Source organism: Trichosurus vulpecula, chromosome 4, assembly GCF_011100635.1.
Source record: "Trichosurus vulpecula isolate mTriVul1 chromosome 4, mTriVul1.pri, whole genome shotgun sequence".
In the NCBI taxonomy this organism is placed as follows: Eukaryota; Metazoa; Chordata; class Mammalia; order Diprotodontia; family Phalangeridae; genus Trichosurus; species Trichosurus vulpecula.
Window position 1 is genome coordinate 229619962 of NC_050576.1, and position 269850 is coordinate 229889811.

The 269850-nt window shown below is 41.9% G+C and overlaps 1 protein-coding gene and 1 long non-coding RNA gene across 2 annotated transcripts; one reads left to right on the forward strand and one right to left on the reverse strand.

The window, feature by feature from the left end:
* Window positions 1–66165: 66165 nt before the first annotated feature.
* LEKR1 (leucine, glutamate and lysine rich 1) lies at window positions 66166–240888 on the forward strand. The gene is made up of 13 exons (XM_036753736.1): window positions 66166–66194; window positions 87656–87870; window positions 143839–143943; window positions 146250–146264; window positions 154042–154220; window positions 174175–174360; window positions 197165–197246; window positions 204066–204143; window positions 204409–204612; window positions 210816–210909; window positions 216219–216383; window positions 217122–217421; window positions 240484–240888. Exons 2-13 carry the CDS (start codon window positions 87656–87658, stop codon window positions 240886–240888), a joined length of 2028 nt encoding a protein of 675 aa, XP_036609631.1. The 5' UTR covers window positions 66166–66194.
* LOC118845732 lies at window positions 214351–228308 on the reverse strand. The gene is made up of 3 exons (XR_005010140.1): window positions 228129–228308; window positions 217214–217317; window positions 214351–216312 (listed from the first exon to the last, which is right to left on the reverse strand). It is a non-coding gene; the product is annotated as an uncharacterized LOC118845732 (long non-coding RNA).
* Window positions 240889–269850: the final 28962 nt, after the last annotated feature.

Below are 269850 nucleotides of genomic sequence, written 5' to 3' on the forward strand. Positions count from 1 at the left end.
TGACTTTTACCAGTGCTGTGAGAGTGGGTGAGGCACCTAACCTCTATGAACCTGTTTCCTTATCTGTTAAATGGGCTGATAACTCTCACATTATCTCCTCCCAGGGTTGCTGTGGGAGGAAACTCTTGGTCAACCTTTAAAGATGTATTTTTATTATTACTGAAATCTCTCCAAGGGGTGTATAATGATGAATAAAGTGATGATTTGATTTCACTTGCAGCAAGTTAGGTGGCACCACTGAAAAGCTTCTGCCTAAAAATTCCTTAAATTCAGAACTTCAGTGTGTTTATATGGGGCCACAGAGGGAAGTCCTATTGCTCTGATGTCTGGCTTGGTTGGGGCAGGGGCAGCAGGGAGGAGTTATTTGTGTGAGTCTAGATCTAAGTGGCACAGTAGATAGAGTTTTAGCCTTGGAGTCAGGAAGAGCTGAGTCTGAATCCTGCCTCAGACACCTAGTGGTTTTGTGACCCTAGGCCAGTCACTCGACCTTTCTCAGCCTCAGTGTCCTCTTACCTCGTTTGCAGCCCTACAATTCTGAGAAATGAGCTGGCTCCTTGTAAAGGTTGGTTCATCCCTTTGAGGGAAGCTGGCTCATTTGTGTTTTCTAAGTGCAGAGGCCAGCCTGGTTCCTTGAAGAGCCGGCCCAGGAGCCCTGGGGGCCACACACCTTGGGAACAGGTGGTGTTTTGAGAGCTGAGTGAGCAGCCCGACCCGGCTCTCTGCTCAAGGTCATTCGCAGATGGGACTTTCTCTTCCTGTTTCAAAGCCCTTGACCCCTGTTGAACTTCCCACTAAATTCTCATTTCTGGTCTTAGGGATGCACCTGTTCCCTCAGTTCATTTGCAAAGTTGGAGGAATGAATCACAGAGTGACTGTACTCAACAGGGGCTCAGAGACCATCTCATCAAACACGACCCAAACTGAGATTCTTTCTAAAGAAAACAGACAAAGCCATCATCCAGCCTTTGCTTAAAGCCCCCTAGTGAGGGCTTCTGCCTTCCTCCTCCCTCTCCTCCTTCCCCTCCCCCTCCTCCCCCTTCTCCTCCTCCTCCCTTTCACTTTGAAATAGTTCTAATTGTTAGGAAGGTTTTTCCTTACATCAAACCTAAACTGGAGTCTGGGCAATGTCCATCATTGATCCAAGTTCTGCCCTCTGGGGCCAAACAGAAAATGCCCTCTTCCCCATGACAGCCCCTCCAACGGCTTCTTCTCTTCCAAATGTTCCCAGGGGCTGCAAACCATTCTCCCCGCGGCATGATCTCTGGGCCATGGACCTTCCCCATTACTTTCCCCTGGATTCTCGCCAGCTTCTTAATGTTCTTCCTGAAACGTGCTTTCCAGAACTGAACACAACACTCCAGGTGTGGTGCGAACAGGGCTGAGAAAAGTTAGACTATCACGTCCCTGGTCTTGGACACTGTGGCTCTCTCCATGCAGCCAGGTCACCTTAGCTTTTGGGGCTCCTCCCTGCCTGGCAGGCTCTCCCTCCTCATCTCTGCCTCCTAGCTTTCGTTCCTGTCTTAGCCCACAGCTGATCTTTCACAAAAACGCTTACACAATCCCCTCCTTTTCTGTGCCTTCGCTCTGAGACAACCTCCAATGCATTGGGTATATGTTATCTGCTCTATTAGCCTCAGCTCCACGAAAGCAAGGACTGTTCTTTGGGCCTTTCTTTGTATTCCCAGCACTTAACACAGTGCCTGGCACATAGTAGGCACACAATAAATGCTGCTTAACTGACTGACTTTATCATGCTGGGAACTCCCATTCAGCTTGCAGCTCACAAAACCTTGCTATCTAGCTATATCTATACCATCTTGTGATTCCAAAGTTGATTTTTTGAACCCCTGCATGTAAAACTTTATGTGTATCCCTCTGGAATTCCATAATATTTGATCCAGCCCAATGTCCCACCTGTCAAGATACTTTTGAGTCCTCTGTGGCAACCAATGTTTAACTGCTTCTCCCAGCTTTATGTGATCTGCAGATATGATACACGTGCCATCTAGACCTTTACTCAAGTCACTGATAGAAATATCGAACAGCCACGGAGCAAGCACAGGTCCCCAGGACATTGCAATGGAGACAGCCTCCAAAGCTGACGCTGAACCACGGACGACCATATTCAGTGAGCCACTGAGCCAGGTGAGAATGCACCAGATTTTACAATCATCTAACCTGCAACTCTCTCTTTCCACAGGATCCCAGCTCCAGAGCTCAAAGGGATCTCGAGGTTCATCTGTCTCATTTTATAGATGAGGACACTGAAGTTGAGAAGGTGACTTACCCAGAATCACACAGGTTGGGATCCGTTGGCACCAAATCTAGCTCTCTTTCCAATACTCTTTCACAACAATAACCCAAGAGACTTTGTCAAATGCTTTGCTGAAATCCAGTTCACTTGCATGTTGTGGCATCACCTCCCCGATGTCAGGGTCCTCTTCGAGAGCAACAAACAACAATTCTGCTAGACCCATAATCTTGTCAAAAGAGGAAATGAAGTTAGTTTGGCTTGCATATTGTCTCTTTTTGATCCTTAATTCCATTTCTACATGTACTCCAGGAGCTCTGAGGCTGCAGTCAGGAAGTGTCCTCTTCCTGTGTTCAAATCTGGCCTCAGACACTTACTGGCTGTGTGATCCTGGGCTAGTCACTTAACCCTATTTGCCTTAGTTCCTCATCTGTAAAATGAGCTGCAGAAGGAAATGGCAAACCTGCTCTAATATCTCTGCCAAGAAAACCCCAGATGGAGTCAAGAAGAGTCAGACACAACTGGAAAAAAAGACTGAAAGAACAACAGAATCTTGTCAGCAATTAAAGTCAAGCTCACTGGTCTAGAGTTACTAGACTCCATCCTCTCCCCTCTTTTGGAATATCAGGACATTTACCCTTCTGCAGTCCTGAGGTAGTTTATCCATTCTTCACTGTCAAAGAAGACGCTCAGTGGATCAGCAACCACAGCAATCAATTGATATTTATTAAGCACCTACTATGTACCAGGCACCTCCCCCCACCTCATTTCTCTCGGATGTAGTTTGTATGGGTCTTGCTTCCAGAATGTTTTAAGAGCATTTATGTTCTTTCTTTCTGTTTATTTAAAGTTTAAATTTTTTATTGATCTTTATTTATTCCCTCCTTATCCAAAAGGCATCCTCCTCAAAAGAAACACAATGAAATAAAACAGCACTCATCCCAAGCAACAGTCCACCACCTCTTCTGATTTGCTTCTCTTTACCAATATAACTTTCTTTTATAACTGTTCTTATTATACTTAGCTTTCTTCGACATTTTTTGTTCATTCTGAGCTTTAGAATACTTGAAATTCTTCTTACGGGACCATGCCACACTTTTGAATTCACCCTCTGTTATTTTGCATTGGCTTCCACCTGTTCTTGCAAACAATCTAATTCAGTTAAGAGTTCCCTGTGCATCCACATTTATCTCTTTATACAGTTCTTCCTCCCCCACCTCTTTGGAATTACTTCTCTTTGTGCATGCAAAATTTCATTCTTGAGAGCCTTCTGTACCTCTGAACTAAATTACCCTACAGTGTTTTAGGCTGTGGAATCCTATGTACCCTGCCTCTAAGCCCTTCTGTTCCTTTGGAATAAGGAAAACTCTTTCAGCACCATTACCTAGCCACAGTCCATCCCACTAAGTCTCAGCAATACCTGGGAAGTCAAAGTTGTCTCCTTACTCTCAGTGCTCCGGTTATCTGACTTCTTAAGAATAGTATATGGGTTCTGGTATAGATCTCTGAGGCCAGAGGTTCATCCTCACCTTCTTTGTGTCTGGGAAATGTCTAGGTTTCCCTAAAGTTATTCTTTGTCTAACATTGTGGTTCCCCTTCGTGGTAGAGACAGCTAGGTGGCACAGTGGATAGAGCAGGTGGGCCTGGAGTCAGGAAGACCGGAGTTCAAATCCAGCCTCAAACACTTCCTATCTGTGTGACCCTCGGCATGTCACTTAACCTCTGTCTGCCTTAGTTTCCTCAATTGTGAAACGTAGATAATAACAGCACCTACCTCTCAGGGTTGTAATGATCAAATGAGTTAATATCTGCAGAGCACTTAGTGCCTGGCACATAGTAGGCACTTAATAAATGCTTGTTTCCTTTTCCTTCCCTTTCTCTAGTGGCAGATGAGTCATCCTAGCTAAAGCAGTAAGATACCCTGAGGGAGAGACAGAAGGCACCTATGCCATTACCTTTACCACCACCTCCCTGCAACCTCCCTAAAGATAGCCCATCAATCTGAACCCAAGATTGTTGGGAATAACAGCAGCCTCCCCACCTCTGCAGATTTACCAGCTCGGCTTCTAACTCAGGTCTGCAGCCTTCACTGAGGGGAGCAAATACAGTGGAGAAGGGGTTCACTTTGCTTTGCTTTGCCAGATGGATGGAAACTGACAATCAACAGCTAGACCCAAGAACTTGAAAACCAGCAGTAGACCCCCATGCCCCGGCCCCAGCCCAACACAGTTCCCCCAGGAATCAGCTGGGGCAGCAGATCTTATGTAATCCCATAGGACCTGGCAACTGCTTCCACAGGTGTTGGAGCCCCACCTCCTCAGCCAGCATAGCCTCTGAAGACCTGGAATAGAACATTCCTGACACCAAAGTCCTCGGGGCACAGTCAAGTGGTTCAACATCAGGAACAGAAAGGATGTTATCATTAGAAATAACCCTAAGAGGAGTCATTGCCATCTGCTTCAACACTGTATCTTAAGGACTATGGGGCCTTTCCATCGGACGTGCAGCTTTGCGCCCCCATTAGAATTGCAATTCCTTGAGAACAGGGGCTATCTTGGTTTTCTATTTATATCACTAGGGACTGGTAGAATACTTTTGTACAAAGAAAGTGCTGAACAAATGCTTTTTCATTCATTCATGCATGTAATATATATCTATAGATAAAGATAGAGAGGGTGGGTAGATCATAGGAAAATGCCTGGAGCTTAGACAGAGGATAGATAATAGATAGATGATGGATAGAGAGAGCTTAGAGCATGGAGAGGTGATTGACAAAGAATGGGGTTTTTTCAGTCATTTTTCAGGCATGTCCAATTCTTCATGGCCCCATTTGAGGTTTTCTTGGCAAAGATACTGGAATGGTTTGCCATTTCCTTCTCCAGCTCATTTTACAGATGAGGAAACTGAGGCAAACAAGGTTCAGTGACTTGCCCAGGCACACAGCTAGAAAGTCTCTGGATTTTAACTCAGAAAGATCAATCTTCTTGACTTCAGAGCTCATGCTCTAACCACTGGGCAACCTAGCTGCCTAGCTAGGTAGACTCTTTTCTTTCTCCTCCATTCTTTTAAGTTGAAGGCCCTTTTGACTAGATTTGCAAAGTACATTTTAATCAGCTCTTATTAAGCACACTCCATCCCTGGTCAAAAATGCATCATTCCTTTAAGTCACATTCCAGAAAAACTAAATGTCCCCTAAATGTCACCTGCTAAGGGAGCTGTTCCCAGGTCGTGAGCTCAATTGCCTCTCACACCCTTCTGAGTCTTCGGTTTTGAGACCCACCTACTTACCACTTCCTGGAAGCTTTCTTTGATGATTCGAAGTCCCTTTTCTTCCTGCCCTGTCTGCCGCCAACCCCCCTCCCCAAAGGGTAGTGGTTTTCCGGAATCAATTTCAGCTTTACCATATCACGATTATTTCTAAATATCAAACTCATCAGACTCTAGAGGAAAAAGCACTGGGTTTGGAGCCAGAGGACTTGTGTTCGAATGCTGTCTCTCATGCATATGACCTCTATGACTTTGATCGAATGGCTTGACCTCTGTGGTCCTTGGTTTCCTCATCTGAAAAATGAGAGTTCTGAAAGAGGTGATCTCTAGTTTCCCTCCCACCTCTAAATCCTATTACCCTAGACAATAATGGGTATTTCTAATCACGAGGAAAAGGAGGGCTATTTTCACACGTGAAAGATTTTATAAGTTCTGTTTAGTTATTTTCCAGTCCAACTCTTCCTCGAGCCCATTTGGCGTTTTCTTGGCAAAGACACTGGAGTGGTTTGCATTTCCTTCTCTAGCTTACTTTATAGATGAGGAACTGAGGCAAAAAGAGTCAAGTGACTCACCCAGGGTCACACAGCCTCTAAGTGTCCGAAGTCAGATTTAAACTTAGGAAAAGGACCCTTCCTGCCTCCAGACCCAGGACTCTACCCACTGTGCCACCTGGTTGCCCATTTAGAAGTTCTATGGACTCAAAATTCTCTGAAAGTGAATTTACTTCAAAGGAGCCGCTTGTAGCTTGTGTCTTTGGAGTAATAGATGCTGCTGAGGGAGCAACTAGGATTGTTCTGTACAATAAAGGACGACCTTTAGGAAGCCCCATCTCCCCCTCCAAAACTCAGCTTCCTCTTCTACAAAATGAAAGGGCTAGAACTCCGCAGAATTACAATGACTGATCTTGGCCCTGGTAAAGAAATGAGGAAATGAGCGCCACCTCCCTTCTTTCTTTAGAGGGGTGAGGAGCAATAGCTATAGAATGTTGCATACACTGACAGATGTGATGTCTACTTGAGTAAGTTTTTGTTTAAAATTGATTTTCTTTGTTAAAAGGGGAAGGCTCACTAGGTGGGGACCAGAGTAAGACAGCGACAGGGAATGTTATGACTTAAACGAAAGGCATCTGTCAAACTTTTTGTTGTTTTTAATAATAAGAAGACCTCTAAGGGCCCTCCTAACTCCCAATTCTATGATCTTACGACTAAAGCCGAAGGGAAGCCAGCCTGAGATGAACCATTTGCCATAAATAATCCACAAAATGGATAACCCACACATAAATAATTGAAGCATATGAAGTTACTTTAAAAAAGAAAGAGAAAGAAACGATCGCCTTTAAGTAGGCCACCCAGCTTGTGAGAGTGTCCCAGAAGGACTCAACACCTTGTGCAGTCCCTTTCTTTGATGATGCCCCATATTTAACGTTTCAGGAGAAATCCCATTCACAGCTGGTGTTTCTGGCACTTGGTCCATGGAGGCTGTCACTGATCTGATCAGTGCCATCATGTGTGCTTGGCAAGGCTGCTGCATCTCAGACAAGGGCTGGAGTGGCATGCCAAGATTTACCATTGAGTCATCACGTTCTCTCTACCTGCCTTTTCCTGACTTCCAAGAAGGAATGAGTTGGCTCCCCACATGTCCCCACCCTCAACACTACCCCCTCACCACCAATATTCATACCCTTTACCTTTCCAGGATCAAAAGGATGCTAAAAACCATTTGTCCCCTCCCTTCCTGCCTTAGTCAGCTCCGCCCCAAGATAGGGCTTGGCTTCCATGTCTTTCCTTATCAATATCAATTTGATTTGATTCAACAAGCATCCACTGGAGACCTACTATGTGCCAGGCACCAGCAATCCCAAGACAAAAAAATGAAACTATCTCTCCGAGGCATTCATGTTCTATGAGCCTCCCAAGCATCTTGAGCAAGGGGGTGCCATGATCAGTCCTGCAGATGAGGAATATCCCATTCAAACATAAGGGATATATGGACACCCCCAAGAGCAGCGCCCCTCAGGACTGGTTGCAGCTGCCCAGGCTCCTCCCCATCATTCTGGAGCTCATCACTCCAAACACCCCATTGGAACTTCAGAGGCATGTTTTGGTATTGGCGCCATATGTGGCAGATCCATGAGGCTCCCATGCAGGAGGCATGATGTCAGATGATCTGATGAGAGTCCAGATTTCACACAGCTGGCAAACTCAGCTGTTTCATTTTATTTTCAATGTCAGCACCGCCCTGCTAATCCCACTGGTCTACGAGATCTGAGCACATGTAGGGGGTGGGGAGGAAGGGGGTGGTGGTATTTGCCTGTATGTCTCACGCATCTAAACAATTTCTGTACAGATTCCCATCCCCAAGAGACCCCCATCAACACTACTTAAGTCTTCCTGACTGACTACAAGGTGAACACTGTTGTGGAATAAATTAAAGAAAACCATAGTGGGCCTTGTGTGAAAGAAAAGTTGTTACCCATAACTCTAGGTTCTTTTGATTATTCCTCTGCTGTCCAGGTTAAAAAATAAAAATGAAAATAAATCAGACAAACATCTCCCTGTTCTTCTGGAGCAATGTAAGAAAATATTTAACCAACCCTGATGCTTCTGGGTGGGTTTGTTTTCTTTTAAGTCACTCAGTCTCTCGAGAGGGTGTTAAGTGTTGGTCATTGGCCGCAGCGGTTTCCCAGGAGGCTCAGAGGACATATCTAGGGGATCACTTAGTCAGGATTAAATGAATCAATCCCTTGCCATCCAGAAACAGCCTCCAAGGCTTTCACCTTGTACAAAAAGTTTCAACAGTCCTCAGGGTCTGTTTTGGTGTTGGTGTTTGTAACCCTGGATTTAGTGGTTGGAAATGCTACTGGCAGCTGCCTGTGATTTAGCCAAGGGTATTACTAATAACACATGTAAAGAGGGCACTTTGGGGGCTCTTGCTTGTTAATGTTGGGGTTCGATGCACCAGCACTTAGTAAGTATCAATTGTGTACAGAAACCTGGGCTAGGTGTTGAGGATGCAAATACAAAAATACACACCCTCAAGAAGCTTGCATTCAGTTAAGACCTGAGTTCAGATCCCATCTCAAACACTTACTAGCTGTGTGACCCTGAGCACCTCAACCTCTCTTACTTCATCTGTAAAATGGCAGTAACAGTAGCACCCACCCCCCAAGGTTGTTAGGGGGATCAAAGGAGATGACACGTGTGAAGTACTTTGTAAACCGAAAACCAGCTACATGCCAGCTATTGGTATTAATAGTCAGTTTATTAACATGAAAACATATTAGTGATTAATCTTAAAATAGCATGCTTAATTATGGCATATTATTAATTATTCATGTGCTGTTAATAATACTAATTACTACATTAATATTATTTATATAATGAATGATAATGACATTTTCATGGGATACAGTTTTTCATGATTTCCTCCAGAATCTGTCACTTTACAAGCCGACCTCCTGTCCCATTTCAGTGAGGGGGACATGTTACAGGTCCATGCTAATAAGAGCATCTTAGAATTGGAGGAGATTTCTGATGCTGATTCATTGAATTGGAGATTCAGTGCCAGGACAGTGAGTCCAATCCCTTCATTTTCCTGGTGAGAAAACATGCCCGGAGAAGTTATGTGCTTTTCTCAGATCTCAACACACACCTGAACAAGAATCCCATTTAGGACGGCTCTGGCCAGCAGTCAGCCGTACTCTCTTCCTGTAAAGTCCTCTGGGGAGACAGAGCCCACTACAGTCACACCTTGAGACAGTCCCATCCAGCTTATGAGAATTGGATGGTAGGAGGGATTCCATCTAATTTTCTTCCTTTGCCTTATGAAGAGTTCCTTTGAGTTTATGAGGACCAGTCTTCATCTGGGGGGACACGACAAGTAGCCAAGCCCCAAAACCAAGGCCCCAGGGCATCGCCTTCCTCACCCCATACTTGGCACGTGTGATGTTAAGTTCTCCTCTCAAAATTCTTGTGGTTTCCTAGTTCATGTATCAATAATCTCGTGCATCCCAAAATGTATCTCCCTCATCTGTCCTTTGTGGTGTCAGGCAATCCTTATCCTCAATGAGCTTACATTCTAATGAGGGGAAATCATACATAAAGGGGTGCTAGAAAGGGCAGTGAGGAGGGTACCATGAGGGCACTTGATGGAGAGATAGCCAGGAAGCAGAGGTATGGGCTACAGAAAGATAAGGCTCACCTATAGGGGTGGGGGCAGGGGTGGGGAGGGGGAATGACAAACAGAATCCAAGAGACGGAGGAGAAACAAAATCAGGAGGCTGGCCAAGCTAATCTCTCTCTTCTCAGTCTCCATCTCTGTCTCTCAGTCAAGTTTTTAAAGTCATACTGACATATTTTGCTGGTATATCACACACACTTCCACTCCCTTCTCCAAAGTCCCTTCCAGTTTTCCGGCTCTAACAGGCAGTGATTCTGCAAGTCCCCTGGGCACAGCAGAATGCCTCTGGTTTACATGATCTGCGCTATTGAGTGGCAGCACTGACCACGCTTGTATTGATTGACACCTTCAAAGCTTCCTGACGTGTTCTGGAAGCCCTGAAAGGCATCAGAGGGCTGGAGGATCCTCCTGAGACCAGGTCTGACATAGGCCTCGGCTTCTGTTGTACCTCAGTCTTGGCACTTCTCGTAACAGCACAGGGCAGGCAAGTTAACGCTGGTACATTCATCTAGGAAAATGAGATGATTTGCATGCAGGCCTAATGGTAATTGTAGCGTTCATGCCCACTCCCCAGAGCTGTGAAAGTTGCAGGTTCAGATCTCAGTGAATGAGCCCATTTTGGGATGGGAGGTATTTTTCATGATTCACACCCTGTCAGGATAAGCTGATATCCTATTAACACATATTGTTTCCCTTTGGATTAATCTGTATCTTTGAATGAGGACATGCTGAAATTTGTCATTTGTGAGATTCCTTCACAGTTAAAAAAAAAAGGTATTGTACAAAGGCTGGATTTTATGGAGGTGCTTTTAAAAAATTTCTTCTTCTTGTAATGTTGCCCTCGAATTCCGAGCTGAATTAAGCTGTTGACCCTTTCATTTAAGACAATTCTCCTAGATCCTCTACCTTGGGAATGAAAGGCTGTATTTCCTCTCCTGCAAAGAGTAAGTAAGTGCCCTCCTAATTTTTGTGCTGACTTTCTGCCTGTCAGTTGGAAAGGCTGATTAGATAGAACATAGAGCAGGGATGGTTTCCTTTTTGTTCGATCCGCGCCCCCCCCCCCTCCACTAGCTTCTCCTGGGGAGGAGTGCACGTATTCATCCTGGGGGGACCACGTGGCAGTCCAGAGTGATTTTGAATAATCTCACCCAGCTGTCCCCACTGAGAAGAGTGAGGCTTAAGACAAAATGAAGAGAAAACGGGGTGTGACACGGTTGGAATCGGGGTTCTTAGACTCTTTTATGAGCTGTAGAAAAAGATGATGATTGTGGTATTTTGGCGTAATTGATTTTCTCTGTAATCCTATGTATTGGATTTTGTGCATGTAAAAATATGATTGTGAGGAGGGAGGCATGGGCTTCACCAGACTGCCTGCCCGAGGGGGTCCAGGACACACAAGAAAAGCTCAGAACCCCTGAATGGGAGTGTTAGGAAGGGCTCAGGGATGGGAGAAACGCAGAAGGAGAGACAGGAGATATCAGGATTTGGATCATGCTGGGTGAATCTGGGACTTGTGACAGTTTGACGTGATGAGAGGAGCAGTGTGTTCTTGGTCCTTCAGCAAATGTCTGGGAAGCCAAAGGCTGTCAGGACCTTTAGTGCAAAACCCAGGGTGGAAACCCCTTAACCAGCATTAGAGTTGTGACCTGGAATATTCTTGGCAGGGGCAGGATGAGGTTCATGACAGAAACAGGTTTTCTTCGGCAAAGGGCAGGCAAGATGAGTTCTGCCCCCAGGGACCTGGGTAGGGCGACCTGAGGAAGGACAGTGTGGCATGACGCAGCCTAAAGAGAATGACTGAAAACTACGGGAGTGCCACCTGTGGAGGAAATGAGTAAGGCAGGGCCTGCCGGGAGCCCCAGCTAACGTAGTAAGAAATGACTGGGAGGCCAGGCAAGTCTCTGGGGAGAGCATTGCTCATTGGCAGGTGTCCTGACTTTCCATGAGGTCTGTGGTGAATTCCATCTTGTTTTCTTCGGACTCTCAGTAAAATTTCCCTTGCTTGAGCTATGATTACAGGGGAGATGGTTCTCTTTCTGCATCTTGAGTCCTTTCCAACTTCACACACCATGGACTGATACTGTCTTTAGGGGCAGGTAGGTAGCACCTTGGACAGACAGCCAAAGCTGGAGTCAGGAAGACTGGAGTTCAAATCTGGCCTTGGACATTTACTAGCTGTATGACCCTGGGCAAGCCACTTAACCTCTGTCTGCCTCGGTTTCTTCAACTGTAAAATGGGGATAATAATAGCACCTACCTCCCAGGATTATTCTGAGGACTAAAAGAAATATTTGTAAAGCACTTTGCAAACTTTAAAGTACTATATAAAGAGAGTGATTATTATTATTAGATACCTGGTTGGCAGATAAGGGGGTTGGGAAGAGGTTGGTCTAGCTCTGGGATTTCATTGATGTAGGAAGTGCCCTTCCTGTCAGTACCTATCAGCCACTGGGATTCCATTTCTTTGCCCCGAATCTTGTTTCTCTGTTCTTCCTCCCCTCGATAGAACGGAAGCTCCTTGAAGACAGGAACAGCTTCATTTTTGTCCTTGCATTCTTAGAGCCTAGCATAGTACCTTGTAGGTTTTGTTATTCCAGACCTGTATGTCCGTCAGCCTAGGAAACTTCTAATGAGGAAACCCCCTTCTGCCAACGCATATAAGCAACTCATCTGCCGCTTACTGTCTTAGAGAGTTGCTGGGCCACTGAGGAGTTAAGTTGCTTTCCCTGGGTCACAGAGCCAGTGTGGGTCGATTACAAGATGCACACACCGAATGGCTACTTACAGGAAACTCAGATCTTCTGGGTAAAGGCTATAAACCAGAGCAGGGAAGATCTCCCCAAATATTCCTGGGTCCTCCACATCAAGTGAGAGCCTCTGACTCAAGGGGCATTAAGTATAACACATAATGCCTGTCGATACTGTGTGTATACTGACTGATGGCACAGTATGGACCCCAGAAGCGATATCTACCTTTGGAAAACCATCCTCCCACCCCCATATCAAAACCTGCAAGATTAACCCCTAGCAACCTGTGTGTTCCAGGATGAGATAGCTGCCCCTCAAAAAGAATATGGAGGCTAATTGAAGATCATTGGCAGAGGCAGGGACTGAGGCGAGCACAGAGCAGAAGGAGGCTCCCATTTGTCAAATGAGGCTCGTGTGGCTGATTTGTTTTGCCTTATTGTACTTTTTATTACAAGGGAAAGTTCTCTGGAAATGTGAGGAAGGAGAAGTGAGAGTGAAGAAAGAAAGAGATCAAGGCTCATGTCATTGAACAAGACCAGAAATCTTAGCCAGTGATTAAAACATTCATCAAAAAAAAAAAAAAGCTGCCTGGACACTTCTGTAGGGAGATAGGGGAAGACAAGGGAAGGATGTTTTAGCCTTCCCTGCCCTGTGGTTCAGTGATGGATGTCTCTTCCATGTCCAGCTGGAAAATCTGGCAGCCAAAAAATGAGAGGCTCCTGGGGATCCCAGAAGTGAAATATGGCAGTCAATGACATCTGGGGACAGAATCCTCAGTGGTTGGGAAATATCTCCACTAAAATGCCAGGGGACCAGGATGAGAGGGCATTCCCCAAGGAGTAGATGGAATTTTCAGTCTGATAGGCACTGAGGAGAAAAACATAATTATCATATTGGCAAAGATCTGTGCCACTTTCTCTTCAATTTTTTAAAAAAGAAACATAAGATGGGAGAATGTGGATGGAAACAAGATTATCTGGAGTTTTAAAAGGAACAGTTTTAGGATCTCAAGCTCCCAGGAGTCTGGGAATGTTCCTGGTTTGGCAGTGACTCATCACACTGCCTGACTGAGGTATGAAGAGCAGTGGATGGCGAGGGTTGGCCTGATAAGAAAGGACAGCAACGGACTGTCCTGCAGCTGTGTGATTCAGACAAGCATTGAAGACCTACGTGAAGTCGGTCATCTTGCCTTCCCCTCTCCCACAACATCCCCACAACTAACACTTACACTCTTTTGCTATTTTTTAGACCTCTAGGAGAAATGAGGCAGTGTTGACCAGGAAGAGAGTAAACTCTAGTCTCAAAGTCCTCGGATTAAAATCCTACCTCAGGCACTTCCTACTGGGGAGTTTGGGGAAATCTCCCTGGGGCTGTTTCCTCATGTATAAAAGTTGGGGCTACATGGCCTTCGGATTGCCTTCCAGCTGTCCATCTATGCTCTCCTTTCTGACCTCTTGCTCTGGGAAGCTTCCTGAATTCCTTTCCAGAATGCAGAGAACTCTCAGACTAAGGCAAACTATAGGCTTAGTGGGTGTATCCTGGGAAGTGGAAAGACCCACATCCAGGCTTGGAGCATGCTTCCACTCAGGAGATGATGAAAAGGAGGAAAATTGGAAAGACAGAATGCTAAGTTTGGGGAAGAAATGTTGGTGGTTGAGAGGGAGGCAGCCCACTCATTTGCCATTTACCGTTTGATACTCAGATGACCAGACAATGGAGAACAAAATTTTCTGTTTCCACCCCCTCCCCCCAAGTATCCAAGGGAAAAAAACATAAATCAAAGCATGCATCTAGTTTCCAGCAAGGGAAAAGTCCGATGTGCCACATGGTCCAGGCAGGTGTGACCATTGACAGTCCCTGGGATAACTTGGAGTTCCAGCATTCCTGAATATAGTCTGAATTTATTAGTGCGGCCCGAGCGACTCCATCTATCTGTGAATGAATTATCTTTTGCTCAATCCCCTCCGGCCCCCACTACTGTCCTCACTGGGAGCTTCTGAAATCTGCACTTCTGGATTCCGGTCTTGGCCCCTGCTTAGGAAGTGGAGCAGGGCTTAGGGAGTTAGGGTGTGGGATGGCTATTTGGAGAATCACCGTACTTAACGCTTTTTTTTTCTTGCCTTTGCAATCTGGCTTCTGACCTCATCACTCAACTGAAACCTCTCTCCAAAGTCACCATGGTCTCTTAATCACTCAAGCTGCCACCTTTGCTCAGGCCTCATCCTTCTTGGCCTCTCTGCAGCATTTCTTCCTGTTGTCCATCCCCTCCCCCTAGATACCCATTCCACTCTGATATTTCATGAGGCTTCTCTTTTCTAGTTCTTTTCTCACCGATATGACCATGCCTTCTCTATCTCCTTTGTTGGCTCCTCATCCATATCATACCCATTTCTGGGTATGTTCTCCAAAATTCTGTCCTAAACCCACTTCTCTTCTTCCTATACACTTTCACTCTTGAGAACCTCATCAGTTCCCATGAGTTTAATTATCATTTCAGTGTAAACACTGGCCTCACTCTTTCCCCTGAGTCTCAGTCCAAATCACCAGTTGCCCATTGGACATGGCAAACTGAGTGTCCTGGAGACGTCTCAAACTCAACATGCCCAAAATTGAACTAATTCTCTTTCCCCAAAAACCTATCCCTTTTCCTAACTTCCCTGTTTCTATTGGCACCAACATCCTTTCAGCTTCCCAGTTTCATAACCTCATCACTAGCCTCAACTCTTAACTTTCATTCACCCCAAATAGCCAATCATTTGTCAGTTCTTGCATTTTCAACCCCCTTGACATCTCTAGCACCCAATGCCTTGTCTCTCCTCTTCTGGCTACCTTCTTAGCTGAGGAACTCATCCCCTCCTGCCTGGATTATTGCAGCAGCCTCCTAAGTAGGATCCTTGCCTCTTCTCTCTCCTCCACTTCATCCTCCACATTGCCTCCAAAGCTATTTTCCTAACTGAAGACCTACCTATGTCACTCCCCTGTTCAGTCACTGCCAGTGGCTCCCCATTGCTCCAGGATCAAAGCTGCTCTGCTTAGCTTTTAAAGCCCTACCTTTCCTAGCTCTAGAAATACCCTATCTTTCCAGGTTCTGGGTATATGGTTTCTCTTTCTGCATGCTGTGATTCAGCCAACCTGTCCTGCTTTCCATTTCTCTACCTCCTATTTCTGTATCTTTGTGCCAGAATGCATTCCCCCCTCATCTCCACCTAAGAATCCTCTCTGTCTTCTGCACAGCTTGAACACTACCTTCTAGATGAAGCCTTTCCTGATCTCCTCACCCGTTAGCGCCCTTTTCCCCTAACTACCCTGATGTCAGCTAGTCATTCAACAAGTATTTGTTAAGGATTTACTATGTGCCAATCACTGTGCTAAGCTCTGAGTCACCTGTTTCAAATACCCTCATGGAACGGAATTCCTTCTTTTCTTTTCCATAACATCTGCCAACTCAGATGAAATGCTTCGGACTTCATTTTCACCGTAGCAGCAAGTTTGTGCCCCATATTCCTGCTGTTTCTATTGTATTTATCTCATATTTGATTCCTACTTTTATACATCCTCATGCCCACTCTCTCTCTCTCGTCCATACACAGTATCCTAGATAGTATGTCCTTGACCCAGTCCATCAACTTGTCTGGACTGTTTTTTTTAAATCAGTGACCACGAGTTTTGAATAATCTGAGTCTATTAAACTTTGTATTATAATTATAAACATTGGGTAGTCATCATAAGCAACATGCTAGTCAGATGTCAAGCACTGTTTCACATTTTTTCAAAAAATAGACTACATGCTGTACTCTTGCTTCCCTGGTCTATCTCACCAGTTGGACATTTTGAGACACTCAGCACTTGAAATAGTCCAAAGGACAATACCAAAGGAAATCTGCTCCCCTAATGGTGACCAGCTGCCCCTACTGAACGCTCCCTTTTGGTTTTCATCACGTCAGATTACCCACAGCAGCTCTAAAATGCTGAAGCAGCCAAATATGGGCAAAGCTGATGAGTGAACTCTATTTAACCTTCAGCACACTCCCTCCCTGCCATCCGGGACCCCTAGCCCAACTGTCTACATGCCACTTAGCATTTGGAAGAGAGGACTAATTGCTTCTGAACACTATCCTTTCTCATCAGAGATCTCATCAGCCACCTTGAGGCTGAGGAATCTGTTCTACTGGGTAGGGGTCAAGACACCGGTTTTGTTTTTCTTTTCTTTCTTTCTTCTTTTTTTTTTTAAGACACGACAGGATTTCTTCCAATCATTTGCTTATTAAGGGTTTGCTGAAAACAAAGATGCAGGGACTTGATGAAAGTTTGGGGTTCTCTCCTTTGCCTCCCAAGGAGAATGTCTAAACAGAGACATTTGATAAACAGATGCATTTGCTCTTAGAAAGGAAGTTGGAGTAACTAGTTGGCTGAAAGAAGACGGATGTAGAACCAGCTGAATGCCTTTTCTTTGGGGCAAATTACGGGCAAGCTAGCAACAACACTGGACCCAGTAGGGCCTTTATTACCTGCAAATGGAGCTCAGAGCTGGTGAGCAGGACAAAGTACTTTCTCCACATGAGAGTGCATGTTCTTTGGTTATATACATACATATTTTAAAAATCTGCCATGTTAGTGACAGTGGAGGGAGAAAAAAATTAACTTCCATAAGACTTCACCTGATCCTGTAATTCTTCAGCCTTGCTGAATGGGGCAAAATAGGGTCATGTTAAAGTGGAACTGAAAGCACTAGATAGATGTTAGCAGAGACTGTAAAATATGTTTAGCCCAGGTTCCCAATGCACCCAGAAGAAGGAAATGAACATACAAATCATACATGCCAACCTTCTTAGAAAACACATTTCCAAAGAATTGTGGGAGCTTCAAAGACAGTGGCTTTCAAGACAGAAAAAGGGAAGGTGGTTTCCATATGAACAGGGTTTATTGTAGGCCACACTGCTCAAGCCTAGAGCCAGGCTAAAGTTCAGTTTCTCGGAGCACAGGCAAAGTTTTAGAGAACCAGAGAACTCAATCATCTAGGCCAGGGGTTCTTACCCTTTTTTGAATTATGTACCCCTTGAGCAAATTAGAGGAGCCTATGACTTCTCATAGTAATGTTATATGCAGAAAATAAAATGGGTAGGATTACAAAGAATTATAATGAAATTACATTATATGGAAGCAGAGTTATCAGAGTATTTTTAAAAGTATTCTGATGGACTCCAGGTCCAGAGAGAGAGGGAAAAGACAAGCATTTATTAAGATTTATTTATTTTTATTTTTAAAATTTTATTTAATTTTTATTAATTATATTTATTTATACCGTGTGCCAGGCACTGGGATGAGCACAAATGCCCTCATTGCACAGGTGGGCAAACTGAGGTATTTGCTCCAATGGATACTAAAGATTTGGCCAGGACTAAGAGGAAAAAGGGGAATCTTCTCTTAGTCTGGTTGCTTTCCTGGGCTTTTCCATACACCCTTACCCCATCTCATCTACGAACATCCCAAACATGACAATGGACACCTTTGTCCCCTGTAGCTTCTGAAAACATGACAGCAGACTACTTGGGTGGGTGGGGGGAGGGGTGGGAGGCCTATGCTCAGTTTCTGCTCATGTTTAAAAACACATGTCAAAATAGTCAAAGGAAGCCAGAAACAGAGTTCAAAATATGGAATTTTGCTTACCCACAATTCTTCAGACATGTTTCTAATTTTGTGTATCTAGGGATATCTGTACTGTCCTGACTCCCAACATGAATTTCCTTACCAGGAGTTTTCTAAGGGAAGAGGCATCATTGGTTTGTAGATGTGGGATTAGAGGGGACATTCGAGGCCATTTAGTCCCACACCTTCAGCATATAGATAAGAAAGCTGAGACCGAAAGAGGCAGGGTGACTTTCCAAAGGTCACATAAGCAGTAAGGACCCTAGACCCTCTGATGACCAGTCCAGGATTTTCTCTTCTGAAGCGATCTGCCTCTTGTGAAAATTAGCTCCTCTTCCTGTGGAAGGGAGTGGGAATGTCAATGATCATCTGATTGGCCATTAATCACCTGAGTCACACAGTTTCCTCCTTTGTCTTAGAATGGGTCCTACCCTACACTGCACTATCTGCCTCTCCATCCTGGGAGAGGAGATGAAACTATGGGAAGGGAAGAAGATGAAGGGAGGGGAGTTCAACATGTGGGTTTGTCCTGGGCAAATGCAACCTCAGAAGAGCTCTGCCATTGGCATTTTGGCCTGCATGAGGCTGAGAAATTGCTTACAGCACTATCTCATTTGTCATCTAACCTTCTATAGCATCTCACAAGATATTTCAGTATTACTCTCATCGCCAGCATAAAAGTTATAACTCCACGTTCACTGAGCCATTAAGTGCTTTTCTCCGTTTTCTAAAATTAACCACTTTGAGAAAAGAGTAACCAGAATAAAAGATGTCATCAAAGACGTGTGAGTTTTAAAAAAAAAGTTGGTTATGAATAAGATTGAAGGATAACAGATGGTGGCTGGTATGAAGCACTGGTATTCTTGCAAGGTCAAGAGGAAGCAAAGAAGCCATCTAGCCTGTTGGGTAGGTGGACCCCCTTTGTGGAATTTATAGGGGAGACCACGGATAAGAGAATGTGCTGGGCAGGCAAGTAGGGATGGATAGGGAAGGAGTACCCCCACTGAGGAGATCACAGATTCATTGGAGTACTGACTGTTTAAGAAAATAGACTGTTGGGGCAGCTAGGTGGCACAGTGAGTAAAGCACTGGCTCCTGGAGTCAGGAGGACTTGAGTTCAAATCCAGCCTCAGACACTTGACACACTTACTAGCTGTGTGACCTTGGGCAAGTCACTTAACCCCAATTGCCCTGCCTTCCCCCCCTCAAAAAAACAACAACAAAAAAAGAAAATAGACTGTCACATGGATATGGACCAACCACCGAGAGCCATAATCAATTTCATTCAGTAAGCTCTATTCACTGTTTCAGAATAATGTGACTCATGAGATGTTTTGTATACAATGAATAGCTCAACTCTTAGTCCTTTTGTCTGACAATCCGATTCCATCCTAAAATATGTGGACTTAACAAGTTTTAATATTGTATATGTATGTTTTCAAGGAAACGCTGTACTGCCAAAGATGTGACCCTTTTCATAATTTAATTACACATGTCTAATCCTTTTTCAGGAAAAAAACATTAAGCTGATGCTCAGTATTTATGTTTTCATTCTCTGGGTTTATGTTATTGTTGCACTAATAATTCAGATTGTGGCAGTATTAAATAGAATTCCAGCTGCTGCTGTGTTCTGTTGGGCCATTGTCACGAATGACCTTTCTCTCCTCCCTCCCCCACCCCAGCCCGGACTTGTGATTTCATGGGTGTAGACTAGACACCTGTCATGGACTCTGCTGATGAAGCATCTCCCGTGTAACTTAGTCCTGAGTTCCCTGGAGCCCTGAGAATCAGTGCCTGACCCACCCAGAGGGGCATCTTAACTCAAAAGCCAACCTGAGATATATGTCCCAGGCTGCTATTACTAAACGAATGTTAGTAACACCAAATAAATGTTACCTGCCTGGGGAATTCCTATTACACAAGAAGTTCAAATTGTGCTAAATCAAATGAGAACACATTTTATTCGTTCCATTTGAAATTTTCTTAGTTATGCATTCAATCAACAGATTTGTACTGGGTGCCCACTATATACAGGGCACCATGGAGTATATAGGGGCAGCTAGGTAACACAGTAGTTAGAGCACTAGAGTCAAGGAGACTCATCTTCCTGAATTCAAACATGTCCTCAGACACTAACTAGCTGTGTGATCCTGGGCAAGTCACTTAACCCTGTTTGCCTCAGTTTCTTCATCTATAAAATGAACTGGAAAAGAAAATGGCAAGCCACTCCAGTGTCTTTGCCAAGAAAACCCCAAATGGGGTCAGGAAGAGTCTGACAGGATCAGACAACAACAAAAGACAGTTCCTGCCTTCAAGGAGTTTACGTTCTAATGAAGGAATAAAACACAGAAAGGAGAACCAGAAAGGGGGAGCAATGGGGATATCGGGGCATGGCTGGTGGAAGAAGTGGGGAGCAGCATGGAGGCCTGCTCCCCTCCCCACCTCCCACAGATAAAGCAAAAACTTATCTTTCAGAGCCAAGAGACTCATGAGCAGAATTCAAGTTCCTGGAGCAGAGATGGCGAAGATGATTGCATGGAGAAAGCATGGCTTACACATACTGATGCAGATAGGGAGGACACAAAGTCTACACCAGAGAGGGGAACCTGCGGCCTCAAGACCACATGTGGTCCTCCAGGTCCTCAAGTGCAGCCCTGCAGCCTTGAGGCCACAGGTTCCCCTCCCCTAGTCTACATACTTTCAAGTCAACAAATCTTTGTTGTGTATTTACTATGCTAGAGGCTCCAAATACAAAAACATAAAGGAGATCAGCCTTTCCCTACAGGAGCTTTCTGAGTCTGGGAGGAGAATACAACATGGATACATCTTCATTTCTTCCCAGTTCAACTTTTAAAAGTACACAATGTACATCTTAGATGGCTTTGTAGATAGAGTGCTGAGTTCAGTCAGGAAGACCTGAGTTCTAATCCAGCCTCAGAAACTTCCTAAGTGACCTTAGGCAAGTCACTTAACCTGCTTGCCTATGCATTGGTGATCCATTGGACAAGGAAATGGCAAATCACTCTGATGTCTTTGCCAAGAGAACCCTATGGAGAGTATTGCCATGCTATCTATGGGTCAAGCACGGGGTTGAGAAGAGTTAGGACTGAGCGATTTGCATCTATTCTATACTAGGTATTGGGGATACAAAGCAAAAATAACAGCCCTTGCCCTCAAGAAGTTTACATTCTCCTGGGGGCCAATACTACGTACACAGATTTAATTCACTTCAACAAGCATTTATTGACTATGCATCTATGATCTACAGGGCATTTGCTAAAGACTAGGAATATAAGGACAAATAGAGAATAATGCTTGCCTTCTGTGAACTTATATTCTACCAGAGAACATATGATCTGTGCACTGGTGCACAGTTCCTTCAATAAATGCCTACCACGTGCCCAGCACTGTGCTTACCAAGGTCGATGCAGAGATAAAAATGAAAAGTCCCTACTCTCAAGGAACTTACTTCCTTCTGAGGAGGTACAGCACGAACACAGAACAATCAATACGAAACATGCACAATGTAACTTCAAGAGGGACCTTCCTTTTTCTCTTGTCCTTTTTACTTTTTCCCCAAAGGGAGGGTAATTGCCATACACCCCATTAAAATAAATATGTAGAGGTCTTTGCTTCCCTATCTTTTTTTTTAATATAGAGTACGTTACATCTGAAATCAACCCAACCACTAACGTGAGACACATTTCTCTCTGTCCAGATGTGATCAGAGCTGTCCTCCAACTCCAGTCCAGATTCTGTGCTGTCCTCCTCATTGTGTCCGAGGCCTCCGTGTTCTTGAGTCTGTTGCTTTTTTCAGATGTTCTCTCTAGACATTTGAACATGGGCTAAATTGAAACAGAGAACTTGTCCGGTGCTTCTTCTTGTTTTTTATTTCCTCTGGCTAGCATGCAGTTCAAGTAAACAGCAGCAGCCTGCAGGAAGTCAGTCTAGCCACAGCCAATCTGTAGTTGTTTTTGTGAGAGAAGATGGGAAGAATGAATATTTGCCCCATGGCATCAATTTCCTGTTTAAGATTCTTTCTCCAAGAGCCATTTGGAAATGTCTCCAGAAACACAGATGTTACATAAATACCATACATAACTGGTTTTCGTGGATGGAAAGAAAAGTCTGTAAAATTTTAAGGAGGCTTGTTCAGCCTCACCTCAGAGCCCAGCCATGAGTCTCTCTTTACCTTTCATCTAACGGTTTGGGAGAGTGGATTATTCCAGGGGTTGTCGATGGGCTGCTTTTGCCTGTAAGTCTTTGGGTTAAATTCTGTTGAAGAGGCTTCCATGCACAAGCTTGCATGTGGCAGAGTGGCAAATTGCATCTCTTGCAATTCAATTTATAAAATAATATTCGTTCTAATTGATATTTGTGTAGCATTTTAAATTTGCAAAGCATTACACACACACACACACACACACAGAGTCTCACCTGAGCTTCATAACAGACTTGTAAAATAGGTATCACAGGTATCATTAGCTCTGTTTTACAGATGAAGGGACTGAGGTTCAAAGAGGCTAAGGGACTTGCCCAAAGTCACACAGCAAATAAATGATAGAGGTGCACTTTGGTCTTAGGTCTTCCTGATGCCAAGCCCAGTACTCTTTCCTTTTGCCAACCTGCCTCAGGGAGGTTTTTCTCAAGAACAGAAATAACTCTGGGGTGCTACAGGCAAAGGTCTTTAGTATTGAAGGACCATTTGTATCCTATCTGATAGCTGCCCCAAGAGGCTTGAGCCAAGGTTGTTTTTAAAGTGTCTATAGGAGCTTAGGAGTTGCAGCTGTTGTCAGATTTTTCCGATGATGATCACGCCTGATGTTCGTTTTTTCTTTAGCTTACATCCTGTGGGTGTCTAAGCCATTTGAAAAACTAGAAATGCAAAGGTAGGTTCAGACAGAAAAAAAGAATTGGTTCAGCAAATGGTCCCTTTGAACATACACCGTTGGGCCGCTTTCTCACATTACGGGCAAAAAAGCACATTTTCAAGGGTGATCAAAAGAAAGACGGCCATCTGCTAGTGTTCCCTTTCTCTCTTTGGTAGATGAAGAGGAGATGAGATTCTCAGGATCAATGGTCTGGCTTTGAATACCGAAATCCATTTGTCAAGATTGTAATTGTGAAATGGAGTTGATAATCCAGTTGAAAGTACTTGGGTAGTAGGTGAATAAAAGGATTCAGTATCTTGGAGAATCTATCGTCCAGGATATGAACACACCAGGACAGACCCATGGAAATGATGTGGACTCACGCACTTGCAGGGGTAGGAGGTGTGCTTGGGGGGTGGGGAGTGGCGTGTGGGGATCGGGGTGAACTGTGGGGAGAGACAATCAGAAAACACGAAGCGGGGCTGGAATTAGAGGGAAACCGAGCTACTCTCATGATCCTGTCAGCACATATGACTGTAATTGCAGCTTGCTAAGGAATGATTAAGCAGGGATCATGAAAAGAGCTTAGACCTCAGAATTTCAATCAAGTGTTTCCTCATTTCCCCCAAGCATCCCTCTCTCTTGCCTCCCCTCGCTTACGGATGTAAGTCAGACTCAGTATATTTTAGGAGGAAGGTGTGAAGCCCAATGACTAAGCATCACTGCCTAACAATTATAATAATTTTGTACTTATAACCACACCTGAGAGCTAAGAATCTCTGTGGTTTCCAGCGCTGAGCTTATGCAGTCTCCTATCCTTCGAGGGAGGAAGGTGTAATGATCTTATAGTAAGATCTCCTCTCCCCGCCCCACATCGTTCAGATAAAGGAACAAAGATCCCAGAGTCAAAAGCAGAAAGAGTGGAAGAATGGGTAAAAACAGCTCCAAAAGGCTCCCTCTCCTTCCCTTTCTGTGCTTTTATCAAAATCGCTTTCCTGGCTTAAGCTCTCTGTGCACTCCCAGGACTGCTCTGCTTTGCTCCTCACCTTCCTCCCCATTAGGTTCCACTCTGAGCCCCTTGAGGTCAGGGCTGGTTTGTTTGCTTCTCTTTGTACTTCCCATTCATAGCACGGCTGGCACACAGTAGGCACCTAATAAATGCAAGTTGGCTTGACCCTAAGTCTTAATTCTTGTAAGCTGCTGTATAGTATGTACTTGGCTGTCTGGGAACCCTCAGGAGCAAAGTCTCTTCCTGAGCATCTTCTGCCCATTGCTCATGGCCAGGCACTAGAAAAACAGCTCAGACAAGCATCCCTTAGCACAGAGTCAACAACGGAATCACTGCATGTGGTGTAGCCTCTGTGTGTCACTTTGAGTTCTCAAAAATTGTGATATTGGCCTGGATCAGTTAGATGGTCTTGTTTAGCATTGGGGTTTTTTTAATTTGAAAAAATGCTCAAATCTTTATCTACATTCTATTCATTTTTCACACAATGAACATTTATCAGATCTAGAGTCAGAAAGACCCAAGTTCAAATCCAGCCTCAGACATTAGCTGTGTGACCCTGGGGGAGTCGCTTAACCTTTGCCTCAGTTTCCTCATCTGTAAAATGGGGATATGATTATCACCTGCCTCCCAGGGTTGTGGTGATGATCAAATGAGATCACATTTGTAAAAAGCACTTAGTACAGTGCTTGGCATGCCGTAAGTACTATATACATGCTTATTGCCTTCCCTGACCCTTCCCCCCATTCAATTCCATTGAACAAGCATGCAATACGCACCTACTATGTTTTAGGGGCTGTGGCAAAACTGAGGATGAAAAATAAAAAGAGTCCCTGACCGTAAGGAGTTTACATTCTCCCAAGGCAAGCAACATTTACAAAGATAAGTGAATGCAAAATGGATTGAGGGGGAGGGGAGGACAAGCTAACAAGGAGAGTCTGGAAAGTCCTTGAATGTCACTTTGAACTAAGCTTGGAATCTCTGAGGGATTCCAAGAGGTCAAGGTAAGGAGGGGAGAGCATTCCAGGCATAGACAGAGATGGGTGATAGAACATCATTTGAAGGAAAGGCAGGAAAAAAGGAAATAAGGATATAGATATTAAACACCTACTATGTGCCTGCACTGTGTTACGTGCTTTATAAATATTACCTCATTGGAGCCTGACAACATCCCTGGAGGCTTAGGTAAGTGGTGTTATCCCCATTTAATGTCTGAGGCTGGATAAGGAAACTGAGGCAAACAGTGGTTAAGTGACTTGCCCAGGGTCATACAGCTAGTACGTGACTGAGGTTGCATTTGAACCCGATGACTAGAGGCCCACCGTTCTATCCACTATGCTACCTACCTGCAAATGGGAGCATGAAATTAACTAGTTATTAAGCCCCTTCTGTGTGACAGGGGCTACACTTCAAGAGTTAGGCCTGTCTCAATCTCTGAGAAACTAGGAGATTTCAAAAGAAATTTTAAAGGAAAAAAGGGCTTCTTTTAAAAGGCCTTTATGACCTGAGTATTAATAACTCACATTTATACTGTGTTTTAAAGGTTACAAAATGCTTTCCTCCTCCCGACAAACCTGTAAGATCGGTTTCACAAACATTATTTTCCTTGTCTTACCAATGAGGAAGCAAAGGCTCCAAGTTATTGGCTGACTCTCCAATGACACCAAACTGATGTCAGTTCCCCTTGACCCAAAGTCTCTCCTGACCCACAGTCTTCCCTGACCTAAATGTCTCTTAGTCACTATAAATTCTGAGAACCTTACAAATCTCGATGAACCACAGGACAACTAAGAGACAAGGTCACTACTTCAGTCTAACTGTTCCTCAGATTCAATATTCCACCCCTTCCCTGAACCCTGTTCTCTTTCAGAAGTTCCCTGCCCCCCACCCCTAACACTCAATGCCCAGAACAGTCATTTTTACCTCTGTGAATGCTTATCCTCTTTCAAAGTTCAGCTCAAGAGCCACCTCTTCTGTGAAGCCCTCCCTGATTCCCTGCACTTCTTCCTCAAATTACCTTGTGTTTACTTACTTCAGCAAATGTCATATCCTCCAGAAGAAGGGCGTGCACGGACTGTCTGATTACTGTCTTTACTTTTCTAGCCCCTGGCACTTGCCTGGGAAAGAATATTCACTTAAAGTTTCTCAAACTGAATGAATTCTCTCAGTTGAGATGTTCCCATAATCAACGCTGGCTTGGCTTTTATTGCCAAGATAACCACAAGTCAAGTGAAATTCTGGAGAGAGAGAAATAACATTGGGGGTCAGTGAGTCCGCAACTACCTTCACCCTCAAGCCCACTGCACTCAGGTCATCAAGAAAAGAACTTGGGAGGAGGGTTTGCATGTACACACAGCCACTCCCTCGGGAGAACAGGAGAATGGAGCAGCTTTGGGCATGGGGCACCGGGGCTGCTTGAAGACTGACTCACCATCAGCTAGGCTGCTTGCTACCTTAGAAAGACTCAAAGGAGCCCTTGGGGGAGAGTAGCAGACACTCATGAAAAGGGGGCGAGGAAGGCACACATCAGGGTGGCAGAGAAGGCTAAGTGGAGGGGGAAGGTAAGAAGGGGATGGGAGCATTGGAGGCCATTCAGGATGAGGGCCCTCAAAGGCAGCATGTCATATTGGAAAGAGGGCTGGCCCTGAGGCAGAAGAAACCCGTGTTTGAATCCCACTTCTGACACTGATGCTGTGGACCTCAGCAGGGCGCATTCCATTCTCAAGGGATAACTTGTATTTAAAATGAGGTTGCGAATAGCTAGACTATACACCTCATAGCATTGTTGTGAGGAATGAAGAAGTAAAGGGAGCAAGGACTGAGTTCTTCTTATGTTCCAGGCACCGTGCTAAGCGTGGAGAATATATAAGTACAAACAACTACATGCACACACATACACATAAATGTATACATAATATACACACACGTATATATATATTGGGCATACCTCCTTTTATTACGCAGATACTGTGTATTTTACAAATTGAAAGTTTGTGGCAACTCTGCATTCAGCAAGAGTTTGCATTGGCACCATTTTCCCCCACAGTATGTGCTCATGTGTCTCTGTGTCACATTTTGGTGATTTGCAAAATCTTTCAAACTTTTTCATTACTACTATGTTTGTTACGGTACAATTTTTGGCACCATTTTTTCCAACAGTACGTGCTCACATGTCTCTGTGTCAGATTTTGGTGATTCGCACAATCTTTCAAACTTTTTCATTAGTACTATGTTTGTTATGGTGATCTGGGATCAGTGATCTTTGCTGTTACTATTGGAATTGTTTGGGGGTGCCAGGAACCACACCCACATAAGATGGTGAACTTAATTGATAAATGGTGTTTTCTGACAGCTCTACAACCACCTTCCCCCATCTCTCTCCCTCTCTTCAGACCACCCTATTGCCTGCTTAGACACAACAATATTGAAGAATTTTACATAAACTTAGTTGATGAGACAATGGCAGGGCTAGAAAGAATTGAAACAAATTCTTCTGTGGGCAAACTGCTATCAAACAGCATTGCATGCTGCAGGAAAGGAAGGGTCCATCGACATGGCAAACTTCTTGTTGTCTTATTTTAAGAAATTGCCCCCAGTCACCCCAATCTTCAGCAATCACCACCCATCAGTGATCAGTTAGCAGCCATCACATCGAGGCAACAACCACCACCAGCAAAAAGATAATAACTCGCTGAAGGCTCAGATAATGGTAAGCTTTTTAACAATAAAATATTTTAATTAAGGTATTATATTTTTTAGACATAATACTATTGCACTCTTAATAAACTACAGTGTAGTGTAAGCATGATTTCTGTATGCATTTGGGAAACCGAAAACCCCACTTTATTGCCATATTTGCTTTATTGCGGTGGTCTGGCACTGAATCTGCAATATCTCTGGGGTATGCCTGTATATACACACAAACATACACACATATACATATACATGTATACACACTCATGCATGCATATACACACATACAATCCCTGATCTCAAGGAACTTACATTCTAACGAGGAAGACAGCACATAAAAAGGAACTGAAAAGGGTAGAGGGAGAAGGCCCCCAAGCCTGGTAGACCAGATCTAGGGAGTCAAGAGGAAATAAGTATGACTAGAACTGCTCAGCCCCTGGGAGGTTTGTTGCCAGATGCACGTCCATAATAAAGGCAGAAACTTGGAACAAAGGACTGAAGGGTCAGGTGTCTCTCTGCACCTTTACCTGGCCTATTTTTGTCCTGGTGTCTCCTCTCCCTTTCCTTCTCATGGGATGACCAAGAATCTTGGAGAAGGACCATGAGAGCTGAGAGCCAGAAAGCCTATATTGTCTATTGAAAGGTGGCATCCAAAAATGATACTCAAAGAGGACAGGTTGGCTCTCAGAACCTAAAGGAAGAGAAAGGGGACTTCCTTGGCTTAATTCAGAGACTGGCTAAGGATAGAGATCTTGGTTATTGTAGAAAGGAGGAGAGGAGGTTCCTTAAGTGTCTATGGGCTTCTTAGCTATTACTATTTAAAGGGGCTGCCTCCCTAAAAGAGCTGAAGCTTAAGCCTCTGGGCTCTAAGATAAAAGGGAGAAGGGAGACGATCCTCTTTCTATCACTGGACAGAGGTGACCCCCTAATGTGAGGACCCCAATGAGAGTCACTTGCCTAGGGGAACCCTGGATATGGCTGCAAACTGCAAGCATGAGACCCTCAGAGCACCACCTGGCAAAGACTTCGGAATATGCAAGGCCAATGGGGACCTGTATAAGCATCACCAAAACACAGTGGTGGCAGTTAAGTGTCAGAAGCATAAGCTGCCCCTCCATGCACACACACACACACACAAATACATACAAACACACACACATATATACATACAAATACACATACACACGCACACACACATACACACATACAAATACACACACATACACACATGCATGCACGCACCTTGGCCACATGGGTTCTCCAAGCACATGTAAGAGGGAGGCTACCCCAAGTGCCACAGCTGTCAAATGCTATATAATTACCAGCTGTTTAGGTGAAAATGGGTGTGAGATGCCTCCCCTTTACGGTAGATTGGACTAAAGCAATGAGATCGAGATGGGGATCTATCTCCTGATTTACAGTCAGACCTCACAAATGCTTGTACCTTTACTATTTTTAGACTTCAAACTTTCAGAGGCAGGGCCCAGGTGGTTTTTTAGTTTTGTTTTTGTAGATAAGCTAGAAAAGGCTTGTGGTGTGCGTGCTGGTGGTTGGGGTGGGGAGTGATGCACAAGTGTTCTTTGTTAATGAGGAAGAGGAGGCTTGTGCACATTTGAGTAGGTGGAAAGGGTTTGTGAATCTCTCTGTAGTGGAAAGAGCTGAATGTTTGTAATAAAGAGGCTGTTCAGTGGATCGGGCAGGTCTGACTCTTTGTGACCCCATGAACCACAGGGTTTTCTTGGCGAAGATACCGGAGTGGTTTTCCATTTCCTTCTCCAGTGGATTAGGGCAGAGGTTAAATTACTTGCCCAGGGTCATACTGCTAGTACCATCTGAAGCTGAATTTGAGCTCAGATCTTCCTGACTCTAGGTCACTCTATCCACTGAACCTTCTAGGCAAGCATAGGTTAAGGACCTTGCCCAAGGCCCTGAGGTCAGATTTGAACTCTTCCTAACTCTAGGCCTAATAGCTGCCTTCAAAGTGAAGAGGTCCTAGGTTCAAATCTAAGTAGGGTCTGTGTCCCTTTGGAACAAGTCACTTAACCTCCCTGGGTCTCAGTGTTCTCATCTATAAAGTGGAAAGATTGGACTAGAGGATTTCTATGGTCCCTCCCTGCTCTATAGGCTTGGACCCCAGCACATGGTGGAGACAACATTCATTTGTGGATGTCCTCTGACATCATCAGTTGGTTGACTGATTTATTTTTGTGAAAAGGTGGCATAATGATGAGAGCACAAGGATTAGAGTCAGGAAGATTAGGTTTGAGCCTTGACTGATAATCGCTAGTGGTGTCCAACATTTACTAGGCATCCATTATGTTCTAGGGCCTAGAATCTAGGCCCTGTGTTAGTTAGAAGCTTGGTATTCAAAGATAAAGCAAAACATTCTCTGTCCCCAAAGAACTTAGATTCTACTATGTGAGTCCATTGGCCTCTCTGAGCTTCTGCTTCCATACCTGTAAAATGGACGTAATGATGCCAGCAGGACCCATGCCATGAGGGTGAAGGTCAAAAGAGAGATTGGCAGGTCTTCGAAGCTCTCTGTGAATGTCAGGTGTGGTGCATAAGGCATCATCCCTAGAAGATGGTTTAAATGCAGAAACATGGTCTTTGAAACAGATTTTGAGCTACCCTAAAGATGTAAGCTTGCTTGGATCCACAAATCGAGACCATATGTTCGGTGTCTTAGAATGATGATGGCGTGCATTTGGAGCACCAGTGTGAAGGATGAGCTGCCATTCATTCACCCAGGAGGCTTCTGAATCAGGATAACAAGGGAATGTTCATTAACATCAAACACCTTAGACTTCCTTCCCCCAAGATCAGGCCAGAGCGTCATCGTCATGGTTCCCAGATATGCACCAGGATCTGAAAGGGAAGGAAAGCCCCCAAGAATGCCGGCAGGAAGACTTCTGCCAAATTCAACAACACTCTTCTCTTGCAAAGAGTTAAACTTTAATGAACAAAGATACATTTCTCAACCTAAAACAGAAAGAGTAAATACTCAACTCCTTCAGAGAGGATATATGCTATCTGAATTATATAATATTTTAAAAAAAAGTTTATCCCTTTTCATGACAAAGGCATCACATATGTTAACTTTACATATGTTGATTCATATAACCCATGTGAAGGACTTTGCAAACCTCAAAAGCTCGATTGATGTCAATGCTAGCAAGCTGGCTAGCTATTGAATACGTATGAAAACCATAGCAGAGAGAGCACAGGATTTGGAGTCAGAAGATCTGGGTTTGAAGGGGTGCTATGGCCTTTCCTTTCTATGTGACCATGAGCAGGGTTGAGTAACCTGACTGAGTCTAAGTTTCTTCATCTGCAAAACGGCATTAATAATACTGCTGTAGTACCTCCTCGGATGGTGGAAGGGCCCTCCTACCCTCCAGCCCCATCTCAGATTAGCCACAGATTTCCTCTGACCACTTCCTATGAGCCACGAACATGCTTAATCGGTGGCTGATCCTGAAAGCATGGCAAGTGCATGCCTGGGATGTAGCCTCCTCTTGTGTGTGTCTTCTTTCCTTTGGTACAGGCTCTTGTGACATCTCAAAAGGAAGCTGGTGCCTCCATCCTTACCCCTCCTGGACACCCAAGCAGGGGTGTGTCAGCTCCTGGAGCCAATGCAGTCTGCCATTGCTACTGCCCAACAGGAAAGAGTCACCCACGGAGAGAAGCTACCAGCATCAAAGGGGTGTTAATTGGGGTGCCCCTCAGGGTGGCGAAATGTAGAATAGTTCAGATCCTTATTACAAATGACCCAACAAGGCTTTTATGTTAGCCACTCCACTGATTGTAATCATTCTACAAATGAGTGTTGCTTAGCATTCCCTGTCCATACCTGTTTCTCATTTGTACATCTGTATTCTGGCTGCTTTTTTAACCCACCTTCCCTCACTGATCTCTCCCCTCCTTCCAGCCCCAGATATTACCAGCCACTGGGAAGGATGCATTCCTCAGGACTCTAAAGTGGGCTGGATTGGTGGCACTGAGTGACTTGTTCTCCTTTTGAGGAGCCAGGTAACCAAGTGTATTGGTAATTAAGGTGGGACTTTTTTACTCTTTTAGAATGCTAAATTAATTAAGCATCTTTGATTGAGTCTTACTAGGTGCAAAGCTGCAGGCACACACCCTTTTGCTAACTAGGTGCTAAACCCCAGGCCCACACCCTTTTGCTGATTAGGTGTGAATCCTTTGGGCCCTCACATGGGTACATAAGATCCAAGGTTGGCCTTTGACTTTTGGGGCTCTCAGTCATTGGAAGAGTGGCGTGGGACCCTGGGCAGCTGCTGCCAGGAGCCTCCCCCCTCCCCCACCTGTAAACCCAGATGTTGATGTTTTCCTGATAACTATGAATTGTGATTTGGTCTGTGTAGGTTTGTAATTTGTTTGTATTTGCTCTGAAGTTCAGGTTGCTGGTTTTTCTTCCTGAACTAAGTGAATGATATTTGTATGTTGGATTAAGTAGGATTGTTAGCCCCTTAAAGTTACTTTCCTTAGTAAAGCGGTTCAAAAGAACCTGTGTTAGCAGCCCTTCTGTGTGCTGGTTGTTGCTGGTTTTACACAGCCACAGTAGGTGATAGCAATATTGTTATTACACCCCAGAGCAAGGAACCCAGGGTGCATCCATAAGGTTGCCAGGCTAGAAAGGAGTCAGAGCTCTACCACCTACCTTGAAGCATTATGGTTTGCCAAGTCATAATGCCTAATATAAATTAGATTGGAAGCTCCTTGAAGGCAGAGACTGTCTTTTGCCTTGTTTTGTATCCCCAGCACTTGGTACAATGCCTCGCACATAGTAGGTGCTTAATAAATGTTTATTGATTGATTGATTGCTATAAATGGAAGTTATTCTTATTATTTTTTTTGGTGGGTTTCAGTTAGAAATGGTCCTGGGATAAGTGTTATACGGCTACTATTCTTTAAAATTTAATATTCTGATGATAGAGAAAAAATTTGCTTGTTGTAATTAAATAAAAGTATTGGGGTGTATGTAGAGACTTAGAATGGTGTAGCGGATGGAGAGCTGACTGTGAAGCCCTGAGACGTTCCACTTCTGACACACACAAAGCAAGTGGCTCTAGGCTCTCTCTGTCCAGCCATCTTTCTCACCCAGGAGATTCCTTCACCATTGACATCCCAGCCCTGGTTTTTGTCCCTATGGGGAATATAAGCTCTTCTGTAGGCTTGTCATCGCAACTTTTGTTATCGTGATCATCATTGTTATAGTTCCTAATTATAAAACAGCAAGCTAGAGGCCTACCCCTTGGATTCGAAGAACTTGGCTTCAAATCTTTTTTTGATACCTGGGTGACTTTGCGTGAGTTGCTTAACTTTTCTGGGCTTTGGTTTCCGCTTCTAAAAAATGAAGAAATCGGCCTATATGACCCCCAGGGTCTTTTGTTAGTTCCTAGAAGGCAGGGCCCATTTCATTTTTATCTATGTATCACCCAAGTCTAGTATAGTGCCTGGCATTTACCAAATGTTTATTAAATCATCCATTGCTTTTTAGCTAAAAAATCCTAGAATCCTGGCTGCCTTCAAGCAGACCTCCTTTCGTAAATAGATAAGAATAATGTGTATTTGGTATAGTTAAGCAGTGAAAGTGTTGCTCACACTTTGAGATCTGTGCATTTTCTATAAAAGAGAACCCCAGAAATCTGGAAAACAGTCAATTGTTTTTTAGAGAGCAAGCTTGCTGCCTTTGTAACACTCTTGTGGGCCTCAGTGTCCTCAGCTGTAAAAGGAAGGGGTCAAACAAGATGAACTTCAAGCTTCCAGCTGTAGATGCGGTATCCTATGGCCCTTTTAAATGATATCTAGACTTTTTATTTACTTACTAAGCCCCTTCTTCCTCATAAAAAGCACAAAAGGAACTTTACCTCAGTCCCTGTCTACGTTAATCGATTTTTCTGTAAATCAGTCAATTGATAAGTATTTGTTAAGCACCTACTATGGGCCAGGCACTGGGCTAAATTGTAGGGATAAAATCCAAAAAAGAAAGTCTCTGCCCTCAAGGAGCTCACAATCTAAAGGGAAGAAGACAACCCACAAAAGGAAGCCGAAAAGGGGAGTGGGTAGAGAAAATATCCCCAGCTCAGGGGTACGATGGAGAAGTCAAAAAGGGTAGAGCCAGGTAGGAAATGAAGAGTTACCTGGGCTGGGTGCCCTTAAATGGAGGTTTGGGAAGGAGCACTTCCCTCCACCCTCCAATCAGAGGGGCAGTGGGTACTGATAAGATGTGGGTACCAAGGCTGCTGTCATCATGCAGGAAGATGAGGTTCCTGTGGGCATGATGGAGAAATCCAAAGGAGTGCAGCAAGATGGGAAAGGACAAAAGGCATTAGAAAATGGTACACACTTCTATTCAGCTTGTTGCTTGCCTTCTAACTGTGTGTGTGTGTGTGTGTGCGCGCGCGCGCGCGTAGTATGGCACCCTGAACACATTAACTTTTTAAAGTTTTATACGTCTCTCAGTCATACAAACATCATAAATTATTTAGGATCATAGGTTTAGAGCACAGTACTGAAAAACATCTATTAAGTGCTTACTGTACACCAGGTACTATGCTATAAGTACTGGGGATGCCAACATGAAAAAGAGAGACAATGTCTGCCCTTGAGGAGCTTACAATCTAAAAGGTAAGAAAACACACAGAAGAATTCCGTGAAGGCATGGGTAGAAGTATCCTGTGCAGAGGCCTAGTGGGAAACGAGGACGTTCAAAACCTGTCCATCTGGAAGCTGGAAAGGGTCTTAGAGGCACAAATGAGGAAACTGAGGCCAAATAAATGGCAGGACCTGAATTCAAATCTAAGTCTTCTTCCTCCAAGTAAACCCAGAATGTCCCAGTGCCCAATGCCTAAGCAGTAGAGCCATAACTAGGACAGGGGGACTCGGGCGTTGCCTTAGACCCCCAAAATAGAAAGGGCACAAACATTTAATATGAACATTCCCTCCCCAACAACAGCATGAGGAAGGATGAAGGTCAGACAAAGAATGTGAGTTTCAGATGTCAGGGATGTCAATCTGTGCAAAATTTTCTGCTTCGGGGACTCTAACGCCAGATTTCTTTAGATACTAATACAGGTGTAGAAAAGAGAAAGTTCGGATTCTGGGCAGTGGTGGGGACAGGGGACAGTAGACTGCAGCGTGTTCACACCCTCTAATCACTAATCCTTTTATGTACTCTATCAGGTTCCCCCTTCCTTCAAGGTGGACCCACATTTCTCCAAGCTGCCCTCCAGCAATGAGACACTTCCTCCTCATAAAAGTAAGTCATCTTCCCCACCATGTTTCAAGTGATAGGGAGGCTTGTTGAAGCCTTTTTACTGAAGAAGAAAAATTCATGGAACCCCAAATCCCAGGAGATGGTCTAGATGAGCTGTGTGGTCTTCCAGCTCTCAAATTTTATCCCCTCAAGCATTCAAGTAACTAATTTTCCTTCCCAATAAATAGAATTAGCCATAATTCCTTTTGTATTATTTTTCCATATGAATGAATTAGAGTTAATTTGAGATCATTTTTATTCTACTTGACCCAGTAGCCAAATGGCTAATTATGATTGTTCCTGATCTCCACTATTAATGGCATAACACTAAAAATACTTTTCATTACCAGTAGTATGGTATGCAATCCCTGAGAAATCACATTTTCTTAAACCAAAAGTCTATGCCTCTCCAAGGTGAGGGAGGTGGTCTATGCCAGGAGAACAATGGGGCTGGGAGCTCACTGACTTCTCGCCTTGACAACACTGACCTGGGTTCCAAACTCTCCATTAGATGGAAACTGCCTGCTCCCCACAGAACCCCACCCCCTTTCTGTTCATCTGGAGAAAATCCTTGAGTTTAAGTTTTTTCCCCTTAAAAATTAATGAATTATTACAAGAAGAATAATGGGATTTATTAAAGATGGCAGGCCGGAACCTGGTCAAGGATTTTGTGGTTTTGTGGGAACATGGTAAAGGTAGTTGTTGGTGTTATAAGACATGAGGGTCTAGGCAAGTCCCAGCTGCTAAATAAATGATTGTTACTTGTGAGGACAAATAGGAATATTTTTTTTCCATCCTCTGGGGGTACATTCTGCTCTAGATATGCCTGTATAGCTGCAATTAACATTAATGAGAGTTGTGTGCAGAAAAAAGAGACTAGATTTCTTTTCTGCTGCTTATATGTAACTACATTTATTCTATGTCTGGACTTTCTAAATCTAGGGACTGTATTAATATTTTAATTCCATTTTGGGAATCATTTTTTTTCTTTACACAAATAAATATAAAACAAAGTAGAATTTTATTGGCTCCAACTTTTATCAGAGCTGGCATTCCATTGGGAAGGGGATGAACGAGAGGCAGGTGAAGACTACATACCCTAGGGAAAGCTGGAGGCAGAACAGGCAGAAGTCTAGGCAGGCAGGCAGGCAGTCTTTGATAAATCTGGTAGTAGAGAATAGGGATCCATCCAAAGGAAAGTGCGTAGGACATGAGGACTTGGTGGGAGGTAGGGGGTAGAGGGAGATGGATCAAGACAGGATCACAGGGCTATAGGGTCATAGGTGAAGAACTGGAAGCAAGTAGGCAATGACTGCCAATAAGCATTTATTTAGTGCTTACTATGTGCCAGGCATTGTGCGAAGAGCTGAGGGTGCAAATGCAAGCAGAAAGAAAGACAGCCCCTGCCTTAAGGAACTTACATACTGATGGGGGAAGACAACACGTAAAATGAATCTGGAAAATGAGAAGACAGGGAAGGAGCAAGGGGGAGGGAGAGAAGAAAGTGTGGCCCAGTGGTGAAGTCCAGACAGTCAGGAGGTGTCATGGGAGGGGAATGAAGCATGCCTGACCTGGCCTAGCCTCAAGGTGGAGGCCCTGGAGGTAGAGAATAAGAAACTCCCTCACTAGGGAATGTTAGTACCAAGGAGGGAATATATTATCTTGGAACCTTAGGCAAGTAACTTAATATCTATGGGTCTTGGTTCCCTCATCTACAAAATGAGCAGTTTGGCCTAGGGAACCTCCAGCACCTCTTCCAGTTCTAAATCGATGATCTGATCCAGCAAAGGAGCCTGAGAAGCAAAGGTCAGACATGTAGAAGAACCCAGGAAGAGCAGCATCATGGACTCCAAAGGAGGAGTATTTAGGAGAGCTATTCAAGCCAGACTCTCCATCTTCCCATTTATTTTGGAAAGTGCTGGGGAGCAGAAATCATTCTGACTGAGTGGCAAGGTCTATGGCCGAAGCAGAGGGGTAGATTTATTGCTTTGGTGATTGGGGAGGAGGGGTAGTAATAGGAAGAATGAGAGATTCCCAAGTCTCAGGCCTCGTGAATTCCATGGACAGACCAGAATAGGAGAGGGGCAACAGCTGGAAAAATAGAGAGGGAAGGTGATGACTCTGAGTGAATCACTCTGAAGTCTCCTCCTTGAGGGCAAAGCTCTGAAGACGCCTTCCTGGGAGGGTGAATGAATCACTCAGCAGCCCACTTGGTAGCAAAGCTCTAAGGATGGCTTTTCTAGGCAGAACAGGGCAGGGAGGAAGTCAGGACTTAACTGGTGGGGATTACCTGGAGTCAGCAGCAGTTTTCTGATCCCTCTTATAGACAATGAGCCCTGCCCTGTGGAATACCAGAGGAACACAGATTAGAGGTGGATGAGACCTTAGAGGTCCAGCCCCCTCATTACATACGTGAGGAAACCAAATCCTAGAGATATTAAGCCCAAGGTCATATGGGTAGGGACCTGAGCCAAGGTCCTCTAATTTCAAACCCAACATCCTTTCCAGTGCACCATGTTGCTATTGACCCCGGCACAAAGTTCCCACCCCCACCTGGTATCTCTACTCTTGGATGATGAGGCTCTGTGGGTTAGGGAGAACCACATGGCAGGCAAAGACTTCTCTGTGCTAGGCAATCATTTCCAGCCTCATCATGACCCAATCTAGGCCACTTCTGAATAAAGCCTGTGGACACAACACCAGCCCTCTCCATTGGCCCACTCTGTAACCAGCCAAACTCTACCTCACCCAGTGAGAAATCTATTAGAGTATAGACAAGCAAACTCTAGCATAAAAGAGGCCTTCATTTTTTGAAGTTAGTTATCATTCAGGTCTCTACTCTCTTCTGTCCCATGAAGCGTATAGCCACCTTGGAATTTTGTCTCCCTATAACAAGGTATCCAGATTTGTTGGACTGGAGAGCATCTTCCATAGAGATGGCCCCTTGCTGTGGCAGAACTTGAGCTAGAACACATATCCAAGGGCATTGCTCCCATCCAGCAAGTCAGGAACTCCCCCGAGAATCCTAGTAACACATATGGGATGGCATTTTAAGTTTACAAGATGTTTTCCTCACAACTCTGTAAAGTTGGTATTTTCCCATTGTTCTGATAAGAAAACTGAGGCATGAGGAGGTTCATTGGCCCGTCCGAGGTCACACTGTTAGTGGCATGGCTCCAAAGCCAGGACTCTTCACTGTCTTAGACTGTCCCTCCTGCAAGGAGCTTATGATCAGATATGTCCTTCTCCAGGTCCCTGCCAGGAATCTCTCCAAGTGGACACAGCTGGGGCTCCACCATCCCAATGCATGCGGTAGAGCACCAGACTTGGAGCAAAGAATCATGGAATCATAGAATCTCAGAGGTGAAAGGGACCTGAGCGTGAGGGTCATTCCTGGTGAAGAATTTCCTCTACGTTATACCAGGCATATGGTTCTCTAGTCTTTGTTTAGGGATTTCCAATGATGAGGACCCCCCCGCCCCCGCCTCAGAGGTAGGGTATTTCATTTCTGAATCATGTTCATTGTTAGGAAGTGTTTTGCTATCATTAAGCCTATTTTGGTCCCTTGGCAGCTTTCATACATTGCGCCAAGTTCTCTCCTCTGGAGCTCCAAAGAACAGGTCTAATCAGTCTTCTGTGTAGCCCTGGAAGTCCTCGAAGGCAGCTATCCTGCCCATTTTCCCCTCCCACTCAAGGTCTATAGACTGGTTTAGGTGGTGTGGAAAACAAGAAATTTACTGGAAGTAATGAGAGAGAAGATTGTGAAGACAGGAGGAGAAAAGGAAGCCGATGGTGGAAGGCCACCAGTGAGGACTAAGAAATGTAGATTCAATATAGTAAGCAACATGAAACCATTACCAATGAGCAGGAGAGTGATTTGATGAAAATTGTGTTTGAGACTGAATAGCCTGGTGGCAGAGTTGGAGCAGAGGGGCCAGCCAAGAGGCTATTGTAGTAATCCAGGTGGGAAGGAAAGAGGAAGGAAAGGACTGGGCCGATAGCAGGAAAATGAAAAGGAAGAGGCACATTTGTGAAATAAGACATGGGATGAAACTGCCTGACTAATGGCTGACTGAATGGAGAGAAAATAAGTGTGTGTGATTCCCAAGCTCCAAGGTTGGAAGACAAGAAAGACAGTGGGACCATATAGAAGAGAAGGAGTAAAGGGCTGCCATGTGAGAGGGACTAGAATCTGTAATGATTGATGTGTGTGTCTGTGTGTATGTGTATGAGAGAGAGAGAGAAGAGATGGAGAGACAGAGAAGAAACAGACAGAAAGAGAAAGGCAGAGAGAGGAGAAAGAGAGAGACAGAGTCAGAGACAGTGTGTGTGTGTGTGTATGTGTGTATTTTAAGATTTGAAAAGCACTTTATGTACATTATCTCATCTGAGTCCCACAACACCTCACAGCAGTATAATGACGTTCATTTTACAGATGAGCAACATGAAACTCAGGCCAAGCGACTCACCCATGATCACACAGCTAAGTAACGGCCACATGCAGAATTTAAACCCAGATCTTCTGGAATCCAAGTGTTGTAATCTTTCCAGAATATCACTCTGAAAATGCCTTGCTCCTAACATTCACTACATCATTTAGATTTGTGACTTTGCTCGTTATCTCACACTTTGGTCTGGAGCTCCGCTTGTGATCTGCGAACACCTTTGGTCCTAGCAGGAAATGTAGAAGGAGGTCCTCCTGCAGATGGCCTTTGGATCATTGCCAAACTCCATCACCGCAATCCATGCATCATGCCTGTTACTCAGACCCTTTGCACGGATTTCTGATCCCTTGTTACCCAGATGTAGAGTAGATCCCTGACCAATCCTCGCTCTTGAGATATGTCTTAGTCGACCTTTCAGATTCTGAACCTTGGCTCCCAGAATCTGTCCCCCTTTGTTTTAGCTGATATATAGGGCTTTGTGCTGTGTATGTTTCTGACTGATGGTACCTGTCAGACCAACTCTTGTCTAGTATTGTCATCTCAATGTGTTTGGTAGAGCAATGTTGGACAGCTCTGAGTCACTGCTTCCCAAACTTCATTATAACAAAAAGTTCTTTGTAAGAAAGTCATGGGAAAATGACTAGACATTCAGAAATAAATTTATGTAACAGCAGCTCCTGGCATCCATGTGAATTATATATGAGGCTTTATAACAAGAGGAATAACTGTCAAGGTCTGCTATAGTAGAGGAAATGCAGGGAGGCATGTCTGCCATCCATCTCCTCCTTTCTATTCCCTCTGCTCTCACTCTAGTATATAATCTTTATCCCATCATTGCCCACATGTGTTCCACCTCCATAATCCATGATTCCATATACCTCTGCCTGACCATAACCATCTATCCTTCCATTCTTTCCTCTTGTTCCTAACCTCTGACAGATAATCCTAATCTTTCAGTTTTTAGCACAGTGCCTGCCACATAACAACAGGGGCTTCATAAATGTTTATTAATTGTTGACTTGACTCATAACAGCCTCCAGCTCTCTTTTGCTTCCCTGATTTCCCAGGTTATCATCACTGTTCTGACCTTAGCTTCCTCCCTTCTGAATGGATTTGAGGGAATATCTGTATCAAGGAAGTCCCACCTCACACACATACTAGTTGTGTGACCCTGGGTAAGTCACTTAATATCTTCCAGCCTCAAAGGTGGAGTCAATCAGAGCTCCTATCTCCTAGAGTTGTTATGAGGATCAAGTGGGATGACATACTTAAAGTGCTTTGCAAACCAGAAAATGCAGCATAAATATTGGCTATTTTTATCCCTAGTAGTAACATCTACCTGTGAGAGTCAAATGAGAGTCTATAAATAAAGCATTTCACCACCCTGAAAGTGCTATACACATGTTAGATCTTGTTATTTTCATCATTATGGATTCTGTGAAGTGCTTAGCACAGTGTCTGGAACAGAATAAGTACTATATAAATGTTGCCTAATTATTATTGGAATTTTTAAATATTGACTATATTCATAGGCAACTTTACATGTGTGTGTAGGTATATACAGGCAAACATCAGTTTCTAAATGGATTGTTTTCCAGTAGCATGTTTGTTTTTAAGTTTGGAGCTTAGAACTTAATTTCTTATAGAAACAAAGTTCTACTGAATGGTTAGAGTCTATTAGAGTTAAAAGTCTATTTAACCCATAATGCAGCTGGGGCCCACTACTATAAATCTTAATCATGAGATTTTTTTTTTGAGGAAATGACCTCTGAAATCTGCCTAGGAGGCAAAAAATATTTACTGCCACCAAAGAAGGATGAAAGATTATCCCTCCACTCACATATGCTCTACCCGTCCAAGCATGGATACATGGCGTCTTCTAGCTCCAAGATATTGGTAGGAATTCCTAGGGCCTAGGAGACGTGGCGATGGAGGCTGGAGGACAATGGAGGATGAGGGGAGTGCACATGCTCTTCCACGGGTCATGGGCGAGGATCTATCTAGTACCTCCTTTTGATCTAAATTGCCTCCACCCCCTACTTCTCAGCAGTCTTTGTACACAAAGAAATGAGATCGGTTTCTACAAATCCTAGGAATTTCCTCCTCCAGGAAGGGAGGAAGAGGGGACAAGCGTTTATTAAGCTCCTACTGTGTTCCAGACACTGTGTTTTACAAATAATACCCCATTTGATAAAATCTCTTCCCAGGAGCTAGGGTGGAATAAGATGTGGTCTTGGGGTGTCAGAAGCTTGGTGTGATAAGTAGCTAGGGGTACATGGATCTGGAGAAGCTGCTAAGGAGCTCTGCACCTGGCTCATGGAAGGCAGCAATTAATTAATAAGCATCTATTAAGTGCCAATTATGTACTTGGTATATGGCTAGGTGCTAGGGATGCAAAAACAAAATGAAAGACCCTTTACCCTTAAGGAGTTTGTATTCTAATGGGTATGGGGGAAACACTAGTCTAGGTCTGAAGCATACCTGTGACAGAGCCCTAGGAAATTTAGGTAGTTTTTAGACTGCTTTTTTATCAATCAGCATTTGTTAAATATCCTTGCTTTAGGCTGGTTTTTTGCCTTTTCTTTTGCTATGTAGGCAGTTGTGGTAGTTGTTATTGGTCTCTCCATGACCCCATTTGGGGCTTTTCCCTACTTAAATTTAGCATTGTCTAAATTCTTAGTTAGGTATGTGTGAGGAAGAAATAAATTAGTAATAGTTACAATAGGTATTTATTTAGATAGTATTCACAGGTTCGCTAAGCAGCTACCACATTTTACTCTCTCTTGTAAGATTACTTTGTCTTACTCTATCTCTGCTTCCACTTATCTATGTGTATGTTGTATTATCTGGTGGCCTGAAAGCTCTCTGAGGACTGGGAGAACTGTTTCATTTCAGTACTCATATCCCTAACACCCAGCAGCATACCTTGCAAATACTAGGAGCTTAATAAATGCTTGGTGAATTGAGTTCAAGACAGGAGAGATTAAATTACTTAGCCAAGTTTATACAGCTAACAAGTATTGGAGCCATGAGTGATGCCAGGCTCTCTTGATTCTGATGTCAAGTAAAGTGCTCCTTTCACTATTCCACACTATCCCCTGGGCAGGGGTGGTGGTGGTGATATACTCCTTTTCTTTCAGCATGTTCTAATAAAACATGGCCAAAAGGCTCTGGTGTGGCCATATTGCCTTTGCTCTTACCTGACTACATGAGTACAGGGAGCAGATTTTCTCAACACTGTCCAACAAAGGTCACTAATTTTATAAAACACAGTTTCTTTTCTTGAAATTGACATTACCTTGGGAAATCCAGGACTTGTGGTTCTAAATATGAAATCATGGCTCACTGAAGTATTACGAGGTATTCTAATTTAAGCTAGTCAGCAATTTAGCTAAATTCTAAAAGTGATATGTGAAGAGATTCCAAGGAGAAGGGCTCATTGACCATCCCAGATGCAAGCCAGCCTGCTTGCTTACTCTTTTTCAATTCTGGCAGGCTTTATTATTCATCTGAAATGCTAGTCCAAGACATATGTAGTGATGGACCAGTTCTACAGGGTGAATACTATAATCTAGACAATAGGCATTTTTCGTCCACTTGATTTTTCCTGTGTATACAGTTAGACTAATTTCATTTGAGACAATATAGCTTTAATAAGGAATCTCTGCAATGTCCCTGGGACTTATGCAACAAGTATGGTATCTTCCACAGTAAGTAGCATCTGGAGGACCTCACCACCTATAAGGAGCTCCTGCTTTCATTTGGATTCTAAGCTGAATATGCTATGACCAATGCAAACAGCTTTGCGGAATAGCTCTCTGCTTTATGCCTTTTGTAACATTAATAATCAGAGGGTTGCCTAAAAAAGTTGACTCTGTTTCTGTGCTTTGGGTAATATTTAGATATGTATGAAAGACTCTTCGCTGGGGAAAAACTTTTAAGGTGACATTTTGCTTTACCAAATCAAACACTGGGGTGTTTTTGTAGTAATTGTATGATGATAAAGATATGATCTGTCATACTATATTATGTAACAAAACCTGCTGGTTCCTTTCCCATATTTTGAGGAAGGGTATCCTTGACAGAGTAAGAACAGGAACCTGGACTAATGATTTCCTTGGTACTAGGAGCTCGCAGAAGACAAAACTTCTACCAATGCAGGTTGGCACTATGGTGTCAGGGAGCTGCCTAAAGTAATGAGAGGTTTAATCACTTGCCAGGGTCAATGATCAGTATGCATCAGAGGCAGAATGTGAACCTAGATCTCCCTGACTGGAAGACCAGCTCTATCCATTACACCACATTGCCTATATTGTCCATGACAAGTGTGTAAATTATCTTCATAAAGATTTTGTATAGATGAGAAAGCAGGCATATGGGCTGGTGTTACTATTAATATCTTTTTGATTACCATTTTTGGTAGTAATAAAATCCATGTTTGTTTGTTTTTTCCCAATCACTTGGGAGAACCCCCTCTTTCAGTATTTGTAGAATTGGTTCCATGATGCCCTTAAGGTTCTGTCACCCCCTGTAGGGACCACCTTGATGCATGCTTATCTAGTCTAGCTGCTTTTCCAAATCCCATTTTTTGGCTTTTTCACATAATGCAGAGTATTCAGTGACCCCCAACCTTTTCCATAAAACTATGACTCATCTTTTTAACATCAATATTCTTCCTTTGAGGGCTATAAATCATGGAATGCTGTCATTTCTAAGAGAGCAAAATTATTGGTCACCCAAGGGACACAGTGAATACAGGAAGTCTGTGGCATATTATCCATGGTGAATTGTAAGAAAAAAAACAACATAAAAGATATCAAAGAGATGTCAGAATAGAAAGGAAGGTGGACCAGTCACATAATGAGAGAGAGAGATGACAGAGGGACAAGCTGTAAGATTAAAAGACCCAAAGGGGTTTGGTGGACCTCCTGTGGAGGATTTCTAGGGAGGCACAGATGAGAACAGTACAGGATGAGAAGGGTGTGGGTGGGTTTCACTATGTACCATCATCAGGAGGAGTACCAACATTGATGAGAACAGAGATTCACTGAAGAAAAATGGAAGAAATGGAAAGATTTGGGTGTGTCATTAGATAGATTGGATTTTCATTGTAATGACTAACAATGAATCACTTTCAAAATTTATTATGTCATTTTTAAAACTTTTACTATGCCTTTTATTTAAAGGTAGAGATTACCTCTTTCTTTGTGTTTACATACTCAGCACCTAGCACAATATTTGGCACATAGTAGGTGCTTTACAGATACTTCTTGATTAATCTACTTATGCAATCAATATAATTGTCAAGATACTGGGAAAAGGGACCAACCTGCCATAGGGCAGGTCCATGACAATATGAAATGAATAATAGCTATGTCATATATTTAATTCCTCTGTTGTCTTACAAATTGAATACAGTTGTTGAGAAGTCTGAACTCTATTAGCTTGACTGTCTGCCTTCAGTGCTGGTATGTATTCTTTAATATTTCTGTTTCAAGTACCACTTGGCAGGCTCAACAGCAGCTCAACTGAACCATGAACAAGCCTGAAAACACCCAGAATTAGGACAACTCCTCCAGTAGGATATTTTTCTCATTTATTAGAAATTTCAGATGTTGTGGTAGACATGTGCTTATCTGCAACTTTTTATTTTACCATATGTTGCCATGTGGCTTGGCCATTGATGTCTGCCCATAATGTTCTTTCTAAGACTGATTAACAGAATTAAGATTTTGCAAAAGTAGAAATTGAGGGTTGCTTCTTAGGTAATAAAATGTAGCAGGGGGAGTTTCTGATCCCAGTCTCTACTTTCTCTTCCTTGACTTCCTTTCTGAGTTTCTCACCACTCCTTCCTCAATAGTTGCTTATTTGGGGGGGAGGGAGAGGAGGGAGGAAGTGGATGCTAGGGGAGACAAGGCTCAAAAGGTAGTAAATGACCATGAAGCCACATGGGGTTGAAGAGGGAAACATGCTTAGAAGGTACAATAGGGTAGTGCCTTTACATGCTATGCCTCCCTCTTCCTCAATGTATACCCCTGCTTAGGGGTCAGGAGGGACCAGGGCATAGAAATCCATTGGGCAGCATTGGTGGCAAAGGCACTCTTCAAATCTAAACACAAATACCTAAATAAAATGCACCAAATTCAGACCAGAAGGAATCACGGACAAGCAGGATAGCTTGGAAAATTACATACTGAATCAATTATATTTTTAAGAAGAAAATCAAGCTGAACGTAATAGCTTCACGTATGCCCTCTCTGTTCTACTCTGTGTTTGAAAGTGCTAGCTGTAATCGATGTTTGTTAAGTCCAGGATAGGATAAAAAGGTGAGGGGGGCGGGGCCTGGCATGAAAACCTAAAGCAAACAAATAGAAAAAGGGCATATTACATGAGTGGATTTAGTTGCCACAAAAACCAGGGATCAATATCGTGGATAAAAGTTGATACGTGAGCAAATAATGTATCCACATCTTTATGTCACCATAGTAAGTGCTTAATAAATTCTTTTTCATTCATTCAAGCCCTTCTCAATTCATTCTTAGTCAGAGCCCTGTTCTCTAAGTCAGGCTTTGTAGAGTACCTACCCCTCCCTGGGTTGGTCAGCTTCATTTCCATTTAAGACCAAAGTGGAATGTGAACTTTGCCCTCCAAAAGTCAAAAGCTAATATACTAAACCACAGCCCCAACTAAATGAAAGGGAAGCTCCTAAACGTTGGCTGTGGTTTCTGATAGCTATCTTCCAGTTTCATTGCTTCTGCCTATAGGTGGTGACATGATCTGGCCCTCTGGGTAGCCACAGTAATTCATTTTAGGGGTGGGGGTGGGGGGACCTTTAAATTATACTCATTCCTAAACTTAGTTCCAATCTGTTGTTGCATTCTCAAGGCATGTCTTGATTGATTCCTACATTCCAACCCAACACAGCCTGCCTTGTCAGTTCTCCATGACTGATTTTGCCTTTTCTGAGATAGCCCCAAGGTGTGGAAGCTGCTTTTCTGTGACCTGGCCTCACCCCGCCCTTCACTTGTTTAAACAACAGCTTTAACTACTTCATTTAGCTATTAGGAATCTGATGACCCCTACTTGGCTTTCATCGGGAATTTTCCTTTTTCCTTATTGCTCATATAGGTCCTTTTTCATTCAGAGCAGGGAGAGCCCACATAATACTATAAAAGCTGACATTTCCACATTACTCTAAGGTTTGCACAGCGCTATGCATACATCACCTCCCTGGGTATGAGGTCACAGGGTCATAGAGCTAGGAAGGAGGACCTTGGAGGTCACCTAGTCCACCATTTTACAGATGTGGACGCTAAAACCCAGGATAGTTGGGTGACTTGGACAAATATGTGCTGAGGAGACAAACACAAGCAATCATGCCATTCCTTGCCCTCAAAGGGCTTACCAAGGAAGACAAAACACAAAAAGGGCCCAGAAAAGGAAGTGGGTGGGTCCCCATAGAATCAGAGTTTGGAAGTGGTCAAAAGGCCTCTTACTTTTGGACAAAATGGGGCAAAAGTTCACGTATTAGAGCCCTGTGTCCCAAGGGCAGAATATAAAGTTCTGGTGGGAAGGGTATGAGAAGGATGAGGAGGAAGGTTTGAGTATGAGGTAGCAGGGCTTAGAAATTACCCCTATATCCCTCCATCCCCTACATTACTATTTTGTGTAATATTATACACATACAAGTTGTCTCCCTCAATAAAGTGTAAACTCCCTGAGGGCAAGGGTTGTATTATTTTTGTCTTTGCATCCCTGGGATCTAGCATAGTGTTTAATAGTAGCAACTTAAGAAATGCTTGTTGATTACCATTGCCACAAAGTGGCAAAGTTTAAGGTGCTGTGGGAAATGAATACAATTATCTGGCTATTAGATCATCGCCATCCTTATGACCTGATGTTTATGAGATTAACCTGTGGTGTAGAAGGTGCTGTCCTAGGAGCTTGGGATGCATTCAAGCCCCAAATGCTCTAGCTAACATCACCTCATTACTTCAGGGAAGGCATTCTCATGACCTGATTCAGGTCAATAATTACATCAATCCGTTTAGTTATATAGACTCATGGGATAATTCTTTTAACCTCTCTGATCTAACTTTCATGACCTTGAAGCTATATGAAATACTGATCTCTCAAGGCTCTTTAAAGACTTTATTAAATCAGAGAGTAACCCAGGAATCTTTGTGAAATGTGAAAAAAGTAAATTCTATAGTTAAAAAAGTATTGAAAAAAAGTATTGAAAGCTTGCTTTCTTCATAGATCTAAAGCTGGAAGGCAACTAAGAGGACATGGAGTCTAACTGCCTAAAGTTACAGAAGAGGAAATTGACACCCAAGGAGGTTGTGACCTGTCCAAGGTCATACAGACAGTAAGCCCCAGAAGGCAGAATTGTACTTAGATTTCTGACTACAGAGCAAGTATGTTTTCCATAAAAGCAGAGGGTTTCAAGTTGGAAGGGACCCAGTATCAGTCATTACTAAGACTCCCCTATTACAATACACTGGAATGTGGTCATTCAGCTTTTACTCCAAGACTTAAATTTAAGTCTTTATTGAACATGATGGGAGAACTGCTCCCTCTAAGTGAGGCCATTTCACTTTTGAATAGCTGTAATATGTAGGACGCTTTTCTAGACCCCAAACTTAACTTTTCCTCTTTCCAGTTGCCAAACCTTGTTCCTAACTCTGCCCCCACTGGGACCAGGAAAAACAAGTCTAACCCCTCCCTTGCATGACAACCATGAAATATTTTGAAGGCAGCTATCGTGTCTCCCTCGGTCTTCTCTTTTCTGGGTGTTCCCAGTGGCTTTAATGAATTCTTATGCAGTATGATCTTGAAGATTATAAATTTAATCACCAAACTGACTTTCCAACCTTCATTAGAAAGAGAATGAATTCTGGAAGCTATTTTAAAGTCATAATAATTTTATGATGCCATTTTACATTAATGTCAAATTGCCATTTATAGTATCCATTTTATGGAAACGTGTACACTTGTTCCTATGTTAATAAACCGCATTTAATCTAATTTATTATCAGCAAATCCCAATATCAACTACTTGACCTCATGCACAGAGCTCTGGAGCAATAATCATGCCTTGAAAGCCCAATGAGACATTCACTCTCTGCACCTATCCACCCAGGATTTCAAAATCATATAGTTATTCAGGGCCTATTGAATTACTCACCTATTTGCAGCTTTTTCTGCCTGAGTATGGACTACTCAGGTCACTAACTCCTGAGCTGGGCATTGTTTGTGTGTTGTTTGCATCAGTAGACCATGGAAATGAAGGGAAAACAAAACAAAACAAAAACTTACATCACTAAGGCTACTCCCTGCATTTGGTCAACTAGAGTATCCAAAGGGGACATCTAAAAGTCTAAAAGCCAGTGACTGGGCTGTCTGTGTCAGCTGATTTGGGGCACGCCAAGCTGAGGCAACCTGATGGGAAGGCATGCATTCTAAGAACACCTGTTCAAGTTGGCAAGGCAAGACTTGGAAGGCCCTGCCTTGCTTAGTCTGGAGAAAAGAAGACTCAGCAGGAACATGCCAGCTGTCCAAGCACGCCAAGGGCTGTCATAGGGAAGAGAGATTGTCCTCCCTTCCAACCTTCTTCTATTACAGTGGAGGGAAACAGAAGGTCAGAGAAGCAAAGTTTGAGGTTGCATAAGTAATAAATGGCAGAGTCAGAATTTCAACCCAGGTAGTCTGACTCCAAATCTAGCATTCTTCCCACTTCACAACAATTTGCCACTTGGACCCTGGACAGAAATCCTAGGAACAAGAAGTCCTTTTGCAAGGGGGAAGATGTAGGCTTGATGTAAATTTTAAAAAATCCTAACAATGAAAGTAGCGTGAGCTCGATTTTAGGCAGAGGGATCCTTTTAGGTCTTCAAACAGAGTCCCAATGACAACTCATTGGCTGTGCTGTAATGGACATTGGGGTGGGTTAGACTAAACTTTCACTGAGGCCACATCCAGCCAGAAAATTCTGGGTTGTTATTATCATTACTCCCTAACCCTTTGTTTTCTTTTTCAGGAGACTTTGTATGCAATATTCTGCCTTCATGTGAAAGTTAACGAAAGTCAAATTTCTTTTCTTTTCACTGCATCTCTCCCTATCTTGTAACATGATGCCCAGGAGGGACATCAAATTCTTCTCTGAAAATTCAGTGGATCTGGGAGATTTCATCAATGTGTATGGTCCTTTCAACCTCTTCCTCATTCCTTTGTGATTCTCATCTGTATGGATCTCCAGAGAAGACCCATTGGAAACCTTACTTTGTTCCATTTTCCTATTTCATGGGTACCAGTGCCAGCCTTAGGCTATCAGTCTTTTAGTCTTTATTGTCAAGTCAATATAGGATCTCAGAATCTCAGGAAATCAGAATTGGGTAGGACCTCAGTAGCCATTGGAAGCCACTCTACTTAACCAAGAATCCCTTTGATAATATACTTGGATGGATAGTCATCTAGCCTTTGCTTAAAGACATCCAATGAGGAAAGGTTCACTGGCTCACAAGGCAGTCCATTCACTTTCTGAAACTTGTAGTCATTAAAAAGTATCTTCTTTCATCAGGTCTAAGTTGGGCCCTTCTATCTCTGGCTCCTAGCTTTCCCATGTGGGGCCACAAAGAAAAAGTCTATCTCTAATTCCAGGTGATCAGTTCACATCTGTTTCTGGTCATACAGATGCTTGGTGATATCTTTGAAGACTCTTATACTATTTCTCACCATGAAATGATCAATGGTAATATACAGCAAACTACCTACACCTCCCACCCCTTCATCTTCTGGTTGTTTTTGGGTCATCTACAGTTTTGATTTTTTGGAGATCTTGATGTTCTGGGATTCATAGCCATGTTGCATCACTGGAAAAACACTGCCTTTTGGTGGAGCCAAGATGATGGAGAAAAGCCAGGAAGTTGCCTGGGCTCTCCTCAGTTTCCCTCAAAAACAACATTAAATCAAGCTTCTAAACAGTTTCTGGAGTGACAGAACCTACAAGATAACAGAGTAAAACAATTTTCCAGCTTAAGATAACTTAGAAGGACATCAGGAAAGGTCTGTCTCATGTGGGTAAAGGGGGAAGCACAGTCAAGCAGCCCAGGCAAGATGGTGTCTGGAGGCTCTTAGCCACAGCACAGATCAGCAATAGAGGCCCTGAGGTCCTGGCTCAGCCCAGCTGTATGCCAACTGTATGCCAAATAAATCTGACAATTTAAGTGAAATGGATGAATATTTACAAAAATATAAATTGGCCAGATTAACAGAAGAGGAAATAAAATATTTAAATAACCTCATTTTAGAAAAAGAAATTGAACAAGCTATTGGTGAACTCCCTAAGGAAAAATCTCCAGAGCCAGATGGATTTACAAGTGAATTCTACCAAATTTTTAAAGAACAATTAATTCCAATACTATATAAACTATTTGAAAAAATAGGCAGAGTCCAAACAAATTCCTTTTATGACACAAGTATAGTTCTGATACCTAAACCAGGAAGAGCCAAAAGAGAGAAAGAAAATTAAAGACCAATTTCTCTAATGCATATTGATGCAAAATTGTTTTTGGTTTTTTTAAATTAATTTATTTTTAGTTTTCAACATTCACTTCCATAAGTTTTAAATTTTTTCCACCTCCCTCCCCTGCCCCCTTCCCAAGACAGTGTACAATCTAATACAGGCTCTACATACACATTCTTATTAAACATATTTTCACATTAGTCATGTTGTATAGAAGAATTAGAATGAATAGGAGAAACCATGAGAAAGAAAAAACAAAACAAAACAAAAAAGAAAGCAAATAGTATGCTTTGATCTGCATTCGGACTCCATATTTCTTTCTTTGGATGTGGATGGCATTTTCCATCATGAGTCTTTTGGAGTTGTTTTAGGTTCTTGCATTGCTGAGAAGAGTTAAGTCTATAGTCAGTCGTCACACAATGTGGCTGTTACTGTGTATAATGTTCTCCTGGTTCTGCTCATTTCACTCAGTATCAGTTCATATAAGTCTTTCCAGGTTTTTTTGAAGTCTGCCTGCTCATCATTTCTTATAGCACAATAGTATTCCATTACATTCATATACCAGAACTTGTTCAGCTATTCCCCAATTGATGGGCATCCCCTCAATTTCCATCTCTTGGCCACCACAAAAAAAAAGCTGGTATAAATATTTTTGTACATGTGGGTCATTTTCCCATTCTTATGATTTCTTTGGGATACAGCCCTAGAAGTGGTATTGAAGGGTCAAAGGGTACACATATTTTCATAGCCCTTTGGGCACAGTTCCAAATTGATGCAAAAATTTTAAATAAAATATTAGAAAAGAAATTATAGCAACTTATCATGAGGACAATACACTATGGACAAGTGAGATTTATACCAGGAATGAAGGGCTGGTTCAATATTGGGAAAGCTATCAGCATAATTGACCATATCAATAATCAAACTAACAGAAATCCTATGATTATCTCAATAGATGTAGAAAAAGCTTTTGCCAAAATACAGCACCTATTGGGCTCCTTAGCACTTAGTTCAACAAGTACCCTTGAATAGTTTGGCTTTTGTTCCCTTTGAGTAATTCATTGAGCCTTACTAGGTGCTAAGCCCCAGGCCCAAACCCCTATTAGGTGTAAAACCTTAGTGGGTGTGGATTGGCAACTAAGGTGGGGCCCAAGGTGGAGCTAACTCCAGGGAGGGCCTAGTTTACATGTCTGGGAGAGCAGAGGCTTTTAGACCACATGGGTTTAAGTCTGCCTCTTTGTGACGATTCTAGGTCACGTGGGTGAGTCCCATGTGTGACTCACCCCTGACGCTGAAAAAGATAAAAAACCAGGGGTTGGCTGTCTGTTCTTTGGAGCTCTCTTACTCACAGCAGTGGTGGCGCGCGGTGACTCTGGGCCAGCCCTTGTTCCTGGATGAACCTAGATGTTGGTAACAATGAATCTGTATTGGGTCTGTCTGTTGATGTTTGTAATTTGTTTGTAATTTGCTCTGAAGTTCAGTGTGCTGGCTTTTCCCCCTGAACTAAGTGAATGCTGTCTGTATGCTGGATTAAAGTAAACTTGTCAACCCCTTCACCTTGCTTTCCTTAGTTAAGCAGATCAAAAGAACCTGTGCTGTTGGCAGCTTTCCGGGTGCTGGCTGTGGGTGGATCTTACACCCCCACAGAAGCTGCTAGCTGGATTGTTGAAACACTATTCCTATTAAAATGTTAGAGAATATAGGAATAAATGGAGTTTTCCTTAAAATGATAAGTAGTATCTATCTAAAATCATCAGCAAGCATCATATGCAATGGGGATAATCTAGAAGTTTTCCCAATAAGATCAGGGGTGAAACAAAGATGCCCATTGTTACCATTATTATTCAATATAGTACTAGAAATGTTAGCTATAGCAATGAGAGAAGAAAAAGAAATTGAAGGAATGTAAGAACAGGCAACAAGGAAACAAAACTATCATTCTTAGAAGATGATCTGATAGCATACTTAAGAGAACCCTAGGGAATAAACTAAAAAACTACTTGAAATAATTAAAAACTTTAGCAAAGTTGCAGGATATAAGATAAACCCACATAAATCATCAGCATTTCTTTATATAACCAACAAAGCCCAGCAGCAAGAGATAGAGAAATTCCATTTAAAATAACTGTAGACAATATAAAATATTTGGGAATCTACCTGCCAAGAAAAATCCAGGAAATATATGAACACAATTATAAAACACTTTTCATACAAATAAAGTCAGATCTAAACAACTAGAAAAATATCATTTGCTCATGGGCAGGCTGAACTAATATAAAAACGACAACTCTACCTAAATTAATTTATTCAGTGTCATACTAATTAAACTACCAAAATTTATTTTATAGAGCTAGAAAAAATAACAAAAGTCATCTGGAAGAACAAAATGTACAATGGAATTAATGGAAAAAAATGCAAAGGAAGGTGGCTTAGCTGTAGGAGATATAAAACTATATTATAAAGCAGCAATCATAAAACTATTTGGTACTGGCAGATCAGTGGAATAGGTTAAGTACACAAGATGCAGTAGTTAATGAATATGGTAATCTACTCTTTGATAAACCAAAGACTACAGCTTCTCAAATAAGAACTCTCTATTTGGCAAAAACTGCTGGAAAAACCGGAAAATAGTATGGCAGAAGCTAGGAATAGACCAACACCTCATACTGTATACCAAGATAAGGTCAAAATGGATACATGATTTAGACATAAAGAATGATACCATATGCAAATTAGGAGAGCAAGCAATAGTTTACCTGTCAGATCTATGGAGAAGGAAAGACCAAAGGAGAGACAGAGAACATTATGAAATGCCAAATGAATAATTTTGATTACATTAAATTAAAAATTTTTGCGTAAACGAAACCAATGCAACCAAGCTTAGAAGCAAAGCAGAAAGCTGGGAAACAATTTTTATTGCCAATGTTTCTGATAAAGGCCTCATTTCTCAAATATAGAGAGAACTGAGTCAAGTTTCTAAGAAATCAAGTCATTCCCTAATTGATAAATGGTCAAAGGATATGAACAGGAAGTTTTCAGATGAAGAAGTTAAAGCTATCTCTATAGTCATATGAAAAAATGCTCTAAATCACTGTTGATTAGAGAAATGTAAATTAAAACAACTCTGAGGTATCACCTCACATTTATCAGATTGGCTAATATGGCAGAAAAGGAAAATGATAAATGTTAGAGTAGATGTGGGAAAATTAGAACACTAATGCATTGTTTGTGGAATTTGAAGTGATCCAACCATTCTGGAAAGGAATTTGGAATTATGCCCAAAGGGCTATAAAAATGTGTATACCCTCTGATCCAACAATACCACTAGTAGGTTTATATCCCAAAGAGATCATCAAGAAGGGAAAAGGACCCACATGTTCAAAAATATTTATAGCAGTTCTTTTGGTGGTGGCAAAGAATTGGAAATTGAGGGGATACCCATCAATTGGGGAATGGCTGAACAAGTTGTGGTATATGAACGTAATGGAATACTATTGTGCTGTAAGAAATGGTGAGCTTTTTTTGGTTCTGTTTCTTCTTTCTCATGATTCATTCCATTGGTCATAATTCTTCTCCACAACCTGACTAGTGTGTAAATTAATTGAATGAGAAGTTATACGTGGAAGTTATATGGGATTCCATGCCACCTTGGGGAGGGAGGGAAGAAAATCTGGAACTCAAAATTATGTAGAATCGAGTGTTGTAAACTAAAAATAAAAAATAAAATAAAAAAAAGAAATGATGAGCAAGCAGATTTCAGAGAAAACCTGGAAGGACTTGCATTAACTGATGCTGTGTGAAAAGTGAGCAGAACCAGGAGAACATTGTACACAGTAACAGCAACACTGTGCAATTAGCAACTAGGATAGACTTAACTCTTCTCAGCAATACAATGATCCAAGACAATCCTAAAACAATCATAATGGAAAAAACTATCCACACCCAGAGAAAGAACTATGAAGTCTGAAGTAGATTGAAGCATACTATTTTCAGTATTTTTTTTTGTTTTTTTTCTCGTGGTTTTCCCCTTTCATTCTGATTCTTCTTTCACAACATGACTAATGTGGAAATGTGTTTAACATGATTGTATATGTATAACCTGTATCAGATGGCTTGCCGTCTTGGGGAGGGGGGAGGGGAGGGAGGTGGAAAAATTTGGAACTCAAAATCTTATAAAAATGAATGTTGAAAGCTAAAACAAAAAAAAAAACCCAAAATCCCAAACACTGCCTTTTGTGGCAGTGCACAGGCTTGGAGGCATCAAAAAGCATCATGCAATATTTTCAAATGTCATGCAACCTGCTCTCATTCTCCTAGTCAATTCTGAAACTAGCTTACCCTCCATCTGTAGTGCCCAAGATATATGTACTGACTTGGATAGTACATTCATTACACTAAGCTATTACAAAGCCATGTCAATGAAACCCAGTCTCAAGAAAGAAATCGGACTAATCATCCCCAATTGAAAAGCACAGTGGATGAACAACACGTATTGCCCAGATTATGGTATGCAGTGACATTAAATACACACACAAAATGCTTTTAAAAAGCAAACAGGAGATAGATGAATCCTGGATTGAGGACTCACATGAGCAAAAAATGAGAAAAGGAGGCTGAGAGCAAAATAATATATATCCTGTTACAAACATGGAAGCAAAGGAAACGAAGAAAGATTTGTTTGTACATTTTCCCCATGGGATCTTTTTTTCAGTCTATTCTATTCTATTTTAGATCACTTACCATATGCCCTCAAAGTCCTTAACTTCTTGGTTCCTCAGTTTCCCCATTCTTAGCGCTAGATCTCTAGGCAAAATTGTGAAAGCAGGTGAAAGCTGTCTTCATTGCTCCCAGATTATCCTTTGACCTCTTCTCCTTGTTCCTGGCTGCTCTGACCTTCTTCCCCTGTTAAGGGAGTAGTATGGTCTTTCTATTTTCCTCCTTTTCAAAAGCCAGTCCCTGGAAAGAGTTTGATAATCATTTATATTAAGACATAAATGACTGATAATTCCAAACTGGGAGCAAGAAGCCTGAAGCCAAAAGAACACATCTCTAAATGTGAAATTTTAATTTTTGCTGGCAAGTAGAAGAGTGAGGGGTTTTTTTGGCTTTTGTTTTTAGGGGTGACAAGATGTGATGGGGGTGCTAGAGGGCCTTTGTCAATTTGAAAAGCACAACACTCAGGGCTAATCCTATGTATCAAAGAAAGCTTAGAATACTCAACATAAATTATTTTTCACAAAAATGCCATGTTAAAAAGCGCATGGACCAATGGTTGCTGTGTTCTACAGGCATAAACCTCACAGAATGATTATGAAGATTTAAAAGTTAATATAGGGATATTTGCTGCTATCAAGTCTTTGAGGCTTTGACAGCATGATCTGAAATCTTTGTGGTAAAGACCATGTGCCCCACATATACAGTCACCATATCAAAGCCTTACTGATGACAAATGAATTTTTTTTTCGCCTGGGAGGTCTGAGTGCAGTCTCCCCTCTGCTACATATCTATATGATTCTGGGCCAATGATAGCTTCTCAGGGCTCCACACAGTTCTCAAAGACTCTAGTGTGAAGAGGTAACAATCTTCATTGGTACAAGGAGTTTCTGCACGCTTGGAGTTTTCCACATTGTTGAAATAAATCAAAAGAAATTATTTGAAGTCTTGGCAAGAATGTAAGGGCAGCTAGGTAGAGGGCTGGGCCTAGTGTCAGGAAGACTCATCTTCCTCAGTTCAAATCTAGCCTCTGATGCTTACTAGCTGTGTGATGTTGGGCAAATCATTTAACCCTGTTTGCCTCAATTTCCTCATCTGTAAAATGAGCTGGAGAAGGAAATGGCAAACCACTCCGGTCTCTTTGCCAAGAAAACAGCAAATGGGGTTGCAAAGAGTTAGATATGACTAAAAAACAGCTTAATAACAATAACAGCAATGTAAAGGGCCATTGTATGTCATAACCCTACTTTCCCTTGAAGGTCCAACAAGTCTGGGAGTGGGGCAGCTAAAAGTGCTCTTACTGCCAACACATATATTAATGAAGGGATGAAGGCACAGAAAACCCACCTCACCTAGAGGAGGCTCAAAAGGAGACAGAGCTGGGAAGAAAGCCCAGCCCAGACTACTTGGCATCCTTCTTTGAAGCTCTAACCACCAGGTCATAACTACAGAAAACACTATCAAAACAGTCAAACTAGGTTACTTGCTGTTCCTCAAAGGGCTGGCCAGGGCACTGGCCACCTCTCCGCCTTTGCAGAGGCACTTCCCCATACCCAGAATGCCAGCCTTCCTCAGGCCTGGACCACCCAGGGGGTTAGTTTGCGTTCTATGGGTATGCCAGTCTCTCATCTACAACAATGAAATCGCTTCTCTATGCAATTATTTGGAATATACACTTTTGCCCAGACATTATGCATGCCTGTCTTGTGACCTGGGGTTTGTTTCTCTGAACGCTGTAGCAAAGATACTTTCGAGCATGGGTGTCTGTGTGTGTGCGTGTGTGTGTGTGTCCAATCGAAAGGTTACTGGGTTTTAATTCACTAGGAAGGAGATGTTCTAGAGGAAGAAAGAGGACTGGGATGACTTTTCCCCATCATGAACCAATCTGCTGGAAGATCTTGTTGCCACATTAAGCAATTATGCCGCTCAGGCCCTATCTTTTTACCGGACCTTGTCAGGTATCTTGGCAAACCCTGTTTCTAGGTTTGAATGTGTAAATAAAGGCACACATTGACTGCACTGCACCAATGTCCTTGTTTCCAATCAACCTACATTTATTAAGTGCCTACTATATGCCAGGCAATGAGGATAGAAAAAGCAAAGTGCCCTTGAGAAGCTCACTTTATAGAAGAGGGACTCCAACCCCTCGGCACAGCTAAACAGATACTAATGAAATGCAAAGTAAAAACAGCAGGGGGGGGCAGGGGTCCAGGTTCAGGGGAGCATTTCAATGCCAACACCCACTTTCAATCCAAGAGTCATATTCTTCTGCACCTTAGAAAGTTTGCAATGGGGCTCAGTTTCTAATGCTGTCCCTATCTTCATTATAGTGTTACTCATGTACCTTTAGGCAGTCCAGCTAATTTTCAATGTAGGCTTGGAGTTTGGATTTGCCCCTAATTTGTGGCAAGGCTTTCCAGTTGTTGCTGTCGTTTGTGCAGTCGTGTTTGGCTCTTTGTGACCCCATTTGGGTTTATTTGGCAAAGACACTTGTAAGTGGTTTGCCATTTCCTCTTCCAGCTCACTTTGCAGATGAGGAAACTGAGGTAAACAGGTTAAGTGAGTTACCCAGGGCCACAGAACTAGTCTGAGAATTTCCTGACAATGGGCTATTTCTCACACAGCTTTACACCCTGACTTTTCAGCCTGGGTGGTCCACAGATCAGGCTCTCCTCTCCCCGGAGCCCTCCCGGGAGAGTGAGGTGTGCGTCTGGCCGGCCAATGAGGTGGGGGATGGGGTGAGCAGGCAGAAGCCACTGAGGCACAGCGGTCTCCTACCACACCAGCCTCCTTCCAGCTGTTCATTCTCGCCGGCTGCTGCGTGACTCGCCTCATTTCACAAGCCCTAGCTCCGAGGTTATTAAAACTGATCTCATCGCACGTCGTCACGACACTCGTTTCCCCAGAAATTTACACGGCGATCGCGTGAGAGAAGCTCGTAGAAGAGGCAGTGTCGGGCCTCGAGCCCCACCCCCTCCCCGGCCTTTTTTCAGAGGCTCGGGCGGAAGGCTCGGGGGCCTCACGGAGGAGCAGATGTTCAAAAGCGCGGCGAGGGCTGCAGCTTCGCCTGGATCAAAGCGCCCACGGGGTTTCTCTTTCATGATGACTTGTAATTAAAGACCTCGCACTTCCGAAACATCTGGCTCCAGATTGCCCTGCCTCTCTGCAGGAATTCTACTACGGGCTAGCCTGTTAATATCAGGCGATGAAGCCCTCTTTCTCTGTCTCTGCCTCTGTCTCTCCGTCTCTCTGTCTCTCTCACCTGAGCGCCACTCTCTCCATCACTCCGCCCCCCCCCCCAACCCCTTTCCCTCCGGCAGTAAAGTAACGCGAGCCACTAGCCAAAAGGTTATCCCTACCACAGTTCTGGGAAAAGGGGGAGGAGTCAGACTCTCTTCCAATTAGTCACCCTACAATTACGACGTGCTTCTGCTTGGGGGGCTTTTGAGTCACTCGGCAAACGCAGTTATGTTGATTGGGGATCTGGGGTGGGAACGCACGGAGCCTGGTTATCTCTTGAGTGACCCATTTTCTGCTTCACACCCTTTGGATTAAACTTTCTCATTTCCTCCAGGCAACTGAGGGGAGGGAGGGGTGCGTGCGTGAGCCTGTGCGTGTTTCTAGGGCGGAGGGGTTCGATATGAAGAAAGTAATTTTGAAACATTTTCAGGGAAAGCACGTACTGTCACTTTCTAAAGCATACAGTTCAAATCCATCATTTTACATATAAGGAAACAGGGAATTGAAGTGGTGTCCGAGTCCACACAAAGCCAGGATTTGAACCCATTCGATCGGTAAGCATTTATTAAGCGCTTACTAGGTGCCAGGCACTGTGCTAAGCCGTTCAGATGCTAACAAAGAGCAAAAGCGCTCCCTGCGTCAAGCAGCTCACATTCCAAAGCCTAACGTACTCCGAGTCTATTGCCCCTCTTAAGGGATAGGGGCGTGCTGGGGGCAGTTTCCTGCCCTGAAAAGAACGCTAGATTTGAAGTCCCTGGACTCAAGATGGTGCAGTGGAAAAGTATTGGATTTGGGGGCAATTAGACCCGAGTTCAGATATTCCCCAGACACTTGCTCCCTGTGTACACTTCGATATAAATAATTTAACTTCGCCAAGCCACTGTTTTCTCATCCATAAAGAGATTTGGTTGGACGATGTAACCTCTAGGGCCTTTTCTGGCTCTAGAGCTGTGATCCTATGACTTGCTTCCTGTCTGGACCTCAGTTCCCTCATCTGTAAAACGATTGGTCCTTCCAGTTCTAGAACTCTAGGCTCTGATCAGGATGAGCTTGAGTACTCCTTTTAAATATCTCCGGGCCTTAGTTTCCTGTTCTAGAGCTAAAATCCACCTTCCTCACGTCTCTCCTTCTCCCAGCTTATCAATAAGTGAGCCCTTCCAACTTTCTGTAGTTTCGAGTGAGCAGGAGGAGGTCCAGTCCCAGGAGCGGAAAATCAAGGTGAAGGAAGGAAGGAAGCTGGGCGCAGCGGGGCGGAGAATTTCTCCCAGTTCCCGCCACCTACTGCACCGAGACTATTTCCTGCCCCCTTCGCATACTCCCCTACAGAAACAAGTCCCAGTGGTCTTGTGGTTACACTTGGACCCACGGGCTTGGTTTCTGTACATCCTTCCCAAGGGCCAAGGCATGTTTAGCCTGGCGGCCGCAGGGAAAACAAACAGGGCACACACCACTCAGGCTGGAAGGAGTGAGCCCCGAGGAGAGCTAGAGCGCTGGAAAGGAGGGCAGCATTTCAGCCTCGGGGATTAGGGTGGGACCCTGCGGGAGGGCCAGAGGGAAGGCTGCGTGGGAGGCCTCTTCAACGTGGACTGAAGCCTAGAGTTAGAAGCTCCTCGACAGGCACCAGGATGCCTAGCCCAGGAGGGGGGCTTTGCTTCGTTAGCCAGCGAGGTACGCACACCGCGGCTGGGAAATGTGAACCTAGCCTAAGCGTGCCCAGAGAGAGGAGGAGGGCTGTGAGATACGGAGGGGCTGGCGGGGTGTGTGTGTCTGTGTGTGGCGTGTAGAGAGGCACTGGCCCAGCGCCTGGAGGGGCCCGGCTTTCCGTGCGGCCCGGGCAGCCTGCATCCCCCACGTGGCTGTGGGCCTGGCACGCACGCCTCTCCTTATTGATGACTCTCTTGTTTGCGTGATCCCCGGGATGGACAGGACTGCGCGCAGGCACGCACTTCGTGCTCCCAGGCCTTCGAGATCTCCAATAGCTTTTCCTGCAGCTGCCGCTCGGGGACTTGTGGGGGAAGGGCGAAGCAAGCCGAGCTCGCGTGTGCAGGTGCCCGCGGGGGCGGAGTCCTGGCTCCTTTTATAACCCCGGCGGATGGGAGCCCAGGCACGCTACGTTTCTGGGTCAGGCAGGGAGTGAGTTCACCAAGCAAAGAGTGGGCGTCTCCCTTTTATCTGGCTAGTGGCGGGCAGGGACTGAGGGGAGAGGGGTGATGTTCCGTAATACGAGCCTCGGACAGCATGTATTACTGACCCCAGGCCCAGAGAAGTGCCTGGCCGTTCTTGGAGCCCCCGGGAACAGTTTCCTAAGAACTTCTAAGTCTAGAGGCTCAGTGTCCGACCGACATATGAAGTGTACCTGCAGTTACATAGCGAGCTAACCCGAGAGAGGATCAAATTGCCACTCGGCAGAAACTGGCCAAAAGTCTGGCCATGCAACGTACAGACCTGCAGATTCTTCTCGGGGTTAAGCACCACATCGGTGACTTTACCCTAGCGGTCACTCCCCCCGCCGCTTCCCGTTTCTTTAGTCTGTAAGCACTGATTTAACTGCCAGGCACTGTGCTTGGTGCTGGAGCTACTAAAGCCAACAATTAAACAGTCAACTACTTTATATCACTCTTTTACCAAGTGCCAGGCACAGTGCTTAAGTGCTGGGATACAACGGAAGGGCCGAGACAGTCCCGGCCCCAAAGGAGCTTACAGCCCAATGGGGGAGGCAACATGCAAACAACTGTACAAACAAGATATAGTCAGCACAATTTGGGGGTAATCGCAGACGGAAGGCACTCCCTCCCCTCAGCCTCAACAATTCTTTGGGAGATAAAAGTAGCTTTCTACTTAAAAAAAAATCCCGGACTCCCACTCTTTCATTTAGACCATCTGCTCCTCTATACTTCTCCAAACGCCAATCACACTCATCTACATCCATAAAATGGGGTAGGGGTGAACCTTTAAGATGCCAGGAGCTTAAAACTTTTCCGGCCTAATCCCCAAACAAAAGTTATATTCCTTCCCAGATATCTATGGCTATTTATAAAATTCGAATTCAAATGTTGGCAGATATGTAGGTAAATCAGGGGTGGGAAGAGGAAAAAAGAAAAAAGATTGATGCCCCAAGCAAGGCAGCCAAAAGTACAGTGAAAACTTGGCCCCAAATTTGCTTATTATTTAAATTTAGATTTTGCAGCCCTATAGTTTTAGATACTGTTTGTAGTGACATTTTCTTAGTGTTCCCCCAAGCCTGTGACACCAGGTGAGGGAGGGTATTTTTTCTTTTGATAGATGGATACACCTCCAACTTAATTCAACTAAGTGTCTGAGTGCCTACTGTGTGAAAGGCAATGTCCTTAGTTTTGGAGATACAGAGACAAATAATGAACAAGGCCTGCCCTTAAGGAGCTTACATTCTACTGGGGTGGGATGGGGTGAGACAATATGCACTTAGCTATGCATATGCAAAATATTTGGAAGAGATAAAACAGAATTCTGAGCATTTCCTTTTTACAGTTCTGTTGGCCCACTGCAGGGCACTTCAGAAAGGAATCTGAATGTAAAATTTTGGCGGAAACATGTCAAAATGACAAGATAATTGGGTCTTTCAGTAAACTCAATCTAAGTTTTTAAAAGTACAAGATCATACCCCTTACATAGCACACAGTATTTTCCCCCAAACCCAATCTAAGTAATTGCCAGTATCTGAGATGCTCTTATAGGAATCTGAGTTTCAGTGAAATAAGGCAGAGGATTGAAAAGCCATTTCAGAAACGCGAAACTGGTATAGTTTTTATACCAGTTAATTACGAGGGTGAGTTGTTTTTGAAAGTGCTAAAGTAGTAAAATGGTTATTTTTTCCAGCTCTGAAAAGGTCTCCCTCAGCGAAGCTGAGGCACTGGATGAAAGTAGACCAGTTGATTTCATTGATCTGGGGTTATTAACTACCTTATTTCTGTGAGCATCCGATTCAACAAAGCAGCTTCAGATGGATACCACGGCAGTTTGAATTCTCTGCACGTTAAAAAAAAATGAAAGATCTTTATTGATTTATGCAAGGAATACTGATGCATATTAGGTACATCTGTGGGTTTTGGCAGTGAAGGGGTGAATAGGCCACAATCACAAACGAATTCATTAAGATCTAAGACACCCACCTTTTGTGAAGCTAGGCTTACTTGGAACTTTCTGAGATGTTCCTTTTCCTCTTCTCCAGCCTGACATCTTCCATCAGTCGCTTAATGATTACACCCTCAGAAAATTAAAATGAATCTGCATACTAAAATGTATCCCAGAATAGATCCTAAAGCCCTGATTTCTTAGTAATAAGAGCAATTTGGGCAGTATTAGTATCCTGTTATAGGTTACTCAAGTTTATACTGTTCAGATTAAGACATACTTCAAGGATGTTGAAGGAAGCTATTTCATTCAATGAAACAAGCATTTCTTAAGTGCCCCCAACGTTCGCCACAGAGACAGAACGGAAGAGTCCCCTACCTTCAATCACAGAGAAAAAGGACAAATCAAAAATTCCACACCCAGAACACGGCAGAGGGCTATTTTGGGGTTAACTTTATAGTAAGAAACTACAGGATGATGAAAAATGTTTAAATGCCACTACAGCAGTTTTAAAAACTGGAACAAGACAGAGAACATAAGCCTTCTATTTGCAATAAATGAGCCTGTCTGCTGAGACAAGAGAAAAAGTGACCTGAAGCTGCTAGCCTGGGCTTTGTTTGACACTGGGAAGCAGAAGCGAGAGGGGAAATGATGAAAGAAATAAGTATATAGGCTAAAATTAATTTTCCAGCAAGGTACCATAACAGCCTTTAGACAGTTACTCTTTTATTTAGTTATTGTAAGGTCAGGTCCATCAAACAATTCCAGAAATGGAAGCGATCTCTTCAAAGGTTCCATTGTCCAACCCATATATGAAAATGGTAACACAAGAGCAGTTAAAGGGGCCAGCCATTTTTGCTGGAAACCTTGCAGTAACCGGCAGTGTCCCTACCTCCGGAGGTAGCTAGCCTCTTCTACTTTGGGACAGCTCTCATTGTGGGGAATGTCCTGATACCAAGCTAAATTTTACCTCTTGCTCCCATTCATTGTTCCTAGATTTGTCATTTGTGGTCCAAAAGAACAATAGTGAGGAGACCAGTCTGAGAGACTGAAGAATGACTTACATAACCTTAGACAAGTCACTTAACCTCTAGGGGCTTCAGTTTGCTCACTTTTAAAATGGAGTTGGACCAGAGGATCTCAAACCTAAATCAATGATTCTATTACCAATTTCACAATATAAATAGGTAAATTAGGGGGATTAGGAATGTGAACAAAGGAAGGGGAAAAGAAGAAAGAGTAAAGCTGGACAAAGGACTAAGGGACTGGCAACTATAGAAACAGAGAAAGCAAAAAAGATGAGCTCAAAAGAGGAAGATAGCAAACTCTTGGATGTTAGTCTGCTGTATTCTTGTGATTTGGGCTTCAGAGCATTTTGGTTATCCCATGAAAATACTCCTTCAAAAATTCAATAAAAGTGTATTAAACAGTTAATAGGTGCAAGAAGTATAAAGATTAAAAAATGGTAGTCATTCTCAAAGAATTTAAAACCTCCCAAGGATGGTTAGAGGAGCAGACCACCATCCTCAGCTTTTAAATATCTTTACTCTTGCAGAGATTTCAATGGAATAGCAGCACCACAAGGGAAGCACTTAATTACAGGTTGAAGTAAAGGCCAGGGCAAGAGCCTTCTGGCTCCCAAAACCAATGATTGTTATGATCTTGGATGAAATCAAGTCAAAGCTGGGATCTAGTCTTCCAGCGGTGGGCTCCCCACTCTAAAACTCTTATGCACTGTTAAACATGAATCCTACTGTTGGGCAAATTGGCTTCAGGATACTCAAGGAATATTGCCTTTATCTGGGGTGAGTAGCTTTTTCCATTTGTGGATGAGGCTCTGCACAAACCTAGAACAATTTTTATTGTCCTTTATGTCTGGATTCCCTTTGCTCTAAGAATGCAGCACAACCAATACTTACTCTTCACCATGTGTAAGGCACTGTTTGTGCCTTTGCTCACACGTGCAGTGCAGAACACCCACCCCCTTCCCTCCAAAGGACTTTGATGAGAACGAATAGCCGTAAAAGTGCTTCGAGCTCCTTATAAGCACGGTGTGGTGTGCTCGGCACACTTGGTTGGCTGCCCTCTCTGTTCCTCATTTCCTCTCAGTTCCTTATCAGTTTATCCCTTCTCCCCCCTCAAGAGGAAACAAACCACATTATGGGGATTCTATAGATTATATGCATCCCGACTCCCCCCTCTACAAGAAGAAACAAATCACAGTTCGGGGTGTGTGTGGTGCGAGAATTATATTATATGCATCCCGGCTCCCCCACCCCCCCAGAAACAAAACACGTGGGGAGGAGGGTGTTACACGCATGTAAGGATTGACCCAATGGGGTCTCCGAGCTGGACAAGACTGAAAGGACCGAACAACCACATAGCTGGTCGCGAATGCTCATGCCCGTGGCCCTGCAGCTGCCTTCCCCGGGGGTGCACGTGACTGGGGGGCCCCCGGGCCTCGTGGGGTCGCTTTGGGGATCGTGGCCCCTCGGGGATGGACGCGAGCACGCGCCTGCCCACGATCCCTTCGGTTGGGGAGACCGGGGTGGGGTGGGGGACGAGGGGGGTCCGGGCGACGGGGCAGGCCGCCAGCAGGGGCCTGGGGCATGGGGCGCCCGTCGGCCGAGGACACGCGGGATTCTGAAGGGAGCTCGGACTCAGGTCTCAGCGCCCACCGGGGGTTCCCGCAGGGCAGCTTTGGAGGCCCATCCACATAAACGTGGCGAGGCAGCGGCAGGAACAGGGGGCCAGTCCTTGGCCAAAGACCGTCTAGGCCTCAGTTTCCCTATCAGTCAGATGGGGGAAGGTGGGCTGCGTTACGCACCGGAAGGGGCCCACGAGCGGGGGTCGAGGGGCTCCGACCGCCGTGCCTCTAGGGGAGAGTCTAGCGCCCCCCCGCTCCGCTTCCGCACGCCCAGCCTACCTCCCCCGCAACGCCCCTCACTTCCCCTCTTCATTCATTTCCAATACCAGCTCCCGGTTCCCCTACCCGCCACCCCGCTCCGCGCATGCACACGCACGACGACCATTGTTCCCGGCGCGAAGGACCTGCGCGCGCATTCTGGTGGGGGGGACGGGAGGGGGGGCCGAGCCGAGTAGCGCTTCCACGTGAGCGGTGTGGGCCCTGACGTCACCGCGCCCTGACGTCTCCCCGGGGAGCGCGGTTGCCTGGGTGACTGGGAAAGCCGTTTCCGACCCAGTGGAGCCGAGGTCGAGGTGAGACGCTGGCTTCGCTTCTCTGAGGCCGGGGACGCTGCCCTTCCCCCGGGAGCAGCCGTGACCTTGATCCTGAGGGGCCTCGTCAGCTGGGGCTCTGCGAGGGAAGGGCTGTGAGCGTGGGGGGCTTGCTCCCCTTGCCCAGCAGCCGTGCGCTCCCCGCCTTGCCCCTCCCCCCCCCTCGTCCCCTCCCCATCCTCCACCCCATCCCCTCCCTTCCTCCCTCCTTCCCTCATACTCCATTGCCTCTCCTTCCTTCCCTCCCTCCTCCTCCTCCCCTGCCCATTCTCCTCCCCCATCCCCACCCCAGCCCCTCCCTCCCTCCTCCTTCACTGCCCATCCCTCATCCTACACCCCCATCCCTTCTCTCTCTCTCTATCCCTCTTCCCTCCACCATCTCTCCTTCCTTCTCCACTGTCCAATCCCTCCTTCCCCTTCCCCCTCTTTCATCCTCCCTCCTCCCCTCCTCCCTCCCTTTCCATCCTTCTCTCCTCTCCCTCCTGAATCCCCTCCTTCTATCCATCTTTTTCCCTCTTCATCTCTTTCCTCTTCTCTTCTCTTCCATCCTTCTTTACTATCCCCTACTTTTCTTTGTTTCCCTCTTTCCACCTTTCCTCTCTCCATTTCTTTTCCTTCCACTCCTTTTATCCTTCCCCACCCCCTTCTAGCTCCTTCCTCTTCTCCTCCTCCTTCCCCATCTCTTCCCTCCCTCACTCCCTCTATCCCCTTCCTGCATTCCAACCCCACCCTCCATCCCCTGGGGTTCTCTCCTTTTATCTCCCACCTCCTCTTCTCTACCCTTTCTCCTTCCCCCTTCCTTTTTCCTGAGACAGCTGATGGCACAGTGGTTAGCCCTGGACCACTGGACTGTTATCTGGAAGACCCGAGTTCACTAGGACCTCAGATACTTACTAGCTGTATGACCTTGGACAGGTCATTTGACCACTACTTGCCCCAGTCTCCTCAGCTATAAAACAGGGATAATAATAGCACCTATCTTGTGGGTTGTTGTGAGGATCAAATGGGATATTTGTAAAAAGGCATTTAGCACAGTGCCCAGCACAGAGTAGTCACTATATAGAATTCCCTTCCTGATCCTTCCTGTTTTCTACCCCCTCCATCCTTCTCTGCCTTTCACCTTCTTTCCCCTACCCTTTATTCTATTTTCCTCATCTCCTCTCCCCATTCCTCCCTTATCTCTCTTGATCCTACCTCTTCCCTCCTGCTTTGCTTCCCCTTGTCTCTATCTCTCTCTCTTCTCCACCCTCTCAGACTCTGCTCCTTCTCCTCTGTCCCTTTTTTGTCTCTTACCAGCTGGCTCCCTTCCAAAAAAGGTCACTCTAGAGTCATGAGGCCTCTCTATTCACCATCACCCCCTCTTCTCTCCCTGCTTCCACACTCCATTCTTGTCAGTGGTCCTTCAGGAAAGGGCCAAGATTGTGAGGTTTACTGTTGCCTTAAGCACCATTTTTAAAGCCTTGCCAATTTTTGGCAGGCCTGGGAACTAAGAGCACTTGGCCCTCCCAAGGAAGTTGTTTAGGCAGGATTTGTATTAGGAGCATTGCTCCCACCTACAAAAAGACCACAGGGAATAGGCCTGTGTCAATAGCCCAGGATTACCCGGCTGAGGTTAGGAAGAGTATTGGAAGGGGCAGCTAGGTGGCGCAGTGAGCAGAGCACCATCCCTGGAGTCAGGAGGTCCTGAGTTCAAATGCAGCCTCAGACATTTGGCTCACTAGCTGTGTGACCTTGGGCAAGTCGCTTAATCCCACTTGCCCTGCCTTCCCCCCTCAAAAAAAAAAAAGGAAGCGTATTGGAAGTGAGGTGGGCTCAGTCGTAGCTTCTGGGCAGCTCTTCGGGTCTCTTCCTCAGTGTGTGATGAGTTCAGAGGAAGCTCCCCAAGCAGCAAGGGATGCATGATATGTCATAGGACAGGGACCTGGCAAGTAGAAAGTAGAAAGCACTCTGGGCTCCTGCAGTCATTGCCTTGATAAAGCAGAAACCAACAAAAAGATGGGAAGTTCTTTGGTCCTCTCCTGCAATCCTTAAATCAGCTGCTTTCCCCCTAGCAAATGTCCCAACCTGTTCTCCTCAGGCTGCCAGCCCAACTCAGCCCTGTCACTCTGGGCTGGCGACCACAGTCCTACCTCACTAAGAAGATGGGCACAGCGAAGAGCTCTCTTGGCATGCTTTCCCTCCAGTGTTCACTCTCCCTTTTGTTCTTTAGTCTGAGAGCCCCAAATTCCCTTACTCCTTGCCAGGTTACCCTATCCCCTTCCGGGGTCATCTCCAGTCGTCCTGACCTGTAATCTGGCCACTGGGCCCAGATGGCTCTGGAGGAGAAAGTGAGGCTGGTGACTTGGCACAGCCCTCCCTCACCTAAATCCAATTCACTCACATATCATGGCATCTCCTGATGTCATGGTCCTCTTCAAGAACAAAGGACAAACAGCAACAGCCACCACCACCTTTCTAGCATTTATTAAGTATCTACCATTATCAGCAAGGCACTGTTCTGGTCATCAGGGCCACACCAAGCGAGCAAACAAACAAAAACACTCAAAGAATTGGTTTCTGCCTTTAAGGATCTTCTTATTTCTTGTGTGTTGTGTGGGGGTGGTGGGAAGTAGGCAGAAGAGTCCTGGTAGCAGAGAATCCCTGTTCTCCTTCCTCCTCTGGCCCAGGCCCAGGCTGCTGTATCCATGAAGCTTTTCCATATCTCCAGTCTCACCTGCCTGAGGAGCCCCTTGTCCTACATGTACATCTTGTCTGCCCTTATCAGTCACCTGTGCCATGAATCTACTGCTCTCCTGAAGCTTTTCTCTGCTAAACCTATTGAAAAGGTAGTATTTACTTCTGCACTAATGCCTGATTGTGTGGAGGCAGTCCTGACTTCTTGGAGGCTGTGTGAGAAGCTTGAGGCCCCTGGCAGGCTCTGCCTCTGGGGAAGTGTCATGACACAGAGCCTTGAGCTAGTTTGAGTCTGTGTGACCTCAGGCAGGCAAGCTGATTACCTGAATTACCACTTCCTCATCTGTAAAAGGGCGTCATGATGGTGGCCTGAAGTACCTGGCTCTCAGGCCTCTTGCGAGCATCAAATAAGGTGGTTTGCAAAGCGCTCTTCAACCTGAAAGCGTGTTCTCTCTTGTGTGTGTATGTATATACATGTATATATACACACACACCCATATATGTATGTATGACCAAGTGGGGAAGGCATCCTGTAGGGCCCCTGTTTTGAATTAGATCTTTCTTCCCCCAGGACCAGCCTAGTTAAGGTCAGACAGGATAATAACAACAGCTAAGATTCATGTAACGCTTTAAGGTTTGAAAAGCTCTTTGTGTACGTTATCTCATTTGACCCTTATGATATCCCTGTGAGGTAGGTGCTATTATTATTAATATTATTTCCATTTTACAGATGAGGAGACTGAGGCAGAGGTTATGATTAGTCCAGGGTCCCACAACTAGTAAGTGTCTGAGGCTGGATTTGAACTCGGGTCTTCCTGGCTCCAGGCCCGCCACTCTATCCACTATAGCGCCACCTAGCAGCCCTGCCCAGACTTGCACTTTGGACATATGCCCTTTCTCTTCTGCATCCTTCACACCCAATCAGTCTCTGACTCCTGTTGTTTCTGTGTTACAATTAGCTCTTTCACATCTTTCCCACTTTCTCTGTTCCTACTGATGCCACACAAGGCCAGGCCCACGGTTACTTTAAAAAATGTTTTATTCATACCCGTTGTCATTATGTCACAGTCATTTCTGGGAAGAAGAACAGCCCAATCCTCCCTCCTTAAGACTGCACCTCCCCTTGAAACACCAATAAAGGGAGTGAAAAAAAGTGCCCAGGACAGCACCTCCAGCTGACACTGCATATAGCCTTTTGGCCTGGCCCCTCATTGCTGGATTTGGCCACTTATCTATTGGGGGATCCTTGTTACTTCTTGGTGGGCTATTGCAATAGCATTTAGAGGAGCTTCCTGCCCAGTGGAAAACTATTCCTCTTTTATAGCCTGGCCACAGTAATTTTGCTGAAACTTTCAGGATCTTTCCTTGATTCTCTGCTGCCTCTCAAATGAAGTGCCGGATTCTAACTCTGGTGTCCTTGCCCCAGTCCACCATCTCTAGCCTTATCTTTTTCTTTTTCCATAATCGTACTTGGTTCTCTGGCCAAAATGACTACTCTTCCCTGAGGGTGACCCACCATTCACTCCTCAGGGACTTTGTTAATCCTATCCGCTCTCCGTAAAGAACCTTTCTAGCCTTGTGACTTATCAGAGTCTTGGCCATTCCCCAAAGCCCAGCTCAAACATTCTTCTCTTAATGAGGCCTTCTTTAGGCCCATCAGCTGGACTGGAGCTCTCCCGCCTTGGAAACTCCATTATACTTTCTTTGTCTCTCTCTTGTGAGACTTATACTCAGCCTTGTATTATAGCAATTTGTGTATCTTAATCCATCCTTTAGAGTCTAAGCTGCTTGACAACAAGAATTGGTTCTTCTTCTTTGTGTCTCTCTTGAACACTTAGATAATATTCATTGAATGAATGAATTTTCTTTAATTGGCATGGTGGTATCTTGTGGTATCTTGACCACACTGTTTGAATATGCATAGAGCCATTTGTGAAGGCATTCTTATAGTGAGATGTATAATGTAGAGTTATAATAATACATGCCTTATAACTGTATTTTCATGCTAACAAAAAATTGTTGAAAAGTACTTGGCCAGTAGATATCTATAACTATATATCTATATGATATCTGAGATATAAATATAAAATACCATACCATGCTCAGAATGCCTTCTGAGATCAGAGTTATAAGAAGTTCCTACTGATATTTCTAGTTAAAAAAAAACCATTAAAGAGTCAAAATAGTGTATCAACCTCATATAGTATGGGATTGAGAATCCAGGGTAAAAGGATAACAGTAAGAAAAAATCTTGTTAGTATTTGTCATGTTAATTTTCCATCTTAACAGTAGATTGTTATCCATGGCTTGGTCTGCTGTTGTCTGTTAATGTCAGTTTGTTCTGAGATCTAAAAAGAGAATGATGCTAGATTCTGTTGTAGTCTGTACAGAAGAATAATATGCTAATATTATACTGTATCACAGTGACCTTGAGTATTTAGGAGGGGTGTTTGTATTAACAAATGAAATAATGAATCTTCTTCCCTCAGTGGCAGCAAACATTGGAATAATATAAAATGACCCAAAGTGCTGCTAAGGCCAGAATGGTATTTGAATAGCACTTGATCCGTGGAGCCTGTGGGCAAGGCATTCTGTTCCCTTGGCCAGTGGGAGGAAGAGGGAAATACTAAAAAGAAAAAAACACAGCAACAACAACCCTCCCCTGTCTCGAGAACATTCTGGCCTTTTGAAAGATTAATAGAGAACTTAAATCTTTATTAAGGAATAACTATCAAATAACAATCCGTCAAAGGAAAATGTTTACATTAAGAGATTATGTTATCTCCATTGACAATAAAATATTGGCAAGTCTTTGATGCGTTGATAAAAAGCCTTTTGCCTACTCTCTGTGTATTTTGGGGGCACAAATTTTAATGGAAGAAATATAAATATTTTGACTTTTACTTTTTAATTAAAAAAAATACCAGAATAAACTGTCATCTCTATCATCCACTGAGTTAAAATACTATTTTTAATCATTGTTTGACTAGTAACTTTTTCAGAAATCAAGACTTTCAAAATGAAACAAGTATATATACTTGTGCATATATGTATGTGTGTATATACATACATGTGTATGTGTGTATATACATATATGTATGTTTAAAGTTTAAGATATTGATCTCTGTTCTCTATTCCTAAGCAAGCAGTGATTAGACATTAGTAAAGAAAATACTTTTAGGCTGTAAGACCCCTAAGGAAGGGATTAGCAATGTTTTTCAAAGAGTGGAACTCATGAGAGCATGTTGTTTACTGGACAGAGCAGCCACCAACATGATTTTTCCTACGATTTAGGGATAACTAGGTATTGTGAGAAAACCACAATAGCATCTCCTGACTCAAGGTCAATGAAACTTCTGTTGAAGTAGTGATTATATAGAAATACATCCTCAGAAATTCCCACAGATTTATATTTGCTGCTCAACTTTCCTCTCAATTAGTTAACAAATTCTGACTGTCTGTGATTATCAACATTTTTTAGGTATTTACCTTCTGACTTCTAGAAGTGTGTCTTGGGAAAGTATGGACCGGCATATTCCCATACATGCGTTGCCTGAAGAAATCCAAAAGGTACGACATTTTATTGTTCCAGCTAGACATTAGGAACATTTTAGAATTAGGAGGATTAATTTGGAGTTTTTCTCTATCTTCTGCCAAGATTGTGCGGAAGCCTCTGAGTCACGGAGAGGTTTTTAATAAGTATGGATGTGGCACTTAGTTATATTTCCACAAACAGTCTAGAGGCCACATTTTTGTCAGGTTGCTTTTTTACAGCTTTATAAGAAAGAGGCCCACTGCAGGACTTGCTTTGGTTGTCCCTTTTGCGTTGCTAGATTTGCTCTGACCTCCCAGGTAGTCTGAAGCCCTTGGATTCTGTTGCCTGCCAAAGGGTTATTGTTAGCCTTTTCAGGTTTTAGTGGGACAGACTTTCCTACTTTAGTTACAAACAACAACGAGGTCTTCATACTCCATCACAGATTCTAGACTGCCGATTTTGTGTTTGATGCCTTCAGCTTCTCGTGGTCCCTTCTTCTGCTGCCATCTTGGTTGCTGACATGCTGTTTCTGCTTCCTTGGAGCTAGAGACCCAACAAGTCCAAGACTCCCTTCTTGACCCGGGCTCAGATAGCAGAACAGGACATTTAAGCCAAGGCACTTAATTTGCTTTTCCTCTTTTGTTTAAGTGGAGGACAGGAGCCAAGTGTAGAAGCAGGGGCTAGGCTGCTTAGGTATCAGTTTGGGGTAAAAAGCTAATCCTGCCTTCTTTCCTTCCTGGAGTGATCAATAGGAAGGAATCAGACAAGCCTGAGGAATGAAGGTGATGGAAGGCTTTATAGATAAACTTTTCTTTCAGTTGATAGAAGGTCATGTTGTGTGATCAGAGCAATGTTCTATGTATGGCAGAGATACAAAGATGCACCACAAGGGTCCTGTATCAGAAAGTTTGCAATTTTGTTGTGTAGACAACCAGACAAAAATTAATGGTGCAAGGAAGTGTGTAATTGAGTGGTACTGGGTAATACGCGTAGGAATTCAGAAGGAGCTGAGAACTGTGTGGATTGCTTCCTGAAAGGGATAGAACCAGAGCTGAACGTTGAAGGATGTTCAGGTGGGATTTGGGGAGACAGAGGGGAGGAGGGAGCACATTGCAAGGTCTTGAGTTGGAGGGAGTAGGCAGACAGGGTCATGTGGGGGAGGAGATAAGGTTGGAGAGATCCATTGGGACAATTTGGAGCACCGGGCAGGTGGACAATGTGGGAATGGCAGAATGAAAGTTTGCATTGTAATAAGTCAGTTCCTGATTGGAAGTAAAAGACAGTGAAATCCACATCCACCAGGCCTGCTTTTCTCCGGCTGTCTCACATGGAGGAGGAAGGAAGAGCTGCAGGCTGATCTCCAGGCTTGTGTTCCTGGGTTCCTTCTCTTAGACTCCTAGATCTCCTATTCACAGACAGGCCATTTCTTATATGAAGGCCTTTGTCTGCTAAGCGGGAGGACTGTTAGACCAGCTTCCCTGGCTAGACTTTAGTGTTTACGTCTCCATCCTGATAGAGTGGTCCAGTACTGTGACCAAAGCTCTTGGGAATCCCACCTGTCTCTACCTTCCTGGAGAGCCCCTACCTGAGCAGATGCAGCCACAGCTCCCAGGGTCAGAATTCCACCCAGAGTCATGCAAGTAGAGTGACTGATAACACTCTGTTTAGGTTGTAGTATATTGAGAACTACAATGAAAATATCTTTTCTCTCATCAAAGTAGCAATTTTAAAATCCTTTGAGAAATGGTAATAATCACAAGAATATTATTCTTATTAGCAAAAAGCAATAAGTTGTTTTTCTGTAGTTTTTTTCCACCAAGGTACATATTTATATGTAAATTTAAAAAACAACCTTGAAAAACATATGCTGCTCATTTAGAAAAATTGAAACAGGCCTCTTCTTTTTAAAATTGGTGACAAAATGAATGTTTGTCATAGGCTTTTTGCCCCAGGAGTTCTTTATTAGCCTGGTACACAAAGTAAAATCAAGTGTCTTGAGTTGTTTATTTTGCCAAACAGAAGAGGTGGTGTGAGAGCTGGAGAGCAGCCTGTTCTTTTGGCCTAACAATCTCTTTACCTCCCTGTAATGGCTCATTTTGTCCTCTTGCAGTAAAGTCATTTTAGTCTTGTGGAACTTTGAAATTTATTCAGAATAACAGTTTTATATTTCTGAGCACAGATTGTGACTGCCAGAAGAAATAAACTTAATTTTCCAGGTTGTTCTGGGCCACTGTACTGAGGGTCACATTTTGTGTTGAATCAGAAGAGAGGGAAAAGAAAATAAAGATGATCATTGGAACCCTGGCCCAAGTGTCTTGGAAAGAAAGGTGTGATGTGTGGTTCCTTGGTTTTGTTTTTGACAAATCATTTAAAACAGAAATTTGAACAGAAAAAAAAGGAAAAGCAAGCTTAGACTTTTTGAAAACTGCTCTTGCACAGCCTGTATTTACCTTCCTCACTATTGGTTACTTTGGTTTCCATAGATTTCTTTGGTTATTTCTTTGTCTTTGAATTACTTTCCCTTTAAATTTTTTTCTTATTCATCACTAAATTATACTTTCAAATGATATTTTATTAGAATGAACAATATTTTCCAGATATTGACTTTTAAGTCACTGCTTAATGTTGATGGACATGTGACCTTGGCATCTCTGGGAATATGAGGTATCTTGATCTTCAGGGAACATGATTTTGGAGGGCATCATGGACAAACTCCAGGAGAGGGTTGGAGTAGCTTTTGTGTCTTCAGCACTGGGTTGGTGGTGACAGGCTTAGAAAGAAGAGGAGGCAGCTGTGTGGGCTCAGAGGAGGCTTCCCCCAGTGTATATATTTAGAGGGTGGCATGCTTGGGAACCTAGCTCCATGACCTGGGGCAGTAACTTTTACCTTTTTTTAATCCATTAAATGAGAAGTTTGGGCTACTGGATGTCAAAGGGCCCTGTCACATGACCCTTCTCTGAGACTTAGCTTCTTCTGTAAAATGAAGAAGTTGTCCTAGATAATAACTGAAGTATTTTACTTTAAATGTTTTCAAATCACCTTACATTGACTAAGACATTTAAGCCTCATAAAAAACCTATATGAAACAGAAATGGTTATTTCAGGCCCATTTTATAGATAAAAGCTGAGAAACGTTAAGTGGTTGACCCCCCAGTCACACAGCTGGTAAGTATCAGAGGGAGGGTTTGACTCCAGGTCCTCCTGACTCTGCTCTTGAACTTATTCCCCTAGTATTTAGTAGCCCAAGCAGAACTATACTTTTTATAATCTTCTAGATTGCTTGAGTCCACGGCTCGCAACTGCTTGAGTAGAGGTTGCACTCAACCAAAGAGTGGAGAATAGAACTGGACAGTTATAGAATTGGAAGGGCTCTTATATGTCATCTAGTCTTATGATCTAATTCTACAGATGGGCCAGAAAGGTCAAGAAATTTGTTCAAACTTACAGCCAGTTAGTGGCAGAGGAGGCAGGATTAGAATCCAAGTCCTAACTCCCTGGCCCATTGCTCTTTTTTCTGGGAATGGTGACACCCTCCCTTTTGCTTGGAGAAGGCCTTAGCCCCAGAGAGGCAGGAGGGCTACATTTTCTGGGGGATGAGGGGCTTGGCATGTCATGGAAAGGGAAAAAGGCACCTCTATGCTGCTTAGGTGGTTTCTATTTCTGGTAATAAATAAAACAAGTGGTTGAAATACACTTAATATCTATTAATAGTTCATATTAATATCTTTGGGTCAATACTTTTAAAGCTTATTTCTAGTTGCAGAAAGTTACTACTATCTCATCATTTATATAGAAAGTTACTTAATTACAACATTTGCTCAGTGATCTTTGTAAAATAAGCTTATACTGAACCACCCACACTGGTAGGAATTTTCTTTAAGTAGCTGTTTATTTGCCTTTTCCTTTCTCTTTTGCACTTGCAAAGAATGGGGTCCCATTACCCCAGAGGAGCTCAGGTAGCCATGGTTGAACCCACCAAGAGATTTCCTGAGGTTTTTGCTGCCTTTCAAGAGAACCAGCGCCTGGATGCAGAACTGATAGTTGCACAAATTTCTGAGGAGGCTCCTGAAGTCTCCTAGGGTTGGCAATTTCCATTAATTCATTGTACTAACTATGACTTGGAACTTAAGAGAATTATGTTTATTTAAACTGGTAAATCCTAGTTTTTTGGTATGCTTGGAAAAGATGAATATTCCTCTATATTACACACCCTAGCTGGGGGTATCCCAAGTTTTCCCCAGGGCCCTCTTTTCTTACATTTCTAGAATAGGGGTTCTTAACCTTTTTTGTCATGGGCCCCCTTTTTTAGGTTGATGAAGCCTATGAAATAATGTTTCTTGGAGGAATGTTTTTATTTTTATTTATTTATTTTGTAAATACTATTTTATTTTTTTCCAATTACATGTAAAGATAGTTTTCAACACTTATTTTTTATAAGATTTTGAGTTCCAAATTTTTTTCTCCCTCCCTCTCTCCCATCCCCCCTCCCAAGAGGGCAAACAATCTGATATATGTGCAGCCTTGTAAATGTATTTCTACATTAGTCATGTGAAAGAAGAAAGAGAACAAAAGGGAAAAGCCACAAAAAACAAAACAACAACAACAACAAAAAAGTGAAAATAGTATGCTTTGATCTGCATTCAGAGTCTATAGTTTTTTCTCTGGATATGGATAACATTTTCCATCATGAGTCCTTTGGGATTGTCTTGGATCATTGTATTGCTGAGAAGAGCTAAGTCAGTCATAGTTAATCATCCCACAATGTTGCTACTATTATGTACAATGTTCTCTTGGTTCTTACTTCACTCAACATCAGTTCATGTAAGTTTTTCCAGGTTTTTCAGAAGAATGTTTTTAAATGCATAAAATAAAAATATATAAAATTTCAAAGGAAGCCACTTCTATTGAAATACAAATATCTCCTCAAAAGCACTAAAAACAAGAGAGGTGACCATCACAACAACCCCAAGGCTTCACCTTATACCCTACAAATTGGGAGGGATGACAAAAGATAGGGATAATGATTGTTGGGAGAGCTGTAAGGAGATAGGCACTCTAGCATATTGTTGGTGGATCTGTGAATCAGTACAACCACTTTGGCAAGCAATTTGTAATTAGGCAAATAAAGCAATTAATATGTCCATAATCTTTGACCAGTGACTCCAAGGAAGCCATCAATAAAAAGAAAGTCATCATGTACACCAAAATATTTACAGCAGCACTTTTTGTGATAGCAAAGAAGTAGAAATAAAGTAGTTGCCCCTCGAATAGGGAATGGTTTAAGGATTTAAGGTACATGAACATGATGGAATATGATCATCCTGGAGGAAATTATGAATGTGCTGAATATGGAGAAGCACACAAAGAGCTCTATGAACTGATACAGAGAAAAGTCAGCAGAGCCAAGAAAACCATGTACACAGTGGCTACAACAACTGAACAATAACTGAAACTACACCTCCCTCCAAAATCCAAAGTGAATGTAATAAAGATACAAAGATCAACAGGACTCTAATGAAGACACATGAAAGAATGCTCAACCTACCCCTTTGCAGAGGCAGGAAATCCTTAAGCATTGCATATTACTTGTATCTTCAGATTTTTTAATGTATTGACTGGTTTTGGGTTTTTTCTTCTTTTTTGTCTTTAAAAATGTTATTTGTCATATGGGATGGCTCTTTGGGAGGGAGAAGGGGATGCTGGGTAAAATTGGTGATGTAGAAGAACAATAAAAATCAATAAAAAGCTTATTAAAAAAAGAAATACAATTACCAAAATATTTAAGGAACCAGATTCACAGGCGTAAGAACCCCTGATGTAATGAAATTAATTTGGCAGTCTGGTGAAGCCTGTAGACTACCCTTCTTAGAATAATGTTTTAAAATAAAAATAAATAGGATAACAAAGTTAACCTACTATGTTGAAATACAGTTATCAAAATATTAAACAAAACAAATCCCAGACTGGCATTACAGAGAACTTTCTGATTTGTATGGACAGAAGAAGCTCCTCGCTGGGATCTCTCTTGCCACAGAAATGAAATCACAGATCCTATCCCTACTCCTCTTTCCCTTCCTACAAATAAAAGAAATAAACTTAAACGAAAGAAGTGACTCGCTCTCCTAATATTGTAATCCAGGGTGGTTCCAGAGGAAAGCCCATTCTTCCAGGCTTCTGCTATGAATCTGAATGTAACAATTTGTTGTACCTTTACACTGGGGACTCAGAAATATTTTTGCTAATGGGTCAGAGACTGCCCTCAGGTATGAAAACAAGTATTATGATAGGAAATATGCTTGGAGTGGATACTTAGGTTGAAACAAGTTTGTGAATATACACTTTATAAGTGAGATGAATATGTATGGAAGCTTCCTACTAATGTAGCAGTATGGATTAACCAGCCTAGGTCAGCCTCATAGCAACCTTTTATTTCTACAAACTTGGAGTAGTGAAAGTTCTTGAGAATGATTTCTTCTGGCTTAACCTTCAGAGGGTGACTGGAATCCCAATTATGGACCCCATACTGGGTCTGTAATTGATTTTTAAATTAAATCATCACAGTATTATTGATAAGGAACAGGTCAGTCTTATGGGGCTTCCTGCCATCTAATATCTTTCCAAATATAGTCCGTTAAAGAATGCAGATACTCCTAAAAGGATTAATACATGAAGCTGAAGCCAGAAGTCATTTACTGCTCAGTATAAATTAGTTAATAAGATGTCTTTCTTCCTTGAATGCTAGGTGAGAACAGGGTGAGGGCTTTTTGATTGAGCAGACAGAAGAAGGAGAGGTAGATAGTTCTGGAGCATGGGGCACAGGACCTTGGTGACCAATTTGAGGACACTGGGTGCCTGGAATAGTTGGGTTCAGAAAACAGAAGTGAGAGATTACCAAAGATAGCTTTCACTGGCTTTCAATGTTGCTGGGAGTTGGATCTGAAAAAGAGGCATTCACTGCACAGCTGAAGTTCCCAAAGCACAAACAGAGCATTAAAACAGTGTATCTGGGATTTTATTTTTAAAGAACTCATTTGTTGGGGCTTCTGTCTCTTCCCAAGGGCATCACAGAAAATTCCTAAACATCCGGTTGGCTCTAGCTCATCTTCTTGTACCAGAGGATGGTGCAGCCCCCTTTCTTTGCTTTCAGCATGTGCTGACAAACATGTTGGAGAGGAAAGCCAGAAATAGGTTTCCATAGACTCCCGGCAACTTGACTTCCCAAGTCACCTTATTGGATAAAGTAATTATAGTCTATCATGTCTTTGCAGTCTGACAGAGCTTCGAGTTTATTAGCTTACGAGGTGACTATTGAGTGAATTAGAAAGCATGACAATCTCCATGGTTGTTCGCAGTTTTACTGCAGAAAATTATGCAAAGTATACAGTGTTGTGCAAAATCTGTCATTTACTCAATTCACACCAATGGCATGTTATCACTGAGAAATTTAGGGCAGACTTGGATGTAGCATGGACTGGTATAGGAAAATCACTGGGCCTCGGTCTCTTATTTGTCAGATGAAAAGGGTTTATTTAGATCTCAATGCTTCCTTCCAGCTCTAATATTCCATAATCCTTTGATTCTAAGTTGAAGCTCTTCCAGCTTGATTACTTTATAATTATTTTGTTCATAGTCTATAGCATTCAATTCATTTGAACTCAAACTTGTTAAAGCTTGTACTATGAGCAACAACTCTCTTGGATACTAAGGGAGATGGATGCAAAGTAAATAAGACTGTTTTCCTCCTTTCAAGGAGCTTGAATTCTAATGGGGGAGATAATGTGCACACAACTGTGGTCCTATAAGTTATAGAGGCTATGAATGGAAGGTACTTTCCAAGGAGAAGCACTAGCAACTGGAGCGGGGGAGGCAGTATGGAGAGAAGGGATGTGAAAGGTGTTAGAAAGGGGGATTTGAGCTCAGTCTAGATGGCAGTCAAGAAAGCCATGAGGCCAAGGTGAGGAGGAGAAGCTTCTAAGCTTGGGGAGGGAGGAGCAGGAGGTGGCTGTCTTGTGGAGGAGCCACAAATAGGCCAGTAGAACTAGAATGGAATGGGGATTGGGAAGGCAGCAAAGTATAAGAGACTGGAAAGATGGGAAGACCTTTAAATGCCAAACAAAGGAGATTATTGAGTAGGGAGTGACTTTCATTGTCTTAGCACCCTACTACTTACTTTCTTCGGATTACACAGTACTTATCCTCTGGACTCTGTTGCTTTCCCTTCCTAGTATGGCGTAGAATTTTCTAGTTTAGCTTTTTAGGAGATGGGTAGCATGTTTGATCATTAGTCCTCTGGAATTGTGGGTTGTCATTATGCTGATCAAAGCCCCTAATTCCTTCAAAGTTGCTTGTCTTTGTTTTGTCTTTGTAATGTCATTGTATAAATTGTTTTCCTGGTTCTGTTCATTTCACTCTACGTAAGTTCATCTATCTTACCAGGGTTCTCTGAAATGAATCCCTTTCACCATTTCTTAGAGCAGAATAGTATTCCAGTCAACTAATCAAAAAAATTATTAAGTGCCTACTGTATGCCAGGCACTGTGCTAAGCACTGAGGATACAAATACAAATCAAAAACAAAGATTGTCCCTGCCCTTAAGGAGCTTACACTCTGGTATGGAGGAAGACAGCATGTAAAAAAAGAAGCTGGAAAGGGGGAGGGGGTGGTACCTGGTTCTGGGGTATGATGGAAAATTCCAGAGAAATCTAAAAGCTGTGTAGCTGATGGGAAATAGGGAGAAGACTGTGCTGAACCCCCTCTTTAAGTAGAACCCTGGAGTCCATGGCCCTGCCTTCTAGTCAAAGGGTCCAAGCAGAGGGGCAGAGTATACTGAGGAGATTAGTAGGAGGCAAATTCAGTCTTGTAGGATAGTGAGATTTCCCAATGATGAGTTTCCTGGGAAAAGAAGGTGTGATGGAGGGGGCCAAAGAAATCTCAAAGCAATGTAGACGTGTAGAACATCATAGACCCAAACTGGGTTAGCCATTGCCCAGTCCTAGGCTCTCTCTCAAATCCTTTCTTTGCCACCTCAAAAAAAACTATGAGTTCATTGGCTTTGGAAGTATCCCTCCCCAAACCTTTCCTCCCTCTAATTCCCCCTTCACCCATATTTTTGTTTCTCTGATGAGTGAAATGTAGTTCTGTACCCAACTCTGTATGTTTGTGTGGCTGTTCTTACCTTTGACAAGTTCAGATGAGAATGAGGGTCAGCTTTTCTGCACGTATCCCCCACTCCCTCCTCCTTGTTCGTGTAGATGTCTACTTGCACATTCTGATTGTGTGAGATAATTTTCCCAGACCTTCTTTCCTTTCTCCCTCTAGTATTCTCTTGCTATCATCAAGACATAATAATCATTCCCAGGCCTTGTCTAATTAGACTCCCTCTATGACTCCTGATGATGATAGGGCTCAGTGTACACACATAGATCTCTGCATATCCGAATGGAAACAGTTTATCCTTGTGTAGTGGCTTAGGATTGTTTCTTCATGTTTACCTTTTGTGTTGATCATAAACTCACATTTCTGTGCAGCTCTAGTCTTTCCTTTAGGAGTGTTTACAAGTCGTCTGTTTCATCAAATATCCATTTTTTCCCCATGTAGGTTTATACTCAGCTTTTCTGGGTAAGTTATTCTTGGCCGTAAGCCTATATCCTTTGCTTTCTCCTTTCTTTTTATTATATTATATAACTATAACATAATTATATAATAATATGATTAAATAATATATAATCTATTACATTCTAAATTATATTATAACACTGTAACATAATATTATATTTCAAACTCTCTGTTCCCTCATGGTGGTGGCTGCTAAATTGTGTGTGATCCTGACTGTGATTCCTTGGTACTTGAATTCTTTCTTTCTGGCTGCTTGCAGTATCTTTTATTTGACCTGAAAGTTCTGGATTTGGGCTATGATATTCCTGGAAGTTTTAATTTGGGGATTTCTTTCAGGAAGTGACTGGTGGACTCTTTCTATTTCTACTTTGTCCTCTGGTTATAAGAGATCTTGGGCAGTTTTCTTTTAAGATTTCTTGTGATGTCTAGTCTCTTTTTTGTTTTTTGTTTTTCAGCTAGTCCAATGATTCTTAATTTTTTTTGTCTTCAATTTATTTTCTAGGTCAATCATTTTTGCTATGAAATACCTGAAATTTTCTTCCATTCCCCCCTGCCCCCACCCCATCTTTTGACTTTGCTTTAATATTTTTTGTTGTTTCATGAGGTCATTGGCTTCTGAGCAGTCCATTCTCATTTTCAGAGGGTTTCTTCCTTGGGCAAGCTCTTGTACCTCTTGTGTCAAGCTGTTACTTCCCTATCTTTTTTCCATAATTCTCATTTCTTATCCAATTTATTCCTCTAGCACTCTCATTTTAGTGCTTAGCACAGAGCCTGGCACATAGTAGGCACTTAATAAATATTGATTGGTGAAACAATTAAACTCTTAAAAAAAAACCAAAACCAAAACCTCTTGCTTCATCTCTTCCAGGAATTCTGGTTGAATCTGTGCCCAGATTCCATACACAAAATGCTGTGTTTTTCTTTGAGGCTTTGCTTGTAGACATTTTGAAGTTATTCCTTTCTTTTGGATTTGTGTCTTGAGTATACCTGTCACCATAACAGCTTCTTATGGTGGCATACTCTTCTTGTTTACTCTTTCTTCCAGGCTATTTCCTAACTTCAGACTTGATTTTAGGACTGCACTCTGCATACTTGTGGAGGGAGGGTCTGGACTGGTCTGTTTGTTGCCTCCTTGGTTTATTGAGTGTTGTGTTATTCCACGATATCAAGGACGGCTCAGGCTGGTGACCTGTAAGGTTTCAGTGTGTCCACTGTGGTCGGGTCCAGGGCAAAGTCTGACTGTTGCCTTCTCCCCATCTGAGCTTGCTCATCACCCTCTTTTTCTTTGTAGTGGGGGGTAGTAATTATAGAGAGGAGAACAGACGAAAATAGAATGGAGGGAAATACACAATTAATGATCATAACTGTGGATGGGATAAACCTGCCCATAAAGTGGAAGAGGACAGTTGAATGGATTAGACAGTACAGTCCAAAAATATGTTGTTTACAAGAAACAGAAAAACCCGTAAAGAATTAAAATAAGAGGCCAGAACAAAATCTGTTAGGCTTCAATGGAAGTGAAAAAGGCAAGGGTGGCAATTATGATATCAGATCAGGTGAAGAAAAAAGCTGACTTGATTAAAAGAGACAAGGAGACTGCATCAAGCTGAAAGGCACCAATGAAGGTACAATGAAGGGAACATCAATATTAACATAAATGCACTACATAGCATAGCATCTAAAGATTGAGAGAAATTTTAAAGGGATAACTTTCCTTATACATGTAAAGGTAGAAGGTCCTAATTGTATTTGTTTCTACTGTCATTTATATACCTCTGGTCACTGTGGATTTATAAGTTATTGCACTTGTTTATCTGGATTTTCTACTGACCTAGGCATAGAGAAATGTATGTCATTTTACATCTATTTACAGCATCTGCATGGAGGCAAAAGCTAGGTTTGGCCAGCTGAAAGGGCTTTTGTGGCCTTCATTTACTCAGATGAGTAGGGACACTTTGACTTTGGATCTCATCACAGATTCCTCTTCATCCAAAAAGTACATGGTACTCCTAGTAGTGATAGATAACCTTACCAAGCCTATATGTCTCCTCCTTTGTTATAATATCCCCACTACCTTTCATCTAGATTTCTTGTTTTTTCAAGGAACTTTCTGCTTCTGTAGACTCTTTGGTTAGGACACCAGGGCCTTTAGTTCATGCCTTAGTTTTGGCAGGCTTTCTTCAAGGCCTTTTGAGTAAATATGAACTTCTCATCCTGATTCTGATTGCAAGCAAGGAAGGGCAAATGTATTAGACCAAAATGCTTGAACCATATCTCTGTGGTTATTGTACCTCCCATGGAGAGGTACCTCCCTGGATGTAGCAGAGCTTGTTTACAACAGGGAGGTCTATGATTCTACTCTGTAAATACCCTTATATGTGAATTATAGGTTTGATTCAATTCCACAAACATTTAATAGGTACTCGTTATGTGAGAGGCATGATTAATTTACCTACCCTTGATATTTTTGAAGTATTTATTGGTCATAAACCATGATCTTTCAGAGCCATCCAAACCAACCTTCAAACACCATATTCTACTAGATGAAATAGGCTTGCCTACCATCCTCAGGGATGGAGGACAGTCAAATCTTTGTAGGTAGGTAGCCTGTTAAAATTACTTGTCTAACTTTATTTTTAAGTGGAGTGAACTACAAAAAAATTAACAAATTATTTTTGGAAATGTTTAATATTGCCTGCATTATCAACTCAGTAGTATTTCAGTTAATGCTTTAGGCTTCTGTGAATGTATACCACACCTCTCTCCCCTTCTTTCTGTATTCTGTAGAATTAGGCAAAGAGGCAAAACAATACTTATTTTAGCCCATGTTGTTGTTATCGATTATGATGGACCTCATAGAATTAATTAAAATTTAAAAAATCTAGGACTTCCATATATGTTGCTTGCAATTCCAGTATTTGATTGACAAAAAATTGAACTAAGGACAATATATAGAAACCCATCCATTATGTCCATGTACTTTAACTAGGCCAAGCTGTCCAATTAGGGTCCATGGCTATTCCTGTGTGTTCCATCAGCAGAACCATAAGTGGGGGTATGATGTCAGATTGTGATTGAAGCGATTTACCCAATCCTTCAAAGCCTACTACAAGGAAGATGCTGGGTCCTCAGTTACTTTCCTCAGTTAATTTCCTTTTTGGCCCTTCTGTTCTGTCTGTCTCTTCCTGTTAGAGGATACTGATTAATAGACTCTGGTCAGAAACCAGTCAATGCCCTTTTAATTCAAGAGAACTGTCCAGACAAGGCTGGCTGATGAGGCAGTCTTGAGCTGCTCCCGTTTAAAGGGCAGCAGAGACACCAGGCAGCTGTCAGAGCAGCTAATAGTCCTGGGCTCCAAAGAGCATCACTGCATTAATTGGTCCTAGACCTTTTCAACGACCCTATTTCTGTTCACTTCCTCAGACCTTCAGATGAAGGGTTGTATCTCTTCATCCTTGCCTTACCACCATGTTTCATGATGATGATAATAATGATGAGGATGATGATAATGACCCAAGCCGCCCAACTATGTTCTTGCCTTCTGTATGATGCCCTGTAACCTCGCCTGGTGACCTTGAGACACATGATGCTTTGGGCAACACTGGACTTAGCATTGACTTAGCCGTTGTGAAGAAATGTAAATGGTTAACCTGTAGTACTCCGAGCACTTTCCATTCAGCTCCTATGACAAGCTATCGAGTCAACCCAAGTGTAGTCAACTAGCATTTATTAAGCTTCCCTTATGTGCCAGGCCCAGTGCTAAGTGCTGGGAATACAACTTCAGGCAGAAAGAAAGGTAGCTTATGCCCTCAAGTAGCTTACATTTTAACAGGGGAAGGCAACACTTAAATCCCTTTGGGATCTCTTTGGGATATAGACTTGGTAGTGGTATTGCTGGCTCAAAGGATAAACACAGTTTTATAGGCCCCACTGGAGTTTGTCACCTAGCGAGTCCTCATACCAGTAGCTGGGGTCTTTGTATTTATCAAATCATGGGCTCCTAGATGTGCTTGCTTCTGTATGTTATGTAACTAGTCTGTTCCACTAAGCGCCATCTCTTTTTTTAAACTAACAACAAATTGTTTTGAGAATTACTTCTTTATAATATAGCTTGGGATCAGACACTGCTAGGCCCCCTTTATTTCCCACTTATTTTCATAATTTCCTATGAGATTCTTGACCTTTTTTTAACTTCATATAAATTTATTATTTTCTTCTAGTTTTATAAGGTAAGCTCCTTGTAGTTTGATTGGCATAACACTGAATAAATAAATTAATTTAGGGATTGTCATTTTTATTATGTTTACTCATCCTATCCATGAGTGATTTCATATTTTTCTAATTAATTAGACTTGTCTTTATTTCTGTAAATAATGGTTTGTATTTTTATTTCTGTAATTCTTGTATATATCTTTGTAGGGAGACTCCCAAATATTTTATAGATTTTGTAGTAACTTTAAATGGATATTTTTCTTTCTGTCTCTTCCTGCTGGGTGTTTTATTGGTATAGTATAGAAGTGCTGATGATTTGTGTGGGTTTATTTTATATCATGGAAGTTTGCTGAAGTTATTGTTTTGATTAAATTTTTAATGGCTTTTTTAGGATTCTTTAAGTAGATTAACCTATCATCCACAAAATTGATTAATTCATTTCTTCTTTACTTGTCCTTATTCTCTCAATTTCTTTTTTTTTCTTTTTCTTCTTTTAGAGCACATTTCTAGTGCTTTGTCAAAGAGAAGTGAAGAAGACAACAGACATCTTTGTTTTTATTGAAAGGATTCTAGTTTTTCCATTACAGCTAACAGGGATAAATGGATTGGTTTTAGATCTATACTATTTATCACTTGAAGGAAAGGTCCATTTGTTCCAAAATTTTTGTTTTTTAACAGAAATAGGTATTATATTTTGTAAAGTATAATATATAATTATATGATATAACCATTGCTTTTTATTGATTTATTAAGCAAACCTGCATTCTTGGTAAAATTCCAAAGTGGTCTTAATGTTATGTTGTTTTAGCTTCTTTGATGATATTTATTTAAAATTTTTCATTCATATTCAGTAGGGTTATTGGTCTATAGTTCTGCGTTTTTTTATTTTTTGACTCTGCCTGGTTTGTGTATCAAGACAGTATCTGTGTCATAGAGGGCCTTTGGTTCTAGGGCTGCATAAGAAGGAAATGTCCTGTTCTCATCAAAGGTCCTCTATTCAGTGAATGAAGGGCTCAGAATCTCTGATCCACACATGCAGTTTTATGATATCTTATAAGATTTAGAAGAACCTTGTGATAACATAAAATCAAATTTAACATATATATTTAAATTCTACTATGTTTTATTTGTTTTTTTCTTCCTGAAAAATATTTCAAGAATGAATCTTTCTTACAGACACAGTGGAAAAATAACTCTGAAGTTCTTTCTGTAGTCTGAAGTTTTTCCATAGGTTTTAATATTGTGTCCATTTTAAAATTTTCAGACAGATGTAGAAAATATATAATGATGACAATTCCAGGCTATATTGCAGTATGTTTTTATCACATTCACTTAATGTTCCTTGTAACAACATCCCTAATTAAAATTTTCTTTTCTGAATTCAACCAGTTTAAATTTTATTTTCTAGATGTCCCGTGATGAGACAGTATGTAAATATTGTGGAGTCAGCTATCTGATCCTTCATGAATTTAAGCTTATGGAGGAGAAGATGAGAGCAATGGAAGCAGACATGAAATTTTATCAAGGAAGTGTTGAACGGGAGAAGTCACTCCAAGAAAAGCTACAGTCTCTTAACCAAGATTTGCAACAGTACAAGGCTGGTGGTGAAGCCCAGATAGAAAGGTTGGAACCTGTTATGCATGTTCATTTTTCATATAAACAAGTAAAAACAAGTTTAGAAAAAAAATAGACTTTGAATTCTTTGCTAGAATCATTCCATATCGGGTAGAATTTATTACTACATTTGCATTTGTCAATTAATTACAAATTTTAAATACATACGAGATAATAATTATAATCTAACATCCAGCTATGTCTTTACCTCTTGCAAAATTTGGTTACCAGGAGATGAGAGAGAGAGAAAAGAAATGTGCCAGATGGAAGCAAGTTTTGTAAAGCAGGCCCTCCAGAGAGCACAGTGGAAGGAATGGGGCGGCTTTAGGGTGCTGAGAGGTATGGGAATAAGGGAGGACTCATTGGAAGACCAGGGAAGGAGTTTGAGCAATGGTATCCAGGAGTTCAGAACCACTGGGCTGGGGAGGGAATGGCAGGGTGAGTATCTTAATCATTAAGGTATGTCAGGTTGGTTAACATTGACTATAGAGGTTCAGTCTTGGGGTGGAGTAATCCCGGGGTGTATGTAGGGGGCAGTGTCCCCAACAGAGAGAAAAGGGTGGAATTTGGATGGCCCCTCATCCATTGGCTGACCGAGAGGCCTGGAAGGCCTAGCTAACTGGCAAGCTGAGATAGTAGTTATCTGTGGCAGGATCTGAACTGATACAAGGGAAAGACTCAATTATACTCACAGGAAAGGATGCTAACAATCTGTAGAGTGATCTTCAGGAACAGGGGTTAAAAGAAAAATGCTTTTCTGCTTAGCCCTAAGTTAACTAAAAATTTTAATAAACACAGGACATAAGAGATATTTTAATAAACACAGGACATAAGTAGCACATACCTATTATTGGAGTTTTATTGTGTTTTGGAATTGAGTTGGAAATATTTAATTCTTCAATAAGGCCCTTTTACCGATGCAATTTTTATATTGAAAATGATTTAATGTTGTTTTTCTGATAGAGGTTTGCTAATATCTTGGCTAACCAAAATATTAAGGGAATGAATACTTTGTAGATGTCAGTTGTTATTATTAGAAATAATAATTCACTTTGTTGTGGGAATCTCTTGAAATGTATCAGTCCATTTTCCTGTTTAGACCTTGAACAGTTTTGTGATGTAGATAGCTGGGTGGCACAATGGTTATAGCCCTAGATCTCTAGTCAGGAGGACCTGAATTCAGATCCTGCCTCAGATACCTACTAGCTATGAGACCTGGACAAATAGCTTTATCGCTATCTGCCTCAGTTTACTCATCTATAAAAGGGCAGTGTTAATAGCAGCTACCTCCTAGGATTGTGATGATCAAATGAGGTAACATGGAAAGATCTTCACAAAACCCAGAGAGTTGTTCTTGGAGAGAGCTGGCCTTGAAGTTGGAAAGTCTAGGGGAAAGTCTTGCCTCTGACAGGAGCTGCTTGACCTTGGTTAAGCCAAGCTCTCAATGTTTCAGACAGTTCTCCAAAACCATAATGTACACAGAATACACTGATCTATTTGCATTAGGGGCTAGGAATGGCTGGGAGGGGGGTACTTTCCACAGTAGAATTCCCATATGTATGGAAATAACAGGCTTCTTCCACTCCCTTTCAAATATCCCCTATGTTGACTCTGTCCCAGAATAGAGGTGCAGGGCCTGCACTCAAAAGACCTGAGTTCTGGCTCCTGCAGTGACTAGGTGTGTGAGGGCAGGAAATCACCCAACTCACATTCAGTTAAATTCATTCATCCCCTAAATGTGAGGGCATGTGGCTCAGCCTTGAGAACATAAAGACAAAGGAAGGAATAGCCTCTGCCCTCAAGAAGCTTACAGACTGGGGCTTGCCCAGAGAAGTGTTCACAAGGTGAATTTGTCAAGATTTCCTTATCTGTAAAACGGGCATGATAGTAATGTTCCGGTCTAAAGCACTGTGAATGTATGTTGCTGTTATCTTTGTTAATGGAGGAGCTTCATTTGAGATGTGAATGATTATTGTCTAGTATTGTAGATACAGGAGTTTTAAGACATTGGAAGGGACCTCAGAGATCACCTAGTCCAACCTCCTCATTTTACAGATGAGGAAACTGAAGCTCAGAGAGTGTAAGTGACTTTTCCATGGTTACCTGGCTAGTAAGTGTCAGAGCTGGGATTTCAGAATCCAGTCATCCCATTCCACCCCCCAGCTCAAGTTGCCTCTCAAAAAGCTGTAATTAGGGAGATCCCCAGGCCTCCCAACAGAGGATGGGAGTCTGTAGAAGTGAGAAGAGGCAGCAGTGCAACGCCACTGGCCATGAGACATCAACTCCTGAGGCTTGCAGCCCAAAGGTTTGAAACATGTCTTCTTCAACTCCCGGGAGACATAATGTCCAGGTAAACAGCTCTAATCTCTCCCTGTCCCCCACCCAGAGAATTCCTTGGGGAGAAATGCTGGCATAGAGGAGACAGAAGTGGGGCTTCAGTGGCCAAGCAGTGGGAGTTCCTGAGTCCCAGAGGGGCAGAGCCAGCAGGGGTCAACACCAGGAACCCAGACGTACCTTTGCACAGCTAGGGGAAGTGGCAGACACCTGCACAGACAACAAACAGCTGAGACCATTGCTGAAGAGCAACAGTGCTAGAGAGCAGCCCCAGGAGAAGAGGAGACTTCAGGCAGCCAGACCCCTCCCCCATACCTCAGGAAACTGAAGGCTATAATATGCAAAGCCAGTAACTAGACTCAAAGTCCCCATAACAAGAAACCTGGGACAGAGAGCCCTGAGCCCCAAAAGCAGAAATTCATTGTGGAGCCAGGAAAAAGCTAACCAACATGAAGAAGAACACAAAAAAACTAAGGACCCTTGATTCTTTTTATGGAGACAGGCATGATCAAAATACCAATTTGGAAGAGGATAGCATTAACACTATACCCACATTTGATACCTCAAAAGGGAATGTGAACTGGTTTCAAGTCCCAAAAGCATTACTGGAAGAGCTAAAGGAGGATTTAAAAAGCCAAACTAGGGAGGTAAAAGAAAAAAATGGAAAAAAAAAACCACTGGCAAAAATCAAGTCCTTAAAAAATAAGATTGGCGAAATGGCTACAGAGATTCAGAATCTAAATAGAGAAAATGACACCCTGAGAGGTAAAATCAACCAATTGGAAAAGGAGGCTCAAAAGCAAAATGAAGACAGCAACTCATTAAAAATTAGAATTGAGCAAGTGGAAGCTAATGACTCTATGAGGCATCGAGAAGTAGTCAAACAAAATGTAAAGAATGAAAAAACAGAAGAAAATGTAAAATATCTGATTAGAAAAACAACTGACCTGGAAAATAGATCCAGGAGAGACAATTTAAGAATTATTGGTCTACCAGAAATCCATGATGAAAAAAGAGCCTTGACAGTATCTTCAAAGAAATTATCAAAGATAACTGCCCAGAGGTCCTAGAACCAGAGGGTAAAATATTCATTGAAAGAATCCACTGATCACCGCCTGAAAGAGATCTCAAATTGAAAACACCAAGAAATATTATAGCCAAATTTCAGAATGACAAAGACAAGGAGAAAATACTGCAAACAGCCAAAAAGAAACAATTCAAATATCGTGGAACTATAGTCAGGATCACACAGGATCTTTCAGCTTCTACATTAAATGACAGGAGAAATTAGAATATGATATTCCAAAGGGCAAAGGAGCTGGGACTACAACCAAGGATCAACTACTCAGCAAAATTGAGCATAATTTTTGAGGCAGGAAGATAGACATTCAACGAAATAAGGGAATTTCAGACTTTCCTGATGAAAAAGCCAGAACTCAATGGAAAATTCGATCTTCAAATATAAAACTCAAGAGAGACATAAAAAGGTAAATGGGGGAAAAACCCCCACAAACCTTGTTAATCAATAAGGGCAAATTATTTACATCTTTATATAGGATTATATGATCTTATGTATGTTATATATATATACATATATATATCTGTATATGTCAATCTTGAGAATAGTACAGTTATTATGACAATTGAAAGGGATACACATAGACTGTGGATGTCTGTATAAAATAACTGATACAAGGATAAAAACATAATTAAGAGATGTAAAGGGAGGGTTCTGGGAGAAGAGGTAAGGAGGTAGTAGAAAAGGGAAAATTACATCAAATGAAGAGGCACAAAAACACATTATAGTAGAGGGAAAGAAGGGAGGAAGAAGAACAGTATTTGAGCTTTACTCTCATCGGATTTGGTTCAAGAAAGGAATAGCATACCCTGATAAGCATGGAAATCTAACTTGTCCTACAGGCAGTAGGAGGGGAAAGGGGGGAAAAAGGGAGGGGGGTGGTTAGAAGGGAGGGAAGAAGTAGCAAGTGGAAAATGGCAAGATAAAGAAGGGGAATCAAGAGGGAGGGCAAACTGAGGAAGTTGGCAGTCAAAAGCAAAACTTTGTTGAGGAGTGGAAGGGGAAAGGGAGAACTAAAAGCATAAACAGGGGGGAAATAGGATGGAGAAAAAGACACAGATGGCAATCACAATTGTGAATGTGAATGGGATAAACTCTCCCATAAAATGGAAGCGGATAGCAGAATGGATTAAAAACCATAATTCTACAGTATGCTATTGTTTCAACAATCTGGCTAGCAGCTTCTGTGGGGGTGTAAGATGGACCCACAGCCAGCACCCAAAAAGCTGCCAACAGCACAGGTTCTTTTGATCTGCTTAACTAAGGAAAGCAAGGTGAAGGGGTTGACAAGTTTACTTTAATCCAGCATACAGACAGCATTCACTTAGTTCAGGGGAAAAATCCAGCACCCTGAACTTCAGAATAAAATACAAACAAATTACAAACATCAACAGACAGACCCAATACAGATTCATAGTTACCAACATCTAGGTTCAGCCCGGGAGCTCAGAACAAGGGCTGGCCCAGAGTTAGGCGCCACTACTGCTGTAAGGAGGAGCTCCAAGGAACAGACAGCCAACCCCTGGTTTTTATATCTTTTTCAGCATCAGGGGTGAGTCACACATGCGACTCACCCATGTGACCTAGAATCGTCACAAAGAGGCGGACTTAAACCCACGTGGTCTAAAAGCCTCTGCTCTCCCAGACTTGTAAACTAGGCCCTCCCAGGAGTTAGCCCCACCTTGGGCCCCACCTTAGTTGCCAATCCACACCCACTAAGGTTTTATACCTAATAGGGGTTTGGGCCTGTGGCTTAGCACCTAGTAAGGCTCAATGAATTACTCAAAGGGAACAAAAGCCAAACTATTCAAGGGCACTTGTTGAACTAAGTGCTAAGGAGCCCATTTTTGGTTACCAACACAGCTGTTTACAAGATATACATTTGAACAGGGGGATACACACAGGCTAAAGGTAAAAGGTGGGAATAAAATATATTGCACTTCAGCTAAAGTAAAAAAAGCAGGTATGGCAATCCTAATCTCAGACAAAGCAAAAGTAAAGATAGATTTAATTAAAAGAGATAAGGAAGGACACTACATCCTGCTAAAAGGTGCCATAAACAATGAAGCAATATCATTGTTTAACATATATGCACCAAGTGGTATGGCATGGAAATTCTTAGAGGAGAGGTTAAGGGAGTTACAGGAAGAAATAGACAGCAAAACTATAATAATGGGAGATCTTAACCTCCCCCTCTCTGAACTTGATAGCTCTAACCTCAAAATAAATAAGAAAGAAGTTAAAGAGGTGAACAGAATTTTAGAAAAGGCAGATATGATAGACCTGTGGAGAAAACTGAATGGGGATAAAAGGGAATATAGTTTCTTCCCAGTGGTACATGGCACATACTCAAAAATTGACCAAGGCAGGAGTAGTCAAAACATACTTTTCAGATCATGATGAAATAAAATTTTTTTGTAATAAAGAACCATGGAAAAAATAAGCTAAAAATTAATTGGAAACTAAATCATCTAATTCTAAAGAATGAGTGGGCCAAAGAACAAATGAGGGAAACAATAACTTCATTCGAGAGAATGACAATAATGAGATAACATACCAAAACTTACAGGATGCAGCAAAAACAGTTCTTAGGGGAAGTTTTATATCTCTAAATGCTTACATGAATAAAATAGAGAAAAAGGAGATCAACGAATTGGGCATGCAACTGAAAAAGCTAGAAGAAGAACAAACTGAAAATCCCCAATTAAATACCAAATTAGAAATACTGAAAATCAAAGGAGAGATTAATAGAATTGAAAACAAGAAAACTATTGAATTAAAAAATAAAACCAAGAGCTGGTTTTATGAAAAAACCAATAAAATTGATAAACCTTTAGTCAATTTGATTTAAAAAAAGAAAGAAGAAAATTAAATTACCAGTATCAAAAATGAAAAGGGTGAATTCACCTCTAATGAAGAGGAAATCAAAACAAAAATTAGGAATTATTTTGCCCAATTGTATGCCCATAAATTTGACAACCTTACAGATATGGATGAATATCTACAAAAATATAAATTGCCCAGGTTAACAGAAGAGGAAGTAAAATTTCTAAATAACCCCATCTCAGAAAAAGAAATTGAGCAAGCCATCAATAAACTCCCTAGGAAAAAATCTCCAGGGCCAGATGGTTTTACATATGAATTTTATCAAACATTTAAAGAACAATTAATTCCTATACTTTGTAGACTATTTGCAAAAATAGGTGAAGAAGGAGTCCTACCAAATTCTTTTTATAACACGAATATGGTACTCATACCCAAATCAGGAAGAGTCAAAACAGAGAAAGAAAATTATAGACCAATTTCCCTAATGAATATTGATACAAAAATTTTAAATAAATTATTAGCAAAAAGATTGCAGCAACATATCACAAGAATAATACACTATGACCAGGTAGGATTTATTCCAGGAATTCAAAGCTGGTTCAGTATAGGAAAACTATCAGCATAATTGATCATATCAACAACAAAACTAGCAGAAACCATATGATCATCTTAATAGATGCAGAAAAAGCCTTTGACAAAATACAACACCCATTTCTATTAAAAACACTAGAAAGCATAGGAATAAATGGAGCCTACGTTAGAATTATAAATAGCATCTACCTAAAACCATCAACAAGCATTATTTATAATGGGGATAAGCTAGATGCATTCCCAGTAAGATCAGGGATGAAAAAAGGATGTCCATTATCACCCCTAGTGTTCAATTTGGTACTAGAAATATAAGCTGTAGCAGAAAGAGAAGAAAAAGAAATTTAAGGAATTAGAATAGGCAAAGAAGAAACTAAATTATCACTTTTTGCAGATGATATGATGATTTACTTAGAGAATCCTAGAGAATCAAGTAAAAAACTATTTGAAATAATAAACAACTTTAGCAGAGTTGCAGGATATAAAATAAACCCACATAAATCCTTGGCATTCCTGTACATCACTAACAAAGCCCAACAGCAAGAGATAGAAAGAGAAATTCCATTCAAAGTTACTGTAGATGCTATAAAATATTTGGGAGTCTATCTGCCAAGACAAACCCAGGGCCTATATGAATATAATTATGAAACACTTTTCATGCGAATAAAGTCAGATCTAAATAAATGGAAAAATATCAGTTGCTCATGGTTAGGCCAAGCTAATATAATAAAAATGACAATTTTACCTAAATTAATCTATCTATTCAGTGCCATACCAATCGAACTACCAAAAAATTATTTTACAGAGCTGGATAAAATAATAACAAAATTCATCTGGAAGAACAAGAGGTCTAGAATATCTAGGGTATTAATGAAAAGAAATGCTAGAGAAGGTGGCCTAGCCATACCAGATATTAAACTGTACTATAAAGCAGCAGTCATCAAAACTACCTGGTACTGGCTAAGAAACAGAGTCGTGGATCAGTGGAATAGGATAGGTACACAAGATGGAGAAGTCGGCAACTATAGCAATCCACTCTTTGATAAACCCAAAATCCAGCTTCTGGGCTAAGAATTCACTATTTCACAAAAACTGCTGGGGAAATTGGAAAATGGTAGGGCAGAAACTGGGCATAGACCAATATCTTACACCATATACCAAAATAAAGTCAGAATGGGTTCATGATTTAGGAACCAAGGCTGATACTATAAGCAGTTTGGGAGAGCAAGGAATAGTTTACCTATCAGAATTATGGAAAAGAGAAGAATTCATGACCCAACAAGAGATAGAGAGCATTACAAAATGCAAAATGGATAATTTTGATTATGTTAAATTGACATGTTTTTGTATTAAAAAAGCCAATGCAACAAAGATTAGGAGGGAAGCAGAAAACTGGGAGAAGATCTTTACAACCAGTGTCTCTGATAAAGGCCTCATCTCTAAAATATACAGGGAACTGAGCCAAATTTATATGAATACAAGTCATTCTCCAATTGAAAAATGGTCAAAGGATATGAACAGGCAGTTTTCAGAGGAAGAAATTAAAGATATCTATAGGCATATGAAAAAATGCTCAAAATCACTACTGTTTAGAGAAAAGCAAGTCAAACAACTCTTAGGTACCACATCTCTCCTGTCAGATTGGCTAAAATGACAAAACAGGAAAATGATAAATGCTGGAGAGGATGTGGGAAAATTGAAACATTGTTACATTGCTGATGGAGTTGTGAACTGATCCAGCCATTCTGGAGAGCAATTTGGAACTATGCCCAAAGGGCTATAAAAATGTTCATACCCTTTGACCCAACAATACCACTTCTAGGGTTGTATCCCAAAGAGATCACACAAGTGGGAAAAGGACCCATATGCACAAAAATATTTATAGCGGCTCTTTTTGTAGTAGCAAAGAATTGGAAATCAAGGGGATGTCCATCAGTTAGGGTGTGGCTGAACAAGTTGTGGTATATGAAGGTAATGGAATACTATTGTGCTATAAGAAATGGGCATGATACGGACTTCATGATAACCTGGAAAAACCTACATGATATAATGCTGAGTGAGCGGAGCAGAACCAGGAGAACATTATACACAACCACAGGTATATGGATTCTGTGATGACTAAGCCTGATAGACTTTGCTCTTCTCAGCAATACAAGGTGCAAAGACAACTCCAAAGGACTCACAATGGAGAATGCTATCTACATCCAGAGAAAGAACTATGGAGTCTGAAAGCAGATTGAGGCACACCTTATGCTTGCCTTTTTTTTCCTTTTTTTTCTCTTTTGTTTGTTTTTGGTGGGTTTTTTTGGTTCTGTTTCTTTTCTCTCATGATTCATTCCATTGGTCATAATTCTTCTTTACAACTTGACTATTGTGTAAATAAGTTCAATGTGAAGTTATATGTAGAAGATATATCGGATTCCATGCCATCTTGGGGAGGGAGGGGTGTGCGGGTGGGAAGAAAATCTGGAACTCAAAATTATGTAGAACCTAGTGTTGTAAACTAAAAATAAAAAATCTCAGAAAAAGAAATACTCAAATCAACTGACAAGGACCTGTGAAGTAAGATGCTATCTATATCCAGAAAAATAACTGATAAATAGAAGCACACATAGTATAGTTTTACATGTATATAATATGTATATGTTTATGTAGCTACATATATATTGGTATCTAATAGTAGCCTTCTCTAGGGCAGGGTGGGGAGGGAGGGAGAGAAGAAATGAAAATCACACACTAGAGAACAAAAGAAAATTTAAAGGGAAACAGAGAATATCTGGGAAGCTTTAAAAATGATGTGAAGTATTTATTACATAGTTTTTCAAAACAATAATGTGAAATGTAAATTCATGGTTTTATATTGAATCCTCTTTTTATGCTGTGTGGTGTACATGGAAATGGTCTTTTTTTGTCTTTTTTTATTTAAGTTCAAAATGAATAAAAAATTAATTAAAAAAAGCTGTAATTATATAACAAGTACAACTGTCTCAAAGCCCAAGCCACCTTTTGTATTTGGAGTGGGGAAGGGTGGGAAGGAGACAATAACAAAATAAGGGAATGGCAGCCAGCAGGTAGCCTAAGGTCGGTATGGGGTTTTGTAAGCCTGTCAGGAACCCTGCACTGCTGTCTGCATTGGAAGAGAGAGGCTTAGCACCCCAGCCAGAGTGATGGAACTGCTTCTATGAATCTCAGGCATAGACCAGGCAGAGTAGGGGGGTAGCTGGTCCTATTTGGAACCATGATGGGAATCAGCTTCCTGTCTAGGATAGAGGAGCAAATGTATCTCCTTTTCATTCTGGTGCACAAGAAGGAGAACTATGCAGGAGCAAGTGGGAAGTGTTAATTGGTACCCCACCAGTAGGAAGTGGTTTCTTGAAGATGTTGCTGATTACTTCAGCAAGCAAACCATGAGTGCCATGAAATGGACAGAAGAGATGAAGGCCTTAAGGATGTACCAACATTATACCAAAACAAGATTAGAAACAGCAATAGGCAAGGATTTCATAACACTTTGTGTCAGTGATAGCCTTAGCTCCAGATTCTACAACATAATCGCATGCAGATCAGGGCAAGTCGATCATACATAATTTCTTTCTGAAGCCCAGATGGGATGAAATGAAACTGAGAAGTTACTTAAATGTAAGGAGGGAAAGAGCAGCTGTGTGGCTCAGTGGGTAGAGTATTGGACCTGGAGTCAGGAAGACTTAGTTTCCTGAGTTCAAGTAAGGCCTTGGATACTTCCTAGCTGTGTGACCCTGGGCAAGTCACTTAACCGGGTCTGCCTCAGTTTCCTCATCTGTAAAATGAGCTGGAGAAGGAAATTCTTTGCCAAGAAAATCCCAAAATAGGTCATGAAGAGTCAGAATCAACTGAAAAATGACTAAACAACAAGAAGGGAAAATCTGAAGAACTGGAAGGTCATAAAATCTGCACCTAACACAAACTCCAGAAAGGCTACAAAATATAGAACTGAGTAGTAAAGATAATACCAGTGTTTCAAATGATTTTGAAAAGGAGATGGGCATACTGAAAATGGAATGATGAAAAGCCCTTTTGACTTTAATGGCATAAATCCAACTAGAAGCCCAACTTGTATCAAAACAGAGCACATTTAAAAGCTGGTATTTATTATACCCATCAGAAACAGATTCTCTCACAACATTTGACAGAGAGTTTAAAACTATATACCACAGTATATTCCAAGACCATTGCATACTAAGCACCATTAGAGGAAAGATAAAGATATCTAAGAACATACCTAAGGAGAGACATCAAATACCACCATGGCAGAAGCAGCTTAAGATAACTATTCAAGACTCGTGGGAAAAACATGGGAAGATTTCATCAATATCCAGCTGGTAAGCACAGTAGGGAACTTGAATCCTATTGCCTGACTAAAGGCAACCAAAAAGAAACACCTTATGTGGAATTTGGAAAACAAAAATAGATCAGAAATGCTTAAATATCTGCATCAAAAGATCAACAGTGAAGGCCAGAATGTTAAGGTGACACCAGGAATTAGAGATCTTAGAAGAGAGAGAACTTTCAAAGAAGGAGGATGTGAAAAATATCTGATCATTTAAACGTTTGGAGTAAATCCAACACAATAAAAATCTGTTAGGACAAACAGCACACAGAAAGCTTGGGCTCCATGAATATATAAATGACAGAACAGTTAAATAAAAGGAAGTGACTAAAGAACCAGCTTCTCTGTGAAACTGGAAAGTTGTGGGTCTGAATAAGTTCCACAATTACTGGTTCAAATGTGACACAGCGGCACATGAATTAGCAGGAGAGAGATTCTTACCAGCTTCCTCTTTGATGTAAGCCTGATCCTAGATTTTTTAACAAAAGGTATCTCGTATGTGTTACTAGAAGAGAGTAATAGTAACCCCTTCAAACGCAGGGTAATTATGCTTTTATGTACTTCATGTGAAGCATTCATAGCTTGTATGCTCAAAAAAATCTATAAACATTTACAAGAAACCCGTACTTTGGCTGAGGAGAAAAAAGGACTTGCTAAAAATTCCAAGAGGTGTCAATAGTATCCTTGGTTATTATTGAACAAATAATCTCAAAGTGCTATAATATTTAGCTTTATTGAGCATTGCAAAACCTTTGACTCAATTCCACACTAATAGCTTAGTCATGTACTACAAATATATAAAATTGTTCCAAGCCTGGTGAAAATGATAAAATATTTGACATCCACATAGAAAGCTTTTCTCTCTTTAAGAGATAACACCAACGAAATAATTTTAAGGATTTACTATTTTTAAATAAAGACTTTGAAGAATAATTAATATAAATATAATATCTTCCAAGAAGATAGTTTCAACCCACTATTGTTCTGTCTCTCCTTAAATCCACTAGCATTACTCCTAAAGAAAATTTAGAATCCTTCAAGTCATAGAGAGAGTCATGCCATAATGTGATATGAATCAGTTAATGTTCATGCGTGACATCAAGTTGTTTGGCTTCATTGAAAAACATATTAAGCAGCTCAAAATCTTTGGATTTGGTAAATATAAAATTCTTATTATATGCTAAGGAAGAATAGATACTAAAGGCTTTGAAATTGTATCTAGAAATAAAATCAAATGAATGAATGAAGGCGATATATGTTTTCTTCCAGCAAAACATATTGAACGTAAGGCTATCAAGAAGGGATCTCAACAGCCATACAGTGTTACGGAGATTGATGCTGCCTTAAGAGGAGGGACAGCTTTGATAGTCGTCTGAGCACCTTATAATAGTTAAAATGTACAGAGATACTTTTGGAACAAGCAGTACTCACTTCACCAAACAATAGTAAATGCTGACAACAGGTATAAACACCAGGCCTGGAGTTAGGAAGGTCTGAGTTCAAATCAGCCTCGAACACTTAGTAGCTATATGACCCTGGGCAAGTCACTTAACCCTGTTTGCCTTGGTTTTCTCTTCTGTAAAATGAGCTGAAGAGGGAAATGGCAAACCACTCTAGTATCTTTGCTACAAAACCCCAAATGGGATCACGAAGAGTCAGACATGACTGAAACAACTGAACAACATCATCTCTGGATGGAATTTATGCTATTGCTGTGATCCAGGAATGGCATCCAAAGGCCCTCTAGATGATCTCAAGCAAATGGCTCAGTCATGTGAATTCCTTTATGGAAACAGAGCTGGTGCTTAGGATACTGCTTATTATAGAAGGATTATCCTTAGGAGCCAAGGACTTTTTGATCGATACAGATTATATAATGAAATAGTAGAAACTTTGCAACAAACCACTGCAGGCTTCAAAAAATGTGGAGCTACTGGATACCTAGAAATATATAATCAGGTAACTAGACTCATACAACAAAAACTTACTATCCTGTATTAACTAACAGATGACAAATTCTCATACACAAATGAAAACCTCCAAGAGAATTGAACAAAAAAAAATCTGTAGAGGAATGGGACCTTCAGTATAGACTGAACTATTTATTGCCAAGAATTCATTTCCCACCAGCCACACTCTCAGGGAGATTGCATCAGACTTGATACTCACACCTGAGCAGTACCCTCAGTTGCCTCCGCCCCTCTGATTGGAGGGCAGAACAAATAATTGGTCCCAAAGCCTCCATTTCCAGAGGACTCAGAAGCTCAGCCAACTCTTCATTTCTCTCCCGCTGCACTCTTTGATCAGACTCCACCATCATCATGTTCCCACTATCACTATGCCTCTGTGCTGCACCCCCCCATCCCCTTTTACCTCTCTTTCCTGTGTTGTCCTCCCCATTAGAGTATAAGCTCCTTGAGGGCAAGGACCGTCATTTTTCTTTGTACTCTCTGAGCTTAGCACAGTGCCTAGCACATCATAGGTGCTTAATAAATGTTTATTGTATTGTAATGGCCTAGGTATAACGTTGATTCATAAAAAATCTTGAGAACAACTTTTAAAAATAGATATCACTATGCTTAATACTAATAGCACTCAACCTTCATCCATGACATGAAAAGCTTTAGAAATATAGAAATCTAATGAAAGAAACTAGAATCATGGAAACAGGACAAGGTACTTGGCATTTCTGTAGTCCTGTTTCTTACTGCAGCCATCCTGAAGATGCTTACAGTGTTTCTACATAGGATGAGTTTAGACCCTCAATACTTTTATTCAGTTACAAAAAGCAGAATTTTATCCACCTCCAAAATAGTTTGTAGATCATTATTATGGCAGTTGGGTGGCCCAGTGAATAGAGTTATCAGGCCTGGAGTCAGGAAGACCTTACTTCAAATTCGGCCTCAGACACCTACTAGTTGTATGACCCTGGGCAAGTCACTTAACTCTCGTTGCCTTAGTTTTCTCATCTCTAAAATAGGGATAAAAGTAGCACCTACCTGTTAGGGTTGTTTTGAGGATCAAATGAGATAATATTTGTAAGGTGTTTAGCACAGTGCCTGGTATATAGTAAGCACTATGTAAATGTTAGCCATTATTATAAAAGGTTACTAGCAAGATAGTGACTTGTTCTCTTATCTTGCTATGTGAATTCCATCAAAAAAGATCAAAAGAATGGGATAACAAGCATGACACCAAAATTATTCTTTTACTTAGGTCCTTCTATAAAATTATTAATTATATAGCTGTAGGACTATTTTAAAAAATACTTAATTTTTTTTAAAAGTTAACAAGCATTTATTTTCTCTCCATCCCACCTCCTTCCCATTGGGGAAAAAAGAAAAAGAAAACTATATGCATAATAGACAAGCCAAACAAATTATTGGTCATGTGCAAAGATCTATGTCTCTTCTTACATGAACTGATGCAAAGTGAAGTGAACAGAACCAGGAGAATATTGTACACAGTAACAATAACATTGTATGATGAACAAGTGTGAATAACTTGGCTATTCTCAATGATACAATGATCTAAGACAGTCCTAAAGGACTCATGATGAAACATGCTATCCACCTCCAGAGAAAGACCAGAAGTCCTCTGAATACAGATCAAGGCAGATGATTTTTCACTTTCTTTTCTTTTTTTGTTCTAATTTTCTTGCACAAAATGACTAATATGGAAAGGCTTTACATGATGGCAACATGTATAATTTATATCAGATTGCTTACGCTCTCAGGGAAGGAGGGAGGACTGGAGGGCAGGAAGGATAGAATTGGAACTCAAAACTTTAAAAAAAAAGAATGTTTAAGATTACTTTTACGTGTAATTGGGGGAAAATAGAATATTTTTAAAAATGTGTATCTTTGCATCTTGAGTCTATTCTCTTCCAGCTATATTTTCATTTCCTTTTTGTAGCTTTTAAATTTTCAAATAAGTGCTCCCCTGCTTATCCAGAGAGTGATTCTTATAACAAATATCAGAAAAGAAAGATTTTTTAAAAAGCATTTCTGTAAAATCAACATTTCTACTATCTCTGACAGTATATACAATATACCCCGTTCTCTGAAAAGCAGTGTGACTTGTCTTCTCAACTCTTCTTGGTAATCATTATAATTAATGGTATTTTCTCTTCTTTCTCTCTACATTCTTGTGGTCATTGTGGATATTTCTTTCCTGCTTCTGCTAATTTCCATGCATCTCCAAATTCTTTATATTTGGCTTTTTTTACAATGAAGTAATATTCCATTAATTTGTGTACCCCAGTTTGTTTATCTTTGCCCCAGTTGTTGGACATCTACTCTTGTTCCTCTTTGCTGCTGCTACACACACACACACACACACACACACACACACACACACACACAACTTCTGAATATTTTGATGTATAAAGAACTTTTCTTTCTGCCTCCCTTGGGATAAACGTGGGATTGACAGATCAAAGGGACACTTACTTGACGTAATCCCACACTTTCTAGAATAGTTGGACTAATTCAAAATGCCACCAGCGGTATATTTGGTAAAAATTGGTCTTCAGCTGTGTCTCATTGTGATGAAGAAGCTGACTCCTGAAAGAATCCCAAAGTCCTGTGTTCTCCGCCTCCATAACACGCCTCCCATCTCTCCCCATCTTGCCATCCACTAGCCTTTATTCTGGCTCAGGCTCTGAGTGCCTCTCATGTGCACTATTACAATGGCCTCCTAATTGGTTTTCTTCCTTCTGTTCAAGCTAGACAGGAAGCTATGTGGCACAGTGGATAGAGCCACTGGCTCAGAGCAGGTGTTCTTAACCTGGGGTGGGGGGTGCACTTGTTTAATAAATATTTTGATAACTCTATTTCAATATATTTGATTTCCTTTGTAATTCCATGTATTTTATTTTATGCATTTAAAAACATTATTCTGAGTAGCGATTCATGGGCCTCACCAGACTGAATGCCAGAAGGATCCATGACACAAAAAACATTGAGAACTCCTGAATTAGAATCAGGAAGACAGGCCTCAGGCAGCTACTAGCTGTGTGACTCTGGATAAGTCACTTAACTTCTGTCTGCCTCAGTTTCCTCATTTGTAAGATAAGGAGGTTGGACTTGATGGCTGTTATGGCCCCTTCAGCTCTAAAACTTTGATCCTATGCTCTTGTCTCTCTTCTCTTCAATCCATTTCCCACATACCCGAAAAATGGATGTTTCTAAAACACAGATGTGACTCAAGACTCTCCAGTGGCTCCCTGACTCCTTAGAATTCTTTAGAGATCTTGGGCTTGTGTTCAGTTCCTGCACCATGTGATTCCCACCTGTCTTTACAAGTCATATCGCCATTATTCCCTTGGGCATACTTGCTTGGCAGCTTTTCTCTGAACACTACACACCATCTCCTGACTTTGTGCCCTTGCTCAGGTGGCCCCCTCCTTCCCTCTGCCTCTTCAGGTTCGTAATTTCCTTTGGCTTCCTGCACGAAGCTTTTCCTGATCCCCCTTCCATGGATGGTACCCCCACCTTATTTGTGCTCTTTCCCTCTTTATATTACTGTGAATAACTTTGTATGTACCTTGAGTTGATTTACCTATGTATGTGCTGTAACCTTTCAGTGGGGTGTAAGTTTTGTGTAGACAAAGACTAGTTTGTTGCTGTCTTTGCATTTATAACACTTAGCCTGGTGTCTTGTGCATTCTCCAGTACTCCAGGGTGTGTGTGTGTGTGTGTGTGTGTGTGTGTGTGTGTGTGTGTGTGCGCGCGCGCGCGCGCGAGTACACGTGCCACACATGGATGTGGGTGGGTGGGTGAGATCTCATCTGTGCAGGAGTTCTCTTCAGCGATACAAATGACAACCTGTTCATCCCTTCAAAACTGAAGTGATCTGAAACGGTAGCTCCACTTTCTTAAAAATAAGTTTTATTGCTATTTTCTGTTCTTTACATCACCATAGTCATCCCATGTATCCCTCCTCTGCTTTCCAGAGAGCTATTCCATGTAGCAAATAGTGTTTCCTTTCAGAGGAAAAGAAAGCTCAACTGATCAATGCATTTGAAAAAGTCTTAAAACACCTTCATTGTGTAACCTCTTATCTCCACCGAGGGGTAGGTTGGGGTATCCTCTCATCTCTCTTCATTTCAGCCCTATTTGATCTTTAGAATTTTGTTACATTTCCCTTGGTTTTTGGTTTTTTTTTTTTTTGGATGTGTTGCTGTTCTTCCATGTTACCATGTGGATTGTTTTCTTGACTCCACTTATTTCACTCTGCCTCAGTTCATATAGATCTTTCCATGGTTCTCTGAATCCGTCATATGTCATTTCGTACAGCTTGGTCATCTTCTATTACGTTCATCTATCACAGTTTGTTTAGCCATTCCCCAATTGATGGGCATCAACTTTGTTTCCAATTCTCAGCTCTCAAAAAAAAGGTCTGCTATACATATTTTGGAAGATGTGGGGACTTTTTTCTTAGTAATGGTTTCTTTGAGCCAGTAGTGGAACCTCCAGTTCAAAGTGTATGGTCATTTTAGTCACCCTGTTTACATGATTCCAAATAGCTTTACCTCCAGCAGTGACGATTGCCTTTTGTTGTTGCTATTGTTGACAGTTATGGCAGTTTGCAGGGTGACACATAAAACTTCAGGGTTGTTTGGATTTGCCCTTCCTTTGCTAGTGCTTTGGACATTTGTTCATGTCTTTGCAAATACTTTGCAGTTTTTCTTTTGACAATTCTTTGTTCATATCCTTTGACAGTTTATCTGTTGGGGAATGACTATTAGCCTATACATATTTATTGATTTTTTCTATAACTTGGATACCAAACCCTCATCAGAGCAATTTGATACAAAGCCCCATGCCCCCCATTTGACCACCTGAAGTGGTAACTGACTCCTTTTGGTAAGAATTGCTCCCGTTTACTTGGTGCTTTAAAATTGGTAAAGTACTTGCCATCCATTCTTTCCTTTGAACCTCCCAACCACCCTGGGAGGTAGGGACTAGAGGCAGTATGCTATTGAACAAGTAGGGAGACTGAGGCTGAGGGATGCCAAGTGACTAGTCCACAGTCTACTGGCTACGTATTGTTACAGGTCAAGGTTTGTGTCTCAGTCTTCTTCACTCCAGATCCAGCACCTGCTACACTAGTCCATTCTGATTCCTGCAAGCTGCTTCTTCTACCTGATTCCTCACTACTTTCCATTCTACTTATCTCATCCTGACCTCTCTCCAGACCTGCAGCTGCCTATTCTATGTCTTAAACTGGATGTCCGGTAGACACGTCCAAAAGTGAGTTGAGTTTCTTTCCTCCTTCCACACTTCCCTCTTACTGTTGAGGGCACCACCGTCCTCCCAGGCATCAAGCTCACAGTCTAGATATGATCCTTGATTCCTTCTCTCCCCTGACCCTGCTGCCTTGCTGGTACAGGGAGGCCCTCATCAGCTCACACCTGGACAATTGCAGTAGCCACTGGGGGTGGGTCTGTCTGCCTCACGTCTCCCCCCACCCCCATTCTAGGATATTCAGTTGTCAAAGTGATCTTCCTATAGTGCAAGTCTGACCATGGCACCCTCATACTCAGTAGACTCCAGTGGTTCTCTGTTCTCTACAGGGACCGATATAAAATCCTCAGTTTGATACTCAGAGCCCTTTATGATCTGCTGTTCCCCTCCCACCTTTTCGGTCCTTACACCTTGCACCCCATCACATGAACTGCAGTCCGTGGCACTGACCTCCTGACTGTTCCACGAACAAGACCCTCCATCTCTTAGCTCTGGGCATTCTCTCTGGCTGTCCCCCAAGGAGAAGTAAAAGAGTTATTAGGTGAACACCGTGAATGGATATAGGACAGGTCATGTGTTCCTTTACAGAAAAGCAATGATATGCATAAGAGAATCATAGTGGGAATCAACAGAAGGATCAACATGGACATTAATAATTTAACTTATAATAAGTGGCACTGTCTGATTGGAGCAGGTACTTAAGCTTTATTGAGACACGAAGCATTTTCCCCAAGGCTGCTAATTAACCATGTTCATTGTCCAACTCTGGGCAAGCCTGCTGGTAAAGTGAGAGAAACTGAGCTCCTCTCCTGGAGAAGAATGCTCCAGTCCCTTGTCGATAGTTCTCTCACCACTGCTCCAAGTACATCTTTCCAGTAGGCACTGCCCCCACCTCTGGAAGGTCTACAGACCTTTCCAATTCACAAGGGAAAGGAGACATGAAGGAGAGGTAGAGGCAGCCAGGGGCCTCTAGGATGAGTCCACCTAACAGTCCATTCTCCATATGTGCAGTGACAGATAAACACAGAGAAACCTCTTCTACTCCTCATGGGAGTCATAGCTTGTCACCTGGAGAGCTGAAGCTGAGATATCCCAGCCAGAAGCTCATAGGAAAGGTTTCCTCAGGCTCCACAGCCAGTCAGGTAACCCCCTGGAATGAGGCTGGAGGCCTGCCCTCCAGAACTCCCCCATGGTCTATGGAGAATATTCTGTACTACCCACACATTACATAAGGATTTCTTGCTTGTAAAATACCTGATAAATTTTGTCCATACTGTCAGAATATTTGTTAAGTAACAGAATGCTATGTTGAGACAACTCTTTATACAACAGTAAAACATTCTAATGAGTCAAGGTGAATAGACAGTTATGATCATATAAGTTTGGGTAGCCTGCAAATTACTGTGGGGCTTCTCACTGTTCCCTGTGGTTGGGATGTCCTTCCCACTGGTCTCTGCCTCAGGAAATTGTTCCATTCTTTCAAGAACCAACACAAGTCTTTCCTCTTCCATGAGGCTACCAGTCATTCCAAATTCCAGTGCCTCTCGGTGGTCAAGGGGAGCTCCTAATACTAGTCTTGTACCCTCCCCTCCCCCCACAAAGCCTTGCACAATGCACATAGTAGATGCTCAGGGAATTTGCTGTTTAATTGAAAAAATGTATAAAGTGATTTTAAAAAGAATTAAACATTTTTATTCCACTTCTCACCTAAATATTATCCACTGTGCATGCATAGATTGTTGATGGAGATTTTCACATCAGGACAGGAAACAATAGAAACAGAGTATCTTTGATTGCATTCTCTATTTTCTATTAGTAACAAAAAGAAATTGTATCATCAGTATTAGCTAGGAATGTGTCTCTGGGACTATTTCTGTCCTTTGATACTGGTATATATTGGTAACTGTATCATATATTTGTTGTTTCTTTGTTACATGGACAGGGATAGGAATGGATCCTGTGATTTCCCTGGAATCGGGAACTTCCCATTAAGGAAACTCCCTCCACCTCCAGGTGTGGTTTGGCACCTTCCCTGTATCTTATAGCTTTGGAGAGTTACCTAGAGGGCTGAGGGGTCATGGGATTTGCCCTGGGTGTGCAGCTGGTTTGTGCCAGAGGCCAGGCTCAAACCCAGATCTTCCTGGTTTTGTGGCAAGCCTTTCATGATTTCAAAGAATTACTAAGATAGTTATACTGGAAAACATTATATGAAATGTCATTATAACACATAATTTGGACATGGACTTAATACCATAATTTTATTAATATGTATGAATTTTTGTGTGTTTGATTTTATGTAAGTCATTTATGATTTTTGTCTGTATTTTGTTCTTGCCTGCCATGGAAAGGGAGGAGGGTCATGGCACCTGATGTCAGCCAGCAGGGCCCCTCTGAGATTCCTGTGCATGAATCTCTACTGGCAAGGATTACCAGGGAGGCAATTACAGAAAAAAAAATGTGGAGGAGAAAATTATGATGGGAAATAATGTTTAATTTATTTTCTTTCCTTAACTGGGGGAGTAAGGGGAATTTGAAAGTAAATAGGAGAGCTATATTAGCAGTTAGTTAATGGATCTTCAGTGAGGCAGAAATAACATTTTTTCTTATGGTTAATTATAAATGCTTTATGTGTCATAAGTAATTTTGTAGATGAGCTTTTTCAGCGTTGATAAATGGACTTGGAAAGTGTGTTTTCTTTTCAGTGGCTGTAGACAATCTCACGTGAGGTAGGAGAGAGAAAGGTGGAAAGTTCATGCTTCACATTTGTCTGTAGTTGAATGTAATAAGGATAACGACAATAAACACAGGTGGTTTTCCCCCTGTGAAATGCTCAACAGTACAATAGAAACATAATAAGGTGATAAATACAAGTTTTCTGTAATATTTTATAGCTATTTATGTAGCATTTAAATTAGAAGTTAATAGAAACGTCAATAGGAAATAAGAAATATGCACAAACATAAAAACAAAGATTAGGAGTAGAATCTATTAGGAAAAGCATATGTTTATATATGTATGTATGTGTATATATGTATATGTGTATGTATGTATCTATGTATAAATATGACCACACTTAATCATAGCCTGGGGGGGGCAGAAAGGAGGTTAAAAAAGAACAAAGTAAAAAGTGCACAGCAGAGAACAAAAGAAAATCTACAAGGAAGCAAAGAAAAGAGGGTCAGCTCTCAACACAATGTGTAGTATTTATATATAGGCTTTCTTGAAATAGAAATCTATTGCTATATATTTTGAATCCTCTTATGTTGTGTTGTGAACATGACATGTTTTTTATTTTTTCATTTTATGTTTGTTTTAATATATAAGTTTACCATGTTTCTTTTTTTCTTATTATATATTTAAGTTTTAATATTTTTTAAAAAGTTAATATAATTATTGTATTTGTATATTGATTAAATTTAGATGAAGGTAAATCAAATGCCAGGTTTGGGATTGTCTCTTTTTTCTTGTGGAGAATATGAGGAAAAGTAAGATATGATTATTATTTTCCTAAGTTTACTGAAGGAAAATGTAAAGTAGAAGTAAAAACTGCCTTCTTTTGGTTGAGGTGGGGGGGAAGAGAAAGAGAAAAAGAGAGGAAGGAAGGCAGAGACAGAAAGATGATTGCTTATTGCATGAAAATGATACATAATTTATTTAATATATCTCATCTAAACATCATATTTCCTATGCTCCATACATAATAAACTCTTTGTAAAGCCTTCTTTAATTTGTTGGACTAAATTAAATAGTAAACTTTGCCAATACAGACTCCAGTTATTCAGAATTTTTGTTCATTTATACAGTGAATTGTTTGAAGTTTATATATTAGCTCTCTGTACATAAAGGTATGTTAAGCAAATTGATAGTATAAATAAGATTACAAGGGGACTATCTAATCACCTTTAAGCATTTTATATGTGTATATATGTGTTTATACAGCTGATTCTCTAAAACACTCATTTGGGTTTTTTAGAGCAGATTCCCTAATGATCTCTATTAGCCAAGTTTGAATTACTTCATATATCTGGAAGAAGGAAAAATAAAACTTTCCTATGTTGCTTTAACAACATTTTTCAATTTAGACACAATTCAAACTGATCTTTGTTTTCTCAGTTATTGCAAGTTAGTGTATATTTCTTAGTTTCTACTTTTTATTTAAACTAAACTCATGCTTAGCTGGAAAGCAGAAAAAAAAATTGTTGGGGCAGTTGAGATTTGCCCATTTGTAGCATTTTGCTGCCTGTGGGCATCTGCAGTCTTTCTGTTACCCTTTGGTGTATCTTTAGGTTGAATTTTTCCCACCCTGTGGTTATCATCATCATCATTATTATTATAATACATATACACTAGATGTTTACATACATATCCACAGATGGATGATGGGCTCTTTCAAGCTGTCTATCCAGCTTCATGTCATACTGTGGTGAATAGGCATTATTCAGAACACTCTTGATCTTCCCGGTGTGGATAGTTAGGCTGAACCCTTTTGAGTTATTCTGGATCTCACTTAGGAGGTGCTACAAGGTCCTGGAGCTGGATGCAGTCATCATAATGTTATCCTCAAACAGGAATATCTGGAGGGTCCCACCATCTAGAGGTATTTCAGTTTGTGACAGTACAGAACAACTTTAAAAAGCATATGCCTTCCCACATGTCCAGTCTTCTCACACCTTCCTCACTCCCTGCCAACCTACTCTTTGATCCAGTGACACAGGCATCTGGGCTGTTCCCCACACAAGATGCTCCATCTCTCAGCTCTGGGCATCTTCTCCATTGTCCCCATGCTTCACTGCTCTACCTCCTTAACTCCATCTGGTAACTTCTCTGGCTTCCTTTTAATCCAGTCTGAAATCCCACCTTCTACAGGAAGCCTTTACCAATCTTTCTTAATTCTGGTTCCTTCCCCCTCTTAATTATTTCCTCTTCATCCTGTAGATAGCTTGCTTTGTCTATCTTTGTTGGCATACTGTCTCCTCCATTAGATTGTGAGCTTTTGGAGGGCAGGGACTTTCTTTTGCCTCTGTTAATATCCTCTCACTTAGGCACAGTGCCTGGCATATAGTAAGTGCTTAATTAATATTTACTCATTGATTGATGGAGTCAAGAGGGCCTAGATTCAAATCCATCCTTTTGTACAACTGAAGTTGTGACTCTAGACAAGTCATCTAGCCTTTCAGTGCCTCAGGCAACATTCTTGAGACTCAGAATTGCAGAGCAGCTGCTGATTCACATTGGTCCAGGAAGTGTCTGGTGGAAATTACACTGATGACATCATGGGTCTCATTTTCAAAAAAGCTAAATGCAAAAAAAGGAGAAATGAGTTGTGAGTATAACAGCATGGCAAGAACAGTAAAATGCCAGTCATTTCACACCAATTGAGACCAATCTAAATGGATGGAAAGTCTTAATTAGAGGGAGATATCTATGGGATGATATATTTCGGATTATAGATTAAAAGTGGGAAAGAACCTTCAAACTGACTTAGTCCAGCCCTCTCATTTTACAGATGAGGAAGCTGAGGACTGAGAAGGTCTTGCTGTTTATAACTGGCAGAGCCAGAATTCAAACCCAGGGCCTTGGATTCTGAAAGCCCACTGGCTTTCTGCTTCCTATAATTCCCACTGCATCCTGCTTCCTATAATTCAAATGAAATGATCACAAATTATTTTCCAGTACATTCCTTAGGAATGTTGCATTTATTAATGCCTGTACTAAGCATTGGGGATATTAAAAAATGCCAGAACGGTTTCCCATGGGGAAGATAGCATGTAGACAAGAGGCAGACAAGGTAAATGGGAAGTAATTTCAGAGAGAAGACGCTAGCACTGAGGGGACCTGGAAGAGGCCTCCTGAAAAAGGGGAACCTGTGAGGTGACAGGAAACTGGCAAGGAAGGAGAGAACTTCCAGCCATGAGGAAGATGAAGTAGCTTTGTAAGGAACAGCAGGGAGACCAGGTGCTTGATTGGAGAGTGGGGGGAGGGGAGAGGAAGGAGGAAGAAGACTGGAAAGGTAGGAAGGGCCCAGGTTGTCCAATGAATTTTATATTTGATCCTGGAGGCAACAGGGAGTGACTGGAGTACTTATCATTGTAATTTATAATGCCTTACAAACCTAAATTGCCCCTGAGAATGCTTAAAGTAGTTTTTCTTTGAAAACAATTTAAACACTCAGGGGCAGGTAGGTGGTACAGTGGGTAGAGCGCTGGACTTGGAGTCAGGAGGACCTGAGTTCAAATCAGGCCTCATGATAGTTACTAGTTGTGTGACCTTGGGCAAAAAGCTTAATGCTGAATGCTTCAAAAAAAGAATTTAAACACCTTTTCAAATATCTTGTTTACATCAACCTTGAAAACATTGCCAAAGATAAACTTTCGCTAAGCTCCATGTCCCAATTATTACAGATTCCCAATTAGTAGAGACTTGAATTAATCAACTTTTAGTATATTGCTAAGTATCATAAATCTCCACAGCTAAATGTCAGTTTTCTTTGTCATTATAATTGATAACAATGAAGCTAGTATAATCTGTCCAGCCCATCAGAGGTGATCTCCAGACCTAGATACTCATCCATTATTAGATGAGACTACTCTCTCTGTGTCTGTCTGTTTGCCTCTTCAGATGCATTAGAAACACTCAGTGGAGTACCTAGAAAAAGATTATTCACCAAAAAAAGAGAAAATGTCATCTTTTTTCACTTTAGGTGATGAGATTTTTGTTTCATAATGACATTTTCAGCAGGACTGAACTCACCTGCAGTGAAGAGATTTGATTTGAGCTAGAAAGGAAGCCAGTGAAAGTTGGCAGCTGATCAAATATGAACTTTAGGTTATCATTTTATGTCGATAATATGTGACTTACATTTTGTGTAAACTGAATTAAAAATTTTCAGGTAAGAAACAGTTACTTAATTTAGTCAGTGTGTGGAACATAAGCTAATTTGGACATGGCTTTTGAATATTTGAATATTACTGTCTTATGATGCTTTTTAATAGTTCCCTTGAATTATAATATTTATAAGGTATCCCAAAATTCTTAGTGCTGTTTTAAGCTTTCAAGTTATTAGAGCCCCAAACTGCGAGCCTTTTGGGACACATTCTGTCCCAACATACAGGATTGGCCTTGTCAGGAGTGGTTCTTTTTGAATTTGTATATATTACTGAAGTAAAAGTAAAGTTATATCAAGTGGTCTTATCAGGAAGTTATAGTAAGACATTTATTTTTTTCCTCAATGTATATTGCCAGATTAGGCAACTAGGGGGCACTGGGGATAAAGCCTGGGGCCTGGAATCAGGAATACTCATTTTCCTGAATTCAAACTGGACTCAGACACTTCCTACCTGTGACCCTGGGCAAGTCACTTAGCCCTGTTTGCTTCTGTTTCCTCATCTGTAAAATGAGCTGGAAAAGGAAATGGAAAGCCGCTCTAGTGTCTTTGCCAAGAAGATCCCAAATGGGGTCACAAAGAGTTGGACAGGACTGAAAAAGGATCAAGCAACCACATGGTGCTAGATATTTTGAAACAAAATCAACAAAAATGTTTTTTAAGCATAATCACTTTTTTTCAGTACCCCTCCCCAATCACAGAATTTCTGCATGAGAAGGAACCTGAGGGGCCAGCTCTTTGACCCCATACTTGATGAGGACCCTCCAAACAACACATTAAGCAATTGTTCATTCAGCCTTTGCACAGTCTGGGGAGAAGAGATGGGAACAAGTATAGATTAAGTGCCTACCTACTATGTGCCAAATACTGGTTTTGCGCCAAGATATCCATTGAGGGGAACTCACTACCCCCTGAAGCAGTCCATTCCCCTGTCCAACAGGTGTAATTGTTAGAAAGTTTGTTCTTTATAATCAAGAATAAATTTCTATCTTTGTTCCTTTTTCTCCCTCTGGGGAAAAATAAAGTAAGTCTAATCCATGTTCCATCTGATAGCTCTTTGAATACTTAAAGACAGTTATGTCTCCTCTTTGTGTCTTCTTCATCATAAAATATCACCAGTTCCTTTAACTGATCGTTGGTGTTCATCCACCTTTGCTGTCTACCTGCCACCCAACTCTCCCCTGTGGCTCCAAGAAGCTGTAGCATGCGCAGCAGCCATACTCTAATGAAACTGTCTCTGAAAGTAGGCTACATCAGGTTGAGGGTAACTGACAGGCCTCAAACCTCTCTGTGAGTTAGAGGGTGTCTGCCCCAAGCATGTGAAGACTTTCCTCTTTGGAATGGGTGTATGAGAACAGTTTATTCCAATGGCCATGAAGGCAGCTGAAACAGGTGGTGTGGAGCACTTAGAGCTTGATCAGTTATCAAAGATGCCAAGGTCATCCACTGGATCCTGGGCCATCATTTGTGTGGCCACTGGACTTTGATGACTCTGGAAGGGACAGTGAGGCTGATGTGCAAGTCTGCCCTCACTTAAATCCAATTCAAGACGATACCTGTGATGTCATTGGTCATCTTTAAAAACAAAGAATGAACAACATATGGCCTGAACTCAAGGTCCTTCACCATCCTGGTTGCCATCTTCTGGATGCTCTCCATCAATGTCTTTTATAAATTGTGTCTCCCATATCTGACGACTGTAATGCAAATGTGGTCTGACCAGGAGAGTGTAGTGGGCCTGTCACTTTCTTGTTCCTGGGAACAATACCTCTGTAAAATGACCCAAGTTAGCCTTAGCATTTTTTTGTGCCATATCACATTGGTGATGTGCATGGAGCCTGCAGCCCCTACTCACATCCTTCTGAGATAAGTGCTATCCAACCATCCTCCGTATCATTCCTAGGAAGTTGATTTTTAAATGCAAGAATGACTTGCTATTCCTCCTTATTGAATTTTATCTCATTAGACTCATCCGACTGTCCTAGCCTGTCAAGATTATTTTAGATCTCGACTTTGTCATCCAATTTATTAGCTATTACTCTCTTCTTTGTGTCTTTTGCCAATTTGATAAGCACACCATCTGTGCTTTATCCAAGTCCTTGATACAAAAGTTAAGCAACACAGGACCATCAGGGTACTTTACTCTCAGAGACCTTGTCCCAAGTTGACATCAAACCATGAAACAGACTCCTCCCTGAGTCCAACCTTTCATTGAATTCTGACTTCAGATAGTTATACTATCTCCTAACACATCTTCGTATCTTTCCCATAAATATAGCATGGGATTTTTTTTTAGGTAAACTATATTTACATGATTTTCTTGATCTACCAGTTTAGCACCTGGGCCAAATAAGAAAATCGAACCAGTCTGGCATAAAGCTCTTTGTGACCCCTCAACCACATTTTTAGATGTTCACCAACAACCTCATGAGTCATATGTTCTAGAATTTTGCCACGAATTAAAGTCAAGGTTATTATGAACCTACAGATTCTCTTTTCTTTTTGGAAAATTGGAATATTTGTCCACCATTCCTTCAGTAACTCTCCCATTCTCTGCAGTTTTTTCAAACATCATTTGACTGAGCAATCACATCTGCCAGTTCATTCAGCACCTGAGTCAACAAGTCAAGTCTACAAACATTTACTAAATGCCTACTATGTGCCCAGCACTGGGCTAAGCCCTGGAGACACGGAAAAGGATAAAAATAGTCCCTTCAAGGAGCTCACAATCTAATGGAGCAAACAACTCTGTACAAATGAGCTATATACAGGATAAAAGGAAGGTCATCTGAGGGAAGGTACCAGCATTGCAAAGGTTAATGAATGGCCTCTTAGAGTTGGCATTTGAGGGAAGGCAGTGAATCCAGGAGGCAGAAATAAGGAGGGAGAGCATTCCAGGCATGGGAGACAGCCAGTGAAAAGGCCTGGTCAGGAGGTGGAGTACTGTGTGTCAGGAACAACAAGGAAGAGGGAGGAGACCAGGGTGGCTGGATTGGAGAGTCCATGGAAAGGAGTAAAGTGTAAGACTGGAAAGATAGGAAGAAATTGGGTTGTGAAGGGCTTTAAAAGCCAGATCAGCCTTTCTATTTGATCCTGGAGGTAAAAGAAGTTATTGAGCAGGGGGCTGATATGGTCAGATTTGTTCTTTAGGAAGATCAATGTGGTATCTGAAGCTAGATTGGAGTGAGGAGACTTGAGGCAGGGAGAGTAATCAGATTCTTGCAGCACACTGAGAATGAAGCAGCGAGGGCCTGGATCAGGGTGGTGCCACGGCCAAAAAGAGAACCAGAAGCAACAGGATCTGACAACAGGGTGGATATGTGGGAGGAGCAGACACCTAGGATTTGAGCTTGGGTGATTGAGAGGATTGTGGTGTCCTTGTTAGTAATAGGAAAGTTAGGAAAAGGGGAAAATTTTAGGGAAGGATAATGGGTTCATTTTGGGACATGTTGAGTTTAAAATGTCTGTGGATTATAGGAGGTTAGAGATGTGAGACTGCAGGTCAAGAGAGAGGTTAAGCTTAGATAAATAGATCTGAGAATCATTTTCAGAGATGTTAATTTAATCCAGGGATGCTCATGAGATCACCAAGTTAAATAGAATAGAGAGAGAAGAGGATGAGGACAGAGGACGGCTCCACTGTGGATAGCAGGTATGACCTAGATTAGAGGTGTGGAACCTGCAGCCTAGAGGCCCCATGTGGCCCTCTAGGTCCTCAAGTGTGGCCCTTTGACTGAATCTAAACTTCACAGAACAAATCCCCCTCATAAAAGGTCTCAATCAAAAGGCTGTACCCAAGGACCTAGAAGGCCACATGTGGCCTTGAGGCCTCAAGTTCCCCACCCCTGATTAGATGAAGATCTAGCAAAGGAGACTGAGAAAGAAAGAACATATAGGTAGGAGGAATAAGGAGAGATCAGGGGCATGAAAACAGAGAGAAAAGAGCATCCAGGAGAAGAGGATGATAACAGTTCCAGAGGCTGCAAACATCAAGGATGAGGCTTGAGAAAAGTCTGATTCATCTGGTGATTCAGAGATCATTGGGAACTTTGGTGAAATTAGTTTTGTGGAATGATGCTGCCAGAGAGTTTAGGAGACAGTGAGAGGAGAGGGAAGGAAATCTTTAAAGGGAAGAGACACATGGGATGGAATAGATAGATCAAGAGAAGGCTTTAAAAGGCTGGAGAGGCAAAATGTGTTTGTAGGGAGCAGGGAAGCAGCTGGAAGATAGGGATGGGATGGAATGAGGCTAGTCTTGGCGAGGAAAGAAAGGCCATCCTTTCATATGAGATGGGGTGAAGGAGGAGTTAGTGGAGGAAGAGTTTTGAGTGATGTGAGATGAGAAAGACAGAAAAGGGGCTCTCAATGAATGGTCACAAATGTTTAGGGGAAGGACTATGCAGTGGTTTCAGCTGAGGTGGGGGTAGGCAAAGGGTATGTCCCAGGAAGCTTGAAGAAGGGACACAAAAGTTTGGAAAAACCATGGTGAGTGGAGTAGTGGCTTGATTAGGGAGGCTAATGAAGATTGTATTGCAAAGATTGTAGCAAATTTGTAGTGGGCACTGTCAGCTTGGTTATTTTCTAGTTCTGTTCAGTAACATGAGAAAAGAAAGAGTAAAGGCAAAGGATAGTGGGAGTAATCCAAGGCTGGGGATCAGCAAGGCACAGTCAGTGATAAAGGGCAAAGAATTAAAGTGTAGATGATAGTGATTGAGACAGGAAATGGAGGAGGCAGTAGCTAGTGTAGGGGTGATGGCCTGGGAGAAAATGAAACAAAATGTATAAAATATGGCACAGTACCTAGTAGGCATTTAAGTAAATGCTTATTCTCTTCCTCCCACCCCTGGGAAAGAACCGCAGGGTGGAGGGATTGGAAGTCTTAGCGAGGATGGAAAATGAGGATTTGGAGTTGCAAGGTGGAGGGGGATGATAGATTGATAAAAGATTACTATCAGATGAAGGAATTTCAGAGTTCATGAACGTAGAAGTACAAGGTATTCCTAAAGTCTGGACACATAGACAAAAATGCATATCTTCAAGAAATGAAATGAATAAAATTTCAACAACATTTTATTTAATTGGAATATTAACAAATAACATCTTCAGTACGATTGCCATCATTTGTGATGCAAAGGTTGATGCGCTTTGCAAGATTCATGTGAACTTGATGCAATAACTCCACATTACTGTCAGTTTTCCTACATGTCCAGACTTTAGGGACACCCTGTAGAACACATCTAGGTAATGGCAGTATCCAGGGTATGGCCATCTCTATGTAGTTGGGGTGAGATAGAAGAGTGTGTCATGGAAAATGAGTAAATTAAGGAATTGGGAGTTTAGGATATTTGAGAGGGTATCAATAATGTCAAAGTCCCTGAGCACAAGGGCGGGAGTTGGGGAGAAGAGAGACTGTAAGCTAAGCACTGAACTCACTGATGAAGGAAGAAGAGGGTCCTGGAGATTGGTGGGTAATGATCACCAGAATCTTGATTAGATGATAAATATGGATTGAGTGGAAGTCAAAGAAGACAGGATACTGAGTGATAGTGGTAGGTGAAAATCCTGAAAGTGGCACTAGGGAGCAAGGAGTACTCTATCTCCTCTCCTGGGACCAATGAATCTGGTTAGGGATGTTGTATCATTGGGAGGGAGCCAAGTCTAAGTGAGTACAAGAAAATGGAAAGATTGAGAAAGGAAAGTTTTAAGATGAAGACAAGTTTAACTGTAGAGCAGGCATTCCAGAGAGAAGAGTAGGAAGCAAAAAGGTAGGTAGATCTGGAGTGGGGTATTAAAGGGGTGGGAATAGGAGCTGGGGAGCAGGGTTTGGAAAATGACAGCTGAGGAGTTCAGAACCACTAGGATAGGTTGGAAGTATGTGCACTTTGAATTCTGGGAGGACAGCTAGGTATTGTTTTAATATTGGCTGATTTATTTTGTATATCAACTCCCTATTAGCCATTTTTGTTTCATCCTTTGTGGTTCCAAATACATCATCCTTGGCAGAAAAACAGAAATAAGAATGGAGCTATTCTGCCTTCTCTCTGTGTAAGTTATCACACACCCCTTTCATTCCAAACTTTGCCCCATCCCTTCTCTAAATCTCCTTCACTCCCTAAAAGACCAGACCAACAAGAAGTCTCTGTTGGTCATCTTTAACCTTTCTTGCCAGGTTTAGCTCAGTTTGACCTTCAGCCCTCCCCACCCCCATCCCACTACCTTCTGTGAATGTCTTTAAAAACCTTATCAAGTTGTTGAGTTCTGTGTGAATCCATCATGGTGGGAGTGAATCATCTGCCCTTTGGATGACTCCCTTTTTCTCCTCTTTGGAATCATTTCCTTTTATGTCTTCGAAGTTTCATTCTTGGGAGTTTCCCATCCTTCCTGCTCTGACTTCTTTTGTAGAATTTTCCTCAATGGGATCTTACCTATCATTCCTTGGTACTCTTTGAAATATGCTTTCCCCAAACCTAAGGGGCACATCAAACTCTATGACTGGTTCCCTTCTTCTCTCTCACTAAGGAGCTGTATTCACATCCTTCTTGTGGTTCCCATTATCTACACTACAGCAACCAGTTTTTCCTCATTAGTGAGAATAAGATGCAGAAGAGAATTTCCTGTTGTTGGTTCCTCCATCTTTTAAAGGACAAAAATTGTCATTAAAGTCAATGAGTGTTTGTGTGTGTTTATGTGTGTGTGTGTGTATGAGAGACAGACAGATAGATGGAGATAGAGAGAGTTATAGAGACAGAGAGTGCTTCAGCAGATGTTTGGTTAATTGAAATACCTTCTTATGCTTGTCTGCCAGGTTTTCCATATATTTCCTGAACGCCTCATCTAGTTCTTCTTTCTATCTAGGTGGTCTATATTATGTTCCAATAACAAAATCACTTCTGTTTTCCTTTTATTAATATTCTGTGCTTCTCCTTACACATTCCCATATTTGTTCATATGACCACACCTTCCTAATACATAGCTACCCCTGGCTTCCCCTTTTACCATTCCTTTTTCTTTTGAGTAAGGAATGCCATTTAGGACCATGTTCTGAACATCATCTGTGATATCAACAGAGATTTCTTTAATGAAGATGCAGTTGTCTAAATTAGTAGAGTACTCATGTCCCACTGGCTAGGGTGGAGAGAAGAGGGACTCAAGTGAAAGTAACTCCTTTACTTCTGCCAACCTGCCTCTCCCTTTTTGTCTTTACTCTGCTAGGTGTATGGGACTGTTGGGGCCTCCAGCAGCTCGCTAACTCATTTAGAAATGACAGCAAGGAGCTTTGGGGTATAGCAACTAACTGGTGCAGATTGACCTGGACCAAAGATGTTCAAGCCCCAAACCTGAAACTTGAAAGGGAATTTTAAACATAAATGTCACTTTTGGTCACTTGCATTCTTTTTTTGTTTCTCTATCTTAGAAACATATATATATATATATATATGTATATATATATATATATATATGTATATATATATATATATATATAAGCACTAAGTCTTTTGCCTTTAGACATGCTTTTCATAATTGAGAAATTGTCATCTGCATTAATAAGAAAAAACAGTTTTATATACCAACTTTAAAATAATTATATTTTAAATCTAACCAAGAAAACTCCATTCATTCATTCATGCCATTCAGTAATGCAAGTGCAAATATACCAAACAATAGAATTATTGAGTTATCACATGAAATCATGTTTTAAGCATTTAACATAGTGCCTGGCACACAGTAGGTACTTAATACATGCTTCTTTCCTTTTCCTTCCATGTCTTTATTGTCATTTCCATCTGTTTCTGAATCACCACCCCACTGACTCAAGCTCTTCATTTATGATCCTCTGGGATCCAGGCTATAGTGAAATGGTCCATTTGTTGTCCTCCATCGTAGCTTCATGACCCATCCAGGGTCTCATCCTGTAGTCTGTCACTGTCTTCCTGTGGAGTTCTCTCCTTGTTCCGTGAACACTCTGGAAGATGCTTCACTTTCTTTCCTTTTCATCCTGGGTGAACTCAGGCTTCTGCTCTTTGCTCTGTTGAAATATAACTAACAGTGGTTTTGAGGCTATTTAACAGATAAGGTTTGTTTTCTATTTTAAAGATAGGTACTTTTTCAGATTTTGAAAAGCAAATTTGTAAATAATATAATCCCTGATCTAATTTTAAGATTTAAAAGAAAGCCTATAATTGGTATAGAATTAGGGATATATAACAATACATTTGAAACCTGAGCAGATTTAGGATTTGGGACAAAATGCTTTGAAGGCCAACCAGCCTAAATTACACGGCCCTCATGTTGTTATGAGACACCTGCGTTAAGAATGTCTGCAGTGGCCTCGATGGTCTGCAGGTTGGGAAGGTTGTCAACACTGTCCTTAACAAACACTTGGTTTTTGTTTTTTAAGAATCACCTCCTCTTCTCTAAAATTATACCATCTCTTTTGAAAGTTATCAGACTTTGTTTTAGATTGGGAGCTGGACCTTAGTTTATTAAAAAGAGAAATAAGACTTAGATTGCTACAACATTTTCAGTGTGTCTAATGTATATTGAAGCCTACATGTAATGTGCCAGATTAACAATATTAGCAATACATGGGTTCCTACTTTGGGCAGGAGTTTGGACAAAATTATTTTCCAGTTGACTGGCAATTCCAAGGCTCTATGCGTTTGTGCCATTTATGTTTTTATGTTAAAATTTATTTGATATTCAGTTTCTTAGAATGGTTAAATTTAGGTCACCTTTCAGGTTTTGTTTTTTTCTCTACAGTTGTTGCCAAGGATGTCTTAAAAGCTTAGAAAGAAACTTATTTTAGATGCATTTAAGGCTATGAAAATCCTTGCTATCTGTTAGTCATTTCAGAAGAGAACTTGGAAAAGAAAAAGCCAGACTCCATTTCTTCTGAAAAGTTTTAGGTTAGAGATGAGGTGAGTTGACATGGTTTTGTGGAGATTGTGGAGGACTTTAAATCTCAGACTGAGAGTTTGTATTTTATCCTAGAGGCGATAGAAAACCACTAGAAATTTTTGAGGGGTAAAGTGATATGGTTAAGCCTGTGTTTTATGAATACACCATTATGTGGAAAATGGATTGGAGGGGAAAGGACCTATTTGTACAAAAATATTTATAGCAGCTCTTCTTGTGGTAGCAAAGAATTGGAAATTGAGGGGATGCCCATCAATTGGAGAATGGCTGAACAAGTTGTGGCATATGATTGTGATGGTATACTTTTGTGCTATTGTATTCAGAAAACCTGGAAAGACTTATATGAACTGATGCAAAGTGAAATGAGCAGAACCAGGAGTACATTGTACATGGTGGCAGCAATACTGTATGATGATCAACTGTGAATGACTTAGCTATTCTCAGCAATACAATGATCCAAGACAATCCCAAAGGACTCACTATGAAAAAATGCTACCCATTTCCAAAGAAAAGAACTGATAAGAGTCTGAATGTAGATCAAAGCATATTTTTCAATTTCTGTATTTTTTTGTGTTTTTCTCCCTTTAAGTTTGTGTCTTTCACAACATGCCTAATATGATATGTTTTTCATGATTGAACATGCATAACCAATATCAAATTATTTACTATCTCAGAGAGGGGGGAGGTGAGGGAAGGAGAGAGAAAATTTAGAACTTGAAAAATTTTTTAAATGAATGTTAAAAAAATGTCATTACATGTAACTGGGGGAAAATAAAATAAAATACTATTTTAAAACCTAAAAAAGAAAAGAAAATGGATTAGAGAGGGGAGAGACTAGAAACTTGTAGACAGATAAAAGTACTATGGTGGAATTTGGGATGTGATGAGGACTTTAGCCAAGGTAGTGAGTGTGAGAGTGAGGAGGGAACAAACATGGAAATAGATGCTATTATTACTGCCATTTTATAGGTGAGGAAACTGAAGTGGACAGAGATTTAAGAGACTTGACCAGGGTCACCCAGCAACAAAGAATCTGAGTCTGGATTTGAATTCGTCTTTCTGACTCCCAGCCCAGTGCTTTGTCTACTGCACCACCTAGCTTCCTAGGTTGAGAGAAGGGAAATGGATGCAAGATACTTTGTAGAGACAGAATTGACAGGGTTTGAAAACTAACTGAATATATGAGATGAGAGAGAGGAAAAATTAAGGAAGAATGGGGTTGTGAAACTGGTTAACTGGTAGGATGGTGGTGGCCTTAAGAGAAGTCCAGAAGTTTGGAGAAGGGGCAGGTTTGTGTGGAAAGATAATGAGCTCTCATCTGTTTGTTTATCATATTGACTGTAAGATCTTTACAGGGTGCCTAGTTAGAGATATCCCGTAGGCAAGATTGGAAATGAGAAAAGAGTCTAAGCTCAGACGTCAAAATCCAAACATCATCTTCAGAGAGGCGATCATTGGAATGAGGGGAGGTGCTGGGATCACCAAAGGGGAGGCCTCTGACCAACCCTTGTTTCTCTTGGTAAAGATTCTTGGGAAGTTCTTTTTATTAATTGATAGTCTCTTAACTGGTAATCTTGCTTTACTTGTCCTCATTAGAAGCACCACAGTTGGTTTTTCTTCCAGTTGATATATAATAATCCTTCTGTAAAGGGTGTGCCCAGGCTTGATCCAGCTTCCAAGTGTGAAATTCCCTGTACCACTCCCACCCCCACTTAAGGAGACTTGTTTTGGCCTAGCCAGGGTCTTTAATGAGGTATGAAATTCCCTTGAGGAAATTAAATTCTTGCTACTGTATGAATTCCTAGCCTTGTCCTGAGCTTCTCCACCGACCACTCATTCAGGAGGATGATTCAGTGGACAAAATTTGTATGCTTGGGCTACAAACACTCATGGACTGGGCTTTAAAGAAAGACAACAAGGATATGAAGTCCCAGACCAAGAGAAAGAGAGAAGGTAATAACACACACACACACACACACACACACACACACACACACACGTATATACCCTGGGTTTCTGATTAGTCCCGTCAGAAAACCATGAGATTGAGGGAGTCAGGTAGAGTAGGGGAGTGCCAGAACCTCACTGCCAATCCATGGGAGGTATTCCTGGACCAAGAAGCACCTAGAGCCCAGGACATAGTTTGACTTTTTTTTAGTCTTTTAACGTTATAAGATGTTACAATGCAATAATGAGATTTCTTTCTTGACATATACATTTCTTCAGTGCCTCCAGTGTCCTAGAATTTGCTGATATGAGCATTCTCTTCTCTTGTTAGGTGCTATAACCTTGGACTGTCCAGGTTCTTTGACCTCTGACACAGTCATGTTCATCAGAATGGGGAAAGGTTCAGAAGGTATTATCAGAACATAGCTGTCACTGACCTTAGGACAGAGTCATGACTACCAAACTATTTGTTTTTTTCAGGCCAAGGCCTCAGATATTTCAACAGCAGAGCGGATCAGAGATAGACCTGATGCAAGGGAACAGACTCAGGCAGCCCGAGAGAAGCTATTTAGCACCCCGTGGCCCTCATGACCTCATTGCCCCCTTTACTGGCCTTCAAGGACAATCAGCTCTGAGATGTTGTGCTGCATGGAGAGGCAAGACTTGAAGGAATGAAGTCATAGTTCTGCTGTCCTCTGCTCTGGAGATCACACCTAGAATATTGTATTCACTTGTGGGAAAGACATTGGTCAATTGGAGAGCCTCCATAGGACAGCATCCAGGACAGTGAAAGGTGTTAAATCCATGACTGATGGAAGAGCTGGGGAGAGTTAGCCTGGAGAAGCCTCAGCAGGGAAAAATGGTTATCTTCAAGCATTTAAAGAGCGGCATATGAAAAGGCAATTAGAGTGTTCTCTTTAGCATCAGAGCATAGGAAAAAAAATAAAACAAATTTGGGTTTGATGTCAAGCAACAAAACAAAAGCCCTACCAAGTAGAGACATCCCAAAGTACCCTGTGCTGCCTTGAGAAGCTGTGGGCTGCCTTGTACTAGAGGAATTCAGGCAGAGGCTTCCTGACCACTTGTCTGGAACCTTAGAAGGTAGATTCCTTTAATGGATGGTTTGGATCCGATGCCCAGTCAGTCCCCTTCCAACTCTGAAATTCCACACTTCCATGAGTCTAAAGCTACTGAAAAAGTTTAGATGCCATCCTGGGGCTTCATGGTGGAAGACAGATTGATGACCTTCTTTAGGGCAAATGACAGCACCTTCTGCCTTTCTCCTTCCATAGGTCAAGTGCCCTCCCTTCCCGATTGGAGGAATAGGGCCAACACTGGCACTTAACAGATGGTTGAATTGCTCTAGCCAACAACAGCCACAATCACAGCAACAAAGTAACTCGTCACCACATTGGCTGCCTTATGGTAGAGAGTCTCTGAACTTTGGTATCAGTCAGTCAATCGACAAGCATTTGCAAACCTCCTACTATGTGTCAGGCATTGTATTAGGTACAGGGGATACAAAGAATGAAAGAACTCCTCTTCAAGAGGTTGTGTTTGTCCTTTGTTCTTGAAGAGGACCATGACATCAGGGAGATGATGGCATGACTTGCAATTGACTTTGATTTAAGTGAGGCAGGGCTATACAAGTCACCAGCCTCACTTTCTCCTCCAGAGCCATATGCGTCCAGTGGCCAGATACCCGTCAGAAGGACTGGAGATGGCCCAGGATGCAGTGGGATACCCTGGCCCTGTTAGGGTAAGGCCTTTCCAGGTTCTCATTTTGAGTGAGGTAACCCCCATTCAGTGAATAGACCTCTTTAAGAGGTGGGTCAAAGGATGGCCCCTTTAAAAAAATTAAACTGGGAGGGGAAGACCCTCAGGATTGCTGGCCAGAAGAGAAACAATTACTATTATTTACTTTTACTCTGAGCCAGGAGGGCCCAAAAAATAGCCATTAAGTAGTGCTTGGTCAGGGACCTATTATTGTCCAATCTACGAGTTCCAGAGTGAAATGGGTTTAAGCTTTGGTCTTTGAGAAAGAGATATAGCCAGTAAACCCCAAGTTAAATAAGGAGCTCTCAACCATCAAAATTTACCTTCCTTTGGAGAGAAGGAGAAGGAGAGGGAGAGGGAGAGGGTTTGCCTTAGGTGCTGGGGATACAGAGACGAAGAATGAAAGAACTCTTTCTCTTAGACAGGTATGTTGTTTAAGCATATGCAAAGTAAATATCAGGTGGTTTGAGAGGACAGGAGGGCGCTGGCCATGGGGAGGATAGAGAAGGACTTTGTGGAGATGGTGGGTGCCGGAGATGCATCTGGAAGAAAATAAAAGGATTATAGGAGGCTGAAGTAAGTAAAACTAGGGAGCAGGTCTAGAGGATGGTGAGCTGTGCCCAAGGCCACTGAGGCTCATCTTCCACTTGGGCTGTCACTGGGCTCATCTTTTAGCTTAGTGTAGACCCTGTCAGAGTTTGTGTTTTTCTGGAAGAGCTTTGGAGCCTGAAGTCCCTGATAAAGCCTTCAGTAAGATTTTAAAAGCAGTAAGCTTAAGAAACTGACCAAACATATGCCCATGCCTGCATCGCCCCTGCATTGTCCTTGGAAGGCTTTACCCTAACCTACTCCTCCTTTTGCTCAGCATCCCGTCAGGACCACTCCTTTGGAATCATCTTCCACACTGCTTTACACACTCCACACCAGAAAAATCAGGCTCTATCTTTTAGTTACACTCTGCATTTTTCAATTCATTTCTACAAATGTTGGAGTTATTACTATGGATAAAGTGCTGGCCTTTTCCCAGCTTGATCACTCACCAACTGACGTGGCTCTGAATGATTTCTGAATCTCAAAAAAAATTCCAATCTACCTCTAAAGGAGGAAGACCGCTTCCTATTGAAGATTTTCAAAAGATTGTGCTATAGTCTCTGAAGGTGATTTCAAAAGGGGAACATGAAAAATGGTTTGAACAATGGGAAATGTTAAAATACTCAGAATTTTACAAGAGAGAAACTCTGATGGGGACAACATTTACTCCGGTGTTTAAATTCAAATATTAAAAAAATTAAAATTTGATTTTTAAAAAATCAATTAGTACTTTATAGTCACATTTCATTAAGTACTTGCAAGATTTCTTCTTATATATTAATTTGTAGCCATCGAGCTTGGAATCACCACTCTTTGAGGTACAAAGCAGCGTTGAGTAGAGTAAATTCCTTTGCAGTTACTACAGGCAACCTCATTTTTTCCTTCTTTTTCCATGTGCTTTAAAATAAAACATTCCTCATCATGTGTAATTTCTTGAGTTGTAATTCATTCCTGACAGACTTTTGCCCAGTCCCAATGGATGTTTTTGCATTTCATATATGGCCCAGTGAAGTATTGTACTGTTCATTTATAGCTATTTGCTTCAGGTTTTTTCTCCTTCTTGTTAGAGTCATGCTAAATTCTAACCCTATTCTCCAAATTGCATTCCATCCTTCCTAGTATGAGGTCTGACACAGATTTAATGAGCATGGTCCCCACTCATTCTTAGGATAATTAAATTTCTAGTTTTTTCAGGCATTTACTTTGAAAACAGTTTACTCTCTGACAGATTTATTTTTGAAGTAGCTTCTGCTAGGAAGGTCCACAAAAAACTACAAACTCTAGCATACCAGGGAGTCACTCTTTGAATTCCAAGAGTCTCAGGAATTCCTTTTAGAAAGACTCTCATCCTTTTCTATTCAAAGTCAAATATTTCATGAATTCATAGGTGAGTTTTGGAGGACAATGCCATAAATGAGTTTTTCTTGTGAATATTCCCTAGGATCGGTTCAGCTATATCAGTTGAGCTGGAGGGATGGGAAGGCCCTGAAGTCAGCAAAAAACAGAAAACAAACCAACATTTTTTTTCCAAGTACTTTTTTTGGGTTGGTTTTTCAATTTTGAGCTCTGAATTTTTTTAAAGTAGAATTTTGAATTAAATCTTTGACATAAGGTATCAATGTATTGCTTCCTGGACTTTACACCCCCGGATAATTCCTAAAAGCCAAGCACAGAATCATTTTATATAAGATTCTGTAGCATCAGACCATTATAATTCATTATATATCATGTCAGAGAGTATAGTATAAAATGAAAGAGACAAATCTTTGTCTTCCTGGAGAAACTATAATTTTTCTAAGTGCTGTTGACTCATGAGTTTATCAGCTTTCAGCCACCAGGGTGTGGCCGTGTTGTACCTTTCCTCCTGGTTAGGCCTTGGAGCACTGGGAGTGAGTGCAGTGGATACTCACATTAGCATCCATTTCTTCTGGGGGAGATTAGGGCTGAGGGGAGTTTGTTTTACATGTCACTAAGGTACTTGGGTATTAGTACTTACTGTCTGTGCCAAATCTGTGTGATATTAAGCAAAACACAACTTTGAGGGGCTTCATTTTACTTCTCTTGGATGACCTCTGAAGTCCTTTCTGGCTCTGATTCAAAATCTATAGTTTTTGTCATTGGAAAGAGGTTTGAACCTGACTTTTCTTGGCTGTTTGAGATTAAGTGACTTGCCTAGGGCCACACAGCTGGGACATGTGAGAGGAAGGCCTTGGACAGATGTCTTCCTGGTTCCATGGCCTTCACTATCCGTTACACCATGTAGCCTCTCATAGACGGGCCATTTAGGGATATAGTCTCTACTTCACAGTGGCGTATATTTGGACCAACATAATAGACCTTTTTATTGGAATGTAAGACTTTAAGATTTATTTTCATTCAGAATGTTCAACTCTGTTTTGTTGAATGAATATATTTGGACAGCCTATGTAAATTGAAGTTTACCTAGGGTTCTAACTACCCGTTTTCCATGAAGTCATATTCAGATGCTTAATCAGAGTGAGAAGTGAGGTGCCAAAGACTGTTCTGGTGGAACCCAAGTTTGGGCAGGTTCTCCAAGCTGTAAAGGCTTTTAGGTACAGGCCTGGTGACTGTCTGTGTGTTTGTCATCTCTGTTCACTTTGGTCATCGACCAAAGACTGGCCAGTCGACGTTTTTGGCCGTAGCAACTCCTGAAGATCATCTATCTTCGGGCATTGGAGAGTTTATATACAAACACTGGCAAAATTATAGACTACTAAATCACAACTGAATCCCTATCAGTTCTTGTGAAAAATCAGCTCCCCAGCCTAAGCAGTAAAGGAGGCGGCCCAGAGCTTTACAAAACTGAGGACATCATTAACAACATCATGGAGCTTGTAGTCCTTATGTAAATGTTAGCCAAAGAGATGATATTCTTTTCTTTCTCCACTCTTCCCCAAGATACAAGTCAAGAATCTAGAATAACCTCTTTTCCCTCCTCTTTTCAAGTTTTTGCTTTCATTACTTGAATAGATCTCCAGTTGAATAGATCATCACCCATCCATACCCTTTCATCCTGTGTGACTGGTTTACATGCTCTAGTAATTCCTTCACAAGAAGTCCATCCGACAAGTTTGGGGCCTTCGAATAAACCTCTGAACATCCCAAAGGTGCCATTTTGTAGCCCATCTCTGTCCATATGTGGTCATTCATATTTACTAACAGGCAACTTCTTTCTGGTCATACATCTTTTTGATTATATGTATGTATATATATGTCTATGATCACATCATATGATATATATGGTATCATATCTGATATATAATCACATATAATGTATATTTTTAACCACTTCTTTCAATTAATCATTGGTTTTATGCTTAAACTTGTTCAGTTTGACCCTGTGTCTCTCCATCTTCCTATAGTTGATCCACGACTATTCTTTGTAGGAGACTATGGCATTTTCAGTCATATAGAATTGTGTAAAGAATACTGGTGTTTTAAAAAAAAGTTGAACCTTTATTTCATGGAGAAGATTTGGGACCATTAAATGTACTATGAAATTTCCCAAAGGCATTTTAGCCTGCTTTTCTCCTCGTATTCAATTCTGGGCCCAGCTCATTCTCTGTCTGTAGTATATGTCTAAGATACAAGATGAACTCAATTGGCTTCCCATCCAATTGCATATCATAGTCTAGACAACAAGTATTCTAGCCACCTTTTTTTCCTATATGGCTCATTGTTTTCCTCCTTCCAGTTCCATTAATGGTTAACTTATCTTGGGATAATTTGGTTTAGCAGGGTCTCTGGCCAAGTTCACTGTAGAGTTGTTTTTATGTCAACCATTTCTTGCTGTTTTGTGACACAATGTCACTCATGAGGCTTCACTGATCTCCTCTCTAAGATCTTGCAAAGGAGTTTGTGTTCTAAAGTGGTACAGCCCTTGGCTTACCTTCCTTACTTCATTTACCTTGTTGTAATATAGTTTTGTACTTTGTAATATATGTACACACGCATATGTGTGTGTTTGTGTGTGTGTGTGTGTGTGTGTGTGTAGTCTTTATTTTTAGATGTAGAGTAAGGCAGCAAGAGGGTCCTGGACAGAGAGTCAGCTTTGGAGACAGGAAGAACTGAGTTCAAAACTTGCCTTTGGCATAATCTTCTCTGCATCATCTTGGGCTGGCTAGCTGGCCTCTTAGACAAAACAGTAAGAAATAGTGGATGAAAAAATGGATTTACGAAATGTTTGGTTAAAGTACACATTATTCTGAGAACATTGAAAAATGAAACTAGAAAGACAAGAAGCAGGTAACTAAAAAAGATCTGCAAAAACTTCCACTATTTTCTCCATAAATGACAATGGAGCTACCACATTGCTTCCATTTACTCACTACCCATGCTATCCTCCAACTTTTCTGTCCTGGCATCCACAGTCAGCCTTCAGTTGAAATTGCTCTCCTAAAAATTACTAATGTCCTCCTAATTATGAATCCAAAGGCATTTCATACTACTCATTCTCCTTAATCTTAAGCAATGAGTATAGATAGATTTTCACAGAAACTTCACAATGAAGTGAAACATAAAGTAACTGGATAGGTCTGATGAAACCTGACCAGGTTTGTAGGCAGACTAAAGGAGCATTAGAGGGACAGAGATTAAAATGCCTAAGTAGGAAGAATGACTGCTAGACCAATATCTTGGAGAAAGAGGAAGACAGTGGATCAAGGGGTCAGGTACATAGGTCATCCTTAATAAGGAAAAGAGACTGAGAGCTGCATGGTGAAGAAGGTACCCACATGGAAAAAGCTGATCATTTGAAATGTTTTTTTATCAGCGAAACCTTTCCTCATCAGTTTGTTATGTTAAGAACATTCAACTATATTATGTTTAGTTTTCTTATTAAAAATCATGTTTGGCATATTAAATTTAAAAGTCTAGTAGTTTCTTCAAACCATAAGCATAAATTTACAAATGGATCTTCTAGCTTTATAAATTTAAGAAGTGTAGTATTGCTTAAGTTTGGTTTATTACTCATCCTTCTTAATCTCTCAATCACATATGAAGTCAGGGGACCTGCATGTTAATCTAGGCTCTGCTACAGTGACCTCGAACAAGTCATTTCAGCCCTGTGGGCTTCAGTCTCCTGAGAAGCAAAATGAGGGAGTTGGTTGTAGTAGATGACCTCAAAGGTCTCCTTCAGATGTGATCCTTCTGGGGGAGCCTAGCAGTAGGAGATCTCAAATAACAGTACGAAGCTGTAATCATCAAAACAATCTGGTGCTGGATAAGAAATAGTTGATCAATGGAATAAATTAGTATGCAGTATACAGAAGCAAGTGAGCACAGCAGCCCAGTGTTTGATAAATCCCCAGATCCCAGCTATCAGAGTAATAACTCACTTTTTTTAACAAAAACTGCTGGGAAAACTGGAAAGCAGTCTGGCAGAAACTGGGCATAGACCATCATCTCAAAATGGGTATATGATGTAGACATAAAAGTGATATAAGAAAATTAGGGGAGCATAGAAGAAATTACCTGTCAGATTTATAACTAAGGGAAGAGTTTGTGACCAAGCAAGAGAGAGAGATTCATGGGAAGTAAAATGGATAATTTTGACTACATAAAATTAAAGAAGGGTTGTTCTCATTGTTCCATCATTTTCAGTTGTGTCCAACTGGTGATGACCCCTATTGGGATTGTTTTAGCAAAGATACTGGAATAGTTTGCCATTTCCTTTTCTAACTCTGTGCAGAGTTGCCCAGGGTCACACAACTAGTAAGTATCTGAGGCCAGATTTGAATTCAGGAAGATGAATCTTCCTGACTCCAGACCCAGGACTCTATCCACTATGCTATCTAGCTGCCCCTGAAAAGGGTTTGCACAACCAGAATGAGAAGAAAAGCAGAAAACAGGGGGAAAATATAGCTAGTTTCTTTTACAAAGGTCTCATTTCTCAAGTATAGAGAGAACCAAGCCAAATTTGTAAAAATGTGAGCCGTTCTCCAATTGATAAATGGTCAAAAGATATGAATCGTCAGTCTTCAGAGGAAGTAATCAAAACTATTAATAATCATATGAAAATGCTCTAAATAATAGAGAAATGCAAATCAAAACAACTCTAAGGTACCATCTCACACACATCAGATTGTCTAAAATGACAGAAAAGGAAAATGACAAATGTTGGAAGGGATGTGGGAAAATAGGTACACTGATGCACTGTGAGTGGGGTTGTGAACCAGTCTAGCCATTCTGGAGGACGTTTTGAAACTATGCCCAAAGGACTATAAGACTGTGCATTCCCTTTGGCCTGCCAGTACCCCCACTAGGTCTATACCCTACAAGGAGATCAAAAAAAGGAAAAGGACCCATATGTACAAAAATATTTATAGCAGCTCTTTTTTATGGTGGCAAAGAATTGGAAACTGAGGGGATGCCTACCAATTGGGGAATGGTTGAACAAGTTATTGCACATAAATGTGATGGAGTACTATTGTGTTGCCAGAAATGATGAAGGGGATGGTTTCAGAAAAACCTGAGAAGACTTATATGAACTGATGTAAAGTGAAGTGAACAGAACTAGGATAACATTGTACACATTAACAGCAATACTGTAATGATAATCAACTGTGAAAGACTTAGTAACTCTGATCAATGCAATCACCAGTACTCCAAAGGACTCATGAAAAATGTTATCCACCTCCAGATAGAGAACTGATAGTTATTCAGAGTGCAGGTTGAAGCATATTTCTCCCCACCCCCGTCTTTATTTTTCTTTTTTCCCCCTGGAACATGACTAATGCAGAAATATATTTTGCATGACATATGTATAATGGAGATCATATTTCTTACTATCTCAGTGGATGGGTGGGGGGAGATGATGGCAGAGAGAAAATTTGTAACTGAAAATAAAGATAAAATTTTTAAAAACCCAAATATGACCCCTCTGGAATTCATCTTTTTTACTAGTGCCTAAATAATCTTCATGATCTGCAGATCTGGTCATATTTCTCTGCTCCAAAAAGCTTCATTACTCTTCTGGGAAAAGCGCAAACTCCTTCACCTGGTTTAAAGGCTCATCCTTTGTTATATTATGTGGCTCTCCTCTGTGCACTTTGGGCTTCAGCCCAAATGGACTGGCTCTTCTTTCTCCCTTGAACACACTGTACTTGGCTGCATTCAGTGCTTTTCGTTTGCCTGAAATGTCTTCATTTCTCCTCTTCACCTGTCGAATCTCCAACCACCCTTTAAAATTCTTCCTCTTTCACGATTCTCTCCCTAACCCCATTAGTAATTGATCACCTTCTCCTGGGACCTCTCCCACCTCTTTATTTTGGATTGATCTAAGGCACTTTTGTTGTTATAGTCATGTATGTTGTGTCTTCTTTCTTTGCCAGGCTGTAAGCTCTATGGAGCAAGCATCCAGTCTTAAAGAAGCCTGTGCCCAGCTCTGCACACAGAAGATACTTTTAAAAAGTTCATTGAATAAATGAACGAATAAAACCCTCTATGCCTTAATAGAAAGTCTGGATGAATTGCCAAATTAAGGATCACTAACACCCTCCTAATCACCAAATCCAGTGGTGGCCAATCAGGAAAGATTGGGCCTTTGATGAGGAAAAATTAGTATATTTAATTTAGGATTTGTAACACCGAACTCTCTGTGTGTGCACGTGTGTGTGCACACGGGGGCAGGGAGAGGGAGGAGAGAGGATCGTGGGAAGGCAGGGGTAAAAGATTTATCTGATGGTTTCAAAATTTACTAGACATTTTCTTTCTCAAGTGAGCTGACACTAATATTTTCTCCTGCAAGATGAATTTGCTTCTTATTCATGTTTGCAATTTCAGCTTTTTGCTCTCTGGGTCAGCAAAGATTGGGAGCATTGTAAAGCAACTTACTTAGCTTTTGATGGGAAAAAAGTGTGTGTTGTTTGGAGAGCACGTTTCTGTGTGTGAAAAGGGACTTAGAAGAATGTATTGAACAATCAAATGCTTGAAAAGAACACAAACGAGATTTTAATTAAGAAGCAATATTGACTCAGACCACTGCAGTACCGTTCACTGCCGCTCTGCCCGGGGAGAATGTTGTGACTAGTAGACATCAAAGCTTCCAGAGAAGTACTTGTGATTGTTAGACTGAGGAGAGCCCTGGCAATTATCAAGAGCAAATATCCCCAGCCCTCAGCTCCACATAGCAAACATCCTTTTTACTTAGAGAGACCGATACTGTGCATTTTTATTATCAAGTAGAATGATGACCTTTTTGGGTGAAATGAAACAGGCCTTGACAACAGACTGAATCTCAGGGCCATGCATCAAATTCAGAACAGTCTGGCTAAGAAGGAGAATTGGGGTGGCCGGAACATGTATGTTTGTTCACGGGTGACCCAGTTCTCAGTCCTTCTGCTGTTCCAAACACTTCTGTCTCTAAAATTGAGGGTATATCAAACTTTTCCTTAATGGCATTTCCTGAAGTCCTTGTGGCTCCCACTTCTGATTATTGCAAGGCTTGCTCCTCTTGTGGTTGCCTTTGTGTCTTACAAAGAAATCCTGAACCTTTTTCTGTAGTGGCAGTTTTGTCCCCTGGGAACCCCTATTAACCAGTTTATTGGGTTACAGAGGTCCTTACCACCTGTTTCCAAGAGACAATGTTCAGAGGCAGATGTAGGAATCAGAAGGTTAATTCAATCCAACAAGCATTTATTAAGTGCCTGTTGTTTGGGCACTGGCTGTATGCACAGAGAGTGATCTCCAGAACCTTATGTTCGTTTGGAGCAATACTCCATGGATTTTGTTGTTGTCATTGAGTCACTAAAGTCATGTCTCACTCTTTGTGACCCTATTTTGGGGTTTTCTTGGCAAAGACACTGGAGTGGTTTGTCATGTCCTTCTCCAGCTCATTTTACAGTTGAGAGAACTGAGGCAAACAGGGTGAAGTGACTTGCCCAGGGTCACACAGCTAGTAAGAATTTGAGGCTGAATTTGAACTCATGAAGAAGAGTCTTCTTGATTCCAAGCCCAGTGTTCTATCCACTATGCTACCTAACTGCCCCATGGAAAGATAAATAAACACAGAGGCATTTGCAGAGGGAAAGCAATAATACCTGGTGACCTCAGGAAAGGCCTCTTCTTCAGCACATGGCCCCTGGACTGAGCCTTGATGTCCACTCAGGTGAGTAGAGCATTAATTCTGAGGAAGGAACATCTGATGACTTGTGAGTTTAGCTTTTCCTTCTTCTACTCCAAAACAAACCCATTTCTTACAGTGGGTATCCAGAGCTGTTGTGAAGATCTAATGAGTAATATTTGCACAGTGCCTGGTGCATAGCAGGTGCTTAATAAATGCTTGTTCCCTCCTCCCACCCCCTCCCCTCTCCCCATCACTTTCTGAAATTGGTTTGTCAAACTAGAGCAGCTCCTGTTTCCTCCCCTGGTGTCTTCAGGCTCTAGCATTGTCGCCTTGGCCCTTGGAATCCCTAGTGTGGGTATAACCTTTGTGTACCTGCTTTATGTTTGCAAGTGCTAAATTTACTCCTTTAACATTTTCAAACCCTGAAATCGCCCCTCACCTCATCATGATGATGTCATTAACAATGGTCATCATAATAATACTTTACATTTACATAGTGTCTTATAGTTTACAAAATTCTTTAAAAACATTATTTAATTTTATTTCAGAGCAACTCTGTGAAGTAAATATTGTGAGTGTTATCTGCATTTTGTGGAAGAGAAAACTGAAGCTGGGAGCGGTTAAGTGAGTTGTGGAAGGTCATACAGCTAATGTGGAAGGAAGCAGAGTCCCAACCCAGGTGTTCTGGGTCTGAATCCAGTATCTTTACCTCAATGTCGCATTAAAACAAGGGGGGTTTGGGTGGGAACATAATAGAGAAAATTCAAAAATTTGATAAGCTACCTCTCAACATTGATGACTAGATGAATTATATTGATTGTTCTATCGATTCCAAAATTACATTTCTTAATTGTTTTAATCTAGAAGTGTTGGTTGAAGTGGGAAGTGGTAAAGTGGAATTTTTCAAGTATTTCTTCCCCAAATTCATTCTAAACCAGTGAAATGGACAGTTTTGCCACTGTTAAAGTTGAGCGTTGACTCTGAAGGCCTTTCTCTATTAACTCAGAGATGCCCACCCAGGTTCCAAAATCCTGGTTAATCCAGGTTAGCCCTGCCAGGGAGCCTGGGAAACAAAACAGAAAGAAGTTGTTCAGGCAGGCATTGTGATATTGGCAGGGATTCTCATGCTGGCCATCGAGCTTCTAGGACACAGAACATGATGTTAGTCCCTATTCCCTGCAGGAACAGCCTCTGACTATACAGCAACCTGTTCTCATACCAGGAGTGTTCACATTCTGTGCAGGGTTATGACTATAAGGGAAAACTGTGTGCTTGAACAGTACATACTGTCTGGTCGTAACATTTTATGATTTACTTCACCAAGATGGTACAGCATATACAGTAAAAGTGAACATATTGCATTCCCCTTTCTATCATTATGATAATTTCCATTCGAAAGGATCACCGTGGACAGTATAATAGGCTCAGTTTGAACTGATCTGATATACCCAGAGACTATTATTACAGAGCCTGAGATGCTGGTTATATGAAACATTCATTAGGGGAATAAATTAAGTGATGAGTTGTCCTCTCCCAGATGTTCTTGGGAGGATTTTTTATTGATTTTATTTTTGGTAAAAGAGGAAAAATGCCATTGGAAAAACAATGATAAAAATACCTGTCTTAGGTGACTTATCATTGAAGTGTCCTTTTGACTAGGAATACTGTGCCAAGCAAGTCAAGCCTGCACCTCCTTCCTGACCGCCTCAAACACTAATTTTAGGAAAATGATGTTAAAGACGAGGCATTGCCATCTCCTTTGCTGCTGCACCCTCTGGACCATGGAGTCTTTCCATCAGACTTGAAGCTGAACCTTCCACACGTGTTTTTTGACTTTCCTATCTGTAGCTCCAGCTTTGCACTTAAGAAATCATTCATTCTTTCGTTCATTCGCTGAGAGGCCGGATGGTATAATGGCTGAAGAGCTGACTTCAGAGTCAGGAAGACCTGGCATTGACTCCTGCCTCTGATGCATACTGATTCTGTGACCCTGGGCAGGTCACTTAATTTTACAGTGTTCCAAGCAACTCCAAATGATTATAAGTTGCAGAAGTCACTGGTATTCATTGATATAGAGATCTTCCTAACTATAAGTTTTCTGCACTCATGAAATCACAGTTCTGACCAAAAAAAAGAAAGTATGTTTTAGTTTATTACTGGTATTTTAACTAATGTTTTATTTTTCCTCAATTGTATGTTAAAACAATTTTTAACATTTTTAAAAAGTTTTGAGTTCAAATTTTTATCCTCTCCCTCCCTTCTTTGCCTCTCCCTTCTCTGAAACGGTGAGCAATCCAATATAGGTTATACATAAACAATAATGCAAAACATTGCCATGTTAGTCGTTTTGTACAAGACTTGAACAACAAAAAAGAAAGAAAGTGGAAACTAGTGTGCTTTGGTCTGTATTCAGACAGTATCAGCTCTTTCTCTGGAGGCAGGTAGGATGCTTCATCGTTAGTCCTTTGGGACTGTCTTGGATCAGTCACTGCACTGCTGGGAACAGCTAAGTGATTCACAGTTGATCCTTGTGCAGTTGTGCTGCTGTTTTTTGTGTACTGTGTTCTCCTGGTTCTACTCACTTCATTTTGCATCAGTTCATGTTAAGTGTTGGATTGAAGGGTACGCAGTTTTGTAGCCCTTTGGGATATAAAAGTAATTCTAAATTGCTCTCCAGAATGGTTGGGTCACTTCACAATTCCTCCTCCTCCTCCTCTTCTCTAAAACAATGGGGGCTCATTTCCAGTGTCTAAGACTTTTCTTATCAACCTTACATAGTTTCCAAACTTATATGACAGAACTCATAACATTTTACATACTAATATATGTATTATTCACTTCCTTCTCATCCTTCTCAATGGTATTCATATAGGATTGGCCTGGGATAAGTCACTGTCCTACAATTATTCTTTTCTATTTAATGTTCTAAATACTTGCACAATTGGAAAAATGAATGCTTTTCATAATAACTCTTTGTATCCTGCAGAGATGCTTTGCATAAGTGTTACCATTTCTTTGTGTAATCTGTAGTAATAAGCCTGGTGTCTTTACCCTTCTGTAGTTTTTGGTGGTGATGACCTGAGGTTGAATCAATAAAATAAGCCCTCCCGTTTCTATAAACAAATGTGCACAACTCTGACATATGTTTGATGCTTCTTTATTGACCTCATGTTGGTTGAGTTCATGTCAACATTGCCCATCATGGAGCTTTATAGTTTCACTGGCTTTCCTAGGCAAGTCACTTTTGATTCCATCCTACAAACTCAGTGACTTATTCCTATTGAAAGCCTTCATTATTGGCAGTAGGGGAGCAGGGGGATGATGTCGGGTATATTGTCAAAGAATTTCTGTAGATTTTAAACTTCTTATCATGTGCTGTGAGGATTTCTATCAATTCTCTTCTTCGTTTTCGATGAGAATGTATTAATTATTTCTGATGATAAGAATGATGATGAATCATGGCTCTGGTTTTCACTCTTTAGTAGAATTTTAGCAGGTGGATAGAGCAGTGGATGGCCCTGGAGTCAGGGGGACCTGAATTCAAAACCAGCCTCAGACACTTACTAGCTGTGTGACCCTGGATAAGTCACTTCACCCTGTTTGCCTCAGTTTTCTCATCTATAAAATGAGCTGGAGATGGAAATAACAAACCCCTTCAGGATCTTTGCCAAGAAAATCCCAAATGGGGTCACAGGGTCAGATACGACTGAAACAACTCAACAACAACAAAATTGGAAACCAGAAGTTTCAGTGTATATGTCTTTGTACCATCACTATAAAAAGATAGCAAATTTAGGGTAAGATGCTAACATTTTTTAAGGAATATGAGTTTTTCCCTTTAGGCTAATGTTAATTTAGTAGAGGAAACATTCTGAAGTGGCAGAGGTCAAGGAGGAGAATATCATGTATCTTCCCACTGTTTGGTGTACTGCTGTGTAGCACAGTAATACGGGAATGACAACTCTTTTATGTATTCCTGTTTGGCGATGTACGCTGCATCCTACATCAGAATTATTCAAGGCACACAGATCCTATCACTACGCTGTTTACAATTTACTTTTCCAGTGATTTCTAGACACATTTATCTGCTACCTATGTAGGCACCTGCCTACCTCATAGAATAGTAACCTTTTGTTTGTTTCAAATAAACACTTAAACCTTTAGAGTAGAGAACCTGGTGGGAAAAGAGGGAGAATTTTTTTTCCTCTGAGGCTTTGTAAAGCACATTGGTGTAACTTGTGGAACTGAAAGGGCAAAAGTATTAGACTTTTACAAATGTAAATATTTTCTTTTTGATACTTTTCAATAATTCATAAACTTGTATCATGTTAGTACTACTAAGTAATAATCTTGTAAACAGTTGTTTTCTATGTAACTCCGATTTATGTGTATTAATACTGCTTTAACAGCTGTGTGTAATTTTTATTGTTGTTGTTGAGTTGTTACAGACGTGTCTGACTCTTCATGATTCCAACTCGGAGTTTTCCTGGCAAAAGAACAATAGACATTATCTGATGATTGTATTCGAGAGAAATCAGTCAGTTAATATGAGCTGAGTACTTGGGATTGGGTCCTTTGATAATACACGTATATTGCTGGTTTATGGACTGAGGAACATTTGCATTTGTAAATTATCTTTGTTGTAGTTATCATTGTACTCACAGACCAAGTGCAAAATGTTCATGTTTGTGTGCACTTGTATAATGTTTAAAAAAATATGCTCTCCAACAAGGTAAATTTCTCTTAAAAGGCTCCTTTGCTCTAAGCTTGAGTCTCCATTCTCTGGACTCTGTAGATGTCTGTGGGGAAGCCATCCCAGATTTTCTTCAACATGCTACCTTAGTAAAGATCTACTTATAAAAGCTAATTAAATCTGATTGGGTAATAGTGATCAGCTGATGATTCATGTGGGAAGGACACCGTTCATGACCTCTAGCACTAGAAAACCCTAGCCCCCAGAACTCTGAAGGGATCTAGTCCACCATGGCAAATGGGCAAATGGGAGAGTAGCCCCAGAACCTGGACCGTGTGGATCTTCTCGATAGGATGGTGACTTCAGGTGAAAGAGAGGTGGCAGAGTTTTTGATCCTATTTTCTTTGTGTTTGAGAGGAATAAAGGAATATCAAAAAATGGTGCTTGGGGTGGGCGAGAAGAAGCCAATGAACAGCACAGAGAAGGCAGAGCTGCTCCATTTTTCTGTTTTCTCTGTAAAGGAGCATGGCCCTGGGACCGGGAGGCACAGCCCAACTAATAGCCAAAATGCTATGCTGAAGATCCCTGAGCAGTTCTAGTTTATGGCAAGAGGCCACAGCAGGGAGAAGGGAGAATATTGTTTTGCTTTTCAAGAGGGAAGACAATAGAACCTGAAAATGGCAGAACAGTGAATTGTCTTCTAATTCCTGATCAAATTTGATAATGAATTGTTGATTACTGAACATCCAGAAAAAGGGAGCACCCACATGGCTTCTGGACCTAGCCCAGTTTCCTCTTTTGAGGTCACTAGTCTGTATGTGGCGGGGGTGGGGCGGGGGGAATTGCCACAGATCTAGTGTACTAGGCTTTTTCAGAACAATTGACAAAAGTCTTTCCTGGTATTCTGGTGGTAAAGGCAATGTAATGTGATAGAGTCCTGGGGTTGGTACCAGAGGATCTAGTTTGGAGAGTCAACTGTTTCTGCCTGTATGACCTTGGTCAAGTCACTTATCTGAGCCTCAGTTTCTTTATCTGCATATTGAGGGAGTTAAGCTCTTTATGTGATGTCCCTTTGAGACCCAGATCTATGATCCTATGTAAAGATAAATGTAGCTTAGATGACAGTGCAGTTAGGTGGTTTTTGAACTGATCCAATGGTCAGATGCAGCAAGTGGTTGTTCTTGGCTTGATGACAACTCAAGAAGTTTCCGTGGAGTGTCCTAGCAATCTGTGCCTGTTCCTGTGCTAAGACAGGCCACAAACTGCATGACAGAATCAGAAGCCATAAAGATCTTCAATAGCCTAAGACAGCAGAGGTGTCAAACATATACAAATGGGGGCTAAGGATCCCTACAGGCTGGGCATAGGCTTAGAAACGTACACATCTTTACATATTTCTTTTTATTATACATCAACACATTAAAATCAGACAGGAACTACGTTTTAATCTGGTTTGGTTGTCATTTGGGAGTGTTGTAGGCCACATGGGCCTAAAGGTGGTATGTTTGACGCCTCTGGTCTAAGACACTGGGCTCAAATTAATTAAATAAAATTAAATTTATTAGGGTTAAATGTAAAGTCTTATATTTGTGTTCAAAAAATCAGATTTGCAATAAAAAGTCGGGGAGGCATCCCTATCCAGCAATTTTCTTGAAAAATACCTGAGAGTTTCAATGGATCACAGCTGCAGTATGAATAAACAATGTGAGATGGGGTTCCAAAAAGCTGATGCAATCTTGGACTGCACTAAGAGAGACATAGCTTCCAGTCACAGGGAGTAATCATCCTTCCTTATTTTCTTATCAGACCACATCTAGAGTATTGTGTTCAGTTCTGGATGCCAGATTTTAGAAAGGGCACCGATAAACTGGAAAGAATCTAGAGAAAAGCAAGCAGAATGAAGAGCCTCAGTTCATTTCCTATGATAATGGCTTGAAGGAATTGAAGATGTTTAGCCTGGGGGGGAAGAGAAAAATCAGGGAGGATGTAGTAATAATATTCCAGTACTAGAAAAGCTGTCTTGTCAGAAAGGATTCGATTTATTTTGTTTGGCCCCATGGAGCAGTAGGAAGAGCTGGTGGGGAAAAGCTGTGGAGGGACAGGCATTGGCTCCGTGTGAGGAAAGTGCCCTCACAATTAGAGCTATCCTAAGGGGAATGGGCTGCTTTGGGGGTGGGTAGGTATTGGGTTCACCCTCTTTGGAGGTCTTTCAGGGGTGGGGAACCTTCTGCCTTGAGGCTACATGTAGCCCTCTAGGTGCTCAAGCGTGGCCCTTTGACGGAATCCAAACTTCACAGAACAAATCCCCTTAATAAAAGGATTTGTTCTATAAAACTTAGATTCAGTCACAAGGCCATACTTGAGGACCTAGAGGGCCACATGTGGCCTTGAGGCTACAGGTTCCCTACCCCTGGGCTAGATGGTCACTTGTCATCATGACCAGGTGACTGCTGAGGACGAATCCCTTTCCAATCAGAAATTCTGCCATATTTGACTCTGTGAGTGAGCCTATTTAGTGTGGAGAAGATATAGGGGAAACATGAGGGTGGTCTTTAAGTATTTAAATAGCTGTTATGAGAAGGATTCCTTTGGTTCTCTCCAGAACCAGATGCAAAACAACAGCAATGAGTGACAGTTATGGAGGCCAATTTACACTTGATAGTAGGAGACCCTTTGTGACAATGAGAATTGCCCCTAAATGAGGTGGACTGCCCTGGGGATCAGTAGGCTGTGGGGGTTGGAGGCAGGATATCTTTGGAAGGGGGGGGGGTATATTAGGAAGGCAGAATTTATGATTTCAAGGAGAATCTCATATGTGCCTAAAAGGTCCGGAACCGCAGGATACAAGGAATTCTCTAGGCAGAAGGCAGGAGAACTAAAGCATGTATTTACACTCCACAATAACAAGCCCACAAACCAGCATCCCCATTTTGATATTTTCATCAAAAGCTTCCAGGCCCAATAAGTCCGCCTTACAAGGGTAACCAGGAGGCCGCAGAGAAGCGAGATGGTATAAGGCAAAATCGTATACATGCTTCCCCTCTACGGAAAGAAGATTACCCACTAGCCTCTAGTCAGCTCTGCTACCGGCAGCTCAGCTTCGGCTGTAGGTGTCTCTGGCTCCAACCGGAAAAGGAAAGGAGGATCTTCAAGCTGTCCTCTCCCCTCTTATAGAGTTTTTGACATCATCAAGCACCGCCTGAACGACCAGGGCCGATTGGTTCTTGACTTGGCCCTTCCCCCTAGCATAGACCACGTTAACACACTTCCCCTCAGCCAGCCCCACGACTCATCACACAGGAAGTTCTGGTCCTGCCCCGGAAGAGCAAGCCCCAGCGTTCAGGGAAGCTCAACGAGGCAAGCTGAGTCATTCAAAGAAAACAAAGTCCATTCTGGCTACAGGGGGACTTCTTAGGGGAGGCATTCTAGTGGAGACCCAGCTTCCTTCACAGGTGTGCTGTGACGAATTGTGCTTTGTAACCATAAAGTGCCATAGACATGTGAGTTATTATAAACAACATGACCTTTATTTCTTTTACAAAACAATGCTAATTGTTAAATATTATTTAATTAATTTAATTAATTAATTTAATTATTATTTAATATAATATTTATTTTTTATAATTTTTTCTTTATATTTTTAGAATTAGAGATTTAAGCACACAATTAGAAAACCAACAAAAAAAATTTCAGAGTGTGAACGAAGAAATGAGACATTTTCAAGATGAGCTAAAAGTCGCACATAGACAGTTACAACAGAACAGGTAAGATCTCCCTAAGGGAGAAATGGCTAATTAAAATATTTCAATAAAAGGACCATAAATGTAGTAGTGTATTGATTAAAAAATAGTGTCATTGTGGCTTTTCTTAAAAGATTTCAGATCATGCTGAGAATATTCTTTCTGAACTTTATGGGATTAGAAAAATGTAAATGTTGCCTTAGTTTATTTCCTATAATTAAAATAATTGTGTATTAGCATGAATTTATTATCTTAACCACATTCAGCATGATGATCAATTGGTAGAAAATGACTAGAATGAGCCAAATTTTAGAGGTAATGCTCTATATTTTTAAGTTTCGCCATTTCAAAGCACCAGGGAAGGGGGCTGTTACTGCTCCTCCCAAACACACAGGCTGGAGTTAATCACACTGAAACAGTGAAGTGTGTTCTCAAAAGGCTGAATATTTGCTTTTCTAATCAGAGATGAATAAACCGGGCTGATTTTTCCCTAAAGTGTGGCTGCTTTTAGAATTTAGTAATTTCAGTCAACTTTTGTCCTTAAAACATGAAACATGAGCATTACAGATGGCCATTTGTTCAGGGTACCTGAAAGTATGCCTAATAAGTAGGAAGAATGCTCATTTTACTTATTTTTGTACCTTTGGGGAACATAGTACAGTAAAAACTTCTCCAGATTGGGAATGTTTTTGTTTTGAAACAGACTCTACCCCCAAGTACCTGTTAGAGCCTGCCTCTGATGCCTTACCATGATGCAGAGTTGATCCTGGGTTCCCAAAGGTGATGCTGGAGGAGGCTGAGTTTTGGCAGGGTTCTACTGAACTGGAAAGACGTCCAGACCTAGACCTGATGGAAACGGGATGTCTGTTTTCCAGGGACCAGCCTTGGAAATATGAAAGGCTCCTTACTAGGAAACTGGTCACTAGGTGATGAATTCTTTTTTTTTTTTCTGTCACAGCAGCTCGCGAAAACTGTCTGCCCCTAGGCATGGGAAGATTGTGATTTGAGTCAGTGAAGGGAGTATCCACACTGAGGACATTATGGTGCCTTAACGTATTGGAGTGCCATGATGCAATTCACGGTGATAATTTTCAGGTCTCTTACTCACAGATTGACAGCCATTCCCTGGTTTCAAGCATGTTGGCTATTGAAGGCCCTACCTCATCACCCTTCCTAGATTGCAGTCCCAGCTGTGTGTCAAGGTGGTGTGGCCCCTGGGCATTGAGGAGATCCCACTTGGGAGCTTCCTCTCTCTCCCCTGATCACCACCACCTAACTTAGTTAGAACCTGGATTCTTCTTTTCAAACCTTTCTCCTTCTGGAATCTTCTGTCAGTAGCTACTGTTCTTTATTCTCCATTGTCATTAAGATAGATAGGAAATGACAGTATATTTTCAAAGTTAAGAACTGATCCTACATTATTTGTGTAGCAGCCTTGCCCCAGGAGGAGATGGGTAAGTCTCTGACCCCTTGGTATTCATGTGCAAGAGGGAAGCTCCTTTAGTTACAGCAGGAACCACATGAGCCTAGGTTTAGGGAGGGGACATAGATAGAAGGAAGACAGACTGAAGTTGGTCCCACTGGCAGTGACCAGGCAGATAGTGATGGGGACCCTGGAGTGTCAGAGAAACCTGTGAGGGCCCCAAGAGGGAAGAAGATGATGCTAGGCAGTGATGGAGACAGCAAATTGCATGGGGCCCTAGAAAGAAGCCTGGACCTCATTTGCCATCACCCTGGAGGAGAAGAGGTCACTTCAGCTGGGAGAATGAGCTCCATACAGTCCCTGGAGGGAAGCATCCAGCACCAGGAAAGGGGACATTGAAATAGCAGCAGAGGAACAGAGGGCGAAGGGTAAGAAAGATGACTCCAGCAGAGAGCCCTGGCCCTGGAGACAATTAGGGGTAAGGATTGCATTGGTCCTTGTGGGAAGCATAGTGTCCATTTATTAACTATTGTATAAATAAATCATTTTCCATATTTAATGCTCATTAGCTAGAGCACTTGCAGGAGACCTGAGGGCCATTTCTGAAAAGCAAAGCGAACTGTATACTGGGGTTCTCAAGATTTCACAGAGTTACAGAATGTGAGAGTTGGGAGAGATTGACCATTTGGCACAATCCATGCATCAAATGAATATACACTGTGAAATAGCCAATGAGTAGTTGACTTTCCTCTGCTTGAAAACCTCTAAGGAGGATAGCTCTTCTTGGGTCACAGATTTCCCTGGCTGGGGGTAGAAATCAGATTTGTAGAAGTGGTCCTCCTAAGACTGTAGACAAGGCCACTGATCAGAAGAGTCACTCCAAAATTTGCAGAAATTGCCTCTTCAGGTCCCATGTTCTACTCTTTCACCACTTCATTAGGCTTCAATATTCTTTATGATACTTTGGGAATATGATTTGGAAAATAAAAAGCCCCATTAAGCCTGTTTGATTTATGAAGTGTGTGTACGTATAGAGGGGCTGTGTTGAGCAGTCGTGGGGGTCATATGACAGGACCCAAGCTTCTGGGTTTGGGGGTCAGGGGAAAGGTTTCTCAGAAGGAGAGGGACAGAGAGAGAGAGGGAGGTGGGGGGGGGGAGAAAGAGAGGGGGAGGGAGAAAGGGAGAGAGGGAGAGAAGGAGAGAGGGGGAGAGAGACAGAGAGAGAGAGAGAGAGAGAGAGAGAGAGAGAGAGAGAGAGAGAGAGAGAGAGAGAGAGAGAGAATGTGAGAGAGAGAGAGAGAATGCGAGAGAGAGAGAGAGAATGCGAGAGAGAGAGAGAGAGAGAATGCAAAGGAGGTAAGAGAGCCCTTCCCATATTTCACAAATCTTGCCTAAAGCAGACCCTGTCCCCTGCCCTCTTCCAGAGATTTGGGAGGTGCTTCTTGACACTTGTCCGGGCAGGCAAACGTGTATGTGTGTGTGGAACGGATTATGGGACTGTGTGTTGATAACCATAAGATCCTGAAAAGGATGGGGTGAGGGGAGAACAGAGGAGGGTGCTTCTGAGGAACTAGTCCAGAACTAGCTGTGCCCATCAAAATGGCATGAAATCCTCATAGCACATCATGTCCATAGAGCCTGGCATGTGAAGAACTTAGTGGGAGTGGGGGCGGGGTTAGGGGGTGGTGCATGGCCAGATAGCACAAAGACCTGGTAAAGCAAAACATAAATTAAAGAAATGGATCATCAATAGGGCATTCTTGGAAGCTGTTTGATGTCATGTTTTTTACATATGAGTTCTATATTTGTGCTTCGGTTATTGCATGACTGACTGTATACCACCCTGCTTCTTAACCATGGAAGTCACATGTTCTCTCTCACCTATGGCTTTCTGAAGAGAGTGGGGAGAAAACTCAACTTGGTCTCTGATTTAATGCCTTGAATACGTTACAGATGAATTAAGTATTTGTTGAGTGACTGACTGAGTCACTGGAAGGAGGATTGTACACGCCTGGATTTGTCAGACAGCTACCAGCTGGGAACCATCAATGGTTTGCTGACATTCTTCCTGTCTCTCCAAGAGATATCAGGATCCCTGCCTGTATCTGGATATTCTGGGCATGTAAATAAGCAGTTCTCCTCCTGAGTTCTTCTAAAAGTGAACAGCATTGTTTTTGGAGGGACATAATTTTTAAATGTACATAAATTACATTTATGTACATAATGTACATTTAAATGTATATAATTTTTAAATGGTACAACAAGAATTGGGCAATTCAGAAGTCTCAGCCCCTCTGAGTATTTGCCTGCATAGAAAAGCTATGTTAGAACCAGGGTCAAAGGAAGGGGATGCGATTGCCTGCTTTGTAGAAGGTTGGAAACATACAGATAGAAGGAGTGTTAAGGATGCTTGAGTCCAATACCATCATTTGGCAGATGAAGAAACTGAGGCCAGAGAGATGAAGAAACCCTCCCAAAGTCACACAGATTGTTGATTAGCAACAGAGCTGATGCTAGAACCAGGTCTAGCTCTGACTCATTTCTGTGTTGGATATGTGCATTAGTGAGATGCTGCTATTGCATTCAGCTAGTTATTTGCAGAAACACTGGGATGGTTTCCAATCCTTTCTTTCTTTTTGAAGAAGAGGACTAGCCACTTGGCTGCCAGTGAGTTTGAATTGTGAGCTATTAGAATCAAGAAATGCCTGGTGATGCCTAGTTTGGAAACATTCAGAGCAGCCTTCCTGTGGGCAGAGTAGGCACCTGCTCTGATTGAGGACCCCACAAGGTCTCTGTGCTATCTCACTAGCCCTCTGCCACAGAGCTCCAAGGTCACCTATTAGAGATTTTTTTTGTTTGGGTTACTTCTAAAATGCAAATCCTTTCTCCTAAATTAAATTATTTTTATTAGTCATTGATACCTTATTGTGAGTTTCTTTCCTACGAATTTTCCTCAGTGACAGCAATTGGATGACAGAGCGCTAAAGGAATGAGTATGTTGGTGAGAGGATAGCAAAGGAGAGACTCATGTGAGAAGAGGACATTGCCTGGCTAGAAGCCCTCCTTGGGCATCAGAATGGCACCTCCTTCTTGCTAGCAAAGCTGATAGGAAAAGAAAAGGACCAGGGAGGGCCCCCCAATTCACCTGATTTGCAGAATGTTGTCCCTGCCTGGGAATGTTTTATTACTGCCAGGAGAGACGGTGACATCCGTTAGTGGCCTGGGGTCATCTGAAGTACATCCAGCTGGAGGTGGTTCCCATCATCTTTCCTCCCTTCTTTTGAGAGGGCTTGAACAAAATTGTGAATGTGTGAAATAGGAAGACCAGTGAGTCCATCTGCTTCCAGACTTTCTTTACTTCCCTTTTCAGATTCTTCTCCATTTTCTGCCTTCCTTCAGGTACCCAGACCCCTGGGATGCTTCTGGCTCCCCAAAGCAATTCTCCATCTGTCTTGCCCTCCCTGCCACCCATAATCTGCCAGCACTCTGTCTTATTCCGTGAGGACCCAGGTCTCAGAGGCCATGAATTAGTGCTCATTATTCAGTTACCTTCCTTCCAAAGTCACATTTGCATTTTAGCATGCTACATAGGGACAGGCTTGTATAGCAGAAAGACAATAGGACTAGGAGTCAATAACCCTGGATCCTAGACCACACTTTATCATTAACTAACTCAGTGTGCATATGGAGGCAGTGAGGAGATACAGTGGATAGAGAAGGGGTACTGGAGTCAGGAAGACCTGAGTTCCAATCCAGCCTCAGACATTTACTAGCTGTGTGACTCTCTCTAAATCATTTAATCTCTATCTGCCTCAGTTTCTTCATCTGTAAAATAGGAACCATAATAGTACCTAGCTTTTGGAGTTGCGAAGAGGACAATATTTGTGAGATAATATTTCTGAGTAGATTGGCCCATAGAAAATATTGGCACTCAATAAACACTTAATCTTTTGCTTTCTCTATGTACAAATGACTCTATTTTCTCATCTACCAGCTTTCTAATCTATAAAATAAGAGGGAGGTCCCTTTGGAATCTAACATTTGATGGTCAATTTAAAAAATTATTAATAGGCAAGTATATATTATTCTAATTTGTATGGTATTTAATTTGATATTTCTGGAATTATTAATTTTTTTATTTTGTGCTTCATTTTTCCTTAATTTCTTTCAAGAACAAAAAGATACTATTTTCATATATTTTGAAATGCTATCAGTACCTTGATGTCTGTGAGCAAACCAAGTACAACAAAATTATAGAGAATTCCTTTGGGAACATAAGGGCTTGATGAGCTGACTTCTGGGGATTCAGAGAAAGGGATGGAAGCATGAAGGGGTAGGTGCCATCAAAGCCCATTCACACCTCAGAACATCAAGGAATCCAGTTGAAGTTGAAGAAATGAACAAACAAAAAAGGGACGCTAACACATGATGGGGGAAAATAAGTTGAGTTTAAATCTCCAGAAATTTCACAAACGTTTGTTAATTATCTAATATGGGAACAGCATTGTGCTGGGCTACAGAGACAAAAATGAAACCCTCCCCAACCTCAAGGAGCATATACTCTATGGACTTGCATTTTATTCTCTAGTTGTTTACAAATGATTCCTGACAGTCTGTGGATGTCCTGTGAAGGGAGACTCAGGGATCTTGAAGGCTCCACTGGTAAGGTGCCTGTTCTAGTAGTGTCTGTCAAGCTAGCAGGTTCCAAGGATGGTGTCAGGCAAGTCCTTTGGCCAGACACCAATCCAACTTTGGATAAGTTTATCATCCCCAGTGGTCGCTAACACCAAAATCTTTTCCGTCCATCTCAAGAGCCTCTGTTTCCTGAGGCAATGGAGATGTGTGTCAGCTGATGGAGGTCTCTCACTGATTGAGGTGCCATATAACCACTAGGTAGGGCTACACCTTTGAATGTTGGCCATCATCTGCCAGCCAGTCCTGTTGCCCAGGTTTCTGTTGTTGTGTTCAACTCTTCACAAACTCCATTTAGAATTTTGTTGGCAGAAATACTGGAATGTTTTGCCATTTTCCTTCTCCCCCTCATTTTACTGGTAAAGTGACTTGCCCAGGGTCAGAGAGCTAGTGAATGTCTGAGGCTGGATTTGACCATATAAAAATGGCAGTCTATCCACTGCACCCCCTAGGTGCCTGCCCCTGTTTCTTCAGATCAGACTAAAAGATTATACACGTTAAGAGCAGTCTGGATTCTAATACATGTGGCAAAATTACCTAATTACTTAAACTTCTTTGAGAGTAGCGACCCTGCTATAAACTTGAGAAAAATGACTCCATAGGCTGATATAGAGGAACCACTTCTGGTTCCTCTATTTCAGCACTAAGAGAGTTGTGGAGGGAAAGAGGGACCTACCCGGCAAAAGAAAGCCAAACAGATGTGAACAATCCATTGGAAAAGTTGGCCATAGGATTTACAACTTATCTTAAAACAGCATGTCCTCGAGAGTCAGTTGTATCCTCTTGTACTGATACGGAGGAGAATTCTCATGGGATCTAATCTGGGAATCTGAGAGAAGGTAATCAGAGCATCCTTCACCTGTATTATTAGAGACTGTTTTCGGAAAACATGAGAGCCAGTCTCTTAGAGGAGCACTGAACTACGGCCAAGGAGATCTTTAGGTCACGTAGCTCTTTTCAAGTTTTTCTCTTAATGGCTTAATTGCAATCAGGCTTAATCATCTAGCCTCCAGCAAGGCTTTGTTCCTGCTCAGCATTTCCCCTGACATCATTTCCAATCAGCCTCTTGGAAAGAAGCAATTGTAAACAGGTGGACTGTGGCTTGGTGCAGCGTACTCAGGGTGTCCTTGAGGAGCTGAGAGGAGCTGTGGAAACCCTATGTGATTCCCTTCTTTCTGCCACCCTTCCTGGGTCTGTCCCCCGCCCCCCCCCCCCAAAGCCACTCCTCTCCTTGCCTTAGGCCAGATGATCTCAGCCCAACACAAGGCTGTACGTCAGCCGATCCATGAGCTCCTGCAGTGGGCTCCTCTCCAAAGGTGCAGACCACAGCCTATCAACAATCTCTGCTGCTGTGACCTGATCCATGTCCTCCCAGAGGATCTAAGCAGTCAATCGTCAGTCAGTGAGCACTGATTAAGCATATAGTATGTGCCAGTCACTGAGCGAGAAAACAGCCCCTGCTCTTGAGGCTCTCAGTCTTAATAGCAGAGACAATCTGCCTGTGTCAACAGTTAAGGTAGAAACAGGATTTAGACAGGGTGAATGGGAAATAATCTTACGGAGCAGACACTGGAGCTTTGGCTGAGACTTGAAGGGAACCAGGGAAGGTCAGAGGCAGACATGAGCAGGAAAACATCCATCCTCAGCCCCAGAAACTTTCCTCTGATGCCTCATTGTGTTATGGAGGGAGCCAAGGTCCTCAGGTCTGTGCCAATGGAGTGAGTCCTCTGACAGCGTCTACCAAATGGGAAGGCTTCCCATGGATCCTGGCCACAGACTAAGCTGCTGGGCTGCTGCCTGAGAGGCAGGCTGGTCGAGGACAGGAGGCACAGCCCCGTGGATGCTCTCCTGGGGTATGGGGCAGCTCATGGCCCTTAGTGAGGTAGCTCCTTCGAGATAAGACTCTACCAATGCAGTCTATACTTTCTCTGCCTGTGGCCCCAGGACCCCAGGGCCCCATGGGTGGTTTGGGCCAAAGGTGGGACCTACACCCAGGTCCTCTTGGCCCTGAGTCCGGCTCCTGGCTCCACCGCACTGGGCTGCCTCTCCTTCCTGCTCTGACAATTCACATAAAGATGTGATCGACCGATAGCTTCCTGATCCTCTCAGAGGTATCTGCATTTTAAACATAAAATATTTTGCTAACCCTCAATTAATTTATAATTGGTAAAATCTATATAATGAATCATATCCAGAACGATCATACAATTTACATGGTCATGTCAATTAGGAACAGAAAAGTTCTAATGCTAAATCTTAATGCTAATAATGCTAAAGTCCTAGTGCTAAAAATAGCATTTGTGCTTTTAAAAAACATTAAAATGTATAGGAACAGAAAGATTTTTCTTTACTATGGTAAAAATTTTCATGGGATTTCAGACAAGTTTTTTTTTTCATACTTCAGTGATGTAGAACTATTAGAATGGAGAAACTTGGAAGCATTCTCACTAAGAATGACTGAAAAGTCAGATTGTCCACTCACTGTTAACATTTCTGTTTGACTCAGTCCTTTTTGATGCCTTTTTATGGAATGGAGGTGATCCTGGACTCTCAAAAGTCTCTAACTGGAGACCAAGTTCTGGTAGATACCACTAGGTGAGGAAATCTTTGCTTACAGGCCTGACAACTGACCATTCCTTTGCTCCCTGAGGACTTAATGCCACCAAAGGAAAAGTATGCCCTCATCAGAAGGCTGACAAGCAGGTGTTGAATTTAGTGTTGGTCATAGCAACTAATGAACTTGAGAGAGGTTGCAGCCTGCTTGCATCACTGCAGGGAGCATGGCTCTTTTGAAGTAGTGAAATGACTTAGAAATAATGTGGAAGTGGGGCAGCTAGGTGGTGCAGTGAGTAGAGCACTAGCCCTAGAGTCAGGAGGACCTGACTTCAAATCCGACCTCAGACACTTGACACATGCACTAGCTGTGTGACCTTGGGCAAGTCACTTAACCCCAATTGCCCTGCCAAAACAAACAAACAAAAAAAGAAATAATGTTAAAGTAAAGGAGGAAGTATTAATAACAGATTTGAAAATAGTTTTTGCTTGTAGGTGGCACAGCTGTCTATTCAGAAAATTTGTAATAGCACAAAGCTGTAATACTCTGTCTAGTTATTGGGGAATGACTGACGGAGTTGTGCTAGGTTAATGTCAGAGAATATTCCTGCATCATAAAATATATGACTATGGAGACTGTAGAGAAATGAGGAAAGACAAAGATACATAAAGCAAACACTTTGAAATTCTTGAATTGTTTGGCTCAAGATTATATTTTATTCCTCCAGTTTGTTGATCTGAAGGAAGTCAGAGAACACCTGAAAGACAGTGTATTGAGCTGAGCTTGATCACTTTTTACTGGAAAATGGACCATAGAAAGTCAGAAACAAATTTTACCCAAAGGGTGAAATTGATTATTACATTATGTGCCAGCTGCTTATAACCATGTACAAAGGTTTTTTAGAATCTGGAACCTGTAAACCAAGTTTCATAGACACTTAGAGACTGTCTAGTCCATCCCCTGAATTTTAGAGATGAGAGACTGGAGGACCGGAAAGGGAAGTGACTTTGGTCCAAGATAGTCTGGTAATAAGCAGCAGAAGCAAGATTCAAGCTTGGGTCTGCTGGCTCCCACCTGCATCAGCCTACTTTTCCTCATATTTTTCCCTGCCAAAGTATTTGCCATTCTTGTGTAGGCACAGCCACAGAATGTGTGGATTCCATTTTTTTTTAACTACAAACTTTGTTCTAAACCATCTTAAAAATTTTGAGTATTTTTGAGTGTCCAGAATACGGAGGAAAAAAAGAACCTTTGTTGTTGAGGAAATTACAAATAAAGATTGAGATCATTAACTATTTCTTCTTGGATTTCAGATAATATAATAAAAAAGAAACTAAAAGTGGTAAACTAGAGTGTTAAATTATTTTCTAATAGAATCAGTCATTGTCACTTTCCAAATCTGAAAAACTCCTGCTGATCTCATTTCTTTTCCTTGCAGTAAGAAGCTGGAGCAGCACCACACGATACACAAGAAGACACTTATGTTACTCAGGTTTTCTAAGAGAGAACTCGCGAGCATTAAAAATGAAGTTGCTTACACGCTGCAGAACTGGGTTTCCCTGAGTGAGGAAATGGCGCTACAGATTCAACACATCAGTGAAGGAGCGGTTTTGACAGGTTTGTGGCATCCCTGTGAGGACAGAATGGCCTCTTTTTGCAGTGGTGGAACATGAGTCAACGAGAGATATTTTTTTAATACGTGAAGCAGAAATAAGTATAGCTTTTCATCCCTGTTATTATTCTTTCTCCCCATTCCCTTTTTCTTTTGTACAATCCTACAAACCATCTGACATATATTTATTTATATAATTATATTTTTTTTGGATCATTTATTTATTTATTTAATATTTTTAGTTTTCAGCAGTGATTTTCACAAGAGTTTGAATTACAAATTGTCTCCCCATTTCTACCCTCCCCCAACTCCAAGATGGCATATATTCTGATTTCCCCATTCCCCAGTCAGCCCTCCCTTCTGTCACCCCACTCCCCCCCATCCCCTTTTCCCTTACTTTCTTGTAGGGAAAGATAGATTTCTGTGCCCCATTGCCTGTATATCTTATTTCCCAGTTGCATGCAAAAACAACTTTTTTTTGAACATATGCTTTTAAAACTTTGAGTTCCAAATTCTCTCCCCTCTTCCCTTCCCACCCGCCCTCCCTAAGAAGGCAATCAATTCAACATAGGCCACACATATATCATTATGTAAAACCCTTCCACAATACTCATGTTGTGAAAGACTAACTATATTTGGCTCCTTCCTATCCTATCCCCCTTTGTTCAGTTTTCTCCCTTGACCGCGTCCCTTTTCAAAAGTGTTTGCTTTTGATTACCTCCTCACCCTATATGCCCTCCCTTCTATCATCCCCCCTTTTTTATCTCCTTCTTCCTTCTTTCCTGTGGGGTAAGATACCCAATTGAGTGTATATGTTATTTCCTTCTCAGGTCAATTCCAATGACAGCAAGATTCACTCATTCCCCCTTACCTGCCCCCTCTTCCCTTCCTACAGAACTGCTTTTTCTTGCCACTTTTATGCAAGATACTTTACCCCCTTTTATCTCTCCCTTTCTCCCTCTCTCAATATATTGCTCTCTCATCCTTTAATTTGATTTTTTTTTAGATATCACCCCTTCATATTCAACTCACCCTGTGCCCTCTGTCTCTCTGTATATGTATATTCCCTTCAGCTATCCTAATACTGAGGTCTTGTGAATTATACACCTCATCTTTCCATGTAGGCATGTAAACAAAACAGTTCAACTTTAGTAAGTCCCTTACGATTTCTCTTTCTTGTTTACCTTTTCATGCTTCTCTTGATTCTTGTGTTTGAAAGTCAAATTTTCTCTTCAGCTCTGGTCTTTTCACTGAGAAAGCTTGAAAGTCCTCTATTTTATTGAAAATCCATATTTTGCCTTGGAGCATGATGCTCAGTTTTGCTGGGCAGGTGGTTCTTGGTTTTAATCCTAGCTCCATTGACCTCTGGAATATCATATTCCAAGCCCTTCAGTCCCTTAATGTAGAAGCTGCTAGATCTTGTGTTATCCTGATTGTGTTTCCACAATACTCAAATTGTTTCTTTCTGACTGCTTGCAATATTTTCTCCTTGATCTGAGAGCTCTGGAATTTGGCAACAATATTCCTAGGAGTTTTCCTTCTGGGATCTTCTTCAGGAGGCGATCTGTGGATTCTTTCAATTTCTATTTTACCCTCTGGTTCTAGAATATCAGGGTAGTTCTCCTTGATAATTTCTTGAAAGATGATATCTAGGCCCTTTTTTTTGATCGTGGCTTTCAGATAGTCTGAAAATTTTTAAATTATCTCTCCTGGATCTATTTTCCAGGTCAGCAGTTTTTCCAATGAGATAGTTCACATTGTCTTCCACTTTTTCATTCCTTTGGTTCTGTTTTATAATATCTTGATTTCTCATGAAGTCACTAGCTTCCACTTACTCCAATATAATTTTTAAGGTAGTATTTTCTTCAGTGGTCTTTTGGACCTCCTTTTCCATTTGGCTAATTCTGCCTTTCAAGGCATTCTTCTCCTCATTGGCTTTTTGGAGCTCTTTTGCCATTTGAGTGAGTCTATTTTTTAAGGTGTTGTTTTCTTAAGTATTTTTGGGGGCCTCCTTTAGCCAGTCATTGACTTGTTTTTCATGGTTTTCTCGAATCACTCATTTCTTTTCCCGGTTTTTCCTCTACTTCTCTAACTTGCTTTTCCAAATCCTTTTTGAGCTCTTCCATCTCCTGAGACCAGTTCATGTTTTTCTTGGAGGCTTTTGATGTAGGCTCTTTGACTCTGTTGACTTCTTTAGGCTGTATGTTTTGGTCTTCTTTGTCACCAAAGAAAGATTCCAAAGTCTGAGTCTGAATCTGAGTCCGTTTTTACTGCCTGGCCATGTTCCCAGCCAACTTACTTGACCCTTGAGTTTTTCGTTGGGGTATGACTGCTTGTAGAGTACTTTTCCCAAGCTTGAAGGGCTGTGCTGTTGTTTTCAGAGCTATTGCTACACAGCCAGCTCTGCCACACCAGAACTCCTCCTCCCCCAAGAACCGCCAACCTGGACCACGACTCAGATCTAAGCTGGCTGTGCACTCCCGCTCAGATCTGCCACTTAATTCCTCCCACCAAGTGGGCCTGGGGCCAGAAGCAACTGCAGCTGTAGTTCTGTAGCTGCACCACCTCCGCTGCCCCTGGGGCAGTGGCTCAACTGCAAACTCTTTTCACTCTGTCCCAGCACCTTTTCCCACTATCCTCTGTTGTCTTTGGTGTTTGTGGGTTGAGAAGTCTGGTAATTGCCACAGCTCACTGATTCAGGTTGCTAGGGCCTGTTCCACCCGGCTCCTGGTCTGGTTGGTCCGGGCGCAGCCTACACTGGGCTCTGCTCCCAGGTCTGTGCGCGATAGACCTTACCCCGTGACCATCCAGGCTGTCCTGGGCTGGAGCCCTGCTTCCCTCTGATATTTTGTGGGTTCTGCAGTTTTAGAATTTGTTCAGAGCCATTTTTGTAGGTGTTTGGAGGAACCTGGGTGGGAGCTCATGGAAGTCCCTGCTTTCCAGCTGCCATCTTGGCTCCACCCCTCATATAGTTATATTTTATGCATGAGTTATATTTTCTTATAGGCTTCTTCCTAAATTCCTTTCCTATCCATTATTTCTGTGTATCAGAATCTGGGCACATACATATGCATGAGAAAGGCAGGAATTTGGAACAAAGGATTGAGGCAGGAGGTAATAGAGGGATTTCATGCAATACTTCTTCTTCTTCGTCTTCCTCTTCCCCTTCCCTTCTCCTTTTCTTTCCTCATTTATATAGGAGACCTCAGTGTTTGGTACTGAGAGAAAAAACCTGACATGCTCTAGAGCAGGGGATGGAAACCTGAATCCTTGAGGCCACATGTGGCCCTCTAGGTCCTCAAGTTTGGCCCTTTGACTGAATCCAAACTTCATAGGTCAAATCCCACATGTGGCCTGTTCTAGACTCACACAGCTCTTAGTGAGTTTCTTTGGCAGAATCTTCTCTCTAGATGGATATTAAGGGCATAGAATTCCACAGGGAATTCATGGAGTTTCATGGGAGTGAGTAGGAAATTTTAATCCTATATCAGTTAGAGGCTTGGGACCAAGTGACTGTTGATCCAGGTAAGTAAGATGAAATAGATCCAAAAATAGATTAAATCCTGTAGGCTCTACTTAGCTGGCTGCCTCTAAAGAGCTTGGCCTGTGGAGATGATTTTTCTGGAGAAAGAAAAAGTTACACATAGCTAAAGCTCCCCTAGTCTAAAGACTGGCTGGAGAAGGATCGCCATCACTAAGAGTTAAGCTTCATTTTCTGGGTTCTAAGATAAATTAGAGATGGAAGAATCTAGTTTTTGTCCTGTGTGGAGAGAAGGAAACACCTTATCAGAAGACTCCACTTGAAGCCAGAAACTGGAAGACAAGAGAAGATCTACCACAAAGTGCTGAGCAGGGCATCACCTGGCAGAGACTACCCAGCACAAGAGGCCAGGGGAAGCAGCAGGTTGAAAATATATCAGCACCAGAGGCCTTGTTGGACTGCTAGGGCTGGCGGTATGAATGGTTCCTCCACATGTAGGCCCTGGCCGTAGATGTTCCCCAAGCATGTGCCCTTCTAGGCCTGATCTCAGGCCGCACATGTTCTCTGCATGTTTGTCCTGCCACATGTCTTAGATGTGTCTACTCTTCACATTGATGGTATTTGTATGAGGGAAATGTTCTATTGTTATGTTTAATACTATATTATTCCATCACATGTTTTGCCGAATGACTAGTAAAAAAAAAAGCAAACAAACAGCTGTGAGGGTTCTTGAGCCACTATACTGAGTAACCATGTAATCACAGATTATCCTGAATATGGGTAGTTTTCCTAGGAGTCACCTTTGAGAGGATGGTACCTGAAGTGCTAGAATTAAATCTATTAAATGGGAGAATTGAGAAGAATTAGCTAGGTGAAGAGACAGGCCGGCCCCAGGAGTACTTCAAAGACTGAGTCTTCTTTTCTCTAGTCTCAGAAAAAAAATTAATGGGTTAGCATTATATCTAGTTGCCACGATTCAAACATCTCTTCTAGGGGCATATAGTTTAGGACAAAGAGAAAAATCCTTGGTCACTCTTAAATGGCAAGGTAGCGTGTATCTTAAACTCATCAACGTAGTTCTTTCTCTTCAATTGCTGGTTACACAAAAGGCCATCACAGACAGTGAATATGGAGTAAAATCATTTATCCAGGCAAACAGAAGTAAGAGAAGTTATACTGATATATCTATATCTGTACTTATAGATATAACTATATGCATACCACATGCTGCACAAGAGTGAATGAGTTCTTTAACTGAGAACAGGATAAGATCTTAACTCAAACTACAAGAGAAGTCCTGATCTCACCCAAGACAAAGTTACCTCCTAAGTCTATGTGGAGGCACACTGGGAATCAGGGACATGCCAAAAAGCCAGATTCCTGTACATGTCCAAAGTTTCCAAAGCCTTTCTGTTTCCCATCCTGGGAATGCCCTCTGTTCAGGTGGTTCTCCAGAGATACTGGTACCTACTTATTAAGAGCCTGACACAGGCCTGCCCCATATTGATCTCTACTGATCCGGAGTCATGTGTCCCCCATATGCACCAGGTGGCACCAGCCCTTCAGAAGCATGCATTCTAATAGCAGACACTCCATATACACCAACTGAACCTGGAGACAATAAGGAAGCCTTTGGAGTTATTGAATAGGAAGGAGCGATGAGATCAAGCTTACGAGCTGATCCCTTTGGCATCAGTGTGAAGCCTGTGAGAAATGCAAGAGAATGATAACTTGAGTCAGCACACTTAAGCATTGACTAAGCTGGGCTGATCGGCAGAACTGAAGCAAACATGATGTCATTGCACGTCTTAGATCCAGGTTTACAGTCACCCCATTCTTGGAACAAAAGCTGAAAGATTTACCTTTGAAATCTTTGGTGTCACTGAAAGAGAAGACAGTGACGGAAAACTGCCCTGGACCTGGAGTCCAGAAGATGTGGGCTTGGAATTTACCTGTGATGGTGAAGTTATTTAACCTCTCTGAACATGTTTCCTCCTCTGGACAAAATCATCCCTGGGTATCTGCTCCACAGGTCTCTTGTGGGGCTCACATCAGACCATCCAGAGCCTGACAAGCCTCTAAGTTCCCATGAATGTCAGACAATTAATTGACACTCTTGTAGAGCAGTGGTGTCAAACTGCAACAGAAATGGGGCCCCTAGACCATCCTTAGGGTCACTGCCAGCTACAGGGTGACGTAGAAAACCACATAGCAACATCATCTACATTCTATTGTGTTTTGATTCACTTAGTTAAATATTCTCAATTATATTTTAATCTGGTTCAGGCTGCCCTTGGGAATATTGCAGATGGCAATGATGCCTCTGTTTTAGAATATTAATAAAGTTTCTTTTAGAAATAATCTACTTAATGGGCAAATAGGTATTGAATGCTTCCTATTTGCAAGGCACCATGCCACGCCAGTGAAGGATACAACATAAACCCCCCAAACCCAGTCAGCTTCCGCCCTAAAGGAGATAGTAATCTTGTCAGGGAGATAAGACACCCAGGAAAAGATCCCCACACAGTGTTTAAGTGACAAATGACTGACACGGGAAAGAAAGTGATTGAAATTCTGTTTACTTGTAGAAACTTTTAAGGAAATATTTTTAAATAGCTGTTTAAAAAAAACTATGCTGAGAGCAAATGTGTAGGAACTTTATAGAATTTATAGCTAAAGACTATTTAAATTATAGTTTCCTAACATTTTTACTGTTACAGTTAACTTCACCTGATTCTTAAACCTGGCTTGTTTCCTTGACTGTGTAAGTCAATACCTACTAAATTTGATTAAGTGAGGCAGGCTCAAATTCCAACGATATTAGAAGCAGCTGGTAAACATCAAGAAAAAGACAAACTTTGTCTGTGGAGACCTGAGTGGGTTTGGGAAGCAGGAAGCAGGAAGCAGGCTCCTGTCTGCATGATATGGCTAGGAGCCAGATAACTAGGCCTCACATCCTCCTCCTTCCACATCATGGATGCTCAGAAGTGGAAGGGACCTTGGAAGCCAGTGAATCCTGCCCACCCCTGAAAAGAATCTCCCTTACAACATCTCCAGCTAATGGTTGTCTAGCCTCAATGTCAAGACCTCCAATTAGGTGGACCCCCAATATCAGAGCCCTTGACATTACCTTGGAGAACCTTTGAAGGATCTTCTATTCATGCAACCTACATCAACTTCCCATCCACTAAGCCAATTAGCATGAGCCTGACCCCTCTTCTGGTGACAGCCCTTTGGAGACTCATCTTCCCTGAGTCTCTTCTTTCCCAGGATCAGTACCCCTCCTCCCTTCAACTGATCCTTACACGGCATGACCCAGAGGTCTTTGATCAAGCTAGTAGATGCCTGCCTTCCAGACTCTCTCCAGAATATCACCGGTGCCTTCCCCAATAGTTTATTTAAGAAGTTGGCTGACTATAGGGTACCACATACCATCAATTTGTCTGTTACTCTAGCCTCTGCTTCCCTTTATACCCAAGGTCACATGGTGGTTCTCAGCTCCCATATCACAGAGCTGACTCATGGTGAACTTCCTGCCCAGCAAGGCAGCCTGGAGAGAGAGTTGGCCTTGACCTTCAGAAGCTAGGTTTGCACCCCGCCTCTGGTACTTACTGGCCATGTGACCTTGGGCAAGTCATCTTGTCTCTAAGCCTCAACTTCTTCATCTATAAAATGGGAATAATAATGTATGTAGCACTCACCCATTGCAAAATGTAAAGAATTGTGCAAATGCCAGCTATTCCCATTAAAATTCCCAATTGTTTTCACAAGGACTTTTGCCTGGCCACATCTTTTCCATCTTACACTTGGTATGGTTGATTCTTTTGAGCCCAAATGTTGGTATTTTCTCCCATAATGTTATATTTTGACTTGTTAAATTCAGCTCCATTTTCTGGCCTGTTGGATCCTAACTGTCACTCAGTGTTTTAGCTATCCCACTCATGCTGGTGTCCCCTGCCAGTCTGATAATCATGGGATAGATGTCTCTTCCAAATGCTGAGTGACTTTCAGATAGGCCGGAGCCCATAACAGATTTCTGGTTGATCCCCTGGAGACTTCCCTTCGGTGTGACGTCATTCCTGAAACGACGAGTCTTTGGGTCTGGCTGTTCATCCAGCTCCTAATCCACCTCATCTGTACTGTCATCTAGCCCACAGCTCACTATCTTGTCCACAAAGAAAGCACGAGACACCTGGTTAAAGGTGCTATTGACCTTCTGGGTGACCTTTATTTCTAGCAATCCCCAGCTATGCCAGTCTAATTGCCCTGTCAAAAGAGGAAATGACCTTAGTCTAGCATTACCTGTTCTTAAAGCAGCCCTGCCAGTTCTTTGTGATCATGGCCTCCTAATTATCATTAACCATCCCTTTAATAAGATAGTGAATAGTTTTGCCAAGAATCAAAGTCAAACTCCATGCCCTATAGTCTTCAGAATCTGCTTCCCTCCCTCCCCATCCCCCCCCCCAGTCCCCTGTTATTTTGTGAGAATCAGGACAATGTTGGGTCCTCTTAGGTCCTCTCTCAAGGATCATTTGGCAGTCACTCACTGGGGCTTAATGATCATATCTGCTAGGGCTTTCATTTGCCTTAGATACAGTTTCTCTGGGCTTGGCATCTCAAACTCCAGGACAGCTGGGTGGCCTTTTATTGTTTCCCTGTTTAGTAAGCTAAGGTTTCAGCTCCCTATTAGTCAGCTGTGTTCTGTCCCATCAGAGAAGACCAGAGTTTGAAGGGACCTCAGCTGCCATTTGTTCCAGCTCCCATCTGACAAAGCATCCCCCCTCCAATGTACCCAACCAGTAGTCCTCTCACCTTGGCTGGCAGACCTTTGGTGAGGGGGATCTCACCATCTCCTGAAGCAGTCCATTGCACATTCAGATAACTCCATTATGAGCAAGTTTGTCCTTATGAGAAGCTTAAACTTTCCTCTTTGCCACTTCCACCTGTCATGCTTTTTTCTATTCTCTGGGGCCAAACATATCAAGTGGAATCCACCTTTCACATGTTGACTTCAGATATTTGAAGGTAGTATCATGTGTCACCTGAGTCTTGCCTTCTCCAGGATAAACAGTTCTACTTCCTTCAACCAATCCTCATACGGCCTCTGGGATGAAGTCAGGGTCTTTTATCATTCTGCTTGTTCTCATGGGGACACTCTATGACTTATGGGGGAAGTTCCCCCAGGTGATAAAACCATAGTATAGAGAAGGTAACAGGGCTGATAAGGTTATACTATGTGAAACTAAGTACAAAAATGTGCCTACATCCTATTATTTCTTTACAAAGTGTAAAAAGTTTCTCCTGATTAAATTGGAAAGGCAGCTGGCTATTGGATGGCCAAAGATGGACCATGTCCTTGATGACCTTTAAAAAGACAAGCCTGGAAGCCCTGGAAGTAGGCAATGGTCATTTGAGGCAGGAAACAATTTTGTGGCATGTGACTCCTGTTCCTTTGCCAGAGGGCAAAGGGGGAATTAGGGTGTTTTGCTTTTCTTCCCTCATCTTGTTATTGGAACTACTTGCCTGGTAGGAGATACCACACCTAGTAGGAAGCAAAGGAAGAGTCTAGACAAAGGAAGCAGATTTGTGTCATGTGCCCTTCAGCAGCAGAGGACAGTTTACTAGGGACTCAAGAGAAAACTAGCCTTGGTAGTTGAGAGTTGAGCAGCAAGCCTGCAGCTGAGTGGCCTACCCAGAAGAGATGCTGTGTCCTGAGAGAGGATGAAGAGGGCATTAGCGTGAGCCTGTCACAAGAAAAAGGACACTGGGGCTTTAGAGGCCTGGAGGCGTGAGTTTGAACTCGGTTGTCTGTACTTGTGGGCCTTACCACCAGTGGGCTCAAAGTGTGTCCCCATTCTTTCCACAGCTGCTGGGTATATTTGTAGGGTGATGAGCCCCAGGTTTGTGCCATCTTAGTGCCTTTGCTTTGAGCTAGGTGGATCTGTCAATCTACTGGTGGGAGCTCAAAAATTATAATTTTAGGTGTGTGAACCCACGGAGTACTTTTGAACCCGGGGTGGTAGCTGCCCTCTGGGGACCTAATCAGTGAGTGGGGGGCTGAGGTATAGCCACAAAGATGGTACTCACCTCAAATGGCCACATGCAATCTGACTGGGGCAGAGCACAGCAGGACTATCAGCCCCTGATTCGTAGAAGTTATGCACCTCTTACTGTTGCTTTGTCAGTGACCTGCAGTCCATGAACACTCCCAGAGCTTGTTCTGATGAATTGCTATGCAATGATATGTCTCCTATGAGGTTCTTGTGACTTTTGGTCTGTTTAAAATTCTGTATGAATTACATTCATTCCTATTCAATTGTATCTTCAGTTGATTCCAGGATTATAGCCAAGGGTATGTTGGCACCAGCTCCAGCCATCTTGTGAGCATTTATGGCTCAGAAATTGTCAGTCACTACAAATCAGGGTTCAAATTTATTGTTGAGTGTCTAGCCTTTTTGTAAAAAGTGTTAATAATGTAGATTAAACTTAAAAGTGTATTTCATATTTTTTTCCTGAGATCAACAGGAGGGCATCAGAACGGTCAGGGAAAGAAGATGCTCCCTGAATAGAAGCCTGGGGACTGGAGGCTAATAACACTTATAATAATGACAGTAGTTATCATCATCATCATCATCATCATCATCATCATCATCACCACCACCACCATCGCCATCACCATCATTACTGCTGCTGCTGCCGCCGCCGTTTCTATAGATAGTGTTTGGAGATTTGCAGTGTGCTTTTTTACATCCATTTTTCTCATTTGAGCTTCATAATGCTCCTGGTTTCAATCTATCAAGATCTTTTTTGGATTCTGACTTAATCGGCCAAAAAAACCATTTTAAGCACCTACTATGTGCCAGACTCTGTTATACTCTGGAATAAACCCAGATTTCCTGTCTTTCTGTGTTAAGAATTCTAAAATAGAATTATTGGGCAGAATCAGGTTCAGAAGTGCCTGTCTCCTCATGGCTTCCTCCACCTTATCCTGGTCAAGGGACCTCAGGCAAGCCTTTCACTCTTCAGTCTCATTTTCCTAATCTTTAAAATGGTAAAATGGGAATAATTGTAATGACAATAACCATGGTGAGAATCAAATAAGGTATATATGTGTGTGTGTGTGTATGTATGTATATGGACACAGACATTTATATACAAACATATATGTGCATATAAAACAATATATAAACACAAGCTAGTGCTATTCCATGTTCTGCTACACTTGTCCTTTATAACTAGATTAAACCATTATGCTGGGTTGTTGTTGTTTTGCAAAAATCAAAACAAAAAAAACCAAAACCTTAAATGATTAATTCTTATATTCTCAGAATGGTTCCAAACATTTCTACTGGTGTTTAACTTTAAGAATTCTTCAGCTCTTAAAGTCAACAAGTTGCCAGTGTTTGTGTAAATTTTTGACGATGATAACAATAATCTCTTCTTTCCCCTCCTTTCCCCTTTCCCTCATGAATTTTTGTGATAATCTCCTTCTTCCTTCCTTCCCTTCCCCTCCTCCTTCTTCTCCTCTCCTCTTCTCTCTTTTCCTCTCCTTTCTCAAAGATGTCAGGAAGTAATTGATAGTGTCAGATGCTTCATGGAGGTCAAGGAGAATTAGATTATATAAAGGTCATTGAGTTCGATGCTGAGGTCATTTGTGGTCTTGGAGAGAGTATTTTCTTTCAAGTAAAGAGGACCGACACCAGATAACACCTTGTAGAAGGCTGGCAGTGAGGGGTGTGTGAAGCAGACACAGCAGCCTCTGGTAGAGTAGTATGGTGAAGTGTGTGTGTATAATGCACACATACATATATACATACATATGTGAATATGTACACACACGTGCAAATATACGCATGTATGTATGTAATAGGGAACATGAAGGAGATAAGACAGTACAGAAGAGGAAACTGAAGATGCATGAGAAATAGATGGAGCAAGGTCATGGGAGAAACTGTAGGGGAGGGTGTTGATGTTTCCAGAGGGCTTAACCTTGGTAGTGGGGAGAGCCACCCATTCTTCATAGGCCAAAGAGGAAAATATAGAGGAGGATATTGAGAATATATTGAGATTTATTGGAAATCTCAGAGTATGACAGAGCAGTTGAGGAGGTCAATAATGTCTCTAATTTTCTCTGTAAAGTGACAGTGAGGACCTGTGCCAAGATCAAAGGGGAGGGGTGAGATGGAGGCTTGAAGAGAGAATGTTTTGAACGTCATCATTTGAGGGGAATGCAGGAGTTAACTGGTGAAGATGAAAGATTGACCTGCTCCAGTTGTTACCAGTATTCTTCACTGTATACAGTCGATGTTTACAAAGAAGCTTTCTGCACACTGAATGTCTCTAAATCTAATTAGGTTAATGCACCAGACAAACAATCTTCAGAGATATTTTGTGGTGGATTATTTTGTAAAATGAAGAACTTCTTTCTAATTATATTAATTTTGCCTTAAACTATCTTAAGTTTTCATGTTCATAGACAGGTGGATTTAAAAAATATGGGATACTTATATTTTTTCAAAATGAGTATAAAAGACATTACATATTTAAGCTATACTTTTTAAAATGTGTAATCAGTATTTTCTCTAAACCCTTCTCCATGCCAAGTTGATGGTTGACTTGTGCTTTTACAATCAAAATCTAAACCAATACTCAATAAGGGCTAGAGGACCCCAACGTAAACATTGCAAAGGCAGACTATATTTTTCATGGACTCCTGCCTATCAGGAGTTGACTAGAGAGATTTGTTTAATGCAGTCACAGTGATTCTTTAAGTTTTTAGTGGTTTCTAGACTAAATTAGACATCTCAGATGATGGGCCTTGGGATACTTCCAAAATTAATATCTACCTGATTGGAAAAGCTTTAGGATCTTGGATTAATGTTCTTGTGGAAAACCATTTAGATGTTTTGCTGTAAAATCCATTTATTTATTTATATAATAATTATTAACTCGTTCTTTGCAAAGTCCTGTACTTTGTACTTAGAGGAGAGATACAAAGAGGAATAAGGCATAGCCCTGTGCTCAAGGAGCTTACACTCTAGTAGGATGGAAAGGCCCACACCCAAATCAGTAACACTCATTTGAGGTAATATTGCAGAGCACTAGAAGGGAAGTATAAGGGAGAGATGGGAGAGGAGGCAAAGACACAGAGAGAGATAGAGACGGAGAGCAATGGAGACAAAGAGATCATTTCTGACGGAGAGGATCAGAGGAAGTGGCCTCGGAGCTGAAGAAGGCACAAGATTTGGCAGACCACAATTTTGGAGAAAGGTTCTGGGGGGGAAGAGTGGCATGAGCAATGACAGAGAAGCTGGAGAATAGCTGTGATGTAGAAAAGTAGGAGAAATGAGGTCAGAAAAGAAGGCTAGAGCCAGAGCATGGCGGGCTTTCAATGCCAGCTGAAGGAGTATGGGCTTATGGGGAACCACTGACGCTCTCTGAGCAAGGGCAGCAACACCCAGAAGTGTTTAGGATTACCTTCTTACCTATCCAACTGCTCCTTCTCAGTCTCCTTTGTTGGATCCTATTCTAGATCATGCCCTCTAATCATAGGTGTCCATCAGGGTTCTGCCCTGGGTCCTCCTCTCTCTATACTACTTCACTTGGTAATCTCATCAGTGCCCATGGATTCACTTACCATCTCTATGCTCATGACTCTCCAGTCTACCTATCCTGCCCCAGACTATCTGCTAGACCCCTGTAGGTCTAGCCTTGCCACCTTCATCTCCCATCTTGCATCTTGAACTGCCTTTCAGATATCTCACATAGGATGTCCAGTGGACATCTTAAGCTCAATATGTCCAAAATGGAACTCGTTATCACCTCTAAACCCTCCCCCCCACCCCCTACCTTCCCAAGACTGTAGAGGAAATACCATCCTTCTGGTCTCTCAGACTCATAACCTAAGAGTTATCCTGGATTCCTCACTATCCCTCTCCCCCTCCCCCTAATATCAATTCTGTTGCCAAGGCCTGTAGATTCTACCTCTGCAACATCTCTCCAATATGCCGCCTTCTTTCCTGTAATGCTGCTCCTGCCCTGGTGCAGGCCCTCATCACCTCAATGCCAGCAATAGCTGCTGGTGGACCTGCTTGCCTCAAGTCTCTCCCCATTCCAATCATCCTCCATTCAGCCACCAAAGTAATTTTCCTAGAATGCCTGTCTAGTCATGTCAGTAGACCCCCATGGCTTCTTATTGCCTCCAGGATCAAATAGTAAATGTTCTGTTTGGTATTCAAAGCCCTTGATAACATAACCCTCTTCAACCTTTCCAGTCTTCATACACCTTACATGTAGTTTTTAATCTGGTGATTAGAGATAGAGATATCTATCTCTGTCACTATCTCTAACACTGGCCTGCTGGTTGTTCCAAGAACAGGACACTCCATCTCTTGGCTCCTGGCATTTTCTCTGGCTGTCTTCCATGCCTAGAATGCTCTCCTTCCCCCACTCCCCCTGCTGACCTCCCTAGTTTCCTTAAGTCCCAACTAAAACCCTATCTTCTACCTAAAACATTTCCCAACCCTCCCCTTAATTCCAGTGCCTTCTTTCTGTTAATTCTTTCCTATTTATCATGTATATAATTTGAGTTGTATGTATTTGTTTGCATGTTGTCTTCCCCATTAGATTGTAAGCTGCATGAGCGCAGGGTCTGTCTTTTGCCTCTTTTTGTATCCCTGGCACTTAGCACAGAGCCTGACACATAATAGGCACTTAATAAGTGCTTATTGGTTGAGGTGCATACACCAGGCATAGCTGCCTCAAGTTCCAAAGCCATGGCATAATAATTAATGTCAGCTTTTCTGATGGAAGAGAAGAGGAGTCACATAGTGTGAGCTGGGGATAGCTAAGAGGCCATCTCGGTATTACACTTACACCTAAGGAAGGCTACGAGTTCTAGAGGAAGGCCTCCAGCACATCAGGACAATCCTGTAGGGAGGATTTCAGGAAGGACGCAGACAAGTCAAGAGTCACTTGGGATGAGAAGGAATGGCTGGGTGGTGACTGGCCATTTGAGAGGAAGGAGAAAGTTATTAGTAGAAAGTAGACGTTACAGATAATCATCATTTCCATTTAAAGGTAATAAGGGAGTACGTTTTTCTATTAGAAAAGCGGGGGAGGGGGTGGAGCCAAGATGGTGGCTGGAAAGCAGGGACCAGCGTGAACTCCCTGCCAAGTCCCTCCAAAAACCCATAAAAATTGGTTCTGAACCAATTCTAGAACTGCAGAACCCACAAAACAGCAGAGGGAAGCAGGCCTCCAGCCCAGGACAGCCTGGATGGTCTCTGGGTGAGGTCTATCCCACATGGAGCTGGGAGTTGGGAGCTGGGAGCTGGGAGCGGAGCAGAGCAGAGCCCAGCTTGAGCAGCTCAGACCAACCAGACCAGGAGCCGGGCGGAATGTGCCCTACCACCCTGAATCAATGAGCTGCGACAGTTATCAGACTTCTCAACCCACAAACACCAAAGACAGCAGAGAAGGTTAGTGGGAAAAGCTGCAGGAGTGGAAGGAGTTCCTGGTTCGGCTTCCAGCCCCAGGGGCAGCGGAGGTGGGGCAGCTACAGCTGCTGTTGCTTCTGGCCCCAGGCCTACCTGGTGGGAGATATTAAATGGCGGATCAGAGCAGGAGTGCACAGCCTGCTGAAGATTTAAGCCCAGTCCGGGTTGGGGGTTCTTGGGGAAGGCGTAGTGCTGGTGTGACAGAGCTGGCACCTCCCCCCCAAACGTGGAACATAGAACTCTTTAGTCTACAATCAGTCATACCCCACTGAAAAACTCAAGGGTCAAGTTAGTTGGTTGGGAATATGGCCAGGCAGCGAAAACACACCCAGATTCAGTCTCAGACTTTGCATTCTTTCTTTGGTGATAAAGAAGACCAAAACATACAGACAGAAGAAGTTAACAAAGTCAAAGAGCCTACAACAGAAACCTCCAAGAAAAACATGAACTGGTCCCAGGCCATGGAAGAGCTCAAAAAGGATTTGGAAAAGCAAGTTAGAGAAGTAGAGGAAAAATTGGGAAGAGAAATGAGAAAGATGCGAGAAAACCATGAAAAACAAGTCAATGACTGGCTAAAGGAGACCCAAAAAAATACCGAAAAATACACTGAAGAAAACAACACCTTAAAAAACAGACTAACTCAAATGTCAAAAGAGCTCCAAAAAGCCAATGAGGAGAAGAATGTCTTGAAAGGAAGAATTAGCCAAATGGAAAAGGAGATCCAAAAGACCACTGAAGAAAACACTACCTTAAAAATTAGATTGGAGCAAGTGGAAGCTAGTGACTTTATGAGAAATCAAGATATTATAAAACAGAACCAAAGGAATGAAAAAATGGAAGACAATGTGAAATATCTCATTGGAAAAACCACTGACCTGGAAAATAGATCCAGGAGAGATAATTTAAAAATTATTGGACTACCTGAAAGCCATGATCAAAAAAAGAGCCTGGGTGTCATCTTTCAAGAAATTATCAAGGAGAACTGCCCTGATATTCTAGAGCCACAGGGCAAAATAGAAATTGAAAGAATCCATCAATCACCTCCTCAAATAGATCTCAAAAAGAAATCTCCTAGGAATATTGTCGCCAAATTCCAGAGCTCCCAGATCAAGGAGAAAATACTGTAAGCAGCCAGAAAGAAACAATTTGAGTATTGTGGAAACACAATCAGCATAACCCAAGATCTGGCAGCTTCTACATTAAGAGATCGAAGGGCTTGGAATTATAGTTAGGAGTTGGTTGCAGTTGTAGTTGGAGCTAGGATTAAAACCTAGAATCACCTACCCAGCAAAACTGAGTATCATGCTCCAAGGCAAAATATGGATTTTCAATAAAATAGAGGACTTTCAAGCTTTCGCAGTGAAAAGACCAGAACTGAATAGAAAATTTGACTTTCAAACACAAGAATCAAGAGAAGCATGAAAAGGTAATCAAGAAACAGAAACTGCAAGGGAGTTACTAAAGTTGAACTGTTTTGTTTACATTCCTACATGGAAAGATGACATGTATGATTCATGAGACCTCAGTATTAGGGTAGCTGAAGGGAATATGCATATATATATATATGTTTATGTATATATATGTGAATGTGTATGTATGTATATATGTATATATATATATATACACATATATATATAAGAAAGAGAGAGCAGACACAGGGTGAGTTGAAGATGAAGGGAAGATATCTAAAAGAAATAAAATCAAATTAAGGGATGAGAGAGCAACATACTGAGAGAGGGAGATAGGGAGAGATAGAATGGGGTGGATTATCTCGCATAAAGGTGGCAAGAGGAAGCAGTTCTGTGGGAGGAGGGGAGAGGGCAGGTGAGGGGGTAATGAGTGAACCTTGCTCTCATCAGATTTGGCCTGAGGAGGGAATACCATACATACCCAATTGGGTATCTTACCCCACAGGAAAGATGAGGGAGGAGAAAAAAAGGGGGGGGATGATGGAGGGGAGGGCAGATGGGGGTGGAGGTAATCAAAAACAAACACTTTGGAAAGGGGACAAGGTCAAGGGAGAAAATTCAGTAAAGCGGGATGGGTTGGGAAGGAGCAAAATATAGTTAGTCTTTCACAACATGAGTATTGTGGAAGGGTTATACATAATGATACACATGTGGCCTATGTTGAATTGCTTGACTTCTTAGGGAGGGTGGGTGGGGAGGGAAGAGGGAAGAGAATTTGGAACTCAAAGTTTTAAAAACAGATGTTCAAAAACAAAAAAAAAAGTTTTTGCATGCAACTAGAAAATAAGATACACAGGCAATGGGGTATAGAAATTTATCTTGCCCTACAAGAAAGGAAGGGAAAAGGGGATGGGAGGGGAGTGGGGTGATAGAGGGGAGGGCTGACTGGGGAACAGGGCAACCAGAATATATGCCATCTTGGAGTGGGGGGGAGGGTAGAAATGGGGAGAAAATTTGTAATTCAAACTCTTGTGAAAATCAATGCTGAAAACTAAATATGTTAAATAAATAAATTTAAATTAAAAAAAAAGCTGAGTTCAAATTGGAAAGAAAAAGAAAAAAAAAAGAAAAGCAGAAACATGTTGAGAGTCTTGTTTCACTAAGCTAGCTAAACCTAAGCCATCCCATGAATGGGTACCACTGTTTACTTGTTGACAATCCCCCAAGGTCAATGAACCCGTGTAGGGGAAGTGAATTCACCCCTGTAGGTCTAGCCTTGCCGCCTTCATCTCCATTGAGTGACAGAAACACTACAACCAACTCCTAACTATAAGCACTGAGATCTTACAGTAGTTTTACATGTGCGAGAATAAAATCGACATAAATATGTGTTGAGATTCCTTTCCTTCTAATATCAGATAGAAAGTCACATTGACATAAGGAGTTATTTTAGTGACTGATAGCACTGTACATTTCCAGAGTCAGCATGCAAACCCACTAGTGTTATTTTACCAGATGATAAATACATATCAGTGTGCGCCCTCTGTCCTCTTCCATGTCATTCTGACTTATACATAGATAGAAATTGTTAGGGCACAGTACAGTTTATTCAGCCAAGAGAAGCTACATTTATAGCTTTTTAAAAACTCAAAAGAAATTTTAGTTACAAAGAAATGCCAGTTTTCTTTTCTTTAATATTTATTTTAAGAACAAAGTACAGCCTTTTTGAAACTGTGGCTTAGGGTAAATTAGTGGTTTTCATGACACAATTACTGTTTTCTATAATTTTTCAATGTATAAGATAGTGGTAATAAGTTTACCTTTACCTTTTTGGCTCCTACCCATTTTGATCTCCAGGTTTTAAACACAGGTTGAAAGTTTTGGGCCCAACCTCATTTCTCTATTTTCTTTCCATTTTTCTCCTACAAGGTATTTTCTCCCAAGGTGAAGCCCTACCCCATCATGCTGGCCCATAATCCTGGACTCTTTGACCAGCTGTATATGGTTTCTAAACTCTGGTCCTCCTCTCAGCTTGTATTGCCACTGCTACAAGCCACATGCCGGCCCCACCCTCTCCCTGTCCCTTCTCACCCCAACTGTTGCTGTCCTGTTTTTCACTTGTTGTGGTCACTGACTCGTCTCCTATGGCTGCCTTTTTAGTCTCTGAGACCTGCTCCATGTTACAGTAAATACAACAGTGTGGTGGCAGTGAATAGTGCATGTCAACAGGGTCAAGTTGGGCCAGGGCTTGAGTGAATGTCTGGCGAAGTATTGTCATCATGTACATTGGGTTTGCTCCCAGAATCAATCAGTCTTTATAAACACATTTCCACTTCATTGTTCAAGAACCTAATTTACATGTCAGGTTCCTTTTAGAAAAAATGTTATGTCATTATAATTGAGAATGGTGATTCTATGGGATCAATCTGATACAATATTTCATAGTCAAGGAAGGAAAAAAAGATTGGTGCTTGTAAGAAATTCTTCTCTCTGATGCAGAACTATCAGCATCCAAATAGAGAATCCAAGAGTTGGGAAGAGCCTCAGTGGTCATCTCCAATGACCTAGACCTAAAAGGAAGTGTCCCTATTGTCCTATTCTACACGTGGTCCTCCACCCCCATCGCCTCTCCTGGCAGCCCAGTCCCCTTTAGGCAGCTCTTACTGGCAGGACATTTTTCCAGACTGTGAGCTTACATTGCTCTCTTTGCATCTTCCACCCATTGCTTCAGGCCCTGCCCCCAGGGTCAATCCAAATAAGATTTTATCCCTCCTCCATGAGACAGTTTTTCAGATCCTTGAGGATGATGGCCATAATGCCCCCCCCCCCCGAGTCTTCTCTTCTCCAAACTTAACATCCCCAGCTCCTTAATTGGAACCTTAGGTAACACACTCAAAAGCCTTTTACCATTCTGGTTGCCCTTCTCTTGATGTTCTTAAGCTTGTCATCATGCCTCTCCAACTGTGGTGGCCAGAATAGAGTACGGTGCTTCAGAGGAGGGCAGAGAATAGAGGGAGCATCACTTTCTTATTTCTGGGAGTATGTTCTTAGGCCGTTTGGGAATCTTCTTTTTGGCTACTTTGGACTTGGACTCCCATGTATAGGAACACATATTTTTCTTTCCGTTTTTAGAGTGTATCTGCCATTTATCCTTGTTACTCCATTAGTGATAATCTCATCCCTCATATAGCCTATCACAGGGCCATTTATTTGTATTTACTTTTATGGACCTTGCTTCTAGAAAAGCAGTTTACGTTGTAGGAAGCCTAGAACATGATGGACATTCTATTTCTTCAAGAATGTCAGCATTTAATAAGCATGCTCCAGGGGCATTTAATAATGATCCAGGCTACTAAGAATCGCCTCAATAGTGTCTACAACTTTGGGACTGGAACCTCTTGTCCTGGTTTCTTCTTAGGAAACAAAATAGACTCTTGAGCTATTCCTGTTCGACAGGTGTTTATCCTCAGAAAAGTCACAAGCTGATTTTACAATCGACCAGCCAGAGTTTGGAGAGAAAAGTTTCAGCTTTCAGCCATCCATGCCTATTAATACTAATTTTTCTTCACAGAAATGGCCAAGCTGAATAAAACTTTATCGGCAGTCCAGCGAGATAAGGTACGCCTGGAGGAAGAAGTGAAGAATCTGAAGATGGTGTCAGATACGGCTTTGTTGAAATCACAACAGATTCAGGTGATAGGCCAGCAAGGAGTAGGCTTGCTAAACAGATGCCACGACCTTCAAAAGGAAATACTAGGTAAGAAAGAAGCTTTTTTTTGTTTTCAGAAAGAAATCATGAATATCTAAATGCTAATAAGCAACCTCTGGAATTTGCCTTCCTTTATAATTACCAGAAGTACCCATTGTACATTTCCAGCTTAAGAAAAATATATACCCAAGTGTTTTGTAGCCAAAACAGATTGCTCCAGATGGCACTCAACGTTGGGTATGAGATCCACCTTGTTGTGTTGTCTCTTGGATTCATAGGAAGCAAGGCATTATTTCCAAGGGCAGGTGCTTTTGTCTTCTGGTGTAAAGAATGAGATCAGGCTGGAACAAAAGAGTTATGGTCATTCAAGGAAGAGAGTAAGACAGCGTGTGTTGTATCACACAGGAGCGATGAGAACTCTGGACGGAAGAGCAATGGGGCCAGTGATTGCCAGTGATTGGTTTTTAATCATTAAGGACCCATGGAGGGGAAGGGGCTCCTTACTTTCTAGGAGCCCTTCTTGCTTCCTCTTTCTTTGCTCAGGGTGGGAGATTAGTCTACAGGATTCCATAGGTTTTAGGGGAGATGGGCTTAATAGAAAGGGAATGTAACCATTAATGAGCTCTGGCAAGAATCTTTAGCATTTTCTATAGAGACCTATACTTGTTTTCCATCCTTTACCTGATATCTTCTGCAGTCCTGGCAACAGGCTGTGGCTGCTTGCTGAGGACCTGGCTAGCTGGAATAAATATGGAGAGCCCAATCACCAAGAGGCTCATGGATTGATAGCAGGTTTTGTTTGACTATGAAAACCCATGAAGCAAAGAAAATCCAGAGTGGCCCCGAGGCCTGGATGGCCCCTTCCTTATCTGCAGCGATGGTGGCAGTCAGAGAAAGGGTTTCAAGGATGCTGATAATCATGTGGTTTTTAGGCTGTTCTAAGCATTATTAGCTCAGCTGTTGGTTGGAAGGGTGGGCAAACCTCTGAGGTACTGACAGTTGGGGCAAGAAGTTTAATTAGATCATTTGAAAATGAAATAAACTGACATGTCGGGATATCATGATATGAGTGCTTCTTAATAGCCCATGATAACATTCACTAATGAAAGCAGGCTTGAAGCATTTCATGTCATGCCATTGTCTGGATCCTCTCAACTTTAAAAAGAAGACCACTTCTGAAGAACTTTTGAAATAAATGAAGTGAACCAGATGTACCATTTCCCCACTGCAAATGTTCTCCTCTCCCTCCTTGACCTGAAAGGAGTTTTAGTCAAAAGACTTGGGATTGGCCTCAGTTCAGCTGTTTAGCATGCAACCTTATAGTTGTCTAAATGTTGGTACTGATATTTTCAAGTAGAAACTAGTTCAGTTCATTCGTGTATGAAAACTAATAAAAAGTACAAGCTGCCTAGATCCTCTGGATCCACCTGGATCCCTGAAAAATAGCCCCAGGTAAAATGCCTGGTGCAGACGGACATATTTTATAAGCATTCAGCAAATTGAATGTATGACTGTATTTATTTTAAAATAATGGCCTTCAAGAGAAATGTCAAGCTCTGTTTTTAAGTCGCCGCCTCAGCACATCAAGAAAGAACAATCACAGAGTCCTATGGTCTTTATAAAAATAACTTCTGGATAGATACAAATATTCCCTGGATCTATATTTAGACACTTGGGCAGAGAACAGAGCAAGTTTGCTTTTTTATTTTCCTGTCACTCCATTCACTTTGGCCACTTCTGCTTCAAAGTAGCTAATGTAATAGAAAGCCTCTCCATAAGCCTTTAACTTTTATGTGTTGCTTGGAGTAAATTGAATCCTACTAATCTTTATCTAAAATTGGACATCAAAGTTTCTAAAGTCAGTACCATTTCATGATAAGGATTGTAGCCATCTGTAAAAGAACCAGCAGCTTCTTGTGACCTTAATGGGAGCCCTGGATGTATATTTTTCCAAATACACACAAACTGGGATCAGATTTTGAAGAGTGAATATAGACTTAGCACACAGGTCAGATTTACCTAGGATTTTATGAAACTCCTTGGAGGGTTTGCCCCCTTTGCTACCATAGCCATGTATGACAAACATTACATTACATTGTGTAAAACCAAACTGCTCCCGTATCTCTCTCAGCAGACCCTCTTGTGAGTCAGCATTTTCATGCATGACTCAATCCAAACTTGCCAGCAATCATAGGTGATAGATGCTCACGTGATATGGATGACCAACTGAAGTGAAAGACCATATTACTGGAATGAACAGCAAGTCCCTAACTCATAGGCAAATTAAAAAAAAATTATTCTGGTTTCATACTTATTGTCCGAATTTTGGTCAATGTGCAGGTGTTCTGTGGGAGGGTTCATTTCTGTATCTCTCTCTGTCTCTATCTCTGTCTCTATCCCTATCTCTGTCTCTCTGTCTCTCTATCTCGTTTTCCTGACACCAAGCATAGCCCTTTTTCCTCTACTCCACGCTATAGATAGATTGCTCGATCAATCGATAGATAGAATGGAGTAGAGGAAAGGAGGCTGGATTGATGTCAGTAAAGTTGAGATCCTGCCCCTCTACTCTTCATTTGACAATGACTAAGGCCATATTCCTTAACCTCTTGGAATCCCTGCAAGGCTCTGTGGTAGGAGATACAAAGATGAAATTCATGAAGGGAGAATTAAATTGAACTCCAATCTAGATACAGTAGTAAGATGAAATAAAGCAAGGCCCTTTAAAGGATTTCAGGTCTCTAGGCCTAGACAAATTGCATCCAAGGTGCTAGGAGACTGGAAACATGAAGATATTGTCTAAATTTGGGGTTTCAGAAACCAAAAGGTTTGTGAGTCTTTAGAAGAGAGTGTGGAGATCACCAGGAACCAGAACAGTTTCACCGAGACCCACTCCATTTTTGGGAAGAGGGAAGTGGGAAACTGGCAGGAGGTCCTAGGGGACTTTGATATGATCAAGGCATTTACGAAAAGTCTCTCCTAAGGGATGAGGCCTTTCTCTATTCATGAGCTATCTGGAGCCTGGCTGGATGTACCTCCCACTTTAGAAGTGAGGGCACAGTGCTCCAATTCAAAGACATCCATTTAGTATAGAATAAAGGAAGCTGGGGAAAGTCAGTTATTGGAATTCATTTTTCCAAGCAATGGCACTGGAAGAAATGGGCTCAGTAGGCTGAGTTTAAAGCAAGATAATAGCTCCAGAATGCAGATGAAGATGTTTCAGAGGATGGCCCTGACCTTGCCAAGCTTCTGTTGGAGAGTTCAGATGAGGAAGCCACTGCTAAGACAGTGCAATTGTTGAGACAGACTGGTTGGTTGAGAGGAACTGTGGTAATTCTGATGTACATAAATGGGAGCAGACAGAAGTGGGGTTCAAGAGTCAGTATTTCCTTTAACAGACTACTGAAATTCATTTCTTTCCTTCATCAGGAGGATAGTGTGGCTTAGTAGATGAAGTCTTGTCTCTTACGCTTACTTAGCTGTGGGTGTATGGGGTATTCAGGAGGACTAGCACCTCCAATGTGAGGGCTTGCTGAGCCCTTTTCAGAGCTGCTCATCCCCCTTTGGTGCCCACCTGTCCCCTAGTTCTCATCTGTGGCTCCAAGAAGCTGAAGTATGCGCAGTGGCCATACCCCAGTAAAACTGTCTCAGCAGACAAGCTAAATCAGGTTGAGGGTAACTGACAAGCCTCAAACCCATCATGAGTTAAGGGGGTGTCTACCCCAAGCATGTTAAGACTTCCCCTGGTGGAATGGGTGGGTGAGAATTATTAGTTCCAATGGCTGTGAAAGCAGCTGAAGCAGGCACTGTGGAGTGCTTAAAGCTTAGTCAGACATCGAAGACACCAAGGTCATCCAGTACATCCCAGGACATCACCTGTCAGTCATCTTGACTTTTGTCCTGCCTAGACTTCAATGACTCTGGAAGGGAGAGTGAGGTTGATGACCTTGTGCAGCTCTGCCTCCCTTAAATCTAATTCACAAGCAAGTCAAGATGCCACCTGTGATGTCATTAGTGCTGTTCAAAAATGAAGGATGAACAACATCTGGAAACTTGGCTGGGTGAGCACGGCTGATTTAAGCTCTCTTAGCCTCAGTGTTCTACCTGTGAAATGGGATAATCATACCTGTAGTTCCTGCCTCCCAGACTGGTTGGGAGGCTCAAGCGAGAGAGTATGTGTAAAGTGCTTTGTGTATCTCAAAGTTTCCTGTCACTGTAGGCAGTATTTGGATCACTCTCTGGCTTCATTCTCCCTTGTTCTTCTGAATCTGTTGGCTAAAATAAACACCACTTCCTTTGGTTTTACAGCCCCCTTAGAAAGCATGAACCAATGCAGTTCTAATTAGCTCCTAGTTCTGAATCCCTCTTCAGTCTTCACCTTCATTAAGGATGGTCTGCATTCTCATCACAAGTACAGCTGAAGCCTGGGCTCCAGCCAGTGCTGCGGGTCCATGTTGTGCCGTTAGAGCCTCAGCTTAGACACCTCACAATGGCAGCCTGATGACAGAGCCACACGGCACACAAACAGTGTGGTGTTTCAAGGCTCCATTAGCTGTTCCTTGCTAGTGGTGCTGAATAAATTCCTCCCTTAGGTAGCCCACAATCTGGAATTGGTGGAAAAAATACATTTCCAGGGGTTCCTGTTGTAGTGACTATTGACGATGACAACAAGGCAACCTAGGGAGAGGCAAGGGAGAAATTAACTGGTCCAACTGCTTCAGACTAACAGTAACACCAGACTCCCATGTACCTGTTAATGAAATATGGGGGAATTTTTTTCTTATTTTTTAATCATTTTTCTGTTAACATCTCAATACTAAAATTATCAGAACATTCAAGAAAATGCTTCACAAAATGATGAACAGAATAAAGATGGTCTCTGTATCACGCAGGCCACTCCTGTTCCTAGGTGAGCCAGTTGGTTCACCTCCTGGTCATGGCCTCATCCTATACAAGGGGCTCCTGTGGCTTGCTCAGTTGCTGTCGAGACACAATCCAACCATAGTGACGTGAAGGGGTGTGATGTCCATGTCTGCTCTGCCGCTGTGTGGAAAGAGCACTGGATGGGGAATCATGAACTTGGCCTTGACTCCAAAGTCTGCAGTTGCCTGTCTGTGTGAAGACATTGGGCAAGTCATTCCACTTTCTGTGCCTCACTGTCTTCATCTAGAAAACAAGGACAGGGCACTAGCTCACTTATAAGGGCTTTCTAGCTCTAAATGAATGATCCCATGAGAGCATTCTCTGTTCTGGAAATGAGATAGAGACTGTTAGCTGAGTAAGCCAGCAGATTTGTGGCAGGGCCCACTCAGTCTTCACCTCCTCGTGAATTCTTTCTGCTGCTGGTATCAACATTCCCCAGGGCCTTTCCTACCTTAGCCCTTCTTGATCTCCCCACCCTCCTGGCTGCTTACCCGACCTCTTCCTGCCTCCCGCCCATGGCCTGGGCCCTGCCCTGGGGTGGACTTCTGCCCTAGTGGGAAAAACAAATAGAAGGATCTTCTTGTTTGAGGCAGGAGCTGCCTCCCTCTGCTGGCCTTTATGTCAGTGGGACCTCTCGTCTATTGTCCTGACAACTGCATTTCTGGCTTGTTGTGACCTACAGTACTACTGTATTCACTCTCCACTGGACCTTTCCCGATCTTTGGACCCATCACCTCATACCTACATGTTTAATGGCCCCTGACTGTTCTGGCTCTGGCAACAGTACTTACCTCCCTGTTGGGACCAGTGGTCATGTTCTTCCCCACCAGGCCTGCTCTGGTGCTTTGATCCTGGCTTCCTGTCCCTAGGCCTGGGGTGATGGCACAGATCTTGTTCAGCAGTGGCAGGGATAGCTCTCACTTCCCCAAAGATGGGGGTTCTCTTGGGGAGATCCTGCCCTTGGCTTGATTTTGCTTCTTCCTTTAATTGATTTCTTTGGATGTTTGCTCTCTGGCTTTACTTACCTATTGTTTAAACTTTAGGAAAGTCGGGGTGCTTTCATTCATAGTATTCATATCTTCAGCCTCTAGGACAGAGCCTGGCACATAGAAGATGCTTGATGAAAACATGTTGATTGATTTTAAAAAATAATCTGTTGTTTGTGTGTGACTTCTCTTTGTTTTAGAAGGAAAACTCTTAATGAAGGACAACGAGAGGCAGAGAAGAGAGAGGAACAGAGAGAGACAGGAGAGAGATAGACAGAAACAGAGAGAGACCCCATACTTTAAAAAGAAGAAAAAACAAGCCAGTGTTATGGGCTGCTGGGGACGATAAAGAGCAAAAAAGGTTATAAAGTTTCAGGGAACAATTCTGTCATTTGTGAGAGTACAGCAAATAGGAACAAACAGGAATGAAAAAACAAATAAAAGCATATAGATGAGGAAATTGAGACAGGAGAGTTTCCTTTTTAAAAATGAATCGCATGTGTAATTTCTGTCTTCTCCAGTGAAATGCCTATAAAGTAGGGTTCTATTCATCATCACTAAATTTCCACTGGGCAGCAAAATGTTATTGCATATTTGGGGGATTTCAGATCTGATAAATACTGGTGTTCTGTGTTTCAGTGAGAGCCAAGTGGAGTGAGAACATTCTCAATCTTAAGTGTGCGTTTCTTCATCAGTCATACGATGATTCTAATCTTTCTCTTCTTTACCCAGGAATACTTTTGTAATAATTCAGAAGATCTTTATATCACTGAGGCCTAGCAGTGCAGCCTGAGCCCAGATTCAGTCCTTGTGGCCATGGGTACGGGTCTTTTTGTCTTCCGCCGTCCCTTCCACAACTTCTGTTTTCTATAATTTAAAAAAAAAACCCTACAGATCTTTTTAGCACTGATTGTGTCGTTAGTTGAATTCTTTTTCCTTCGATCTTAGAGCTTGGGGTCTGGGCTTATTATCTTCCCTCTGAAAAGCAGCAGCAGATTTGGTCTCCAGAGGGTGGCTGGCTATATTTCCATTCAGGATCATAGGAGGATTTGAGAGTTTCTAATACTTTCACTCATGGGCCCCCACCAGTGTGCTTCCAAGTATCATTTAGTCAGTTAACATATTCCCAACATTAACTAAAAAATTAATATCTATTAGCTCCTACAAAAGCATGTTTATCAGGAAGGCATGTCAAGGACCAAAGTACAACAACATCCATGCATTTTCCCTTCTACACCTGGTCCCTGGGGAGATTCGTTGTTAAGTTGTATCTGACTCTTCATGACCCCATTTGGGGTTTTCTTGGCAAAGATGCTCCTGTGGTTTGCCATTTCCTTCTCTAGCTCATTTTACTGAGGAGGAAACCAAGGCAAACAGAGGTTAAATGACTTGTCCAGGGTCACACATTTCCTCTCCGAGGCTGAATTTGACCTCAGGTCCTCCTGATTCCAGGCCCTGCTCTCTGTCTACTTCGACACCTAGCTGCCCCATGGGGAAAGTAGTCTCCCTTTAAAATGGTTTCCTCTGCTCAAGGTGGGGGGTGGGGAGGCGTTTCTTGGAGACTAAATGAACTTCTCAGTACGACTAGCCAGTGGATGATTTGTTCCCTTGCTCAGTTCTGACTTCTTTCCAGGCTGGGCCAGACATGCTGCTCTTCAGAAACTCTGCTGTTCTTACTCACTCAGGCTCTCATTGAAAGCTCCCAGTGCTATGAGGGAATCTCCTTGTCTTGCCAGCTGCTAGGACCTTCCCGCTGTTGGATCTCCTAGTCTTCCTGATGACTCAGATGCTCCCATATGAGAAAGTATAGACACTTAAGAACCACAGGAGGGCAGCTAGGTGGTGCAGTAGATAGAACACCTGGCCTGGAGTTATTAAGACAGAGTTCAAATCCAGCCTCAGATACTTACTAGCTGTGTGATCCTGGGTAAGTCTCTTAACCCTGTTTTGCCATTTCCTGTAAAATTGAACTGGAAAAGGAAATGGCAAACCACTCCAGTATCTTTACCAAGAAAATTCCAAATGGGGTCATGGAGAGTAAGATGCAACTGAAATGACTGAACAACAACAAAGAACCATGGGAGGGCCAGAGGCTCTGTGCTTTCATGGACCCAACACCATTTGGGAGAAGAAGAAGCCAGAGCTCTTTTCCCTCCCCAGCCAGAAGCTGACAGGTAGTTCTTCACTGTGAAAGCTGTTAGGGAAGTGCATCTTCCCCCTTTTGTAGGCACACTCCACCCAGCCCAGCAGCCAGTGAAAAGATCTCTCATCACCATGCAGAGACCTGCCATTGCTCCCAAGTAAGGAAAACAACTCCTCCATCCCGCTGAATACCTGGAACAAGGTCATTGAGAACCTCCCTACTCCCTTCCCAGTATCCCCCCCACCAGAACCCAACAGGGCACATCACACAGGTTCTATGACCCCAGCCCTCACTTGCCAGTCCACCTATTACAACCCTATTTTCTCTTATCACCTGTGTGCCATCCACTTCCTCCTACTTTGACTATATCACTGCTAGAAAGCATCCCTTAAAAGTCTGCCTTGTGGTCAATAAATCATAGCATTCTTAAATTTCCCAATATCTCTAGCAAATTGTAATCTCAAAGATTCTTTAGACACCTGGTAATTAACATGTAGAATCTGTAATCCATGAACATATTTTCAAAATATACCATTTAGAAGAGGAAAAGGCCTTCAGTGAAGTCTTTGTACGTAAAGTGCTTTGTAAACCTGATCACATTTGTTATTAGTGACTCTACTGAAAAAATTCCATTTTTATTGACAGAACACCTTGTCTAGACTATATGCGCCCCTGTTGGTTAGATTCTGCTTTAATGTTTTCTCAATTTCAAAGGTAAATACAATTTTTTTTACCTCTATATAGATTTAGTTCATTGTTTCATCTTTAAGTTACTGTTGGATAGATCTAATGCCTTCTCCCCAGAAAATACAAACTCACAGGCTTAGAAGTTTGAGCCTAACCCCCACATTTTGCCACAAGACCCTGAAAAATTGAGTCACTTGCCAAGGTCATACAACTAGATAGTAGAATAGCAGCTGTAAAATGCAAGTGTTTTTAAATACCCAGCCACATGCCTTTAGTATAGCACCACACTCACTGGAGAATTGCCTCCTCTTCCTCCTCCTCCTCCATTAGTTTGTTCCACTTTGTTGTTGCTGCTGTTGTTATTTAGAACGTAGGCGCTTCCAAATTCTAACATACATTTTAACCCCATTCAAATGATGGCAATGGTAGCTTTTCTTTTAATTCTATAATTTAATCTTAATTTGTAGAAAAAATAGTGGGAAGAGAAATAAATTTTCCAATGAATGAAACCTTTCGTTTCCATGTCTAGATTTAGTTACAGATGGTTATATAATTTTGTGTTTGGTTCACACTGATGTAACTTCCAAAATAAGTGCCCCCAAATGCATAATTTTTCCCAATTGGCAATGCTCTTCTCAGAGGTCAGTGTGACCAGCAAATCAGTCAGCTTAACTTATTTCCCTTCCACCTGGTAGGATAAAGTGCCCTTTAGTTTCTTTTTGTCAGCAGTCACAAATCACAAGAGGCAGAGTTCAGATAAATCACTGTAGTATTAAAATCCTTACTTGAAATTCATTTGGCAAACTTTCAAACTTTCCTTTTAAACCTAGGTCTGAACAGAAAACCTTTCTGTATTTTGTCTTGTAAGGCAACTTTTCTGTGGAGCAAATATGAAAATGAGAATTTTTTCTTAGATAATTTTCCATTTCTCTTACACTGTGGTTAGTGGCCAGGGCATAGTAGGCAATATGGATGGGATGGAGAAAGGAGAACTGGAATAAGATCTGGAGGACCTGGGTCCCGGTTCTGCCTCTTCTTAGTCTATTGCCCTTGGAGAAGGCATTTAACATTTCTTTGCCCATTTCCTCAACTTAAGAATAGAAATGGTGGGGCAGAGCCAAGATGGCAGCTGGAAAGCAGGGACTTCCATGAGCTCACTGCCAGGTCCCTCCAAAAACCTATAAAAATGGCTCTGAACAAATTGTAGAACTGCAGAACCCACAAAATAGCAGAGGGAAGTAAGGCTGCAGCCCAGAACAACCTGGATGGTCGCTGGGTGAGGTCTATCACACATGGAGCTGGGAGCAGAGCAGAGCCCAGCGTGGGTGGTGGCAGGACCAACCAGACCAGGAGCCGGGCGGAACAGGCCCTAGCAACCTGAATCAGTGAGCTGTGGCAGTTACCAGACTTCTCAACCCACGAACACCAAAGACAACAAAGAAGGTTAATGGGAAAAACTGCAGGGACAGAGTGGAAGGAGTTTGGGGTTTGGCCACCACCCCGGGGGACAGCAGGGGTGGTGCAGCTACAGAACTACAGCTGCAGTTGCTTCCAGTGCCAGGCCCACTTGATGGGAGGAATGAGGTGGCGGATCTGAGCGGGAGTGCATAGCCAGCTTAGATCTCAGTCATGGTCCGGATTGGCGGTACTTGGGGGAGGAGGTGTGTGCTGGTGTGGCACAGCTGGCTGTATAGAAATAGCTCTGAAAACAACAGCGCATACCCTCAAGCTTGGAACAAAGTACTCTTTACTCTACAAGCAGTCATACCCCAACGAAAAACTCAAGGGTCAAGTAAGTTGGCTGGGAACATGGCCAGACAGTAAAAACGGACTCAGATTCAGACTCAGACTTTGGAGTCTTTCTTTGGTGACAAAGAAAACCAAAACATACAGCCAGAAGAAGTCAACAAAGTCAAAGAGCCTACATCAAAAGCCTCCAAGAAAAACATGAACTGGTTTCAGGTCATGGAAGAGCTTAAAAAGGATTTGGAAAAGCAAGTTAGAGAAGTAGAAGAAAAAATTGGGAAGAGAAATGAGAATGATGCAAGAAAAGCATGAAAAACAAGTCAATGACTTGCTAAAGGAGAACCAAAAAAATACTGAAAAAAAATACTGAAGGAAGTAACTACACCTTAAAAAATAGACTAACTCAAATGGCAAAAGAGCTCCAAAAAGCCAATGAGGAGAAGAATGTCTTGAAAGGCAGATGGAAAAGGAGGTCCAAAAGACCACTGAAGAAAATACTACCTTAAAAATTAGATTGGAGCACGTGGAAGCTAGTGACTTTATGAGAAATCAAGATATTATAAAACAGAGCCAAAGGAATGAAAAAGTGGAAGACAATGTGAAATATCTCATTGGAAAAACCACTGACCTAGAAAATAGATCCAGGAGAGATAATTTAAAAGTTATTGGACTACCTGAAAGCCATGATCAAAAAAAGAGCCTAGATATCATCTTTCAAGAAATTATCAAGGAGATATTCTAGATATTCTGATATTCTAGAACCAGAGGGTAAAATAGAAATTGAGAGAATCCACAGATCACCTCCTCAAAAAGATCCCCAAAAGAAAACTCCTAGGAATATTGTTGCCAAATTCCAGAGCTCTCAGATCAAGGAGAAAATACTGCAAGCAGCCAGAAAGAAACAATTTGAGTATTATGGAAACACAATCAGAATAATCCAAGATCTGGCAGCTTCTACATTAAGGGATCAAAAGGGTTGGAATACGATATTTCGGAGGTCAATGGAGCTAAGATTAAAACCAAGAATCACCTACCCAGCAAAACTGAGTATCATGCTTCAATGCAAAATATGGATTTTCAATAAAATAGAGGACTTTCAAGCTTTCTCAGTGAAAAGACCAGAACTGAATAGAAAATTTGACTTTCAAACACAAGAATCAGGAGAAACATGGAAAGGTAAACAAGAAAGAGAAATCACAAGGGACTTTCTAAAGTTGAACTGTTTTGTTTACATTCCTACTTGGAAAGATGAGGTGTATGATTCATGAGACCTCAGTATTAGGGTAGCTGAAGGGAATATGCATATATATGTGTGTGTATGTATATATATATATATGTGTGTGTGTGTGTGTGTGTGTGTGTTTATGTATATATGTATGTATATATATATATATATATATATATATATATATATATATATATATATATATATATATATATATATATATATATATATATATAGACAGAGGGCACAGGGTGAGTTGAATATGAAGGGATGATATCTAAAAAAATAAAATCAAATTAAGGGATGAGAGAGGAATATATTGAGAGAGGGAGGAAGGGAGAGATAGAATGGGATAAATTATCTTGCATAAAAGTGGCAAGAAAACGCAGTTCTGTGGGAAGGGAAGAGGGGGCAGGTGAGGGGGAATGAGTGAATCTTGCTCTCATCAGATTTGACCTGAGGAGGGAATACCATACACACTTAATTGGGTATCTTACCCCACAGGAAAGAAGGAGGAAGGAGATAAAAAGGGGGGGATGATAGAAGGGAGGGCAGATAGGGGGAAGAAGTAATCAAAAACAAACACTTTTGAAAAGGGACAGAGTCAAGGGAGAAAATTCAATAAAGGGGGATAGATTAGGAAGGAGCAAAATATAGTCTTTCACAACATGAGTATTGTGGAAGGGTTTTACATAATGATACGCATGTGGCCTATGTGGAATTGCTTGCCTTCTTAAGGGGGGTGGGTGGGGATGGAAGAGGGAAGAGAATTTGGAACTCAAAGTTTTAAAAACAGATGTTCAAAAACAAAAAAAAAAGTTTTTGTGTGCAACTAGGAAATAAGATACACAGGCAATGGGGCATAGAAATTTATCTTGCTCTACAAGAAAGGAAGGGAAAAGAGGATGGGAGGGGAGTGGGGTGACAAAAGGGAGGGCTGACTGGTGAACGGGCAACCAGAATATACGCTGTCTTGGAGTGGGCGGGAGGGTAGAAATGGGGAGAAAATTTGCAATTCAAACTCTTGTGAAAATCACTGCTGAAAACTAAATATATTAAATAAATTAAATTAAATTAAAAAAAAGAATAGAAATGGTAATCCCGCCATCCCCCCAGCCCTTTGAGGACATGTTAACATGCTGCAGGAATGTAAGGAACTGTTCTATATACCATTTTATCATGCGTTTCCGGGGGAGACCATTTCTAAACCACACACTTATACTTTGAATGAAACAAATGAGAATGTCAACAAGAACCAGTCAGTCATTCCCTAGGCTCAGAGGGGAGAACACGTAAGTAGACCTATGTGCTTGCTCTCTCCAGGAGCCTCCCCCATAATTACTCTCCTCTATTATTTCCTCTCCCTTTTAGGCTGATCTCCTTATCTTTGGTTGAAGAATGCTAGCGGCCACAGCAGTCTATCTGCTTTCACAATGGGGTGCTAGAATCAGGGATCAGTTATGACTCATTCAGGGGCTCCCCACAGCCTGGCTGCTGCAGGGGAAAATAATCAGAGTGCCGTGGCAAATGAGCCCAACACCCAGGCCGGCTTCTCCCCTGGGAATTTCAGGTTGTGAACCAAACACCCATTGTGGTTCTCAACTGACCTGTATCAGCTAGAAACCAATTGAGCCAGATTTGTGAATGAGATCTTTCTGTTGGCTGCCCCCACCCTGGCCCTGCCACCATTGCTCTCATCCTCCATTTTCATCACCTGGCCTTTATTTTGTACATAGCCTGCATAGGTCTTTATTTGGGCATGTTTGGTTCCTCTCATTTTACTTCGGGAGCATGCCTTCCGCTTCCCTCAGACAGATTTTCTTTTGTCCAGTCCTCAGTCATTCAGACTTTCATGGTATTTGTGGATGATCTTCAAAGGAAGCTTCAGTGTAGGAATTAATGTGATAGACATAAAATATATGAGTTTTAGGACATGTATATGGTTAAAAAAAACTTTTCAAGTTCAGTTACATTCACAACTAGGTAAACATGTACTTTGTTCATGTTTTGGCATGTTCAGTAAATGTTGGTTTTCCAAGGATAAGCTGACCTCTCATTTCAGGGTGGGGAGTGGGAAGCATACTGCTTAAAAAAAAGAAAGAAAGAAAAATGTCAGAAGGGATCCCAGGAGCAATCATGCAATTTTTTTAATGGAAATAATAAAAACTTGGAGGAGTGGAAGAGCTGGCCCTCTCCCCACTGAACCCTGACAGCCCCCTTCCTCAAGCCAGTACCAATCTGTCCTGCTCCAAATCCCTCTCAGTCTTGTCCTGATTCCCCCCAGCCTTAACTAGTCCATATGACATGCCCCACTGACACTCCAGTACAGATGGTTAATCAATTGTTAAGCATCTACTGTGTGTCAGCAACTGCACTTCGTGCTAGAGATACAAACACCCACAGAAAGAAACAATAGCTGCCCGGTTTTTAGGGAAACAATGTGTACATGTGTAAGTAGATACAGAACAAATAAGATAAATGCAAATAAATAAAATGTAGCCAGTTATAAGACAGTTGTGGGGAGAGGGGGAAGAGGTTGTATCTTGAGCTGTGTCTTGCAGAGAGAGAGGGATTCTGTGAGGCCCAGGGGAAGGAGGGAGGGCATTCAAGGCTTGGAAGATGGCCAGGCATGTGTTGGAGAAACAGAGAGGCCAGTCTGACAGGACTTTAGAGTCCAGGAAGGGAAGCAATGAATGATAAGCCTTCAAAGGTAGGCCAGATTATGGAGAGCTTTAAAAGTCAGAGATGTTTATATTTGATCCTAGAAACAAAAGGGAGCCACTGGGAATTTCTTTAACAGCAGAGGGACATAGCCAGAATCTGTGCTTAAATAAAATCCCTTTGGCACCTATGTGGAGGATGATTGCAAGGGCGCAGAGACTTAAGGTGGGCAGACCAATTAGGAGGTGAGAGGTGAAGAGGGCCTAAATTAAGGTGGTGGCTGTCTAAACAGAGAAAATGGGTACTTGCTGTGTCGGGAGAAATAACAAAATTGGCAGCTGATTCAATGTGAAGGTAAGGGAGCGTGAAGGGTCATGCATGATACCAGTGATCCAGGCCTGTGTGTCTGGAAGGCCAGTGTTGCCCTGGGGAGTAAAAGGGAAACATGTTTAGAAGAGGGAAGGTCGTGAATTCTGTTTTGGACTCGCTGAGTTGGAGATGTCTCTACTAGGCAGTGGGCACTGCCGGACTAGAGCTCAGTGGAGACACCGGGGCTGGATTTATAAAAGGAGCAGGGCCAATCTCTGATTCCATCACAGAGCTAGTCATGCCTTACAAAGTTATCACCAGGTGTGTTAATACCTTGTCAGCACATTAATACCTCCTGACTTGGATTGCTGGGGTGACTCCATCAACTGAACTCCCAAGTCGGTTTTTAGCTATGAGCAACATTAGCAAGCTGGTGGGAAGATGCCTGTAGGTACAGATAAGGATGAAGGGCTTTCTAAGTGCATTTGGCACATTAGCATGTCTGTATAGGAGAATGTGTGTGTGTGTGTGTGTGTGTGTGTGTGTGTAGCCTTTTTGGTGTGTGTCATGGTCCCCTTGGACACTCAGTGTGGTGAAGCCTATGTCGATCCCTTCTCTTAAACATGTTTCAAAATGCATAAGATATGTAGAGATATGGAGGAAATTACATCTAAATATAATTATCAAAATACTATTTTCAAAAAATCATGGACCCCATGTTTAGAGTCTGCCCTGGAGTGATAAAGAGCAAACTTTCTCTGCACTACGTGACCTTTGACCCACAACCATTGCTGCCGACACCAGGACTTGCCACACCCACCGGGATAAAACAAAGCCTAGGTTTTCTTGGCTATGGGAAGAAAGCTCCATTAGGGTTAGGGTAAGTATTTGTACAGCCAAGTTTTCCTTCTCTCAGACTTCACCTTGGGCATTTATTTACCTTCTCCATAAGATGCTAAGTATTTTTCTCTCTACTTGCTGTAAAAAATCACCAACCTTGTTTTTTCTGGTCCTTTCTCCCCTCTGCTCTGCCCCCGCTGCTCTCTCATTGTTATCATCTTTTTATCCTGAAAACTCCCAGTATGTCTTAAAGAAAAATAGTTTCCTTCCCTCACTGAATAAAACACTAGTCTGAAGTATTCTGAATAGCACCAGAATCAGTCAGGGCATATCATTCCTGTGAGATGGACAGTTATCATTATTATTTTACTCATGGAGAAAATGAGGCAAAAAGTGGTTAAAATGGTTTATCCAGGGTCACAGAAAATCAGTGATAGATCTGAAAATATAATTCAGATCCCCTGACTCCTTGTCTTACCCATAATGTTAGATCATGTAATTTCTTTTGTATTTTGTGTGATTACATTGTTAAGTTCGGTTAGGTTAACAGCATTATGATGAAGAAAAAAAAACCAACCCATGGCGTTTAAAATTATTTTATAACAAAAATCTCTGAAGCAAAATTTTAATCACAATGGTCATGAAATGACATAGACATTTAATACAAAGAGAGAGAGAGAGAGACAGACAGACAGACAGAGAGACAGAGACAGAGAGAGAAAGAGAGAGACAGAGAGAGAGAGAGAGAGAGAGAGAGAGAGACAGAGAGAGAGAGATTTCCCAGACATCTCCTTTCCATGATTGAACTCTACTCACTCTCCCATAACTTCCTGGTTATGTACGCCTACATGTGAAATTCTCATTTTTTGTTTCCAGTCTCCCCTGACACTATGCAGAAAATGTTAAGTGAATCTCCAAAAACACTTGTTTCAGCAGAGATGTGAATCAGACCTTCAAGATAGATTCCCTAAAATGAAAAGAATTATGAATGTCTGTATTAGCATCAGAGCTCTGTAAAATAAGTTTGTGAAAGTACCTTAATCTGTGATTGAGATTGTTGAATGCTCATCAAATGCCTCCTTCCATTATCAGCCTTTTATTACAACTGAAAAGGTTTCCTCCTCCTTTGAATGTTCATTCTTGTATGTTAGGCAAGCTGTCCAGAGAATTCGTTACATACAATTACAAAGCCAAAAAAAAGTTTCAAATAGTGAAACTCCTGGTCTAATAATATTATGGTAGATAAGTGGGTCATGATGAGGCCAAGATAGTCAACTTCTCTCTTTGAATTTAAATGAATCTCATTAAATGAGGCACATACAAGTTCAATTCCAGGGGAGCCTCACTTCTCTAATAGTCAGATTTGATTAGAATCCCTGTTCTTAAACTTTTTTGATTATTGCTACTCTGGCTATGGCTCCATAGTATTTGAATTATTCCCTTCTGGCTGCTTGCAATATTTTCTCCTTGACCGGGGAGCTCTGGAATTTGGCTAGAATATTCCTGGCAGTTTTCGTTTTGGGATCTCTTTCAGTAGATTATTGGTGAATTCTTCCAATTTCTACTTTGCCCTCTGGTTCTATGGTAACTGGGCAGTTTTCCTTTATAATTTCTTGAAATATGACATTAGACTCTTTTTTTGATCATGGGTTTCAGAGAGTCCAACGATTCTTAAATTACTTCTCCTTGATCTATTTTCCAAATCAATTGTTTTTCTGATGAGATATTTCATATTTCTGTTTTTTCAATCTTTTAACTTGGTTAATTGTTTCTTAATGTCTCATGGAGTCAGTAACCTCCCCTTGATCAATTCTAATTCTTATGGAGTTGTTTTCTTCAGTGAATGTTTGTATCTCTTTTACCAAACTATTAATACTTTTTGCAATTTCTCAAATTGCTCTCATCTCCCCCACATTTTTTCTCTACATCTCTTCTTTGATTATTAAAATAGGGGTTTTTTTTGCTCTTTTTAAAATATATCTTTCTTTAGTTCTTCTAAGAATTCTTGTGGGGGCTTGTGTCCCATATGCATTTTTCTTTGAGGCATTGCTTGTAAATGTTTTCAACTATTATCTTCTTCTAAGTTTGTTTCTTGAGCTTCTCTGTCTCTCTAGAAGCTTTTTGTCATCAGGTGTTGGGGGGGGGCGGTTGAGGGGATTGTTTGCTCATTTTTCCAGCTTATTTCTTGACTTTGGACTTTGTTAGAGTTGGGTTCTGCTCACCTGTGGGAAGGGATAAGAAGAAGCCTGAGCCTCTGTGGCTATTGGGCCCTGTAGGTTTTCGGTGCTTCCAAGGTGGCCTGATCCAGGGAGAGTTCTGGTCACCATTGGGCTGTTCTCTGGTCCTTACACAGGTAAGGCCTCTGCTCCCTCATGATCACAGATGGTAAAAATTGGTCCTCTCAGCCCTAGAACTACCAGTACTGGTAATGGGCTTCCAAATGGCACCCCACTCTGCAAGCAGTGGGACCAGGGAGCTCTGTAGGATCTTTCTGACCAGGGGCTTAGTCCACTTAACTGCCCTTTAATCTCACAATGAAAATTTTCACCTTTTTTTGCTTTCTTTATTTCTGTTATGATCATATCTGTTTATTTCTCATAGTTTATACAAATTTTAAAGCTTTCTTTTCTTCTCTGCCTGCACTTTTTTTTTTAACATTTCCTCCAAACCTGCAATGACACTTATTGAATCTGGAATTACTCTCTTCTATATATTGCAGATTTTCAGTTTCTTTTTTGGTTTTTTCTTTACCCAGGAAGTTTGCAGCTTACATTCCTCTCTCACCTTACAAGTTGTTATTATGCATTTCCTCAAGTATATCTTCCCCCAAAGTGAAAGTGAAGTTTTACATTTGTCTTTAAAATAATTCCCCAGATGAGTACCTTTTGTATTTGAAGTTTCTAGAAACCGTTCAGAATCACAAGATTCTTTTAAATGACTAATTACCAAAAATCAGATGATGATGAAATGCTCTCCAGCTCACAGCTGTTTGTGTGTGAAGAGAGGCTAAGAGCTCTTTTTTGTCTATTTCATTTTAAATCATTTGCTTCTTATTTAATATCTGCAAAGAAAGCAGTCACAGTGTAGCAGAATTTGCTGTTGTAAGTTTTGGATTGTTTCCATGTGTTCCGCCTTGCATCTGCTTGGTGTTTAAAGCCAACGTTTCCTTTCTTTCTGTAGGCATTCAGGGCCATTTGCCTCATAATCCAGTGTCATGCTGAATGATGGGAAATTAAAGTTGAATTTGTTTAACGTTGGAGAAGGACACCCTGGAACAATATACTTGCTTAAGGATTCCTAACAGCCAAACTGAAGGAGCTGCCTTGTGCAGGTGGTTTAATCTTCTATGTATAGCCTGCCCACGTGCCTTTATTTAAGAGAAAAGACTGGACCAGGGGAGCTCATTGCGTTATTATGAGAATACATAACTGTTAATATGTACCTGTTTGCAAGAGGCAACACCGCCTGATTTTATAACTACAATGCTATCTCCCTGATGGGAAAATAGAACCAAAGAATACAACACAGTGAAAGGCTAGGACCGTCCCTCCACTAGCACATTTTCCCATTAGGATTTATCTATGGCAAATATTCCAAAGTCCTTGTGTCAACTCTTCTGTTACTTACATTGGTTCCTTTGTTGACATTATTATAATTTCCATGTACTCTTGCTCCAGATTCCATCTTTTCATGATCCCTTTCTTCCTTTTAAACTAAAATACTTAGTTACCTCTGCCCCCTCTCATCTTTCCCTCCCCATCCAGGCATAGGGTAGGGGTAAGCCAGATAGTCCACAAGCTTTTATTCTTCAGTGATGGGACCTACATCTGTTGTAATTTAGAGAGCACAGAGGAACTTAGCGAGATGAAGGAATGGGCAGTTGGAGCTTTAGGACATAGTCATTTCACTATTTTGTTTGAAATAATATTAATTCTGAGATCACCAAATGCTTTAGCTATTTAAAAAATATAAAATACCATGGCCTGAATTTCCAGGCAGTCCACAACCTGGCATCAGACTGTTTAGAGCCGGAAAAGACCCTAGAGGATATCTCATACAACGCTAGCAGTGACTTTTCAATGATCAAATCTGATGGGCTTTTCTCAAACTTCTTTTTGATCTTTCTATTGTATTTGACACTGTTGTCTACCCTTTTGTTTTACATGTTCTATGGTCTCTTTCTTCCCTCTGCTTTGTAATAAAACGGCTGTTCTTTTTCCTCCTATGTCTCTGATTACTCCTTCTTGGATCTCCTTCATCTGTGATAGATATCATAGCTCCTAACTGTGGGGATAGTATCCCCCAAGACCCTATCCTGGGCATCCTTCTTTTTTCTCCCTATGACTTTCATTTAGTTGCCTCATTAGCTCCTGTGATATTAATTATCTTCTCTCTGCAGAGGACTATCAGATTTTTATGTCTCGTACCTGTCTCTTACTTGAGCTCTGGTTGTACATGTACAGCTTCCTGTGGGATATCACCTGGACATCCCTTTGGCATCTCAAACTGGACATGCCCAAAACAGAATTTACTGTGTTCTATCCCCCTCCATCCCCTCTTTCAAACTTCTTTATTTCTGCCAAAGGTATCACCAACCTTCCAGTTACCCAAGTTCACAAACCTTATGTCATCCTCAGCTCACCATTTTCCCTCACCCCACACAGCCAATCAGGTGATAATCCTTTTCCAGACATCCTCAGCATGTCTCCTACTTCCTCCTTCCGTCTCCTGACACAGTCACAACATCCCCACCCCCAACCCAGCTCAGGTCCTCATCACCTGTCTCTTTAATCCATCCACCACACAGCTTCCAAAGTGATTTTCCTAAATGACAGATTGTGTCATTTTCCCCTACCTCCCCTACTCCATAAACTTCGCAACTCCCTTTTGTGGCACTTCAAGCTCTCTACCACCTGGCCCCAGGCTCCTTTTCCCAGCTCAGCAGACATTCCTCCCCTTTGCCCCTCTTGATGCTCCAGACAAACTGGCCTGATCGCTGTCCCACATACACAGCGCTCCATGCTGTGGACATGTTCCCACCATGCCTGGCATTCACTCCTTTCTCTGCTTTGCCTCCTAGAACCCCTTATTTCCTGTAAAACTTGGCTCCAGCACCACCCACATTCTGCATGAAACTTTTCCTGATCCCTCCCTCTTCGCAAAGTGCCTTGCGTTTTTTCTCTTGTGTGTACTGTTTATGTACCTATATATGTTCATGAGATCCTACTGATAGAATGTAAGCTCCTTGTGGGGAGGAACAATTTTATTCTTGTCCTTGTATCCTCGATGCCTTCTTTACATAGTGTCTGATTCATAGGAGGTTTTAAACTCTTGTTGACTGGCACAGTAGCTCCATCTTTGGCCTTCGTTTTTCCTTGTTGTTCAGTCATTTGAGTCGTGTTCAACTCTCCGTGACTCCAGTTGGGGTTTTCTTGGCAAAGATACTGGAGCGGTTTGCCATTTTATTCTCCAGTTCATTTTACAGATGAGGAAACTGAGGCCAACAGGGTGAAGCGACTTGCCCAGGGTCACACAGCTAGTGAGTGTGTGAGGCTGGATTTGAACTCAGGAAAATGAGTCTTCCTGACTCTGTGCCCAGTGCTCTGCACTATGGCATCTCCTAGCTGTTCATGGTATTGTTAGTAAGCGTTAAAATCATTCTGAAACATTTTTTACTGCATCATTTCCTCCCAAGTATTTCTTGTTTGGACACGACTGGTGTAGACCCTACTCATTGGCCTTTGTTGACATGTTGCTTTTGTACCACTTCTTCATGAGCACGTGTGGTTGCCTGCAGCAGACTGGACAGCAGGGACCCAGCATCCCATTTCTTTCATGATTGATTGTAGTGTCTTGTAGGTATTCTGTACACAGCAAACATTCTGAATGATTGGTAACTTATGTAGCAGTAATGATCCTGGAAAAAAAATCTGGAACGGGGAGGCTGCTCTGAATATTTATTGTTCACAATCCAGTGAATATTTACTGAGTTCCTGTATACAAGACTGTGTAGCAAGCATTGTGAGGGACCTCAGAAGGAGTAAGGCAAAATCGCCAAGTCACAAGGGCCACCACCTTTCATGAAATATAAAGACCAATACATGTGATCTCTGCACAAGCAAGGTCTCTTGGGACAGGAACCATGCCCTGCTCATCTTTATAGTCCCCTTAGAACCTTGCCTTTCTGTGAAATACTAAAGGGTATGAAATTATTTCTTAACAGTAGTAATTTCTGATGGGAAGAGATGGTGATATAGTAGGAGCTCACTATGAATATCTTGAATGCCTGTCACTGCCAGGATGCCCAAGTCAGACTGCCAGACTGCCTGATAACATTGGTACCTGAGTTGGGGTCTAGGGACTGAGGACAGAAGTGGACAAATAACTGGTTGCACTCGTTAATTCAATAAGTGTGTGCCTGTTAAACATCTCTATGCCAGGTACCATGTTGGACCAAAGTATAACAGTCCCTGCCCTCTGCAAGGCTGGAGTGGCCAGTGTATATATACTTGGACAAGTACACATAAATACAAAGTATTGGGAGGCCAGCTGGGTGGCTCAGTGGATAGAGCACTGGATGTAGAGTCGGGATGACCCTAGTTCAAATCTGACTTTAGATACTCTCTAACTGTATCACCCTGGACAAGTATTTAACTCTGCCTCAGTTTCCTCAACTGTCAAATGGAGATGCTAACAGCATTGATCTCCCAGGCTTTCTCTGAGAATCAAATGAGATACTACCCATAAAATGCTTAGCACAGTGTGTGGTACACAGTAGGTACTTAACAAATGCTATTTCTGGGGGTTAGAGAGGGTCCTGGCAACAGGGGAGATCCCAATAGACCTCACATGGGGGGGTGAGCTGGAGATAAAGCTTGAATGATGCTAGAAATTCCAAAAGGAGCAGGTGAGTTTGTGCATTTGTGTCTTGGGGGCCTGCCTCTGCAAAGGCAAGGATCCAGCAAACAGAATGTCCTACGTGAGGAAGAGCAAGTCAGCCAGTCTGGCTGGAATGTGGGGGGAGGGAGGCCAGTGTTCACTGAGCTGACTCAGAGGCCTTTCTAGGGAGCCCCTGCAGTGAGTCCAGACCTTTGTGTTAGGAGCATCAGTTTGACAGGTGTCCAGAGAATGGGGAGAAGCAGGAGGGAGGCAGGGAAGCCAAAGCCATCATCCAGGCCAGAAGCAATGAAGGGCTGAACAAAATAGATTCCTTAACTAGGACCTGATTGATCTGAGGGCAGACTGTAAGGTCGCTACAGTTCTCTTGATGCAAATGGAAAACTCTGGGCAACAAGATGAAAACCCAAGTGCCCTGGATCTATTTTGTCATTTCAGATTTACAAAATCAAATAGAGGCCCTGGGATTGAAGTTTCAGAAAGCAGCAGATGAAGCTGACCAGTACAAAGAAATGCTCATGCAAGTACTTTCCCATTTTAAGAGTGACCCGGTTACCCAGCGCCCCGGGTAAAAGAATGTGCCACCAGAGGACAGCTGGCCAGACCAGGCAGGGCATGCCGACAGCTTTGGGAAGGCTTCCAGCTGCCCGAGTGAAATTGCCTGCAGACAATGGAGGAAGGGCAACCTTTCCCATCCAAATAAGAGATCACAGGACCTCTTGTAAACATGTGAAATGGACTTTCCACATTTTGGGGAGACCAATCCTGTCATTTCATTGCTTCTAGGAATCTCATGGTGAAGAAAGCTCCTCTGCCTCTGCAGTTCCCCAACAGCTCCACACTCAGCTCAGAGACATGCCAGGGGCCCTGGGAGGGGAAGTGATTTGTCTAGGGTCACACAGCCAGGACGTGTCAGAGTTGGGACTTGAACCTCCCTTCCTAGTGCAGAATTTTTTCCCTCTCCACTTATATATTGAACCAGTTGCTCAAAGATAATTCCTTAATGGGATAGTCTGTATCCCTGGATACCTATCCTACTCTATTTCTGGTCTTTCCTTAGAGAACTGGTCACATGGTTAAATTATTCCTTAAAATTACTTCCAAGTGCAAGGAGTCTTCATAATAATAATAGTAGTAATAATAGTTAGCATTTACATGGCACTTCAAAGTTAGCAAAATGCTTTACGTATTAATTCATATGATCCTCATGATAGCCCTGGGAGGTAGGTGCTAATATTATCCCCACCGTACAGATGAGAACATTGAGGCACAGAGAGGTTAAGGACTTGCCCAGGGTCACACAGCTAGGGAGTATTTGAATCAGAATTCAAGCTCACATCTTCCTGACTCTGAATCTTGTGCTCTACCTTGGAAGTTTGCTTCTCTGTTTTGGTAAGAAACATATAAATCTAAAACCAAATAAGATGGGTAGGAAAAAACCTTCCCACCACACAACCCTCCTACAACTCTTTATGAACTCCAGGTTTATTTTGGCAATCTTAACTAGTTTTCAGTATGCCTACAGCACATTCATAATTTTCTGCTGCTAGACAAGGATTTCTAGAGTCTTTGATGACAGACAAGGTTTATTTTATGGTATATTTGGTAGCTGTAATTTTCAGTTCCTGTATTCAGAGAAAAGGATCATAACAAATTACAAATATTTAGAATGCTTAGCAACAAAACATTTGTTTTGGTAAGGAAAATAAGATTGTTACCTAAAAGAAGACTACATCTAATAAATTACTTAATAATTCAAGGCAAATTATAGAAATATTTAAGTATAGCTAGATTATTTTTAGCAAAATAATTTCTCTTAAATACATAGACATATGAACCGAATTGATATGGAATGGGTCCCTTAGTAACGAGACCGCACTGAGCTGTAGAAGCCAAGCTGACCTAGTCCAGCCTTGGCTGCTCATTTGGGCTGGCTGGTTCTTCAGATGCTTCAGGGAGCAGGTTACTCAAAAGTGGAGAGTTCTGTGTGTCTGCCTTTGGCCTGGCTGGGTGACTCCAGGCTGAGTGATGCCTTTCCCTCCTGGGCCAGTTCTTTTAGTCCTTTGGAGCCAATGACCTGGCTATCTCATAAAACTTGCCTGTGGCGAATGGAGGCTTGTCACATGTGGTGACCACGTGCCTGATTTCTCTGACCTTTCACAGTCAACAACATGACAGGGCTTTAAGATGTTGGTTTCTTTACTCCTTTTACTTGACTGCTTTGGAGAAATTTGAAGTTTTCATTGGAAGATAGATGACAGCAGGTTCCTCACATTTTTAGCCTTCACCTTTTCGTTCATTCTTCCCTTTTTGGTGGGAATGGTGGAGCTTAACTCTGTGCAGCTCTCCTGCTTGGTAGTAGAAAGAAAGTAGTTGGGAGATCTGGGTCTTGTACTTGCCTCTTCTACTTACTGGCTGTATAGTGGGGACACATCATTTAACCTCTCACCACCCTACGTAATTCTCTGAGACTGCCTGTTATAGGAAAGATACTGATCTTCATTTCTAGATGGAATTTCCTCACCTGGGAGTTTCCTATGCCAATGAAATACCAAATTCAGTCCTCCCCCCCCCTCCTCCTAATCAAACTGATCAAACATGAAGGGACAGGAATCTTGGGCAAAAAAGCAAGGTGAACTGGTAGCCACCAAGATGTTCAGAAGCTGTGTGGTACAGTGTAAGGATGCTAGCCTTGGAGTCAGCAAGAACCTTCTCTGTGGCTCAGTTTCCTCATTTGTAAAAAGAGGGGGCTGAGCATGATGGCCTCTAATGACCTTTTTACCTCTGAAGTGTCGATCCATGATGCTGCTGAACATTTGCACTGGTTAGTGGGACCTGTTGTTCCTGCATCTTTCTGTGTTGGGGTGGTGGGTTTCAATGTTGTCACAGCATCACAGTGAGTCAGTATGAATTATTTGTTAACTGCATACCTACTGGTTTTGTTTTTTACAAAGGTTTCCAGGAAAATCATCTTAAAAGAGAGGTTTCAGTATGCTCCCTGAAAGCATATTCTGTTAAGAACTCTTGCTGTACTACAGAGCCACCGAAATACGATTATCTGCTATTCTGTTGCCTGCTCTGAAGAGTCTACACTGAAATCCCCCACTGATTGGGCTTATTTGGGGAGTAGGCCAAGCCTGTGAAAGTCAAACTGGAAAAGATTATTGAGAAAATGCAGTTTTTGTTCTTTTTGATAAACTGTATATACTAACTTAACAAAATATCAGGCATTCACAAGGGCAGCTCCTAGAGTGGGTGGCTCGTCATTTGTAATGGGCTTAACTGTTTATGATTGGGTGTTTCTAAGGAGATCCCAGACAATTTGTTCTCTTATCTGATTAACTTCTTTATTTGTGTAGCCCAGCCTTTTTTCCTAGTTAAAGCAAAGGTCAATTCCAGTGCCCAGTCTAAATCAGCACAAATTATTAATAAATAATAGGATTTTACTGTTTCCCTGTGGTTGCCCTGATTGCTTCTGAAAGATCAGCATCCAGAATTTTCAGCAAATGTAATCGAAAAGTGAAGTTGGGGATTTAGTCATTAAAACTTATCCAAGTCATGATTTAGGAACAGCAAACTCTAATGAGTGAGTGAGTGAATGAATGAATGAATGAACAAATGAATGAATGAGAAAGCAACTATGAAGCATTTTCTAAGTGTCAGACACTGTGCCAAATGTTAGGAATGCAAATGCCAAAGTGAGGCCCTTTGCTTATATTCTTTTAAGGTGAAACCACACATTTAGGGAAGCTTTGATCTGGAGAATCATAGCAATTATGAGTTGGTCATAGGGTAGCCAACTGACCCACTCTTCCAGAAGCAATTATGATACTGATTTGATTACCATGTTGAGGAGGAAGAGGTGAGGAGGAGTGTAATAGAAATATCCAATATGACCCTGTTTCACAGGTGTGATTATGCTGGCCTCTTCAGTCTGGGTGTTCTCCAAGCCCTCTCACTGATTTCAGGCAATTTCTGGAACCCACCTGACTTCAGTTTTCCCTTATGTGGGGAGGGAACCCCTTAACCCATGTTGATACCTCTATTCTACCTTCTCCTCAGAGCCCTTTCTTGCTGACTGTGTGTTCTATCCAGATGGCCCACCACCACCACCTCAGCCCCAACAGGCATCAAACTGATCACACCATCTTTGACTGTCTCCATAACTGCTCTATCCATGCCCACCAAAGTCATAGTTGTGAATGACCACCTTTGACTCCTTTATCCCACACATCCAATGAGACCTGCTGATTCTTCCTCTGAACTCTCTTGCATCCAGCCCATGAAGCTGTGTAGTCTAGGCTCCCTCCTTGGTTCACATGGACTGTTCTAAGAGACTCACAACTGTGCTTCCTGCTTCTGGACTAGTCCTTCCCCTAGTCACCAACCACGCTGCTATGTAACAAGCATATCGCTCTTCTACTCCTTGTCTCCCCATTAGCTGGCAAGTAACGTGTTAATTACTGATCTTGGCTTTGACTTCTCTCTGCACCTATAACAACACCTCTGCCTGGCTCCTCTGGAGTCATGATCAGTCACTGCGTTTGTCACAACACACACGTCTTCACAAAGCCGTGATTGTGTAAATCATTTTCTGGATTCTGTTCTCTTTGCTGCCAGTCACGATTTTTTTGTGTCCCTTCTCTTGTCATCCAGTCTTTGCTTGCTCTGCCAGCTTTGTCTCACCTACAAATCCAATCAGCAACTAGGCCTTTATCATCCGAGTCATTGATAAAAATGGTTTACAGCACAGGGACCATCAGAGTCCCTTTGGCCCCATTACATTTAATCATGTGTCATGTCATAGTTACTTGCTGGTAAACAGGCATATCAGCATTAGGCCCTTAGGCCAGAGCCTTGCCCAGGGCAGGTGGGCACTTAGTGAATGATCCTTGGGTTGAACTGCTTGAGAAATTATTGAAATAAAATTAACATTTCCTTTTTATTATCATAGGTCTGCTTCAACTAAAATGAAAGTCTTTGCTTTTGAATTCTTAAAAACACCTTGGAAAACATTCCATGAGTATATTTCACAAAGTTTTATAGCCAACAAGTTCTTGAGAGATCAGCAGGCCTAGCTTCATACTAGGAAAGAAAATACCAATGAGCCAGTGTCTGTGAGATGGAATCCCAGGTTAGCGAAGGCACCAGGGAGAGCAATGCTAGGAAGGAAACTCTTCTGTGAGCTTGGCTCAGCTGGCCCTTGGCTGAAGTAGTGGAGGCCAAATTGAGACTTCTGAGCAGCAGATTGAGCTTTCTCAGGACACAGCCATGCCTCATCTTCTCAATTTCCAAACAGTAGGTTTAGTTACCTCTTTTTATAAATTGGACAAATGCCTCATTATTGACTTTCAAATTTTGTCTGACTGCTTATAAGCTGTTGGAATTTTGCAAAAACCAGAGTAGCAGCCGACAACATAACTGTAGTTATTCCTCCAAAGCCCATTACTTTTACCTGCTGTTTTATCTAGCAAGAGCCAGGGGATTGTCCTGAGCTGCCCCCAGCACCCCGTCTCCAGAAGTTCCTAGAATATGTCAAGGAGGCTTGAGGCTAAGACGGCCAGTGACTGCTAGTGCTTTTGCCAGCTGCATTTCCCCACAATTTTTTTTATTTTATCCTCAAAATATATTCCAGCTATTCTGTTTACTCCTCTCTCACATACCTATTTCTGTTCACTCTTCCTAGATTTTCAGAAGGAATTGTTCCATGCCTTTCCTCCACATTGCTTCCCTTGCTAAGAGCAGCAGGAGCTGTTTCTGATGGCTTGGCCAGAGCAATTGAAAACACATGAATGATTGTCTTTGCTGAAAGTAAAAAGAAAAATATTCAAAGAGATCAGCTGCAGCTAGGATTAATTTATCCGTACAACCAGTAAAATACCAGCTTAAGAAGCGGGAAATTATGAGAATAAATAGGACAAAGTTACTATCACTGTCACTTTCCCCAGATCTTAAAATGTATGTATTTGTGTGTCTGTCTCTGGGTTTGATTTGTTGAATAAGCCAGCACATGTAACAAATCAAAGAGATTACCGTGCTTATTTGCTGTTGTTTTTTTTCTGATTTCAAACAGAAATTGTTAGTTGTGTGATATTCAGAGATTGGGCTTTTTGACCTAAATCTCTGTTTTCTTAACAAGATGATTGCATTGCAAACACCCAAGCTTCAGAAGATCTCAGAGTCCTCATTGTGGGGACTCCTTGTATGGATGCAGATCTCAATCCTTCTGGGGTAGCAGACAGTCTTCATGAGTTACCATCGTAGCACAATAACAATTCCCCTTATGACTCAGCTGCTGGTGAAAGGCTCTGAGCTAATCCAGATTAAGCCTCCCACCTGACAGACCCACAGTTTGTTACTATGTCTTTCTAGCTTGGGAAGGCCTCCCACGACGTGGGCACCCACTTTGATACCACAATGAGATGGGATTCTCTTCCCTATAGGGTGATGCCTCGCACACAGGGCTCAGACAAGACATTCATTTAATCACACAAGAGATGATCTTCAAGGTCCTCATCAGCCCTTTACAATCCACAGTGCGCACTGATGGCCCATGAGAATGTTATTTGTACAACCTCCAGGTTCTTCTCCTCACACATGAACAATTCATTCTGGTGATGAGACTCACGTCCAGGGAACAAAAGGGCGGATGCCTGGCCTAACACTAGCGTTCAGCAGTGAACTTGTTGGGCTGCCTACTCCATTGAAGGTGGGGCTCTTGGTGGTGGTAGTTTAATTAATAAACAATTCATTTAGATGGCTTACACCTGACACTATTGTCTGCTTTTTAATGTTGATGACACAATTATGTGGATATACCAAATCCAGGACAACCTACAGAAGAAAGGTCACTATCGCTCCATAAAACAATCTTTTGTGCCTGTGATCTGAATAAAGACCTCACTAGAGTTTCCAGGGGCCAAGTGGTATTGAAGAGCACTAAGAACATTTTTAAGAAAGGAAAAAAAGGGGAGGAAGGAAATTGGTTAGAGTTGCTTGTTTAGATTCCTCAGAATGGAGGTGATCAGAATTATTTAATAATTATGAAGAAGTCTCTGAACTATAATTATTGCCACTGAATTTGTTGACTGATATCCCTAGTGGAAAAAATATAATCTCTTCGTAAGCTCATTTTTTGGTATTATTACAAAACCTTAATTACTTTTCAAGAAAGTGGGAAATATCTATGTCTATAAACAATCACACTAAGAAAAAAGGCTTGTTTTTTATGGCTATGTCAAATGGTGAGACAAAAACAAATGTGGAACTTTTGATTTCTTGGACAAAATGTATTTTAATGGACTTTGTTTTTTTTTATCTTTGTTGTTGTCTTACTTAGGGTTAAATCAGATGAAGCTGATGAGTATCAGAGAAAATTTAGGAAACTGAAGTTTGAAAGCAAAATTTTCGAAACACGGTACACATCCTGATACTTCTTTAACTTATGGTATTGTAATAAGTGGATTTGGCGCTGGGTGTTCCATTGTGTCTGGCTTTGCTGTGACACTGTGTGTGTGTGTGCTCTATGTGACTGGCCATGGCCCAGCTCCTAGTGGCTCCCCTGGCACTTGTGTGTGACTCTCCCTACTACGGCGCCCACCTCATTGTTACCGAGAAGCTTTAGCAGAAGCAGAAAGCAGCAGCCTGGGCACGTTGGTGGCTATATTTCTATTCTTTTTTAGACATGCTAGAGAGCTAAAAGAGAAGGAAGACTCTTTGCTGGCTTGTCAACAAATGTGCAAACATTTACAGGAAGAAGTGGCTGCAAAAGAAAGGCTAGAAGAAAACTTGAAGAGAAAAATCAGCCTCTCAGAAAATGAATTGGAAATGACAAAAATCCTTCTGAATCAGGCAAAGGAAGAGGTTGTGACACTGAAAAATGAAAGGTAAAGATAAGCAAACAGGACTTTCCATAATGAGCTTTCATGGTTTGGTCTTCTATCTGGGGGTACCATGTCATAGGATCATCATGCTAACTCTGGGAGGGCCCAATGTGCTCAGTAAACCTGAGGCCCAGAGAGGATAAGTGACTGGCCCATGGCCACTCAGTTAGTGAATAGAAGAGCAGGGACAGCATTTATTCAACGCCTACAACATGCCAGGCTTTAGACATACAAAAAGAGGCAAAAGACAGTCCCTGCCCACAAGGAGCTTACAATCCAGAAAATGCGCAAAGAAATATGTACAAAGCAAGTTATGTACAGGATAAATCCAATTATGTCTTCCACATCACAGGGGGTAGGGATGCATGTACCTGAGATCTGGAAAATTGGTGTAAAATGTTTGGCCCTCCCTTCATATCAGAGAATAAGTCTGAATTATTGTGGTATTAAAAGATGAGATATGTTGATATTATACAATACGACACATGTATCTAATGCATTTCTGAGTTTCTAAACTTTTTCTGTGTCATCTCCTGGCCTTTGTGTGTTGTCAGCAGCTTCCGCAAAACTCCCCCAAAATTCCCATTTAATTTCTTATGCCAACCCACAATATATCAAAACCATGTTGGGGAAAGTCGTGATGTGGAAGGCCTAAGTGTAGAAAATAACAAACAGACAGAAGGCACTGGAATTAAGAGATAATTCAGTAGTTCTAAGAGTGAAGTGATGAGAGATAGCACCAGGGTGGGAGCAGTGTCAGAGGAGAGAAGGGGACTTATTGGAGAGATGCTTCAAAGGCAAAATCCAGAAGGTGGTGAAATTAAGAAGAAATGTCGCAGAGGTAAAATTGACAAGAGATGTTGGGGGTGGGGCAGGTGTGTGTGTGTGTGTGTGTGTGTGTGTGTGTGTGTGAGAGAGAGAGAGAGAGACAGACAGACAGACAGACAGACAGAAATCAACAGGCTTTGGCAACAGCCCTGGGATATGAGAGAGAGTGAAGTGTCAAGGATGCTCTTAGATGGGGAGCCTAAGGGACTGGGAGGATGGTAATACCTTAGACAGAAGGTAGGAAATGGGGGTGGGGAGGGCTGGTAAGAGGGAAAATAACCAGTTCATTTTGGGACATAATAAGTTGAAGATGTCCACTGGACATCCAGGTTGAGATGCCTGAGAAGCGGTTAGAGATGTGAGACCAGAGGTCAGCAAAGAGATTGGAGAGGGAAAGGTAGATTTGAGCATCATCAGCCTAGAGATGGTCATTAAATCCATGGGAGCTGATGAGATCACCAAGTGAAGTAGTATAGAGGGAGAAGAGAAGGAGGCCCAGGATCTAGAAGGAGGTAAGTGAGGAAAGCCCCCAAGAGTAGTATCAATAGATGTAAAACATGCTTGCATTATAGCACCCAGATTTTTCTCACTGGAGGGCCTTTGTAGCCCTCATTCAGCCCATGTAGTCTTATTTTAGACACAAGTCTAATGAGTTTGCTGATGAGACTCACCAGTTGATAGGATGTCAGGCGCTGTAGGGAAGGTACCATAGATAGGCAATTAACAGGAGTAGGATGTGAGGCTAACTCTTTAGGTACTCCTCCGTTTCACCTTCAGTAAGCAATGTCAGTCATGACTCTCGTTCTACCTTCTGTGAACAGCTTTTCTGAGTCATTCCTGAAGCTCCTATGCATCAAAGAAGTGGACACAATAGGGAAGAAAACATGGGCATTTTTTCTCTCTAAATCTGGGAGGAAGAAGCATTCGTGAGGGGAGGAGAGAAGTGTGCGAGTAAATAGGGATCTAAATAGAGAGAGAATTGTCCTACAACATGTAGCCTGGGGGTGACGTTGTATGGCAATAGATGTGTCTAGATATTTCTCTTCTCCTCCCACCCTTTTACAAAGGAGACTTGAATTCCTGCCAATGGGGAAAGCAGGCAGTTGGGGCCAAAAGCCTGACCACTCTGCTCTCCTTTGAGAGAGGATACGGGGCTAGAATTATAGTTCATAATAAACATACATAGTAGGTAACTAAGAAACCCATTTATCCAAATAGAAAGTATATGTAGAATACATATCAGGCAACACAGTGAAGGAGCTTTCCCATCGGGAGCCAGATAACTCAACCGAGAGGAGGAGGAGGAGAGAGAGAGAGAGAGAGAGAGAGAGAGAGAGAGAGAGAGAGAGAGAGAGAGAGAGAGGAGAGAGAGAGTCCAAGTTCTCACCCAGGGGGAAATTCCCTGAAGTCTCTAATGTAGGAAGCTGAGCATAGGGACATTCTGAAAGAGACTGCTGGCCCCTGCCATGTCATGTTCTTCCCAGAGTCTTTTTCTCCCGTTAGCAACCTGAAGTGGAGTTGGCTTCTTTCGTCTTCTCTCTTGAAGCCAGAAGCCAGAAGGCCTTCCTGACTCCTGACTCAATGCTGTAACTACTGCACCTCCTAGCCACCTTTGGCAGGAGAGATTTGAGGAGAGACAAAGACTAGAGTTATATTCCTAGCTTCTCCTCTGCTCTTAGAAAAATATACAGCATGGCCCAAAAAGCCATTTGAAACATCGTGATTTAGGAGGCATTCTTCCAAAGGATGTGATCAAAGAAGAATGCTGTCATTGAAGTTTCTGAGTGCCAGGGATACACAGATTCTGCCCCTTTGGATTTCATATAGGTTACTGAATAGGAAGAAAAATCATCATTTGAATCTGATGAAAGGTCTCTTTTCCATGAGACAGGAGGAAATGTCATGTTTGCCATATATGACATGTAGTGGTAACATGTTCTGGCCTAGAACTATGTAGCACTTTCAGAAATACACAGGCTACTTGTGTCAGTCCCAAAGGGATCCCAAAATCATCATCTGACCTAAAATAAAGAAGTGGTCATCAACACCTAGGATTTACGGGGTTTGGCCCTTGTCAGGCCCTATCCAAGGTCACAAAGGGACAGTTTTAAATGGTTGCTACTCAGATGTAATAAGATTAAAGGATATGGGAAGGTTTGCTGTATGACCCAGCAGCTAGGTATGCTAGGCTTGGAAGCAGATGATTTGGGTTTGAATCATGGCCCACTGGGTGACTTTGAGCACATCCCATCCCACCTCTTGGCCTTAATTTCCTCTTCTATAAAATGAGGGGATTGGACTTGACGACCTTTAAGATCCTATCAATGGTCCTCCTGAGGTTATGTCCAGTTTATCCTGTGTCTAGATTGTTTGTACATAGTTGTCGAATCTGGTCTCCCCGTTAGACGGTGACCTCCTTGAGGGCAGGGACTTTTTTTTGGTCTTCCTTTGTATCCCTAGCACTTAGCACAGGGCCTGCCTATTACGTAGCAGGTGCTTATCAATGCTTCTTCACTTGACTTAATCTGATGGTTTAGGGGGTAGGGAGTTTCAGAAGTTCAGCCCTTCCAACCTTGTATGTGACTTGGGTACACACAATATTCTGGTGCCTCAGAAACTGGGAATCTTTAGATATCATATACTCCAGCGCTCACTCAAAAGGTCACTGCGTTTCTTATTGATAAACCTATTTAGTCTAGAGGAGGATGTGGTTTTTCTTTTGTTCATTCCTCTTCCATCTGAGTTTGTCCGAATGACCTTTTTTCTCTACCAGAATCTGTCTGTAAAGATGCAACCTAACAGAAACTGTAAATGGGTTGTTTTCTTCTCTGTTTTCTCTGCTTTCCCCCACTCCCAGAATCTCTTCTCCCACCCTACCTGACCTAACCATGGAAAACTTTCCTTCTAGCAATCTGCCTTTTCCCTAGCCAGACTAGAAGTAAGGTAATTTTCAGACGCAACAAGGAATTAGAATATTGGCAGCTAGAATGGGGAGCTAGATGGTGTAGTAGGGGAGTGGTGGACCTGGAGTCAGGAAGACATGAATGAGTTTGTAAGCCTGCATCAGATACTACAAGTCACTTACTCACTTGCTCTCTGCCTCAGTTTCCTCATCCGTAAAAAGAGGATAACAGTAGCAGCTCCCTCACAGGGTTATTGATGTGAAGATCAAATGAAATGACATACTTTGGAATTCTTATATCAATGAGGGCCATTACTGTTTTTAATTAACAATGTTCTAGAAGGAACTGGAACAAAAGCGCCGCTTCTCTTCACCTTGGGGAGCCTATCACTCTTTCCTGCAGACAAGAACCAAAGTCTGATGAGCCACATGGCTAATTGGAAGCACAAAGTGGGATCCATCCATTTAGGAGCATCCTCTGCTTTTCTCCTGCTCGGGTCTCAGCGGGTAGCGTGCAGGGCTCCTCTTCGCTTTGCTTTGCTTTTCCATTGCACAATTATCACATTGGGTTTGGCAACCAAGAGATCTTTGGAGAGAGCAGTTTCAGTGGAATGATCAAGTTGGAAGCCAGATTGTATGGGGTTAGGAAGAGAGTAAGAGGAGAGAAAACATTTGCTTGGCACAGTCATCACCGAAAAACTGTCATTGTCTGCTTATGCCCACCATAGATACGGCCTTTTGGGTCACCTTGAATTGTACGGGTGTTATGGGGTTAAAAAGGTGAGCTTTGAATTAATTATGGTACACAAATACAGAAGAATATCAGCTGCACTGTAAGAAATAACAATGAAGAACTCATAGAAGGATAGAAAGATTTCAATTAAGTAATGCAAAGAGAACTAAGCAGAACCAGGAGAACAGTATGTCCAATAAATACAACCGTGTACTTGGAAACAGTAATGATGAAGCAACAGAAACAATGTTGCCATCACTGTGGCAAGCCTGCCATTTCTGTCTTTGAGGGGGAGGCTGAAACTGAGGAATTGCTTGAGCTCAGGAGTTCTGAGAAGCAATGGGGCTTAATTAGCTGATTAGGTGTCCACACTAAATCTGACACCAATTTGGTGAGCCCCAACAATGGGGAGCTACCAGGCTGTCCAAGGAGGAATGATCCAGCAGGTCCGAATTTGAGCAGGAGCATGGGGCCCTAGCCTGGGGGTGATTGAAAGACCGAGCCTCAAAAACACTAACTGCTGTGAAATTATAATGACCAGATTTGTCTCCAGCAATGACATGGGAGAAGGGAAATGTTGACAGTGCCTCATTTTTTCAAAGAAGGGGGAGAGCTTTGCATTATGGAACAATGCTTATATTGTCAGTCTCTAATGCATTGGTTTGTTTTGTTGGACTGCTCCCTCCACCCCCAGCTCTTTTTGTTCTTTGTGATAAGGGATGGCTACTTGGGGAGAGGAAGAAGATGGACATATCTGGAAAATGAAGGCAATATGAAAACAATTATGTAAACATTAAGTGCCTAGTATGTGCCAGGCTTTGTGCTAAGTAAATACTGGGAATACAAATATAAAAAGAAAGATAGTCTCTGCCCCTCAGAAGCTTATAATCTAATGGGGGAAGTCAACACACAAAAGGAAGTTGAGAAGGTGAGGCACTGGAGAAGGCATACCCTGATGGAGTCTATCTCAAAGGAAATGAAGAGATGGCTGGCCTGGGAGTCCTCTTAATGGAGGCTTTGGGAGGAGTTCTTTGCTCTTCCTCCAGTCACAGCATGAGTACCAAGACTAATACAATCCCACAGAGTGATGAGGTTCCTGATGCTGAGGTTCTTGGGGGCATGATCATGATGGAATCCAATAAAAAGGACTCAGCTTTCAGGACTGGGTGGCCTTGAGCCCAGAATTGCTCGGTGTGTTCTCATGCTTGCTTTGGTTCAGCTACTTTCCCCGACATCATCTTTTCACGTTTCATTCTGTTCCCTGATACAGCAAGACTTTATTTAGGCCTGAGATGTGGGACTGCTAATGTGGTGATAATATTCCCAGTGATTACGGAAACAAAATGTCATAGAAACCTTGGTAAATCTCTTCTGTTTTCCATATATTTGTTGTATTCCTTCCAGGTTCATCTGTGAATGCTCTAGACAATATATGACTTCACTGAGTTTCAGGCCAAAACTTTTTACACTTGTTTTCCCTCTATTATTTTTGTTGTTTTATGAGACAATACAATATGGGAAGCCATAAGCAAAAATAGGCACAGAAAAAAGGAAATTGTTTTTGGTGTATGGTATTTGTAAATTTCTCTTACATTAGCTAAAATGGCACCTGGTTGCATTATAGCAGTATTGTTAGCCTGAAGAGCAGACAGATTTCAAAATAATGTCATTATATAAGCTTGAAACCATCATTTGGGATTGTTTCATGTTAAATTTGTACTTTGTTGGATTTGTGGTTTTCAGAGAGTTAATGCTCATTTCACATCAGAATAGACTTGAGCAGCTGCAGGAGAACTTGAGACAGAAGATGCTGAGCGATGATAACTGGAGAGAGAAGGTAATAGCAATAACCACAATAATAATAACACACTTCTAAGCAGCTCACTATTGGTTTATTTTCCTGACTTCTGTTCATTTGCCAGGAAGTTGTATCCATTGCCAAATTGCATTGCGCCTACTGACTCTTTGGATATCTTCCTGAAATTCACTAGTCCAAATATTTATCTTTTCCAAAATTTTAGGAAACCTAATGGAAAACATTATGATCAGAAAAGCCTCTGAATAGCTGTAAAGTGAATATATTATGTGATTCTCAGCAAAAACATAGGTTTTTTATTATAAAATAAAAAGCGGTGGGAGCCAAGATGGCAGCTAGAAAGCAGGAACGTGCCTAAATCTCCCCCCCAGGACCCTCCAAACACCTATAAAAATGGCTCTGAACAAATTCTAGAATTGCAGAACCCATGAAATAGCAGAGGGAAGCAGGGATCCAGCCCAGGACAGCCTGGATGGTAACGGGGGAAGGTCTATCACACCGTGCTGGCAGCGGAGCAGAGCCCAATGTGGACTGCGCCCAGACCAACCAGACAGGCAGCCAGGCAGAACAAACCCTAGCACCCTGAATCAGTGAGCCGTGGCAGTTACCAGACTTCTCAACCCACAAACACCAAAGACAACAGAGAAGGTTAGTGGGGAAAAACTGTGGGGATACAGTGAAAGGAGTTCATGGTTTGGCGCCTGCCTCGGGGGCAGCAGAGGTGGTGCAGCTACAGAACTACAGCTGCAGTTGCTTCCAGCCCCAGGCCCACCTGGTGGGAAGAATTAAGTGGCAGATCAGAGCGGGAGTGCAGAGCCTGCTCAGATCTGAGTCACGGTCCAAGTTGGTGGTTCTTGGGGGAAGAGGAGCACTGGTGTGTCAGAGCTTGCTGTGTAGAAGTAGCTCTGAAAATAGCAGCGCCGCCCCTCAAGCTTGGGACAAAGTACTTTATACTCTACAAGCAGTCATACCCCAATGAAAACCTCAAGGGTCAAATAGTTGGCTGGGAACATGGCCGGGCAGTGAAAACAGTCTCAGATTCAGACTCAGACTTTGGAATCTTTCTTTGGTGACAAAGAAGACCAAAACATACAGCCAGAAGAAGTCAACAAAGTCAAAGAGCCTACATCAAAAGCCTCCAAAAAAAACATGAACTGGTCTCAGGCAATGGAAGAGCTCAAAAAGGGTTTGGAAAAGCAAGTTAGAGAAGTAGAGGAAAAATTGGGAAAAGAAATGAGAGTGATTCGAGAAAACCATGAAAAACAAGTCAATGACTTGCTAAAGGAGACCCAGAATGATACTGAAGAAAGTAACACCTTAAAAAATAGACTAACTCAAATGGCAAAAGAGCTCCAAAAAGCCAATGAGGAGAAGAATGCCTTGAAAGGCAGAATTAGCCAAATGGAAAAGGGAGTCCAAAAGACCACTGAAGAAAATACCACCTTAAAAATTAGATTGGAGCAAGTGAAAGCTAGTGACTTCATGAGAAATCAAGATATTATAAAACAGAACCAAAGGAATGAAAAAGTGGAAGACAATGTGAACTATCTCATTGGAAAAACCACTGTCCTGGAAAATAGATCCAGGAGAGATAATTTAAAAATTATTGGACTACCTGAAATCCATGAGCCTAGAGATCATCTTTCAAGAAATTGAAAGGAGAACTGCCCTGATATTCTAGAGTCAGAGGGTAAAATAGAAATTGAAAGAATCTACCAATAACCTCCTGAAAAAGGTCCCAAAAAGAAAACTCTTAGGAATATTGTTGCCAAATTCCAGAGCTCCCAGATCAAGGAGAAAATACTGCAAGAAACCAGAAAGAAACAATTTGAGTATTGTGGAAACACAATCAGGCTAACACAAGATCTAGCAGCTTCTACATCAAGGGATCGAAGGGGTTGGAATATGATATTCCAGAGGTCAATGGAGCTAGGATTAAAACCAAGAACCACCTACCCAGCAAAACTGAGTATCATGCTCCAAGGCAAAATATGGATTTTCAATAAAATAGAAGACTTTCAAGCTTTCTCAGTGAAAAGACCAGAGCTGAAGAGAAAATTTGACTTTCAAACACAAGAGTCAAGAGAAGCATGAAAAGGTAAACAAGAAAGAGAAATCATAAGGGACTTACTAAAGTTGAACTGTTTTGTTTACATTCCTACATGGAAATATGAGGTGTATAATTCATGAGACCTCAGTATCAGGGTAGCTGAAGGGAATATACATATATAGAGAGACAGAGGGCACAGGGTGAGTTGAATATGAAGGGATGATATCTAAAAAAATAAAATCAAATTAATGGATAAGAGAGGAATATATTGAGAGATGGAGAAAGGGAGAGATAGAATGGGGTAAAGTATCTCACATAAAAGTGGCAAGAAAAAGCAGTTCTGTAGGAAGGGAAAAGTGGGCAGGTGAGGGGGAATGATCATCGGATTTGACCTGAGGAGGGAATAACATACACACTCAATTGGGTATCTTACCCCACAGGAAAGAAGGAGGAAGGAGATAAAAAGGGGGGATGATAGAAGGGAGGGCAGATAGGGTGAGGAAGTAATCAAAAACAAACATTTTTGAAAAGGGACAGGGTCAAGGGAGAAAACTGAACAAAGGGGGATAGAATAGGAAGGAGCCAAATATAGTTAGTCTTTCACAACATGAGTATTGTGGAAGCATTTTACATAATGATACACATGTGGCCTATGTGGAATTGCTTGCCTTCTTAGGGAGGGTGGGTGGGGAGGGAAGAGGGAAAAGAATTTGGAACTCAAAGTTTTAAAAGCAGATGTTCAAAAAAAAAAGTTTTTGCATGCCATTAGGACATCACATATACAGACAATGGGGCATAGAAATCTATCTTTCCCTACAAGAAAGTAAGGGAAAAGGGGATGGAGGGGAGGGGGGTGACAGAAGGGAGGGCTGACTGGGGAAAGGAGCAATCAGAATGTATGCCATCTTGGAGTGGGGGGGGGGGGAGGGTAGAAATGGGGAGAAAATTTGTAATTCAAAATCTTGTGGAAATCAATGCTGAAAACTAAAAATATTAAATGAATTAAAAAATGAAAATAATATAAAATAAAAAGCATCTTATTTGGGTTTCATAAAATGGGAATTAGACTCAGCCAAGGGCCATATTCTGTAACTGAAAGAAATGTATGTTAAAATTGGAAAAAAAAAAGCATTTAAGCACTTTTTATTTGAAAATATCTCAAAATCTGAAAAGAAGGAAAGACAATAAAAGTTGATAAAGATTAACTTTCAGATTCTTATTGAGAAAATGTTTCTTCTTATAGCATATAAATCATATTTATGAAATACTTCAATAACTCTTTAACTTATATACAATTCATCATTATCAATTTCACTTTGCCTACTAAATTTTACATATTTTCTGGTCATTATCTTTCCACTCACACAATATTTACTAGTATCTAGTTGGTACCAACTATACATGTCATTATCATTAAATTTAAACTTTACATAAAGAAATGAGAACACTAATAAACTGCTATTAGAAATACATGTAAACATTGCTTTCAAGGATGTGTATTCTGCTTATGTAAACAAATCATAGTCATTATAGCAGGTAACTTGTAAGTCACGGTGCTCAGCATGGAGTACGTTACCTAAGTTAGTCTACATGAACACCTATTCTTTCCTCTGCTGCCAGTAAATAAAATCAGGTTATCCTCTACATCAACAATTGGTTTAACTCTTTATAGTGAAGTGACAAGTTAAGGTGAATGATGCTTCTCAAAATAGTCATTTTAGCACTCTTACACAGATGAGAAATTGGAAGACAGGGGCTAAATGCTTAATAAATGTTTGTTGAATTGAACTTAACTTGAGAAGTATTTTGTCACAATGATGTCATTCATGCATAGGGTTTCCTGTTAACTTCTTCTGTAGCCCCCATATTTCCTCTTATTTCCTAGGAAAGCTGCTCCCAGGTCAGTTAGAATGGCTCTCCTCTACTCGTTCCCCTCCCCATATCTTTACCAGTCCAAGTCTAGAAGTTAAAAGACTGGACAGAGGGGAGTGGACAGAAGGATTTATTCAAGAACCGTCATCCTTCTATTCTTCACATTCCCATTCTCTGTTTCTTTAAGTGTTAGTTAATAGATAATGGTGATTATCAGAATGTTTAACAGTGAACTTGGCTGTCTGTTTTGGTGAAGAGGTATGATTGTTTACGTTTCCAGGTGTTGTTTCATGGCTCAACAATGTTTCCAGATGCTTTTGATCCAAAAAATGATTTTGGAAATGCCCTTCACCTTGCCTTCAAGCTTATAGAACTATCTCTTTCACACTTGGTCTAGTATTATCCATGTATAGGCGTTGTGTGAATGTGTGTGCTAAGTGAGGGTGATTAGATAAATTGGCAACAGCAAAAGATACACAGAAAATTGAATTCTCCTAACATTACCATCAATTCGAGAGCCTTTCCAGTATTTTATTTACATTGTGAAGTCACATTGGCAGTTAAAGAATCCCTATTTTCTAGATTAAAGGTGGCAAATAACTTTACTGTGGGCCAGGGCTCTTGATTGGTTGATCATCATTTAGGTTGATGCATCAGACTAAAACCTAGACCACTAGAACTAAGCGTCGATAATGTCATCCATGGAAATGAGACTCTAAGGGCTCTGAAACTTTCCTAAGAAAGAGAGTAGCTGTTAATATAACATTGCCATCTACTTCCTGAGTCACTGTGCCTTGCATAACAATAAAGTATATAATATAGGTTTTATCTTTCAGCATTTAATTTTTTCTCACCATTTTGAAAGTGACCCAATAGTACATTTCTGGAACAAACTTTTTCCATTCTAATTCTTTCTACACATGGCTCCCATTGACTTTATTTGTAAAAACAGTTTATTCTGGAGGGAAGGTCTGGGCTGGTTCTGGTGCTGCTTTCTTGGAGTATTGAATGTTATGCTATTCTAGGATCTCAAAAACAGCCTAGGGATCCGAGAGCTTTCAGTGCTTCCATAGGGGTCTGGTCTATCACAGAGTCTGTTTATGGTCTCCTGGCTTGAGCCCTGTGCATTCTTGCCCTGGCTTTGAGTCTGTACAAGCATCTATGGTACAGGACTCTGTCCGTATCAGCCATCTGCAGAATTCTAAGTCCTCTTTGGTCCAAAGATCCTGCCTTGGTTATTCCTCTTGGGCTCCCACTTTCACATTCCATGATGTCGTTTTTCTTTTCACTGTTCAATAGGCAATGAAATTCGTGTAAGTATTATTTGTAGAAATAATTTCCATGTCCTTGTTTGGCTATAAAAATGAGCATCTCTCTGTGTGTATGTGTGCTGAACTCTACTTTCCAGCTCGAATCTGAACTCAATAAAGAGCGAATCCGACACCATGCTGAGTATCAGGAGCAAGCTTTTCAGCTGAAGGAAGAAGCTAAACTGGAACATGCTATTGAAAAGGAAAAACACCAAGAAGTAATAAAACAATATCAGAAAGAGCAAGAGAAGCTTCAGAAGAAGGTTTGTAGCATGGAGACTGGGTGTTGGCTAGGGAGACGGGAAGGGTGAACAGTAAAGGGCTGCCTCTCTCCTGCCGGCTGAGCTCAGGATTTGATGCATAGGGCCAGCAGCCAAGTTCTACTCAGATATAGAAATAAGAGAAGGGTAGAATGGTAGAGGGATGACCATCGCCACCTGACCTTAAGAGCTGTGTTTGTACTGAATGAGGGCATTCATTCCCAAAGGTAAGAATAGCCCAAGAATCAGAACTTGAATAGCTGAGGAGGGAAGTTTAGCATAACAGCATAAATCTGGCCTGCAACCTCAAGCAAATTATGATTGTGACATTTAACTCAATTATCCATCCATGCCAATGACGAATACTGAATTGATTAGGTCCAGAACTATATTCATCTGGTCCAACTTTTGCCAGAGGCCTGATTGTGCCTATTGACATGAGCACAATTGGAAGTTGATTTACTTATTTTTAGGTTATTAATAGTGCATCAGTTAAAAGAAAAGCTCAAGATCAGCCACAATAATTTGGAGAATTTTCTTAAAGACAATTAATTTTTGCTTGACAGCATTTTAGGGGGGAAAATTGAAACCTATAGAAAGAAGCTGTAGTTTATTTCTTTTATATACAGTCAAAATAATTTAGTGAATTAGTTTGTCTGAACCTGTCATAAGAATATAAATAAACAATCTGTTGTTGTCCAGCATCTGTGGCCTGCACACTAACCATGCTTTACATCCTAGATGACTGACTTAATAGCAAATGCTACCAGTGATCTGAGGATGGAAGTCTCCACTCTGGAGAGGAAGCTCCAGGAAACCCAGGTGAAACTTACTGAAAAAATGGCATCCAAAGAAGAGGAGATCCAGAGCCTTAATGTCTTGGTCACAGAGTTTGAATCCCACCTCAGGAAGGAGATGGACACCTGCGACTCCATTTCTAAGGATTTGAGGAAGGAGATGAAGCAGAAATCAGACGAATTAGAAAAAGTCACCCAGGAGCAGACCCAGCTCATGCAGCAGCTTAATCAGGCCCAAGAAGAGGTAAGAGTGAGCCAGCGATGGGGAGGTGAGATGTGCCGGGAAGAGCCATGGGTGGTCGCAAAGGAGGCACAGGTCGAGCCCCAGTGCTGCCTTTGACACCAGCCACGGCACCTGGACTGGGTCATTTGGGAGGCATGTGTCTAGAACATATCTGAATTGAATCCTATCAGCTAAAATGCTGCGATGAACAATTTTGGATTTTTTATGCAATTATATATTGACAATTAGATTTCTGCCAAAGGATTGTTTGGGATGATTATGATCCTTTGCTTTCAAAAACCCTTGGTGATATGCACTTTATGTAATTTTCCTGTGGTAGTGACCCTTTCTGTCAATCTGAATTGTTAAGGAATTTGCTTTTTGTGTAGGCTTCTTGCCTTATTTTTTAAATTATTCTTATCATTTTTATCATTTATCATTTTATCACTTATTTTATCATTCTTTATCATTTTATCATCATTTTTATCATTTTTTATAATTTCATCTTTTTTATCATTTTATCATTTTGGCCATGTTTACATTTTGGTTTGATTAATTGAATACTTTAATTACAAAAAGGTCTAGTTCTTTTCACAATATAAATTCTCATGATGCTAGATTTGTAAGATGTTCAGAAATATTGGTTAATTACTAAAGTGCCTTAATCATAAAGACTATTGCTTTTGGAAAATCTAATCATTGGAGGAACTTTGTGAGATACAAAGAAAGGTTAATGGATGGAGGATGGAACAAAACTTTGAATGTCAGTTGGATGTAAATTGTGTGATGTTTTCTCAAGTCGGGTGGACAGTAACAGTCAGGGAGTCAGAGAGGGACGTTCTCAGTAATTGCGGGATAAGGTGGTTAAGAAAGGACAAAAATCAAAGAAAATGCATCTGTCTCCAAATTATTAGGCAAAGTAAATAAAAAGCTGGCCACGGACATGAAGGGACACCTGAAAATAATTTAAACTGATGAAAGGAACAAGAGGCAGCTTTTGTGGCAGAGAGAATATTGGGCTGAGCATCAGAAGGCCTGGTTTCTATTTCAGATCCTCCTCTTGACAAGTGACTTCATCTCTGTGGGTCTCATTTCCTAATCTGTAAAGTGGGGCAACAAGGCCTGCCCTAACTCTCTCACCAGGGCATTGTGAGGCTCAGATGAGCTTCACCCATGTGAGGGAATCAATCATTGGAGTCCAGGAGATGAAGGCCTGTGAGAAGGTGCCAGAGGCATCAGCTGAGGAGATGAGGGATGGGTAGAGAAGAGACCACCAAGAGCAGCAGCAACCGCAGCAGCTGACCTCTGGAAATCTGGATGAGCCCAGCTCCCAACTTGTTCATCCAGCCTTCAGCCAAGGGTGTGGTGAGGACCAGCTCCCACCTGTGAACAGAGGAGCAAAGAGGAAGGAGGGGAGAGTGGGCTGGCGATGAGCAAGAAGAGATCAGACTCCGAGCAGAGGCACAAAGGGAGGCACCATAGGGAAAGTAAAGCAAGTGGAGATGGAGGCTTTGTCTGTGTTTGCTTTTTATAATGGTTACCAGAGAAGACAGAGGAAGAGAGACACTAGGTGGAGACAGGACAGCCAGGGGACCCCACCACGGAGGAATCTTTGTGAAAATCCACTTCATAAATTCTGAAGGCAGCTTTCTAGAAAGGGTCTTTGTGATGGAGCTTCCACATCAGTTCACTTGAGATGAATTTAAGGGACATCTTTGCAGGCCTCTAAATCTTGGAACTAAGAGGGCATCTCTGTGTCTGATCAGCACAGGAGTTGTATTTATTTTAGAGTCTGTATAACTTGATGGTGATTAGGCATTAGTGATGGGGGGGAGGGATGAAACAATAGAAGGAGGAGGGGTGAGCTGGGTTTAGTGATACATTCATGGTCCCAGTCAGGTGGCCTTCTGGATTGGGCTTTGCACTGGAAGAAGGGGCATGAGCATGAGCCAGCACTAGGACAACAGAGGGCAGGATGGCTGGGCACCAGCTGCTTTTCATGAAAAGGTAGAGAAAGTTTCTGGCTGGTTTAGGGAACAGCTAAGCTGTAGAGGTGCCTCAGGAAGTCATCTCAGGATAATGATCTGTAAGCAGGAAATACATCTCAAAGGTGAAGGACACAGCACTTCCTCATGCCAGAGGAGGCTGCTCGGAACCTCCCAGAAGAAGAAAGTCATTGTCTATCAACAGCATGAGAGCGTGTCACAATAAAAGGCAAGGGGGCTAGCTCTGAGCCACATGGAAGGCCCCTGACCTGAGCGCATTGGTCCAAAGAAGTGCCCAGAGAGGCAGGAACTGCCGGAAGAAGTCGGGAAGGTTAGAGGGAAATACTGAAGATTCAGGGGGAAAAGGCAAAGGAAAAGAGGCCCCATGGTTAGGAAGAACACGAGGAAGGCAAGGGAGAAATGCTGATGACTCTTGCTGAGGTTCCAGTGAAACAACTTTGTGAAGGGAAGCAGGGGGATAAACAAGAGAAATGAATCAAGGGGAAAGGCCGAGAGCGAGGATGAGACTTTTGTAGTCAGAACGCAAATCCTTCTCTTAGACAAGTTATTCTCCCTTGGGATATTATTATCTCTGGATGAAGGGAAAGAGAGACAACTCTAAGGAAGTCTTACAGGACTAATAAGTAAATAAAGATTAAATAGGGAATGGCTTAAGGATACAACAGCTATAGCCAGCTGAAGAAAAATCTGTAGAAGTTTCAATATACATGCATGCGTGCATCCACACACACACACATATATACATATACATATATGTGTGTTTGTTTATATATACGTATGCCCTATAGAAGAAAAGGAAACTACAATCATATCCAAGAAGAATACTTTACATTTCCCTGGGTTTCAGGCTCTTTAGGAGAAGTATCATATTGTAGTTGATAGAGATCCAGCTGCTCTAGGAGTTAAGGATCCCAGGGTTCTAGTTTGGCTCCTGACCCATCCTGGCTGTGTGGCCCTGGGTAAGGCACTGCCCCTCAGTGTTCCAGGCAACTCTTACAGTGCAGAGAATGTGCTAAATGCTGTTGGCAGAAGGACTTTCCTTATTAGGAATCCTCTAAGCCAGTGAAACCACAAGCTCAGCCCTGTCCAGTCCCAAATGGCTTTACCTAGACCATATCACTGGATTCTCACATGAGTCCTATGAGGTTGGGGCTGTCATCTCTCTGTTACAGCCGAGAACACCAAGGCCAAGACAGCTTATGGAGCTTGCCCAGAGTCATGTGGAGCAGAATTCGAACCCTTGGCTTCCTAACTGCAAGGCCAATGCCATATGCACTCAGCTGCACTTTGCTGTGCCAGCTATGAATTATATGGAGCCCCTAATGGAGACTTTCCCTGGGCCCTATGATGTGTTCAAGAAGGTATACTCAGAAATTAGCCCATGCATCTGTCCCTGGAGAAGAGAAGCAAATGATTTCACCTGACCATGAAAAGACTGGTATAGAGAAGACTCTGGATAATAACGACTAAGCAACCTATGGAACACACCAGAGCACACAGGGAAGGCTAAGGACAACAGGGAAGTTATATACAAGCAGCAGAGGTTTATGCTTCTCAAATAAGATTGGATAAAGTAGAGGATGAGAACATTAAAGATATGTTTGCAGTTACAGGAAATAGAAGAAATAGGCCAAACCAGAAATGATATGCCAAAGGTTCAAGGGGCAGGAGATGCCAGCCTTACCTAAGGAAAGGATTCATGGAGAAAACACCAGAGTACTTGAATACATCCTAGCAAAGAACTTTTAAAAGCACTTGGCCAAGATTTTAGGAAAATGAGTGCACACTTATGGTTCCAAAGAATAGAGCTTTATTAAAGAGCAGGGAGAAAGGAGGAACGAAGAACCCATGACGTTGGAAAGAAAAACCCAATGAGATAGCAGAAATGCTGATGTCTCTAAAGGTATAAAAGTCAAGAGAACAACCAGCCAGAACTACCACAATATAGATGAGAAGCATGAAGAGGAGACTCCCAGGGCTGTAGAGGAGGGAGGGCCTTGACAGAGAAGTCTTTAATCACTGAGTCCAAACTTTTTTTTTTTTGCTAAATTTGTTTATTATTTCTTTTTTAATTATTTATTTAATATTTTTAGTTTTCAGCATTGATTTCCACAAGATTTTGAATTACAAATTTTCTCCCCATTTCTACCCTCCCCCCCCACTCCAAGATGGCACACATTCTGATTGCCCTGTTCCCCAGTCAGCCCTCCCTTCTGTCACCCCACTCCCTTCCATCCCCCTTTCCCTTACTTTCTTGTAGGGCAAGATAGATTTCTATGCCCCATTGCCTGTATATCTTATTTTCCAGTTGCATGCAAAAACAAGTGTTTTTTTTGAACATCTGCTTTTAAAACTTTGAGTTCCAAATTCTCTCCTCTCTTCCCTCCCCACCCACCCTCCCTAAGAAGGCAAGCAATTCAACATAGGCCACATGCGTATCATTATGTAAAACCCTTCCACAATACTCATGTTGTGAAAGACTAATCATATTTTGCTCCGTCCTATCCAGTCCCCCTTTATTCAATTTTCTCCCTTGACCCTGTCCCTTTTCAGAAGTGTTTGCTTTTGATTACCTCCTCCCCCTATCTGTCCTCCCTTCTATCGTCCCCCCTTTTTATCTCCTTCCTCCTTCTTTCCTGTGGGGTGAGATACCCAATTGAGTGTGTATGTTATTCCCTCCTCAAGTCAAATCTGATGAGAGCAAGATTCACTCATTCCCCCTCACCTGCCCCCTCTTCCCTTCCTACAGAACTGCTTTTTCTTGCCACTTTTATGTGAGATAATTTACCCTATTCTATCTCTCCCTGTCTCCCTCTCTCAATATATTCCTCTCTCATCCCTTAACTTGATTTCATTTTTTTAGATATCATCCCTTCATATTCAACTCACCCTGTGCCCTCTGTCTCTCTATATATGTATATTCCCTTCAGCTACCCTGATACTGAGGTGTCATGAATTATACACCTCATCTTTCCATGTAGGAATGTAAACAAAACAGCTTAACTTTAGTAAGTCCCTTATGATTTCTCTTTCTTGTTTACCTTTTCATGCTTCTCTTGATTCTTGTGTCTGAAAGTCAAATTTTCTCTTCAGCTCTGGTCTTTTCACTGAGAAAGCTTGAAAGTCCTCTATTTTATTGAAAATCCATATTTTGCCTTGGAGCATGATGCTCAGTTTTGCTGGGTAGGTGATTCTTGGTTTTAATCCTAGCTCCATTGACCTCTGGAATATCATATTCCAACCCCTTCGATCCCTTAATGTAGAAGCTGCTAGATCTTGTATTAGCATGATTGTGTTTCCACAATACTCAAATTATTTCTTTCTGACTGCTTGCAGTATTTTCTCCTTGACCTAGAAACTCTGGAATTTGGTGACAAGTTCCTAGGAGTTTTCTTTTTGGGATCTTTTTGAGGAGGTGATTGGTGGATTCTTTCAATTTCTATTTTACCCTCTGGCTCTAGAATATCAGGGCAGTTCTCCTTGATAATTTCTTGAAAGATGATCTCTGGGCTCTTTTTTGATCATGGCTTTCAGGTAGTCCAATAATTTTGAAATTATCTCTCCTGGATCTATTTTCCAGGTCAGTGGTTTTTCCAATGAGATAGTTTACATTGTCTTCCACTTTTTCATTCCTTTGGTTCTGTTTTATATTATCTTGATTTCTCATAAAGTCACTAGCTTCCACTTACTCCAATCTAATTTTTAAGGTAGTATTTTCTTCAGTGGTCTTTTGGACCCCCTTTTCCATTTGGCTAATTCTGCCTTTCAAGGCATTCTTCTCCTCATTGGCTTTTTGGAGCTCCTTTGCCATTTGAATTAGTCTATTTTTTAAGGTGTTATTTTCTTCAGTATCTTTTTGGGTCTCCTTTAGCAAGTCATTGACTTGTTTTTCATGGTTTTCTTGCATCACTCTCATTTCTCTTCCCAATTTTTCCTCTACTTCTCTTACTTGCTTTTCCAAATCCTTTTTGAGATCTTCCATCGCCTGAGAGCAATTTATATTTTTCTTGGAAGCTTTTGATGTAGGCTCTTTGACCTTGTTGACTTCTTCTGGCTGTATGTTTTGGTCTTCTTTGTCACCAAAAAAAAAAGATTCCAAAGTCTGAGTCTGAATCCGAGACTGTTTTCACTGCCTGGCCATGTTCCCAGCCAACTACTTGACCCTTGGGTTTTTCGTTGGGGTATGCCTGCTTGTAGAGCATGGAGTACTTTGTCCCAAGCTTGAGGGGCTGCACTGCTATTTTCAGAACTACTTCTACACAGCAAGGTCTGCCACACCAGCACTCCTTCTCCCCAAAGAACCACCAACCAAGATTGCAGCCCAGATCCAGGCAGGACAAAGCAGGCTTTGCACTCCCTCTCAGATCCGCCACTTAATTCCCCCCACCAGGTGGGCCTGGGGCCAGAAGCAACTGCAGCTGTAGCTCTGGAAGCAGCCTCAGAGCTGCACTACCTCTGCCGCGCCCCCACCCCGGGGTGGTGACCTACCACGAACTCCTTTCACCCTGTCCCAGCAGCTTTTCCCACTAACCTTCTCTGTTATCTTTGGCGTTTGTGGGTTGAGAAGTCTGGTAACTGCCACGGCTCACTGATTCAGGGCGCTACACCTAGCTCCTAGTCTGGTTGGTCCTGGCACAGCCCACACTGGGCTCTGCTCCTCTCTGTTCCCAGCTCCGTGCGATAGACCCTTCCCAGCAACCCTCCAGGCTGTCCTGGATGGAGTCCTGCTTCCCTTTGCTATTTCGTGGGTTCTGTAACTCTAGAATTTGTTCAGAGCCATTTTTATAGATGTTTGGAGGGACCTGGTAGGGGAGCTTAAGCAAGTCCCTGCCATCTTGGCTCCGCCCCACTGAGTCCCAACTCTTAACCTAGTCCAGTGCTCTGCTTTTACAGATGAGGGAAAATCTAAAGCACCATATGAATGTCCAGGGTTTTAAATATTAGCACAAAAGTAGTTTGCCCCTAATGTTGGCTCATAGGTCTCTGGAGTTGAGGAGTGTTCATTAAGGTATTAGAACATCATGATGAGAAGGCCCTATGTATTTTGCATGTCTAGAAACAAACCTACCACCCCCCCCCCCCCCCCCCGCCACAGATAGACCCTGGGAGGGCATATTGTGCCTGCCCTACTGATGGGCCTCCTTGGCTAATTCTCCCACTGCCATGGGTTGAAATAAACCTGGGTGATTGATTCTTGAAACAAAAAGAGAGAATTCTGCCACTTAACCATTGCAGGCAGGAGCTTTGTGGTTATGAGACTATTACTGGGGATTGTCAGTGGATGGGGCAAAGGAGAATGGAGCCACTTACTCAAGAAATCTTCAATGGGGCTTATGGGACCCCAAGGAAAGTGGCAGATTTGAAGTGCATGGGGATCCTTGGTCTTGGACTTATGCCTGGGAGGGGAGGAGAAGATGGGAAGTCAGGCCAGAGAAACTAGAGCAGTATAAACTGTAGGATCGTTGTGTTTTCAGTGTGTTGATGTCTTTGTGAGAAAAACAAGAGAAGGTAAGCTCCTTGGGCACAGGGACTTTTGTTGGGGGGGAGGGGCTGTTTGTTTTTTGGTTTTTTTGTCATGGTATAAGCTATGCACACCATTTAAAAATAGCCTCTGAGGTGACATTATTCTGTTTTCACATTCTGCCTTGAGTCTGGTTCACAGGACCCATCAGCTGAGCCTCTGGTCTTTCTAAAGCATCGGAATCCAACCAGATTTCCAAGAGTTTTCCCTCCCATCCTCCTTCAGTCTGCTCCTCCTCTTTTGCCTTCCTTTAACACTGAATCACAGTTTTTGCTGCTTTTTCAGTCAGTGAACTATGCTGTGGTATCATGATCAGCGCGACCAAGTAGAGAAGCAAGGCAGTGCAGTGTGGAGCACTACGACTGGAGTCAGAGGACCTGGGTTCAAGTTCATCTCTCTGGGCCTCAGTTTCCTTATCTATAAAATGAGGAGATTGAACTCACTGGGCTTCGAGGTCCCACTCAGCTTCTTAAATTCCATGTCCTTCTCTAGGACAGCATATAAGTGTTCAGCTGTCAGGGCCTGAAAGAATCCCTGCCTCTTTATGATAAAACCCATTTCCTCCATGATGCCATAATTTTTTCTAGAGGATTGGCTCTGTCTAGCCCTGTCTCCTAGCACCTTCTACGCTGTCCATCTTTCCAACTGTCCGGGGATGCCACTTCTTCCATGACCATTCTGGGGGGCTCTGAATAAGGAGGTTATATAACTTGTCAGTGGCATCAGCCTGGGGGTGCTGCCCCCAGGGCCAGTCTGTGAACCATTGGGATGGTAAATGTGGATGCTCTCTGTGCTCAGAGTGTACCATTTTTAATGGTTTTTTTTTTTAATCTGCAAGATTTTGATTGATTATCACCACAGAACCTTTCTGTTTGGCAAAGCTAAGTTTACACAATCCCTGTTTTGTAGAAGAAGAAACCAGCCATGGCTGCTGGAAGGACTTTCACACATTCTCTTGGTGCCTGTCAGTGACAGAGACAAGGGTAAACCTGGCAGCTCCCCACCTCTGGCCCTGCCATGAGCTCAGAGGGCCATCCTGATGCCAGGGACTGGAGGATTTCTTTTCTGGCCCAGCCCTCCCAGTTCATTCCCTACAGATGCTTCCTGCCACCGATGAAATGCTCACCTTCAGAATGATAAAGTTGCTCAGCAAGCTATTTCTCTTTTCTCACCTCATCTTTTTAATTGAAAATAACTCAGCTTTCTACAGGAAAAGGGAAAAAACATCTGTAGTATATGGAAAGTTGGCCATTTTTTGATGTAAAAAAATCTTAGTTGGAAAAATCCTTTATTTTCCTTTTGACATTTATCTGTAATTTTTCTTCTGTGTAATTGTTATAACCTTTCTTGTTAGAGTGAAATTAAGTTGCATTTAAATGTGTCCAACATGGTCCTCATTTTAAACATAGATGGTTCTTTCCAAAACAGCCTGGAGGTATTGGAGGCCTTCAAAAGCATGGACTCTTCTCAACTCCCCTTGCCTTGGGTTTATGGGTTAAAAGTGGTTCTAGGGTTATTGGATTGCAAGGAATCCCTTTTGGGGAAAAAAAATTACCTAGTGGCCTGGAAATTAAATTCAGTTTATTGGTTGCAAACATTTTCCACGTGTTTTAACCTTTTTTTTTCAACATCTTGGAGTTCTTTGGCAGTCTGGAGACATCTATAAACCCTTTTTCAGAATCATGTTTATAAATGCATAAAATCCATAGGATTACAGAGGAAACCAGTTATATTAAAACAGTCATCAAAATGTGTTCTTAGTTCTTCATTTGTTTGTTTGTTTTTTAATGGACCCCAGGTTAAGAGCCCAGCCCTAAATAGAGATGTATCTTGAGAAGCAGAATAGTATGGTGGGGCCTAGGCTGGCTTTGCAGACAGGAAGCCCTGAGTTCAAGTGCTCCCTTGGGCATATGCCAGCAGCATGACCCAAGTCAAGTTACTTAACCTGTCACTGTCTCAGGCTATACTATTACAAGCTGCAGATCAGTGTTAGTGAGGGGATTTCCCTCTAGCAGTAAAGTCACAAGTTTAGAACAGCAACAACAAAAGACAGACACATATCAATACCTTTTGTTTCTTTGAAGAATAACAAATGGCTCCATCGCTTTAAGCATTTATGTTTTCAAATTACCCAAGGTTATAATGTTCAGAAATGAATTTACTGTTTATCTTTGGTTTTGATTTCTAATTGAGATGAGATCTGCTTATCGTCTTTCACTAAGCTAAACTCACCACAAGTTTTTTTTAGATCTTAAATGCATTGATGAATTTGCATAATGTCATTCTTACTTTTTTAAGCTCTTAATTTCATAAGTTACATTGAGCATAGTCTGGCTCATTCTGCACTGTCCATTCAAGTGACATTTTAAAAAAATGACTCTGGCAATTTTAAAGACCAGGCTATCTCCTTGCCTGGGAAGATAAGCAATTTAGTGTTAAGAGAAGCTAGTTCTCTCTCACTTGTCATGGGATGAGCCCAGCGAGGCGTATAGAAGCTGCAGCTATCAAGTCCTCTTGTCCTGTGGTGATGTCCCTTTGCCAAGCTCAGCCCCAGCCCTGACTTCTCACTAGTATGAGGCTAAAATATTCCTCTTCCTATTGCTTTTTAAGACAGGATGAACTATAACCCTAGAGCCTTCCTATGAGCACAGGTGAATTACAGTCTCCAGTTTTTAGAAGAAGAAATGAAGGCAGAGCTCCCAAAAGGATTTTCATTTGCTTTCACCCCGACAGTGAGAGATGGGAACAGAAATGGATGTAACTAGCTTTCTAGCCCTTCAATCTTCAGCTCAGAGGGACCTTCCTGGTTCCAAGAAAGAATAGAAGTAGAACTAATTTTTTGCTCTGGAAACTAATAACCTTGAAGAATGAATTGCAGAGCAGTGGGCCTTCTTCTGAGGACAGCTAGTCCCCACCATCTAAGTTTGACTTTGAGCCCTGTTGGCAGCCAAGGCCTGGCTTGATCACCAGAGCTCGGTGAAGACATAACTTCTAGTTCAGCCTCTTCAGTTTAACGTGGATTGGAATGCCACTTGCCTGGAATTACTCCAGTGCTTTGTTCTGCATGAGTTTCTGCATAGTTCCATTATTTCCTTTTGAGACTCGACTTTTTGTCAACTGAGTGAATTTGACTTTTCCTTTAATGAGAGCCCTTACCAGCACATTAACCTTCACTTCATTAGACAAGATCCTCCTACTTACTCTTTTTGTCATTGATTCTCTGATCCCATTGTTGGCTGCTCTCAGTTTTCTTTGCATGTGAGAATGAAATTAACCGTCTTAACTAAGGGGTTTTTCATCTCAGTCCTACTTAGTCACTTGGGTCAAATCATGTTGAGTATTGGGCCAGGACTTCCCAGATATCATGATCAGACTTTACCAATGGACTTAAATGGTAGACAAAGAACAAAATGAGAGACTTTCTTTTCATAGGAAGCTTATATTATTATATTTCAGAAAGCTTGAGCAGAACCATATGAACATTTTAGAATTTTCTTATTGCTGTAATACAATAGGAAGTCAATCAAATGTTATCTTGCATGCTTTGTCTGTTAATAAAATATTAAATTCAAGCATTTTCTACAAGGTTTTCAGGGATTGAGAAGAAAGGGAGGGACCCTGCTGACAAGTCCAGAGTCTCAGACGGGCTCTCAAGAACCACATAGTCCAAGTCCTGAAACAAAAATTCTCTCATACACACTCTGAAAGGTGGTCATCCAGTCTTCCCTCCAAGACTTCCAGAGATGATCACCCATTCGAAGCAACCTGAATGAATCAAATCATCCTTCATATGACAGCCCTTCAGTTCAGTTGCCCAAGGACACTGGTCACATCATCCACATCTGATTTCTCCACGTGCTACATCACCAGGCCCTTCAACTTATTGTCATCATATGACATGGTTTTGAGTCCCACCACCATCCTGGTTATCATTATGCTTTTCTAATGGTGCTGAAACCTCCTGTGTTGGGAACAAAGAAAACCCAATACCTAGGAAGTCCCCATGTAGGAGGGGGCCCAATGAATCAGATTGATGCTGAAATCATATCTCTAGAGGTGGAAGGGACCTTCAGAGGGCCATTTAATTCAATGCCCTTATTATACATATGAGGAGAGTAAGGCCCAGATAGCCCCAGCTTCCAATTTCCTTTAAATTGGCATCTGGATGACTACTAATAACTGCTGGCAGTATTACTCTAATAGCTTTCCTCCAGATTTTATTAATACCCTTCTTAAAAGTGGTACCCAGGAAGGAATACAATGTTCCCAGTGTGATCTGACCAAAGCAGAGTAGAACAGGCCTCGATCTGCCCTCTCTGTCCGGACTCTATTTCTGTCACTATAGCCTAGGAATTCAGAATCTTTTTAACTGCCATATTACTCAGTTAATTCACGGTGATTTTAGTCTACTAAAACACTGGGGTCTATTTCATCTGAATTGATGTTTAGTCATGCACCCCTCATGTGGTATATGTACAACTGATTTTTTTATATGCAAGTGTAAGAGTTTACATTTCTCCCTTTTAAAGGCCATTATCATTCACCTCCTGCTCGAGAAATTGTTTTAGATCTTGACTTTGTTATCCAATGTATTGGCTCCCCCTTCTTGCACTACATCATCTGTAAATTTGATAAGTCAAATCAACAAACATTTATTTAAGAGCCAGGCATGGTACTAAGTGCTAGGAATACAAAAGGAGGCAAGAGACTCTCCTGCTAACACAAAGAGTTCACAGTCTAGTGGTATGACAACATGCCAACTATGTACAAACAAGATATAGTAGAAATAATCTTAGAGGAAAGGCAATACTATATTAAGAGGATCTAGAAAGGCTTCTTGTATAATGTGAGATTTTAGCTGGGATTTGAAGGAAGCCAGGAAGCCAAGAGATGGTGACAAGGAGAGAGAACATTCTAGCCCTGTGGGACAGCCAATGAATAATGCTCCAAGTCAAGAGATGGAATGTCTTGTTGCAGGAACAGCTAGGAAGCCAGTGTCACTGGATCACAGAGTACATGTGACAGAATATGGTGTGAGAAGACTGGAGAAGTAAGAAGGGGCCAGGTTGTGGAGGACTTTAAAAGCCAGTGGATTTTGTATTTGAACCTGGAGGTAATAAGAAGCCATTGGAGTGTATTAATAGGGGAATGACATTGTCAGACCTGTTCTTTAGAAGAAGAATTTGCCAGATGAGTGGATAATAGACTGGAGTGGAGAGAGACTGGAGGCATTTTATGAAAGCATGAGAATTACATCTATGCCTTCATCAAAGTCATTTATAAAAATGTCAAACAGCAGGGCCAAGGATAGATCCCCAAGACATTCCTCTAGAAACTTCCTTCCATGTTGACATTGACCCATTAATAACTGCTCTCTGAGTTCAGTCATTCGACCATTTCCAAATCCGTATAATTATACTTTTCTAGTTTGTCTTCATCTTTTCCACTAGAATTGCATGAAAGACTTTATGAATTGCTCTATTAACATGTAGATAAACTTTATTCACAACATCCCCCAATGTACCAGTCTAGTAACCCTATTAATGAAAAAAGAGGAAATAAGGTTAGTCTAGCATGACTTCTTGATGAAACTATTATGGATTTCTGTGATCACTACTTCCTCTTCTAGATATTTGCTACCCATCGCTTTAAGAGTTTCATCTAGAATTTTGCCAGGAATCAAAGTCAACTTCACTGGTGTATAGTTTGAAGAATCTCTTCTCTTCACTTTTTGACAATCAGGATACCATTAGTGCTTTTCCAGGCTTGTAATACTTCTATAACTCATAACCTTTAAAAAATTAATAACTATGGCTCAGCAATAAGATCTCCCAGTCCTTTTAGCCTCATTAGATGTCATCCATTGATTGAACTTGAGGGCAGCTAATTGTTCCTTACTGTCTCCCTATCTTTAGTATCAGCTCCCTATTGGCCATTTTTTATTCTGTTTTCTCCAGTCCAAAGATCTTTCTCCTTGGAAGAGAAAACAGAAACAAAATTAGGACAAGCAGTTCTCATTGTCCCAATCACCCCAAGCAATGTACCTCTCCCTTAGTATAGCTGGAAAAAAGCCTTTTTATTATCCTTGGCTTTCCTTGGAAGCCTCCACAAATTACGAACTTGAGTCCTCTAGACACTTCTTATAGGGCTATGACAAGTCTTAATTCATCTCATTTATTAAGCACCAACCAAATGATAGTCATCATGCCATGTTCTGGGAATGGGGGTGAGGTTAGGACAAAAACAACACTCTGTGACTTGCTCTTGCCCTCCACAAATTGTCTAGTGAGTCTCCTATGCATCCACATTAGCTTCTTTCTTAAAAACAAACAAAAATACCTTTTCCTTTTCCTAATTGTTTTTCTTTCTGTCTTCAGAATTTTATTTTTTGATGTTTCCCATCCCTCTTAGGTTGACTTCCCCTGTATAATTTTAGGCCATTGGATCCTACTTAGCTCTTCTCTGAACCCTTTGAAATCGACTATCCCAAAATTTGAGGTGCATGTCAAACTATACCTGGCTTTCCACTCATCAGTCACAAGTTCTTCTCAAGGCCTGAATCATTTCTATCCCCAAACAAGTTCATCTTCCTTGGTTAGAATATGTAGGAGAGAATGTGTGAGGGTAAGAACTTTGGATTTGGGGTTAGAGGACCTGGGTTCAGACTCTAGCTCTGCCACCCACCACCTCCGTGACCTTGGGCAGGTTGTTTCTGCTGTCAGAAGCCCACTTTCTTTATCAAATTACAGGGTTGGACTAGGTGACCTTTAAGGTCCCTTCCAATTCTCAATCCATGATTGAAGTTCCAGAATTGAAGTTCCTAATGATGGTTTCTACACTTTTAAAAAGCTAAAATTATCCTTAAGGCAAGCCAAAAATTAATAGCTACTTTGTGTTGGGGTGGGGGGAAGGGAAGGAAAGTGAGGGGAGGGGAGGGGGAGGGAGGGAGGGAGAGAGAGAGAGAGAGAGAGAGAGAGAGAGAGAGAGAGAGAGAGAGAGAGAGAGAGAGAAAGAAATACCTAAACAGAAATTCTTAACATGAGGTCCATGGGTTTTTAAAAAAATATTCTAAACTATTTTGGCGTGATTGGTTTCCTTTGTAACCATATATATTTTATTTTATGCATTTAAAGACATTCTTCTGAGAAGGGATCCATAGGATTTTCAGACTGCTCTAGAGGTCCATGACCCAAAAAAGGTTCAGAACCTCTGTTCTAGAAGGTATCTATATAATTGAAATATCCCACCACTATCGTCCATTCTTCCTGACAGGCTTGTGACCCCTCATGCATTTCCTCCTTCTCTCTTCCTTATCTTTGGTATATTTTGATGACAATATCATTTTCATTTTTGCTCCCCTTAATTTTAACTCAAATGCTTTCTACCATGCTCTCTACCCACCCCCTGCTTCTGATCCCTAGATTATCTCACAGGAGTTTGTTCCCTTAATATTCAACATTACTTTATCCTCATCCCATTTTACTAACTTCATTTCTTTGAAACTAAAGTAAACCCTTCCAGTGGCATATATTATATCATATCACATCATATTATATTGGGTTTTTTTTAGTTTTTTTCTTTTTTAAATTTTTTTATTTAATTTATTTAATATATTTAGTTTTCAGCATTGATTTTCACAAGAGTTTGAATTATGAATATTCTCCCCCATTTCTACCCTCCCTCCCACTCCAAGATGGCATATATTCTGGTTGCCCCGTTCCCCAGCCAGCCCTCCCTTCTGTCACCCCACTCCCCTCCCATCCCCCTTTCCCTTCTTCTCTTGTAGGGCAAGATAGATTTCTACGCCCCATTACCTGTGTATCTTATTTCCTAGTTGCATGCAAAAACTTTTTTTGTTTGTTTTTGAACATCTGTTTTTAAAACTTTGAGTTCCAAATTCTCTCCCATCTTCCCTCCCTACCCACCCTCCCTAAGAAGGCAAGCAATTCAACATAGGCCACATGCATATCATTATGTAGAACCCTTCCACAATACTTATGTTGTGAAAGATTAACTATGTTTTACTCCTTCCTAAGCTGTCCCCCTTTATTGAATTTTCTCCTTTGACCCTGTCCCTTTTTGAAAGTGTTTGTTTTTGATTACCTCCTCCCCCTGTCTGCCCCCCTTCCATCATCCCCCCTTTTTTATCTTCTTCCTCCTTCTTTCCTGTAGGGTAAGATACCCAATTGAGTGTGTATGGTATTCCCTCCTCAGGTCAAATCCGATGAGAGTAAGATTTACTCATTCCTCCTCACCTGCCCCCTCTTCCCTTCCTCCAGAACCTCTTTTTCTTGCCACTTTTATGCAAGATAATTTACCCCATTCTATCTCTCCTTTTCTCCCTCTCTCAATATATTCCTGTCTCATCCCTTAATTTGATTTTATTTTTTTAGGTATCATCCCTTCATATTCAACTCACCCTGTGCCCCCCCCCCTCTCTATATATACATATATATATATATACATATATATACCTACATATATACATGCATAGACACACACATATGTATATATATACATACACACACATACATATATATATGCATATTCCTTTCAGCTACTATGATACTGAGGTCTCATGAATCATACACATCATCTTTCCATGTAGAAATGTAAACAAAACAGTTCAACTTTAGTAAGTCCCTTATGATTTCTCTTTCTTCTTTACCTTTTCATGCTTCTCTTGATTCTTGTGTTTGAAAGTCAGATTTTCTATTCAGCTCTGGTCTTTTCACTGAGAAAGCTTGAAAGTCCTCTATTTTATTGAAAGTCCATATTTTGCCTTGGAGCATGATGCTCAGTTTTGCTGGGTAAGTGATTCTTGGTTTTAATCCTAGCTCCATTGACCTCTGGAATATCATACTCCAAGCCCTTCGGTCCCTTAATGTGGAAGCTGCTAGATCCTGTGATATTCTGATTGTGTTTCCACAATACTCAAATTGTTTCTTTCTGAATGCTTGCAGTATTTTCTCCTTGATCTGAGAGCTCTGGAATTTGGCAACAATATTCCTAGGAGTTTTCTTTTTGGGATCTTTTTGAGGAGGCGATCTGTGGATTCTTTCAACTTCTATTTTACCCTCTGACTCTGGAATATCAGGGCAGTTCTCCTTGATAATTTCTTGAAAAATGATATCTAGACTCTTTTTTTGATCATGGCTTTCAGGTAGTCCAATAATTTTTAAATTATCTCTCCTGGATCTGTTTTCCAGGTCAGTGGTTTTTCCAATGAGATATTTCACATTGTCTTCCACTTTTTCATTCCTTTGGTTCTGTTTTATATTATCTTGATTTCTAATAAAGTCACTAGCTTCCACTTGCTCCAATCTAATTTTTAAGGTAGTATTTTCTTCAGTGGTCTTTTGGACCTCCTTTTCCATTTGGCTACTTCTGCCTTTCAAGGCATTCTTCTCCTCATTGGCTTTTTGGAGCTCTTTTGCCATTTGAGTGAGTCTATTTTTTAAGATGTTGTTTTCTTCAATATTTTTTCAGTATTTTTTTTTGGTCTCCTTTAGCAAGTCATTGACTTGTTTTTCATGGTTTTCTCACATCATTCTCATTTCTCATCCCAATTTTTCCTCTACTTCTCTAACTTGTTTTTCCAAATCCTTTTTGAGCTCTTCCATGGCCTGAGACCAGTTCATATTTTTCTTGGAGGCTTTTGAAGTAGGCTCTTTGATTTTGTTGACTTCTTCTGGCTGTATGTTTTGGTCTTCTTTGTCACCAAAGAAAGATTCCAAAGTCTGAGACTGAATCTGAGTCCGTTTTCACTGCCTGGCCATGTTCCCAGCCAACTTACTTGACCCTTGAGTTTTTTGTCCGGGTATGACTGCTTGTAGAGCAAAGAGTACTTTGTTCCAAGCTTGAGGGGATGCACTGTTGATTTCAGAGCTCTTTCCATGCAGCCAGCTCTGCCACACCAGTACTCCTCCTTCCCCAAAAACCGCCAACCTGGACCTAATGCCAATCTTAAGCAGGTTGTGCACTCCTGCTCTGATCTGCCACTTAATTCCTCCCACCAGGTGGGCCTGGAGCCAGAAGCAACTGCAGCTGTAGTTCTGTAGTTGCACCACCCTGACCCAGGGCGGTGGCCGAATGGGAACTCTTTTCACTCTGCCCCAGCAGCTTTTCGCACTAACTTTCTCTGTTGTCTTTGGTGTCTGTGGATTGAGAAGTCTGGTAACTGCCACAGCTCACTGATTCAGGGCGCTAGGGCCTGTTCTGCCTGCCTCCTGGTCTGGTTGGTCCTGCCACCACCCATGCTGAGCTCTGTTCCCCTCTGCTCCGTGTACGATAGACCTCATCCAGCGACCATCCAGGCTGTCCTGGGCTGGATCCCTGCTTCCCTCTGCTATTTTGTGGGTTCTGCAGTTCTAGAATTTGTTCAGAGCCATTTTTATAGGTTTTTGGAGGGACCTGGCAGGGAGTTCAAGCAAGTCCCGGCTTTCCAACCGCCATCTTGGCTCCACCCCATCATATTATATTGTATCATATATTCTGGTCAATATCTTTGTGATCTCAATGAGTTCAAATTTGCCTGTTTACTTTCAGATATCTTGCTTACCTTGAATGAACGAATAGATTTCTTAATTTGGAACAGAGACAAGCATGTAGGTTTACTTCACAAGGTGTTCCAAAAGTCTGCAATTTTAAGCTTTAATAGCATATATGAACTAGAGCTCCTTTCTTTACCTTCAGCATCCAGTTTATTTTGTACACAAATAACTACAACTATCTGACGTAGAATCCCTTAGTTCCCATCCCATTGTTGTGATGACCAACTCTATATTGTATCTAATTCTCACTATCTGTTGTAAATTTTGCCACCAGGTGGCATTATTAGCCACTAACCTGATCCTGTTCCCCAAAAGGCCCAGTATATGGGAAGTCCCATACTCACCATAGTGGTTATGTGCTTCTATCCACTGAGAGGATTTTCTGGGTGAATACCAAGATCTCTTTGGTTCTTAGAGAATGAATACCTTCTGTCTTCCAACTCTGAATTTCCCTGGGTTCCTATATTCATCTTGCTAATCAAAGGGCATGGTTAGTATGAATTCACTAAATTAGAAAATTGCTCTTTGGCCCTACCTACCAGCAGCCCTACTTCTTTTTTGAATCTTCCATGTTTCTTAGAGCATTAGTCATGTGACCTCAGCATAATAGACTTAGCCACCCATGCAAACCAATAGTCGTGCTTGGATACTGTTTGCGTTGTTTTTATTTTTGGACTACAGTGAATAAAATACATCATACAATACATAATAGAATATCCACCATATCCATAAAGCTTCTCCTGCAGTTAAGCAGACTTTAAACAATTGTACCTACGTCCCAAACTGTGGAAGTTTATAATTCAATTCAAGGTTCTAGCAGCCATTTATGTCTCCAGTGTGAGAGTCCACACAACCTCCCCAATATAGGAATTAGCAAACTTCTCCAGTGCTCCCAATGCCATTCTGGACTCAGCCACTGATTTCCTTTCTTGCTCTAGTCTGAACAATCTGGGTGCTATCTTAAGTCTTACTAGCTACTGACAACAATATTACCACTCTTCTATTTCTGGTAGGTATTTCCACCTGCTCAGTGGTACTAGATGTTTGTCATGGCACAGGGGGAGTGGATTCAAGAGCAGTTTCTAGAAATTAGAGGCTTATCCCTAAGCTTGAAACCTCTATGGCAACCCGCCCCCCCAAGCTGACTGTCAAACCTCATTGATTCCTTCTCTGTCTCTTCCAATTACCACCCAAATGTGAATGATCCCCAGTAAAGGGGAGGGACCAAAGAGAGAAAGTTTATTGCATAAAGTACCACAGTCACTACAACAGTCTAATGAATTTGAGGTCATGTGGATATGGTTATGTCCTTGAATGATAGAGATTTCAACCCCTTCATGCCTGCCCATTCTGTGAAACTCTTAGCCATGAGCTCTCATAAGTTTACCACAGTAGATCGACCCACTATGCAAGAACACTTCCCTAAATTCTTTTTTAAAAATCATTACTATTATCATGTAAACTTGACAAATACCAACAAATATGAACAGTTCAAAAAAAGAGATTGCATATGATGTCATGGATCTCTATTATGGACAACTTATTTTTAAAGAATATATAGGGGCAGCTATGTGGGGCAGTGAGTAGAGCACTGGCCCTGGAGTCAGGAGGACCCGAGTACAAATTCAGCCTCAGACACTTGACACACTAACTTGCTGTGTGACCTTGGGCAAGTTACTTAACCCCAACTGCCTTCCTTTCTCCCCTCCAAAAAAAATATAAATTTTTCCTAGTTGTTCCAGCACTGTCCTGCTTGTTCTCTGTGTCTCATACTGAATTTTCTTCCATTCTCTTGTATTTTTTGTTTTGCTGTCACTACATTCCCCTCAAACTCCTTCATTAGTCTTTTACCCGCCTTCATCCCACCCTTAATAAAAGTTCTCTCTTATAGCAAATGAGTGTAGTCAAGCAAGGCAGATCGCCACATTGGCCACCTCTTTCTGCTCCTCTAGTCTATCACCTCTCTGCCCAGAATTGGGCATTATCAGTCCTCTAGAGCCATGCTTAGTTACTTCGTTGATCAGAGTTCACACATCTTTCACAGTTGTCTTGCACTGAAGTTGTATAAATTGTCCTTCCATTTCTGCTCGCCTGAATCATTTCTGCTCTGAATAATTTCATAAAAGTTTTCCCAGATTACTCTGAATCTGATCCTTTTGTAATTTGTTATGGAAAATAACGGTTCATTATTTTTATATGCCACCATTTGTTCAGCCATTTTTCCAGTTTTTTAGGTTTAAAAGTGCTGTTACAAATTTTTTGTACATATGTATGCTTTCCCTTTTTCTTTGATCTCTTTGGGTGGGGGGTAATGCAGCCTGCATAGTGGGGTGTATAATTTCAAATTATTTTCAAGAATGGTTGGAACAATTTATAGTACAATAGCAAGGCAATATAGGGTCATAGGATCATGAATTGAAAGCTGGAAAGAACCATAATGCCCTCATTTTACAGATGAAGAAACTGAGGTACAGAGAGGGTCACAGAACTCTTTGTGGTAGGATTTGAACTCAGGTCTTCCTGACTCCAGGTCTAGCACTCTTTCTATACCACCTAACTTCCTGGTGTGCCTGTTTCCCATAGCTCCTCCAAAAATTGTCAGTATCCTTTTATTTTTTTTTGGTCATCTTTGCCAGTCTGATGGGTGTGAGGAGGAACCTCAAAGTTATTTTAGGTTATATTTCTCTTATTATTAATGTTTTAGAGCATTTTTCATATAGTGGTTCATAGCTTAATTTTCTTCTTTTGAGAAATGCCTATTCATATCTTTTGACCATTGGGAAATGGCTCTTCATCTTAGATGTTTGAATCAATTCCCTATAGATCTGAGAGTGTAGACTTTTCTTAGGGAAATTTAATGCAAATACTTTTACCAGTTAACTGATTCCTTTCTAAGTTTTAACTGTATTGTTTTTTTTTTACAAAAGCTTTTCAATTTTATATAATCAAAATTGTCCATTTCATCTTCTGTGGTCTTCTTTATTCTTTGTTTGGTCAACATCTCTTCCTTTATCCATAGCTGTGATAAGTATTTCCTTCCTTGCTTCTCTCTCTCCCCTTTTATTTGTGAGATGTTGATCTTAACCTATTTTTTTTCTAGACAGCTTTCGTTTTCTCATCAGTTTTTGTCAAGTAGTAATTCCTTACCCTGGTGGTCGGGGAATCATACTATTATATTCAGTTTCTCCTGGGTTTTGTGTACCTAGTCTTTTTTTCTCCTAAAACCAAAAAAGAAAAAAGAAAAGAAAAGAAAAACCACTCCTGGTTTCTGTGTTTGCATATTATTTAATTCCTTCTCTTGGGAATCAGTTGGATTATGAAGGGACATAGCTCTTTTCTCCCCTTCAGAATATAAGCACTTCATCATCATTTAGTTCCTTCCAATTACTCAGATGCACTTGCTTTTCTCTGTTTCTCTTGGCTCTTGTGTTTGCATTATCAATCAATAAAAATTTATTATCTACTATGTATCAGGCACTGTGCTAAGTGTTGGAATATGAAGAAAGGAAAAGAACAGCCCCTGCCTTCAAGGAGCTCCCAGTCTAATGGAGGAGACAGCCCCCAAACTATGTACAAACCAGCTTTATCAAGAACAAATTAGAGATAATCACAGAGGGGAGATGTGAGAATTAAGAGGAGTTAGGAAAGGCTTTGATTTTAGCTGGGTCTTAACTGAAATCAGGGAAGCTTGGAGGTAGAGATGAGGATGGAGAGCATTCTAGGTATGGGGGACAACTTGTTGAAAATTCCCAGCATTGGGAGATGGAGCATTTTATTCAACATGTGCCTAGCCCATGAACTTACTCATGAAACCACAATTACATGGATCCTAAACACTTGGAGGATCAACTTTCCATGGCACTTTACTACAAGTTCAGCTCAGCTGACAGCAGCTAATTACCCTTAGATATAAGCAGCTAAAAATTGAAGGGAGGAATCATTTTTCAGTTTGTGATCTAAAGCTTTATAATGCCTTGGTTATATTCACAAACATAAATTAGTTGAATAGAATTCAATTTTTAAAAGACTAGCTGTAATATGTAAAATGGCCAGTTGATTTTTCCTATTCAGATCATAACTGTAGAGTTAGAAGCAACCTTGGGAGCCATGAAGTTCAAGCCTCTCGTTTTACAGATGAGGAAACTGAGGCTGAGGGATGAGCTGGGCTCAAGCCCCAGATCTGTCATCTGCTAGGCTTGTGGCAGGCAGACAAGTCACTGAAGCTTATGCTCACTGCGGATAACCTCCCTCACTAGTAGAATGGGGAAGGGAATGCCTTATTTATAGTGGGAAGGATTAAATGAAAGATAATCTATAGAAAAGCATTTTGTAAATTGTAAAATATTATTTTTAGTCATAACCATTTCTTATCATTGGCTTTGAACTAATTCCGGCAGATAGCACTGTCTCAGAATAGTTAAAATTTTATATATGCATTTGTGTTATGTAATGTGTGTATATACATATACATACATGTACATACATACACCCATATACATATTTATATTGATAGATCTGCCTTTCTTGTGTTGCACTCAATTCACTGGACTTCATGACACGATAACTTTTCCTAATGGTAGATAGCTTGGTCACATCCCTTTGAGCAAAGTGGAGCACGGTGTCAGAGGCATGAGGCACGGGGAGTTCAAAGAGCACAAGGCTGCTGAGGAGCGCATCTCGGTTCTAGTCCTGCTTCTCCTCCTAGAGTAGTTGGGTCACCCCGACCAATCCTCTTCCAGCACTTTGGTGCAATGTCCGGTACGCAGTAGGAGCTTAATAAAAGCTTGGGGACTTGACCCGCCCCTTCTGGGCCTCCCGTCCCTCGTTAGTAAAAGGAAGGAGCTGGACTCTATGTTCCCTGAAGCTCCTTCCAGTTTTTCGGCCCCATAAGCCTCTCTTGCTCATCTGGGATGGCTTTGAGTCGGCTTCTCCACGTTTTCCCATTAGCCAGCCCGCCCTTCGTGCTCCACAACTGAAATGGGCTCTCTCTTTCCTATTTTCAGAACACCTTTCTTCAGGAAACAGTGCGGAGAGAGTGCGAAGAACGCTTCCAACTGACTGAAGCTCTGAGCCAAGCCCGCGAGCAGCTGCTGGAACTCCAGAAGCTCAATGGGAGCTTCCCACTATCCCGCTGTTCTCTCAGTCAGGGCAACCTAACCTCCCCAGCTGCTTCGATGGTCAGCAGTGGAGACAAAAGCCTCGCAAGCACAGCCCCAGGAAAAGGAATCAAAATCCCCATCCTGCACTGCGCCTCCAAGTCACCTAATTCACAGAGCCAGAACAAGTCCCCAGGTGGGAGCAGTGCCAGCTTCCCTGTCCCCAAACCTCCCAAGGGAAAGGCGTCTTCAATCAACGAAACAAGGCAGAGAATAGCTGCAATCCTGCAAAAGAGACTGAGTCAGCAATAAGCAGCAGAGACGAACTGGCCGCTGTGTAGAGTTCGATGTCTCGGATCCCAAGTGGTCTCTTCAGTTGAGGGCGTTAAGGAGCCAGAGTGGTTTAGATTTAAATTTAAATTCCAAAACAATCGCGAGAGAAGATAAGCCCAAGAGAGTAGAAGGGACTTAGAAAGACATTTAGAGAGGGCAGTTAGTATCTTTGTCTTTATTAAGGACCAGATCTTAAGAGATTAAGATTTGGGGGCTTTGCAAGGCATGTTGCTTGATTCAAAAAAAAAAAAAAAGGTAATCAGTGGATCTATTGTGTAGTCACATTTTCCAAGAGGCCAAGAGCTGAACTCAAAAGTTGCTCTAGAAATCAAGTTGTGGGTGGCCCAAGAGGCTGCTTGACATATGTAGGTCTGACCCAAACAGGTACAGTTTTAGAGGTCGCAATAGAAATTTTCCACCTAGACAATCCTTTCTATTTCTTGTATTACATAGAGATAGATCTCTACTTCCAAACAAGATAGTACTTTTTTTTTAGGTGAAATGTATCATATTAATGGAATGATCATTCATGAAGAGAAGGAAAGCATTTTATCCTTATATAAATAATTCCTAAGAATTTTACTTGAAGTATTTTTAGAGTTTGTGATCCTCACTGTCACGAATACGCATCATATCTGTGCCTTAAGCCCCTCGGGACATTGGAAGCCACCATAGCCTTTACCTTTTAGTATTCAAGTTAAGCAATAAAGGTAAGTAACAGCTAGGGAGCTAGGCAGCCGTGTGAGCCAGACTGACAGTCTGCATAGAAGGCGCTGTAGCACTAACATTAGAAAATAATGACCTTGATTTTCATAGGCAAAACATTTGTAAAGGTAGTGTTCAGTAAATGTTATTTTGTACTTGGAGTTGTTTAGGTTTAAACCGATATTCTTAAACAATTAAGGGAGAAGATCAGCCCAAGATAGTCAGAGGGACTTAGAAAGAAGCTGAGAGGAGGCCGTTGGTGTCTTTGTCTTTGGACTCCTGGTACTTCCTATTTTCTGTTCTCAGACTGAATTAGTATAAACAGAGACAAAGCCGACCATTTAGGTCTGCTTAAATTCTACGTATACTTCAAGACTCTCCCCGCCCCATTAGTCTTTTCTCATCTTTCTCTTCCTTTTCCTTAGATGAGAATCTATCTTCCCAATAAAGTTTCTCTTTAAATCTTTCATTAGCTACTGCATCAGGAAGTTCTAGCCTTCAAGGCCTTAGGTTGGAATGATATTAACAGATGTGTAATAAATCGTTTATATGCTGTTATACTTGCCTATGATATGTGACATGCACATTGATGAGTTAAGGTGCCATAAATCCTATCCATGTACAAAATGAAGAAATTGCTCAAACAAATGAACGCCATTTTGAGTCTCAGATTCTTCGGGACTTTCACTGACAGAGTCATAGAACTTTTGATAATTTCCACACGAGGTACACAGAGCCCCCTGAGAAGTTATTCTTTTGTCCTTGAGCACAACAAAGAACCACACCAAGCACTTCCATAATCCTGCCTTGTGCCTTCTTGAAATTCCAAGAAGAAATGGTATGAACAACATCATCATATAATGGGGCCCAATTGCAGTGAATTCAAAGGAACTGTCCAAATTTGTCACACCAGAATTTGTTTGGAGGAGGGTGGAATATAATTTGAAATGCTGGACATTGGCTAGGGCTTAGAAATCTTGTTTTGTTTTACAGAGTGGTTTTCATTATAGTGGCGTTTGACCTAAACTAATAGAGTTATTGAATTTTAGAGCTGGCAGGAAACTTACAGACTTTCTAATCTACCCTGCTTTAGGCAGCAAGACTTAGAAGCATATAATTTAGAAAGGGACCTTAGAGATCCTTCAAGTTCCACCCCCTTATTATACAGATAAAGATCCTAGAGTCCAAACAAGCCAGGTGAATTGTCCAAGGTCACAAGGAACAGAATTGCAATTTGAATCCAGGACCTCTGATTCAAAATGTAGTTCTCTTTCTAATCCACAGACATGTCTTCATACAGATGAGAAACTGAGGTCTACAGAGGTTTAAGAACTTGACATGGATCATATAGGTGGAGGAAGAACTAGGGTGGTGACCCAGTTTTCCTGCCCTGTCCTGAGCATATTTCCCTCATACTATTCTTTCCGCTCTAGGGTTATAGAGCTTCCATCTGCAAATTAAAATTGTTCACTGAAAGGGGGAAATGGTGACATTAATGATGGTGAAGTCACCTAAAACAACCTCATCTCCCATTATTGTTAGAAAATATGTTATCTCATTATCATGTGAAAATAAACCAGGCCAACTTTCTCCAGTCTTCAGTTAAGCTTTCTTTTGTTTTTGTTTCGTTTTTACCCCTAAATTACGACTCTGTTCATAGGATCCCAAAGGAGAGAATAGAGTCCCTTAAACTGAGCACATAAAGAAATTATCCACAAATTGTGGTTCCTATATTTCAATTCAATCTGATTCACCAAGCATTTATTAAGTGCCTACTAAATATGCAAGGCACTGTGCTAGGCAGTGGAGATGCAAAGACAAAAATGAAACAGTCCTCACTCTCAGAAGTGTCCGTTCTACTGGAATCGTTGCTAACCACTTGCTTTACAATGAGTACCTTTTAGTTTACCTGCTATACAAATCAGCCTAAAAACGGGCTCACACCAGATTATCACATTCATCAAATGTCCACAGAGGCAGTTCTGGGGAATTTACAGTTGACAATTAACTCTTCCTCATTTTAAACATTTGAACACCACAATCAGAGCTGTATACTTAGATCATTTGAAGGAAAGGGTTTGAGGGAGAGAAAACAACAACAACATGGAAATAAAACAGTGAACAGAGTAATGGATGATAAGGAAAAACACTTGAGTGGCGTCTCCTGCTCTCTCCCCCAGTCTGTGACCTGCTAGTACCAGTCACATAAAATACATGGGTTCTTGACAGGAAATCCCCTAGGCAGATCCAGCCCTCCAATATACACAGAGAGTCATCATTCCTCTGATCCCGGACTCCCTAGGTACCTAGACTTTCCAGTGACCTCAATGGGAGATTTATGCATGTATGGAGAATAGAGCATCACTTTGGAAATTTGCACATGTTCAGAGAATTGAGCATTCACTGTTGAAATTCTAAAAGAAACACCATTTTATTTTCCCCAGCATTAGGGTTTTTTTTTTTCCTTTTTAAAATGAAAATTAATGGATTCTTTTAAGCAACTTTTAACTTCCTGAATAAGAACACTGAATATTTTGCTCAGAACTACTTAAAATTTATATTTTCTGGTGATAGAATTGACTGGAAATCACATTAATATTTTAAATTATGTAAGATTAAGAAGCTGGTGTTCCATTAGCCTTTAAAAGTCTTTGTAGCCTTTAAAAGTCATTATCAATCAATTATAGTGATAGCAAAGTTCTCTGACTATGGTGTAAATGTTATCAAACTTCATCACATAAGTGCATCAGCAACCTCTCAGGTTCATGTGACTTTAAAGGACTGAATTGCTATGCCTACCTAATCTCCTGAAACAGTTAATGAAAGCACCAAACTCAAATCTCTCAGTCTTCATGTTTTTAAGAATCCAGTTTAGTCTGTGCTGAAACTTCCTAAGTCTCCTCATTTGTAGGGGTGGTTGATCTCTTTCCCTTTCGTGCTGTTTCTGAAGTAGATAGATCTAGGGTAGCAGCCATCAAAGCTTCACTGAGCCTGCCTGGGAACATGGTCAGTACTTGATCCCAGGGGGGTGGTAAACATCCCTTGAGTTTGAGCCAAGTCCCCTCATCACATCATTCTTTGCCCAGAGCCCCTATTCAAACATAAACCCTAACTCAACTCAAAAAAGGGTGGGTGTATTGGCTGTAAAAGAAGCCTGGATCTCTATGGAGGAGCCTCCAGGTGTTGGCTAGTACATTCTTAGGATTCAGAAGGATCTCGATTCAAGGGGAGCCATGTGGAACAGTTATTGCCATTCAGGGCTGCCTGGTGACTGTTCTCTTCTGTCTCCATGCATTGTTAAATGATAACATCACAGGATTTAGTAAGAAGGTCATTTAGTAAATTCCTTCATCTTACCAATAAGAAAATAGGAGACCATAGTTTGAAATAACTTGCGTAAGATCATGTAGCTAGTAAGAGGCAGAAGCAGGATTTGAACCCAGGTCCTCTGACTCCAAATCCAGCACCTGTACCATTGCCCCATGGTCTTCTATGTGTAAAGGCAATACGTACAAATCAACTAAAAACAGGCTACCTTTGTCAGAATATAGGAATCCACTGAACCTGATAGCTTGGACCGAGACACTCTAATGTGCATCGTATTTTGTACATGGACCCATTAATGACCCAAAACTCTGATGGATGCAGTAGCATTCCCAGAGCTGTGTCTACAGTATCTGGAAAAAGTTGTATTTTACATCTTAAAGACATTAGCTCTGTGTAGAAAGAAATCTTTTTAGTTGTTGATAATGTGTTGTCTTCCTTAGAATCTCCAATACGTATATTCACATATTTGAAAATTCTGATTTTCATTTAATGAGTTTCCTTGACAGTATCATGGTCCTCTCAGAAAAACACTTGCCTTGTTGCAGTATTTGTTGCAATGTCCTAATTCCTTAATTCTGTAATTCACCTAGCACTTAGACGTGATAGTACTTTGTATCCACTGAGGGATTGCAATATTTCATTAGATATTCTTTGCAAAAATCCTACCAAAATAAAAGCTGAGAAGCACCAAGATGAACTGAGTTGTCCAAGGTTTGGAGTGAATGTGGTTTGTGTGGGTAATTCCTCAAATGGAAGATGGAGGAGGAATTAACACCAAAAGAGGAAACTGTGGGAGTAGAGGGGGTTGTAGGAGTAAGAAGGCCATAGGTAGGGGGGTGGAGAAGCAGTCTAGAGATTGATGGGCTGAGCGAGGTTTGAAATGAGCAAGGCTAGCATGGGTATTTCCTCAAATAATGGTTCTGGGGAAGAACTTCCCAGTCAAAGGTAAAGCCAATGGAAGGCCATTGGAGAAGCAGTCCAAGGAGTCATGGGTGACTAAGGAGTTTGGATTTTACAAGGTATCCAATGGGGAAGTACTGAAGGCTAGAGAACAGGGAAATGACATGGCTTTAAATGCACATTAGGCAATAGTGTGTAGGGTGGATTGAGGTGAGGAGACATTGGAAGCAGGGAAATAGGAAGCTGTTGCATTAAACCAGACTCTTGTCAGACTTGGCTGCCTCTTATTGCCTAGTTCTGAATAAAGATAGAATCTCAGAATGTTTTAGATCAGCCTGATCAAGGACTCTCCTCCCACCATATACCAACAATGACTCCATTCACTCAAGATGACTCTCCAAGGACCAGTCAACATAGAGCAACAGGATCCCACTCTCCATGAAACAGAGACAAGACAAGACTATCATAAACCAATGAACCAAAAATCTATTCTTGGGCAGGACACATGAAACACACCCACCAAAGAGAGAAGAGACAAGTTACAGAAACAGAGAATCACAGAGCTAAGAGTTGGAGCGACCTTAGTGACCATGTGGTCCAATGCATACACAAAAGGAATCCCCACTGTAACACACCTGATAAGTGACAGTCCACCAAGCGGGAAGAGCCCACCACTTCTCAAAGCAGTCCCATTATTTTCTGTAACTGTCACCCAAAGTTACAGAAAGAGAATCCCATACATCCTGTAATCTTTCAATACACTTGAAGTTTCCACAATCTATTAACACGCATTTATTAAGTGCCTACTATGTGTCAGGCACAAAATCAGAAATGAAATATTTCCTACCTTCAAGGAGTTCCATGGCCTCATAGAGCTTGCAGTCTTATAGAAGGATAAAACATACACAAGTAACTGTAAGACACAATACATGGTACATGTGCTAGAAAAATGAAAACAAATTATGCTCATGCCAATCATCAGAAGGCTAAGCAAATCTAAAGAATGAACGTTGGTGGCACTCTATGGGTCCTGCTGACTTTTTATTAAGAAGATGGCTAAAGGTGATAACCACTCACGTTTCTATACAGTCACTCATCATTTACAAAATGCTTTTCTCACAACCTCACAAGGAAAGGGGTGCAACTATTATTGTCCCATTTTACAGATTAAACCCAGAGCTCAGAAAAGTTAGGTGATGAGGCAAATGGCTGGTAAGTGGGAAAACCCAGGCATTCTTGCACCAAATCCCATGTTCTTAGTATATTATTATTGTGCAGCAGCAGAAATGAAAATGGGGATTAGTTTATAACCACAGAAAAGTGAACTCTGGAAGGGATCGCAGATATTATCTAGGTGCAGCCAGGCATAGTGGAAAGAATACTGGCTTTGGAGTCACAGAACCTGAGTTTGAATCCTGCCTCTTGCTACTTCTGTGCACTCTTGTTGTACCTTGGTTCTCTCCACTAAATAGAGTTGGATTAGATGACCTTTTAAGGTCCCTTTCAGCCCTAACCCAGGATCTGTTCTGATCCTTTTATTTTACAGGTGAGGAAACTGAATCCTGGAGAGGAGTGGCTTGCCCTATTACATCACATCGCCAATCAGTGGCAGATCCAAAGCCAGTTTTTCTCTTGGCCATGGCAGCAATCTTATTATGACAGCCCCACTTCCTTTGATGGGGTGTGGGTGTGGGTGGGGGGTGGATTGCAGATCACAGATCGGAAACGTTAATATTCATTCTACAGAGTTTGGCCTGGATCAGCTCACAACCACAGGCTGTAAATTGGCATCAAATACCCTGCTTAACCTACTGAAGGACAAGTGAGTATAGTCAGTCAGTAACTAGAATTTATTAAGTACCTACTATGTACCAGACCCCATGCTAAACACAAAAAAGATACAAAGAAAGGCATGAGGCAGTGCCTGCTCTCAAGGAGCTCACAGTCTAATGGAGAAGAGAAGAGGCAAACAACCATTTACAAACAAGCTAACAAGAGGTCAGATTTGGGATAGTCTCCAAAGGAAGATACTGGCGGTAAGGTGGATTGGAAAAGTCTTCTTGCAGAAGGTAGAACGTTAGCCAGGAATTGAAGGAAGCTAGGAGCTAGAGAGAAGGAAGGAGAGGATTCCAGGTATGGATGAGGCACAGCCAGTGAAAACACCCCGAGTCAGGAGATGGAGTGTCTTGTTTGATCAACAGTAAGCAAGCCTGTGGCACTGGATTTCAGATTCTTTCAAGAAGATTGGAAAGGTAGAAAAGGTCCAGGTTATAAAGGGCTTTTAAAGCCCAACAGAAGATTTTCTATTTGATCTGGAGGTACTTTTGAGTGGGGAGGGAGTGATGTGGTCAGATCCGGGCTTTAGGAAGATAAATTTAATAGCTGAATGGAGGGTAGTGATGGCCATGAGTGACTAGGACCCTCAATGTGACCCAAACTCAAAATCCTGCTTCCTGTCCTCTTGTATATTATATTTATGCATATCCACTGTGATGCTATAAATCTCTGGGAAGCTCAGTGAATTGAAAACAAATCCTCTGTCCAGTATCGTGTGCTAGTTAAGTTCTTCTGGGCCAATGACAAATCCCTGGTTTCAATCTTCTGCAAATCTCTAAATGTTTTGTTTTGGCTTTCTTGACCTGTGATTTCATGGGTGTTAGAAACTTCCGGGGTGGGGGGAGGTCAGGGGAAAGGAGAAGGGAAGAGAATTAGTAGCCAAACAGGATTGGCAATTCTCAAGTCTGTACTTGGCATAATAAGTAATTTTGCTTATTGTGTGCCAATTAGCCCAGGAAGATAAATATTTAAGTAGGCCCTTGTCCAAATACCATCCTGGTAGCAGAAGAAGTTGCAGCCTGAATATTTTAGAGCTTAGCATCTCTGAATGGGAAGTAGCCTTGGCATCAAATCCAAACTGGACCAAATCAGACATCCCCTCTGCAGGACTTCTGCCACGTGGTCATCCAGTGTCTGCTGTGAATCTTTTAGAGTGAATCTCACCATCTATACCAAAAAAATAAGTCCCCATTTCATTTTGGGACAGCTTAATTGTTAGGAAGTTTTTCTTCGCATTTAATTAGAGTCTGCCTTGGCATTGCTTCCACTGTGCAGAAATAGTCCAATACCCTATTTCATATGACAGCTTTTCAAACACTTGAAGAAAGCTCTCATGCTTCTTCCCATCCTGAGTCTTCTCTGCTCCAGGATCCCCATTTCCTTCAGATAATCCTTGAGGGACGTGGTTTTCTAGCCCTTAACCATCCTGCCCCAATCCAGTTTATCAATGTCCTCCTTCAAACACACCCACAATTGTAAACAGTCCTCCAGATGTGGTTTGACCAGAGCTCTAACCCTTTCTCATTCTAGACACTATTTCTATAAATGTGGCCTCAAATCTCATTAACTCTTTAGTTGCCATGTCCCGCCATTGGATCCTTGACCTAAAAGCCACCTGAGTTTTTCTGATAAATTGTGGGCAAGCCACTCCTGTGCTTGTGAAGTTGCCTTTTTTGAACCCACATGTAGGACCTGACATTTATTGCTATTGAATTTCATCTTCTAAGATTTTCCCCAGTGGTGAAGCCTGTCAGGGTAGAGTTTTGATTACCAATTGTGCTTCAAATCATCTATAAATTTGTAAATGTCATCAACGTCCCTAACAAAAGTGTTGAATTTGTGATAAGAACTGCAGTTATTTCCCTTTTTCAGCTAGAAGTTCTGTAAGAGCCCTCTTCAAAAAATTCCCTCTTTGGGTTTAGCATATTACAGTTACTTATGAAAGATTTTTAGTGCTCTCTGGAAAGTATCAACATCTGGCATTACATTGGGTCCCATTAGGAGGCGTACCTATATAAACACATCCATCTCCCACATGGGCTGGGTCAGCCTTAGCATTCATCTTGTCTGTCTCCAAAGAGACTTCCTCTGTCCCCTCACAATGAATGAGTTCTACAGTTGTAATTTTCCAGCCGGAACCTTAAATTACTACGGAATTAAGGTCACTGCCAGTATTCAAGTGACTATTACTTTCCACTGATTTAAAGGAGGATTTTTATTTTCATTTTTGAAGCCCAGGGCAGCTGCTCCCATGATATATAACTACACCCTGAAATGGTACCATTAGGGCTTAAATTAGAATCTTGTCACATCTCAAAATGGGTGCCTTTATTCTGGGTGGGGGTGAGGAGAGCAGGGTGAAGAAAATGAGAAATGTATTTGAGCCAGGCTTAAGGAAAGGGACACCTCTAACTTTAGGTTCACCATTTAAGCCCCAGCCATAACATTACAGGGAGGAATAAATCTTCATCCCTTTTGGACGAAAAGAGGCCTCATCATGTGCTTTGTCACTAATCCAATCACCAAACTCTTGTTGGAATCAGCTCTGAATTGTACTTTAAAGTTAGTTGCCAGTTTTTTTTTCATTTGTAATTACTCAGAAATTAGTCAACACATATTACAATAGCATCTGTATGCCCATAGATTGGGGAATGGTTAAACAAATCATGGTACATGGATGTAATGGAGGATCACTGTGCCATTAAAAATGACCGATGTGCTCAATACAGAAAAGCCTGGAAAAACAGGCATGAACTAACGCAGAATGGGGTAAGCAGAGCCACAAAAATGACATACTCAAGGAATTCGAGCAGCATAAATGGAAAGAACAACCCCCAAAGACATCAGAAGTTCATGGTGCAAAATGATAAAGAACAACAGGAGAGATGTGGGAAGACAGCCCTTGTAGGGTGGAGAAGGTCCACAAGTGGTGGACGTGGCACATGTTTTCAGACTTTTTCCAAAGTGTTGATTAGTTACACATTTTCTCCTCCTCCTGTCATTAAAAAATAATATTTAATATATGGGATGACTTTCTGGGCAGGGATACTGGGACAAATCATGGTACTGTAAGAAGGGCCTGACGGGCTATGGTCCATGGGGTCATAAAGATTCAGACACAACTAAATGACTGAACAGCAACAAAAGACCCAAAACAAAAAACTATAGCATCCATGATGAGAGCTTAGAACCATTCTCCATTTCATTTCACTACTGTAATCTTTCCAACCCTAACTGGTGAAGTCAATTCCTGATTACCTGTGAGAGGCTCAAACTGTTTTTTGGATTTCCATATTATTTTCACCAAATGTATTCCTCTTAATCTTTACTTCCCTCCATCCTGGGCGTGGAGTAGGGGGTGGGGGTAGGGGCAGAAGAAAGGAGAGTAGTGAGCATAGAGAATATGTGGCTTCTTATGCCTGACAACTCAGTCCAATTCTGTCCATGTTCTGGATAGAAAAGTCTGTAGTAGTCACTGCAAAGTGTTTGTTGATGATGCAAATATAGAGTTTTGTATGATCTGTGTCTCTTCTCTCTTCAATTTGTGATTTTTTAAAATTCATAATTTGTATTATCATATATTAATTATTATATATAATATAATAATATACATTAATATGTCAAACTATAATATATTAAACTATAATATATTTATAATTTTATGTATACAAGATATATGTTTGGATATGATAAAATATATTTATAGTTTTTCTTAGTACTTATACTATGGAAACAGTAATGAGTAAATGTTTAGTATATACCTTTTCCCGATGTATTGAATACTCCATCAAACAATCAACCATCAAGCCTTCAGTAAGCAAGGGCTATGTGACAGGCACTGTGCTGGGGACTGGGGATACAATGGCACAAATTAAACAGTCCCTGTCTTCAAGGATGGCATTCAATCTGGGCAGGCAACACGTCCAGTGATAAGGAAAGACAGTCTATATACAAAATGAAGACAAGGTGATTTCTGGGGGCTGGAGGGCTCATGTTCAAGGTGGTACTTAAGCAAAGGCTTGAAGGAGAGAAGCGTTTTCTAAGAGGTGGAGGGGAAGAAGGAGTACATTCCAGAGAAGGCATGGAGGACCGAGGTCAGAAACGGAAGTGTGATTTAAGAGGAACGGCCAGTTTGGCTGCATTGTAGGTTGCAGAAAGAGGCTGAATATGTAACAAGGCTGGAAAAAGTAGCTTGGGGCCATGCTGCGAAGGCACTTAAATGCCAAATAAGAAAGGTTATATTTATCATCGAGGCTAGGGAGCCGCTTAGAGTTTAACAAGCGACATGTCAGAGCTGTGCTGAAGGAAAATCACTTTGGCACCTGAGTGGAGGATGGATTGCAGTGAGAGAAAGGGAGGCCATTTGGGAGGCTACTGGAGCAGTCCAGGCTAGAAGTGATGAGAGCATGAACTAGGGTGATGATCGTGGCCATGGGAGTAGAGGGAAGAAGATGTCATGGAGGCAGAAACAAAAAGATGTGCTCATGTTTCATAGGCGAGTCATTTTTAAAGCATTATTTGTATGAAACTGAAATTTTATCCAAATAAAACTCAGAAAGCTTAATGGAAAGAGATTAGGAGAAGGAGAGATGAGAGATCTTTAGGGACAGAGCTTCATTGTGCTGTAAGAATAATAATAATAAAAAAGAATAATGGAAACCGAGGCTAATGCAAATTTTGTACCTTGAATCTCTAAACAAGTTTGAACATAAAAAGGAAACTCCAATCTAGTAAACATTGAGCACCTTTTGATTAAGCCCTAAAGTCAATAATAAGAAAACAGCATGAGGCAGCTAGGGGGCGCAGTGAGTAGAGCACCGGCCCTGGAGTCAGGAGGACCTCAGTTCAAATCAGACCTCAGACACTTGACAGGCTAGCTATGTGACCTTGGGCAGGTCGCTTAACCCTAATTGCCCTGCCTTCCCCCCTCAAAAAAAAGCAAAACCAAACCCAAGCCCTGCCATATTGAATTCAATCTTTTACAGGTGGAATTAAGCTTGAAGTTAAATGACTGTTCACAGCTCTGTCTTCTGCATGTGCATCGTCACCTCCTTCACACCCACATAACAGTAGTGTGGAATAGATACAGATCTGACCTTGGAGCAGGAATACCCTGAGTTCAAATCCTGTCTCACATACTTAAGAGCTGGATGACCTTAGCAAATCATTTAACTTGTCTGGAGCTCAGTTTCCCCATCTGTTAAATGAAGGGGTTGGGCTCAGTGACCTCTCAGGTCCCTTTGAGCTTTGAATCAGTGATTTCAATTTATCCTCTTTTTGCTAGGAGAAAACCCAGTTTTATTTTTCCTTGTACCTTATGCAGTTTGGAACATCCTTAACAACACTTGGCTTTCTTTCTGAGAGAGCCTCTGTATAGGGATCCATGTTTTGGAATCAAGGTGACCCTTGGGTAGCAAAGACAACAGGTATCTTCCCTCCCTCCTCCCTGCACCCACCATGCTACAGGTAGATTATTTTTAATTCTAAAGGACCATTTTTTTCTACCACGCAGGATGTGGGGGGGGGCAGTGTAGGAGGGTGGCAGCCAATAAGTGCGTGCATATATTTCATTACTATTAACTCCCTTTTTGTCCTTTTTCTAAAAATTAATGATGACCCAGGACCAGAAGATTCTAGAAGGAAAGGAACAGAGGCAGCATGTGAGGGCTACAGCTTAGTCCTGCTCATAGGTCACTCATGTAATAGTGGGCAGAGAGTCGTACAGATTTATGGGCTTATTTCCCAGGAGAAATCAATTTCCCTTCCATCCCCAGAGATGGGGGCAGACCAATAAGAAGAGAAGCCGGGAGGAAGGGCACCATCAGAGAAGGTGTGGTGGCCTGATTTCAAAAATCCTCCCATTGCTGGGCCTCTGGGCCTCCTTTCATCTTTCTCTCCTCCTCTCCATGCTTCTTTTGTATTCACTTCGGCTTCTGATGCTGTCATCTGATAGAAAGCTGAATTCTCTCTCTTGGAAGATGGAAGAATAACCTTAAATTGGAGGCAAAATAGTTGGTTACAAGGAAAAGAAGTAGATTAGTGATGGGCTCCCCACAGGCTCACACACACCCCAACAACTGCCGCAGAAAACCCCCTGCATTTGCAGTTTGAGGGCCTCGATTCAGTTCTTGACTCTGTCACTTACAGCCTTCATGCCATTGGCCACTTACTCTGGGCCTCAGTTTCTCCATCTATGAAATGAGCAGGATGGACTCTATGAATTCTGAGGTCCCTTGTAGCTCTGCATCTATGATACAGAATCAATCTTATGGGTTCGAATGATTTCCAGTTACCACGGATTCCTGAAAGTCTTGGACAGCTCTCAAATTTTATACAAAGGTGTTGAGTAGAGAGAATTTCTTGATGAAAGAAGTGGGATATGTGGGCACCCTGAATACGGAATCACTTGGATTCAGAAAGTGTTAATGGCCTCATTCACACAAGCCATTAAATAACCAGCACCCATTTAAAAATAATTTGGGGAAAGGGACATTTGAATTCTTTTTAATCCAAAAAGCAGTTATTGGGACATTGATTAGGACGACTGCTGCCCAGCTTCTGCCATTGTTTTCACAATCAAAAGGTAAGGCTCACTTACCCCATCTGTTTGCCCCCTATAAAGAGCCTGAAGTGGCTGGAGCTGCATTCAGCCTGGGTATTTATTATACGACCCAGATTTACTACTGTGTAGTAGTAGGAGCTTACTTGTTTATTTAATCGAATAGCATTGGATCACCCATTCGTTTAGCCTCAGAATGACTATGTCAATAAAGTACATATTTCTCTTGTGTTTAGTCATTCAAAAATATTTCTCAAACACCCATGAAGTGCTGGGTGCTGAGAAGTAGGCGGTACAGTTCCAAGGGTGACCTACTAGAGAGATGCTCTTAATAAGAATAGCTAAGATTTATAAAGTAGGTGCTATGTGCAGGCACTGGTAAGCACTTTACAATATGATCTCACTTGAGCCTCAAAACAACCTAGGGAGGGAGGTGCTATCATATAAGATTCCCATGTTATAAATGAGAAAACAGGAGGGTCACCCAGCTAGCAAGGGTCAGAATCTGGATTTGAACTCAGGGCTTCCTTACTGTATGCCCTGGGGTGCCATCAGGCCTCAGGTGAGCAAGGCAAAGTTAAACAGCCCTACTGTGGGCTGGCCCATCCTCAGCTACATCCCTTGTCATCTGCTGAAAGCGCAAGGACCCATTTGTCTGTCTCCATCCCCCTTAGCCAAGACATTAACTGGGTCTTCTAAAGACCTTCCCTCCCAGTGTGCCACAGCTGGATGACTTTTTATGTTACATAATCAAGTCCTATTTATTTAAAACGATTCTTTAATCTTTGCATCAATGATGCATTCAGGGAGCAGTAAGCATTGCTTGAATGCTACACCTAATGCCTGAAGCACCAATCGGATGAGAAGACGCGCTTCAAAGAAACCCTAGACTGCAGCTCCCCACATCTGCTGCTTGATTATGCCCCAGAGCTCAACACTCTCCTTTATTAATCTGCGGCCAATTTAAAAGGGTAAAAAGCAGGGTTTGCCAGCCTCCCCTTCTTATCTTTATGTGGCGACATTTGGAAATGTCTGCATTCCTCCTCTTTCATTATCACTATGGTTCACAAGTGCCCCACACAGTCAATCCCAGCAAATGAGCAAACGGCATCGGCTGCGGAGGAGACAAAGAGCCCCAAGCTGCCGCGACGGGACTTGAATGCGGTGACAGGTGCTGAGCTGCGGCTCTGACTCAGAAAGAGGCTAATTACACCTGGTCTCCGAAGGGAAGAGGGCGCTGAGCGAGATGAAGAAAGCGAGGCCAGGCTCCTTCTTGCTGCCTGGAGACCTGCTGCCCTTGGGTTGGTTTGAATGAATTTATTCCTTTGTAAAATATGGTATTGGGGAAAATACTTGTCTTCATGCCAAAACCAAGGCCCCTTGGCGTACTGGATCCAGTTTTCCCCCCTAAACACAATTCAAGAAAGATTTTTTTTTAATTGACTACTTAAAAGTTTGAAATGTTGGTGAACCTTACAGAGGTATAAATATTTTGCCTTTTCCAACAGGAGAATTGTCCACGTGGGTTTCAAAGCCGATTCCTTATCCTGCCAGCTGCTAGACTCTTCCCTCCCCATTCCCTGCTCCGCAATTATCTTACAGGCTTTGTTAGACAAGTAGCCAGGGGCTGAGTGGATAGTTCAAAGGACCTCAGACAGGCAGACCTCAGTTCAAATCTTGCCTCAAATGCTTATTAGTTGTGTCACCCTGGCAAGTCACTTCACTGTTTGCCTCAGTTTCCTCATCTGTAAAATGGCTGTGATGACGCTGTTGTGAGATTGAATGACAACATATGTAAAATGCTTTGTAAAACTTAAAGGATATAGAGATGCTAGGTATTATTATATATTATATATTATTATATATTAATTTTGTTTCTTTGTGCCCCACCCCTTCCCCAGCTCCAAGGGCCATCTGATTTTTGGTTTTGTATCCTCAGCACCTGGAACATAAGTGGGTCCTTAATAAATGTCTGTTGATTAATTGTTGATTTGCAAACAAAGGCCTTTAGGCCATTTTGAAATGGAGCGTTGTGAAATGAGATGAGATGCATATATGCATTTGCTAGCAGGGTGGCCATTACATAAGCATTAGGTGAAAATGAAGAGGAATTGGTTGAGGCAGAAACTGCTGATCTCATCACCAGAATCACAACAAGAAACCTCAGGTTTCACTTTGAAGTGTGGATGTGGCAAATGGGAAAAAGAACAGGAGAACCCTGACAAGCTGACCCCACATCTCTCCAATTCCCCCGACTTCCTCCATTCCACATCAGCAGTCCAATCAGGTTGCCACGCAAACTTAGGACTTTGAAATCCCTCTTTGTACCCAGCTTCCTCTCTCTCCATCTCTGTCGTGTTCCCTCATTGACTCAAAACTTACTCTCCCCCCATGGATGGCAGACTCCCTTTGGAGCTCCAGAACCACATCTCCAAAGACTCACAAACCCCTCAAATTCCACAGGTCCTAAACACAGTTTATTATCTTGCTATCACCCCTTTCTCCCTCTAAAAGTCACTTCCTTAACTTTGTCCTAGGTTCCAATTAGTCCAACCACTTCACCTTCCGTTCGGGGCCTACTTGCAACCTTATAGCTTGGTGGAAACAACCAGAACTTACACCATGCAGGTAAAACCTTCCAACCTTGCCCCACCTGGCCTTTTTAAACAGGGGAACATCAAATGCTTTTCAAGATGTAACATGAAATAGAGAATGGAGGACCTCTGGCTAGGAAATTAGAACGACCTGGCTCCAAATCCAACATCACAAATTAACTACCCAACGACAGGCAAACCACTTAACTTCTCAAATAACTGACTCTAATTTGGCAAAGCAATTGCTTGTTTACATAGATGGAGAGGTTTTCCATACCAGGAGTTCCCCATATGGTGAAGTCACAGGTCCAGATCAAAACAAACCATGGCTTTTGTTTGGTTGCTTTGTTGTTGTTGTTATGGCACTAAAAACAACAACAAACAACAAAGTACCAGCTATGAGGAAAGCTTAAGTGTCCAGTGTCCACATCCTTGGAGCATCTTAGCCCATCGCTGGGCAGAACACACACACACACACACACACACACACACACACACACACACACACACACACAGAATCACACCCATACATTCATGAGTACATAATTGCTATGGGGTATGTGGAAATGGCACAGAGAGGAGCAGGGCAGATGAAAGATTCTGAAATGTGCTTCTGCTAATGAAGAGCAATTGAATTTTGAGGAGTAGTGATATTTCACAGACTACAGAGAGGAGATAGATTCCAGAGAGTGAAAGGACCACCCCACCCCCCACCTCTGCCCCCAAGCACAGCAAGGACTGCAGTGCTGATTACCGTCTATCCCTCAGCCACACTTCTGGGCACATCTCCCGACATGACTGGTGATCTCCTTGTGGCTGCTGAAAGGAAACGTTTGTCCTCTCTCTTCCTCTACCCTGTTTCTTCCCTGCAAAGGTAAACAATCCTCTCTGTGGATGCCAACTCTCTCATCTATCTGAGGCTATGGGAGTTCAATGACAAGCCCTCTCTTCTTTTTGGACTTCACCCTTTTGTCTGGGGCTCTGGGCCATGGTGGATTAAAATTTACCCAGGAGTTAGACAAGCCAAAGCAGTCCAGAAGGAAAAAAGGCAAAGTAAACACACCACATACATATACACATGCCACCCCTGCCCCCAAAGCAACCTCTTCTGCTTTCTGATAATCCCGATTAAGTGAAAGGGCACCATGTTCCCAGGAAGAGAAAAAGATTTCCCCACATCTCACATTGAGAATCTATCTTCCAGGGAATTCAAAGAATGGGGCAGGATGTCATGGGGCCCACAATCACTCACACTTGGTTAGATATCTCAAGGGACCATGCTGCCTTTCCCTCTTAACTGACCTGAAATTCCCACCATTTGTTGAGCATGAGAATAACACCTCAACTTTCAGTAATTCTATAAAGTTGATAAAATGCTTTCCTCACAACTCTGCAAAAGTGGGTAGAGAAAGTGTAATTATCCCCACAGCTTATTTTAGAGATGAGAAAACTCATACTTAGAAAAGTTAAGGCAGGTACCTGGGGTCATTCAGCTGCAAATCCCATGCTTGTTGGGTATCCTCATTACAGAAGTGATGAGGTTAGCTCCAGGTGGAGTGCCCCCATCATTCCTGGGGTTCTCTCTTCTAGCCTCAGTCTAGAATACATTAATTTACCAGTTGACACCTTTGACCCTAAGGGAATGATGAACTATGACAGGCACATTTCTTTCTTTCTTTTCTAGATTTAAATGGTAGAGTTTATTTCAGAATCTCACAGCTTATATCTGGTGAAAAGTAAATTCAAAGTAAATCAGAAATGTCCTTCTCACAATGCCAAAAGCTTGGATTAGCATTCTTACATGTCATCCAAAGATGGGCATAACTCTAAATTCAGAAAGGGCGGGTCATTTTCCACCTTACTAAGAACCACCACCCCCACACTCTGATATTGTATCTTATTTATTTTGGTTTCATTTCACTTTTTCCGATTAACAAAAAATCTATTTTTCTCTTTCCCACCATTCTCTCCAGATTGGTGGGAAAAAAAAACAAAAAACAAACCAAAACAAAACCCTTGTAACAAATAATGCAAAGCAAATTCCCATAATAGCCATGTCAAAAAATGCATGCCTTGTTCTACACCCCGAACCCACCACATCTCTGTCAGGAGGTGGGCAGCATGTTTCGTCACAGGTCTTCTGGAATCAGTGATTATTGTGTTTGCCAAAGTTCTTAAATCATTCAATGTTGTCTTTACAACATTGTCATCATTGTATAAATTGTGCTACTTCTTCTCATTTCGTTTTCCAGCAGTTCATGAAAGTTTCCCCAGGTTTCTCTGAAACCATCCCATTCATCATTTCTTATAGCACAATAGTATTACACATTAGATTCTTATAGTATAATTTATTCAGCCCTTCCCCAATTGATGGACATCCCCTTTAGTTTCTAGTTTCAGTGTAGCAAGGATGGCAATAATAAGCAGCAGATATGAGGGTGGATATGAGGGTGGGAGGGTCACACTTCAAACTTTCTAAGTTAGGATAGGCAGGCTTATGGTCAGGGGTCCCCAGAAGGAAGCAGAAAGGGACAGGACATGCAAAGAAAATGTGGAGCAGTGAGAAAGGGAGCTAGAGGTTGAAAAACATAGGCCACTTTACATTTTTGCCTAAGAATGGATCCTGCTCAGTACCATGAGATTTGGCCACTTACTAGAGGGACTGGGGGTATTGTTGTTTATGCTATATAACCCCAACAGCCTGAAGAAAGGGAAGGGAGACAAAATGGAGGAGCTTGGAGGATTTGGTCTTTGTTCCGGTCTTCTGTGAAGAGAAAAGAGAAACTCAGAAGGGTTAAGTTACTTGACCAGAGACACACAGCATACAAGTAGCAATGGTTCTGGACATGACCGATATGGAAATGAAATATAGGGGTTTCTTTCTTCCTTCCTTCCTTTCTTTTTCTTCCTTCCTTCCTTCCTTCCTTTCTTTCTTTCTTTCTTTCTTCCTTTCTTTCTTTCTTTCTTTCTTCACTTCTTATTTTTCAGTGGGTGGGAGAAATGAGAGAAATAAAAGAATGTTTGATAATTTTTTTAATTTTAAAAAAAATCTATCCAAGATCCTTTTTTGGGAGGGTGTCTCTTGACCTAAGTTTAAAACTTCTGACCTAGAGGAAGGCCCCTGCCCATTGGGGGTAAACCTTCTATGAACAATTTATGGGAGAATATGGACAAGAGTTTTCTCAAGATGAGAAGACATTGAGAGGTTAGAAGCATGGGACAAGGAGATCACACATCTATTGGAATATCAAAGAGTTTGGCCACCAGAGAAGAAGAGCAGAGGGTCATTGGAGGACTGACTAGTAGGTACTTAATAAATGCTTATTGATTGATTGATGGACAGCACAACAGTTGCTACCTTACCAACCAGTTGGACCTTTGTTCAACTGCCAAACTAGGAAGAACCACCAGACTTGGAAGCCTTCCACTTTGTTTCTGCTGCCCTTCCTGGTTTCAACTTCAGGGAACAAGAAACCTCTTCTAAGATAAGCTCATCACCTCTAAACTTACCACTGTGATGCTAACTCAAGCCTTGACTGGCTCCATCTCCCTCAGCCTCTTCTCGCTTCTGTTTGGTGAGCTGGAGAGTAGAGTACCAAATTCTTCCCAATGCCTTTAGAGGCAGAAACCAGAAAGACAGCTCCCTCCACTTTGTATCTGCTGGCCTGCCCGGGTCCTCCACTGAACAAGACACTCTTATGCCAGGTACCCCTTAGTTTCCCTTCCCCCTCACCCCTTGTATGCTGCCTCTCTGTTAAGACTGGAAGTTGCTTGAGAATAGGGTCTGTCTTTCTTTTTATTAATTGTAACCACAGTGCTCAGCATAGTACCTGGCACACAGTAGGTGCTTACTAAATGTTTATTGGGTTGGATTGGAAGGACTGTGCATCCAGATGGGCAAATGATGGGCATATGTAGGTGCTCCTCAAAGAGTGCTTGCCCAAGACTGATCTGGACTCACCTGCCAGGACCTAAAGTGTGAAACGAAAATCCCCTTTTGACCAGACACAAAACATTAGTGGTTCTGGACATGACCAATATGGAGCTATAATACAGGGGTTCCTTTCTTTCCTTCCTGCTTTCTTCATTTCTTTATTTCTCAGTGAGTGAGGGAGGGGAAGAGAGAAGTAAAAGAATGCTTGGTGACTTTTAAAAATTTAAAAAGAAATTTACCCACAAATCCTCCACAGATTATTGAGGTAATACCTCAGTCTCTGCTGCAAAACTCAGTCTTTTCCAACCTCAGCGTGGGGGCAGGAGAAGGGGAACCATCTGGAGGAGGCTCTTGTGAGGGCTGTCTGGCTTGTCCATTCAAACCACTCAGACATCCCTCAGACCTCTGTTTCTTGCCATGACACAGTGGTCCAGCTTCCAAGGGAAGCAGCCATGAGGTCTTGTTTTTTAAGTACAATTTTCTATTTCTTAGCATTTTCACTTTCTCATGGCTCTGTCTGCTCCGGGGTTTCTGCCATTAGATAAATGGCCTGTGATGGTTTGGAAGGCCATTGTCAGCAGCCCATAGGGATCTCTCCTCTGCATCCTGAGCAGTGTCAGGTCTGGCCATCTAGCAGCTGTGTCCCTACAAAACTTTAAGACCAGAGAGACTCTTGCCTGTCCCAGGAGGGAGTGTAGAGCCAGACAGAATGAGGCATAAAAGCTGTAGACAATCTGTAGATACCACTTGTCCCAGTGCACATGTGTCTACCTGGTGCCTCTTTGCACCATCATGCCAGAAAAGACTGCTGAGTTTGGATTGGTAAGAGCCGAGCTCAAATCTCAGCTCTGCTCCTTATACCTGTGTGATCTTGGGCATGTCACTGTGCCTCTGTGGACCTCAGTTTCCTCATCTGTAAAATGAATGACTGGACCTGATTGCCTCTGAGGTATAACATGGGTTTTCTCTGGTCCCACTCCCTGAAGGTCACCTATAATCCCTCCCCCAGGGTTTTCCAGTATCCTGAGGGGGTTGGGAGAGTCTCTCTTCTCTAACATTGCCTTGAGCCTCAACTGGTTGTGTTTCCCCTCCTTCCTTCCTCCCCTCCTTTCTCTCTGCCTTCCCACCCCTCCTTCTTGGGAGTCCAAGAATCCTTTAACAGAGTAACTTTTACAGAGAAATATTTATTTCAAAGCTAAATAGCAGGAACAAATATACAAACATTTCCCTTAGTGCCTTAGGAGCATTATTCTCTTTACAACATCTCAGTCTCTGAGAAGGAGAGAGGAAGTAGGCTTACAGCTTAGCTCGATTCCTACACCCACCAAATTCAAAATAAAAGGCCTTTCCTTTCTTCCAGCTAGTATCCCAGGACCTTGGCTTCTAGGGGCTCCCCTGCCCGGCTTGCTATGTCTGTCCTGGAATCTTGGGCTCTGAGGTCCCCGTGGCTTGAGTGACTGGGTCAGGGACTCCACTCCATGCATCTAGAACTGAAAAGGACAGATGAAAAAGAACAAGACCCCAAACCCATCTCTTGGGCCCATGTGGCCCAAGAAGAAAGGAAGGAAGGAGGAGGAAGAGGAGGAGAGGGAGGAGGGGGAGGAGGCGACAGCAGCGGCTTCTGGCCCTTCTCTCTCTCCCTTAGTGCAAAGTGAGACCAAAGACATTTTTCCTCCTTCAAAAAAAGAAGAGGTTCAGGTCATGCAAACTTGTACTTAAACTCTTTGGAAGGAATTCTAGATATCATTGGTTCCAATGCCCAGGGGAAACAGAGCCATGGAAGGGAAGTCACCTGGGGGAGCCGGGCAGGACTCAAAAGAGCCCTCCTGGCTCTAAGTGGTAACTGTTACTATTAATAGTAGCTAGCATTTGTATACGATGTAGCACTTTGAAGTTGGCCAGGCATTTTTCTTACATGATAGTGCTTGAGCCTCACCACCAGAGGTGTCAGACACAATCCTCCAGCCACATGCAGCCTCACACTCCCAAGGGCTGCAGTTTAGTGGCCCTGGCTCTGTGAGGCAGGTACCCCAATGTCAAAGAGTCAAGTAACTGACCCGGATCTCCAACACTGAACTAGTACATGTCTGAGGCAGGTTTTGAACTCAGGTCTTTCTCACTCCGAGCTCATCGCTCTATCCCAGTATGCTTAGGATTATTCATCATTGATTAGAAAAAGGGCTGTGTCCCTTTCCCGCAAGCCTGTTCTGAGAATTAACTCACTGGAAATCCACTCAGCTCCTTCCCCTTTCTTCCCATGCCTATTTGTAAGGGTGACTGTGTTTGTCTGTGCATTGTAAATTCTTAACCTTCCCCAATTGGTCTCATTTTCTCCCCTAGACTGTAAATACTCCTGCAGAATGATGGATTCCTCATTTCATTTGGCTAATCAAACAAGTATTGCCTGGTCTGCGACTGCTGTGTTGCTGTGGGTTTGCAAAAGTCCTGTGTCCCTTCCTTCAGCACCTCATCACGGTATGGCAGTGACCTTGGTTCCTCCAAGGCTATGTTGGTGGTAGGCATGTTCCAGCAGGCTCTACTGAGCTGGGATGGCTTCTTTGGGACAACTGGACTTGTGCCAAACCAGTCTAGGCAGGGTGGGCTGCAGAGGGGTATGGATCTACACAAGGAAGTAGACACACAGAATGCACAAAATAAATACAAGGCCATTTGGGAAGGAACTCCAGTGATGAGGAGAACTCAGGAAAGGAGCATGAGGGTGTTCCAAGAATGGGAGCATAGAGATGGCAGATGGGTGAAGAACAATTCCAAGAAAGCCAGTTTTAAACTAATAAAGCTTAAAATGTTTTGGAAGACTCTGTATAATAAAACCAAAAATGTTTATTGGAACCAGTTCATGAAGGACTTCAAGTGTCAGACAAAAAGGTGTGTATTTGTTTCAGGAGGGAATGGGGAACCACCAATGTTGATTTAGTGAGGGAGTGACATGGTGAGATGAGCTTTAGAAATATGACTTTGGTAGCGTGACTCAGAAGGGGAAGAGACGAGGCAGGGAGACCAATTTAGCAGGTAAAAAAAAAGTTATACCTGGGAGCAAATCATATGTTCATTTGAAAAGTAAATTAGAAAGACCCACTCATGGCAGGGAGTATATAAGATTCTAACCCTGTTCCACTAGTAGCATTGCTGCTGGTGAGCAAATATTGGGAAATGCGATTGTAAAAGGGGTGGACTGGTAAGAATTCCAGAATCCTAGAGCTGGAGGGGACCTCAAGAAGAAAGGAAACAAGCATTTAGTAAGCACCTACTGTGTGCCAGGCTGAGTGTGCTAAGCACTTTACAAATGTCATCTCATTTGATCTTCACAATAACCCTCAGAGGTAGGTGCTATTATTATCCCCATTTTACAGATGAAGAAACTGAGTCAAGGAGTTAGGGACCTGCCCAGAGTCAGGCAGCTAATAAGTGTCTGAGGCCTTGCTTGGACTCAGATCTCCCTGACTCCAGAGGTTGGCACCCCTTAGTTGATCTGGTCCAAAAGCCTGTTCTTAGGCAGTAAAGATAATAATATCCTCTTTTCCCATAGGAAAGACCAGAAGATGGGGATAATAGCAGCAATGACAGCAAGCCCCATTTATATGGCTCCTTGAGGCTCATAAAGCATTTTAAATGCTATTTACATTGAAGCCTCATAACGACCCTATAAGACAGGTGTCATTATTATCCCCATTTTACAGAGGAGGAATCAAGGTTGCCAGGTTAATTGAATTGCCTGGGGTCACTCACTTGGTTGTTTTGTAAGTTGAAAGTCAAACTTTTTTTTTAAACTGTGCTTCTGACATAACTGCCAACTGGTGGAGTATACCTGGAGGCATGAGTGAGTCATCTTCCTCCTTATATCCCCCCTTCCCCTGTCCCTGCCCCGACACTCCCACAAGGGTCAGAGGCCCAGGTGCTAAAGATTCCTCTGGCAGACTGAGCCTGAAACATAAAAACTAGAGGCTGGGCAAGAGAACCAGGGAGAAGAGGGCTGGAGGGTTCTATCCGAGAAATATTTTCTATGTGAGACAGCGTGGTGGGGGAGAAGAGTACAGACTGGGAAGTCAGAGGATCTGAGTCTGAATCCTGCCTCCATGTGATCTTGGGCATTCTCCCTCTGGACCTCAGTCACCTCATTTACAAAATGAAGGAGTTGGATCAGATGACCTTTGTGGTCCCTTCCGGCTACTGCTCATGGTCTGACGCAGGAAACCATGTGAAGAGGTGGTCTTATCCCTGAAATTCACTAAGCATTTATAATGCTCCTATTACGTGCTGGGGATACAAAGGCAAAAATGAAAGTCTCTGTACTCAGGGAGTTAAGGTTTTATTACAAAGGTCAGCCAGCCAATCAGCATTTATTAAGCACTTACTACATGCCAAGCACTGGGCCTATAAAGAAGCACCAGGCATAGTGTTTTTCAGCACTAAACTTTAGGTAGAGTGTGGGGTATTTGATTGATTTGCTCCAACAGTGCTCCCCTGACTTAGACAGATCAGAGATAGGTCAATAGATACACAGACAGATAAACAGATAAATAGGTATTGCCGTTTAGCCATTGTCAGTTGTGTCTGACTCTTTGTGACCATATTTGGGGTTTTCTTAATAAAAATCCTGGAGTAGTTTGCCATTTCCTTTTCCAACTCATTTTACAGATGAGGAAACTGAGGTAAACAGGGTTAAGTGACTTCCCCAGGGCCACACAGCTAGTGTCTGAGGCTGGATTTGAATTAGGGTCTTTTTAACTCCAGGCCCACAGGTAGATAGATACTAGCTAGACAGACAAGTAGCTAGATAATAGGTAGAGAAATAGACAGTAGATAGACAAGTGGAAGGACATATGGACAGACAAAACAGGTAGATAGGTAGCTAGTTAGGCAGACAGGAAGACGGATGGCCAGATAGACAGGCAGACAGACAGAGAGACAGACAGATGGACAGACGGATGGACAGATGAATAGATAGATAGAGACAGTAGCCAAAGACACACAGGTAGTGTGCCATAGGTAGGTCCTCTGAACCCAGAACCAGTGATCTTTTCCCTGTAGACAGGCCATTCCTCCCTGAACAGGCTGCATCACATCTGAAGCAGGCCTAGCTAGTGCTTACATGGGAGACCTTCAGGGAATACCAAATACTGTATAAGCCTTTAAGAAATCACACTAGGCCAAAGTGACATCATGTTCTCCTGGCCAGCCTGGCACAGAGGCAGGTCTCCTCCTACTTCCCAATGCAGAGCTGACCATAGCAGTATTTGCCAAGATACCACCCCACTCAGAAAAGGCCCCTGGTGTTTCTTCCTGTGGGACTGTCCAAGCTTCCAATACCAAATACGTGGAGAGCCGTCTCCCACTAGAGGATTCCTGGGTCCATCACTCAGAATTCCTGCCCTCTGTCCAAGAGACCGTGTCATGAAGAGTGTGGGAAAGTCTGTATTAGGCAGGAGCCCTAGACACTGTTTATTCATATGAGCTTTGCCCTCTCTGCTTGCTGAAATGACTTTGGCTGTCTTCTTTCTGGAGCAACTGGGATCAAAACCAGATGTGTCCACCACACCCATAATTTTAATGCCTTTTTTTTTTTGGTGGTGTGGCATAAATGCTGTGTTATGTCTTTTTGCCATACTCTGTAACTCATCCTTTCCTGGATGCCCAGAGATGAAACACCTCTGCCCAGAAAATGGGACACACCTCTAGGATCCTGGGTGGAATTCTGGGCCCCGGAGCTTCTTCAGGGTTGGGTCTCTGGGGATTGTCCATATTCTTAGGAGGTGGGGAGACACTGGGAGGAATATGGAGTTTGGCAGCTGGTGAGGGTGGGGTGTTGCTCCTCCCTGACACTCAGATGAACCACAGGTCAAGCTACCACAGGCCAAATGCCTGCCAGGGTAGCTCAGACTTTCCCAGGAGATCTCCCATCACAAACACTGGAAATAAATACTGGTTTCTAAGTGTCTAGTCGTCTGGAGTCAGGAAGAGGGTGTTGGATGAGGGGACCTCTAAAGGTCCCCTCCAGCACTTGGTTGTCGGTTCTATGATTCAATTACAGAGTCACTGCTTGGGATTCAGTAGGATATTCAGTTTCTGCTTGACTTGGCAAGTTTGTTTTCCAAGGGAAGCAAAAATATCCAGGAAGTTGGGATGCTGGAATATTCCAATTTGAACCAGGCAATGTCTACGCAATACCAGGTGGATGAGGTGAAAACTGGCATGTCTGGTATAATGTTAAGATTGTGGATGGCTGTGGAAGGAGACAGAGCTTGAAAAGCAAGCTTGGAATGGGAGCTTGGACCCCAAAAGGAGATTGGGGACAGGGCTGAAGGTGAAGTTCATCCTTCCCTGTCAAGTCCCCAAAGTGCTGGCAGAGGGAAAGCATCACTGGGTTGGTAACAGGTAGTAAACAGATTTTAGCTCCACAAGATACAGGGAACAGATCTAGTCCATATCTCTTTGCTTCTAACTGGGAAAAAGGAGCATACAATCATGGATGTCAAGCTGGATTGGACCTTAGGGACCATCATATCCAACCCCACCCCCACCCCAGGGTCACATAGCTTGTGACTGAGGTCAAATTTGAACACAAGGCCAAAGCTCCAATGACTGTACCATCTAGCTGCCTCACCAGTCTCTTCTTGGGAATATGCTCCTATGGCTCATGGGTGAAACCAGGTAGGAGCCCAGAGGAACATAAATCTAGACCTGAAGCAGATTTTGGAGGTAAACAAGAGCTCTCATGTTATTGAAATCGTGATCCCAGAGTGATGAGGCCACTTTTCCAAAGTCATACGGGGTGGGGCGGGAGTGGGGAGGAGATGTGGGAGAGTCAGAATTTGAACATGGATCTTGAGACTCCATACAGCTTTCTTTCCCTGCTCCACATTGCTGGATGCAACCTTAGAGGAAGGAGCCATCAGGTGTGGGCCAATTGAAAAAACTCCCCTGGAAAATAGAAATGGAAGGATATTTGGAGCCAGGATGCTAGCAAAAAAATATGACTCATGGAGCTTGGAGAAAAGAGAGTGGAATGTAGAAAAAGAGAAGGAAGAAAGAGGAAGAGAGGGGCAAGACTCCACAAAAGACATTTATTTATTTTTTCTAGTCACCCTTTAGACGGGCTAGCCAAGGAGTTGGAATCCAGAATTGTCCTGTCTTGGCTGACTGACCAATATGGCAGATGCAGAGTCCATAGAATCATAGGATCACCAATGTAGAGGCAGCAGCGACCTCAGAGGCCATCTAGCATGATCCCCCTTTTACAGATCAGACAAGAAGGGGTATGCTCAAGGAAATATGAGCAGGAAGTTGCAGAGTACAGCTTAAAAGCCAGGTCCTGTCTCCAAGGCTGGTGTTCTCTCTACTTATGGAGCTGCCGACCTTTGAACTCAGCACCTCAACCAAAGGGACTTCTGAACTCTCACCTTAGGTCCATGTGTTCTTGTGATCATCCCTACCAGAGGAGCTTTGGCCAACTGCTCAGGGTCCCGTTTGGTCCAGCAACTAGGCTAAGCTTCTCAGAGGCAGGTGGAGGCATATGAAGGCACTCTGCCATGGGTATAAACCTCAGCTTCTCCCGGAATCAGAATCAAGGGCTAAAGTATGACCCCCTTCCAAGATGAAAAGAGAGGATGTTGCTGCAGGGACCAGAATTTTAGGAAAATAATAATAAAAATAATTATAATGACTGGTCTTTCTATACACCTTAAAGTTTCCAAAGTGCTTTACATGCATTATTTCCTTTTGAGTCCCACAAGGAAGGTACAACATAGATGATTTAGGTATTATGATTTCCATTTTACAGATAAGGACCCTGACTTACCCGTGGTCATACATTTGTTAAGTGTCAACAGACAGGATTTGAACCCAGGTCAGTCTACAGCATCTTATTATAGAGATGAAAGCCCTGTGGAATGAGAACATATCAGAACCTAGGAGATGACCCCATGAGGGAGAAAATGAAGAATCCTTGTTTTAATTCCCAAGGCTTTGTGTCCTACCAGCCCAATTCAGCTGCTTTCCCTCACATAATGGATGTTGAAGAGTAGGGCTTTGGAAGCCAGGATGTCCCAGCGTTTGGGGACAAAGATCCTGATTGTGGGTCTTATTGGCACCAAGTTCACTTTACTTCCCACTGTTCAGATTCATGTTTTTCCATTACTGCCTGTGCAATTTGAGTAACAGATCTCACCAGCAGCCCTGGGCCTGTCCATATAGTTCTTTTGTTGGAGAAGAAATCACATTTTCTGGGACAAAAGTTGCTTTGACAAAGGCCCCGGCAATAGTCTAGTCATTCACTGTCCGCATGAGCTCGTCAGCCAGGCTCACGTATATGCCTTGACTTAGTTGACAACATAAAAGTGAGTGGGGCCAGCCAGACACAAAAAAAACCAGCAGGGCAAGAGCGTCTCCCTCTTTTCCCTTCCAGTTGGAAAAGAATGAGTTTTCCTTCTCTGGACCCCTTCTCCTCCACCAATACCCTCTTAGCAACTAGTGACTAGCCTTTCCCCACTGTCTTCATTTGGTTCACTCATGTACTATGGCACTCCTTCTTAAGGGAATTGGCATAAAAGCAAAAATTCAAAACAGTTCATTTTTTTCCTTTTCCCTCCCCCTTCCTCCTCCTCATGTTCCACAAGCAAAGTCAGAGTTTCACCAGCTTGTCCACAGGTTCTCTGTGGTCTCTTCCAGTCCTACTAGTCCTGTGATGCCATCATTCACCAATTCTAGGAATGTATGTGAAACCGGGGCTGTGATGGATCCGAGCAGGCTGATGCCCGAACATAACTGGCTGTGTCATCCTAGGCTTCAGGCACACCAAGACAATCACATAATTTGAGAGCTGCAGGGAGAGGACCCTGGAGAATGCCTCGACTAAGTTGTTTATTTAATAGATGAGGATACTGAAAACCAAGAAAGAGATGGGATTTGCCCAGAGTCACTCGGGTCATCAGTGGCAGAGCCAGAGGTCATTGATTGCATTGGATGTATCTGGGGGAAATTTAGAGCAATGGAGTAAGTCCATACCACTTCTAGGCTCAGGGCTTTTAAGGTAAGGAATGTGAGGGGAAAGGTAAATACAGAAAAGGAAG

Bases quoted from the DNA above. Each gene is read 5' to 3' on its own strand.
- LEKR1 (XM_036753736.1), top strand. From the start codon at position 87,656: ATGTCCCGTGATGAGACAGTATGTAAATATTGTGGAGTCAGCTATCTG. The intron at 204,613-210,815 runs GTAAAGATAAGC...TGTGGTTTTCAG, and splicing joins GTGACACTGAAAAATGAAAG to AGAGTTAATGCTCATTTCAC. The intron at 216,384-217,121 runs GTTTGTAGCATG...TTTACATCCTAG, and splicing joins AAGAGAAGCTTCAGAAGAAG to ATGACTGACTTAATAGCAAA.